Genomic DNA, 266,326 nt, shown 5'->3' with positions numbered 1-266,326 from the left:
AAGAAAAGTCTGGGTCTCTCTGTATCGCTCAGGCTGCGCTGCAGTGTCTATTCTCAGGTGCGATCCCACTACTGATCGGCACAGGGGCTTTGACCTGCTCCGTCTCCGACCTGGGCCGGTTCACCCCTCCTTAGACGATCTGGTGGTCCCGAGCTCCCCCAGGAGCACCATATCGATACCGAACTTAGTGCGGACACCCGATCGACATAGTCCACTGCAGCCCAGAAGCCCTGAGCTCGAGCGATCCACCAGCCTCAGCCTCCCAGTAGCTTGGATTACAGGCTCCGCCACTGAACCCGGCGAGAGCCAAGAGTCTCAGCGCTGCTGCTCAACCTGCTGCTCACTGCGCCCTCTAGTGCAGATAAACGCAACACTACACTCACATTAGCTGCTGAGCAGAGCCAACTTCATAGTTGTTATATATCTTTGGAAATGTATTATCACACACTTTTGAAAATATACCAAAGTTCTAATTTCCAAACAGATAATCAAAAATCAAAAAATGTTTTCTTACATTAGGACCTAATTTTGATTTAAACATTTCAGTTGCTGTTGTTTTAATTCACTTTAATACATTTGAGCATTATCTAATCTAATCTAATTTAATGATGTGACTTGTATATTTAACGATAATGATGTGATAATGACATTGAATAATGATGTGAATGCACTGTATATTTATCACATGTAGCCTATACATGTTTAGCTCATTAATTTTATTGCGGCAAACTTTGTTGTTTGGAATCCTAGAAGAAATAAAGCAATTAAGGGACTGTAGTCTCTGACAGGAACATCTGGAGGGGCTGTGACTCAAACCAATGCATATTCTGGTGATACAACATCTGGAAATTATGAGGCAGCTGTAGCTGCTTTCTCATGGTACCTGCCCTCCATTTTGAACTCAAGTGGGCAGTATTCTTCTGTGTCTGAAGTAAAGACATTTTACAAGCTTGAAATAATAACACATGTTTGCACTGTATCCATCACCATTATAAAAAATGATGATCCAAAGAATCCAGCAGATGTTTGCAGAGTGAGGGCTGCTCCAAGACCAAGATTTAGCGGTCAAGCTGGTCCTGCCATTTAGATATTTTAAGTATAAAATTGTGAGAAAACAAAGAAAGCATAGTCTGCTTACAATGCTGATGTACTGCATGTTCCTCGGCTTTCTGGCAATTTTCACTGCCACCTCAAGGCCATCTTCTAAGCGCTTCCCTTCATATATCATGCCGAATCCAACTTGAAGGCTGAAGGCTGCTGTAAAAAGCCTGGTCCTTCACTTGCTGACCCTGACCTGGGCTGAAGACGTTAGGAGAGGGCAGCTCCTCAAAACTGTCCTTGCTTCTCTTTCCAGCCCCTCATCAAAACTCTCAATCCTTCTCCTCTTTCTCTCCAGCGTCTCATTTCCCACCAACACTAACAGGCTGATGCTCCGCCGCATTGGTGCTGGATGTTGAGGGTGTACTTTGATGAGAGGCGTACATCTGAATGCTGCAAGAACTCAGTTTTCTCTTTCGTACCATGATAGCTGTCCACTTTAATACATTTGACAACTGCAGAATTAGCAACAAGAAACTATCCATTACAAAGATTTCTTCTGTCTGAGAATTACTGCTTAGAGTAACCTATCCACCTTACTCTTCACATAAAAATAACGGGCGTTTGTAAATGTTATGGGTCTTGCTTCTGGTCTCATTTGCTTCCAGCTATTATTAGCTGTACAAAACCACTCGTTTTGCTGTTTCATACTGCAAACTGATGTATCTTACCATATTATTTTAGTGTATTATCTTAATTATGAACACTCTGGTTTGTAGTGTAAACTGTTTTACCATTTACTGCACTTTGTTATTCTTCTCGTTATTTCTGAAACCACAGTTCAAACGAAAGTTCACAATCAGCGTCACAAACTTACGTGGTTGGAACGGCAGCTCTCGACCTGTGGTTAGAAGCATAGTTTCTTGTTAATAAGATAAAAAAATAGTAAATTAGTCAGTAGGTGCCATGTTCAATACAGCAGCATCTTAGAGATCTCTAATCAGTTAAATAGCAGAACTTATTCCTCCAACACATGTGTGTGAGGTCATTAACAATGGTCCTATGTTGCTGAACCAATGTGGTTCAAACGATGGAGATGCGACTGTGTTTGGGAAACAGTCGTGACTTGCTAGTTCGTTTCCAAAACAATGCATCGTACTATGGTGGTTAATCAGCAAGTTACGTCGTTGTTCGGGAAACGCACCCCAGGTTAGGTTCACAGAGTATTCAGAGTATAAGTTACCTCCCTTTCAGAAACGGGCTTGACTTACCCTGCTTTCCAGGGTTTGACAAACCTCAAATTTTGAAAAGGAAAAGCCAGAGTTTCCCTCATTTCAGGGTTAGCATACTCAGAGTTTTCACTTAACCTCCTTTCTGAAACGGACTACTGGTTTAGAGCAATGTTTATCAGATTTTGAAAGGAGATCGCCCACAACAGAAGTACAGAATTCACTTCATAATATAGGTGACTACTGTAAAATTTAGACCAATTTACCAATCACACAGAGACCTTTAAAATGATACAAACATGAAGGGGAAAAACAGTATGTTCACAAGATACAGTATAACACATGGGGCATGTGGATATCCCTGCTTTTTGGGGAAGAAGAGTAAGGGAGGAGAGGGCGGGTTGGGGTGGTAAATGATCAAGGAGATAAGTTTGGTCAGGGTGGTGTTGTTTGTTCTCTTTGGACATCTCTTCTACAGATTAGTTTTATTGCATGGCATCTGTCTTTGCGAGAGTTCCTGAGTTTTGGCCTCACAATTAATTTTATAAGGAAATAAATTCACTCCTTGCACACCAATGGATGAACCATGGGGAACACCATGAGGGACTTTGGATTTCTGTCTGTCACTGGCTTAACATGGTTTAGCTCTCGTGGTTCTAGGAAAAAATACACTTTTTGTTATGAGTATGCAGGCGCAGCTCACTTAAAGGTATTATAGTCACTCTGCATCCTCTGAATAAGTTCAGAACTGACGAGTTTGTATTCAACCAGTGTAGTACAAAGGATAAGGCCAAGAATGAATTGGGAGTGCATGCTGCCATATTAGTTCTTCCATGAATAATTATATGACAGAAACGGTAAAGTTAGTAAGATTTTCTGAATTCAGCTTAAGTTTGTGTCTATATCCATGTTCAAAATAAGAAAGAAGACTTGAATTTTGAGAACCAATAATATATAAACTCCCACTTGTGCAAGTCTGGGGAATCATTACAGTTAATGAAGAGGGAGGAGCTATCATTAATTAGCTGAAATCTGTAGAGTACAAAAAGACCAAAGGGCAGCCTCTTCACTTTGTGACTAGCTATTGAACAATGGCTGGTAGTTTGTGTTTGGTTCAGATTTTGGCAGTTTGTGCGTTCTGTCATGCTGTTCCTCAGTGGAGTGATCTGCCCCAGAATCCTCAAGCTCTGATGTTCCAGCAAACTGACCAGCGGTTTCAGAAGCCAGTTCAACAGCAAACTGACCAGCGGTTTCAGAAGCCAGTTCAACAGCAAACTGACCAGCGGTTTCAGAAGCCAGTTCAACAGCAAACTGACCAGCGGTTTCAGAAGCCAGTTCAACAGCAAACTGACCAGCGGTTTCAGAAGCCAGTTCAACAGCAAACTGACCAGCGGTTTCAGAAGCCAGTTCAACAAACTGACCAGCGGTTTCAGAAGCCAGTTCAACAGCAAACTGACCAGCGGTTTCAGAAGCCAGTTCAACAGCAAACTGACCAGCGGTTTCAGAAGCCAGTTCAACAGCAAACTGACCAGCGGTTTCAGAAGCCAGTTCAACAGCAAACTGACCAGCGGTTTCAGAAGCCAGTTCAACAGCAAACTGACCAGCGGTTTCAGAAGCTAGTTCAACAAACTGACCAGCGGTTTCCGAAGCCACTTCAACAACAAACTGAGCCTCTTGATAAATGTGCTGTAGCTGATTATGAGCAGATCCAATGTGGACGACCTGGGATCAATGGTGCTGAGTGTGAAGCTATCAACTGCTGCTTTAACGGACAGCAGTGTTACTATGGGAGAGCAGGTAAGCTTTCTCAGTCTTATTCTGTTGATGTTAAACAGATTCTCAGAATTAACATTCTCTTGTACCTTTGTTCCAGTGACTGTCCAGTGTATTAGAGATGGTCAGTTTGTGGTAGTGGTGTCAAGAGACGTTACTCTGCCTCGACTGAGTCTGGATTCGGTTCATCTACTGGGTGGAAACGACTGGCCTTGCGGTCCTGTGGAGTCAACACCTTCTTTTGCTATATACCAGTTCCCTGTGACCGCATGTGGCACGAGCATGATGGTGAGCAGCTGCTTCTGGTGTTATTTTGCTCTGCTTATGATGGACTGGATGCTAACACCGTTCCTATTCACAGGAGGATAGTGGATCTCTGGTGTATGAGAACAGAATGACCTCCTCATATGAAGTAGGGATTGGACCGTTTGGTGCCATCACAAGGGACAGTCATTTTGAGTAAGTGATCTATGACTTGGAGTGAAATTTTAATCCCTGATAAATGCTACAAGCTCCCTGTCTGTTGTCCAGGGTTCTCTTCCAGTGTAGGTACTCTGGAACTTCTGTTGAAGCTCTGGTTGTGGAGGTCAACTCTGTTCCTCCACCTCCACCAGTAGCTGCTCCTGGACCTCTCAGGGTGGAGCTCAGATTGGCCAATGGCCAGTGTGTCACCAAAGGCTGTGCTGAAGGTAAGGTCGTGTCCGGTGTCTTCCTAAAGCCTTTCAAACTTGAGTCTGGTTGATCCCCAGTGTTGTTCCTCAGGGGATGAGGCCTACACATCCTACTACAGTGATGCTGATTATCCTGTCACAAAAGTCCTGCGAGAGCCTGTGTATGTTGAGGTGCGCATTATGGAGAGGACTGACCCCAACATTTTCCTGATGCTGGGACATTGTTGGTCTACTTCAACCCCCAGTCCACTCAGTCTCCCCCAGTGGGACCTTCTGGTCGATGGGTGAGTGTAATGCCAGTCTTTATCCAGTTAGTCTGCTGGGAGACACTCTCTAACCTCTTTCCCTTTCAGATGCCCTTACCAGGATGACCGTTATCTGACCACACTGGTTCCAGTGACTGGATCATCTGGTCTTCAGTTCCCAACCCACTACAAGCGCTTTGTTGTGAAGATGTTCACATTTGTAGATCCATCCTCACTGGCTCCTCTGCAGGAAACCGTATGCTCTCTAGCTCTTCCTGAACCCTTAATATTACACTTAATTCTTAAATGGATTCTATGGCTTAACTCTTTTCCCCTGTCAGATCTTCATCCACTGCAGTACAGAGGTGTGTCATCCCTCTTCTGGCTCCTGTGAGCAAAGCTGCACCAGGAAGAGTGAGTACTTGCTTTAACTTGATGAAATGAGTGTTTTTGAAATGCCCCTCATGCTTTTACCAACTTCTCCTGCAGGGAGAGATACTCATGCCAAGACCATCTCGAGTGGACAGACCGTGGTTTCTAGTGGAGAAGTTACTCTGGTCATGTGAATTCAGTGTTTAATAAACCGCATGTAACTTCAAGATTCTTGTTTCTCTGGCTTTTGTTAGCTGAGTCTCAAACACTGTTTATAGTTTGGTTTAAAGGGACACTCTACTAAACTGGTGTTCCGTTTGCTTTAAGGTCTCATTCTTACCGACGAAGTGACCTCTTGCTAAAGCTGAGCATATACAAAACCTAATTTGGCCAACTGCTTGTTAAGCTCCAATGGCAGACCTAGGACCCACCACTCAAATCGTCAAAATGCCTTATGAAATGAAAGGCTATGTCCGAGTTTTCCAACTCTGTGCTATATGGATTTCTCTGGCTAGTGTAACACCATTCCTGCTTCCTGGCTGGTGTGCAGTGATGGTCAGTCATGACCAATGTTCCCTCTAAGCCGTGCACGTCCACGCAGAAATAATGTGCTGTGCACATGCAAAAGTTAGTTTCGAAAGCCATTTGCTTGAATTCTAGTAAAAGAGAAGTGCAACGCTCGGGCAAACGGCTAGCGAGTTGCTATCTCTATGGAGTTAGTTTTAGAGGTTTACAGGTTTCAGAGTATGATGTGCACCAAATGAGTAGTTGTAGAAACCGAATACTTCAATGGTTGTGGACAAAATGGCTCAAATCGAGAACCAACGCAATGACATGTGAAATAAGTCATGTATTAAAGAAGAGTGGCTTGATTAAGTGCTGGAAATAGCGGCTGATGGGCACAGAATGGTAACAAAACTCAGACATTTACAGTCTCCCACACCGGTGTGTTATGCAAACTGTACTTCATAGGGATGTTTAGAAGGCCTATTCACGTTCACAAAAAAAAAAAACTATTTGGCTTTCAGTTGTCAGTTTAAATGCTTCAGTTTATTTTGACATGTTAGGCCTATAGGTTGTTATAAACCTAATAACTGACCCCAAACTTTTAAATAGTAAATGTCTATTTTGAATAGACGCTGTTGTTTCTTATCAAAGAATCCTGAAAAAAAAAAAAAAAATCGCAGGTCCCAAAAAATATTAAGCAGCAAAACTGTTTCCGACTTTGATTAGACATCAGCATATTAGAACGATTTCTGAAGGATCATGTGACACTTAAGACTGGAGTAATGATGCTGAAAATTCAGCTTTACTTCACAGGAATAAATTACACTTTGGAGCATATTAAAATAGAAAACTTATTTTAGATTGTAATTCACTTTTTGTGAAAAATATTCAGTATTTATCAAATAGATACTGATGAGCATAAGGAACTTCTTTAAAGAACTTTACTGATTCCAAGCTTTTGAACATTGTATTATACTGTGAAAATGTTTTCTCAGGTAACCTAAAATGTACATTTAGTTACATCAAGGGTCAAATCAAATATAAATGGCAAATTAAAGTTAAAAGTTACACACGTGTTTGTGTGCGCGCTGTACAGGTCTGGTATAAAGAATATTCTCCGCCCAATAATGAAAAGTTTTGCTCAGCAAGAAAAAAAATTAGAGGGAACATTGGTCATGCCCCAAGCCCCTTTCGAGAAACCGCTTCACTTTGGCCATACTGTTGAGGCTATTTGAAAGCTCTCTCCAGCAGTACAACTCCTTTCAATTTGAATGGAAAACTCTTTAAGGTTTTTCTAAAGCATTTAAAAAGAAAATTGGGTGTAAGTGCTGCACTATATTTGGGTTAAAGCAAAATTTGATAATACTTGTCCCAGTAATGCATTGTCTAGCGTAAACTGGTAATACCATACGCTATGTGAAAATATATATAATTGCATATGAAAGGAGTGAAATTATTTCCTCATGAAATTAATTTCTCATGAGGTCAAAACTCAGGAACAAAACAGATGGCATGCAATAGAACAATAAAACTGATCTGGAGAAGCGATCTTCAAAGAAAGCAAACATCACCACCCTGACCAAACGTATCTCCTTGATCTTTTACGACCCCCTTCCTCCCTCTCCCTCTCCTCTCTCCTCTCTCCTCTCTCCTCTCTCCTCCTGACTCTCCTCCCTCACTCTTCTTCCCCAAAAGCAAGAATATCCATATGCCACAAGTGTTATATCTTGTGAATGTTGTTTTTCCCCTTTCATGTTTGGTATCATTTTAAAGGTCTCCGTGTGATGGGTAAATTGGTCTCAATTTCACAGTAGTCACTTGTATTATGAGAAATATTGAAAACTTACGTTAACTCTGTACTTCTGTAATTTTAGTCTAGCTCCGTGATCAATCTGACTTCAATTCCAAGTGATCATTAAATTTAGACAATATTTAGAATTAAAAACTGATCGCAGACATCAATTTTATATTAATTTAGATATTTGATTATCCTGGAAATCCCATACTTTAAATTATTCGTTCATTGGGGACCAGGTATCGCACAGGAATTACACTTCGGCCGATAGTGAATCCACGGACACAAACTCGTCAGTTCTGAACTTATTCACACTGTTAGACATTTCTGTAATTTCCACAGTTATTTACTGTATATCATCCAGTGTAATACTGCAAATTCCCTTTACAGTAAATAACTGTAATACCATTTGCACCATGGGAATTTTCTGTGACGTCAGACCCCACATACAGAGACTTACTGTATTTTTTTAAATTGCTGTATAACGGTCTCTTTGGCGCCATTATACTGAGGTAGTTTTATTTTCTTCATTTCTTACATTTGGATTGACACAATTTGCCCTACACCGTGTCTACAACGCCGCAACAGCTTGGGACTGACTACACTGCATGTGTTACATCGCTTCTAATGATTGGAAAATCCGTTTGTACTTCGTGTCAGAAACAGCGCGAGTGCTTGGAGTACATCTGCATGTCAGAAATATACCGGGGCATCAGTTTACTGTCCGCATCCACTGTAGATAATATATATAATGGGTTCTATATGTTGTCGAGTCGCGCCGCGCCGCAGGTTTTGCCCGGGGATGAACCCGCGAGAGTGGAAGAGCTCCGGAGAACAACTACGCTGTGTGTCTTACAAGAGAATAAGACCAGCAAGCAAGGTAAAAATATATGTACGTTTGTCTGTGTGTTTGTGTCAGATTTGTGCACACCAGTTTAACTCGTAACATTTACTCGTCAACATGGCGATTTACAGAACTTTACTATGGTAAACTGCGCTGCCGTTTCAAACGTCTTTTGTCAGCTTATTGAATTAAGTTACCGAATTAAAATTGTTTTTAACGAGCAACACTTATCTTATATTAACATTAGGTTAACTAATGTGAAATTTAGTTCAGGTCTTAGTAGTTAATGTTGGGCGGTAGCCTGTTGAGATAATAAAATCCTATGTTAGCTAAGTTAAACTCGTTGTATGGCTAGCTGCCTTTTCTAGTTTTAGAATTAGTTTGTTATAGTTTTTAATGGAATTTAAGATTTACTGCATTTTTTGTATTTGTGTTTTAAAGGTAAGAGAACAACTATGGTTTTAAGAAATTTGTGTATTCTGTATGAGGTTTGCCTTTTAAAAGTGTGCTATTTCTACTTCTTGTTTTTCAGAGAAGACATTTCTGTCAAAGTGGATGGTGAGCAAAGACGGTGGACACGTTTTGGAGCAGCACCTGGGTTTTGCAGATGGCTATGTATTCTTTGGCTGCTTGTCTTTTTTTCTCCGTTACGTTTCTGTTGCCTAAAGATTCTTTATAAGGATGAATCCAGAGGACACAACATAATGCACTGCAAAACGTCCTAAGACAGGAGAAATGGTGAAGATGCACTGTTCCAGCATTGGAAGTCTGTATTTTTAAATTGCTGTATAACGGTCTCTTTGGCGCCATTATACTGAGGTAGTTTTATTTTCTTCATTTCTTACATTTGGATTGACACAATTTGCCCTACACCGTGTCTACAACGCCGCAACAGCTTGGGACTGACTACACTGCATGTGTTACATCGCTTCTAATGATTGGAAAATCCGTTTGTACTTCGTGTCAGAAACAGCGCGAGTGCTTGGAGTACATCTGCATGTCAGAAATATACCGGGGCATCAGTTTACTGTCCGCATCCACTGTAGATAATATATATAATGGGTTCTATATGTTGTCGAGTCGCGCGCCGCAGGTTTTGCCCGGGATGAACCCGCGAGAGTGGAGACGTCCGGATCCATATGCAAGCTTTTAATGAGAAGAGACGTGGTCATAACAGGCAGGGTCGAACAGTGGCAAACAGTTATAACACGGGCGGGACAAAGAGTAGACAAAGACAAGCGTGGGTCGACAAGCGTGGGCAAATGGGAATCAGCTGTGTGTGATCAGTGCAATGAGCTGTGTGCGTGTGGTCAGTGCAATGAATGATGGGAACTGTAGTCCGGAGGTGATGTGCAACAGTTAGTGTAGTGCAAAAGTAACTGTGGTGAGTGAGTGACCTCTGGTGGTGAGTGAATGGAAGTTCACAGACCAGATTCGTGACACCCTCATGGTGTTCCCCGTGGTTCATCCATTGGTGCTTTGGTATGATCTGTCCTGAACGCAAATTTGCGGAAATACCACTACACATTAATCTACTGGAAAAATGATTTCTGAAGAGATCAGAATAAGTCAAAAATAACATTTTATTATCAGTCAGGTAAATATGTATTAATTATGCCAATTGCATGGCCAATTCAAAGATGTCAAATCATATCAATACAAAACATCAAATTCTCAAAGATTAATCTAAGAGTAAAAGATGCATACCAGACCCTAGAACAGGGGTCACCAGACACGTGCTTTGTCACTTCCCTTATATACCCAGATAACAAAGACAAAGAAATCTTCAAATCAGTTGTAAAAACATAAAACACCTTTTGGTTTTTTGGTTCCCGTGCTGAGCACCATATCAATACCGAACTTAGTGCAGACACCCGATCGACATAGTCCACTGCAGCCCAGAAGCCCTGAGCTCAAGCGATCCGCCAGCCTCAGCCTCCCAGTAGCTTGGATTACAGGCTCCGCCACTGAACCCGGCGAGAGCCAAGAGTCTCAGCGCTTCATTGTCTTATAATATGCATTTATTTTTTACCTTACTTGTTCAACGACTCCCAAACGATTTGCTCGACGATTCATTTTTCCAAACCCCTCCTTTGCGTGACTCTAATCTGCGGTGATTGGTCCGAATGGTCTCATTTTAATGCCTGCAATACAATGCCTGATAAAGCAGCGTTTGTTAGCGCAGCTGCTTTGGTACAGCGTTACCTGGGAAACAGCTATTTTTATAGCTCCAAAAGCGGCACCTAGTTTCATTCAGACCAACGCGAAAATCCCAACTTTTGGTCTTGGGGGGTTTATGCAACAATATGCTAATGTTCCATGTTGACGTCAACATGAAACACTTGGGATTAGTTTTAAAAACAACTAGTTTCAATGATTCAGAGTCTACTATTTCTTTTGAGAGACTATATTAATAACTTTATACACGGTGCACTTTCAGATTTAAAGCTTTGCAGGATGTTTTCATTCACTTAGAGCTGTTACACACTGCATGAAAGGTCATTTTCAAAAATCCATAATAGGGGCACTTTAAATATCTTTGTTGTATATTCACGTGTTACATTTTCAAAGCTTTAATCTCCAAACAGATCATTAAAAATGTGCTTTTTTCAAGTGTTTAAACATATTACAAATATTTTCTCACCAGACTTAATAGTTGTTCTCAACCTGTTCTCGTTTATTAATTTGGCTATTATTTAATTAATTTAATAAATAAATCATTTGCTGTACCTTTGGATTTTCTATAGGCTTGTATTTGTAAATTAGCCTATATGTAAAACAGGATAGCCAAACACAGCCTAATAATTTAATACAATAGCTAATATACTTATCTCAGGCTAATCTACGTGTCACGAATCTGGTCTGCACTCCCATTCATTCACCACTAGAGGTCACCCACTCACCACATGGACTCACACAGCACACTGGACTCAATTTCCCATCATCCATTGCACTAATTGAGCACACAGCTGTAGGCACTACTCACACGCACACCTGATCCCACGCACACACTGATCACACACCTTATTTAAACCCTGGACTTTCTCTGACACACTGCCGAGTATTGTTTGCGTTTACTGCTCTCATAGCTGTAGCAACTCTCTGTGCCCCTGTTAGTTTCCCTAGTGTTCCCCTGCCTGTCTTGGATTGTTTTCCCGTGTTTATTCTAGCCCGTGTTCCCTGGATTATCTCTCTGCCTTGCCCTCTGGATTCTTTTCGCCGATCGTCGACCTTTGCTTGCCCTAGGATTACTCTTTGTCTTGTCTCTGCCATACCTGTTTGCCATTGCTCGACCCTGCCTGTATTTATGACTATGCCTATGAATAAAAGCTTGCAGATGGATCCGCATGACTCACGTCTCGTCAGCCTCGTTACAGAATACTCGGCCACACGAGGATCCAGCGGCTTTCATGAACAATACTGGCCGGGTATGTACACTGCAAAACTATTATTAGCCCTCAAGCAGGGTATGCGATCACTTGAGGACTTTATCCTGGAATATCTCGACGTTGCTAATAATTGTGATTTTCCAGATGATGTCTTGATCGACTTTTTTTGTGACAGCATTAATCTAGGGGCACAGACTAGGCTTATTTGTGAGGGTCCACGCTCCTCACTCAGTCAGTTTTTGGACTATGCTCTGTTGTGTGTGGGCTCATTATACACTGTGGGTGTCGCGGATGAGGAACGCGACACCGCATCTACGACGATAATGGCGGACGCACCAGAGCACGCTCACAAAATGGAGGCCACAACAACACCCGTTCAAGTCACAGCTGATCTTCATGAGTTAAGTCAAGTCACAGCTGCTCGTCCAGAGTCACAGCAGCACGTCACGGCTGCTCGTCCAGAGTCACAGCAGCACGTCACGGCTGCTCGTCCAGAGTCACAGCAGCACGTCACGGCTGCTCGTCCAGAGTCACAGCAGCACGTCACGGCTGCTCGTCCAGAGTCACAGCAGCACGTCACGGCTGCTCGCCCAGAGTCACAGCAGCACGCCACGGCTGCTCGTCCAGAGTCACAGCAGCACGTCCACGGCTGCTCGTCCAGAGTCACAGCAGCACGCCACAGCTGCTCGTCCAGAGTCACAGCAGCACGCCACGGCTGCTCGTCCAGAGTCACAGCAGCACGCCACGGCTGCTCGCCCAGAGTCACAGCAGCACGCCACGGCTGCTCGTCCAGAGTCACAGCAGCACGCCACGGCTGCTCGCCCAGAGTCACAGCAGCACGCCACGGCTGCTCGTCCAGAGTCACAGCAGCACGCCACGGCTGCTCGTCCAGAGTCACAGCAGCACGCGTCACGGCTGCTCGCCCAGAGTCAAAGCATGTCTCAGCTGTTCACGCCACGGCTGCTCGTCCAGAGTCACAGCAGCACGCCTCAGCTGTTCACGCCACGGCTGCTCGTCCAGAGTCACAGCAGCACGCGTCTCAGCTGTTCACGCCACGGCTGCTCGTCCAGAGTCACAGCAGCACGCGTCTCAGCTGTTCACGCCACGGCTGCTCGTCCAGAGTCACAGCAGCACGTCACAGCTGCTCGTCCAGAGTCACAGCAGCACGCGTCTCAGCTGTTCACGCCACGGCTGCTCGTCCAGAGTCACAGCAGCACGCGTCTCAGCTGTTCACGCCACGGCTGCTCGTCCAGAGTCACAGCAGCACGCCACACCTGCTCGCCCAGAGTCACAGCAGCACGTCTCAGCTGTTCACGCCACGGCTGCTCGTCCAGAGTCACAGCAGCACGCGTCTCAGCTGTTCACGCCACGGCTGCTCGTCCAGAGTCACAGCAGCACGCCACGGCTGCTCGTCCAGAGTCACAGCAGCACGTCTCAGCTGTTCACGCCACGGCTGCTCGTCCAGAGTCACAGCAGCACGCCTCAGCTGTTCACGCCACGGCTGCTCGTCCAGAGTCACAGCAGCACGCGTCTCAGCTGTTCACGCCACGGCTGCTCGTCCAGAGTCACAGCAGCACGTCTCAGCTGTTCACGCCACGGCTGCTCGTCCAGAGTCACAGCAGCACGCGTCACGGCTGCTCGTCCAGAGTCACAGCAGCACGCGTCTCAGCTGTTCACGCCACGGCTGCTCGTCCAGAGTCACAGCAGCACGCGTCTCAGCTGTTCACGCCACGGCTGCTCGTCCAGAGTCACAGCAGCACGTCTCAGCTGTTCACGCCACGGCTGCTCGTCCAGAGTCACAGCAGCACGTCTCAGCTGTTCACGCCACAGCTGCTCGTCCAGAGTCACAGCAGCACGTCACAGCTGCTCGCCCAGAGTCACAGCAGCACGTCTCAGCTGTTCACGCCACGGCTGCTCGTCCAGAGTCACAGCAGCACGCCACGGCTGCTCGTCCAGAGTCACAGCAGCACGCCACGGCTGCTCGTCCAGAGTCACAGCAGCACGCCACGGCTGCTCGTCCAGAGTCACAGCAGCACGCCACGGCTGCTCGCCCAGAGTCACAGCAGCACGCCACGGCTGCTCGCCCAGAGTCACAGCAGCACGTCCACGGCTGCTCGTCCAGAGTCACAGCAGCACGCCACGGCTGCTCGTCCAGAGTCACAGCAGCACGCGTCACGGCTGCTCGTCCAGAGTCACAGCAGCACGCCACGGCTGCTCGTCCAGAGTCACAGCAGCACGCCACGGCTGCTCGTCCAGAGTCACAGCAGCACGCCACGGCTGCTCGCCCAGAGTCACAGCAGCACGCCACGGCTGCTCGCCCAGAGTCACAGCAGCACGTCACGGCTGCTCGTCCAGAGTCACAGCAGCACGCCACGGCTGCTCGCCCAGAGTCACAGCAGCACGCCACGGCTGCTCGTCCAGAGTCACAGCAGCACGCCACGGCTGCTCGCCCAGAGTCACAGCAGCACGCCACGGCTGCTCGTCCAGAGTCACAGCAGCACGTCACGGCTGCTCGTCCAGAGTCACAGCAGCACGTCACGGCTGCTCGCCCAGAGTCACAGCAGCACGTCACGGCTGCTCGTCCAGAGTCACAGCAGCACGCCACAGCTGCTCGTCCAGAGTCACAGCAGCACGTCACAGCTGCTCGTCCAGAGTCACAGCAGCACGCCACAGCTGCTCGTCCAGAGTCACAGCAGCACGCCTCAGCTGTTCACGTCACGGCTGCTCGTCCAGAGTCACAGCAGCACGTCACGGCTGCTCGTCCAGAGTCACAGCAGCACGTCTCAGCTGTTCACGTCACGGCTGCTCGTCCAGAGTCACAGCAGCACGTCACAGCTGCTCGTCCAGAGTCACAGCAGCACGTCACAGCTGCTCGTCCAGAGTCACAGCAGCACGCCACGGCTGCTCGCCCAGAGTCACAGCAGCACGCCTCAGCTGTTCACGTCACGGCTGCTCGCCCAGAGTCACAGCAGCACGCCTCAGCTGTTCACGTCACGGCTGCTCGTCCAGAGTCACAGCAGCACGCGTCTCAGCTGTTCACGCCACGGCTGCTCGTCCAGAGTCACAGCAGCACGTCACGGCTGCTCGTCCAGAGTCACAGCAGCACGTCTCAGCTGTTCACGTCACGGCTGCTCGTCCAGAGTCACAGCAGCACGTCTCAGCTGTTCACGCCACGGCTGCTCGCCCAGAGTCACAGCAGCACGCCTCAGCTGTTCACGTCACGGCTGCTCGTCCAGAGTCAAAGCACGTCTCAGCTGTTCACGTCACGGCTGCTCGTCCAGAGTCACAGCAGCACGTCTCAGCTGTTCACGTCACGGCTGCTCGTCCAGAGTCAAAGCACGTCTCAGCTGTTCACGCCACGGCTGCTCGTCCAGAGTCACAGCAGCACGCCACGGCTGCTCGTCCAGAGTCAAAGCACGTCTCAGCTGTTCACGTCACGGCTGCTCGTCCAGAGTCACAGCAGCACGTCACAGCTGCTCGTCCAGAGTCAAAGCACGTCTCAGCTGTTCACGTCACGGCTGCTCGTCCAGAGTCACAGCAGCACGTCTCAGCTGTTCACGTCACGGCTGCTCGTCCAGAGTCAAAGCACGTCTCAGCTGTTCACGTCACGGCTGCTCGTCCAGAGTCACAGCAGCACGTCCACGGCTGCTCGCCCAGAGTCACAGCAGCACGTCTCAGCTGTTCACGCCACGGCTGCTCGTCCAGAGTCACAGCAGCACGCCTCAGCTGTTCACGTCACGGCTGCTCGTCCAGAGTCAAAGCACGTCTCAGCTGTTCACGCCACGGCTGCTCGTCCAGAGTCAAAGCACGTCTCAGCTGTTCACGCCACAGCTGCTCGTCCAGAGTCAAAGCACGTCTCAGCTGTTCACGCCACAGCTGCTCGTCCAGAGTCACAGCAGCACGCGTCTCAGCTGTTCACGCCACGGCTGCTCGTCCAGAGTCACAGCAGCACGCCTCAGCTGTTCACGCCACGGCTGCTCGTCCAGAGTCACAGCAGCACGCCTCAGCTGTTCACGCCACAGCTGCTCGTCCAGAGTCAAAGCACGTCTCAGCTGTTCACGCCACGGCTGCTCGTCCAGAGTCAAAGCACGTCTCAGCTGTTCACGCCACGGCTGCTCGTCCAGAGTCAAAGCACGTCTCAGCTGTTCACGTCACGGCTGCTCGCCCAGAGTCACAGCAGCACGTCACGGCTGCTCGTCCAGAGTCACAGCAGCACGTCCACGGCTGCTCGCCCAGAGTCACAGCAGCACGCGTCACGGCTGCTCGTCCAGAGTCACAGCAGCACGTCCACGGCTGCTCGCCCAGAGTCACAGCAGCACGCCTCAGCTGTTCACGTCACGGCTGCTCGCCCAGAGTCACAGCAGCACGTCTCAGCTGTTCACGCCACGGCTGCTCGCCCAGAGTCACAGCAGCACGCCTCAGCTGTTCACGTCACGGCTGCTCGTCCAGAGTCACAGCAGCACGCCACGGCTGCTCGTCCAGAGTCAAAGCACGTCTCAGCTGTTCACGCCACAGCTGCTCGTCCAGAGTCAAAGCACGTCTCAGCTGTTCACGTCACGGCTGCTCGCCCAGAGTCACAGCAGCACGCCACAGCTGCTCGTCCAGAGTCACAGCAGCACGCCACGGCTGCTCGTCCAGAGTCACAGCAGCACGTCCACGGCTGCTCGTCCAGAGTCACAGCAGCACGCCACAGCTGCTCGTCCAGAGTCAAAGCACGTCTCAGCTGTTCACGCCACAGCTGCTCCCACGCACACTGGTCACACACCTTATTTAAACCTTGGACTTTCTCTGCCACACTGCCGAGTATCGTTTGCGTTTACTGCTCTCATAGCTGTAGCAACTCTCTGTGCCCCTGTTAGTTTCCCTAGTGTTCCCCTGCCTGTCTTGGATTGTTTTCCCGTGTTTATTCTAGCCCGTGTTCCCTGGATTATCTCTCTGCCTTGCCCTCTGGATTCTGTTCGCCGATCGTCGACCTTTGCTTGCCCTAGGATTACTCTTTGTCTTGTCTCTGCCATACCTGTTTGTCATTGCTCGACCCTGCCTGTATTTATGACTATGCCTATGAATAAAAGCTTGCAGATGGATCCGCATGACTCGCGTCTCGTCAGCCTCGTTACACTACGAAAGCCATGTTATGTTATTTACCTTAGCTTTTGTGTATGAAACATCTCGAGGGCCATTTATGTGATGAAACCTCTCAAAATAATTTCTGAGAAAAGGTCTATGTTTTGTATTCTTTTGTACATTTGAAACATGAATTGTATAGAGCCTCGTCCTTAATCTGTTTTATCTTCTTCATTCATGCGTGTCATTTCATCCAGCTCTGTCTAGACACACATATACACAAATCAAATATAGCCTACAGCGATACATAAAACAACATGAATTAAAATATTTAGATACAATTGCAAAAAAAAAAAAAAAAATACAGCTTATATTTTCAAACACTTATTGTAATATTTGAAATGATCTTATATTAAGACCATTAAGCATCGTAAAAAACTCTAATGTCCTCACGTTGTTATTCCATTAGGCCTATTTAGCCTATGTTTATTGACACCAAAGTGTATGTTGGTATGATCTGAAGCGAAGAAAAGCCGCTTATCTGTAAATATGCCTCAAAAATATTGTACATTTGATAGAGATTATACTGAACCATGCACCATAAATGTTCTTCTTATTAGGCTAATAATAATAGTAATAATAATAATAATAATGCACAATTATTAATGTTATGCTGGTTGACATAATAATGCTATTCCAGTTACAGTGTTTTTCAACTGCTTACATTTTCCAAACTTTGCCTCTTTTTTTGAAAACTTTACACACAAATGCTCATATCTCTTATGAAGCACTGCTTTCAAAATATCACAAACACATCTCAAAAGTAAACATTTGCAAATACATTTGCCATAATATTACTTCCTGTTAGATTTGTGTGTTACATAGAGAATTGTGTGTTGTGTTTTGCAAAAAAAGTGTTTTATGAAGTTGAAAACTGAGTCAAAGGCCGAGAAACTATGGTTTTGCAGATTTGGTGTGTGGTTCTGGTGTTTGTGAGTCAGGTTTCAGAAATTGTGTTACAAGTAAAGATTTTGTGTGTAAGCAGTTGGAAAAAAAATCTAGGCTAATATCAACTAATAAAATTATTCACTCAGCAACATTATGTTAGCACCAGCAAAATTGATCATAAACACCACAACAAACGGAACGGTCATTTTTGGGCATTTTTTAAACGTTTTAAAACACTCGCAGAAAGTTTGTCCACGGTGTGCGGAGCTAAAAAGATGAATTTCAATGCGGAGGATCACTATCGGTCGGCTTTTAAAGAACGACTCTCATCGTAAGTGCTTAATTACACCACAAACCGTGTTTTTGTTAGAAGCATTAATGTATCGTCGTTATGGCCAGTGACTTCAGAGTTTCAGCGAAGTCGTTGAAATGTAGCTCTTTGTTTGTGCGAGCGGAGATGGTTCGGAGTGAACTGCATGTATTCAGACACTGTTGATTTTTTCAGAGGTATAAAGGATTTGGAGAAGGATTCGGCGAATATGAGGACAAGCGCGATGCTACTTGCGGAGGCGCGCGAGGAGAACGAGATAGTGAACAGAGCACTGGAAGATCAGGAAAAGGTGCTTGTATGAAAGAAAGAAAGAAAAAAAGTAGCTGTTCCACTTTAAATGAGTGTAGTGTTTTTGTGCTGTTGTCAGGAGTTGCAGATAAGGCGGGAGCGTTTGAGAGAAAGAGCGGAAAATGTGAAAAAAGAAGAGGAGAAACTCAGGCAGTACAAACTGGATACTGCTAAGGAGCTGCAAGTAAGACAACATTCTGAAACAAATTCATGGATAATGAGTAAATTGACTTAAATATCATTGGTAACCTTTTTTGTCTTTCTCTCCGATAAGGAAAATGAGGCCAGACGGTTACGTGCCATACAAAAGAGAAAGGAAGAGGAAGCTAAAATCAAAGAGAAAGAAGAGAACATTAAGAAACTAATGACACAGTATGAAGCCCTGCTGGCAGATAAAGAGCAACTGGACCAGCGTAAACTACTGGCCAAACTCCACCAGGAGAGCACTGCAAAGATGCATGGAAAGGTATCATAGCCTTCTTTTAGTCTACTAGCCTATTGTTGTGTCTGGAAAGGAGAAAAATACTGAAACTACTCAGAGAAACTGTCAGGCTGTTTTCCTGGACTCACCTGCCTCATTTGACTGAAGAGTGAGGCTTTGGGCGTTAGATCAGTCTTATTCTGTGTGGTTTGATTTTCAGTTTTCTGAATGATGAGACAGATGGGGTAACAAGACAGATACTCAGTGATGTTTTAATGTTTAAAGACAAAATGCATCCATTTCTAGATATATTACACAGGTTCCAGCTGTTTTAATATCTAAAATAGTAATGTTACACTTTTTCTTTTGTTTCCTCCTTTTTAATGACATTTGAGTTTGAGAACACCGGTCGACACCGTGACTGTCATGGAGCGCAGTCCATCAGAAAGGAAATTCTAGAAAGACAAGCTAATGAGAAAAAGGCAGAGCACAAAAAGCTGGAACTGATGAAGGACATAAAGGAACAGCAAACTCGTCTCCTGCACTACACCAAACAACTGCAGCAGCAACAGACAGAGCTCGACAACATACGCTCAGAAACACACAAATGGGTAAAAACATACACACATATTTAGAGGCTTACTGTCTTCTGTACAGTTCTGTCTTTCAGGATCACAGACTATTCATGTGTTCCACAGGAACTGAAACGGGAGGAATTGCGTTCTACTGCAGAAAGAGAGGAGCTCCAGCACGCTCAGATAAAGGTCAGGATTCGTTCCATTTATCAAATAATCGCACCTTACTGGAGAGAGTCTGTGGATATTGAGGACCCCTTCAAGCAGCTGCAACTGGTGAATAATGAGAAATACTTCTGGCATCCTTGAATAAAGCAGTATTTGTTGTTGATATTGTGTTTAAAATGAAATACAGTACAGTTATAAAATGTCATCACACGGCAATGATAAAATGCAACTGATGGTGAAGATGTTTTTTTTTTTTTTTTCCTCCAGATTCGGAAACATTTTCAGCTTGTGAGAGCTATAGCTGAAGATCGAAATGTTATGACGACGCCGTCAGGTGGAACTGAAGAGGACGACAGACAGCAGAGATTAAGATCCAAGCTCTGAAGATGTATGCAAAAACAGCCAGATGCGCCTAAACTAAATATAAATCATCATCTGACCACCCTTTTGACAATATTGTGCACTGTGATGGGAAGATTAATTGATTATTAATTTATTTTATTATTTTTTGTCTTAATTTGTTATAAAGGATTGACTAATTAAAACTGTTATTGGTTTGAGAAGTGCATAATACATACATACATATATTAAAATATAATAAATAATTTAAGTAATAATAAAAATAAATAATTAAAACAACATTTGCATAGTAATTTCTTTCAGCATGAATTAACAAAGTCACATGGTGTAATGTATAAGATAATAACACTTTCCTCACCTTCAATAAATGTCTGTTCAATCTTAGGCTAATCGTTTTCAAACAAAAATAAAATAATTTTCATTTTCTTTTTTTCATGGTAAAAATGCTCATTTTTAAGAACCATAACAGTCAAGCAGTTGAGATTTGTACAGTATATCGCTTAATATGCTCATGTCACAATAAGTACTGCAATGACCTGCACATCTTAAAGACGCCTCTCCCACTTCACTTCCTTTCAATACTTAACCGTCATATCAAAAGAAAGGTCCAAATGCCAAAAAAACATAAGTCTTAAAAAATTCTTTTAATCAGTTTTAAAAACTCCATACAGCTGCTTTTGGATTTACCTCATTTTTGAGATTTGCATAATTGATTCTGTTAAACTATGAAAGCCACCATTGTGTTATTTACCATAATGTTTGTGAGTGAATTTTCTAGAGGGCCATTTATGCAATGAAGTCCCCCAAAATAATTTGTGAGAGTAGACCACCAAGGGCTATATTTTGTATTCTTTTTGTACATTTGAAACATGCATTTTAGAGCCTCATCCATAACTTAGCTCTGTCTTATCTTTTTCTTCATACATGTGTGTCATTTCATCCAGCTCTCAAACTAAATGTCTTCTACAGGAACTGAAACAGGAGGAATTGCGTTCCACTGCAGAAAGAGAGGAATATTCTCAGATAAAGGTCGGGATTCGTTCAGTTTATCAAATAATCGTACCTTACTGGAGAGAGTCTGTGGATATTGAGAAAAATGACACATACTTCTGGCATCCTTGAATAAAACAGTATTTGTTGTGGTGTTTAAAATGAAATATGGTAAAATGCAACTGATGGGGAAGAACTTCTTCTTCTTCTTCTTCTTCTTCTTCTTTTTTGTAATTTTAACCCTCCAGAAACATTTTCAGCTCGTGAGAGATAATAGCTGAAGACTGAAAGTTCAATGACAACACCAGGTCGACCTGAAGAGAATGACAGGCAGCGGACGAAAACAGCCAGATGTGCCTAAGCTAAATAAACATCATCATCTGACCACCCTTTTGACAATATTGTGCAATGGAGTGAGGGACTGCATGGAGTATTAAGAATTATTAGCAAGTCACATGGTGTAATGTATAACATTTTCTCACACCTTGAATAAATGTCTGTACAATCTTAATCATTTTCAAAAATGGTTTTGAATATAGTTTTTTCATGGTAAGAATTTTCATTTTTAAGAATCATAACAGTCAAGCAGTTGAGATTTGTAAAGTATATCGCTTAATATGCTTATCTTACAATAAGGAAATGATGTAATGGCCCGCACATCTTAAAGACACCTATATGTTTATTTTAGCATTTTATACAAAACAGATTGTGTCAAAGCAGCTTCAGTGTTTAAGAGGAAATTAACAGAATCAATTATGAAAACTTAAAAAATTAGGTAAATAAAAAAAATTAAATAAAAAAATTAAAAACAGCTGTATGGAGGTTTTAAAGTTGATTAATTAAAAGACTTTAGTTGGGGGATCATTTTTTTAAGATTTATTTTTGGCATTTTGGACTTTCTTTTGATAGGACGGTTAAGTATTGATAGGAAGTGAAGTGGGAGAGAGAATAGGACGGGATCGGGAAAAATCCCAAAGCTGGGACTCGAACTTGGGATGCAAACTCAAACTATCTGTCTGCAGATATAGATACAGACTGTTCATGTATACAGGAACTGAAACAATGAGAAATATTTTTGGCATCCTTGAATAAAGCAGTAGTTGTTCTTAATATGATGTTTAAAATGAAATATGGCAAAATGCAACTGATGGTGAAAAAACTTTTTTCTTTTTTTAATTTTCCATTCAGATTTAGAAACATTTTTAGCTTGTGAGAGCTATAGCTTAGGATCAAAGTTATAACAAAAACAAAGTTATACAAAACAGATCGTTTCAAATGAGCTTCAGAGTGTTTAACAGGAACTTAACAGGAACTTAACAGAATTATGCAAACCTCAAAAATTAGGTAAATCCAAAAGCAGCTGAATGGAGTTTTTAAAAATGATTAAAAGAACTTACCTGAAGATCATTTTAAGACTTATTTTTTTGGCATTTGGGCCTTTCTTTTGATATGACGGTTAAGTATTGACAGAAAGTGAAGTGGGAGAGAGAATAGGACGGGATCGGTAAAAGTCCCCAATCTGGGACTCGAACTCAGGACGCCCGAAGCACAATGCGCTATATGTCTGCACGCTGCCCATGAGACTACTGTCGCAGACTACCTAAGAATATGTTTTATTAAATATAACATTTTTGTCATAATTTTTTGTCATGAAGGATGCATTAAAATGTTAGTTATTTAAGAAAAGTCTGGGTCTCTCTGTATCGCTCAGGCTGCGCTGCAGTGTCTATTCTCAGGTGCGATCCCACTACTGATCAGCACGGGGGCTTTGACCTGCTCCGTCTCTGACCTGGGCCGGTTCACCCCTCCTTAGACGACCTGGTGGACCCGAGCTCCCCCAGGAGCACCATATCGATACCGAACTTAGTGCGGACACCCGATCGACATAGTCCACTGCAGCCCAGAAGCCCTGAGCTCGAGCGATCCGCCAGCCTCAGCCTCCCAGTAGCTTGGATTACAGGCTCCACCACTGAACCCGGCGAGAGCCAAGAGTCTCAGCGCTGCTGCTCAACCTGCTGCTCACTGCGCCCTCTAGTGCAGATAAACGCAACACTACACTCACATTAACTGCTGAGCAGAGCCAACTAGTTAGATATCTTTTTTACATTTCCAAAGCTTTAATCTCCAAACAGATGCGCTTTTTTTCAAATGTTTGAACATAAAGTAGGCTATATTTCTCCCCAGACCTGTTCACAGCCTATTCTCATTTATTTGGCTATTATTCAATTCAGTGTATCTTGGTTAACAAATTAATCATTAGCTGTACCTTTGAATTTTCTACAGGCTTGATTATGAAAAACGTTTTATCTATTAGCCTATATGTTTGTAAAGTAGCCATCTAAATTTCATGTGTGAAAAGGCCAAACAAAAATAATTTAATGTAATAATAGACTTATCTAACAATTAATCTAAGCCACAGTTATGTTATTTACCACAGTGTTTGTGTGTGAAATATCTTGAGGGCTACTTATGTGATGAAGCCCCTCAAAGTAGGCTAATTTGTGAGAGTAGGCCACCAAGGGCTGTGTTTTGTATTATTTTTGTACATTTGAAACATGCATTTTAGAGCCTCGTCCAAAATCTTAGCCTTATTTTCTTCATTCATGCGTGTCATTTCATTCAGCTCTGTCTAGACACACATACACATACAAAATCAAATACATCTATGCATAAAGACAACATGCATTAAAATATTTATATACATTTGCAAAAAAAAAGAAAAAAAAAAAAGAAGCAAAATAGCCTATAGCTGATTTTCAAACACTTGAAGTCCCTTATGCATCGTATCTCTTTTCATGTCTTCAAGTTGTTTGTTGTATTGTATTTATTTATTGCTGGCATGACCTGAAGCGAAGAACTTACACAGTGTTACACTTGTTGACATAAAGCTATTCCAGTTAATATAAACTAATAAAATAATTCACTCAGCAACAGCATTATGTCAACACCATTGATCATAAACACCACAACAAACAGAACAGTCATTTCTTGGGCATTTTTTAAGTGTTTTAAAACATGAGCAGAAAGTGTCTTCACAGTATGAAGCCCCACAAAAAGAGCAACTGGACCAGCGTCAACTATTGGCCAAACTCCACCAGGAGAGCACTGCAAAGATGCCTGGAAAGGTTGTCATACTATTAGTAGTGTAGTCTATTTTTTTTTATAAAGGTCAGGATTCGAAGACAGGCAGCAGAGATCAAGATCCAAGCTCGAAAGATGTACACTAAAACAGGAGGATGCATTAAAACATTGAATTGAGAAGTGCATAATAAACATATCTATAGAATAATAAAATATTGTTACATTTAAACCTTCTATTAAATGTGCATTAATAATGTAAAAATTTAAATCATAATAAAAAATTAATTTAAAACATTTGTAATTTATTTCAGTATGTAAGCTATTAAAAACAAGTCACATTGCGTAATGTATAAGGTAATAACATTTTCCGCACCTTGAATAAATATCTGCACAATCTGAATCATTTTTCAAATAAGTTTTTACCTTTTTTTAATGTTTTTTTTTTCATGGTAAAAATAGAATCATAACAGTCAAGCAGTTGAGATTTACAATTTTAAGTAGGCTATATCACTTAATGTGCTCATGTTGCAATAAGGAAATGATGCAATGTCCTGCACATCCTAAAGTCACCTTTGTGTTTATTACAGCTCTTCATACATTACAGATTGTTTCAAAGCAGCTTCACAATTTTAAACAGGAACGTAACAGAATCAAACTTCAAATCCAAAAGCAGCTGAGATTAAATGATGATTATTTAAGACTTTAACCTTGGGATAATTTTTTTTAACACTAACATTTTTGTCATATAAATTTTTGTTATAAAATTAAAAAGTTACTTAAGGAAAAAGTCTGGGTCTCTCTGTATCGCTCAGGCTGCGCTGCAGTGTCTATTCTCAGGTGCGATCCCACTACTGATCGGCACGGGGGCTTTGACCTGCTCCGTCTCCGACCTGGGCCGGTTCACCCCTCCTTAGACGACCTGGTGGTCCCGAGCTCCCCCAGGAGCACCATATCGATACCGAACTTAGTGCGGACACCCGATCGACATAGTCCACTGCAGCCCAGAAGCCCTGAGCTCAAGCGATCCGCCAGCCTCAGCCTCCCAGTAGCTTGGATTACAGGCTCCGCCACTGAACCCGGCGAGAGCCAAGAGTCTCAGCGCTGCTGCTCAACCTGCTGCTCACTGCGCCCTCTAGTGCAGATAAACGCAACACTACACTCACATTAGCTGCTGAGCAGAGCCAACTTCATAGTTTTTATATATCTTTGGTATATTTTCACAAGTATTTTTAAAATGTTTGAACATAATTTTAATCGACTGAAATCACAAAGAACTTTTCTCACCACATCTAACAGACTGTATAAGAACCACTCATCTTTTTCTGATTCAGTCAATGCATTTTACTCTCTAAAAAAGATTCGTAGTAGGGCACATTGTACTGTATTAATATGACTGTATTCATTTTCTGTGTTGATCTTTTTACAGGTGTTTCACCTGATTTTTATTTATTTATTTTCAGCGATTGGCTTACTGTCATTAACCAGCAGATGGCGCTATAGTTAAGGCCACAAAACGAAGTATCTCAGCTCAGCACTCACACCTCTTCAGCATTTTGGTCATTCGCCTTTATTTTAAGCTTTTCTGTCGTTGACAGTAGACTACATTTCCGTTTATATTTATATCGTCTCTTTGGAAGGTCATTTTTGCACCTCTTTAGCTGAAAGCGGCCCTGCCGATGGGCTCTTTGTAATATCAGCCTGCAGGGTTTTATCATAAATCCAGGAGATTATGTTTAAGACTCCCAGGCACCTTCCATGTGTCTGTCTTTCACTGTGTGTGAGTGTGTTTTCCACTGTCTGATTACCACAGACTCAAACTCTAATCTAAGAGAGTGAGTCTGTGGTAGGCAATTTACTCTGTTTCCGATTCTCTCACTCTCATTGTCTTGCCCATTTCTTATTATTTCTGTCAGATGTTCATTTCTTAATCTATATTAATGACAAGTTCACATTTAATAGCATGCACACCTGTCTCTTCCCCTCCCACCCCAAGACAGCTGAGAGGACACACACCCTATATCCTGGTGCGACTGAGAAGGTTAGGTGCATGTGTGTGTGTGTGTCTGTGTCTGTGTGTGATATATACTGTAGTTAGGAGATCTGTCTCAAACTTTTTCAATCTAAATACCTCCATCACCACCACAGCACCCTGTCAATCAAAACCCACAGGCTGAGCCCCACGATGGAAAGAGACTGTCATATCAAAGAGCAAATTTTGCTGTTGTATTCCTGAAATAAAACATTTGAAAAGTCAAAGTTCATTATCAAGCTATTTGTGTTGGATGGCATTTTGAACTAGCCAGATAAAAGATATGTGTGTCTTTGTGGTTTTGTGTAGCTACTTAGGGGGCAAAATAGTGTTTCATTCAAACAAGTAATTTACTATATTGTAAATAAAGTAATTTTAAGCAATTGTATTATTTTATTAAACAAAATAGTAAAGTTTTCTTATTGGGGTTTGGTGTGTTAGTCTTTAGTAATAAAATGTCCTCACAAATGTAGCTAAACGTGTCAGAAGCTTTGTGTGTGTGTGTGTGTGTGTGTGTGTGTGTGAAAGAGTACAACCACAAAGCTCTCGCTGCCCACATTATTTTCCCTTTGACTTTATATAAAAGAGACACTTTTCCTCAGTGTCTCTCATTCTCTCTTCTTTCTCTCTCTGTTTCTCTGCGTTCCATTCATAGTTCAGTGAGGAAGAATGAGGAGTGAATCTGTGCCATTCATTTCTGGTGAGTGTGACTGCAGCCCTCCAACACACACACACACACACACACACACACACACACACACATGCTTGTTTTTCTAGCACAGTGGGGATTTTCTACTGACTTCAGTTGTGTTTATACGGAGCTCAGGATGTTTTCTATATCTTAACCCTCACAGAATGCTTACTGTGTTTTGAAAATTTCATAAAAATGTAATTTAGTATCTTTCGTATCTTGGTATCAGAAAGCCATTTTCTTCTTGGAAACCTTTGGCTGCTTCTCACAATGTAGTTGATTTGTCCTTGTTGGGACATTAAATTAAAGAATATTCCGGGTTCAATACAAGCTCAATCAATGGCATATTGTTTATTAGCTCAAAAAATGTTTTCTTTTTCAAAAAGTGCCTCACTATAAAACATTACATCACAAAATTCGCCTGTATTTAACATGGAATATTTCTTTAAGGCCTCAGTGTTGGCAAAACCTGAGGCGCGCACACATACTGGGCATGCTAAAACCTGTTAGTAAACTAAAAAAAGCACCTGACACTGATGGTGGATTTTACTTGCCACAGAATCAGTTTCGCTGTCTGACAGACAATAGAAAAACCCCACTGACCTACATGCTGCGCACACACATTCAACAAAATCCACAGTCACACAAGCCCATTTGGCCTGTCAGTCTCTCTCTCACTAATGAAGAAGCTTCACGCTGTGTGTGTGTGTGTGTGTGTGTGTGTGTGTGTGTGTGTGTATGTGTGTGTGTAGTCCTGCAGTTGCTGCCGTCATTCAGGCAGAAAAGTGTGTGTGTATGTGAGAAAAGGGGGTGAGGAAGGGAGCACAGGCGTCATGCTCCATAAAGCCGCTGTGATAGTTTGAGCGTACTATTGCTTCCGACACACACTTCCAGCCGGACAGACATTCACATACTCCAGTACCGCCGTATCCCACTTGCTGCTGTGGATTTGGTATTGAGAGAGAGGACAGCATGCTAGCTGCCGAGGCCTCCAGGGGTGAGTTACTCCAATCTGATACAGCCAAAATGTGCTTTGAGCAAGGTATCCTGAGTGTCTGAATTTGATCTGCTGTAATGGGAAAAGGTAAAAGTTTATACATTAATAATTGTGTTTATGGCATTTGAGCAGGTTAAAAAGTTAAAACCACAGTCACACATAGTCAAATTCAAATTTAATATCAAATTTAAGGCTAAATATTTCTTATGCTCAAAGTATGATAGGATAGGATATGATAGGATAGGATAAGACAGGATAGGATATACCCGTAGGACACGATAGGATAGGATAGGATATGTAGGATGGTATATAGGATAGATTAGGATAGGATATGGTATGATAAGATAGGATATACCTGTAAAATACAAGAGGACAGGACAGGACAGGATAGGATAGGATGGGATAGGTAGGAGGAGATATAGGTTATGATAGGATAGGATGGGATATGGTATGATAGGATAAGATAATATAGGATATACCAGTAGAATACAACAGGACAGGATAGGATAGGTAGGATGGGATATAGGCTATGATAGGTTTGGATAGGACATGGTATGATAGGATAGGATATACCTGTAGGATACAACAGGATAAAATAGAATTAATAGGATAGGATGGGATGGGATATAAACAGAGCTGGGTAGATTACTTAAAAATTGTAATCCGTTACTGATTCCAGATTACATGACAAAAATTGTAGTCAGTAACATTATCCGTTACATTACACATTTTAGGTAATATAATCAGATTACTTTTGATTTAACTCATTTATAACATTGATTTAAATGGCATTATCTTGTACCATAATGATGTAAAAAATGCAAAGAGTAAGAAAACTTGTTCCATTCATTGTAGTTAACAACATAAAGTGCATTAAACATTATATTACATCAAGGTTTCCCAAACTAGGGTTCGTAAAAGAACTGCAGGGGGGTTGTGAGTTTAAAGAAAATCTGACAATTAATTAAATCATAAAATATTAAAATGAAAATAAATCATTTTAAAACAAACTCCCCTTCGAGGAAAGTCTCTTCGCTCGGCGGCCATATTTGCAACGTCCCGGGCAGCTCGCACAAGACCTAGGGTTAGGGTTAGAATGGGGGAATCCTGAAAACTCAAAAACTGCTTGCTGAACTCACAATTAAATAACATGTCAAATCAACAAAAAAAATCTGAAATTAAAAATGTTGTTTCTTATGCTAAATAGCATTTAAAATGCTTATTTTTCAGGCTAGACCAGGCAATGTGCATTCGGAGTAATAACGTGCTTATGACTGCTCATGTGCATTGGCTGATCTAGTCAGGTTTCTATTGGAATGGCTCTTTCTTTTAGAAGGTGGGACTATTCCTCAATATTGTGTGTTGCAGTTTCTCCTATTCATAAGTATAAGAGTGAACCGTCTTTGTATTTCTATAGACTTTGTTTTAAATACAGCACTTACTAAAAAAGATGAAATATTTTTATTTACCTGCATGCCATGTGATCATTACTCAACATCAAAGAAATCGTGGACATGCAAATGTGATACTTAATTATTAAAATAATATTTCTCAGGGATACTTAAAGCAAATATATTTGGTGAATAAGGTTTAGATGAAAAAAAGTTTTGGAATGCCTGCATTACATAACTAAGAAATAACGTGAATATGTGCATTTGGTTAATTATAATTAATACATGGTTAAAAAACCTACAGAGTAATAATTGAAATTTAATAATTGTGTTCATCAGTAGTTGATGCAATGTTGAAACCCTTCATAAACCTGAAATTATTTTTGTAAATCCAGTGTTCAAATGCTGTCGCCACCTGACTAATGACTAGTCTAAGTGTGAATGTCCACAAAACTGGGCTATATATACATATATAATATGTATATAATCGGTAGGCTATTTTAGAAAGGAAAATTTAAAAGATGAAAAAGAGAAATTAGGGAGAATCAATGAATTATGAATACGTTATTGCTATTGTTTGAATACTATGTAATCATGTAATCCATAAAAAAGTAACTTTAGTCTGATCACAAGTATTTTAAAATGTAACTTACTCTAATTACAAGTACTTCATTTTTGGAATCTGATTACGTAATCCAGATTACATGTAATCAGTTACTACCCAGCTCTGGATATAAAATATGATATATTAAGAGAGGACATGGCATTATAGGATAGGATAGGATAAGATAGGATACACCAGAATAAAATAGGATAGATGCAATGTTTGGGATAGGATATAATATGATAGGATCTAGTAAAATAGGACAGGGAGATATATATGATATGATAGGATTGGATAGGATGGGATATAGGACAGGACGGAATAGGATGAATATAAGACGGGACAGGATATGATATATATGATATGATGGGGTTGGATAGGATATATGATTGAACAGGGATCAATCTTTTTGTTTCATGTCTCAAATACGCTTCCAGGATCATATTTTCAATTATTAGTCGAGACCAGATGAAAATTGGACTCTGACTTGAGAGTGGCCTTTTCCAGACTTGAGTATTACAACACTGCTATCATATCTTATTCTACTGTATTCCATCCTATATCCCATCCTATCCTTTTCCAATTCTATCCTGTTCTGTCCCATTTTATCCTTATCTTATCTTATCCTATATCCAATCCAATCCCATCCTTATCTTACATTTAAGTTAAATTCCAAAATCCTTTTACAAATGGCCTGTTAATGAAGGGAATGATGGTCACTGGTCATGAATTTAGCCATTAATGATCATGTGATCCTGAGTGGCGCATTCTTGCTCTTTATTTTAAAAGGTGAGGTATTTTTTAATAAATTAGTAATTAAATACAAATAAACATAGATTTGATAAAGATATAATTAATATAAATTACACAAAATATAAATATAATGAAATGCAAAACAATACAATCTGTCACAAACAAGACCCTTCTGGGTGAGTAGAGCATAGCGATGCTCACTTTTGAATTAGGCAGATCTTTCTTGCAATCTTTGGAAATTTAAGTCATTTCAATTGTAGAAATTAGATTAAATTTAGATAAAATGGGGACCTGTGGTTAAATATATTGCTTCTCAAACTACTCTCCTAAGAAAAAGTCCCCAGTAATCTCACATATGTGTCCAGAGTTTCAGAAGGCTTCTCAACAATGTCTCAAAACTGTGCCAAGATGCCAAGGAATTTTAGAAGAAACAATGCTGATGCTTTGAAATGTAACCAAGTCTATGAAAGAGCAACACCTGAGCTACAATATTTCCACGCTGTCCTTGAATTATGATTGTATAAATGAAAACAAATTGAATTTATTGTGATCAGATTTGGTGATCAGATTTACGATCGGATGTTAATCATTACATTTGGTCATTCTTTTGAATTATGAAAACAAGGTCCTGTGCTCATTTTATAGAACTTGACCGGTTAAACATTGACATTGTTTTATCTATATATGTCTGTGCTTTCTGTGGTCTCAGACACAGACTGAGTCACGGCTCTTCACAGCCAGGCGTGGCTCACACACTCTCTCTCTCTCTCACACACACACACACACACACACACACACACACACACACGCACACACCTGTTTTCAGCCATATAAACAGGAATGTGTCACATGCAACCACACTCAGCAAATATTAATATTACTCAAGGCCATGGGGATTCCCACAGGCTTTGTTGAATAATCAGACCATTCCCTGTGGATATTCGGCAATACATATGTCAAAGTCAAAAGGTCATCCAATCAGAATGAACTGCAGAAGATATTAACTGAATTGATTCCCAACAGATGTGCTTGTGAAAGCCATATATTTTAAAAGTATTTAGGGGTGGTTTTCCCAAGTAATCTCTATTATGATTATGTTTGATATCTATAGTAATGTGCTGATAAAGCATGATTCATCTCAGCGTCATGGCCCGAGTTTAATCTCTATGTTTGCTGAAGTCATGTTTTCAGTCTAATTACATTTCACTGAAGAGTGTGGAGACAAATTCTGCATCTCAATGTATCAACTAAACAATAAAAGAAAAGATGTTTATGTGTCGTTTACACTGACAGCTATTTGCAGAAGAAATGTGACCAGAAATCATTCATTTTTAGAGGTGGCGACATGAGAGACAGGTGATATTTTATGTGCAAATGTGGCGTTATGGGTGACTGCCAATGGCAATTTAAACAGTGAAGCACTTGTGATGCCTGGCAAGATAGTCAAACAGGAATGCCTAGTTGTAACCAACAGTATAGTGACCTGGGGGCCTCCAGTGATTATTCAGTGTCAGTCAGGGTGTGATTTATAGGTCTATATATAGGAATATATTAATGTAGGCCTATATATTATAGGAATATATAGGCCTACATTTCAACATCATTATTAAATGTTTCAGTAACCTAACCATAACAATTAAGTTGCTAGTTAATCAAAACTATATCACAAAAAAAGTAGTATTTTGTTTAAAAATGCCGTTACGATCAGCGGTTATAGCTAACTGTGTGCACCGCAAAATATCAGTGTCACATAAGAAAAAACTCAAAATACTACCAGATATAACAAGTCAAGTACACTGGAAGTCACCGAATAATTCAGGCAATTCTGTGAACGCTCCTTTACAAATGGTCTATTTGAAGTACTATAAGACTATAAGAAGTACAGTATTTGAATTTCATAAAAAGATATATACATTTTCACAACTATAGCCACATTCATTATTTAAATAGTCCCAGGGTGATTTGTTTGTGAATGTAGGAAGTCATTTCCCCTAAAGTTCACACAGAAGTCCAATTGACAAGGTGCATTAACTAATCCCATTCCACCCATTTCCCAGATTTCGAGGTAATGTAGTTAGTCTCACTCTCAATGTCGCAACTCTATACCACATAAAACCGTGTTTGCAGAAGTGAGAAAGACATCTGAGTAGAAAACGCCACACTACCATAGAAAAGTATCACATCGACACGTCTGTGATGTATTAAACAAACTTGATCATGTCTAGACTACGAAAAAGGTAACTTCGTCAGAATTATATCGCTTAATAAAATATTGAAACGAACACTAGTGAGTAAATGCTCTAGTAATTCATTTATTTCTTACTCATAAACGTGATGTCAAATACGTTACAGAGGCTGTTGTATTGTGACAGATGTATCTGTGTGAGATATGTGCCCTTGTGAGAGATTGACTTACCTGTTGTGTTCTCACTTGCACGGAAGTGCATATAAAGGTAGGGCAGGTAAGCGCACGCGCTGAGTCTGTCTGTCCAGGTGAGCTCAGACCTGCTCGCGCTTACATGCTCGCATCCCGCGTTTGCTTGCTTGAGAATATGAACTTTATTTTTTCTCCTGTGATCAGAAACCGTGAGGACTAATGGGGATTGTTTCACTCTACATTGTCCTTCACTTCTGGCTCGGCACTGTCGGAGGTAAGACTGAAGAAATTTTCATCAATCACACAAATACAGAACATACGTGCAGTTTCGTTGCTCATTCAGCTTTTAATTCCGGCTTTTAAACGATCAATCATTTACAGCATTATGAAGGCAAAAATTTACACGGTTTTTTTATTTATTTTTTTAACTCACTTACTTTTAAATATTTTAAATTAAACTATATTTGTTTTGAAAATTAAATCATTTTGAACATCTGCATCAATATGACAAAACCTATTTAGATTATGCAAATATGTCATTTTAAATCTAAGGCGATAGTTTCTCTTATTTACTTTTACATTTTTTTTTTTTTTAATATTACGCTTCATCTCATGTGTTTTCATGAGAACTGTAGCTATGTACATAGAGTAAAATTCTTGTTAGTGACGCATGATTATGTAATTACTCATTATGTGAGGATATTAATCACCTTCAAATGTTACATGCAGATCTTGAAACTTGGTACATTAAACACAAAGGAACAAACTCATCCTGACATCACAAGACAACAAGTTAGGCCTACTAAACATGACAAGAAAATTAACATTAAAAATAATACATATAAAAATGCTACTATTCATGCCCCAGTGCATGCTGGGAAGAAAGCAATTGGGACTGAACCACAAACCCATTTTCTTTTTCTAGTGTAAGCATTTTTGCACTCACAAATGCGTCAGTCTATCTCATCTGCTATTTATTGGTTTCACCTAAAAAGACCTAGGCATAAATTGTAATAGAATAGAACCTGTGCAAGTGATGAAAACCAACAACTTGATTTAAGATTCATTTTTAGTGTAAATTTAGTCTACTTGCTGCTTAGACTACTTTTTGGCAGAGAGCAAAAATATCAGCTGACTCTCTATGGTTATGATGTTGCGTGAGAAACTTTGTTGCATTTAGAAAAGCAAACCGCATCCACAAACCACGCTGTGCTGTGCTGTGTTGTGTCTAGGGACGTGTTCTCAATTTAACGCTCTCTCCTGTGACGAGTGTCTGCAGCTGGGGCCAGAGTGCGCCTGGTGCACACTACAGGTAACAACTGCTTTTGCTTTCAAAATGTTTCAGAATGCAGTGAACAAACTCTTCTTGAAGGGATAGTTCACTCCAAAAAAGGAAGTATTATACTAGTACAGTACAATATACTGCAACAATGGTAGTAAATGATTCTTCACATCCTCTTTTTAATTGAAAAATAGCCATTAGGAAGGCGCTATAGGGCACACACACGAAAGTCCAACTTGTGCTAAAGTGGAACTATATACTTCAGGTACACTTTAAATATCTTGCATTCAAAGACCGATATTATACAGAGATCATACAATAGTGATATTAAAACACATTTTAGGCATAATATTAAGAAATGTGCATTGTGCAATAAAGAAGTACTCCAAATAAAGTTTAATTATAATTTTATATCAGTAAGTCTTAAGTGATATGTCAATAAATAAGTTAATGGTTTTGAAGTATACTAATTAAATAAATGTATTAAATTATGGCATAGGATTTTTTTGGGGGGACACTGAAAAATAGCAAAGGTGCTTTTGTACCATCTTTTACTCTGAAATTTCTAGTAAATTTCACAACGTGATATTTGGAAGCAAAAAGACTAAAAAAAAAAGTATATTCATGTACAACATACTGCAATAATATTTGTTTTATTACCTTACTAATTTAGAAATAATGTTTACATTGTGAAGAGTCAAATCACAATAATATAATATATATATATATAATCTGTTTATAATATATCTATAAATTTTAGTTTAACTGTCTTAGTTAATTATATCGTTATGCAACAAAAAATTGGTAAAGTGTTACCAAAAATAATTAAATTGATTGTTTATCCAGAATTTCACCGACTTCTTCTCTATCGACGAGAGATGCGACACACCCGAGGCTCTTCTTCAGAAGGGATGCTCCGGCGAATTCGTGGAGTTCCCCATAACGAACGTCAAAATATTGAAGGATCAAGGCTTAGGAAAGAGCACCGGCCACACTAACGTTTCGTACATCGCACCACAGAAGATGCGCCTCCAGCTTAGACCAGGTAAAAAAATGGGTGACACAGATTTGAAAATCAAAGAAATGTCTCTCTACCCACAGCTGCTCCTCTTCTCAGGTGAGGTACTTCCCCTGACGGTTAGATTAGAAAGATTTAGTCATTCAGAGACAGAAAACCAACTACAAACAAACTACACAATGTCTACTGGTGCCGAAGATCACTCTGACCTAGAAAACATTTGTACCACACTGGAATCTCAGAATGTAAACTTGTGCCATTTTGAGCTTCGTTTGTCATTTTTCTTCCACAGGAAGTCAGCTGACCTTTCAGATTCAAGTGCAGCAACCGGAGGACCATCCGGTGGACATTTATTACCTGATGGACCTGTCAGCGTCTATGTATGATGATCTAAATATGATCAAAGACTTAGGCTCGACGCTCTCAAAAGAGATGTCTAAGCTTACCAGCAAATTCAGACTAGGATTCGGTTCCTTTGTGGAGAAACCAGTTCTGCCTTTTATCAAGATAACACGCGAAGAGTTGGCCAATCCCTGCAGGTGATTCCCATTATACACCAGCTTAGCCAGATCTGAGTGGTCTGCCAGCATAAACCCAAGAAGTAAGATGAATGAGACATCAATGGGGGAAAGTGTGATTTAATTTCAACCGATCATGTTTATGACCACTGAGTTACGTCACAAGACATCATCGTCCATTTAGAAGTGAGTGATGAACCTTTTCAGACAATAGAAACCCATTTTTAATCACGTTTCTCTTTTGCAGGAGTGTTGATTTTGAATGTCTCCCCACATTTGGATACCGACACCTTCTGCCGTTAACAAGCAGTACTGACAAGTTCAATGAGATCATTTCAAAGCAGCAGGTATCGGCGAACATCGACTTGCCAGAGTGCGGTTTTGACGCCATCATGCAGGCAGCGGTGTGCGGGGTGAGTCGGTTTCTCTATAAATGCTTCGCTTTTATGGAGAGAACACAATTTTTTTTTCAACTTCTGGCAATGTCACTGTCAACTCAGGACAGGATTGGCTGGCGGAACGATTCCATGAAGCTGTTGGTGTTCGTGAGCGATGCAGATTCTCATTTTGGGATGGATAGTAAAATGTCCGGCATCGTTGTCCCCAATGATGGAGAGTGTCACTTGGATGACAATAATGAGTATTCCATGACTGCCCATCTGGTAAGGTGAAGTCTGCAGCTTCAGTTCCTGAGGAATCAGGAAATTTGGATCACTTAAAGGAATATTCCATGTTACAATGTCTAGAAATTAACCTCTGTAGTCATTGTCCATTTGAAACAAATTAGGCTGGGAGGGACAGATGTAGTTTTTGGAAACACATATTTTCAGTATTTCATCGGCTGAACGATCGACACCAAGATAATACCAAGAATAGTAAAGTTGAACAGATATATATATATATATATATATCACTTAAGGCCTTGTTTTCATTTGGATAAAATTAAATGTGGTGTTAAGCTGACGAAGGTGGCATTGATGGCACTAGAAAAAAAGAAAAAAGGAAAAGTGATACATTTACAAGTATGCGTTTACATCAGTATACATTTTGGTAGTTGACAAAATAATTTTGGGAAGTTATTACTGTATTATTACTGTAAATGCTTTCACAAAAAGATGCACTTCATTTTCTAATTATATATATATATATATATACAGTCATTGTTAAATTGGTAAATATGATCAAAGAAGGCTGTGAAAATTAATCTGCATTGTTAATCCTTTTGATCTTTTATTTAAAACATTCACAAACATCTAGCCTTTCATTGGATAAGAATTTAAAATGGGGGGAAATATCATTATGAAATAAATGTTTTTCTCTAATACATGTTGGCCACAATTAACGGCACCCTTTTATTCAATACTTTTTGAAACCTCCATTTGCCAGTTTAACAGCTCTAAATGTTCTCCTATAATGCCTGATGAGGTTAGAGAACACCTGACAAGAGATCAGAGACCATAACTTCATCCAGAATCACTCCAGACCCTTTAGATTCCCAGCTCCATGTTGGTGCTTCTTCTCTTCAGTTCACTCATTTTCTACAGGGTTCAGGTCAGAGGACTGGAATGGCCAGTAGAAGCTTGGTTTTATGCTCAGTGACCCATTTTTGTGTTGTTTTTGAGGTTTGTGTTTGGATTATTGTACGGTTGGAAGATCCAAACATGGCCCATTATAAGATTTCTAACAGAGTCAGTCACTTATTGATTTTTTATCTGTTGGTATTTGATAGAATCCATGATGCCATGTGTCTAAACAAGATGTCCAGGACCTCCAGCAGAAATATAGGCCCACAACATCAAAAATACAGCAGTATATTTCATTGTACACATGGGGTACTTTTTATCCCTGTGTTCACCAAACCCATCTTGAGTGTTTGCTGCTAAAAAGCTCATTTTTTAGTTTCATCTGACCATAGAAGCCAGTCCCATTTGAAGTTCCAGTCGTGTCTGATAACTGAATATGCTGGAGTTTGTTTTTGGATGAGCGAGGAGAATTATTCTTGAAACCCTCCCAAACAACATGTGGTGATGTAGGTGCTGTTTGACTATTTTTTTTTTAAGGTTTTCTGACCCCGAGACTCAACTATTTTCTGCAATTCTCCAGCTGTGGTCCTTGGAGAGTCTTTAGCCACTCAAACTCTCCTTCTCACCGTGCATTAGGATGATATAGACACACATGTGCTCTTCCAGGCAGTTTGCTAATATTTTATGTTGATTGGAAATTCTTAATTATTGCCCTGATGGTGGAAATGGGAATTTTCACTGCTCTAGCTCTTTTCTTAAAGCCACTTCACTAATTTGTGAAGCTCAATTATCTTTTGCTGCACATCAGAAATATATTCTTTGGTTTTTCTCATTGTGATGGATGATTAAGGGAATTTGGGCTTTGTTTTCCCTCCTATTTATATTTCTGTGAAACAGGAAGCCATGGCTGGATAATTTCATGTTCATAATCACCCTGGAGTGTTCACAATTGTGAATATGAATGGGAATATACTTAAGAGATATTTTACTCATAAGAATTTCCAACGTGTATTTGAGAAAAACATTTATTTCAGAATGATATTTCCCCCCATTTTAAATTCTTATTATCCAATGAAAGGTTAGATTTTTCTGAATTTTTAAAATAAAAGATCAAAAGGATTAATAATGCAGATTAATTTTCACAGCCTTCTTTGATCATATTTACCAAGGGTGCCGATATTTTTGGCCATGACTATAAATATATATATATATATATATACGGTATATGTGTGTGTGTGTGTGTGTGTGTGTGTATACAATATATATATATATATATATATATATAATTTTTTTTGACGCTCAAATGAAAATGAAGTGTATATTTTAGTGAAAGCATTTACAGTAATAATTCTGAGTATTATTGTCAGATGTTATCAATGTAACTTATGTTGCATTTAATCTGGAATATTCCTTAACAATGTATTTATTTTGAGTTCTTGTTTAATTACTATATTTTAAACCTAAATTAATTGAATAATGCTTTTTTTTTGTATGTAATGTAGGTATGTCCTGTCTCATGCAGTATTTTTTGTGAATTTGTTGTCTGACTGAGTGTCTTGTTTTTGGTACTTTTCTCATCTGTATGTAGGAGTACCCAACATTGGGGCAGCTTGTGGACAAACTGGTTGAAAACAATATCCTCCTTATATTCGCTGTGACTGACAATCAGAGGCAGAACTATGAGGTGAGAAAAGAATAAGGGATTTTCACTCTCATGTTTATTCATTTTAGGCCACAATGAGGCAAACAAAAAGGCATGTGTTTTTCTGCGTGTGTGGAACCTGAGAGGACCTGAAGGAAGATATATCAGTGTGTGAATAGACTGCATGAATCACTAGTGTATTCAGTTCTCTTTACAACATGTTCAAACACAGTCTTTATCACATCACCCAGACCGACCTCTCATGACACAAATATTTTATGTTTTCTGAGTTCTCCTTTTCTTTCGTCTTCCCTCCCTTTCTCCATATCGCTCTCCCACATCTCAAATTCTGTGGCTGCTCTCCAGGAGTTTGCAGTTGATATTTAACCACCTTCTTCTGCCTTTCTGATAGAATTATGCGAGTCTGATTCCTGGTGCTACTGTGGGGGTGTTGGCATCCGATTCAAGGAACATTCTGGAGCTCATCATGACCTCATATAAGGTACAGTTAGTCTTCACAAGACTCAGTGTATCAAGGGTAATGTGAGAGTGTTCCTGGACGGTTCAAGGAAATAATGGCCCTATTACGCCAACATGCACACATTTGATGATCATGCATGTGTTTTTTTATGCTTTGCAAACTTTAGTGTTTGAATTTCTGTGGTCTTTTGAATGTTTTGCAAATTTGGCTTATTTAAGAAAATGTTATTTTGCAGGCTGATATAGATGAGGTTTCTTAAAATTGTGACTGATTTAGTGATTAGTTCAAATGGGTTGAGCTTTTGAATTCTATCTGTAAAATTCAAAAAATATAATAAATGAAGAATAAAAATATGATAGATAGATAGATAGATAGATAGATAGATAGATACAGGTGCATCTCAATAAATTAGAATGTGGTGGAAAAGTTCATTTATTTCAGTAATTCAACTCAAATTGTGAAACTTGTGTATTAAATAAATTCAATGCACACAGACTGAAGTAGTTTAAGTCTTTGGTTTTTTTTAATTGTGATGATTTTGGCTCACATTTAACAAAAACCCACCAATTCACTATCTCAACAAATTCTCTAAACTACTACCAACAGTCTATGTGCATTGAATTTGTTTAATACACTAGTTTCACAATTTGAGTTGAATTACTGAAGTAAATAAAATTTTCCACGACATTCTAATTTATTGAGATGCACCTGTAGATAGATAGATAGATACAATTATATTTTTATTTTTCATGTATTATATTTGTTTGTTAATCATTGAGGAAACACAAAAAAGCAGAAAACCAATTATTTATAAGTTGCCTAAATTCCTTAGTAAAAAAGTTATGTATTTAACATACATTTATTTCATACTAAGTGTAGTTCAAATCTATTAACATATTTACTGACATATCGCTCGAGACTTATTGATATAAAAATTATAATTAAACTTTATTTGGAGTACTGCTTGTGCACAATGCACTTTTCTTAATATTAAGCTTAATGTGTTTTAATGTCACCACTGATGAAGATTGTGTGATTTTTGAATAATATTGGTCTTTAAATGCAAGATATTTAAAGTGTACCTGAAGTACACTTGCAGTAGTTCCACTCTAGCACAATCAGATATACTTAAGTTGGACATCAGCACTACTTCCACCCAATTAAAGTGCATTAAGTACAAAATTAGTTGTTCCGGTTTAGATTATTTTTACAGTATATTAGTATACTAAAAGTACAATTGCAGGGTATTTTATTAAGTTTATAAATATGTAAAGGTATTTGTAGTATACTTAGCATGAAATAAATGTGTTTCAAATACATTTTAGTATATTTATATGCATCTTATCTGTTCAGTGTTTCCCTTCCCTTTAACCCCCTCTGCTCATGAGAATCGTCGTCTTCACAGAGCGTGTCTGCACTCGTTCTATGGCTGTTGTTTGATCTCTTCATCTCCGTTCTCCATCCCCCATTCTCTCTTACCTCTGCCTGCTCTCTAATTTTCATCACACCCCTCCAGAAACGACCTGAGCGTTGCACATCCCACCCTACCTGACACAGCTCCACTATGGAGGTGTAAAGTCTGTGAAGTGTAAAGTCTGTGACAAACCTCAGTAAATAAGCTAGAATAGACTATTTGATTTGAAATTGACAGTCTAATGTCGCTCTGAGCATTTTGGCACCTGGCGGCGTGCTCGTATTGCATTGCATATATCATGATTATATCATGATATAGTAATTTTTGCATTAACATGAATGACAGACAGCAAGAATATTAGAATGCTGTCACTTTAAGAGCTGCCGGATCCAATATACTGTTACACATGCTTTCTTTGTCAGCTGTTTGCTTTCACTTAAGACCTAAATTGTTTACAAGAATGCTTGCAAAGACAGGCATTTTGACACATACAAGTGTGTTTATTTAACCATTAAGGCCTATAAAGCAGCAAATTGTTCAATACTCCTGCTCTATGAGCACTGTCTTGACAGCTCTCAGAAACAGCACATGCTTATAGCGAAATGAGTTCTCTTTTGCTTCTAATTTCATTTTAGAAAATGATCAGCCTCTTCACTGGGGTCCTGATCACCCTGTCAAGGTTTATTTTGTGGTAATGACTGGCTCGAAGGAAAGTTTTTACATTAAAACATTACAAAAATGATACTCTTCCCACATTAACGGACTGTTTGTGTCTGTTGTTTGATTGACAGGAACTGAGGTCAGAGATCGATCTGGAGGTGCTGGGCAACACTGAGGATCTGCAGCTTTCCTTCACAGCACTCTGTCAGGACGGGACCATCATCACCGGACATAAAAACTGCTCCAATGTCAAAGCTGGTGATGTGGTCAGTTCTTCATTCAAACTTACCATACAGTAATGCTTCCCTAGTAGATTAAAAGACGACTGAAAAAAAAAAAGAACAATGCCTGTCATGTGTCATACATCTGTTTGATGAAATAACAAACATGTCACATCATGTATGATTTATAATGCAATAATTGTAGTATTGATATAGTTTGTTGCTCTCATTGTGCTGACATGAGAGCATTTAAACAAGTGTTTAAATAAGTCAAACTTCTTGACATTTACAAACAAACAAACCTCGCCGAACAAGTTGAACACGTTTTGAAAATATTTGCGCAATATGTTGCGAAATATGTCCTGTGAAAATGACTTCGTACACATTTTTTAAAATCTTTTCTCACTCAGGTATCTTTTAATGTTACAATCGAGTTAAAAGGCTGTCTTGCCGGTCCACGGCAGTTTTCCTTGCGACCGGTGGGTTTCCAAGATGCCCTGGAGATCGAACTGGAGTCTCAGTGTGTGTGTGACTGTCATCAAACCCCCGAAGCGAACAGCACCTACTGCAGCCGAGGGCGTGGGGCGCTGGAGTGTGGCGCCTGCGTGTGCGATCCAGGCTTCGTGGGGCCGAAGTGTGAGTGCACAGAGGGCCAAGAACAAATCAGTGACTGCAGGTGAGAACAAGCGTCATGGAGAGTTTCCTGCGAGGCACGCAGACATACTTTAATGTAAGATTATGTGTGTGACAGGGCACATGAAGGTGCGGAGATGTGCAGCGGCTTGGGCGAGTGTTTCTGTGGACAGTGTGTGTGCCACCCGTCCAGTTTCGGACATGTGTATGGGCCGTACTGCGAGTGCGACGACTTTTCCTGCCTCAGGTTCAGAGGAGAGCTTTGCGGAGGTCAGTACCCAGTGTAACTCTTTGAGTGGAGGGAAAGAAAGCGCTGACACAGTGGGAAGGATATTTGATCTGTGGAATGTTAATGAAAGAATAACATGCTGATAATTGCCAAAACAGTTGCTGTACCCGGGAGGACACGGGCGGAAGGGTTTAATGCAGGCCGTCTCATGTTTATATATATTTGCATATCAGTGCAAGTGTGCTATTAGGTTTTTATATTTACTTTAGGCCTGTCAATTTAAGGTGATTATCACAATTATTATGTGTGATAAATTATTTAAAAAAATTAATTATGAAATTAATAAAATAATCCTGTATAAGGAATTTTCTTACCATTGGAACATTCATGTTTGAAGCCTTTGTCTAGCTTAAAAGTGTAAGGTTAAATTATGCTAATGAAGTTAAGGTAAATGCTGTTTTCAGCAGATACCGGTCATTGATTGTTATTTGGATGAATCAGCATATCATGTGATTAATAACACACTTATGAACTTATAAAACTGATTTATTATTAATAATGAAATGTTAAATTTTTTTTGTTTTTTATTTTAATATCTCACATGCTCACCAATGCTGCAATATTTGATCATAAATACAGTAAAAACTGTAATAGTGTGAAATATTATTAGTTTATTCCTGTGATGCAAATTGGAATTTTCAGCATCATTATTCCAGTCTTTAGTGTCACATGATCCTTCAGAAATCATTCTGATATGCTGATTTGCTGCTCAATTATTATTATTAATCTATATATTTCTGTGGAAACTGTGATAAATATTTTTCAGGATTGAGCAGAAAGTAAAAAAAAAAAAGCATTTAATTAAAATTGAAATCTTTTGTGTTATAAATATCTTTGTCACATTTGATCAATGTAATGCTTCCATACTGAATTAAAGTATTAATTTCTTTTAAAAGAATATCGTTGTATATACAGTATATATCATTTATGCTTGTTTGTGTAGGTCACGGGGAATGTGCCTGTGGCGAGTGTGTGTGTCACAGCGGTTGGATGGGAGAGTTCTGTAACTGCAGCACCAGCAACAGCTCATGCATGTCTCCGGATGGTTCCATCTGCAGCGGACGGGGCAAGTGTGTGTGTGGGAAGTGCGAGTGCACCGTTCCCGGAGCCTCAGGAGAGTGGTGCCAAAGGTGCCCAACCTGTGGAGATATCTGTAGCTTGCCCAGGTAAAGACATGCATGTCTATCTGTGACTGAAACTGAGTTTCATAATGAAAATGCAGCATTGAAAGCCAATTGTTTTGGCTACAGTCTGGTTTGAATCATTGTCTGATTTTTTTGTAATAAGCAGTTCAAGAAATTGTGATTTAAATGATGTGTGAATTAAAATAATTTCATTATTTAAATAGCCTAATTAGAAGAATATTTTTTTATTTTTTTATGTGATTTTTTTATCATTAATACATGTAAGTATTTTTGAAAATTAGTTTCTTATCGCTTGTTTTAAATGGACCTCTGGTTTTCGGCTTTCAGAGAAATTTTCCTCATGACTATTGTGTTTGTGTGTGTGTGTGTGTGTGTGTGTGTGTGTGTGGGCAGCTCTGTGTGTTTTTATGACTCGTCTTGTCCACTCATTTCCAGAGGACATATATGAGCACCAAAAGGCATGTGGCAGCTCTGCAGTATTGCATTTCCTTCCCACTAAAGGTCCTGTCACCCTGCGGGTCATTTGACTCTGTGATAGAGCGATACAGAGAGAATGAGACTGAAAGTTAGAGAGTGCATCTCTGGGAAAAACACTCACAAAGAACACAAAACAAAGCTTCCTCTAGAGACGAACTCTCTGTGGGGTCGACAGGATTTATATTTTTTTTATGTTGTCTTTGTGTCCCGCAGGTCTTGTGTGGAGTGTCACCTCAAAGCTAAGGACCCGCTGGACGAGTGTGCCTTGAAGTGCAACTCCCTACATGCCACTGTCAGCAATTCCACAGGTCAGAATCCATTGTTTTGTTCTTTGCAGTGTCCGTTTATCAGTGGTCACATGGTCAGTACGGTAGTTGTTTGTTAGGCAGAAATGTTTCATTTAATGTACGCCTTTTTAAAGGAACAGTATAGCTAAAAATTAAGAAAATTAAATAAAAAATTGGTAACACTTTAGAATAGGGAACAATTATTCACTATTAACTATGACTTTTCCCTCAATAAATTCCTAATTTGCAGCTTATTAATAGTTAGTAAGGTAGTTGTTAAGTTTTGGGTATTGGGTAGGGGTCATGGGTCATGAAGAATAAGGCATTAATATGTGCTTAATTGCTACTAATAAATGGCTAATATTTTAGCAATATGCATGCTAACAAGCAACTAGTTAAGAGACCATAAAATAAAGTGTTACCAAAAAATTCACCTCATGGCATTCTAAACCTGTATATTCCAAGTCTTCATAGTAAATTTTATGATACTTTGGCCCTGTCCCAAATGGCACCCTAAACCCTCACGGTCTTCCTCAGAGTTCGCACTTTCGTGACGTAATGCCGCTTTGACTGCCGGATAGAAGTCGGCAGGCTTGCGGGCTCAGCAGAAGTGCGGATCGAGGGTGCATAGTGGATAGTGTTATGGAGTCAATTTAATGCCGCATATATATGCAAAAGAAAATAAAGTTTTGCAAAAGAAAATGAAGTATTGCAAGAAGAAAATAAGTTTTGCAAAGAAAAATAAAGAATTGCAAAAGAATAAAAGAGTTATGTAAATGAAAAACGAAGTCGAGATGGATATGAAGCTTGAGTCTTAGACCTTTTTAATGATGTATAGTTTGTGAAGTTAATTGCATTCTTTTACATTAAAACTAGCAGTAACTCTGAACTAATGTAAACAAAGAGCGCTGTGCACAGGTTAAGAGATTTTAAACAAGCACTATTAATGCACATTTAGTTAACCAAATGAAACAGTACACATTTTAATGCTATAAAAGTGTGCACACATTGAGAGAAATAAACAGCAGATGTTCATATTAACAACTTCTTTAACTTGAGCAAACGCTGCTAATACACATACACATTTGTTAATAAAACGAAAGCATGCATGTTTTAAAGCTAGTGAATAAAAGGAAACGATCCGCCAGGCCTGTTGGACACGCCCCCGTCCCCTGACTCCACCCCCATGTCAAAACAGCGCCACAAAGTGAGACATTTACATTTATGCATTTAGCAGACGCTTTTATCCAAAGCGACTTACATTGCATTCAAGTTACAGTTTCTACATTTTATCAGCTCTTGCTTTCCCTGGGAATTGAACCCATGATCTTGACGTTGCTAGCGCCATGCTCTACTATTTGAGCTACAGGAAAGCTAATAGACGCGCAGAAACGTGAAGCGCAAAGGGGAAAACGGTATCGCAAGCTCAAACTTGACTGAAACGCAAAATAAAAGCTGAATTGCAAATAAATTAGTAGATATGGCCATGGAAAATATGTATTGCAAAATCATTGCTTTTGCTCTGTTTTATTTATATTTTGCAATTCTTTATTTTTGTTTGCAAAACTTATTTTCTTTTTGCAATACTTCATTTTCTTTTGCAATTCTTTATTTTTCTTTGCAAAACTTATTTTCTTCTTGCAATACTTCATTTTGTTTTGCAAAACTTTATTTTCTTTTGCATATATATGCGGCATTAAATTGACTCCATATAGTGTCGCTCGGGACACCCTACGGTCTCGTGGACTTAACGGACACACGCACGCAGCGGCCATTGTAAGTCCTCAAGACCGAAAGTGCACATGATGTGTGCCATTTGGGACAGGGCCTTTATGGCAATATTTCAACATTTAATCTATAAAATATACTCCTGTCTATTTTCATGTAGTACTTATTTTTTCAGCTACTAGTATCTATTCCATAAGGAAGCAGTACTTATTTGTGGGCTACTAGTGCTTATTCTTTAGATACTAGTACCTATTAAATACTACACTAGTACTTATTCATAACTTTTTTAATTGACCCTAGTACTTATTTATTAGAAACTAGTACTTATTAAATATATATTTGTACTTGTTTATTAGATACTAAGTCTTATTTCAGTTGTAACTAATAACTATTCTTTCATTACTAGTAACAATCAAATTTTTTGGTTTAGGTATTAGTAATTATTTTTAGATAGTGCCAATGATTAGATACTAGTACTTAATCATTACATATTAGTACTTATTACTTACTTGTACCTATTAAATAGATATTAGTATTTATTTATTACATGCTACTAATTATCCACTATATCTTAGTTCTTATTATTAGATACTGCCTGTAATAAGACTTTAACTGAACTAATAAAGACTAATAAAATAGCCGTGACAAGTATAATAAGACTTATTACTAGTAAGAATTACAAAAATATACTAGTGTCTACTGAATAAGTACTAGTACCTAACTATTAAATAGGTACTAGTATCTAATGAAAAGTAATAGTATTTAATAGTATCTTATGAATACTTACTAGTACTTTTTTAAAAGATACTAGTCACAATTGCAATACATACTAGTCAGAACTGAATAGTTAATATCTTAATGACAGATCCCCATAGAAGTCAATAGTAATCTTGTTACTAGTAACAGCAGAATAGTTACTAGTCACTATTGAAATAAGTACTAGTATCTAATAATAAGTACTAGTATCTAATGAATAAGAACTAGTATCTTTAAAAAGTTACTAGTACCTAAAGAATAAGTAGTACTAGCCAGTGAATAAGTGCAAGTACTTAATGGAATAGATACTAGTAACTAACAAAATAAGTACTGCTAGCTTGAAAATGGATACTATTAAGTTTTAAGGATTAAATGTTAAAAATGCTTGCCATGTACTTTCATGCTGATTTCTTCAAAAACCTCAAATCTGTCTTAATGTACTCTATCAGCTCATACAAAGCAGACATCCTTTAGATTGGCCCTCTTGACACTTCACAAAGGGAAGAATGCTACTTAGCTTGTTGTGTGGAGAGCCTATTGTTGGGGCCCATTGGGCTTCAAAACCCTTGAGTGTCTGTACAAGATCAGCCTATTATATGAACCCTGAGATCACAAGGCAACTGGTGCTGTGGAGGCTGGCTCTATACGCTCTCTGACTGGAAGACAATCAAAAGACACAAAACACTGTCTGTCTTTGATAAAGACACGAGAGGGACAAAGGAAAGAGCTATAAAGAGATTGAAGGGAATAAAAAAGACTGTTTTTGAGTGGGATAATATCATACATACACCACTTGGTATGTATATAGGGGAATTTGGTGAATATTAGAGTGATGAATAATTAATTTTAAGGTCAAAATGTAGTAAGGGATTTGATTTTGCCCATCGGTAGTCAACTGGAGAGTGAAAAGTGGTTCTTACAGGACGGGTGTTTGGAGAGGCGGAGTTTAAAAATTAGACATCTTGGTGATGTCATCAGAAAATAACATTTGTTTCGTTGTTTTAGAGGCGGACATAATACATTTTGATTAAAGGTTCAATATTTTTCACCTATTAATTCAAACTTTTGTTTACTTTTTTGAACATTCAAGACCACGTATTAAAAAATTAAAAAGGGTCAAATTTGTTTTCATGTTAAATAAACAAACACTCACACATATTGATATATATACACGTGTGTGTGTATATATATATATATATATATATATATATATATATATATATATATATATATATGCATGTGTGTGTGTATTAAAAGCATCTGCTGAATGCATAATGTAAATGTAATATATTTTTATTGTCAGATTTTGAGGAGAGTCGGGCAGCATTGTGCACCGTACAGAATGAGGACTACTGTCTACTGTCATTCAGCTTGGTGGACAGTGATCACGGCAGCATCATTTACAACCCCAAGCTTTATGGTGAGACTAATGACTAATTTTTTAAATGCATGAACATGTACATTTTAACTTGTACATTGTAGCATTATACATTAGAATAAAGTTCCATATAATTTTTTTAATTGTTTGTACATAACTCTCCTACAGACTGCCCTGAGCCGCCAAATGCACTGTTGATCGCTCTGGGCGTGTGCATGTCTGTCCTTGTTATTGGCATTACTCTCCTTGTGATCTGGAAGTTTCTTGTTTCTGTCCATGACCGGAAAGAGGTTGCCAAGTTTGAGGCAGAGAAGGCGAAAGCAAAATGGCAGTCGGTATGATAACATTGTCAAGAGAGCATTACAAAGAATTTTCTGTTCATTTGAATGTGTTAAAAGCCTAATATACTTTAAATAATTGTGTTTTTGTCCCTCTTTTATCCCCAGGGCACAAATCCTCTTTTCAGGAGCTCGACATCAACATTTAAAAATGTGACCTACAAAAGCGCAGGGCAGCAGAAGAGTGCTATTTCTTAGGGCTACTGACCAACTTTGTGTGTTAAAACACAAGATGCAGGCTTCTATTTACCAGGAGTGATTGCTTTTTTTTTTTTTTTTATGTTTTATTTTCTTGTACTGAACAAGAAAGAGTGAGTGTGTGTGTGTGTACAGGTTTATATATCCTAGTGGGGACTTAAACCTGGATACACACAGACTCATGGGGACTTGTGTCACAGTGGGGACCTAAATTGAGGTCCCCATGGGTACAAAAGCTTATAAATCGTACAGAATGAGTTTTTTTGAGAAAGTAAAAATGCAGAACGTTTCCTGTGACGGGTAGGTTTAGGTGTCGGGTTGGTGTAGGGCAATAGAAAATACGGTTTGTACAGTATAAAAACCATTACGCCTATGGAGAGTCCCTACAAGGATAGCTAACCAGATGTGTGTGTGTGTGTGTGTGTGTGTGTGTGTGTGTGTGTAACTGTGTGCTTGTAATCTGGGGGCAGGACTGTCAGATACTGGCAGGGAATTTATTTTAAAAACTGTAAATAATTTAAACAATGTGTTGTGCTGCTAAAAGTGCTAAAGGTACTGTTAAATCTGGGCAACACTGGATCTTCTTGTTTTACGTTTAGCGTTTCTTGTGGTTGTTACAGCAAAATGTAGTTATTTGTGACAGATGTTTGCGATTGGTTAGTTCAGGCTGAGCCTTTTTGTAATCAGATATGATTGCTGGATCAAATGTTAAAAAAAAGAAAAAGAAAAAAGTCTGTCTACTTGTGTTTTGTAATATATTTGATGGTTTTCCATAAAAAAAAATGTCGAGTTTCGTTCTTCTCTCAAGGCTATATGCATCTTCACACAGTCAAGTTAAGGCTGCATGCACTGTGATCGAAAGTGTTAATGATTTAATATTTAGAAAAATAATTTCATAACATTATATCTGCAAATGATGCTTTGTGCGGCCTTAAACAGTGTACATCCGCCTTTTCGTGTCATATGAATCGCTTCTGTGCAGTACAAAGAGTTAATCTGTATTTTTAATGGAATATTTCAAATGAATTTGAAAGAACTTTCTGGCCAAATGCATGTTACGCAATAATCGATTTGTCAGACGCTGCACACTCGCGCGACGCGACTCTCCGGGAATCTAGAACGCGTCGTTCGAATTTGGTCGCGTCGCGTTGAAAGCAGACGGGCTGTAAGAGGAGAGGAATATGTTTTGCCTTTTACTGCCCTATAGAGAGTCCAGTGACGTAGAGAATCCCAAAACTCGCGGAAAGTGTGGTGAAAAACAGGCTGCAGTCTATGCGGCGCGCTCATCTCCTTTGGAAATGCGAGGACACACTCAAACTCTTCGTATTCGCTTCCATGAAGCGCTTTATGTCCTTTATATGCTGTTTTATGTCAGTCGTTTAGCTTGTGCTGCTGCGGAAGTGTCGGACAAAACTGAAGTTTGGAACAAAACTCAACTTTTCGAGCTGTACAGTAAGTGCAATCGGCCTGCGCGACGTATCTGTCTTTATGAAACGATACTTTCCTCGATGGCATGAGCGCCTGGGTTTGGTCAGGAGCAAGTTTGTCGTGTAGATGAAGTGTGCTGTGATCTGCAGATTGCATTAGTATGTAGAGCGCATAATCCAGCTCTTCTCTGTGAAAGACTGGCCGTAGCGTGTCATTCCTCGCCTGGGATCACCATGCAAAGACTATTATTTCGGTCTCAAACGGGAGAGTAAGCTAGATGTGTCTGGAAATGTGTTTTAAAGACTTCCTTGTCTTAGTGCGAGTTTACAGCACACAAACAAACCGAGAGGCGGCTGCTGCTCATCACATGATACAACAGAGAAGCAGTTTGGACTTTAAAAAGTACACTTTGAGCTAAACTTAAGAATATTTTCATTGCAGGTTTGATTTTGTACAGGCGTATACCTCAAAGACCTGGACACAAAAAAAAAGCTGTCTTTTTCAAAAAAAAAAGGAAAAAAAAAAAAAAAAAAAGTTAATGAACACATGTTGACCTTTGAGACAACAGGAACCAGACAGAATATGTTTGTCACAATGATATCTGACTTCAGTAGGCTTCTCGGGTAAATGTAAATGGTTAAATGATTATGACATGAACCAACTCATGAAAATGCAAAACTGTGACAAGAAACAACAATCAAAGATATCACATTATTGATTTGGCCACCGATTGTATTGATGAATTAATGTTGTGACAACTTGCCCCATTATAAATTGACATGTACAGTAACCCTTTGTAAATAACACAGTTAAAATACAAAACCACTGCTAGAAAAAATGCATACAAATGGAGTATAAATTGACATAATATTTTGTAAATAACACTTTTCATTTAACATCTGTCTTTATTATAGGTAACCTTGGCTTAATATAGTGTTGTTTTATAATTTATTTAACATTTAAAATACAAAACCACTACTAGAAAAAAACGTTTTTGAAATAAAAATGGGAAAATACATAAAAAATACATCTATCTATCTGTTTTTCTGTCTGTTTGTCTATTGAAAGGTTAGATTCCATATCTTTTCTTTACAACTAATGAACATTCAATGCATTGTTAATCATGTTTTTGTAATTTGCCATGTTGTCATCATTTCTCTTAAAGCCTAAAACTGAGCGAATCTTTCAGACAATACAGTATACTGCTCGACTTCTCCTCTAATAAATGGAATGTCACAAGTATGACCCCCGCTGAAGGACACAGTGGGTTTCTGAAGTTTGTCCAACAGCCTGATTTGTTACAGTCCCAGAGCATTTGCATTTACATTCATGCATTTGGCAGATGCTTTAATCCAAAGTGACTAGCATTGCATTCCAGGTATGCATTTATCATAATGTGCGTTACTTGGGAACCAGCATTGTGGGTCACCCCGCTGGTTATAAACAGGGTCAGCTGAGGTCAGCACATACTGTAAACACACACCTACACCCTCACTCAGACCAGTAACAACACGTTCTACATGCCCCATTTGGGTCTTGCGGTTCCAGAGGGTTTTATGATATCACATAATAAATAATTAATCTGTCACTGAGATATTCAATGTCGGGGAACACATTCAGTTTTATTTCAAGGAGGAGGAGGAATGCAGGTATAGTAGGACACATTCACCCCAAAACCTCTGTGTGCCTTGAACTCAAAAGAAGACACTTTAAGAGTGTTTCCACTGCTTTTTGTTAAGGCAATGGGGTTCAAAACAACACTGGACCCTATTGATTTTCATTGTATAGACAAAAAAAATGGATTTTTCAAAATGTCTTGTATTCCACAAAAGAAACATATTTAAAATGACTTAATGATAAGTTAATTACAACAAAAGTTTTTGTTTAACACTTTAGTTCAGGGACCAAAATTGCTTATTAGCTTGCATATTGTGAGCATATTAGCTGTTTATTAGTACTTACAAAGCACATTAATGCCTTATTTTTCATGACAGTATTTTAGATCCCTTAATCCTACCTCATACCTAAACCTTACAACTACCTTACTAACTATTAATAACTGTTAAGGTGTTTATTGAGGCAATAGTGGATAATAGTGAGACTTGGTCCCCAAACTAGAGTGTGTGTGTGTGTGTGTGTGTTATACACACACACACACACACACACATATTGGCTATGTAAAAATATATTTTAAAAAAAGAAAACACTAGAACATATTTGTCTCGTTAAAGTGTTTCAGGATAGGGCTCCAAATTTGAAAGAATAATTCAGGCTTCTGTCTGTGAATCTAATCTTTTCCATTTCAAGATTGTGTGAGGGATATTTGAAAACATTGCAGATAAAAAATGATCAGAACATGTCATACTTTACTATTCATCCTTAATATCTTAATTTATTATTCCCATTCCCAGCATAAACTAAATAGAAATATATTCCAGACAAGAAAATCCTATACTTCCTATTCTTTCAAGCTTATTCCTGCTCTCAGACATATGGTGAGGATAATGCGTAGCTTCCCTTTGAAGTTTGACGATATCCTGTGTGTGTGTGTGTGTGTGTGTGTGTGTGTTCGACTGTTTGAGAATATTTTTTTCTTCGCCCTGTATCTTCAATTACTCTTTCGTGTCAACGCCCACAAAAGACCCTCAGCCCTGACGGCTCTGAGAACTCTGAAATATTAAGCCCCATTCTGTGGAGGTGAAACTGGAGATAGCAGCTCTATCTTTCTATCTGTTCGCTGCATAATCAGACCTGTCTGATACCTCAGTGCCTCTGAATGCCTTCGAATCTCCAATATCACTCGCCTTTATAATCTAACATGGCTCTGCATGTAAATGGCTATATAATACTCCTAAAGAAAGGCTTTTCCCACTGGTCAAAAAACCCCAGGGCCTCACATCTCCCAAGTGTGCTTGATACGACAAGGAAATATGCTTTAGCTTGACCAATTAAAAAATTGCCATGTATGATGTTGTTGTGCATCTGTGTTTGTGTGACTCAGGTAAAGGTGTTTTCCGGTTGGAGAGCGTGTCGCGGAAGCTTTGCCTCTCAGCGGACTCGTCCGGTCTGTCTCTGACCAGCTGTGAGCCCCCGTCTGCCACCCTGCTTTGGAAATGGGTGTCCCGGCACCGTCTCTACAATCTGGGCACCAATCGGTGTCTAGGGATCAACACGACCAAGTTCCTGCAGCCTGATGTGGGCATCTTTGAGTGTGACGTTTCCCTCCCAACCATGTGGTGGCGCTGTGGGGGCAGCATTTTGTTCGGAGCGATGAATAATAAGTTAGCGGTGGTGGACTCCAAAGTGGTGGTGAAGAAGGTCGCTCTACATCAGTGGAGGATTTACGGGGCGGCCGGTGAAGGGCCATGCGCTTACCCATATGAAGGTAAGATGTCTTCGAACAAATTTTTTTAAAACTAGTATCAGTGACAAATGCGATAAATCGATACGATACGATAAAGTAAAAATAATGTTCTGTTTATTTTGTAAGCGTGTCTGCCGCTTTAAATGTTTTTTTTTTTTTTTTTTTTTAATTAGGCAGCTTTTGATTGGCTGTCAGTATTTTTGGCACTAGGCTGTGGATTGTTTACAAACTCTATTGTCAGTTTTAAATTACAGGAAAAATATAACAGGGGACACTGAGGGTAGTTGTGACACTTTTTCTCTTCAAAAAGGCATATGAACATTTCCAGCATTATTAATGTTGACTTTACATTTAATGGTAATCCATTTGCCATTACCAAGTAGTATTTTAAGGTAAATTTTAACAGTAAAACAACCATAAAAACACAAAACAATTAATAAAAAAGGTGACATACATAAAATTACACTTTTTTTGGACAGTAAATGTTTAACAAATGGGTTAACTTAATACATAACATCTACACTGTAAAAAAAAAAAAGTTGAGTGAACTTAAAAAATTCTTTTACCAGCTTCAGCAGATTTTTGAGTTTGCTCAACTTATTTTTGTGGGAGATTCTCAAATTTTTGTTGTATAAACTTAAAACGACAAGTTGAGAAAACTCAAAAATCTGCTGAAGCTGGTTGCCTTAAAATTTTAAGTTGGCTCAACTCTTTTTTTTTTTTTACAGTGTAGCCACAATAAAATGATTACTTTACCCAAACTGACATTTATTAAAGATGAGAAATAGTGTTATTAAAACACTTCTGGAAAAACACTTTTCTGAAAGAGATTTTAACAATATTGTTCTTGTTTCATTATCATTATAGCTTATTCTTACAGCGTTAGAACAATTATTAAAATGTTGTAGTTATAGTTAAAGCTGTAGTTATCATCTTTGGTGTGAATGGTTGTTAAAACAATTGTGTCAAGTTCATGAGGTTGTACTCTTTGTATTTATGTTGTTTTAATATGGTTTAGAATTTTTTTTATTCAATTTGTAAGAAAAGTTTCAATGTAATGACTACAAAAATGCAATTCAGTGTAACCATCACATAAAAAGTAATGTATTTCTCATAACATATATAGAATTTGTTATAGCTGAAAAATATTACATTCTTACATTTTTATCACATGTAAATGTACACATCTTAATTGTTAATTATTATATATATATATATATATATATATATATATATATATATAAATATGATACATTTGACAACCTGAACTAATTTAGCATTACTTATTAATTATTATTATTTAAAAAAAAAATATTACTGACTTCTAAAATCTTAAAGACTTACTGACTTTTACCAGGGGTCCTCTCTATGATATAATTTCCTGTTTTGTTTTGTTTGTTTTGAGTTCTTCGGCATGTTGGTCACGCACCACATTACTTAAAACTTAAAGTTACCTAAACTAAACTGCAATCATCCTGCTGTCTAAATATCGGTATCGACGACTGAAGTCACATTTTGGTTGACTACTATAATCTGTTGCATTGTGGATTGTTTGAAGAGGTTTATTTGATGTGGCTGCAGTCATACAGCTTCTGTTTGTTTTCTTGATGTTGACAGACATCCACACGTTACAAGGAAACTCCCACGGCATGACCTGCTCCATACCCTTCAAATACAACAATAAATGGTTCTGGGATTGTACCTCTGAGGGCAGAGAGGACCGTCACCTCTGGTGTGCCACTACTAACCACTATGATCAGGATGAGAAATGGGGCTTCTGCCCCAATCCAGGTAAAATCACATGTTAAGTAAATTAAATATGTTATTCTTACTTTTCTATACACTACCGTTCAAAAGTTGGGGAATTTAATGTAGTTCTGTTTAGCAAGGTCTGAAGGTCTGAAGATGACGTTAAATACGTTTACAATATTACAGAAGATTTCTGTTTCGAATAAATGGTGTTTTTAAACTTTCAAAGTATTGTGGGAAAAAAAATGTATTATGATTTCCACACAAAAAGGCAGTAAAATAATTTTCAGTAAAAATAAATGTTTCTTCAGCAAATCTTTATATTAGAATGATTTCTGAAGGATCATGTGACACTGAAGACTGCAGTGATGATGCTGAAAATTCAGCTTTGATCACAGAAATGAATTACATTTTTAAATATATTAGCATTGAAAATAGTTATTTTCAATTTCAATAATAATTGACAATATTATTGTTTTTAACTGTATTTTTTAATCAAATAAATGCAACCTTGGTAAAACGTCTTTCAAAAACATTAAAAAAAAATACAGATCTCAAACTTTTGAATGGTAGTGAATATTAACTAACTAAAGGAATCAAACAGAGCCTGTCTATGTGTGTTATTTCCAGTGTTAGGCTGCAATGAATTCTGGGAGAGCCATCCGGAGCTGAATGCCTGTTATCAGTTTAACTTGTACTCCATCCTCACCTGGAGTCAAGCTCTTACTTCCTGTCAAGCACAGGGTGGGAGTCTTCTGTCCATCACACAGTCCAGTGAACAAAGCTATATTAAAGGTATACACACGCTCAAATGTTTGCACAAAAAGGTATTTTGAAATAATTTCTTTGTGTTTCTTTGCTGACATGCAAGAGAGCTCAACGCGCTGCAAATAGAAAAAAACACCTGCAAATTAAGAAAACAACTTCATCAATTTGACAACACACGCACTACAAATACTCACAACACAACCAAACAAAGAAACGCACTGCAAATAAAATTCTTGTGAGCATTTGCAGCACCTGCTGTGTTGAGCTCTCTCGGCCACCGTAGCTAACAGTGGTTTAGTGCCGGTCTAACTAGATAACCATAACAGCTGTTGTGTGTGTGTGTGTGTGTGTGTGTGTATATGTGACCCTGGACGACAAAACCACTTAAGTGTAAATTTTTTCGAAATTGAGATTTATACATCATCTGAAAGCTGAATAAATAAGCTTTCCATTGATGTATGGTTTGTTAGGATCGGACAATATTTGTCTGAGATACAACTATTTGAAAATCTGGAATCTGAGGGTGCAAAAAAAAAACAAAATATTGAGAAAATCGCCTTTAAAGTTGTCCAAATGAAGTTCTTAGCAACTCTTCTTTACTTAATATCCTAATGATTTTTGGCATAAAAGAAAAATCGATAATTTTGACCCATACAATGTATTTTTGGCTATTGCTGCAAATATACCTCAGCGACTTAAGACTGGTTTTGTGGTCCAGGGTCACATATGTGAAGAGTTTGGTTCCAAAACGCAATAAACGCCATTTAAAAAAAAAATAAAAAATGAGTTTACGCCAAAATCAGTATTGTATCTGGTCGGTATTGAAAAGTCAATTTTTTAATTTTACGCAAAATGCGATATCTGCCGTGTTATATTTTCTCCAAACCGCGACAAACGCCAGTCTCCCTTCTCTACAGAACGCGATAAATACACTCAACCAATCACAGCGCACCATTCCACGCACTGTAGACAGGAATGGCGGCGCTTTGAATACACCCTACTTTTTCCTCATCTTCTTTTTACTTTGTGATCAACAAACAAACAAAGAATTAGGGCTGCACGATACATCGCATATGATTGTCATGCGCACCTCGTCAGTAAAGCTGGATTATATATAAGATTAGTATTGACCAAGTTCATAGGCTGTCATATGTGGATCAACTTACTTTGTTGTGTATTTTCAACAGTTTCAATATGAAAAATAACTTTTATATTGATTCAATGGATTTATTGCATTTTGAAAAAACAAAACAAAACATGGATTTATTGCATTTTGAGGAAAAAATAATCAGTTTTTATAATAAATCTTTGAAAATCTGGATTGGAATTTTTTTAAGTTATTATAACCTAAAAATGCTATGTGAAAGTTTGAAACAGAAAATAGTGGTTTTCATCTTGCCACTTTCTTGGTAAAGAAAACACATTTTTACTCAAATTAATCAAAATGGATTTATAGTGTTTTGAAACCAAACTCTTCATATATATATAAATTGTATTTCTTTATAGACTTATATATTTTCTATAATATATATAATATGTATGTGTGTGTGTGTGTGTTAATTATATATAATGGCCCTTCGCCGGAAGTTTGATTGACAGGCGATCTGACCAATCATAAAGGTGAATCTGCCATTTTGTCCGACAAACAAACCAGGAGACAGTAGAGTAGATTAACATCAGTGGACTTAACTTGAAAAACTGTGTGTATATTGACATATATCTGCAGTTGAAATAAGATACCTTCTGATTTTCATTCATGTTGAACGATCGGTTCATGTGCCGATTGAACTCAGGCGCAACAGCGATCTGTCACGACACATTAAAGAGCCACAAAACCGTATTTATTGTTTGCATTTCCTAAAAAAATGCCAAAATTAGAAAACTGAGACTTTGTTCCATAGCAAAAGTAACCTGCTCTGTCTTGTCTGTCGGCGCGTGGGCAGTTCTCTCTTTGCTCTGCGATGTATTTTTCTCTGTGTGAGATCAGTGTTTGAGCACCATGGCTCGTCAGATGTAGTAACAGTAACTAATAAGGGCGGGTCTTTGTGAAGGGTCAATTGTGTATGGTTAGTTAAACTGACTAGATCCAGAAAGGACAAAAAAGTAGTCCATGTGACTCTAACACTATATACTCAGTCTTCTGAAGCTATAAGATGCATTTAATAGTCATATGGACACCTTTTATGGTGCTTTTGTTTATCTATTTTAGCCTTAGCAGTATGTAGCCATTCACTATTATTGTATGGCAAAGAGAAGCTCATACAGTCTTCCTAACATGCCATGTTGTGTTTCATGGAAGCTTTTTATTGATGTGTCATTGATGTTATTGTGTTCCACCAGGAAGACTATCAGATATGGGTGTGATGGTCTGGATTGGATTAAACCATCTCAGTCAACATGGGGGATGGCAGTGGTCTGATGGATCTCCTTTAGCTCTTGTCAGTTACACCGCAGGTACAGTTGGCTTATGATATTAGGTTGAAGAGTTGTTCTTCATGGCCAGTATTACCTATTTGTGACCCTGGACCACAAAACCAGTCTTAAGTCGCTGGGGTATATTTGTAGCAATAGCCAAAAATACACTGTATGGGTCAAAATTATCCATTTTTCTTTTATGCCAAAAATCATTAGTATATTAAGTAAAGATCATATTCCATGAAGATATTTTGTAAATTTCTTACCGTAAATGTATAAAAACTTAATTTTTGATTAGTAATATGCATTGCTAAGAACTTCATTTGGACAACTTTAAAGGCGATTTTCTCAATATTATGATTTTTTTGCACCCTCAGATTCCAGATTTTCAAATAGTTGTATCTCAGCCAAATATTGTCCGATCCTAACAAACCATACATCAATGGAAAGCTTATTTATTGTATAAATCAATATTTGATGTATAAATGAGCTTATTTGATGTATAAATCAATCGAAAAATTGACACTTAAGACTGGTTTTGTCGTCCAGGGTCACATTTAAGAAATAATTTACCCAAAAATGACAATTCTGTTGAGGTTCTTAAAATGATTATGCTTAATAAGCCGACAGTGTGTGTGGTCCTGTAAACACGTTTTCCTTAAGGTAATAAACATCTATTCTAAAGCATAATTCGATAAGTTACTTTCTTCTGTTAAACACACAAAAAAAAATATTAATGTGGGTAACCAAACAGTTGCTGGTAGCCATTGACTTCCATAGTGTGGAAAAAGACAATGGAAGTCAATGACTGCCAGCAACTGTTTGGTTACCAACATTCTTCAAAATATCTTCTTTTGTGTTCAACAAAAGAAGGAAATGCATACAGGTTTGTAACAACATGAGGAGGCGTACATGATGACAGAATTGTCATTTTTGGGTGATCTATCCCGTTAAATATCCTATTCAGTGTTTGTTCATCTTCCTGTCTAGATCTGACCTCCACACCGGTGCAGGAGAACCAGCAGTGTGGGGTGTTTAACTCCACGCAGGGTTCCTGGCAGAGTCTGTCGTGTGAGTCAGCCTTGCCTTACATCTGCAAGAAAGCCACCAAATACAGCCGGAATGCCGAGCCGCTTGGTAAATACATGAGTGATCTGACTGCTCATGCATCTTTCCCATTCATTTATCCAGCTTTTTTGTCTGTCCATCCATCCGTTTCTAATAGCTCTTTGTCTTTTCCTCTAACACGTCTGACTTTTCCCAGACTCTCCATTCACCTGGTTTTCTCAAGTTTGGTCTAGTTTTAGCTTCGGCCCCAGCATGTAAAAGCCAGTATTACGTAAAACGTGTGTCATTTTCCAGTACTCATTATTGAAGGAAAGATTCCGCTGTCTGATACAGACTAGTGACTATTGTTTCCATGATGGTCAGCGTTGACTGGGGTTGGTTGGAAGAGAAAAATGAGGGCGTGTCCTGAGTTTTGCTCAAAGGCACTACAGCTGTGTCCCATCTAGAGTTTGAACTCCTGGCCCTGGCTGTCAAAAACACACAAACACACAGATTCTCACAGTGTGTGTGCAAATATAGAAACGGTCGGGGTCATCAGCAATATATGATATAACAATATAAGATGACTAGGATTGACTTGAGACTATAAAGCTGGCTTGATTAAAATCAATACTTCTTAATATGTATACATTTATTAAAAAAAATATATATAAAACCAGTAGTTTTTGATTAAAAGAAATTTAATCGGGTCTGGTCAGTATTAGTGGCTTTTTTAAATTGGTGTTTTTATTGCAGTAAAAAGATTTCTTGAAGAGTGATTCTTATAATGCTAAAGACTTTCATTCCATTACTATATCACATAATAAATAGTTTTATTTCTTTTTAGATAGAATACAAGAGAATTTTGATATCATTAATTTGTTTATAACCTGAAAATAATTATTGATTGTCAGTACTGTCAAAAAATTGTGATAATGGTGCAGCTCTACTTTTTTTTTATTGTTTTATTTTATTTATTTTTTTATATTTTTGCTTGAAATTAATTTTAAAAAATCACCCATTTAGTCAGCAAGGAAAATTTAAATTGATCAGAAGTGACAGTAAATGCATTTAATATGTTACAAAAAACATCTATTTAAAAAGCACACAATTCTTTTTGAAGAAAACTTATTTTTATTGGTATTTAACAGGATAAATACAAAATTGTACATTTAATGAAAAATAAAAAAATTACAAATGGATTCAGTTGAAACCCAACACTCCCACTCAAAAAATAATATAATATAATATAATATAATATAAAATAAAAACCACTTACCCTCACCATGTGTAAGGGGAAGGAAGTAATAATAATACAAATAAATTAAAATATTAATAAAAAGAGGAAAAAACATTATCAACAAACAACCAAACAATCGTCACTTCAATATGTATCTTTCGTCTTTCCAGTAGGTGTCATTAGGAGTTATTTATAGCATATCAGTGCTAGCGTCAGGAGAACAGAGTCAGTCTTTGATGTGATCTAACAAAGCTTTCAAGGTCTTATGGAAAGAAGAGTAGTCTGTACTGTAGTATTTATTTTTAAAACTATTGTTAAATCTTCTTTCTGTCTGTTTTTTTACAAGATAACTGGCAGTATAAGGAGACGATTTGTCCCGGTGGTTGGTTGGCCCATAATGGGTTTTGTTACCGATACCTGGATGAGAGGTTGAACTGGGACGGCTCTTCCAGCGCATGCAAATCTCTTGAGGCAGAGCTGGTCAGCGTCCACTCCCTCTCTCAACAAGAACTACTACTGAAACTGCTCTCCAATGGTTGGTACTGGCCTGAAATTAAATGTTTTTTTCACCTTATAGTGTCATTTTTGAAGTTATATGTCGTTTATGTCAGGATCCGACTCTAAGGTGTGGATCGGCTTGCATAAGGAGGACAAACTTTCATCAGTCCAGTGGTCAGACGGCTCTCCAGTCACATTCACATCCTGGTACTCTCAGGAGCCTTCCCATAGCCATGGCGACAAACGAATCTGTGTCACCGCAGACTTGAAGGTGAGATCAGAGGTCAGAGGTCAGATTAATGTCACAGGACGTTAGTCATAAACCCAGCATACAGTATGTGGTCAGAAAGGACGTACATGTCCAGAATCAGACTGCAGCTATGTGCAAGCTGAAAATGGCAAGATCTGATTTCAGAGACAGTCACTGCATGAAAGCTTTATCCTGGGTAATCGGATGCACAGTCACCAGTTAGTCATAGCAGTAAACCAGCGGTCTAGGCATCCACCGGGTCATATGACGGGTCTGACCCTTTTGAACTTTCTTCTGTACTTGATGAAGGACTCTTTGTGTGTGTGTTTTAGGACAGCAGATGGCAGTTTGAGGAGTGTGAAGAGCAGCATGCCGCAATCTGTAAGACCTCAGGTCTTGTTCCACAGCATCCGTCTGGAGAATGGGATGAAGGATGTCCGGAGGTGAGAGCGTACTTTAACACACATAATCGTGAGGTGAAATGAAATTAGAAACCCAAGGACGGTCTTGTTGAAGGAAAATAGGAAAGTAACAAAATAAATCAAAGATCAAAAAGTCATTTTTGCTTACGTTTTGCAGGCAAATATGACTATTTTTGTTTAGATTCAGAGCTGTGTCGATTAGTGTTATTATTAACTAAAACTATAACTATTAAAAATCAATTGAAATAAAATAAAATATAAATACATTAGTTGAAAAAAAAGTTGAAATGTAGCATTGGTAACTAACTGAAATAAATACGTTCAAGTTGAATTACCAAAATCACTCAAATAAAACTGAAATAATAATACATTAAAGTTATATTTAATTATGAACAAAAACAAAATACATTAAAAGAACTAATAAAAATCACAAAAGCACATAACAAAATGACTAAAAATTAAATGAAATAAAAATAAAATTCAAAATATAGAAATACTATAATGGGATATAAATAATACTAAAATAAAATTCACAAATGAATCATTCTTTTGATTTGGTTCTTTTCAGTGATTCATTCACCACATAGGCTAGCGAAAACAACATGAATTGGTTAGTGACTCATTCAGACAGCTCATTCAGAAAAGAGAAAAAGCAATGGATAAATTGGAATATTTACCTAGAATTTATTAGCTTAGCTAATAGAAACTTAATTAGCTAAATTTTGGAGCAGTTTGTCCAGCATTAGCTGCACCTATCATTATTATACTATATATTTATTTATATATATTTTTGAATGATTAATTGATAAAATGACCTGCTATTATGTAGAATAAAGTAAACACAACCACACTAATATGATTAAAGATCAATTTTTAAATAAAAGCGCAACAAGAACAAAAAAGAAAACAAAAGTTCCCTAGAACATGTCATTTAAAATACATTGTGTGAGAAAGATATAACGATTCAGTGGAAAACTGTAAAAGAAGAAACCGGCATTCTCCTTTCATCTGTTTTCCTGCATTTCTGATTGGTTGTGCTTGAGATGGGCTTTGTGTGGGGTGAGGAGGGCAGACAGGCCGTGTGTCTGGAGGATGGAGCGACCGTCAGCGAGGGTGAGAGCGGGTCACGGTCTGAGAACAACAGACTGATTCAGATCTGTTCTGTCGCTCTGTTTCTGCTTTTACTGGCTATGAAAAAGGACGACTGCAGAAGGACGAATGTGATGAATATGGCCAAACAGAGAAAGAGCACTTTTCAGAGATGCACACGTGCCAGCGTCACACCCACACTCACTCAGCTTGTAGACAACCGTTTATTGTCCGCTGAAATGGTTTCATATTCTACTAAAGGCAATTGTGTGTAAAATGGTGAAGCCTTTAAATTCTTTCTCTTTCTAACTAAATTCTATTAGTTTTAATCTAAATCTTGATTAAAGTTGAGCATCAGCTACCCAACTGTGTCTATTTGTTGCTGTTAAAATGCTTGTTTCAGTCTGGTCCAGGTTTTCTGAAGGACACTGAATTGAGGACATTGAACTCAGGGTTACTAGAGGACGGGTGTGAAAACACAGCCAGATGTCAATTCCAGCTGATGCTGCATCCAAAATGTCCTGCATCTACAGCAAACTATGCACTATTTATACCTTACTAGAAGTAGTATTAAATTAACAGTATTTTACAGAACTCATACTCGACCATAAGTGTCAAAATTGCATTTTTAAGAGAAAAAAAACACAGATATATTGCATTTATTATTTCATCAAGAAATGATGTAAATAAAAATTAATTTTAAATAATATAAAATATTTACAAACATTATAAACACTGTAAACATGTACTTTCGTTGCCCTCACTCTACAACAAATCCTTTCATTTTATCTTTATTCAGAACAGAAATATAATATGAATGTAATATAATATAAATCATTGAGGTGTTCATTATAAACAACATTTATGATAAATGCCAAGCCTAAACAAATTTCTATAAGCGAAACTGAAACTACTGGCACGTGTGCTGTACAAATAAACTAGTGATTTCAAAACGATTAATCGCGATTAATCACATCCAAAATAAAACCTTGTGTTTACATAATATGTGTGTGCACTGTTTATATTTATATGTATATAAATACACACACACATACACACACACGCATATATACTATATATGTGATTTACATAAATTTATGATTAACATAATATACAGTATGTATGATTGTCACGGGTCAGGGTGCCTTTCTGGCTCCCTCTGCTGTCTGTTGTCATGTCTTTTTCGGCAGCTCGTGACAGGTGCAATCAGCGCTGATCTGGCGGTGGGGCTGCGCATGTCACGAGTTGCTTCTATTCCACCTGTCGCTCATTACCCTTTCCTTTATATTTCTCTTCTGACTAGTCCTTGTTGTGAGTAGATTGTTTTGTGTTCTGTGCGCTGGTGTTGTACTCACGTCTGTCTGACTGTACCCCAGGACGCGTAGAGAGAAGGACTGCCGCTCTCTGCCTCGCTCCACTCTTAGGTGGTTGGTCTTGGGCAGTGATCAGCTCGTTGGGTCCGCATCTCACTGCCGACCGTAGCTGGATCACCCCACAGACTTGCTCGCTGATTTTTGTTAGAGTTTAATTTATTTTGTTCACCTTTGGAAAATAAACCTACTGTTTGCATCAAATCCTCTGCCTTTGAGTCCTCTGTCTCGTCACAACGATTATACATAAATAAACATGTATATTACATATATTTCTAAAATATATGCATATGTGTGTGTATTTATGTGTAAGCATATAAATATGCACAGTGCGCATACATATAGTATGTAAACACAAACTTGTTTTGGATGCGATTAATCGCGATTAATCGTTTGACAGAACTAAAATAAACTTGGACTCACGTACTGCTCTCATTCAGCATGAATGCAAATGTGTGCGCTTTGAGCATGAAGTGGCAGCATTTATGAAATGATTAAAAAAAATTCCAGAAAAGTATATTATGGAAAATATGGTAGTACACTACATTAGTTACTACTTCCTGCACACTGCTTACTTTCTAGTGACCACTACATATGAAATCCTGTACTACACACTGCAAACCATAACAGTATGTGTTTTGTGTGTATATGCAGGGCTGGAGAAGGAAGGACAACTGGTGTTATAAAATCACAGATCAGGAGCAGACGTTTGAGGATGCAGTTAAAGGATATTACTGCAAATCTCCTCTTGTTACTATAGAAAGCAGGTATGTCAAAAAATGGAATTTTCTGCATAATTACTCCAGTCTTCAGTCACATGATCCTTCAGACATCATTCTTATATACTGATTTGCTGCTCAAGAAACATTTATTTGTATCAATGTTAAAAACTGTTGTGCTGCTTTAATATTTTTGTGGAAACAATGATGCATTTGTTTCAGAAAGAGAACAGAAAATTGGATAATTACAGTTTACAACATGAAAGAGGCAGACGCATAGATCACAATCGGAGTGTGTGGTTTCTCTGTGGCAGGTTTGAGCAGGCCTTTCTAAACAGCCTGATCAGTGAAAAGGGAGGCTCTGAGACCCGATCCTACTGGACAGCTCTGCAGGACCAGAACAGAACCGGAGAGTACCGCTGGCTGACGCAGAACGGCTCGTCGACACCCCTCACCTACACCAAGTGGAACCGACACCAGCCAGGTAAGCCCTTAAAGGGACACTTCACCCAAAAATTAACATTCTGTCATCATTTACTCACCGAACCTGTATGATTTACTTTCTTTACAAAAGAATGTTGGTAAGCAAATCATTGACTTCCATATTATGGAACAAAAATACTGTAGAAGTCAATGTCTACCAGGAACTGTTTGGTTACCAGAATTGGTGCTCGACAAAAGAAGGAAATTCATACAGGTTTGGAACAACTTGAGGATGAGTAAATTATGACATAATTAGCATTTTTGGAAGAACTATCCCTTTAAAAATCTTACCACCTAGGCTGGCAGGCGCAAATCAATCAGATTTCATCAATCATCTTTGTCCCTCTGTCTGCAGTGAGTGCAGGAGGCTGTGTGGTGATGTCTGGAGGCCAGGCTCTGGGTCACTGGGAGGTGAAAAATTGTCACGCTTTTAAGGCCCTGTCTGTGTGCAAACAGGAAGTGAGCGGTAATCGTGACACCCTGATGCCTGTGCCAGACATAAACCTGAATGCACCATGTCCCACAGGATGGGAGAGCCACAAAGGCCTGTCTCACTGTTACAAGGTAGTACAAAGAGTAAATAATCATATACCCATTATTGAGAGCCACTGTCTTGTGTTGAATATTTTATTTAATAAACTTTACCTGTTGATTAATTATAATTCAGTATGTTCCTGCCGTTCATGTTCAGTTTGTTTGTTTGTTTGTTTGTTTGTTTGTTGTTTAGGTGTATCACAGCGAGAAGATCCTGATGCAACGCACCTGGACCGAGGCTCAGTTCTTCTGCCGGGCTTTGGGTGCTGATCTGGCCAGTTTCCATCACTATGAAGATCAGGCTTTTGTCAAAAAGCTCCTCTCTATGATGTTCCAAAGGTTGGTTTACACGTTTTCCCACCACAAGTGGGCATTTATACACCACTGTTCACAAGTTAAGAAGGCTGTTATTCACACCAAGGCTGCATGTGACCAAAAAACAGTGAAACAGTCATATTGTGAACAGTAGTATTATTTGAATATATTTTAATTTGCACTTAATATTTTTATGGAAATCATGCATTTTTTTTCCCCCTATCATTCTATCATACAACTTTTGTAACATTATTAATGTCTTTATTCTCATTTTTAATTAATTTACTATGCAACTGAATGAAAGTATCAGATTCTTAAAAAAAAAAAAAAATCTTACTGACCCCAGACTTTTGAATGGTAGTGTATGCAGGTGGCCATTATATGTAACTTTTCTTTTGGAATTTTGTACAGTGGTTGAAAAATCTGAGAAAACATGGAATTCAAAATGTAAATCACAAAGATTTTTTTTTTTTTTAAATAAATAAATATTTCAATTATAATATTTCTAGGTCAAATAAACTAACTAAATAGGTTTGTGACTTTTGAACCCCTTATTATATTCTTCAAATTTGTAAAAAAAAACATAAATAATAATATTTAAAAAAAAAAAATTTTTATATTTTTCTAATAAATTTTTCTTATTAATTTATGTTATGAATTTATTTTGTAAGTCTGAATTGATTAATTAAATGATTTTTCTCTCTCCTTTCTTTTCTTTTTTTGTCTGTTTTCAGTACAGAGGGTCGCTGGTTTTGGGTGGGCTTTACTAAGAGAAACCCCTGGTCTGACGGAGCCTGGGAGTGGTCCGATGGCACACCGGTAAAAAAATTCAGAGAAAAAGAGAAACAGGCAAAAAAGCCAGGAAAAGAGAACGCAATGAGTCGTGTGCTTTGGCTATGTTTGAATATATTAACTCCATGTAAAAAAGAGAGACAGAAAGTCATGGAAGAACCTGTTCATCCGCTCGTTAAATAATTGTCATGATGGCATTCTGCAGGTGGTGGCATCGTTCGTGGAGGATATGAATGAAGTGGACTCTCGCATGTGTGCTGTGTACAGTGACCTCACAAACACTCTCACGCCTCACTCATGTGACTCCAGATATGAGTGGATTTGCAAGGTCCCTAGAGGTTTGTGCTTTGGCTGTATGGATATAACGTGTAATGAAAAACTCATTACCGACTTGCAGGAAAGACCAGCTTACACTGGTTTCAATTAATATTTGCATTTCGTTATTTTGTATTTTTTGGGAAAAAGTGCAAAACAATAACAGCTGTTGAAATTGTCGGTTTTGCTCAGGTGTGGAGTTGGTGAAGCCGTACTGGTACAGCGACCGTAAGTACAGTACAGATAAATACTATAGAGGCTGATCCTCACTGCTGATGTTTATGATGATGACACTCGCTTGTGTTTATGGCGCAGAACATGAGCCGTGGATATTTTTCAGAGGAGCTGAATATTACTTTGCCAGTATGCCGTTTCCCTGGGAGTCCGTCTCCTTCGCCTGTAAGATGATGGGTGCTGATCTGCTCTCCGTTCACTCTAGTGAGGAACTGGACTTCATCAGAGAACACATTAACAAGGTATTATATGCATTTCTTCATGTTTTTTTAAACAAATGACTACTTTTATTCAGCAAGGATGCATTAAATTGATCAAAAGAGACAGTAAAGACATAAATTCTGTTCATTTGAACTTTGTATTCATGAAAGAAAACATTAAGCAACTGATTTCACCATTGATAATAATAAAAAAACAAGTTTTTTGAGCAGCATATCAGCATATTAGAATAATTTCTGAAGGATCATGTGACAAAATTCATTTTTTACATCACAACAATACATTTTAAAATATATAAAATGAGAAAACTGTTGTTTTTATTCTTTTTACAATATTACTGTTTTTAATGTATTTTTGATTAAATAAATGCAGCCTTGGTGAGCATAAGAAGCTTACTGAGCACAAAATTTGGAACATAAATACATATATGCAAAATATAATATTTACATGTGTTTATATAAAAGAGCATATTTGTTTGATTCTTTGTTTTTAGGATTCTGAATTTTGGTGGATTGGTTTGTCTGCTAACAGTGGTCACGATGGTCTCAGGTGCCTTTCTTTGACTACCATAATGAGTCTCTTTTACAGTATAATTCAATAAATGAAAAGTCCCATTTTTTTATTTATTCATTGTTATATATATAATAAGTGAAAGACAAAGGCAGAAAATTATTCTTGAAGAAATAATTCATATGATTTTAAGTTCAAAATGAACTGTATTTGGTCAACAAATATTACAGAAGTCACACACTTTACCTTTAAGAGAGCACAAGAGGAGCGTACACAGTGAAGCAGGCTTCACGTTGGGTTTTATATGTGTTTTATGTGTTTGCTCTCTGCAGTTGGACTGATGGATCCGCTTTGGATTATGAGAACTGGGAAAATGGTGGATTCTACCGAAAGCCTGGCCAAAACTGCATCCAGATGTCGTCTCAATCCGGTAAACAATATATGTACGAACAATCACTTAAGCACACACAAGTAGCATTATCTGGTGTACTCATACACTGCTTATCAATAATGTTGTGCAGGTCAGTGGTCAGCAGGAAGCTGTAAGGATCGACATAGTTACGTGTGCAAGCGCAGAACGGTGTCTTTAGTGGAGGACCCACGCGAGCCTCACTATGTCGGCAGCTGCCCAGAGAACTGGTTCTACTACGGACACAAGGTTCACATACACTAGAAGCTGCTTTGTGGGAATGTAAACTACGTAGATGAGTGGTTCTCAAAGTGCATGCTCCTTTCAGAGTAGTATCACTTTATTTATTTATTTATTTATGTTTTGTATGTTTTTTTCACAAATACAATTTTTCCAAATTAAATATACCATAATTCAGCTGGACAATTTTTGTCACAGTTTTTCAGTGAAACGTATTTTAATTAACTGCTAATATTGTAAGCTCATGCTTTTTCTCACTAATAAAGGAGGATGCATTAAATGATGAATTAATATTAAGTGAGTATTAAATAGAAATACGATTATTTTATAGTATAAAAATAAAATGCGAACATTTACTTTTTAACTATGAATTTTCCTCATTTTCAAACCTAAAATTAGCTATTTTTTATTTTGGCGGGCAAGTAAGTATTTGCACTGCTGGGTTTAGCCCTGCCCAGTTGGTGAATTTTGCGCACCAGTTTTGTGCATAGAGTATGTTTCTATCCGATATGATCTTCAGAAATCAGCTTATTTGTTTACCATTTTAGGTTCTTGGGTTTTATTGTATCATTGAGAATTGCTTGTTTGTGATTGGTTGCCAGTGTCTGTTTCTGCATCTCCCAGCCCGTCCGGGAGATGGGAAATCCTGGCTGGATGCTCGGTCCGTCTGCTCATCCTATCAGGGATCTCTGGTGTCCATAGAAGATGAAATTGAACAAGGTAAAGATCACATCTTCATTATAGTTTCCAATGTTTCTTTGTATTGACATTTTTGTGGTTTTTATCTGTTGGTTGAAGCCTACATCGTCATGCTGCTTCATGGCTGGTCGGCGGGGGTTTGGATTGGTGCACAGGGTCGTTTTTCCTCCAAGTGGAGCAACGGGAAGCCAGTCAGCTATAATAACTGGGAGGTATAAAGACTCAGGATTTAATATATCTGAAATGTAATTTGATTTGAAAATAGAGTTTTTTTATTTCTGTTTTTAAATGTTTTTCTTTGTGTGTGTCTGCAGGTGTCTAATTATAGATCTCCTGGGGAACCTCATTGTACTTACCTGTCCAACAGTCACAACTTCCGTGTGACAGGGTTATGGCAAGACGACATCTGTACTGAGAGCGTCTATGGCTTTGTCTGCCAGAAGCCGCAAGGTTTTTAATTTTTAATTCATTGGCATTGACCGATATTTAATTGAGGATACGTGTTTCCTCATATTTTGACATTTATATTGCTTTTGTCATCATTTATCACTCACTTAGTTCAACCAAAATATTTTAAATTTGCTATAAATATACTCAAGTCATCCAAGATGTAGATGAGTTTGTTTCTTCATCAGAACAGATTTGAAGAAATGTAGCATTCCATTACTTGCTCACCAGTGGATCCTCTGCAGTGAATGGGTGCCGTCAGAATGAGAGTCCAAACAGCTGATAAAAACATCACAATAATCCACAAGTAACCCACACCACTCCAGTCCATCAGTTATTCACTCTTGTGAAGTGAAAAGCTGCTTGTTTGTAAGAAGCAAATCCATTATTAAGGCATATTAACTTTAAACCGTCACTTCTGGCCAAAATACTAAATATAGTCCATAATCCATAATAATGCTTCCACCAGTGAAAATGTCCATCTCATGTTGTTGTTTCACATCAAAATTTTTGGTGTAGAACTGTTTCAGGCTGTTTTCGCTTGTAAACAGTGCTTAATCTGTGCATATTTCTCTCCTGATTTAAGAGAGGCAACTTTTCCTCTGGAGAAATCAATATTATGGATAGAGGACTCATATTTTAGCCAAAAACAACAGTTTGAAGATAAAAACATTGTAATGATGGATATGTTTCTTACAAACATGCTGCTTTTCACTTCACAAGACGTTAATTGATGGACTAGAGTGGTGTGGATTATTTTTTGCAGCTGTTTGGACTCTCATTCTGACGGCACCCATTCACTACACAGTGAATGATGGAATGCAAAATTTATCCAGATCTGTTCTGCCATGAAACAAACTCATTTACATCTTGGATGACCTGAGACCTGAGAGCGAGTACAGCGAATTTTCATTTTTGGGTGAACCTTTTTTTCAGGCACTGGTCAATTTTGAGATTTTGTTTCCATATCATTCACTTGCAGCATTTGAAAATTATTGATTTTAATTTGTAATTTATTTACACAAAATAATATGACATCCTATCAGTTAGTGACCATAACATATAACAACTAATTATCAATTTTTAATATCGGTGCATGTCCACTTTATCTCAGACATCACCAAGCGTCCTACACAATCCTATTATACCGCTTCCTCTCTGGACTCATCCGAGTATAAGAACCACAGTTACCGTATCATCCACGGCAACTTGAGCTGGTATCAGGCCCAGAAGGCATGTTTGGAGAAGGGGGCGGCACTTGTGAGCATCACAGACCCGTTTCAGCAGGCCTATCTCACTGTGCTGATCAACAGGCTTGAAGCCCCACACTGGATCGGCTTGTACAGTACAGATGTAAGGAGGCTTTGAAATCACACTGTCATGTCGTTTGATGGGTTATATTTGTGTATTAAACAAGAGCGTCCTCTACCTTCATAGGATGGTCTCTCACACCAGTGGTCGGATGGCAGTGAGCTTTCCTTCACTTACTGGGAAGTGTCTAATTATTACCCAGAGGGGCCCATGGGAGATGGAGGCTGTGTGTCCATGGATATTAACGGACGGTGGAAAGACGTTGAATGTGACATGTTCTTATCAGGGGCGATATGTTACATACCTCCCCCAAGTGAGTCCATTCCTCTCTGTCTTTGGATTCATTTCATCAATTGTAAATAGTTGAAAACTGACTGATATCGTTGTTTGTCCTCCCACAGAAAGCATTGCTTTCTCCTATGAAGTGGTATGTCCTGAGACCTGGGTGAAGTTTCGTGGGAGCTGCTATTATTTTGAAACAGTTCTATTGAAGATGACCCTGGAGGAAGCGAGAAATCACTGTAAAAAGAAGGGTACGGCACTTCGGATCAAGAGCTCCACCTAGCGGTGGCATTGATTATCTTTGGGTGTATAACTTATTTGTATAACTTAGCAAGATTTTTTCCTTTCTCAGGAAATTTTTCAGATGTTATGACAGTTCAAGATGATGAGGAGAGTCGGTTCTTCCTTAAAGAGGTTTCACGTCATTACCGGGGGCCTCAGAATTTGTGGCTTGGAATTTTATACGACACTGACAGTAAGAGCTGTGATATTTGATTTTGAACATTTAATTATATTATGAATGTATTTGTATTATAAATACTATATAAATAAATATATTTATAAAAAATATTAATCATTTTAATTATATTAATTTTAAACTTTTATGTGAAAAATTAAAATGAGATATAAAAATTATATATGTATAAATTATTTTTATTTAATTTAATAATTAATTATTTATATATACACATTCTTTATTTTGAATTTGTATTTACATTATATGTAATATTTTTATATTTTAATTGTAATATTTAATATTTTGATTATTTATATTATGAATAGTATATTTATTATTTTATTTATATTATATTTATTTTAAGTTTTATGTGAAAAGTGGAAATGTCTTTATGCATCTATACATATCTATCTATCTATCTATCTATCTGTCTGTCTGTCTGTCTGTCTGTCTATAATGAGATAAAATTATGTATATAAATATATAAAATAATATGTAAAATTACTTTATATATTTTATTTATTTTATTTTCTATTTAATTATTTTTATATACATTATTTACTTTGAATTTGTATTTATATTATGTTATTTTTAAATTTGTATGTGAAAAATGAAAAATAGAAAAATGTCTATCTGTCTTCATAGCATATATAGTATATTTATTATTTTGTAATCAAAATGCTTATTATAGCTGACGCTTTGACTCGACTGGATGGCTCACCGCTCCATTACACAAACTGGCGCTCCAGAGCTCCAGATGCCAGTGACATGAGGGCGGATTCATGTGTGACTCTGCGGGTTTCAGACGCCGTGTGGCAGTTAGCTGACTGCACTGAGAGACTGGGTTTCATCTGTAAAACCTCAACAGGTAAAAGGCATGATTTTCAACCTCATGACCACAAACCACCAGTGGAAGCTCAGTACAGTCCTGCTCCTCTGATATTTACTTCAGTAACAATACCAGAAAATGACTGTTTGCCTTAAAGTGGCAACATTTCTTTGTTGCAATCAATAAATGTGCTGTATCATTCGTGCCCTGACTCACGAATTGCAAAACAAAGTATCTGTTAAAGGAATAGTTCACACAGATTTGCGAAGATCATTGTTTTTGAGAGCCAAGGCCGACAGCAACGTTTGATTGGTCAATACTTCTGCCATGTAGTTGCTCAGATTTTAAGGAAAGGAAAGGAAAGGAAAGGACATGACGTGTGACCAAGTACGGTGACCCATTCTCGGAATTTATGATCACGTAATAAAAAATCTGACATTACTGTCAGATCCAATATAGTCGGCTCAGCATTGTCTTTTAGTTTCAATCTTTCTGAAAATCACGCGTCAAATTGTGCCTTGTTTGTAAATGAATCTGTTGTAAAATGAAGTGAACAAAGTTCTTACTGACGAGGTCTGGAACTTCATTAAAAATAAAGTTCATCCAGTCTTTCCTAACACTGGGATCAGAAGGAAGGTAATGCAAAGACTGTTTTTCCACAGCTTGGCACTGCACAGCATCTTGTTGCCTTCGGAGCATCTTTATCATTTGGTTTCTGCGTAGACCTGCACGTTTGCCTGTAGTTATTTACACTACATTTGCAAATCAGTGGGCGGGGCTAAAAAGGCAGCGATGTAGAAGCAGGCGTTGATCTTCTTCTGTGGAGGTGGTGTTTATCTACACTATTACATCATAGAATGGCACATTCTACAAGCTGTCGTTTTGGCAGACTGCACTCGATATAAGCTAGTTTTTAGACTAACAAGAAAGTTTTGAGTTCTGAAACTTATAGGATATTTTTATTGTACAGTGACGTCTTATATGTCAAAAGATCAAGGATCATTTTGATTTCTCCGTTCATGACCCCTTTAATTCAGATGTTTTGCTTTGCATTACAGGTGCCATCAAAGAGGTAGAAGTGGAGCCACTGAAAGGTTAGAAAGTCACTCATAATACTTTTGAGGAAGTGAAAACTTTTTATGGATCTCCCTTTTCCTCTGTCGGCTCTGGTTCACAACACTAACTACTCCCAAAGTTGAGTGTAAAGTACTTCACAATTTGTCTGCAGTGACTATTTGACGGTTTCAAATAGAAGTCGACCGATTCATCGGTTTTGCCGATTAATCGGCACCGATAGTTGATTGCCACAACTATCTGTTATCGGCAAAAATCCATGCCGATAGTTTTCCGGTTTGCAACCGTTGCCGGAATGGCTGAGAAGGGTCCGCTGGCATTATACAGTACGAGAGCGGCCTCTAGAGGCGCAAATCACTGACAGCACGTGTTGTTTATTTTGACACGTGACACTGCGAGCTGCACAGAGCGGGAAACTCCAGCCGCGCATTTAAATACAGCCGATAGAAAAGCCTGCCGCGGAACAGAACGCCATTCACATAGTTTTCTATTAAATTACATTATATTTGTCCCAAATCGTTGTGAATGTATATAATGACTTCACCCTAGGCTATAAATTATGTATTGTGCATTTTTCAGCAAAACGTTTGTCTTTCTGTGGCTCTAATAAAGTCGGTATGCTTCATGTAGAGAGCTGTAATAGATCGCGCGTTCTCTTTCCACTTGCTCTGTTTTTTTAAACACCGAACTTCAAACTCATTTATGCCACATTGTTCATTCTTGAAGCAAACTTATGTCCGTTTGGTGATTTAAATAAATTGTTTTAGACCGCCACTTGATCTGAGCATAGCGCCTGGTGTGTGTGTGCGTGTGTGTGATACCTCTGAGTTCTCCTAGACTCAGCGCTGCCGACTAACTTTTTTTGATTAGATAATTATCAAGTGTTAAAAAATAGAAGCAAATAAAGTGTGTGAGTACACATACAATATCCATATGTATGTAATTTTAATGATATGGCCTTGTGTAGATATTTAAACATGGCCATCTTTAAGCATGACTGTTGAAATTAAATGGTAACATTTAACAATAAAAGTCCATTCGTAGCATTAATGAAAACTGTAGAAGTATTGTTCCTTGTTGGAGTGTTTTCATTTCAACATTCACTATTAGCTACTAATAGGCTATATTTTTACATTTTAAAGTTTCTTCTTTTAACATTAGCAAATTATGAAATAACTTTAATGATCAATATAGTAAATAATATTAATATTTCTATTCATTTACAAAGTATGGTTCAGTACTGTTGCTGCTTTTTTTTTTTTTTTTAAATAGTAAAGCACTAGCTCTCTTTCAGTATCCATTTTGAAAACTATCGGTTGATTAATCGGTATCGGCCAGTGTGGTCCAACCTAGCTATCGGTATCGGTAAAATCCACTATCGGTCAACCTCTAGTTTCAAACATGGACTGCAGTCAAGCGTCATTTGAAAACTCACAAAATATGAGATGTTTTTCAAGGCTGGAATTGAAAGCTTTCATCATGTACTGAAAACCAGTTGTGTGATTTTCTTTTCAGGTCTTCACCAAGGTGTGATCTCGGCGGCTGTGTTGGTGGCCATCGTGTTGTTTGCTGTGGTGATCGGATCGACGTGGCTCCTTTACAAGAGAAACTCTCTGTGCGTCCGGAGGCTTCTGACGTTTGGCAGTGCCTATTACAGACAGACTAGTTCCCAAGCCAGTGACCAAGATGAAAATGTTTTACTCCCAGACCTAGAGACACAAGCAGGGGACTAGCATGTGTTTATGTGAGTGTAGGTGCATGTTTGTGTTTTGCATGAGAGTGTGTTTGTTCAGTCAGGGAAACTGCATTGGGAATGATGAAGATAGTCGAGTTGTCTGTCCATACTGTAGCTACAGGAGGATATTGTGCACATGCAGGTCTTTTAAAGCTCCACAACAATCCATTTAAAAGCATTATAAAAGGGATATCCTTTATGAAGTGAGAAATGGGGCTTTTTTATTTTGTCTCATTCAGGACAACAACACAATTCCTCTAGGATGCAATAGCTAAAATGGGCCAAATGGCTTGGTGGTTAAGTGCGCTTTAATATTGCTACGAAACTTTGCATTTCTGACACCCGCTTGTCATGGAGAAGAAAAGAAGCTAGTTCCAGATTGTTGTTGTGGAAGTATGCCACCAAGTCGTAGTTTTATGTAATATCAATGTATTCGGGCACATGACCAAAAGCATGACTAATATTGTTTGTCTAGTTTTCTTCACAGTGCAATGGAAAAGAGATTAGAAATCCTCTATGTAGAAAATTATTGTTTATTGCACACATATTTGCATCAAACATTCGTCATTTTGTGAACAGGCCTTTAAAGTCAACATGAAATCAAAATGACCCTATTTACTTTCTAAAAGGTGCACTCATTAAAATAAATAGCATGTTGAAGAGTATGTATAACAAAAACATGAATACAAATTACTGAGTAAACCTTCAATACACACAAAAAAAAAACTTTCATCAAAATATAATAACTCGCTCCACCTCTGAAACGAATTTCCTTTTAGATGACATCACCAAGGCCGCTTACATTTTAACCAATGGTTGTGTGCCATGAGGGGGAGGAGTCATTCATAATCGACTATAAACTGTTGTGGAGCAGACACTTTTGACAATGGGTAATTTTTTGAAACATGCATCACATTAGGAAAGAAAAAAGGATTGTGGGTGTCATTTCATGTTGACTTTTAAGCGTTACGCTTTAACTTTTGCAACTATTCAACAATGCAACTTTTGGATCTCTATGATCCTTCTTTCCAGGGTGAACTGCTCTTTTGAAGTCTGTTAATAGTTCATCTACAGCAGGATGCTTGTTCTCACAAGTAGTTTGTTCTGGTTAGAACAATAAACTATAATAAACTATAAAGAGTCCACAAATCCAAAATAAGCCACTGCTCACCAAAGCAAAGCGGAATAGCTTGGCCATGAATAAATGTTTACCTTGCACCGCTGGTGGTTTTATCAGTATTACAACCTTATTTTAGTATCGTTTTCTCTCCTTTGATACCTGAAACTGGTTTGATCTGAAGCGTGTTTGGTAGGATTACATCTTTTCTTTATAAGCACCTTACTTTTGCACAGCTCCCAGAGCACCAGAACCTTGTCTATTCGTATTCTGTGGTTAAAAAATTACGTTTAAACCCTTCGTCTTCATTTTGGCTTATTGCATTGTCTAACAGAAACTATTAGTGCTTCATTTATGAATTTATTCTATCGCAAAAATGTGAACATTGTTTTTAATCATATATTGTTTCTCTACAGTTTTGGGAATAGGAACACACACAAAGACTGTACATTTAAGTTTCAGAAATCCCCTCTGTATTTCCTAATCAGCCATGAAAATAAAACCCCCTTGTATATTTGGCAATGTTTTTGTGGAAATTAAAGGGATTGTAGTAGTGAGAAGTATATGGCAAGACAATCAAGGCTTCATTGTTTTGTTTTAATCATCGACACAGATTTCATATATTGGTAAAAAGTTTTGATAAACAGTTATATTCTAATATACAATAGGTTCTTTCCATTCTTAAATTTTTACTTTTTAAAAAATTTTACTGTAAGACTGTGGATTTGTGTGTTTTACTGTATGTGTGATTGTGTTTTAAAGTCTGCCCAGTGTTATTGTGTGTCACAGTTTACATTTTATTCTTTAGCAGTTATGTTTCTGAAGAAGGTCAAATTGTAACTTTTGAGAGTTTTTTTTTTTTTTTTGGCTTGTTTACTTCTCTAGTTTTCAAGAACACTTGATCAGTTTAATGTGACCAACTGTATTTTCAATGTTTCACCTGATCTATGATTTTTTTGAAAAATAATTAAATACTCTATAGAACTCTTCTTGAATTGATCATGACTTTTGAGCAGAGAACTAAAAAGGTATGCAGAGGATCTATAATCAAACACACTTACAATTATAAAAATGATTTTGTACCTTCTGTTTTAAAAGGTCTTTATATGTCACAGGCTATGACAAATTTAAGAAAAAAACAACCAACCAAAATAAAAAGCTCAAGTTAGAGTAGAGTCATCTAGGTAACATTGTTCTTATGAGAAATTGGCTCCCAATATTAAATACAACACAATAAAGTGCAACAATCTATTATAAAATGCAGTACTGCGCAATTTACAATATGTGACCCTGGAGCACAAAACCAGTCATAAGTCGCTGGGGTATATTTGTAGCAATAGTCAACAACACATTGTGTGGGTCAAAATTATCGATTTTTCTTTTATGCCAAAAATCATTAGGATATTAAGTGAAGCTCATGTTCCATGAAGATATTTTGTAAATTTCCTACTGTAAATATATCAAAATTTAATTTTTGATTAGTAATATGCATTGCTAAGGACTTCATTTGGACAATTAAAGGTGATTTTCTCAATAAACAGAAGCAGAGAGTGCTACACGGGTGTCTTTATAAAGCCTCTGGTGCTCATTGGGTATAGTGTGAGGTAAAGATCAAATTATGTAGACGAAATACTTCCAAGGCACTCACGGGGTAAGATAAAAAGCCTTTAATGTGCTGGGCTTAAATCATTACAAATAGTTAAAAGTTTATCTACTTTTAACTATTTGTTTATCTACTTTTAACTATTTGTAATGATTTAAGCCCAGCACATTAAAGGCTTTTTATCTTACCCCGTGAGTGCCTTGGAAGTATTTCGTCTACATAATGTGATTTTCTCAATATTTTGACCCTCAGATTCCAGATTTTTATATAGTTGTATCTCAGCCAAATATTATCCTATCCTAACAAACCATACATCAACGGAAATCTTATTTATTCAGCTTTCATATTGTCTAATTTCAGAAATTATACAGATGCAATTAAAAAAAAAAAAAAGACCCTTATGTCTAGTTTTGTGGGCCACAGTCACATATAGGCCTATTAAAAAAAAAAAAAAAACGAACGAACAATATCGCAAACAAGCAGTACAGAATTGGGGGATAAAAAGCCTTTAGTAATAGGCCTAATAACAACAATAATAATAATGAAAAGTATAGTTATAGTTATAAATAAAATATATATAAATATATTGAATATTAAATATTATTTATACAAATAATCTAATTGAATATGAATTATTTTAAACCCCTTTACTGACTCCCCACACTAAAATAAATAAAAAAAGCAGTACGAAATGGGTAAAAAAACAGTTAAAATAACCAATGTTGTTATAAATACACAGAGTGCATAATGAGACGCACTGCACATTAGGGCGTGGCTTTTCCGCTATGACACCGTTGACAGCTGACCAATCACCGCTGCCCGTCGGTGTAGCGATAAACAGAAACAAAAAGTCTCTCAGGAGTGGCGAGGCAGACATCAGCGACGGGGATTTTCTGCCGCTTTACAGCGTGAGAGCACAAACCCGGCCTGTACGAGCATATGTAGTCTGAAGAGACGTATGACTGCAGTCAGGAGAAGTTGTTTACATTTCTGATCATGGATTGGAGCACACAGCAGTTGTTTTACACTATAATATTTCTACTTTCGGGAGAAAGCGCAGTTCATTTAGGAAGTTGCGTATCAGCTGTAATCAACGGTAAGTCTGCCTTGCTGTTCTGTATATAGTGATATTCTGTAACGTTAGACTAACCGCTATTAATACAATTATTATCGAACCATTCTGAAATGTAAAGAAAGACTAATATGCCTCAAGCCCTGCCAGTCAGTCTGATGGGGAAAGTGCTATTACCTAGTTAGGGAGTGAAAGCAGGTTGTTTGAGTCAGTTATATAATGTATGCGTGCTCTTCTGAAGCACTGAATAGACTAAAGTAGTGGCTCTTTAGTAGTTTACATGTGTGAGTTTGTGGGTCTGGTCAGGTTCAAGTGTGCGGTTCACATGCTGCCTGTTTAGAGGGACATCATGTTGAGTGTTAGGAAATCAATATACACAGTTTTACAACTGCATTGGAATATTAAGCCTAATCATTGCCTCGGTGTAGATCATGGCTCGTATCCGCCTCCTGCAAAACACCTCCTCATATTTCAGTGAGATTTGTGTGTGTGTGTGTGTGTGTGAGATAGAGAGAGAGAGATAGAGAGACTTTCAGCCATTTGCATTACACCATTTTTTTGCCCATTAGCCTTCACATGATGAAACAAATTCATATCTATTACATATGCCATACATCTGCAATATTTACTGTATTATTTATATATTTCTTTAGTTTTATATATATATATGTATGTATGTATGTATGTGTGTGTGTGTGTGTGTGTGTGTGTGTGTGTGCTGTATACTGTATTCTAAAAACAATTTAGTACATAGTCTCATAAAGTAAATATTTGGAATATAATTTGTATTTTTACATCAAATTGTTTTATATATTCAAACTGTTTTCATTCAAGCCCTCAGTTTGCCATGTATTTACAGAATTTGCTATATTATATTAAGTTGATATACATAATTTAATATTAGTTGATATACATAATTTAATACAGTATTATAATTTAATGAATATCTACAATCAAATATATATTAATTAACATTTATTTATATTATTTAATAACATTTTCTATAGTTTATTTCGTAAATGTTATGTAACTACAGTATAATAATTATTATTTTATCTGTAATTGTGTTATGTAATTATAAATATAATTTAATACATTTTATTGAACATTATAATTTAAGATTGAACAAATATTTTAAAACACACACACACACACACACACACATATATAGAGAGAGAGAGATAAAATATTTATTTATTATTTTTATTTTTATTATTTAATAACATTTTCATAGTTTATTACATTTTATTATGTATAACTATATTAATTTCTAATTTTATATAATTCTAAATCTAATTTAATACATTTTCTTAACATTATTTATATATATATATATATATATATATATAATGTGCACACATGCTTTTGTAGGTTTATGCTTACATAAATCATTTGTGTGCAGTTAAAATACACCCTTGTTAAATATGTTTCATAGAAGCAAACAAACAAAAAAACTTCAGCCGTGTTCTTCAGAGAAATGTTGTTGTTGTGTTTGTTTTGTTGGGGCTGCAGTGACGGCCCAGCCTCACCAGAGCACTGCGTGACTCAAAGAGCCCTTTGTTTTCTGCCTGTTGTTCTAAACAGCGTAGTCCAAAGGAGCCTACTGACACTATTATGAGACAACTTTGACACCGTATAAGACATGTGGAAAATAACTTCACTTTGGCAAGAGAGAAATACCAGTTAATTATAATCCGATGTTTGTTTAAATGCACTTCAAGTCAATTCAACATAAACACCCTGCTGTATAAACAAAGATTGCTTGAGACGTTCTGCACATCTACACAAGCTGATACTTCTTTCTTTTGCTTTCCTCACGTGGTCACCCAGACTTCTCAGTAAAAGGTCATCTAAGGACGCTTGGATCTTAATTATCTTTGTTGATTTAGTTAAAGCAGTGATCAAAAGCACATGGTAGTTGACTGAATTAGACATAAAACACTGTTTGGTTTAGCACATGTTGATTCGGTTACTCTCCGCCGTCATCATCTCATGCAGGATGTAATTGTGTCAAATAACACGATCTGTTTTATTTATGCAGGAGAGGACACGTTTACTATCCAGCACAATAGCAGTGGGAAGTGCCTCCTGGTCCAGGATGGAGCCTTGAAGTTGGGAGACTGCTCGTCGGTGCCGGCCGTGTCGTGGAAGTGGGGTTCGGCCCACAGACTGTTCCACATGGAGTCGTCAATGTGTCTGGGTCTGGAGGTGCGCTCCAAAATAGTGACCCTGTTCAGCTGCGACTCCACAGAGATTCTGCGGTGGAAGTGCCACGAGGACATCATCTACACGGAATACCAAATGAAACTCAGCGTCGGGACCAACGACTCTGTAACCGCCAAGAGGGACAGACAGGACACTTGGAAAAGAGGAGGGAGCCCGGAAAACATCTGTCAGCAGCCGTATCAAAGTATGACGCTGTCGTTTTTGCACATGCTTATTTAGAGGTGCTGCAGCCTAATGGGTCACACTCTGGGCGGGTAGCTGAATGGTTTTAGGTTCAAACCCCAGAAAGGTGATGCATTAACCATTGGGCCTTTGATAAAGGTTGTCTAGGGTTACGGTCCTCTTAATAAGTCGTTTTAGATAAAGGCGTCTGCTAAAAGATGGCAGATATTGCTCACAAAAGTATTTTCTTGTCCTGGCAAGCTCTAATCGGATTGGCTGACTCTACACACCTTCTGGGAGTGAGGGCACACAGGTTTTTTTTTTTTTTTTTTCAGTTTCCTAGAAACAGTTTAACTTGAAACAAAGTAGTGTTTACAAAAAGAGGTTGATGCAATTAGTGAGACTATAGTATATAAAATAAATAGTGCTGTCAAACGATTAATCGCCATTAATCGCATCCAAAATAAAAGTTTTTGTTTACATAATATATGTGTGTAATAGATGTATATTTATCATGTTTATATAAATATACACACATGCATGCATATATTTAAGAAAAATATGTTATGTTTATATATTTATATATAATATAAGGTAAAAGAATAGAAATATATACATGTAAATATTTTCAAAATATATACTGTGCATGTGTGTATTTATATATACATAATAAATATACACAGCACACACACACATATTATTTAAACAAAAACAATTATTTTGGATGCGATTAATCGTTTGACTGCACTAAAAATAAAATAATATATTTGTACAGTTATATGTTATTTTTTTGCAATATTATAAGAGGATTTCCTGTCACTACACTCACACAGGTTTTCGTTTGTCACGAGGTTTACTTTGTGTTGCACAGTTTTGCAGCAGGTGTATGGGGGCTGCTTTGCTGTGGTTTAACGGTTGTTCAGATCATCCAGTTCATCTGCTTTCCGTTGCTCTGCCCTGCAGGAAGAGTCTTGATTGTTGCTCAAACAGCCACTGTTGTTTGGTGTGATTGTAGCAATATAACACCTGCTCATACATTTATTGAGCATAGCGATTGCTTCATTTCAGGCAGTAAACGGGTAGCAAATTTACTTTCTGTTTTACTTTCAACTGACATAGTTTCTGTACATTCTCAGATGGCAAACATTTAAAAAACATAGTTAGCTGCATAATGTGGTTGTCGGTTCTGCTTAATCGTTTTTGTTCTGATTTTACCTAAAATATACAAAAGTTATCATTCAAAAGTTAGAATTTTTAAAAATGTTTTTAACTTAATTTAAATTTAATATCATTTAAAATGTACTCCAATCTTCAGTGTCACATGATCCTTCAAAAATCATTCTAATATGCTGATTTGGAGCTCAAAAAACTTTTTTTTTTAAAAATTATTATATTATTATTATCAAGGTTGAAAACAGTTGTGCTGCTTAATATTTTTCTGGAAATCGTGATTTGTTTAGCTTTATTTGATGAATGGAAAGTACAAAATAACAGCGTTTATTTGAAATAGAAATCTTTTGTAATATAATAAATATAGGTTTAGTCACTTTCGATCATTTTAACGCATCCTTGGTGAATAAAACTATGAATTTCTTTTCATAAAAAAAACCTACTTCCCCAACTTTAGAATTGTGGCATATCTTCTTTTTTCTTTTTTTTTTAAAGCTGCATTATGTAACTTTTTTTTACATTAAAAATGATCCAAAATCAATTACTGAGCAAGTGCATAACCAATCAGTGTTCAAAACTATCTACCTCCTTACCTCGACTCACAATAGTAAACTTGTAATAATATTTTATCATTTGAGTGGTTCGGGTTGTTCGTCTTTGCATCATTATGTCACGTGACGTTTGTATACATAAATGTGTCCCAGCTAGAAGGCTATATCGCGTTTGTGGATGCTGCAGGTGGAAAATCATTTATTCAGCTTCTTCTTACAGCATCTGGTATAATTAAACTGGTTATAAATAGAGTTATGGTAATGAAACTCATGTAAGTTACTGAAATTAGATTATATTCCAGTTTTAAATGTGCATCTGATTACAGACACATGGGATTACTGTACTTACAAAAGATTTGTATTTCAAATAGAACGAGTTCAAAAGAACAGGTTAAAAGAACAATTTTTTTTAGATGAAGTTCGAATGGTTTGACAATTAGAGATTAGACTGTACAGAAATTTAAATCCAAAGATAATGCCAATGCACACTAAATACACATAGTCACGCAGTGTTGATGTTGTTAACATTAACAGTTTGAGAACAAAGTATAACAATAATAAAAATTTGCACGGTTTGACGTGATCTGAGCAAACTTTGCGATCTCTGGATTGAATCATCATTGATTAAATACATTGATTATTGTATTATGAACTTTTCTTTTAGTTGGTCAGAACAAAACTGGCAGACATGTTACTTCAGATGAGATTTTCTGGTGAAATATCTTATTTTGAACATACTTCCAAGACATAGTATCTGTAATTACGAAGTACAGTGAATATCCACACTGGTGTTGACTGACAGCCAGACATATGCCTCAAAACATTAGATTAATCCGCGCTGAGGAGCTGGCCGATGCACAACCCACGTAAAGAAGATAATTCTGCAAAGAAAAGGAGATAAAGAAAGAAGATAACTAATTGCAGGTTTCAAACAGAGATCAAGGCTTTTATTCACTCACTGTGTGAATGTAGCCAAAAAGGTCCCACGAGAGTTCTGTTATATACGAAGAGTTCATTTGCAAAAAACAATAACTCTATTTTTATTAATTTTTTTTAGAAATCACTTTTTATTTATTTTTTATTGCACATTCCAAGTAATATCAATCAAACTGCAGTTGGGTTGTTTTGATTAAGTAATAATAACTTAAATACAGGTAATTTACAAAACTAAAGTTAATTGAAAGTATGTTTTTTTTTTTTTACATATTTAAAGTTTGTTTCATAGCAAAAGCAGATAACTCCACATTTCACGTTTTAGAGTTTAAAAAAACACTCGTTTAATCTTTGTAACCTCCTCAGATGACAATGTAGATGCCTGACAAAGGTTGTTGTTGATGCCTTGAAAGTGGACAATACCGGCTTTTTTGACAAAACGTGTTTAGTGTTCAGATCGCGCTATATGTGGAGAATAATGCACGGCAATCAGCTCATTCTTTTTAAAGTGGCGTTTATCGGTTTTTGCAAATGAACTCTTCATATATTTTTTGTCATATCATTGTATATTAGAATCGTATAGTAGTAGTACATGAGCATTTAGTCAACTTCCTTTCAAAATCTGTAGTGAATGGTGATTTAAAGAAGATCTATGTGGCGAGATGAGAGAAATTTTGGCATGTATTTATTATTAATCTCAGCATTGTCACTCTAACTAAATTTACCCCATGTTTCCACTCATGGAAATGAGGAACATTTGATTTTGTTCATGAGTCATTTGTTCCTTTGAGGATGTGTCAGAGGGGAGATTTTGTCAGTTGTAGCTACATAAACCCACAAAAAGTATGAATTCCTGTTCTCCTGTTTCTCAGGGATGCACACAAGCGGGGGGAATTCTAACGGGGCACCCTGTGAGTTCCCCTTTCTCTACAATGGGACCTGGCACCACAGCTGTCTGCCTGGCACCGGAGACAATACGCTGGACTGGTGTTCCACCACTGCAAACTATGATCAACAAGAGAAGTGGGGGAACTGCCTGAAGTATGGTAAGGTTGACTTCCTTCAACTGCTACTGGGGGTTTTCCAAAGAGCCGCTAGAAAGACAAAGTACACGTGACTCATTTTACAAAACACTGAGACATTAAACTATTGACTATAAGATGCTAATTAGCATATAACAATGCTAATAATAATAAAATGTGCAGTAGATATAATATAGGGATAGACTTGTTTTCAAATTGAAAGTTGTTTCATTTACAGTTACAATTATTTATTTTGATTAAAAGAAAAACAATGTATGCAGAAAACAAATGTATTTATTTTAAGCATACACTTTTTAAATTAGGAAATTAATCAATTAAATAACTTTCAATTTGAAAAAAAAAATTTAATAAATATATTTATACATTTCATTTTATTTATTTATTTATGGCTTATTAAGAACACATTTTATTATGAAATTAATAAATGAAATAACTTTGAATAAAAAAAAAATATCTTAAAGGGGTTGTGAACTGTATTATTGAGGTGCAATTATAATGTTAGTATAATTTTTACATAAAAAATGGTCGAAATTAATAAAAATAAAAGACCATTTTTGAAAACTTTCAGGATGTTTTTAAATTGCCAAAACAAAAAAAATCTAAGAAAATTTGATTTCTCAATTCATGACCCCTTTAAATCATTGATTTATTTATATTTCTGCGCACATCTTTTTATGTATGAACTCTTCTTATCTAAATAAATAAATACATAACATATTTATTTTCTGCACACATTGTCTTTTTATCTACAAACACTTTTTGTTTATTTAGAAATGATTTAAATAAATACTGTAAGAGATATGGGCTTTATAAAAATGCTTTTTCTGTGAACAATTTGAGCAGAACACTTTAGTCAACCGTTTCCCCCTAAACACCGTGACCGTACTGACCTACTTAACCTGCTAGGTTTTAAGTGGAACTCATGCTGGTTTAAGCTGCCCTTTTTACACTGTTCTGTTCTTGAAAAGCCAGTTTAACTATGTTGCACATTCCTTTAATATGACTTCTTATACTTTCTGAAGAAGCATGGAAAAGATTTGCAACTCTTCAAAGGTCAGAGACAGAATGAAAGAAACACAACAGGGCAGGAGTCAAACAGATGGAGGTTTGTATAATGAAAGAATTGTAACTAACCTCTTACCTGTTTTCTTTTATTTAGTGGAAGGATGCATTAATTTATGGGAGAAAGCCCCAGTGAAAGGACGCTGCTATCAGGTTGTCTCCACAGCGGTGGTGACCTGGCACGAGGCGCGGGATGCCTGTCGTAGTCAAGGAGGAGATCTGCTCAGCGTGTCTAACCCTCAAGAGCTTGAGTTCTGTAAGATTTTTCATTTTCACTTTTGTGCTTTGATCTTGTTGTGTTATGATCTCTATAGCTGAACCTCCGCTCTGCAGCTATAGCATTCTGTTAGATATAGAGTCCTGTTCAAAAGTTGTTTTTGAGTCTCTTATGCTCACCAAGTCTGTTTTTTAAGCAAAAAATACAATAAAAAATATTATTAAAATTATACTACTAGTATTATTAGAAGTATTTAAAAATATATTTAAATATTATTACAATGAATAATTTGAATATATTTTAAAATATAATTTATTTCTGAATTTTCAGCATCATTACTCCAGTCTTCTGTGTCACATGATCCTTCAGAAATCATTCTAATATGCTGATTTGCTGCTCAGGAAGCATTTCTCATTATTGTCAGTGTTGAAAATGACTGTACTGTCTAATAAATATCTTATGTATTTTAATAACTTTCTTAATAATTTTTGTGGAGACTAGGGGTGTTCGATATGACGATTTTTGATCGTGGACAATAAAAATGTCTCCACGATCTGCTTTTGAAGAAATATCATAGTATCATGCTTCAGCGCACATTCTATTAGCTGCAGTTCTTATTCCTCCATCTCAATATACTGTACAACGCTACATACTGTACATTCACATCAGTGTTAACTCGGCGGTAGAGTTACACTTACGAAACACTGCACTTATTAGCAATCACAAAAAAGCGCACGCACTAAAACACCTGTCTAACAGCGCCTAATCACTCAGCTAAGTTATCTTTTGAGCTAATACTGTCAAAACACACAAGGTTTACATATAGACTCAGTTGGTTATGTCTAAAATAAAAGTAAACAGTTGAGAGAGAAACGGATGCGTGCAGGTCTTAAAGGGACAGTACTAAACATGCAGCCGACTCATTAAAGGGATAGTTCACCCAAAAATGTAATTTCTGTCATTATTTACTCACTCACATGTTGTCCCAACCCTGTATTAATTTCTTTCTAGTGCTGAACACAAAATTATTTATTTGTATATAATGTGTATTTGTAATATGTATCTTTGGTCTTATTTTTTAATAACAAATATAAAATACTGACAAAGATTTTTATCTTCGCCCACTTTGGCCTAAATATCCACCATTCTTTTTTATATTTTGTTACCTTGAAAGGTTTTGTCTTTATAATAGGGAAATTAGTTTGGCTGTACTGCTCAGACAAAATAGTAAAACCAACATGACGAAGAATCGTGATAAAATCGTGAAATTGTGATATTTCTAAAAAAATCGTGATATGATATTTTTGCCATATCGCCCACCCCTAGTGGAGACCATGATAATTTTTATTATATCTTATGATAAATTCACATTTTATATACTGATTAAATGCATTTATTTGACATAGTTTTTGATAAAAGTTTACTGTCAGTTTTGAATTTAATATGTGACCCTGGAGCACAAAACCAGTCATAAGTAGCACTGGTATATTTGTAGCAATCAGTGTTGGGCTAGTTACTCAAAGAATGTAATATATTACTCATTACTAGTTACTCCTTTCAAAAGTAATATTGTTACTTTACTTATTACGTGTATCTTCCAGATAAAATTCTTCTAGAATATTACTAACAACATATTTCTGCCTCATCATTTGACCAAAATCCACATCGGATCGCAGTCAGAAGTTATTACAAACACTCAATAGTGATTGATAGTGACATTCAAGTAGAAGTGTTGTATTCATCTCATTAATTGTCATGTGTAGCTTGAAGTAATTTTTACGTCACCCATATGCGATTAAATTTCGTTATGTATTTTATCAAATCACATGAATTTGTAAGAAACTGTTTAATTTTCCAAAAATATTTGTAATTATATTAATATAATGTACCACATGCTGATCAGAGGGATGTAATGCCAGAGTAAAGTAACTTACACAACAGATCTTTTTTCCTGACAAAATCAATATAATGCAATATTTCTATCTGCTGAATGTAAGCTTTTCCATATTCCAAGCTTTCCTGCTGCACTGGGGACATCACATGCATGTGCGAGTCAAGAAAATTATGAAAATAATTCTAGGAATTATTTGATTGTTTGATTTTAAATCAGTGGGGTTGAGGCATCAAAAGTAACTAAGTAACTAAGCTGTTTTATGGAAAGTAACTGTAATATTATTACTGAAATCGTATTAGTATTTAGTTACACTACTAGTTACTGCAAAAAGTAATATTATTACAGTAACTAATTACTAGTAACTAGTCACTGCCCAACACTGGTAGCAATAGCCAAAAAATACATTGTATGGTTCAAAATTATCGATTTTTCTTTTATGCCAAAAATCATTAAGATATTAAGTAAATATCATGTTCCATTAAGATATTTTGTAAATTTCCTACTGTAAATATATCAAAACTTAATTTTTGATTAGTAATATACATTGCTAAGAACTTCTTTTGGACAATTTTAAAGGTGATTTTCTCAATAATTAGATATTTTGCATGCTCAGATTCCAGATTTTCAAATAGTTCTATCTCAGTCAAATATTGTCCGATCCTATCAATCCCTACATCAATGGAAAGCTTATTTATTCAGCTTTCAGATGATGTATAAATCTCAATTTCGAAAAATTGACACTTAAGACTGGTTTTGTGGTCCAGGGTCACATATGTTCTTGCTAAAATACTAATTTTCTCTCTGCGTAGTCACATTTTCAGTGTCCAGATATCCATTAGAGATTTTGCCTATCCATTAGCGTCAACCCCAGCTGGACATTTATTACTTTATTTACAACTGCATTTTGTCCTCATGCACATTTGAGTTGTAAAATTACTTTTGCATCTCCATCCATATTCTTCAAATGCTGTCGCCCATTCCATCTTAATGTGGACTGACAACTCTAAGTGGGCCGTTAGTAGGTTGGCTTTGTTCAAAATTCATACCACTTTCCAATCATTGCTCTGTGGCTGACATAGCAACACTGGCTCAACCAATAGCATAAGTTCAGGGGCGGGGCTGTTTGTTTGTCCGACCAATAGCAGCTGGTGGGAGTGTTAGATTGCAAAATTACACATTTCAGCTTTAATTCATGCTGATCTCGCAGCTAAGTGTTTATTTTTACTTTATTTAATATTCATTGTTTATCTCCTTCCCCTTGCAGTTAAAAATCAGAAGGACTTACCAAGCAAGCTGTGGATCGGCTTGAACCATCTGGACTGGATGCAGGGTTGGCAGTGGTCCGACGGATCAGCTTTATCTTTTGCCCCTTGGGACACAGGTGATTTTAACCGAAAAATGTAATATAAAGAATCTTGTAGTAGATTACTGTTCTTATTTTAAATCCCTTGTTTTAAAGGGATAGTTCAACCGCATGTTGATCTGGTAAACATATGGACGTGGTGGAATCTCTGACATAATATTTTCCTTTTGAAAGGTTTTTTCCCTTCACAACCCGCTGTGCCACCGTCTGTTGGGCCCTATATCTACAGTCCATTATATTTATGGCCTGACAGTTATTCAGATTCACAGTGATTTAGGTTTAGCAGATCAAGGAAGACCAGTTCTCTTCTCTTCTCTTCTCTTCTCTTCTCTTCTCTTCTCTTCTCTTCTCTTCTCTTCTCTTCTCTTCTCTTCTCTTCTCTTCTCTTCTCTTCTCTTCTCTTCTCTTCTCTTCTCTTCTCTTCTCTTGGTACAAGAGTACTGTTCAGCCACTGACAATGACCTCTCTGTCGCTGTTAATGTAGCAGTGTGTGGGGGCATACAAGGATAGTTGTTTTGCTAGAATAACAAACTGATGACTTGAACGGTGTATTTAAGCAGTAGACACAGGCAGAATCTGTCTCTGTGATGACAGCATTGTCTCTGACTGACGGTCAGCTGTGATGATGTGGGTGGGTGGTTTGTCTCTCCTCACCCCATGTGTGTGCTGTCAATACAATGAACTGTGTCTATAAACACTTTTTATGCGAATGATTTGCATAAAGTGTTGGAGATGTTACTCCAATAACGTAATCTAATAAAATTGAAATAAAATATGTAATAAAAACATAACCACCATGAAAGTGGTATATTTAAAGGGGTCATGAACTGAGAAATCTAAATTCCCGTGATCTTTTGACATACTATAAGAGGTCATTGTACTATAAAAAGAAGTTTCAGAACTCAAAACTTACTTATTAGTCTAAAGACAGCTTATATTGAAGGCAGTCTGCTAAAACGACAGCTTGTGGAATGTACAACTCTATGATGTAATTACGTGGCTAAACACCACCTCCACAGAAGAAGATCAGCGCCTGCTTCTACATCACTGCCTGTTTAGCCCCGCCCACCGATTCGCACATGTAGTGTAAATAACGAGAGAGGCAAACGCAGGTCTACGCAGAAACCAAATCATAAAGATGGCTTTGAAGGCAACAAGTGCCAGATTGTGGGAAAACAGTGTTTGTGTTGCCTTCCTTCTGATCCCAATGTTAGAAAAGAGTGGATTAACTTTATTTTTAATGAAGTTCCAGACCTCGTCAGTAAGAACTCGGTCCTTTGTTCATTTAATTTTACCGCGGATTCGTTTACAAACAAGGCACAATTCAATGTTGGATTTTCAGAACGATCGAAATTAAAAGGCGATGCTGTGCCGACTATATTGGATCTGACAGTAATGGCGCAACACAAGTGTGAGTAACTGTTTTTAATTCGTGGTCACCATTGCTTTGTCTGTTATTACAGATTGTTTGATATGTACCAAAGACTAAAGACAGTTCACTCCTATACGTATGAATGGGAGAAACTGCAACGCGCAATATGGTCGCCTTCTAAACGAAAGAGCCAATTGCTGATTGGTAAAGTCATTGCGTCAACGCAGCTGCCGTTAGATGCTCCGGTTCCCATAGAAACCTGAGGCTAGACTAGCCGATCTGCATGCGCAGTCTAAAGCGCAGTATGACTGCGCATGTGCATTGGCTGGTCTAGCCTGAAAAATAAGCTTTTTAAATGCTATTTGAGCATAAGAAACAACATTCATGGGGCAATTCATTTCAGATTGTGTTGCTGATTTGAAATATGTAATTTAATTGCAAGTTCAGTGGGCAGTTTTTGAGATTTCAGGATTCCCCCATGCATTTAGATAGGACTTGGTCTTGTTGAGCTGCCCGGAGGCCGCAGAGTGAACAGACTTTCCTTGAAAGTGACTTTGTATGTACTGAGTATTTATGTGGTTTTAACCTAAATAACAAGAGCGTCCATCTATGAGGAATGTAGACATACAATCATAGCAGTGGTCGTTTACTAAAATAAGTTTTAATGAAATAAAAAAGGTTTTGGATGTTAAATTTAGGTTTTATACTAATAATACTTTTGTATATAACATATGTCCATGAAACAATAAATATAAAGAGGTTGCTGAAAAAGAATGAGTGAAAATGTTATCGGATTAGATTAATTCACTGTTTTGTACGTGGCACTGTTTGCATAAAGTGTTACGTTTGTGTGTCACACGGCATGTTTGTTAGGCATCCCAATCAGATCCCTTGTGTCGGACGAGGACTGTGGAGTTCTGAAGGAGCCGCTGCGTTTCGGCGTAGAGACATGTGAAAACCGGCTTCCCTTCATCTGCATGAAGAATGACAAAGACAGTGAGAGTACAGGTCAGATACTGCCCTCTTGTTCCATTTTCCTTCTTTTTTCCCTCACTTTCACAGCACAGTCTCTCTCCCTCTCTTTTCAGCAGTCAGGGAGGTATATAAGCCCACGGTGTGTGAAGATGGTTGGACTGGGTGGAAAGGATTCTGTTATAAACTCCATGGTGGTTCAGAGTCAAAACTGTCCCAGCATGAAGCTCTGAACACGTGTCAGATGGATAAGTCTGATCTTGCCAGCATGCACAGTTTGGATGAAATTGAAATGCTACACACAAATTTTCACAAAGGTAAACACATTTCACCGCACAAAGGTATCGACAACATATGTTCTGAGAAAGTAAGCCGATTGTAAAGTATTTCATTTGATCATCTATGAACGTCATTGTGTTTAATGTTAATCTCTAAGCCAGTGGTCTCAATCTCAATTCCTGGAGGACAGCTCTGCACAGTTTAGCTCCAACCCTAATCAAACACACCTGATCCAGGTAATCAAGGTCTTCAGGATTACTAGAAACTCACAAACAGGTGTGAGTTGGATCTGGTTGGAGCTAAACTCTGCAGAGCTGTGGTCCTCCAGGAACTGAGTTTGACACCAATGCTCTAAGCTGTCTTGTTTTGTATATAGTTAGCATAACTGCTGAAGAAATAATTGTAATTATTGGATTCTGTATTTCTTTTCTCTGGATGGCATATTTTGTAGAAGTTTTTTGTATCTGTAAACTCAACACAGATTTAATGTTTTTCAAAATGCAAGGGAAATGAAAAACTGAACTAAATATTTTTTCTTATTTGTGTGATTATTTTGACCTGCATTACTCCTCTGTAATATACTGTATATATGTGTGTTTGTATGTATGTACACATATGTATGTACATTCATACATAAAATATTTATTATTTAGAAAATATTAATTTTATGTAATTTTTTTGTATATATGTATCAGGGTTTCTGTGGGTCTTAAATTTTATTTATTTTTTTGCCTTTTTATAATTTAAGGCCTTAAAAGGTCTTAAATCAGAGCAGAAAATCTTGAATTCATGGCATTAAATGTTGCACGCATTGATTAAAAATCTATATTTTCCTCAGTATTTTTGTTTTCTGATGCATTTATTTAAGCATTCTTATATCACTTGAGATCTTGAAATTGAACAAAAATTAAACAAATGTATGCATAAATAAAAACAAGTATCTGTCAGTGGGATTTATTATGTTACACATGTAATTTATACTATTTGTATAATGTATATTATTTGTTTTATATATATATATATATATATCTGTATATATTATACAGTGTCATACATTTGTACAGACTTTATATGTTTTATGACTTTATATGTGACAGATCTGAAGACAGAGGTATGGATTGGTCTTTTGGGTAATGGAAACACCTCAGTTTTTGAATGGGTCGATAAAGGACCAGTGTCTTTCACATACTGGGCCAGAGCTCAACCTCCACCACTTCTACCAAATACCATCCACTGCGTGTACTATTCAGGAGAGGTGTGTGTGTGTGTGTTTTGTCATGTCAGATTATATCACATAAATAAGAGCGCTGTTCTGAATATTAGCTCAACTCTAATTTATCTATGCGTGTTTACAGCATCATACATGGTCTGTGTCTGATTGTGAAAAGCCGAGGGCTTACATGTGTAAGTCGAAAGGGAGTGTGAATGAGAGCGCCCCAGAAGAAGGCTGCCCTTCAGATGGGGTGAGTGCCCACGACAGAGGGTCACTATTGAACAATTCACTCTAACTCCATGGATATACATCATGTTTGTGCTTAATGTTGTTGTTATTGCCGCCCATGTGAATCTGATTCATGAATAAGCAGACATCTGTTTTTTCTTCTCTCTAGAATTGGAAGAGACATGGCAATGCTTGCTATAAAATGGACACTGAGCTGGTGTTCTATAAAAACAGCTGCCACATCACCATTAATAACAGGTAACTGTTAACATATATTTGATTTACAACTCATAAGACCAGCATGAAACAAACAGCTATAATCTTACAGTTAATAGCATCACTGAAAACAATGGTTTAGAATGTCACACTAATATATCTGCAAGATGTAAAATGTATTTATTCTGGAACAGATACATTATTTTCCCTGCAAAAGAACAATAGTTTTATTTTTTCTCATAGAAAGTAGCCACTTGTCCAAGTGATTAAAAAAAATCATATTCTGGTGCCAGTTGCTTAAGAACTAGTTACCAACTAGCAGTTAGCCAAGGGGTAACTGTCTAACTGTATTTTTAATGACTGACTTTAAAAAGTTACGCCCAATCTTAATAAAAAAAAAAAAATAGGTGACTAATTTTTTAAAGACTAGTCTAAGCAGTTTAGGCAAACGGCTACTGCTGTCTAGATATAACTCTTTGAATTAAGTCTGATCTGAATGGAATAACACATGATATGAAGCATCACGTTTGTAGAACATACAGTGCAGAATGATTTACATGGCAATTTTATACCACAAGTATGATTAATAATAATAGTGAGCCATTAATAAAGCTAAACTAATTTCTAATTTTGAAATTTTCTAGTAACATGAAGATGTATAATCCTCTCTCTAGATTTGAACAGGCCTTCATTAACAGTCTTCTGAAAGAGCACATCAGCACTGAGGTGTTGTATTTCTGGACGGGGCTACAGGACACTAAAGGGTCCAGGGAGTACCATTGGATCGGTCAGGATGGGAGAGCAGACCAGGTCACCTTCACCAACTGGAAATGGCCAGAACCAGGTAATGCACATCATGGGATCCATTGTGGTTGTTCAATATTGTAAATTAAAGGTATAGTTCACCCAAAAATGAAAATTGCCACATGATTTACTCACTTACTCAAGCCTTCCTAGGTGTAAACGACTTTCTTCTTTCAGATGAATACAGTTGGAGTGATATTAAAAAATGCCCTGCCTCTTCCAAGCTTTATAATGGCAGTGAGTGGGTGTTGATATTCAATAGTCCAAGAATAGAAGTCCGATAAAGTGCATCAATCCATCATAAAAAGTGCTCCACACGGCTCCAGGGGGTTAATAAAGGCCTCCTGAGCGGAATTGATGTGTTTTTGAAAGAAAAATATACATATTTAAATCTTTATAAACTTTATAATCTTTGGCTTCCGCTAACTGTCATACACGCGATCACGAGAGAGTGGCGTTCCAGCAAATGACGTAGGATGTAAGCATAGCGTATATATGCATAGGTTACTCGGCAAACTGCTATATTTCTGCTCTTCTGAAAGCGCCACCTGCTTACCGAGAAAGGATTTGCTTTTTCAATAAGCCCGTCTGCTGTTTTTGTTCAGAATTTTACGCAGCAAATGTGCAATTTGAAATGTGAACTGGTGATTCGTCAAGAAGCTAAAGCATTACAAAAATATAAACAATTAAAACACTAAGATATATTTATATGTTATTAAATTAATATAATAATTGATACTTTTGACTCCTCACTTTTTTAAAAATGGTTTAAAGGCTGAAATGTGAAGTTCAGTATTTTATAAAACTTTTTGTTCTTTTGAAAACCAGTAGTTGAACTGTAAATCATGCTTTTTATGGTCATTTTACATTTAATGTTACCATAGACATTGCCCTACCCCGCTCATATGGTACTTTTTTTTTTTTTTTTTTGTGCAGGTGTTAAATAAAGTCTTAAATTTGATTTTTAAAAATCCTGCAGATACCCTACAACTTTCTAAATATCAGAATTTAAAATATTTTGCATTGAGTTTGAATGTAAATATGTATTCCAGCTTTCGCCGGTGGCTGTGTGGTGATGTCTACTGGGAATCCTTTGGGCCAGTGGGCTGTTAAGAACTGCACTCTGTTCAAAGCTGGCAGAATCTGTAAGAAACCCATCAAATCAATGGTCCAACCCACCCCAGATCCAGTTGAGCCCAATGTCAATGCTTCCTGTGCACCAGGATGGATCTCAAAGGAAGGCCTAAAGTACTGTTACAAGGTGTGTTCAGCTGGTATTCATCTAAAACAAGAAGCTGAGTCAAAACAATGAAGCCATTTCTAGTTATATCTAATCAACATCTGTTTGAATGTGTCTGCAGGTGTTTCACGAGGAGCGTTTGACCAGGAAGCGCTCGTGGGAAGAGGCGGAGCGTTTCTGTGAGGCACTAGGGGGGCATTTGCCCAGCTTCACTGAGACTAAAGATATGCAAATGTTACATTACATCCTGAGAGACTCAATCAGGTACAGATAGGACAGTTTTTAACTCCCATTATCATGTTCCCTCACACACTAAACCAAGGGCAGTGGCATTTATTGACTTTTAGTTGTGCTGTCTGTCTCCTTGTACAGTGATAATCGTTTTTTCTGGGTGGGACTAAATCGCAGAAATCCAAATAACAACAACAACTGGGAGTGGAGTGATGGGCGTCCGGTGAGTCACTAGCATATGATGTTCTCTGAACAAATAAAGACAAAATTGAGTTGTGACTGGAACCATCATTTACTCCTTTATTTCCTTGTTGACTAAAGCTGAAGTGTGAAATGTGTAGGTGTTGTCATTTGTTTCTGCTGCTTGATAACAGGTCTCCATGATGATCTTTCCTGAGGAATTCAACGAAGATGATGCCTATAACAGGGATTGCGTTGCCTTTAAGGTGTGGTAAACATGACTCCCAAAACATGCATGACCCCTGACCTCTCATAGCATCACAAAACTACATTATTATGCAGTTTTATCTCGACAAACAACACAAGAAATGACACTTGCTATTCTGGTTCCTGTCTAGTAGAACACATTTTTACTTTACTCACTTGACTGCTGGAGATGGCTTGGTAGCTGTACATATTTCTGCTTGATATTTTAAATTATTTTAATATTTATTAATCATTACACAACTATCAATACTTTGTCGGACCACCTGTAGTCTCCAGGGCATGCTGTCAACCAGGTTCATGCAAACCTGAACTTAAATTTTTTCCCCAGACTCAGTCTGAATCATTTTTGGTCCCAAATTTATATCGATTTTACTGGTAGTCCACTATATGAAGAATTTTGGGGTATAATATGTCACAGTTTACTTTATTTTGCTTTATGAACTAGTGTCCTGCACCCACTAGGAAAAAAATATCAAACATTATATCTGGTCTCTGAATTATTTTTGGTTTGACTGTATATCTTTCGGTTATTTTAACACTTAATTATGCCCATTAAAATGTATTTTACAAGTTTTTGTTGCTTTCACTGTTAATTTTTTTTTGCTCTGTGGTACATCATCTTTAATTTAATAGCATTAGACCTGCTCCATTAGAGTTCTTCTGGATTTAGTCTGTCTCAGTTTGTTCAGTTTCTTCATGTCATTGCAGACAGACTGATGATGATCAGATCAGATCTCTGTGTGGAGCACTGGCTGCTGTCAGACAAAAATCTCACTGGATTATTACAATTAATTGCTAAAGGAAATGTAAACTGATATTTCCTACTGACACACTACAGCAAAAGATAAATAACTTACTTAAAACCATTTTTCTCTTTGAAAATACTAATGGCCTAAGACTTTTGCATAGTAGTATACAGTATGTGGTTGATGTTTGTTTTATTCAGACATATTATGTTGGGATAGAGGCAGTAATTGACACAAAACAGCCTATCGCTGTTGGCAGCCAACAGCCAATCAATAATCGGAAATCTAGAATGACCTACATACGGCTTTCCCCTTCTGTTTGGGAGTAGGGAGAGACGGGAAATGAATCAGATCAATAGATTGTCATCAGACAGGATTCAAATACTCAAAAACACATCAGAGGCATCAAACAGACAATATTAATCATTTAGAATAGTATACAGTAGAAATCAAAGGCCTGTTTGAATTCAGACAGCCTGTGATGATTTTTATTTATTTTTTTGTATCATCAGACTTTGAAAGGAACCTACAAGCCATTTCACTTCTTCCTGTTTCATAATGTTCCTCAACGGTCTTTTTATCCCAGTGTCTTTCACTGCAACGCCAAACTGGAATGGGTGTGTCAGATACCACGAGGTAAACAACAACAACACCAGAGACTAAAACTGCTTCCTGGAAACGTTTTCACAGTTGTTAATACTTATTTATATAGAGTCCATATTTACTTTGTAAACAGCAAATTAGCGAAAATTTGTTGTTTGTTTTCAAGTTCATGAATTTGAAAAGTTTCTTCCCCTTCATTGTAAATGTATGTACTGTAAAAGAGCAACAAGTATGTTAAGAATTTCATTACGTTCCATGAAAAAAAAAAAAAAAACTCAAACTGGTTTGGAGCCACATAATCCTAACTAACATGTTTTTGTATCATTCTCTAGGTCAATCACCAAAAACACCAGAGTGGTACAACCCAGGTAGAACATTCATTTTGAATCAAATGCCCAAATATGTCATGGATTATGTAATTTTTTGGTTTGTCAGTGACATGTTTCGTGTTTCAAACCTAACAGATGGGCACCATAACACATCGGTGTTTATAGACGGCCAGGAGTTCTGGTTTGTAACGGAGCCAAAGTTGTCCTTCGAGGAGGCCGCCTTGTACTGCAGCAGCAACAACAGCAAACTCGCCACACCCGACACCCTTAATGCCGCACGCCGCCTACAGGAACGTCTTTTTGAGGTAAGAAGGGGCAGTTGTTTTTAGAAACCCTCAATTACCAGGGGGTTTGGCGAGGTCTGGCTCATTAAATTAAAGGCTGCATCTCCACAGAACGTCAAAACAGAGTGCTGGTGGTGTTGCCTTCAAATGAGGCCTACGTATAGTGATAAGAAAATGCATAAAACACAAGTAAACCATAAAAAAAAAAGCACATTTACTTTTCATTATGCAAAGACAGAGTGCAAAATGTTACTGCCAAAAATCTTAAGAATTTTCTTTTCTTTTGTTATTTAAAGCTATTTAAAACTCACTTAATACAGCTTTTTTAATTATTTAAAAAGTAATACACTGCTGTTCATCTGTAAGATTTTTAATGTTTTTGAAAGAAGATGCTCATCAAAGCTGCATTTATTTGATTAAAAATACAGTAAAACAGTAATGTGAAATATAATTCAAATGTACAGTACCTCTTTTCTATTTTAATATATTTTAAAATGTAATTTGTTGCTGTGATGTCAAAGCTGAACTGTTGAAAAGAGTTGTGCTGCTTAATATTTTTGAGGAAACTGATCAGAAGAACAGAATTACTGTCACTGTTTATCAATAAAATGCTGAATAAATATATTAATTTTTATTTTTAAAAATCTTGCTGACCCCAGACTCCATTTTGGCCTGTAGCAAATACTGTATGAATTAAGTTTGAATGATAAAACTTTTGAACTTACAGTGTATAAAAAAAACACAATTTTTATATATCTTATGTATCAAAAATTGAAATTATTACTTGTTTTTTTTATGTTTTGCTGGCAGTATTGTAAGAAACAACACACATGCTCATAATTGGACATTTTTTTGATCCACAATGAAGTGTCAGTCAGTGGGAAATGGATAATATTAATATGAGTGAGTATATGGTTGTTCATATCATCCAGTAATAAATCTATTTTTAATGATCTTCAGCATTCAGAACAGGTGAATTTAAAGTGGTGGGCAGACCTTCATTACCCTGGTCCTCATGCTCCCTTTATGTAAGTTCTGGTTTTCATTCCTTATCCAAACCTCATGATGAGAGGCACAATTACTGGCATGCATTACTCTCTTTTATTTATCATTCATTGGTGTGTGTGTGTGTGTGTGTTTTGCAGGCTCAACCCTATGCACTACTATTATTCAGCGTTTCTGGGCAGGTGCCCCTCTATGACTCCCGTGTCATTTGAACCTGGTATGAGAGTCTCATTGTGATTCCTAAAGTAATTTTGACATCTTACAGTGTTTGTTTTGGGGCAGCTTGACATGTTGACAAGATGTTTCATGGCTCATTCAAATGACTTTCCTAGTTGTTGCACAATGGAAATTCCTGTGAATGTTGAAAGACCCATGACTCACTTGGGGAGCAGGATGAATACCTTTGTTTTTGTTTTTCAGTAACACTTTATTTTAAGTACCAATTCTCACTATTAACTAGTTGCTTATTAGCATGCATATTACTAGCGTATTGGCTGTTTATTAGTGCTTATAAACCACATATTAATGCCTTATTCTGTATTTTAGATGCCTTAATCCCTCCCAATACCTAAACTTAACAACTACTTTACTAACTATTAATAAGCAGCAAATTAGGAGTTTGTTTAGGGAAAACTCTTAGTTAATAGTGAATATGTGTTCCCTATTCTAAAGTCTTACCATTTTCTACTAGCTGAACAAAGTGTCAGTTAGTGTTGTAGTCAAGACCACCTAAATTGTGTTGAGCCCAAGACAAGACCAAAGCAGGGTGACTGCAGCGATGTTTGCACTGCAGAGGTGGCACAGAAGTTGCATCTGAATGTTACAGCATACAGTACAAATTGTTAATAAAATTTTAGATTTAGAAATATGATGGAAAAATAAAATACTTTTAAATACGAAACTAAAACCACCAGTTAGCTACGTGGCAGCAAATCACTTAACGAGTCAATCATGGAATCAGTTATTTAGCCGATTCGTTCGAATTCAGTAACGAATCACAGCTGTGGGTTGCTAGGAAACACAACAGTTCTGCTGTGGATTTGTTTGGAAGTATTTCCATTGCCAATAGACTTGTGTTAAAAATAGTGTCTAAATGTAATTCACTTACAATTAACTTCTTGTTTGTTGTATGTTTGTATAAAATCAATATCACAATTGCAGTTGTGCTCATATTCAAGAAAACAGCTCTCTTGCTCTTGTGATACTGCTTAATTATGTATGTTTTAATATAAAAACGATCTCATACAAGTACTTTTTTGTAATCATATCTTAAATTTTGGGGGAATTTGGATTAATTTTGTTAATTTTTTTAATCAAAAGAAATCAAATTAGAAATAAGTTATTGATTGCATTTGAAGCAGTTTTACATCGAATCACAGTAATGATGTTAACAAATAAATGGGACAATGCACAAGAAATTTAGTGATATCCCTGCAGTTGTGATCTTGAAATAAAATTACGAGTCCTCTTAGTCTGAGACCAAGTACTGAGACAAGACAAGTGTCAGTATAAATTTAATAAAACATTAAGACTTTTAGATGGTTTTAATGACAAGTTTCATAAAGTTGCCTCAGTGAAGACAACCATTTTCTAGTTTTGTAGCAGTTATTGCCGTTTACCTTAATATTTACTGTAATAAAATACTTGAACAGAATTGGTCTTTTCAGTTTTAAATCGCTCAATTTTTTAACTACTGATATTGAAATCAATTATTAACTTGTTTTTTTAATTTATTAATTTCTTTCCATTATTGCACCCAAATATTATTACTCTTATCAAATGATGAGGTCTGTTTTGTACAAGAAACAAGAATGAATCATGTTTTAAGCATTTGCTTTTACAATAGAGGATAAGAAAGACAAAGACGCATTTATTTATTTAAATAAATAACTTTTATAAGACTCTATAATTTGGAAAAATACCCCTCTAAACTGACAGCAACAATTACGATTTTTTTCTCCGTAGGTTTCGGTGGCAGATGTAATGAAAAACAGCCGTTTGTGTGTGAGACCCTGAACGTCACTTCTGCGGAGAAAGGAAGCCCAGAACCGCCCCCTGCCAACACCTCATGTGAGGGCACTGCCAAGCACTTCAGAAAGAAGGTCTGACATACACACACAGCCAGTCACATCCTTTGAACTATAAACACGTGTTTTTGTTTTATGACATCATTGTATACATGTCTTGCAGTGCTATCAAGTTTTAGACGAGTCTCATTTCCAAACCTTCAAAGATGCCAATGAGTTCTGCAATTCACTGACTGGCACGATGCTCACCATATCTGACCAAGTTGAACAGGGTGTGTTTGATTAATATACTATGTAGAAATCCACTGAGAACACATTTTAATATAAAACATATGTATTCATGCTTTTAGTACTCTCTCTCTCTCTATCTGTCTGTCCCGTGCACCTTTCCTCCATTTAGATTTCATCACTACAATGTTACCGGAGTTACCCGGACAGCCTCAGAAGGTCTGGATTGGCCTAAAGTTCAAGCTTCATGAGACTCAGTGGGTGGACAACTCGCCAGTTGCATATCTGAACTTCAATCCTCTCCTGCATGGCCAGTTACGACCCATATTCATCAATGCAAGTGTCCATCTGCTTTAAAAGTTTTGAAAGTTTGAAAGTTCTATAATTGACCACAAAGATTTGGAGATCTGATCAAAGCACCTGAGAAATATTCAAAAAGTATTTTGTGCAGCATTTGCGGCATGCTATAGATTATACAGTGAATAGTTTTGTTCCTCATGTTTACAGTAACTTGCAATACAATAACACAAACACTAGTTTGCCCAAAAATGAATGCTCTGCCATTGATCAAATTGAGCAAATTGATCAAAATGTGACAGGAAAGATGTTCGTAACGTTACAAAAGATTTCAGTTTCAAATAAATTGTTCTTCTGAACTTTATAGTCATCAAAGAATCCTAAAAAAAATCGCAGTTTCCACAAAAATATTAATCATCGCATGACCAGATCATGTGACACTAAAGACTGGAGTAATGGCTGCGGAAAATGCAGCTTTGCCCTCACGGAAATAAATTAGATTTTTTTGAAATACATTTATTTTATGCTATGTATACTACAAATGCATTTACTGTACATGTTTATGTACTTAATAATAATACCCTGCAATTGTACTTTTAGTATACTAAACTGGTATATTTACAGTCTGCTAAATTAAAGCAACTAATTTTGTACTTAATGCACTTTAATTGTGTAGAAGTAGTGCTGAAATCCAACTAAAGATATGCTGAAGTATATTTGATTGTGCTAAAGTGGAACTATTGCAAGTACACTTTAAATATCTTGCTTTTGAAGACTGATATTATTCAAAGATCATACAATCATCATCAGTAGTGATATTAAAACCCATTTTAGACTTAATATTAACCCAGCAGACACACAATGTCACAAGACGTTGATATTTGATTCAATTTTGGTTGCGACGTCGGGTGACCAAAATTCAATGTCAGTTCAACATTTAATTTAATTTCATGTCCAATACCAATGTCAGCTGACGTTGATATTTTGTTGTTTTTAGGTCATGTAACAATCGACTTAGTCAAATAAGTAAAATACTGACTCGAACCGATTTCATTCTCAACCAAAATGCAGCGTCTGTCTGACATTGGGATCCAACGTCAACCTGTTATGTGACCCTGGACCACAAAACCAGTCTTAAGTCGCTGGGGTATATTCGTAGCAATAGCCCAAAATACACTGTATGGGTCAAAATTATAGATTTTTCTTTTATGCCAAAAATCATTAGTATATTAAGTAAAGATCATGTTCCATGAAGATATTTAGTAAATTTACTACTGTAAATATATCAAAACGTCGTTTTTGGTTAGTAATATGCATTGCTAAGAATTCATTTGGACAACTTTAAAGGCAATTTTCTCAATATTTAGATTTTTTTGCACCCTCAGATTCCAGATTTTCAAATAGTTGTATCTCGGCCAAATATTGTCCGATCCTAACAAACCATACATCAATGGAAAGCTTATTTATTCAGCTTTCATGTGATGTATAAATCTCAATTTCGGAAAATTGACACTTAAGACTGGTTTTGTGGTACAGGGTCACATATTATTTTGACGTCCGGTGCTTGCTGGGAAGAAATGTGCATTGTGCACAAGTAGTACTCCAAATTATAATTTTTATATCAGTAAGTCTCAAGCGATATGGCAGTAAATATGTTAATAGATCTGAACTATGCTTAGTATGAAATAAATGTATTTTAAATAAATTGCTTTTTTACTGGTGAAGGCCTTGACTTGTTTCAAAAACATTAAACAATCTCACTAACTCCAGACTTTTGAATGGTGGTGTAAATAGTAAGAGCACCATAATATGGATCCATCCGACTCAGAATTGTCTTCTGAAGTCATGCAGTAACTTAAAAACAAACATAAAAGTGCATTTTTGGAGCTTGACAGCCTCTGCCTTCATTCATTTTCATCATATGGAAAAGAGCATCATGAACATTACTCAAAACATCTCCTTATTTTCTTGATGAAAGCACAAAAGTCATACATGTTGTATAAGTTTTTAGGTGAACTGTCGTGAAATAAATTGTGGGAAGCTTTTTTTCTTCTTGCACAGTTTTTATTCCATCTCCCATATGCCATATCTGGTGTTTAGTTGGCTTTACATATAATTGCATAAGCTGTATGTTACATACATTTTCTGCCCATGATGCACTTAATCTGAGAGTTTCTCTTTTTCCTCTTGATTTGCACGGCAGACATTTGAACAGGACTCCATGGAGCTCTGTGCCTACATGTATAATGATGATCATTCTGACATGATAGGCACCTGGGACTACACCACCTGCTCCGACCGCCAGTATCTCAGCATCTGCCAGCATCCTGCAAGTACGAGCCACCAGCGATTCTCAATCATCTCTATCTTATATGAAATAGTGTTCTGTTGATTAACACCCGATTGACAATTTCCCCAGATGAACAAGAGAAACCTGAGAATAAGGATGATTTCACGGTTCATAATCATACATTTAAGGTGGTACAGCAGGGCAATTTAACATGGATAGAGGCTCTTCAGTTGTGCCGGAGCTACAATATGGACTTGGCCAGCGTACCTGATGCATATGTCCAAGCAAGGCTCACAGTTGAAGTCTCTCGAAGAAATCAGTCCCTCTGGATTGGACTCTTAAGTGAAGATGTGAGTGAAGATCTATTTAAAAGTTGGCGGTCTGTAACATTTTTTAATGTTTTTGAAAGAAGCCACCAAGGCTGCATTTATTTAATCAAAAATACCGTAAAAACAGTAATATTGTGAAATATTATTACAATTTAAAAAAAAAAAATTCTATTAGAATTGTAAAATGTAATTTACTCCAGTGATGTCAAAGCTTAATTTTCAGCAGCCATTCTCCAATCAACATTTAAAATTTTTATTAAAAAAAAAAAAAAAATGACAAGCCCTTTAGTATATAAAATATAGTTGGGGGGGTTGTTAGTCAAACAAAAGAAAAAAAAATCCCAGTGATCTTTAAATGAACTGCAAAATAAATTAGTAAAATATAATTACAATTATTTAAAATAACTCTTTTCTATTTAAAAAAATTATTATTTTTTTTAAATCAAATGTAATTTTTTCATGATTTAAGTTCTATTGTTCTATTGTAACTAATATATTGTAAAACATCATTTGTTCCTGTGATACAATTCTGAATTTTCAGCTTTATTACTTCAGTCTTCAGTCTCACGTGATCCTTCAGAAATCATTCTAATATGCTGATTTGATGTACAAGTAAAATATACAGTAGTATTATTATCGATGTTGAAAACAGTTGTGCTTCTTATTATTTTTGTGGAAACCATGATACATTTTTCCAAGATTCTTTGATGACTAGAACGTTTAAAAGAATACAATTGATTTATTACATACTGTAACGGTTTAATGTTTATTACTATTATTATTATTATTATTTTTAATCAAGGAAGGGGAGCACTACCACTGGACAGACCACAGTCACACTGAGTTCAGCCGCTGGACCCCTGAAGCCACCGAAGGAGCCTGTGTGTATCTGGACACTGACGGTTTCTGGAAGGCAACCGAGTGTGAGGAAGAGCTTTCAGGAGTGATCTGCCACATCCCACACAGTGAGGATTCAATTCATAAATGCCGCCTCTGCTTTTCAATATTTACTTGCATATGCTTGGCTTTAAAAATGCTTTTTTTTTTTTTTTCTTAACAGATCACACCGTCACACCTGAAGTAGATTCGGTCAAATGTCCTCACAAAAGCAATGGACAGAACTGGATCCGCTTTAAGAAGAACTGCTACACGTTACTGCTGGGGGCCTCCAGATGGAGCAACAATGGCATTGATCAGCAGATCTGCAAGTCTCTTGGTATGAATGGATCATATCTGGGACTTTTTCTGTGATGAATTGTTCTGCACAACATGTTTTTCAAGTTTCTTTTTTTGTGTTTCTTTTCAAAGTTTCAATTCCGTGGTCGAAGATGTTTAATGGTTTTAACAAAACCACTGTCAGCACAGCCATCAAGTTTTGTTTATGTTTGGATGCATGCTCTTGAAGGGTTGCCATGTCCACTTATTATAAGCAAAGCTTATTAAGCGTCTTTGGGCTTGTTGTTTGGCCTCAGCTAATAAACAATCCATTTTGTGAAGATCATAGCGTAGGCAGATGTAGGTAGCAATATTTTGAAATGTAGCTTATTTCCTAGGTAACATAGGCTTGTTCTCGTTTGCTGTTTTTTTATAGCAAGATTTGGCAACGCTGAGTCAAGACGCACCTCCTTCCCTGTGATTTCTTGCACCAAAACTTTGCAATGCATTTAAATACGTCATTAACAACTAGATGTTTAGTTTGTACGCTGCAGACAATTTCTGCAAAGTGATTGTCACTACCTGCATTTTTTGGGAGTAAGTAATTTACTGGAGGATGTGTGTGTGTAGAAAACAAGATTAAGCACTAAAAGGTGAATTGACAACTGAATTTAGCTGCAGTGTGCACATGGCCATTGTTTTACGGTAATCTTGTCTGTGTGTTTTAGCCGGGGCCGGAGAAATCCTGACAATCCGTGATGAGGCAGAGAATGATTTCATCAGGCAGCAGTTGCAGCCATTCAAAGATTTAGTGATGTTTGTGTGGCTGGGAATGAGCAAAAACAAGGCAGGTAAGATAATCACATGCCAAAGTTCTATCTTCTTATCAGTCTAATAACATTCACAATTTAACACCAAATGTTTCCAGGTTAAGGCTGTAATACACTACATGACTTTTAAAATCTGATGAGAATTTAAAACACTAGGTTATCATACACTTGCTGACTTTGTAAATGGTTAGAGAGAAAATGGACATCGCACACAACCAGACTTTCAAGTTGTTCCAAACACAACAAACTCCCACAGAAACATGCCCTGACATGCATGACAAATGAAATTAATATGTTGTAAAATCACTAAATATCAAACATGATTGATTTCTTCCAACTGGACTTTTGGCAACTAGTGTTGACGTTTCAAGATTGTAACCTGGAGCAAAAATTTGGCCAAAAGTCATGTAGTGTTTTCCAGCATTTATGTGGAAAAATGGTTAGGAAAGTATCAACTAGCTGTTCATTTTTGTCCCATATGATGTGTTTGCTTTAGATGAGCAGCTGAAGTGGCTAGATGGCAGCAATGTGCAGTTCTCTAACTGGAAATACGGTCTAAGACCAAACATCACAGAGTCCTTCATGGTTGGTCTCAACTTAATCGGAGAGTGGGATATGATAACAAATCAACGTTTTTTCAATACCTTCAAACAGAAGAGTATTGTGGTGTGCAAGATTGAAAAAGGTAAAGCAACACCAATGATTTTCAGTTTGTTTTGCCTTTTATATGTTTTTACCAAAAATATGTTTTTATTTAGCCTTGCACTGCAAAATAAGTAATAGATATGACATGACAGAAGTGTGACGATGTAATCTATCTAAAACTAATTTTCTATTTTTTATAATTAGTATAATTTAATATGCATGTTGTTTTTATGTTCTCAGATGAATTAAAGTACAACTATTTGTAATAAAGAGGCAACTATTGTATATAATTTATTTATTATAAATTGTCACACTGCAGGATTATTTACAAGACGCCAAAAAAGCATAATTGTATATTTGTATCTTTGTGGTCATGCATATATTACTAGACAATTGGATTGATTCGTTGGATTAGGTAAAAAAATAAAATAAAATTCAATATATATATTCAAACATTTTTAAAAAGACCTGCATTTTATTGGAATATAAATCTTTATAAATGTCTTTACTGTCACTTTTGATCTATTTCATGTATTCTTGCCGTATAAAACTATTAATTTCTTTTAAAAAATGGTAGTGTAAGTTGCTTACATCTATATAAATATTAGCCAGAACTCTTCAGATTGAAAAAAAAAAAGTCATAGTTATGACATAGTTATAGACTTGCAAAAATGTATTTTACAGATCCCAAAGAGGAGTTCATGAAGGGTGTGGTTGACGTTAATGCTCCAGATGGCATAAGTTACCGTCGGGTGGCCAAGAGAATGGATTGGTATCAGGCACTGCAAGAGTGTGGACGCAACAAAGGCCATCTTGCCAACATCCCTGACAAAACCTCTAACGACAACATGGCACTGATCGCCAAACGGGACGGCTTTTCACTGTGGATTGGCCTTTCCAAACAAGATGTACACAATTATTTGTGATAATAGTAATAACTGACAGCAATTAATAGCTGTACGCTTAATCCTTTGCTCTCAGTTGTTGCCATTGTCATGTAATTTGTCTAACTGTTTCTTTAGGTAAGTGGCTGGCCATTTGAGTGGTCAGATGGGAGTGCAGTAAAATTCACGCCAGATGGATTTGTCAACGACGGCCTTGATTCTGAGGAAAAGTGTGTGTTTGTGGACTCCAAAGGCACCTGGACGGCCGTCAACTGTCATGTGGCCCAAGAAGGGGCCATCTGTTACAACCACATCAGTGAGAGTAAGACAAGCACGCAATAACGTAACACAAACACAACTGTTCTGAAAAGATCAGTCTCAAACTGGTTTCGTTTTTTTTTTGTTTTTTTTTTCAGAACCTGCTGCACATCTCTCTTCTGATTCCAGCAGCAGTTGTCCCAAGAGTGATGATCACTTTTCATGGGTCCTGTTCAAAGATCACTGCTATGCTTTCAACATGTACAACTACTCTGTCTTTACCATGGAAAGCGCCAAGAACGTGTGTCAGAATCTGGGTGAGTGTATATATCCTGTATTGCTGTGTCTTTAACAAGTTTCACTTCGTATCACAACCAATTTGCAGCTTTTTCTGGTCAGGAAGAGACAATACACATGCAGCCAACCATAATGATAAAACACTCAAATGCTAGCGCAAAAGTTTCACCGTCTGTGCAAAAAGCAACAGATGGTTTCCTTTCTAAACTGTTCCAGGACCAGTTTCTCAAATCCAAACCACTGACATAATCACCAAAAACTGTTCATTTCATTAACGAAAACTATGACGAAAAATGTTCGTTGATGAGCTTTTTTCCCTATGACTAAAACAAGACGATGATGAGATGACAATAAGGTCAATAACTGTGACTATATCAACATCCAATATCGTTGACGATAAAAGACCAGACTAAAATGTATTTTGAAAAATAAAAACTATACCAAAATATCTTTTTATTTTCGGCCAAAATAAGGAGACAAAATAGTACTGTGCCCTGCTGTACACGCCTCTCCTACGCGAGCTTTCATTTGTTCGGTTTCCAGTTCAAGTCCCCAAATCAGAGATTCGTAGAAAAAAAGAATACGTTTTCTGCCCGGTGTTTTGCTTAATTTTTGCAATCTGCACTGTACAAAATGCAACTGCAGATTTTCCAGTTTACGAAACTTTTTGAGTCTCAAATACAAAAAAATGCTATTTTCTAGAAACTACATAAAAACCCTTGTCAGACCAACAAAATTGTCAAAAACAGGTGTCTGAACAAAGAATTTCATATTGTTGAAATTTTAAGGCATTGTGAGTTCCCAGCATGCATTGCAGCATGAATAAATTATGCAGTTACTGTTATAGGATTTTTTTTTTGCTGTTTGCTGACTTTATTTTAACTTTTTTGTTGTTGTTTTGTCATTATTGTTAGTTATTTGTTGTACTGTGAAGTAAAGAGCTCGTCTTTTTAACGTTTGTTGGTTGTCACCGTTCTTGAGGTTTGAGGCCTAGAGAATGTTCAGCCACTCATATCTGTTTCCTGGATAACTTAGTCTTGTAAGTTGTTTTACAAGCAAAAACAATGTTGTCTACATATTAGACTAAGTTATCCGTTAAGATTTGTCATTCGTAAATAAATATAAAATCAATAATATGTCCTGGACTTTTCAAACATTCTTTTTTTCTTCCAGGAAGAAATCTCGACTATATTGTTTGCGATTGTGGTTGGCGAATAAATACTCAACCGCTGTTGTTTTAAAAAAGAATTATAATAATAATAAATAATAATTTGTTGTTGTTGTTTGTGTGTTTTACTAGTTTTCATAATGTAGACGGAGAGAGTGCATAAGTCTTTGATATTAATTTATATAATAAATAGCCTATAATTAATCAGTACAATAGACGAGGTCAAATAAACCATTTATGAGTCCACATTCTGTTGATTTGTGCTTATTGGTGAAAGTGCAATACCTGAAATGTAAAAATAAATTTCTCAAATGACAACAATTATTGTGATTTTGTAATTTTGAGCAAAAAAAAAATGTATTAGTTTAACCATTATATAGCATGATGAAAATGTGGCTAAGTTTCCCCTGACTAAAACAAGACTAAAATGCTCAGACATTTAGTTGACTAAAACTTTACTAAACAAAAACAGGACAAGGTTGACTAAGTAGTGTAACAACAAAAAAGTACATTTGACACAGGACTAAGACTCATTTAAAAGACTACGTATATTAAACATGGCTGACAAAATGAACACTAATATACACCATCCAAAATCAACCTGAAAGTGTCTAACAGCATCTTGTATTTCTCCTGTGTAACTGACAGATTCTTCCTCCAAGCTGTTAACCATCAAGAGTAAAGAGGAGAATGATTTTGTCTCTGACTACATGAATAAGAACCCTTCCATCACAAGCCGAGTGTGGCTGGCGCTCAACATCAACGACAGGGGTGAAATAATGATTTCATCTGCCTTCAATCACACTGTTTCCTTTTGTAAGAGTTGAAGAGTTATGTAATGTAAATGTAAATCTTTATAAATCTCTGCAACAGGTGAGCCCACAGGTTGGCATGATGGCAGTGAACTGGACTTTTCTAGCTGGGATGCAAAATCAGGCCCACGGTTATCCCAGCAGATGCCGCAGGTCTGCGCAGTCATGGTGTCCAGCAACGGCTCCTGGACGCACACAAGCTGCTTGAACAGCCGCAGCCGAATCGTCTGCAAAGCACCTGCCTGTGAGTCCCGAAATTTCTCACCTTGAAACTGTCTCATGACCTATAGTTGAAAATAATATGCAAAAATATAAAATATAATAACAATAATATATATATTATTATGTTTTACATTTTTGCATATTATTTCCAACTATATATATATATATATATATATATATATACGTATATATACTGTATATACAGTGCCCTCCAAAAGTATTGGAACAGTAAAGACAAAATTGCTCTGTTGGCTCTGGAGTCAAGACATTTACAAATATGATTAAAAGATGAATATGAGACAAAACTAAACAATGTCACATTTTATTATTGGGTGATTCAACACCTAGATGTTTTATCAGCTAATAAGTTCAGCACTTTTAGAGTTTCATCCCACTATCTGATGTGAGCAAGTACTGGAACAGTCACCTCGCAGGTCTTTCTAAGTGATCAGCTGTGTCCTGCTGCATTAATTCTTCAGATATTAAAAGCAGGGAATGTGTCGTATCAGTTATATCCATTACTTCTGCATTCTGAATCTTGCATTCGATGATGACACACACAAACCAGGATGAAGACGAGGGAGCTGACTTTGAGAGAAAAGCAAGCAATTTGGATGCTAAAAGAAAAGAGGAAGTCAATTATAGCTATAGCAAAAACAAAGGGCATGGAGAAATCAAGAGTTAGGAAACCACAAGCGACACCAGCAACCAACAATGACCTGATCGACTGAGAAAACAACAGCAGTTGATGACAGACAAATCATAAAAGCTGTGAAAATTAATCCTAAAAGACGTGTCTATAAAATCACCAACAACTTCCATAAAGCTGGGGTGATACTCTGACAATTTACTGTCCTCAGGAGACTTTGACACAGAATTACAGATGTTACACAGCAAGATACAAACCTCCAAAAATAGAAAGGCAAGATTAGAGTTAGCAAAAAAGCACAAAGGTGAGCCAGAAGAGTTTTGGAACTGTATTTATGGACCGATGAGACAAAGATGAACCTTTATCGAAGTGATGGGAAAGCAAAAATGTGGAGAAAAAAAGGGAACTGCAAATGATCCCAAGCATACAGCCTCATCTGTAAAGCATGGTGGAGGTGGTGTCATGGCTGCCTCTGGAACAGGCCCTCTCAACTTTACTGATGACTTAATGTATGATGACAGTAGCAGAATGAATTTGGAAGGGTACAAAACCATCTTGCCTACCAATATTCAAGAAAATGCCACCAGATTCATTGGGAAGTGCTTCATATTGCATCAGGACAATGACCCAAAACACCCTGCCAGTTCAGTCAAGGAGTTTATAAGGGCAAAGAGATGGAAAGTCTTAGATTGCCCAAATCAATCTCCAGATTTAAATCCGATTGAACATGAATTTCACCAGCTGAAGAGGAGAGTAAAGGCAGAAACTCCCCAAAACAAGCAACAATTGGAATTGGCTGCATTAAAGGCTGGGAAAAGTATTTCAAAGGATAAGACCAAGAGTCTGGTGATGTCTATGGGTCACATACTCATGTGATAAGGGATCTGCAACTAAATAATAGCTTTTAATCTTTTATATCTGCCTTATGTTCAGCTGTCCCAATACTTATGCTCACATCAATGAGTGGGATGAACTATAAAAGTGCTGTTCTTTTTATTTGGTAAAGCATGTATGTGTTGAAACGGCTAATAATAAAATGTGACATTCTGTAGTTTTGTCTCATATTCATCTTTTCATCATATTTGCAAATGTCTTGACTCCACAGCCAACAGAGCAATTTTGTCTTCACTGTTCCAATACTTTTGGAGGGCACTGTATACAAGTAATTTTAATATTATTTTTAAAATATTTTATGAATAAACATTATTGAAAATACAGAAAAAGTTGTATGATTTTGCAAATAAATCTTGCATAAATGTAACATTATGGCATAAATATTGCATGTGCAGATCCAGGTAGCCCTGTGGCTTTGATCTTCTTCATCGTTGTACTCATCTGCATCTTCGCGACTGTCCCCTTCATCTTATACCAGAAAAACAAGCACCGCTTCCATTCGACAGTACGTTACCAGCGCAACTTTGATGACGCGGACAGCGCGAGTATGATCAATAATGCCGAGTAACGGCTCAACTGAATGACGTCAAATGAAACGGTAGCTAAAATGTGCCTTTTACTAGAAACACTCCTCTATGCCATCAACAGAAACACCTGCTTCAGTGGTGCAATCTAAGGTTATTTATTATTCTTCACATCTTGACCGTTTGTGTAAAATAAAATAGGAGTGATATTATTCTAAGGGTTTTATTGTTTAAATTAAAATGTCTAAAATGCTTGTGTATATTTTAATTGGAGGACTGCAGGTACTTACCATACTATACAAATTTGACTGTGTTTCTTTGGCTTCTCGTGATATTACGTCATTGGATCAGGGTTTTTTACTCCTCTTGAGCAGCACTGAATATTAACTCATGCATGGAGCTGGGAGGTTTTGAAGAATGTGTGTTTTTCCTCTTTTCTTTTCAAAGATGTGATTTTAAGATGTGATCCGAAACTGTATTATCTCATTTAAAATAATTTATTTTTGTGGGGGGTTTTTTTCTTTCTTATTTGATTTTTGAATGCCACTTTTTGAAATTGTCATTGATTTATTAGTCAGTGGTCAATAGAACATTCCTATCAAACTTGCCAGAATGGTGATTTTCCACAGTGTTGATGTATCATGTACTTCTCCTGGCATTGTGACATTGTTTGCATTCATTACAGTAATATCCAAGTGCTGTATAACAGCTTATGGTAACACAGTAAATGCAGTGCACTGACTGCTGTATAAGATGCTAATGATAAAATGATAGTTGGCGCAGTCGGAGATGATATCTATGCACTCTTACGCTTCATTCGCTCAAACTACTGAGATCTGATGCACTTTAATGAGCTGTTTGAATCTAACTTCAAGCAAAAATTACACAATTTTAGTAAAGGATTTAGTACATGCTTGTAAATATTTTATTATATATTTTTTCTTGTTGCTGTTGATTGTTTGTTTGGTTTTATTTTATTTTTTCAAACTACACCAAAGATGTTTTGGGAATTTAAGGTAATATATTGCAAACCCAAAAATGTTCACTAAAGATAATGCTGCTTTTGAAAAAAAAAAAAAAATTATTATTATTATTTTTTTTTTCAGAATCTTTTGTTATCCTTGTCTTTGATTTGATTACATATCAGCTTTCCTCTGTTTTGACCACAGCAGATGCTCAATAAAACAATGTTACTTCTTATAATATGATATGTCCTTGTTTTATGTTGATGACTATTAATAGACATGTTTTAAGTGTTAAATTACTTTAAAGTTTTAGTTGCTTACATGCAGTATTCATTAGTGTGTTGATGCTGACTTTGTATTTATCCAGGACATTATTAAATGTTAGTTAGTCATTCTTTTCCATTACTAAACTGTAGTGTTTTATAATGCAAGTACATTGCATTTAGTGTATGGCAAAATAAGATAAAATGAGTTGTTGGATTGTTATTAATGGTAAAGTCTTGCCAAGTGGAAATATATAGTTACCTAGTGCTGTTGCCAATAATAGGCACATTTTATTTTATTTTATTTTAATACAGTATTTAGAAGTTGGTGTTCTGCCATCCAAAGTTTGCCCAGCTGCTGAAATTGCTGTGCTTTCTATATGCATTTAACAACTAGTAATTAAAATAATTGTAATACTTTACCACATAAACTAAGAATTATCAGTACTTCCACAGCATTTATGCAGTATTAAAATCTCAAGTTGTGTTTGTTAACTTTAGTTAATGCACTGTGAACTAACATTGTATTTTTATTAATTAACGTTAACAAAGATGAATAAATAGTGTAATAAATGTATCAATCATTGTTTGTTTGTGTCAGTTAATACATTAACTAATGTTAACAAATGACACTTTATTGTAAAGTGTCACCAAAATAATAATAATAATGATAATTTGTCATTCATTCATTTCAATTTATTCGTTTATTAAATTCGTTTATACATTAACATTATTTTCATGCTTATTTTTGTCCCCTGATTTTTCCTGTTCTTGTTCTACATCTACAAGGCCTGGTTTGACAGACTGTATTGATTAGTTAATGACTTATACAGCAGTACTGTAACTGCAGGGTGTCTATTACAGTCTCTCTCTCTGTTTTATCTCCTGTTAAAAATAGATGTTGGCAACTGTAGGCCAGGGGAGGGAGAGCAGATTAAAACCCTAAAAAGGGCTCCTAAGACTCCGACTTCAGCATCCTTTTGGAAGTCGCTTCTACTTGTAGAAAAAAAAGATTAAAAAGTACTTGTCTTGACATCAACCCAAGGCTTTTTAAAATATTCACAAACCGAAGCATCTTTCAGAATTGTGCCAAGGGCAAAAAGAGAACCGAATTTGAGCCCAAAGTTGCTGTCGTTGTAGAAAATGAGCTTCTGTCCTTCTGAAGTTAGTGAGAACGTACACAAGGCTACAACTTCCCGATGCCGATCCCGCTGAGGTTGCGCTTCCAGGTAAAATCAGTTTTACCCTATTTGTATGTCTCAAGAGTCATTGAATCAATTAAAAAGAAAAAAAATGAACATTTGCCCCTCTTAAACTAAATCTGTTGTCTTGTTCTCTTTCAGTCGGTAAAATGGTCTGAAAATTGAGGTAAATGCTATATATAGTCTTAAGAGTATCCTTACATGGGGCGGCTGAGTGAAGGCATTCCCTAAGTGAGTGCATTATTTTTGTTCCATCAGCAGGAGCTTTCCAACTGCTCTCAGGCTGCTCTTCCAACACTCAAAGCTCTTCTTTTCTCTTGGGGTAAGTGCAGCTTTATTTTATTAAACTGTTAACAGATAACTATTGGGAGACGTACGCTTCCCAGATGATCATATTGGGTGTATTTTGCACACGTGACTTTGATTGAACATTGATATTATTGAATATTGAAAGACTCTGGTGCCTAGAGCTGAAGTGATTGTGGACTCGAGGTCATTACAAAATGTTTCGAGTCTTCCATATCTTGATATTAGATTTAGTTCCAAATGAGTTGCAGGTCTACTTTTAAGTGCTTTTCAGAGTTCGTTTAACTGCACAAATCCTGTAGTTTGTTGGTTTCCACATGAGACCTTATGGTCGTAGCAGCCTGTCGCATTATGTGCGGGTCAAAGGTCAAATCTAAGGGCTTTTGCTCAGATTCTTTTGCTGCCGCTTGGATTTTTGTAGCTCTGAGGTCAGCTTTTCACTTTCTGCCTGTAATGCGATGCACTTTGAGCTCATGGAGCTGCTGATGGGCTGGAATGTGAGGAGAGGCGGTTTTGGTGCTAGTTTACAATAACCAGAAGCTAAAGTAAAAACTGACTCTGGGAATATACAGCATCTGATATTACACTGATTCAGTTCAGGAGTGTATGTATGTTTATAAGGTGATTTATTTTAGTAGGTCGGAGTCATTCTATATTTGTTGGTGTATTACATGTATCATTGCTAACCATGATCAACCAATATTACTTAAAAATAGATGTGTGCCATATTCATATTTAACATTCTTAATTGTATATTTTGCCCAGCATCAATTATTTTTAGAGATGATTTAGACTGCACAATGAGTCTCGGTGTGGTCTAAAGGTCTTTTTCAGAGTGTTCCCGACATGCCTGCGAAGGGCGTTACATTTTATCGGCAGGAGCAAACGCAACATCAAAGCTCAAAACATGTTGTCCAGCACTCAAGGTATGGGATGCGGTTGCATTGAATTCGATTGGCCGAGCATATGGATAGCTTTGGCTTGAATTTGGCTGAGCAGGCCAGAAGATCTGTCCTTAAACACACAGCAGCGTCTGCTTATGCTAATACCGCTCTCTTTGTTGCTTCCTAAGAGACCCGAAGGTCAGTTGACCTGATTGGAGCCTCAGTTTAAAGATGTATATGCAAAGCTACTGTGTGCTGTGAACAGACTCAACATTACGTAATACATCAGTGGTGAGAAAGGAGAAAATACTGCATCGCATACTGTAGGAAAATATGATATAAGGCATGACGCTCAAGCTTTTTGGCTGTCAAGAAAGAAAGTGGTTTGTATTGACATTTAAGGTGAAGAGTATTGGGGGAATTCAGAATTGCTTCAGTGTGGAGACGGTTTCATTTAGGTTAACAAGCATGAATAAATCAGCTTTTCCCAAGCCTTGCTATACGTTAGAGGACTGATTTTGTTGCTCTAATCAATGTTTGAGATTTTGCAATAGACAGGAGAATCTGGATCCAGACAGCATATTGTACTTAGGATTAATAGTCATTTAAATCACCATTTGAATGATATTTTTAAACATTTCTGGGATCATAATTTGTTTTGTATTGAAGACACAATCGTAGTTGTTGGTCAGGTTTTTCTAAAGCTTTGCTGGCTCTGCTGACTGAAACATGCTGTTTAGCATCTGTTTATTTGCATTTTTGCATTCATGCATTTAACAGTTGTTGTTTTTTCTTTTCAAAGTGACTTGAAAAAGAGGAGGAACAAACAACTTATTCATTCACTAATTAATTAAGAACTTATTAACCATCTAAAGTGGTTTAAGTACACATTTTAAAACAATAAATAATATACTTATTTCCATAATAGATACTTATTTCTATTAATATACAAAAAGAATATACTGTAAGTGCAAACTGAATTCTATGTTTCCCGACACTTAAATGCATATTAATTAGAATTAAAATTAAAAGAATTTATAGTTTGAAAATGATGGTAAAAACAATTAGTTTTTTTAAACCACTTGGGTATAAAGGCTCTTAGGTATAGGACATAAAGGCATCTTTATATGTAATTTCATGATTACTCGTATTTTTTTAATGTGTTTAAAGTGTACTGCCGAATGTACTGACAAGCATTTATGGCAAACTAAAACATACTTTATTATTATCATTTCTATTGAATCTTGTATGTCATGTATTTAATTCTATTTCTAATTACACATTTGTAGTAATGATGAAGTTGCAATTTAGTCAATTTATATTTACATTTATATAACTTTAAATGTAATATCAAATAACACACTACAGTTAAAATAATAATCAAGTGCTATAAGTATTAGTGCTGTCAAACGATTAATCGCGATTAATCACATCCAAAATAAGTTTTTGTTTACATAATACATGTGTGTATACTGTATATATTTATTATGTATATATAAATACAAACAAACACATGCATGTATATATTTAAGAAAATATGTTATGTTTATATATTAAATAAAGAATATAAATGTATATACATGTAAATATTTTCAAAATATATACAATATTTATATTTATAAATATACACAGTACACATACATATGTATGTAAACAAAAACTTTTATTTTGGATGCGATTAATCGCGATTAATCATTTGACACCACTAATATGTATATTTAAAGTTTATTAAAACAATGATTTAAACTGTAAGTTAAACTTTATTACAAAGTACACATTTTTAAAAATTATGAAAGTGTACTTCTACACAAGTTAATTTGGTGCAAAACTGAATTTAATTTGCAGAATTAAGCAATTTAAACAGAATTAATCATTAACAATGACACATTATAGAGTAATACTGAAAAAAAAAAAAAAAACAGAGCAGGTTAAAATACTTTGTTAGCTTTTGCCAGCCAAATATGGTTTCCTGATCAGGCTGGCTTTGTTTTATTAGTTTTAAATCAGTTTACGCACTTGCCACTCCAATTTTAAGCAATAATAACCACTGTACAGTAAATCCACAATATACAATGTACTACTGTAACCATGCAATTGATCCTTCAGAAGGTGAAATTCTAACTTTCACACAACAGCACAAAGTGTGAAATGTAACAAACTGCTGTCACACGATGCAAACATGACTCAAACACTGTTCTGATGTGTACGACAGGAAATCAAGCTCTCGGGTAGTGAAGAAGGAGCAGGTCCAGGCCTCCGAGGCTATGGCGGAACAAGCCTACACAGTGCCAGCCTTCAGGGAGAGGTGAGATTTTATTGGCTCCTGCATCTATTACAGTTCAGAGGGCTATTTAAAGACAGTGTAAGAGAAACCCTGAAGCCCTCTTCCATATTTACAGATGACGAAAATGATAATGCCACTGTACTCTTAAGACTAAACCTGTGCATTTTGGAATATAAATGTTCATTTTTGTGTCCGCAGGGCTCCTGAAGGCATGCAGGAGTATCAGAGAATGGCGGCTCACTTTGGAAGAGATTTGGTTCAGCTGCAGCAGGAGCTGCACAGGATGAAAGTGGCCACAAAGGAGCAAGTGGACAATATTGAGATTACTAGAGAGGTGAACATCATCTTAAAAATCTCTCCTCATTTACTCACCCTCGTGTTGTTGTTATTTCAAATCTGATGGCTTTTTTCTTCTGTGCTGCACAATAGAAGATATTTTTAAGTGTTGTATATTTTGTCCATACAATGAAGTTCAAAGAAAGCAGTCATTTTCCTGTATTTTAACAGGTGAAGGGAATGATGCCTTTGAGGAAGGATTATCCTGTTGAGATTCCCAAAGCACCGGACTTCCTGATCAGTCTGAGAGCTCACACTGTGTGGGAAAAGACTCCCGTTAAGCTGTTCTGCACCGTCTCTGGCCAACCCAACCCTATTGTCAAATGGTTTGATTCTATTTTATATTCCAAAACCTTCGTATAACCTGCTTTAGTAATGATTTTAATGAAACATTTGGCTGTAAATTGTTAGTAAAACTATGCTTAAATGAATTGTCACATGCATTTATTCTGCTCATGCTTCATTCATGAGGTCCTTTATGAGTTTTCTGTCTCTGCTGTGGTTTTACTCTCACTAATTTGGTTCAAATTAAGCATAACTGTATGGTATTTCTCTGTATTGGCAGGTATAGGAATAATGTTGCCATTGAACCCTTGAGTGCTCCTGGAAAGTATAAAATTGAGAACAAGTACGGTGTTCACAGTCTGATTATTAGCAGGTAAGACCTCAAAAACCCTCAGTTTACAGCCTCTAGTAGTTTCCTTGTTCCATTTTAAATTTAGAGTTGCTAACAATTAAACAACACCTCAAGTTTCGCTTTATTGCACATTGACTGTACCTAAATGAATTAGCTACGCATTTTCAAGAGAACTTAGCTTCAATATTTACTCACCCTTATGTCTTTCAAAACCCATTTGATTGTCTTTCTTTCATGGAACACAAAGAGAGATATTGCGAAGAATGCCCAAGCTGCTCTCTTCCATATAAAAATGGTGACCTGTAGAAAATTATTATTATTATTATTATTTATTTTTTTTACCATAAATTTAACAGGATATTTTTTAGAATGTGAGTGGTGACCACAGCTGTGAAGGAAATTTTTCAAGGCCACATTGTCAGTGACTAATTATTTAAATTTCTATCTTTTCCTCTCACAAAGATATGATATCATCTGATTTGATTTAGCTTACAAAGCATTCAGACTACTTTTATGGTGCTTTTGGTCTGTTTTTGAAGAAAATGGACAAAAAGCCTCCTGGCCTCCATTCACTTTCACTCTTTGGAAGAGTGCAATTCTCCATTTTCCATCTGTAATGGTCTGCGAAAATGAATGAAGTACTTGTGAGAGCGACACTTTCCAATTTAGTCCCAGTGAGGTTCATCTTGAAGAAGTCTCAGCTGTTGGTTCTGCTCAACTTAGCTATGCGTCATTCGATCCTGGAACGCCTGACGCCGTGAAGTCTCACAGCCGCCATTACAGTAGCACCTCTCAGAGATCCCAGGCCGTCGCAGTGGCCGCTGCTTGGGCTGACCAGACGCTCATTCATTCTCAGAAAAGCTTGTTATATGTTTTCCTACAGCTCTCAGAGAGAAATCAAGCAATGCAAATACAAAAGAAAATTGGTGTACTGGTCAGGACAAACATCTCTTTTGCATTGCAAAGGAAAAGGAGTGGCTCTAAAATAGTCCACAGGGACTGAAGGTCACATTTCGGTGCTCTATTCTCACTCCTTCAAGGACAGCACAGCATGTCTGAGTCCAACACACTGCTGTCGTGTGAGATCATGTTCTGGATGCAGAGTCTCTCCGCTCATACCAAACAGTTCTTGAAAGAGGTGTGAGGAATAGAGAGTATGTTTCCACCCTGTTAACTAGCCAAATGACCACTGGCGGATAGTGAAACAAATGTTTTGTCTCACCTTTAAACCTGAAGTGTGTCATTTTTCCATTGTGATATTTTCTCCTTTCCCAGTTTAATATGCACAGGCAGTTGACCCTTCACTGGGAGTTTGATTGACAGTCGATCTGACCAATCATAACGCTGAATCTGCCATTATTGTCTGACAAACAAACCAGACTGGAGAGTAGATTAACGTCGGTGGACTTAAACTTGAAAAATAGAGTGTACTGACGTCTTTACGCGGTGGAAACAAGATACCTTCTGATGTTCATTCAAGTTTATTTCATGCTATAACTAGTAAAGTTCACGTGCCTCTTGAACTGAGGCGCTACAGCAATCTATCATGACACAAAACAAAATTTATTGTTTGAATTTCTTAAAAAATGAAAAAATTTGAAAGCTGAGACTTTGTTTCATGCCTAAAGTAACCTGCTCTGGCACGTTGTCTGTGTCCTATTTGTTCCGCGATGTTCACTGTGTGAGAACATGATGTGTGGCGTGAGAGCACCATGGTTTGTGGGACATAGCAACAGAAATGAAGGGGGGGTGGGTCTTTGCGAAGGGTCAATTGTAAGATAATTTAGTCAAAAAGTGTAAACACTGGATCTCTTGTGCTTTTAAAATATTACTGTTTCTTTGAACATTCCGACCAGCCCAGTATATGGCAACAGTGGCTCAACCAATGACATGAATTAGGGGTGGGCTATTGGTTTGAATCACCAATGGCAGACAGGGGGAGTGTTCAGGGAAACTTTTTTGAACACAGTCATTATTTTCAATTTTGATCACAATGGGCCCTTTTCATCGTAAATCCTCAAAGCATCGTAAATCCTCAAAAGTTTAAAATATATATATATGTACTAATGCTGTCAAACGATTAATCGCGATTAATCGCATCCAAAGTAATAGTTTTTGTTTACATAATATATGTACATGTGTTCTGTGTATATTTATTATTTATATATAAATACACACACATGCATGTATATATTTCAGAAGAATAGGTTTTGTTTATATATTAAATATATTTATTATAATATAAATTATATGAATATAAATATAGACATGTAAATACATGTAAATATTTTCAAAATATATACTGTATGTGTGTGTCTTTATATAAACATAATAAATATACAAAGAACACACACATATATTATGCAAAAAAACTTTTATTTTGGATGTTATTAATCGTTTGACAGCACTAATATGTACATTTATAACACTATACTTTTATATATATCACCTTTGTTTCTAGTGCAGTGTCTATGGGAGGAATGGTAAATTTGATATCGTTCTCTCCTCTGACTGCCGTTATCAGTCTCTCTCATTTTTATTTCCTTTGATTAAAAGTCGTGAAAACACTATTGTAGAGTTTTTATCTTTCACTATCTGAGCAAATGGGAATGCAAAAAATATATTTGTGGTACTCTCCCATTCACTGCTTTCAAAGTTTACCCAACTATGACGACTTCCGCTGCTGAGAAACCTGGAAATGTGAAAAACGTCTATAGTGGCCCCCCATCCATACAAGTCAGTGGTCACTGAAATGGTTTGGTTATAAATATTCTTTGAAATATCAACATTTTCTTTTGTGTTTCATGGAAGACAGCAAGCCATACAATGATGGGTTTGAAACAACACGAGTAAATGATGACAGAATTTGAATTTTTGGGTTAACTAATCTGAGTCCATATGACCTCTATAATCTATAATATTAATTTTGAATGGCACCAAAGATAATTCTTTATATTTCTGGTTTATTTACATTGTGAAATTGTGTTGTTTGATTGCAGATGTGCAGTTACTGATTCTGGAGTGTACAGTGCTGTGGCAACCAGTCCGCATGGAAAGGCCACTTCCAAGGCTACTGTCTGCGTCAGGAGTGAGTGTGTCTTCTTTTCTCCTCATCTTTTCTCTTCTCTTTTGGTCTTTTAGTAATTTGCCTTGCTTGTCTTTCCTTGTAGGGCCACTAGGGGGAGGAGAGCTCTCCCATCTGCCAGGGCAAGGTGAGATGGAGCTTGCGTTTGGCTGAGGCCCAGGTCTGAAGGACCTTACTTGAGATCATGAGCCATAAATATCTGTTCTGTTCCAAACTGAAAGCCTTGATAAGACATGGAAACAATGTCACATTTTTCCCAGGGTTCATTTGTGCTTGTAAACAGAAGGTAGTGTGGTAAACACCTCCTAGAGTTGTCCATATACAAACAACATGTGTTCATAGTTACTGCATCCTTAGTTATTCTCATGGATTCTCAAATGACTTGAAGAACTGTGTTGTGGAAAAATAATGAACAGAACAAATTGCCTTTTTTGTGTGAAAGTTAATATGAAATATAATAAATATGAAATATGAAGACAACAAGCTTTACATCTTGGGGATTTAAGTAAATGAAGTATGGTTGATACATATAAATAAATGTAAAAATAAACAAACAAACAAATAAAATCTAAATGCAATCAAATATATTAAAATAAATAAATTCATTAAAAATAATAATAATAATAATTTTTAAAATTAAATAAAATTAAAAACAAATAAAATATATGAAAAGTAACAAACAAACTAATTTCTTTTAAAAATATGATTACCATGAAAAACCACAGAAATTAATAAAAGTTATTTAAAATAGATTATATCATCTTATAATAAAATATTTAAAAGTCATGCAAATATCTATTTTTTGCAGCTTTAAAATATTTCATATAGTTTAGGAATTTGTCATTGTGTTTTTTGGGGGAGTTTTTCAAGGCAACGCAAAAGTTTTATAAACCAATTCAAAAGCATTGAAGCAGCTTATAATAAAATCTTAAAATATTTAAAAGTCATCTATTGTTTTTTTTTTTGCAGCTTTAAAATATTTCATATAGGTTAGGATTTATCTTTATGAGTGCAGTCTCTATAATTATAATACCCAACAATCACGAAAAACAGTCATGGAAATTCATTATGGTAAACTAAAGAAATAAATAAGAGGATTTAATACAAAAACATTAGCTAAACATATTTTACACAATCAAATGGTTTGGTTTATTGGTATGGTGCATACCTGACCCATGGGTGGTCATGGGTTTAAATTGTGTTTCCTTTAGCTCCTCTGTTCGGCATTCATCCCAGCAAGCTTGAGGTGACCCTGCTGGAGTCATTTGGAGTGACGTTTGGTACCGAAGGAGGGTTTGTTAGTCTGGTGGCCAACATGGTGGTGGTGCCTGATCTGCCAAACCTGCCACCCGAGGCCACGTGGTACAGAGATGGTGAGAGGCTGCATTTCTCATTCAGTTTAGAAGCACTGAAAAAGGTCAACTGATACTAACACACTTTGTATTTGTGTGTGTGTAGATACTTTGCTAATGCCATCCAGGTGGGCTGAGATGTCTATTGGTGGTGGGGTCGCCAAGCTCACACTTCCTCACCTGAACAAGGATGATGAGGGTCTTTACACGCTTCGCATTTGGACCAAGAATGGAACTACTGAACACAGCGCTTACCTGTTTGTTAAAGGTACAGCATATGTGATGCATAATCTAACAATTACTAAAATAACTGGGAGGGGGACATGGTTGTGGGAAAAAACATGAGATTGGAGGAATAATTACAATAAAATTTGTGTTGCGTTTACCTTGCCCTGCGAAACAAAGATTTGTGAGCAGACATATTGAAACATTGGTTCTGGAGAGCTATTACATTTAGTCTAACACTTAAATGAAAAAGCAATATAATTGCTTTTTTGATACATCCATGAAATTACATATATATATATATATATATATTTGAATATGTCTGTATTTGTTTCACAGATGCCACTCCCACAGTGGCCGGGGCCCCTGGAGCCCCCATGGATGTTAAAGCCTCTGATGTCAACGCAGATTACGTCCTGGTCTCCTGGAAACCTCCAAACACCACCCATGAGGCTCCCATCACTGGATACTTTGTGGACAGGTGAAATTGCGAGTTACAAAATCAGAATTGTGAGATTTAAACTTGCAATTTTGAGAAATAACGACGGAATTGAGAGATATGAACTCGCAAGTCTGACTTTTCTTCTCAGAATTGCGAGTTTATATCTCACAATTCTGACTTAATAACTTGCAACTGCGTATTATAAAGTCAGACTGGTGAAGTATAAACTCATGAAGTATAAACTATAAAAAGTATAAAATATTAGAATTCTGATTAGAATTCAGAATTGCGAGTTTGTATCATGAAATTATGAGATTAAAAAAATCTCAGGAGCCTTTTTTATTTTTTTATTCAGTTGCAGAAATGGGCATACATTTTTGTTATTTAGATAAATAATTAAGCACAAAAAAAGACATGTTGGACATATATTTTAAATAATCTTACGTACATCTTGCATCTTGCAGACGCAAGTCAGGAACTAAGGACTGGGTCCAGTGCAATGACTCCCCTGTGAAAGTGTGTAAGCTGCCCGTCCACGGCCTGACCGAGGGGGCTTCCTATCACTTCAGAGTGAGGGCTGTGAACAAAGATGGCATCAGTCTGCCTTCCAGGATGTCTTCTGGAGTGACTGCTGCAGAAGTGGAGAGCGATGTGGAAGGTAGGACTAAAAACACAGCAGATAAAGACATCTTGTGCTAAAACAGAACCAGTATAACCCACGTGATTTAACTGAGCTGTTATAATAAACTGAAGCAAAATGCGAGCTTGCATCAATAGCAAAAAAAAAACGCTTCTTCAAGCTCCAGACAACTCTGGCTTCAGTCACAGTAAGTGTACAGCAGTGTTATGCTTTTCCTCCTTAGATGCTCAGTTATGTTTTATTAAAGAGAATATTCTCACAGGTGTGATCCAAGTGCCTTTAATACTTTCTTTTCGGTGTTATTTCAAATTTCAAATTCAATATATGTCTTTAGAGTCACATTTGAAATACACATTTCAGGTAAGTTGTACACAGAAGCTTAAAGGCATCTGTACTGGTGATCTTAAAAACAGTCCGGTGTTTAATATTTTTAAATGGAATCACCTAACCTGATGGGAAATTAAAGTATTATGTTTATGTATTGTGAAACAGTGATTAAAATCGAAGGGAAATATGACATTGCGATCCGACAGGAGGAACTGCAAGGAGGTACATTCGGTTTCAGATTTCACTGAGCCATTAATATCATCTTTCTCCATCCTTTCAATCCAACCAACTGCATGCTGTCTCTGTCAAATTACAACTTAACACTTAATCCATTTTGTCATTCATTCGTTCCATCTAGTAAAACATCAAGGGTTAAACAAAAACCTTGATTTTTGAAAATTTACCTTTCATTTTTAAGGAAGACAACTCTTCCTTGTGTATTACATTAAAAATATGTATGTATGTGACCATTGTAACCAAGAATAAAGATAAACCATGGCATATCCATGGACCTTTAAACCTTCAAATTCATATGAATGGAAGGTGGCCGGTAACTAATCAAGTTTTTCTTCATTTTTAATCACCTGTTTGGCTTCATTTTAAGTAGTCCTGACTTCAAATTAATTTTAAAAGTAAAGATATTACATGTCATCTCCCAAAGGCCATGTAAACCGCATATAAAATAAAATATATAATTAGAAAAGAAATAGTAATAGTTTCTAAATGAATTGCAGCATGACTTCCAAAAGTATTTCATGTCAGCTACTCAGACTGGTCTGACATCAAGAGCAAAAATGAATAAATAGTATAAATAATAATAATTTAGGGTAGATAAGATTACATATTAAGTGGGAACTGGCTAACCAGCTAACCAATAATTCTCCAAGGCCGATTTAATACCATCCCTGCATTTAACCCAAAACGTGTGTTCCTCAGACTGAATTTAACCAGCAAATAAATGAGTGAAATAATCTGTTAATTAAAACCACCTAAGTTAAACAAATCTCAAAGTATTAAAATGTTATTGTTGTTGTTTTTTCTGCAGTGTGCTCTAAATCCTAAAATTTAATTTACCAGGATATGACTACCTGAATTTTTGGCTACTATTTATTTTTTTATAAAATTACTTTCACAGAATATTCTGAGGAATGGTAATCAATACAATATACTGTATGCCTTTCAGTTCTTTCTCTAACGTAGCTTTGTTTTTGTTTTGGTTTTTGCCAAAAATTCATGTTGTCTCAACACATTAGTACTAAGTTACTAACACGCTGCAAATAAGAGTGTATATGTAAAGTAGATGATGTTAAAAGTGTAATTTTATATATAAACATCTGATTTATTCCTGTTTAGTGTATGTAACAATACCAGGTCCACCCACCAATGTGCATGCTACAGAAATAAACAAAACATACATTGTTCTGAGCTGGACACCACCTAGCCCTCGTGGACGGGCACCTGTGTGGTACCTCATTGAGAAGGTGTGTGTGCACTTTTTATCTGTAAAAATAAACGTTTTTCCTCATATAATGCTTAAAATCTATTAAATACGAATAAATAATGTTAATTTCTTAATCTTAATAGTTTTCAGAAAACTAGTTGTCATGAAAATCAAGGAAGTCAATGAATTTATACATAAAAATGCTGTAATCTAAACTTACTAAAGTCTTTAATTGTGCTTTAAATGTAATACATTATCAATGTAATAATGTGATTTAATTTTACAGCGCCAGACATCATATTTGGTAAAAAGGTTGTTTTTCCCATAATTCCTGGGTTTTTAAAGGGGAAACTCTCCATGACTTAGTGTGTAGGTGACAGTCACGTCTGGCAGAGAGTCAACACTGCGGTCCAGCTACGATCTCCCCGTTACCCTGTTTACGATATGGAGGACCAGAAATCTTACCGTTTCCGCGTAATCACTGTCAACAAGTATGGCTCAAGTGAGCCGTCAGAGCCCACAGCACCCATCCAAAAGGTGGACCCTTATGGTAAGAAGGCTCTAAACTGGCAAACTGCAACTTAACAGTCCTGCTGTTGTGGTTGTTTAACTATCAGATGCCAAACTATGTGATATGAGATGTCCAGAAGGTGTGCAAAAACTCCTACAAATGCTTCCATGCTGTATTTTGCAGGTGTTGTGTTGAATATTGGTATGTATGTTTATGTTACCACAGCCTTCTGCTTTGCGAAAAGGAAATCACTTAGCTCGCTAAAAGTCTGAAATATCACAACAGTCTTAAATGCTTTTCCACTCCACGAGATCTTTGACACTTTGTTGTTGTTTGGCTCACATTTATTGTGTTTTAGTCCCACCTCAGCCCACATCCATCCACCGTAACATGTTCACTTGCAGCACGGTAGACTTCCACTCCCAGTTAAACCTGTGAAAATATCTCTGAAAATTGGGTTTTTGGTTTGTGCAGGTGTCCCCTCTGCCCCAGGACAGGTGATTGCTTCCAGAAACACTAAAACGTCTGCTTTTGTGCAATGGGAGGCCCCGAAACATACTAACAACCTCATGGGTTACTATGTGGATGCCTCTCTGGTCGGCTCCAAGAAATGGTTCCCTTGTAACCACAGGCCTTACAAACACACCAGGTAAAATGTGTACAAAAACATCCAGATTTAGTTTAACTTTGTCACAATAGTCGCTTGAGAAGTTAGAGGTTGGTTTACATTGTGCTTGACTGTCTGGATTTACATTTGTCAGGTTTGTGGTCCATGGTTTGGTCCCCGGAGATACGTACGTGTTCCGTGTGCAAGCCGTGAATGCTTACGGATTGAGCGAAGAATCACAGGAATCCGCTCCTCTCTTCATTGATGCTGCTCTTTGTACGTATACAACTATGCTGACTTCTATAGCAATGTTACAAAGGTTATAAAGGGAAGGGAGGTTAGGATAAGACAATTAGTTTACCAAAATGGTGATTTATCGTTGTTTTAAAGGCACACTAAATTGTTTGTTTGTTTGTTTGTTTAACTGGCCTGTATACAGCGGTGGTCTTGTAGTTTATATTGACACCTACTGGTGTGGATGTATTATCCAAACATTGTCAGTTGCATATGCAAAAATATGCAAATGTATCCAATAATAGAGAGTATAAATAGTAAAATATTCAAGGTGTAAGAATAGTAGGAATATTAAAGTAGCATATTAAAGGTGCACTAAATAAGTCTTGTAGTTTATACTGACACCTACTGGCATGGATGTATTATCATGCAAAAACAAACATTGACAGTAGGAGATTCAAAAATAGGCAAATCTAAAAGACGTACAATTTCTCATTTAACATTTAAATAAAGCTCTGTGTTGTTGCCATAAACATTTGTGTTATCTTATACAGTTGGGGCAGTGGAGTATGGTATGTATGTAATATATTTCCATTTATAAAGTGATTTAGCACTGATATTTACACACAAGCCTAATGAAATCAGTTCTAAAGTAAAGTCACATCAGTGTGAGATACACTTATTGTAGGCACGTTTAATTCTTGGCTGTTTGTGAATTTGTGTATGCTAGTGCATCTATAACCAATCACTGAATCTCATGTCACAGTCAGGGGCGGACTTAACATATAAGCGAGGTAAGCAGCCGCTTAGGGCCCCAGAAATTCTGATATTGGCAAAACATATTTGCAGTATTGAGCAATGTACCCAATCACAGACATATCTGTTGGTTTCTTGAATGCAATGACCAGAATCTTTAAAGGGGACCTATTATGCCCCTTTTACAAGATGTAAAATAAGTCTCCGATGTCCCCAGAGCATATATGTGAAATTTTAGCTCAGAATAACCCACAGATAAATTTTTATAGCTTGTTAAAATTGCCACTTTTAGCATATGAGCCCAGATGCGCTGATTTTGAGTATGTTGCTTTAAATGAAAATGAGCTGTTGCTCCCGGAGAAGAGGGCGGAGATTCAGGAGCTCAAGCGCCCAGTAGCCCCTCACTGCAGAACAAAAGATCCAGGAGGCGGGGTTGGATCCACATCCAGGGGGTGGAGATTGGTAGGTTTAGGGGTGAGGATGGGTGGGTTTAGGGATCAGGGGGTGGAGACGGGTAGGATTAGGTAAATGTAAGGTGGGAGGAGTTGGATCTAGATCCAACCACACCCCCTGGATCTTGTGTTCTGCAGTGAGGACCATCTCCAAGCGCCGGCATTAGCAGTGCTATCCTTTGCAAATAAACATTCCACTATTAGTACAAGCCTGTTATCTTTACAGAAAACATACTCTGTTTCAAAGTCAGTCATCTGATTATATTGTGCATAATAAATTTGCGGTTATGAATTATAATAATAATAATAATTCCTTACATTTATATAGCGCTTTTCTAGGCACTCAAAGCGCTTTACATTGTTGGGGGGGTTCTCCTCATCCACCACCAGTGTGCAGCATCCACCTGGATGATGCGACGGCAGCCATAGTGCGCCAGAACGCCCACCACACACCAGTTTACTGGTGGAGAGGAGACAGAGTGATGAAGCCAATCAGCAGATTTGGGGATTGTTAGGAGGCCATGATGGTCAGAGGCCAATGGGCGAATTTGGCCAGGATGCCGAGATCACACCTCTACTCTTTTCGAAAGACATCCTGGGATTTTTAATGACCACAGAGAGTCAGGACCTCGGTTTAACGTCTCATCCGAAGGACGGTGCTTTTTACAGTATAGTGTCCCCATCACTATACTGGGGCACTAAGACCCACACGGACCACAGGGTGAGCACCCCCTGCTGGCCTCACTAGCACCTCTTCCAGCAGCAACCTAGTTTTCCCAGGAGGTCTCCCATCCAGGTTCCCACCCCACCAGGCTCAACCCTGCTTAGCTTCAGTGAGTAACCAGTCTTGGGCTACAGGGTGACATGGCTGCCGGATTACACAGACGGGGAGCACGGCAGGATAAAAATAACAACATAACTGGTCTCATGCTATCATAACTTTATAAGTCCCACTTCTGATTATGAACTCGACTCTCATTGCTTTCATATGCAACTTTCAACTACCACATTCCTATTCACGATCATTCTGGTAGCATTTAAAGGCAGCATCAGTGAAAACAGGCAGAGACCATGATAGCTTTAGCAATTAGCCTTACAGAGTGCCAAGAAGTAGGGATTGCCGGGAAACAAATCGAAAATATAATCCATTATTAGCAAAAAAATAGCAAAACGTCATTGCATTCGTGCATTTATATGAGTGTTTGGACACCTTCAGAACACTTGGAAAATGGAATGAGTTGCATGGGATAATTTTATGTTTGTAAAAAGATTAAAAAGTTTACAATTTATGAAATGTACAAGTGCAAGCATTTTTTTTTCTTTGATAATGTCTTCTTTCGTGATCCCAAAAAAAAAAAAAATGGCTTTAGAACAGCATCAGGTTGACTAATTACTGGTTGTGAAGGGATAAATAAACTATAAAGTATGAGGGCGAGCGAGCAAAATAATGGTCAGGTGTAAAAGACCTAGATAGTTATTGTGTTGGGGCCCCATACCTGAAAATTTCGCCCCTGAAAAGTCCGCCCCTGGTCACAGTCAATGATTTAATCTTGCACCTGTTTTTTATTCGATCCACAATGGCTCTAGTCACTCATAATGTATGTGATTGTCAGAACTGTTATCCATCTCGCTGAACGTTTTTCCCTCTGTCTCACATGATCAGCTACTCCCTCTGCCCCATACGGCATCAGTCTGCTGAACTGTAATGGATCCTCCATGACCCTGGCCTGGAAACGCCCCAAAAACACAGGCGGCTCTAAGATCACATCTTACTACCTGGACAAGCGTGAGGCGGGATCAGTCGACTGGAAGGAGGTTAGCCCCAACCCGGCTGTCCACAGGACCTTCACGGTACGCTCTCCATGAATATATTTCTTAAAATCTATTCAAGAACTTATTTGAAATATATCTTTATCTTTGGATTTTAAAAAAATTACTCTAAATGTGTACCGTTGTTGTGTGTTTTCTGGATTTATCTGTATTTTTAACATCTGGATCCAGGTGGAGAATCTGACCAGTGGAGTTTTCTACGAGTTCAAGGTTCAGGCTGCTAACTTGGCCGGAGTTGGCCTGCCATCTGAGCCTAGCAAAGCTTTCGCCTGTGAGGCCTGGACAATGGCTGAACCTGGTCAGTACCCTGTTTACTGTCAGCATAAAGCAAAAGACCTAGAGCCAGTTTTAATAAACAGGGCAAATTAGCACGAGAGTGCAATTCCAAAACAGCACCGATGGGTGTGGAAATTTCTGCAGGTAATTCACTAACAATGTGCAAATTAAAGAACACAGGTGCAACATCTCATTTACATATCGACCAGTGCAATACACCAAGCGCAGTGTAAATTAGCATAGTCGCAAATAAAGAAATAAAGTAGCCACAGTACATTGAAAAGAACCGAATCCAGCAACAATAATTGCAGCCATTTCAAGCGCAAAATAGTTTAAGACATGCTTTTTTGGACGTTAAATAATGGCGCAAATACCAGTAATTTAACGAGCGCAAACGTTAGCAAATCTCGTTGTGTGATTCATTTGAACACTCCCATAAGTTTTGCGTCCAAAAGGGAAACACAAATGCAAATGCATATTCAATAAGGTCTTTGGTAAATCCGGACAGTAGTATTTTAAAGCCAAAAGACAGTTTGCGCTGGCGCAAGCTGTTAGTAAAACGGGCCCCTGGAATCTAAAGGTGAAAAAATAATAACTGCACTGAAATTAACATCAACAGCTCCTGTCATCGTTATTCATATACAGCGTTGGAAATGTAATAGGTTACAGATTATTTAAGATGTAATAAGTAATGTAACTATTTCATTTACTTTATTAAAGTAATGTAACAGATTACATTTAATTACTTTTTTAGATTTCTAATGAATGTTTTCAACTGTTAACCATTTTGAGACATTGAAAGCAGGCAGGGTTAACCTTACAGTAAGACTCAACACTGATCATTGTCAGACTTTCAAAATCCTTCTTCACATGAATTTTAAAGCACAGCCACCACAAAATTAAACTTCAGCACATCTTTTTACTTTGAGATCATTCTGAGGTTAAATACAGATTTAAAATCATAACAAGAAACCGTTTAATAGCTATGATACTGTTTTTGAAATCAAATCTTTGCATAGCTATGACAGGAAACACTGGCATATGGGAACAATGCCTTGGGAAAAGCAGTTCATCTTAAAAAATAAACATATACATAAACGCAAATGGGAAATAAAACCGTTAAGCATGTGTCCTATTATGTGTCCTTAACTCCTGAAAGATTGGTGTTTTGTGTTTTAAAGCAGTCAATGCAATATGGGAAAGAAATTAATCATATCTGCATGTGTGTGAAAATATTCAGATGTAACCCTGTTTGTAATCATTAACATTTTCATAAGTAACTGTAACGGATTACAGTTACATTTATTTTGTAATTAAATTATGTAACTCTGTTACATGTAACTAACTTCCCAACACTGTTCATATATGAAGGTTGCACAGCAGAAAATACCATCTTGTCTAAATTCATAATTCCTCTCTTTGTTATCAGGCCCAGTGTATGACATTAGTTTCTGGGAGGTGCGTGACACCTCTGTCCTGGTGCAGTGGAAGCCTCCTGTGTACGGCGGAGATTGTCCCATCACTGGCTACTTTGTGGACATGGCAAAGAAGGGCTCATCAGATTTTGCCGCTGTGAATGCTGAGCCAATTGGGCATTGCTACTTGAAGGTGTCACACAAAACCCCTCATTTTGTTACAAAACTCTGTTGATAGGAACATGTATGTGATATGTGAAATACATATTCAGATGTTTATACACTGATCTGTAGGTGGCTGGACTAGAGACTGGAGCGTCATATGTGTTCAGAGTGCGGGCTGTGAATGCTAAAGGTGTTGGAAAAGCCTCAGAAGTGTCCGATCCCGTATGTGCGAAAGCACTACCAGGTAACTGCAATACTGTATTATTAACAACTGTAAGCACTCATTAACAATAGGGCTGCAACAAACGATTTAGATTTTTTTGTAAATTGGATTAATTTAACGATTACCGATAATTTAACGATTAACAATTATTTCACAGATTAATCAGTAGGCTTTGTTCTATTATTCAGCTTTTACAATTAGTGAAAATATTGAGTTACACATTCTAACTAATAAATAAATTAAGGCAATCACTTCAGCTTTTGAAAATTTCAAACAATTATTTTACAATTGTGACCCTGGACCACAAAACCAGTCTTAAGTGTCAATTTTTCGAAATTGATATTTATACATCATCTGAAAGCTGAAAGCTGATGTCAAATCGGACAATATTTGACCAAGATACATCTATTTGAAAGTCTGGAATCTGAGGGTGCAAAAAAAAAATCACAATATTGAGAAAATCGCATTTAAAGTTGTCCAAATGAAGTTCTTAGCAATGCATATTAGTAATAAAAAATTAAGTTTTGATATATTTACAGTAAGAAATTTACAAAATATCTTCATGGAACATGATCTTTACTTAATATACTAATGATTTTTGGCATAAAATAAAATTGGATAATTTTGACCCATACAATGTATTTTTGGCTATTGCTACAAATATACCCCAGTGACTTAAGACTGGTTTTGTGGTCCAGGGTCACAACTGTAAAAATAGTTATACAATAATTTTTTTACAATAATAATAGTAAGTGATAAGGCATTTTATTTTTGGATAAATTATTTTATTCAAAACATTAGCTCTCTTATAACACCTTATAGTGTTATAATAATCAAAATTGTACAGAGCTAGATAAAGCTTTAATCTATACAAACGAAACTATCACTTTAATTTAATAGTGTTTATTTATTTATTTATTTATTTTTGCATTCACTAATAAAAAGATTTTATCTTTAGTTTGCTCCACAATGGACAGCTGCTTTATAACAGGAAATCAAGTTGTAATTCTAACTGAAAGCGTTACTGACATAGTTATTTTTTTCATACTGTAAATCTGCTTGCTTTTAATCAATCTATTGTATAAAGCACTATATAAATAAACATGACGTGACTTGAGTGCCGATTGAGTGCCACAGCTAATGCAAACATATACACATCGCTATGATTAGATGCTTTCTTAACTGCTGTTTTCTCACCGTTGTTTGTTTTTTTCATTATTGAGAAGAAAGCACCCAACACACGGCTGCCCTTACATTCCAGCTCTCATTAGTGCCGTGTTTTTCTTCTTCTCTTGACTTGCATCCGGGAGTGCTGAATTACAGTTTTGCACTACAGCTCCATATTGGTCAAACCGCCTTATTGCAGGCCCTTACATTAGGTCAGATGACTGTTCGATGACAGAAATATTTGTTGACAATTCTTTTTTGATAATGTTGACTAATCATTTCAGCCCTAATCCACATCCATTCTTTAACATATAAAAGTTTTGTTCCAAACCTGTCTTTCTTTCTTGCTTGGAACATAAAAGATGTTTAGCAGGATGCCCGAGCTGCTGTTTCCCGTACAGTGAAAGCAAATAGGGTCACCTTTCATTGAATGGCAAAAAGTGGATTATGATAGATAAAACTCCTTATTTTGATATTATTTTGCATTATTTTTAAGGTACAAAGGAGATTGCATGTGGTGTGGATGAAGAAACCGGAGACATTTTCTTAAACTTTGAAGCTTGTGAAGTTTCCGAGACCTCTAAGTTCACATGGTCAAAGTCCTACAAAGAAATCACTGAATCAAGCAGGGTCTCCATCACGTCCTCTGGAAGACAGTATGTCTGATCTGTGTGGATTTTGTCATTTATTCAACACGATCTCATGAGAATTTTTAAGTATTGTAAAAACGTATGATTTGTGGGTAAAATATCACCACCAAGGTCAAAAGATTGTACACAAATGTACAAATGAGATTCATATGAAATTGCAATCGGTTTATCAAATTGTAAAATACTTACAAATTGTCATGAGACTGTGCTGCATATATTACATTATTATGTAATAAAGATCTGTAGCAAAGTGCTATAAATCAACGAGCTGCGGTGTGTTCTGTCAAGGTCTAAGCTGACATTTGTAAACGCTGAGGAGGAGGATTTGGGCGTCTACTCTGTCGCGGTGACTGACACAGATGGAGTTTCTTCCAGTTACTCCGTCAATAAAGAAGGTCAGAGATTGGGTTTAAATTTCTCTTTCTTTATTTACTTATGAAGAAGTTCAATTAATATGATACCTGTTTTCTTTTACAGAGCTCAAGAAAATGCAGGAGCTGAGCTACAACATCAAACATCCCAGTGAGTTGCCTGTGGATTGTTCATGAATGTTTTTGGTCGTCATTTCTTGAGAATCTAAGAATGATTTGTTGTTTAAATGAATAACTTTTTACTTTTTTTTTTTTTATCAGTTGTTCCACTGAAGACGGAGCTGAATTATGAGATTCTGGAGAAGGGTCATGTGCGGTTCTGGGTGCAGGCGCTGAAGTTGTCCTCTTCTGTCAACTACAGGTTCATCGTCAACGATAAAGCCATCACGAGTGCTGAGGTACGAACCAGCACTTCACTGCTCCAAAACAACTGATTTACAATCAATTATAATATTAATATATCAATTAACAATATATATCAATTATAATAAATAATAAAAACTACAAATAATTAATACACTTAGGCTAGTATTATTAATATTGTTGCTGTTGTTTACAAATAATTATATATTTACAAATAATAACCAAAATGTTTTATTATTTATTAGTTTAATTTACTGTTTTTTATTATTTAAAAATTAATTCTAATTAATAATAATAATAATAATTGAAATGTACATTTTACACAAATAACTAATAAAAATAGACATCATCATCATCATCATTATTATTATTTACAAATAATTATCAAAATCAGCCAGTTATTATTTATTATTATTAATTATTGTTTTATTATTATTTAAAAATCAATTATAATAAATAATCAAAATGATTAATACGATTAGGCTATTATTATGATTAATATTGTTGTTATTGTTGATCTTTACAAACAATTATATATTTACAAATAATAAACAAAATTAGTTATTATTTATTAGTTTTATTCACTATTTTTATTGAATTATATAAAAAAATTTAAATATAATTTTTAAACAAATAATTATTCATTAGTTTTATTTACTTTTTTTTCATTTAATTGTATAAAAAATAAAAAATAAAACAAATAATTAATAAAAACAGGCAATTGTTGACATTATTATTAGTAGTAGAAGTAGTAGTATCATTAAAGTCACAATTAAAACCCTTGGTAAAAAATGATTGCACTGTGTGTTTAGGGTTGCAAAATCAGCCATGATGTTTCTACTGGAATCATCCAGATGACTATTGAGCACTTCACCAAGGCCAATGAAGGCACTTACACCATTCAGATCCACGATGGCAAGGCCAAAAGCCAAAGCTCACTGGTTCTTGTGGGAGACGGTAAGGGCTTAACAGTGTCTAAAAGTAAAAGTCCAGTCACAATGCTGTTGTGGGATAAGTACAGAACTATAAAAACTCTGTGAGCAAATGTTCTTTGTATTTTTCTAATCTTAGTATTCAAAGTTGCTCTGAAGGAAGCTGAGTTCCAGAGAAAAGAGCACATCAGAAAACAAGGTTTGTGAAGCAACGTAAATACCACAAAAAGTGACAAACTCGTACCCCATATTGTCAGTATTGATTGTAATATGTGGCCAATTTTCATTTATTAATCTGTTACATTATTCTGGTTCTCTCAGGCCCTCACTTCTCAGAATACCTGTCTTTCCATGTGACGGATGAATGCACAGTGATGCTTGTGTGCAAGGTAAATACAACCCAGCATTTTAAGGACTATTTAACATCGATAGCAGAGTCTCATATCATTATCCTTGCCATATGTCTACACTGTAGCTGGCCAATGTGAAGAAAGAGACAACATTTACCTGGTTTAAAGAGGATGCAGAAATTACTGTTGATGTTCCACCAAACCCAATGTCTGGATCTTGCTCTCTTCCAATCCCCATGGTATGATAACCGGCGCTTCAGAGATCAAACTTTAGAAAGCATTAACATAAATGCAGCAGCCTATTAATAAATGCAACATTTAGCTTACTTTGTTTTTATTGTAACTATTTTCTGTTCCAACAGTTCTCCAGAAAAGACCAGGGAATTTACAAAGCTGTACTGGGTGATGACCGTGGAAAAGACACTTCTGTCTATGATATTTCTGGCCAAGGTAACGACATGTATTTCATTACTATATATGTGTGTGTTATATATAGCCAGCTGTTTAAAGGTTTGTGGTCGCAAAGATAGTAATTTTATGCAGCAGCGACACATTAAATTGATCAAAAGTGGCAGGACAGACTTTTACATTGTTTTCATAGAAATATCATGCAGCACAGCTGTTTTCAACATAAGAAGAAATGCTTCTTGATCAGCATATTACACTGCAAAAAAATGATTTTCTCTCTTGTTTCCAACCAAAATATCTAAAAATTCTTAAATCAAGAAGGATTTTCTAGACAAGTAAAAATGATTGTCTTGTTTTCAGAAAAAAGTCAAAATTAAGAGAGTTTTTGCTTGAAACAAACAAAAGAATCTGCCAATGGAGTAAGCAAAATAATCTTATTTCAAACAGAAAACTAAATTATTTTGCTTATCCCAATCAAAAAAACTCTCTTAATTTTGACATTTTTGACAATCATTTTTACTTGTCTAGAAAATCCTTCTTGATTTAAGAATTTTTAGATATTTTGGCTGGAAACAAGACAGAAAATCTAAGTAAGAAAAGCATTTTTTGCCGTGTAGAATGATTTGTGATCACTAAAGGTCATTGCACACCGAGTCCGAAATTTTCGCACGTTAATAAATAAATACGACCTCGCGTTGTGTCAATCACGTTTACACACTGCCTCCGAGACTTTCGTCCTTCATAAAAAAATTCGGATCAGGTTCGATTTTCGCATGCATTTATAGGAAAGGATGAGGAATACGAAAAAACGGAAAAACGCACTCAAAACTTTTGGACTCAGTGTGCAATGACCTGGATTAACGGCTACTGAAAATTCAGCTTTGCATCACAGTAATAAATTACATTTTAAAATGTATTAAAATAGAAAACAGATATTTTAAATTGTGATAATCTTTCACAATATTACTGTTTTTACTGTTTTTTTTGGTCAAATAAATGCCACCTTGGTGAGCATAAGATTCCCCAAACGTTTAAGTAGTAGTGTATTTATAGACACACTATAATTAAAAAAGAAAAAACTATATGTAAACACTATTTGTCATGATTATTAATTTCTTTTTTTCAGTGTTTGAGGATATCATCAACGCCATTGCCGGTATTGCTGGTATGTTGGTTACTCTCTTCTGATTTTATGAACTGGCTGAAATCATTAGATTCACTTCCATTTTTCAGATCCATTTAAAACTAGTATTACTATTGTAGTTTGAATGTTTTGTGTGTTTCGTTACAGGTTCCTCTGCCTCTGAATTGGTTCTTCAGTGCACACCAGAGGGTATCAGACTGCAATGCTACATGAAGTACTACACAGAGGAGATGAAAACTAGCTGGTTTCATAGGTACATTCACATAAAGAGAGGCCAACCATATACAAATCAGATGATAATGGAATTATATGAGGCGTTATATGATAATATAAGCTTGAGATCAGAACAGGAGTATGTGTTGGGTTTGGCGGGTTGTAGTCAAAGTGAGTGACTTTCTTTTGGTGTTCTGGCTGCAGGGAGAGTAAGATCTCCTCCTCAGAGAAGATGAGAATCGGAGGCACATCTGAGATGGCTTGGATGCAGATCTGTGAGCCCACAGATAAGGAAAAGGGTCATTATACCATTGAGGTTCATGATGGGAAAAAATCACACTCTCGCACCTTTGACCTTTCTGGACAAGGCAAGTGGAAGCTGGATTGCTGAATGCTGTTGGTCAGAATTTGGCATAAAAATAAACATTAACTAGATTAAAAATTCTATATGCATACAAATATTTGAATACACATGTTCTGTGATTAATATTTTTGAGGAGCATAAAGTGAAAAATGGAAGGGTTATAAAACTTATCAAATAATGGGGAAAAAAACTTTTTCTCCAAAATTAAAACCAAAACTGGCACATGTGTTTTTATGATTTTGTGGGGTTTTTTTTCATTTCCTTTGTCACAGAAACATTTATTTGTCGTGGACTCTTTTATAATGTGTTACTTACTTCTTGTAATGTGTTCCTTCATTCTAACAGCATACACTGATGCATATGCAGAGTTCCAGAGACTTAAGTAAGACAATCTCCATCGCTTCAGTGTGTTTTTTGTTTAGTTTTTTTCTTAAAGGGATAATTCACCCAAAAAATGAAAGTTCTTTAATTACTCACCCTCATGTCGTTCCAAACCCATAAGACCTTTGTCCATCTCACACAAATTAAGACATTTTTTATGAAATCCAAGAGTTTTCTGGACCTCCATAAACTACAAGCAAACAGGGTCATAAAGTTCTCTAATTTCATCAGAAATACCTTAATTAATTTTTGTTTTGAATATGAACAAAGTTCTTACAGTTTGGAACGACATGAGGGTGAGCAATTAATCACAGAATTGTCATTTTTGGGTGAACTCTCCCTTTAAGAATCAGCTCAAAAATAGAGCCAAACACTCATATTTTCTCTCTTTCTCTCTTTCTTTCATCAGAGCTGCTGCCTTTGCTGAGAAGAGTGAGTATTTCCGAGAACTGCTCAAATGCAACATTAATAGGGCTCTAATCCGGTTCATATTCATGCATACTTGAACTCAGACAGTATAATGGAGTGTAAAGCTTTGTACAATGAAAATAATCTCATTAAATCAGCTTAGGAATGTGTACAGATGCCAGAATTATGACCCAAATTTTCATACAAATGGAAGTAACCTATTTATTATTAAATCAGTGTCATTTTTACTAAAAACTATTCATTCTTTTGATTTACTTAAGTTGGAAATAGTGTCCAAATGTGTTATATGAACTATTTGCGTTCTGTAGATCGTGGTAGAGTGGTAGGTGGCCTGCCAGATGTTGTCACCATTATGGAAAAGAAGGTAGTGTATCTTTTAATTTTCCCACATGAGGTGTTCATATATGATGGATTGATTCATAGTACATCTGCACATACTTTGTGACCTTTCACCTCTGCAGAGCCTGAGTCTTACTTGCACAGTGTGGGGTGACCCCAGCCCAGAGGTCACCTGGTTTAAGAACGAGCAGGAAGTTGTGTCCAACGACTCCTACAAGATCACCTTCGAGGGTGGCAAGTTCGCCAGCCTCACTATCAATAGTGTGCACGTGGAAGATTCTGGAAAGTACAGCATCAATGTACGGAACAAGTATGGAGGTGAATTCGTGGAGATCACAGTCAGCGTCTACAAGCAAGGCGAAGAGATCCCAGAGCCCAAACTGGGACAGATGTCCAAGCCCGTCGCTACCCCCAAGCCAGCTACTCCCGCTCCACAGTCTGCAAAGACCCCAACTCCTGCGCCCTCCGTGAAGTCCCCAACCCCTACTCCACCTCCGTCTGTGAAATCTCCCACTCCAACTCCAGCTCCTAAATCACCCACCCCACCCAGATCCATGAGATCCCCCACCCCACCAAGATCCATGAGATCCCCCACCCCTACTAAGAAGTAACTAGTAAACTATGGCTAATAGAATCTGAAGATACATGAAGTATTGATAGAGTTGATGTATAGTCTGAAGATGATCTGTTTTAGTTTGCTGCAGTAGTCTCCAAATCTGGATCTGTCACTGGTACAGCTGCGAGGTTAAACACACATACAGTAAAATATCTGAGGGAAGAGTCCTTTAAGATCAGCTTCAGACTCCAATGTACCAGTTTTCATCTCTGAAATAGAGTAAAAAAAAATAGGAAGATTGTGTTTTATGTATTGCTTTCGCAGCCAAACGATAAGAAAGTTGCTGAAGTGCTGTTGGGCCGGTCAAAATCATCACAAAGGCCACCACTGTCTACTCTGTCTTTGTTCTGTACCCTCCAAATGCTTGTTGGTGCCAATAAAAATCAGCCGTCTCCTCTCTGGAGTGGACCTTCAGTAGTCTGAGTTGAATTTGTCTCAATAGGTCATTCTAAGTTAATTTGATTGAGTGTATTTTGGTTGTTTCTCTTTAATGTAGCAAAAGCTATCATAAAGTATGAGAGCAAGTAATGTTGCATAGTAATTGTTTCCAGCATTACTTCTGAAGTTTAAAGTTTAAACTATTTAGGCCCATTAATGCTGTAAATGAAATCAGTCAGACAGTCTGCAGCTGATATCAGTCAGTTGTGTGGTTTTATTTTGTTTAATACCAAATCAAAGGGACATGAAATGTATTTCCTTGGATTCAAATACACAAAAATCATTCAGCATGTTCAGAAGTTAAATAAAATACTCAAGTCCCTTGTTCTTGTCGGCATCCTGCTCTTGCGTCTCAATCTCTACATACTTCATGGCAATAAAATACTGCACAAAGGGTTCTCCCAGCGCACTACGAATCACGCTGTCCTCTGCCAGAGCCACTAAAGCATCGTCCAATTTAACAGGGACTGGGAACTGTTTCTGCTGACCTGGAGCTTTGCTTAGAAGCTGTTCGGCATTCAGATTACGTCTAATACCGTCCAGTCCTGCTGCTATCGTGGCCGCCAACACAATGTAAGGATTGGCCATCGCTGACCCCAGCTTGTTATCGATGTGAGTCTCGCGTCCACCGTGTATTTTCACGTTGAAGGTGCAGCTGTTGTCGTTGCAGCCGCATGTGGCGTAAAGAAGGTTCTTGGAATTTTTCTTGCCTTTGGAAAGCTGGTTTCGACAGCTGATCCCTGGAGCCAAGAGGCAGCTCAGAGCGGCTGAATGCTGGAGAAGACCTGAGAGCCACTTTTTGCCGATCTCCGAAAGTTCCCCGTTGCCTGAGTGGAAAAGGCTTCTTCTGCCGCTGGCATCCCAAAGGCTGTGGGAGAGTAAGCCGGAATTGTGGATGTTGTCGTCTGTGAAAAACGTGGCGATGTAGTCGAACTTCCTGGCCATCTCTTTGATTCCTGTGCGGAAGGTGAAGGCGCCATCGGCGGCGTCAATTCCAAACCTCGGTTTGAAGCAAATCTCCATCTGTCCTGGTCCGTTTGCAGATGAGAAGCTCTCGACGTCAACTCCCATGTAGTACATCCCTCTGACTAGCTGCTGCAGGAAGGGTAGGTCGTAGTTGCTCAACAGTGTGGTGGCAGGGAAGAACACAGCTTTAGGTCCTACTCGTTCAGGGATCCCGAAGATGCAGCATTCATACGTGAAGGACGAGTGGATAGAGAATCCCATGCTCTGGAGTTGGCCGAGCATCTGCTTGGCTATGAGGCGGGGTGATGTTCGCAGTGGCACACCGGTGATCGTGCAGGGGTCACAGATAAGACGAGCAGTCTGGTCCGCCCAGGGAAGGATTTGGAACGTGGAGAGATCTGCGACCAGGAGGACATCACTGCTGAAGTTGGCTGCGCTTGCATGATCAACTTCGTTGACTTTGGGGCTTAGGGTTAACTCCAGGTAGCTTCTCGGCATGGGGATGCCATATACTGCTTTTTCCTGTAATGTCAATAATGAGTAATATTACTCAGTACTTTTTACCACTATTTTCTAAAAGACTAGACTTTACACAAAACAATCAAATGTATTACTAACATTACAGCTGCTGTAAGCAATGTTAGTTGTCTTGCTAACTTGAACCATGCCCTCAATCACACACCCCTACACACCTTTGCCCTCCAAAGACGTCTCGGTATAAACACGAAATGTGCAAAATGTTGTTTTTTCACACTTCAGGCCAATCCATAGACCACAATGCAACACGATTATGACGTCATCGCAGATCGTGTATAATTTTTCCCCACCCAAAACAACTTCATAATATAAATAAACAGCCCATATATATATATATATATATATATATATATATATATTGCTGCTTGAAAGTTTGTGAAGCCTTTAGATTTTTCTATATTTCTGCATAAATATTAACTAAAACATCATCAGATTTTCATATAAGTCATGAAAGTAGACAAAGAGAACCAAATCAAACAAGTGAGAGAAAAATATTTTCTTTGTCATTTATTTATTGAGAAAAATGGTCCAGTGTTACATATCTGTGCACTGCAAAAGTATGTGAATCTTTGATTTCAGTATCTGGTGTGACCCACTTTTGCTGCAGTAACTGAAGGTAAAGTTTCTTGTAAATGTTGATCAGTCCTGCACAATAACACGAAAGAGTTTTAGCCCATTCCTTAGTGCAGAATCACTTAAACTCTGTGATGTTGGTGGGTTTCCTCCTATGAACTGCTTGCTTAGGTTCTTCCACAACATTTTAATTGGATTAAGGTCTGGATTTTGTTCTTCTTTAACCATTCTTTGGTAAAATGACTTGTGTGCTTGAGGTTGTTGTCTTGCTGCATGACCCACTTTCTCTTGAGACTCTGTCCTTAAACAGATGTTCTGACGTTTTCAGAATGAACAGAATTCATTGTTCCATTAATGATGGCAGGCTGTCCTGGCCCAGATGCAGCAAAACAGGCCCAAGCCATGATACTACCACCACCATGTTTCACAGATGGGATAAGATTCTTAAGCTGGAATGCATTGTGTTCTTTTCTCTGAACATAATAGCTTCTCGTTTAAACCAATAAGTTCTATTTTGGTTTCATCCATCCATTAAACCTTTCTTCAATAGTCCTCTGGCTTGTCCACATGATCTTTAGCAAGCAATTTACTTTTTGGAGAACAGTGGCTTGCTTCTTGCAACTCTGCCATGCACACCATGGTTGCTCAATGTTCTCCTGATGGTGGGCTCATGAACATTAACATTAACCAATATGAGAAAGGTCTTTAGTTGCTTAGAAGTTACCCTGGGAACTTTTGCAACCTCGCAGACTATTACACGTTCTGCTTTAGAGTGATCTTTGTTGGTCGACCACTTCTCGGGAAGGTAACAGTGGTCTTGAATTTCCTTCATTTGTACACAATCTGTCTGACTGTGGATTTGTGGAGTCCAAACTCTTTAGAGATGGTTTTGTAACCTTTTCTAGCCTGATGAGCAACATCAACTCTTTTTCCGAGGTCCTCAGTAATCTCCTTTGTTCGTGACACTTCCACACTTCCAAAAACATGATCAGACTTTGATAGATCCCTGTTTTTTTTTATAAAACGGGTCACGTACTGACATTTGATAGTCATTGCACTGACTGAAAACACCTCTGCACAGATGGACTCTAATTTCACCTTTAAATCCAAGAGATTCACATACTTTTGCCACTCACAGATATGCAATATTGGATCATTTTCCTGAATAAATAAATGACAAAGAAAGTATTTTTGTCTCATTTGTTTGATTGGGTTCTCTTTGTCTACATGTAGGACTTGTGTGAAAATCTGATCATATTTATGCATAAATATAGAAAATTCTAAAGGCTTCACAAACTTTTGTTTTACTGCAAAACAATAAATAAATATATTTTAAGTTATGTTGGATTCCAAGACATTGCATACAGCAGCATAAAATTGTACCATTACAATGTATTGACTACATAGAATCAATAAGAGGCATTTAAAAACATTTACGTGAAAGAATCGAGCTGGAACTGTCTTGGATCGGGACACGCCATGAAGATCAGTGGCCTCAAAGCGAACAAAGCTTATGTTTTCCCGGGCAATTAGCTGTTTTATGTGCTCAACATCAGAAATGAAGCTTTGAGATGCAAAAGAGAGTGCTTGTGACCTCTCGTTGTCTGTTGGGAATATGAAATAATAAACAAATAGATGAGCAAGTTTAAGTAAATGTATTAGATTGAGACAACCGTAAATCATCTTTCTGACCTGAGTGTGATGTTCCAGCTTCTTCCCAGTGGGACGTCTCAGCAGTGGGTGAACTCATACCGGAAGACCTGCCTGGAGGTCCATCGGTCATCGAAGAGCCTCCAGAATCCCATCTAGAACTTCCTTCTCTGACTCTGGATGCTCTCCTGGCTTCTGAAAGGGGCTTGAAGGTGCTGAAACTCTTAGATGGCATCTGGTCTGGCTTACAGTCCACTCTTTGACCCGGAGGGTAGCTCCTTCCTCCATCTTGCCCTTTTGCACTGAGTAGGGAGCTCTCACGCAACACGCTTTTCAGTTCGTCCAAAGTTTGTTTGGGGACACCACCCTCACCAGTTGACGTGTGATATTGTAGGTTCTCCTTTCTCCATCCATGCCTGTTGGCATAGTCATCTTCTCTCGAGAGACCCTGGTACTGGGACTCACTGGAAACAGAGGGACAACGATGTGGAGGGCCGATGGAAATAATGATGGGGTCGTTTGTGGGGCCTGGAATTGGTACGTTTGATGGCACTAAGGGTACAGACGTCCCTTTTCTGTCCCAGTCAGAGGAGGAAAGATGCTTTTCTCTGGAATCCGCCCTCTTCTTTCCTGCACTCATATTTCCTCCATCCATCTGGTCTGGAATTTTTTCCTGTAGAAGATGAAATTGATGACTTTCAGATATAATATAACTCACAATACAATAACACAAAATCATAGTACCAATCAGAGTACCAAATTCATCCAAATGACAATATTCAAAAAATAATAAATCAACTGTACAAATTGCATTTAGCCATTTGTCAGAAAAAAATAAATGAATAAAAAGTAATAATAAAAAAGAAAGAATTTAAGTTTTTAGATGTACCATATCTCTGGATTCCTCTGATTCCTGCATAATGCTCAGGTTTTTTTTATGTGAATGTTTGGAAATTCATAACCATCTGCCCCAATCAAAGTGGCTCACACAACTGACTAACCGAGACTGAAACAAACCAATCTGCTCCCTTTCACCCCAACCAAATTCATGAAGCGTCCAGTCTGTTCAGTCCCACTCATCCATTGTGAGCTTTTGCACATCAGCTGTTTTCAACAGCCCACAACACATTATTCATCAAATCTCTAGAAAGATGCGGTTGTTTGACTAAAAGGTTATTTAACAGAATACCAAAGCCATTGCTTTGAATGGAAACATAAATGAACACACAGTGACATGCACTGTTGATGGCAAGCATATTAAACAAATAAAAGGCATACAAAAATGGCTACAAAAAATGTAATTCTGACACACACATAGATTTTTAAATGTATGTTATACAACAAAGATTACCTTATTGTCAATACGAAGACGACAAATATTTAGCTCTTAATGTTGTATATTGTGAGCACTAAGCTGTAAACATCGTTTATGTTAAATCAGTTGTAGATTAGTCTATTCTTAAAATTGAGGCACTGTTAATATAACTAGCAATAAACAGAACACATTACACAACACAGAACACATTCTTCTTCTTATTATTATTATTAGTAGTAGTATTAATAATAAAATAGCAGAATGTGACTATGAAATATGAATGTAATTAAATACATACTTTAATTTTTAATCTTTTATTTAATAACATTTTTTGTAAAAGCATTATTGTTAAAACAATAATGACTTTATTAAAATGTATAGGAAGTTTCAAATAGGAATATAATTAAACATGATTAACGTTATTTTGTAATGTTTTATTTAATTAACTTTTAATAAAAATAGTATTATTAACATTATTATTATATTTAAACTCGAATGTTTAGAATATGAATTTAATTCAAATGAACTTATTGTTATAAAACTTATAGGATGTGCTTAGAATATGAATATAATGAAATACCCATAATAAACTTTATTTGGTGACGTTTTAATAAAATTTGAAATAAAATATTATTGTTAATAATATTAATTATCATAAAAAGTATATGATATGTTTAGAATATGCATATAATAAAATACATGATAAACTGTATTTTGTAATGGTTTATTTAATAATAGAAGTGCAGTTTTATTGATAATATGTATTGTTTTGGTTAAAACTTTAGGATGTGTTTAGAATAGAATGTAATTAAATTAAAGATGAACTTTTTTGTAACGTTTTATTTAATAAAAATAGTAAATAAAATAATGATTTTAACAATAATATAATAAAATAATAATAATAATTATTATTAATAATAATGATAAAATAATAATAATAATTGATAATAATAATAAAACAATAATTATTTTTATTATTAATATTAATAATAGTAGTAGTAGTAGTGCTGTTATTAATCAAATGTGTGTGTAGTTTTGTGTAGATGTTAAGTGAGTGAGGCTGTATGTGCTGTGCTGTGCTGTGCTGTGTTGTGTTGTAGGGTGCGGTTTCTTGAGTCCAGCTGTAACCGGTTACCGGAGACTCCGTCACATACACGGCAGCGCTGTATGGTCAAACACCACACCACTTATTCTCCGGAGCGGCTTTATGATTAAGCTACAATCTTCAATGAGTAAGCATATTCCAGTAAGTGAAACCTTTCAACATAAAACATATTTGTTTTGAAGCGAATTCAGGGTTTAATTTTGTGGTATTTACCGTTAGTCTCAATCTGCGAGCTAATTAGCACCGGAGCAAAACAGGTTTTGTTGTCGACCACAGTTTATATATTCATTAATAGATCTGTTTGATTTTGTTGTAAGCATCTACAAAACTGTAAAATTGTGTATGTGTGTGTTCATAAAGATTGGATTTTACAGCTATAATGTTGAAATAATCGCTTGGTGACGGTGTTAGCTTAAGTTAGCCTCGAAGCTAACGTTACATCAGTGTGAAGTGGGCACGACGTTTCGCTCTTATTTCTCTTTAATCAATTAAATTAAAAAGTGAATCAAAGTAAGTATCTAGAAAGAGAGTTCGTATTGTGTTCTTGTTGAACATGAACGTAATCTGTGAGTTTTTTGGCCTATTCCTAAAATTGGCCAAGCGGAAGTCTTTGTGTCAGTCCTGGTCGATTTGCATATCCTAATTTTTTTGGATATTAAAATCTCGGATTTTGTTCGGTATAAAACATTACATCGGTTGTAGAATTCAAATATTTCACCACCTTTCAAACCGTGACCAAATGCAAATTTTATCCGTGAAACAGGTCGTTTTATTGGCCTCATTTGGGGCCTTTGCACTTGATTTCCATAAAGTCACGCTGAAAAATAACTCAACCAACCATCTGTGCCTTTCATTTGATTTACAAGTTGCTACTAACATTACATGAGGTTTGTTGCGTGTTTTTAAAGTGATTTGCTAAAGAGGTTTAGCATGTGGTAATCCCGAAGAGCTGCTGAGACACGTGGGTGTCCTCACGGGACTGACATGAAGACTTCAGCCTTCCCAGAAATCAAGTGTTTCCTCTGAAACAATGACCCACATACCGCGGACTGACTCGCCTCCGAGTCATGTGTTTGAGGGAGATATTGTTGTTTTTCATGCTATTATGAATACTCTGATTCAGGACTTTAAGCCTATAGAGATGTATGCATTTATGAGTGTGTGAATTTGAGATCATAACACTGATTGGTCGGTAAAGAGCTTCATCATATATTCATAATCTATCCATAATATATCCATATCAGATTGATGAAAAAATTTCATTAAAAAAAAAAAATTATTGTGTAAAGTGTTTTTAATTATCACCTGTTTTTAGGGGGGAAAAGATGCACTTTCTCAAGAAAAATTAGATATTTTTGTATTTGATTTGATATAAAATCTTGTTCATGCACTTGATGACATGATTTAACACACAGATGTTAATTCTTTGTCGTTGTAAATATTTCTTTGACATATGTTTGTGAATTCTGCTTGTCAAGTAAAATGATGTAGTGACTGCTGGAATAGAGGAGGTTTGGCCAAAACTGCAGAATTTTATTGAGATTTACAGATTGAAAAATGTTAATAATAATAATCAGTGATATTTTCCATGTCTGTGATATTTTGTTTTGTGGTTATTTATATCTATATAATTTCCAAAAAAAGAATTTTATATATATAATATAGTTAATAGTATGTATGACGTATAGTAGCGTCAGTAACTAATCAGTGATGTTTTGCCATGAATTAGTTCCTTTTTCATGTTTTATGTTTGAAAAAAAACATTGTTACACGTATAAAATTAGGAATTGGCAGAAACTGCTTTTTTTTAAACAAGTGAAAATGTAGATTGCTAATATAGTCAATTTAAAATAAATATAATAAAAAATTAAGTAATATAATAAAATATGTAATGAAATATAATAATAATATTATATGTAAATAGAAAAAAAAAAACCTTTGTATAATATATTAATATAGGCAAGGGCAGATAGAATTGCACTACTGGCCCAGTAGGACAAGCAGAAAAATGGCTGCTTTAAATCAGGACGAGAGAGATAAATGAAGTCCTGTGCCCTGACCGCGTGTGTTTCTGTTCTTGTGTCCTTGCAGCAGTTCTGTGGTGTTTTGGGTCACACATTTATGGAGTTTCTGAAGGGCAGTGGCGACTACTGCCAGGCTCAGCACGGCGTTTATGCAGAGAAGTGAACGGCCGGCCTCGCTACCTCATCAGAAGAGAGACTTGTGTTACAGTTTTAACGTTGGAGGGATCAGGCTTGGAGAGCGGGCGTCCACAGCGGTCGGCGGTTCTGGATGGGGTAAAAAAAATCTCTTGAAGTTCACTGCCCTCGCCGGCCCTACGTCTTCACTCTCACCAGAGGACCAGCCTTGTTTTTTTGTTTTTTTTTACTATTAATCCCGCCCACCTCTGGGTCACACCTCTTTTCTCCTAATCGTATCCACCGGATTGTCTTTTGTTTTTAGAGAGAGTTCCTTCCATATTTCTTTGAGATTTTCAAGCTATTTTGAAAAGTCAAAAAATGGCTCGTATGAATAGACCTGCCCCAGTGGAGATCACCTACAAAAACATGAGATTCCTCATTACCCACAACCCCACTAATGCCACGCTTCACAAATTCATTGAGGTGAGTGTTGGTTTAAACACACTAAAAGTCTTGTTTTGGATAGACGATTATAAAAACCCTCATAATTAATTACAGTAACTGCAAAACATCACTTACATGATATTCCCTCCCATCCATTAGGAACTGAAGAAATATGGGGTGACGACGGTAGTTCGAGTGTGTGAGGCCACATATGATGCAAACCTGGTTGTTAAAGAAGGTATTCAGGTTCTGGTAAGTCCACATGAACCAGTTCACCTACATGACAATGAAGAGAAATGTCCATGCTTATCTCAGATCCTCTTTTAATGCAGGATTGGCCCTTTGATGATGGAGCTCCTCCCTCTAACCAGATCGTTGATGATTGGTTGAATCTTCTTCGGATGAAGTTTAGGGAGGAGCCAGGCTGCTGTATTGCCGTACATTGTGTTGCAGGCCTTGGAAGGTAATTTTATGGGATTCGACATCATTGCATGTATCATAAGATATAAACATGGAATAAAACACGTTTTGAGCTTTGCATGGAAATCTTAGTTGTTTTTTTTTCCCCCAGAGCCCCAGTGCTGGTTGCTCTGGCCCTGATTGAGTGTGGCATGAAATATGAGGATGCCGTTCAGTTCATTCGACAGTAAGTTAACTTCATATTTTTGAAAATGATATGATCTCCATTCTTAAAGACAAAGCTTTATTTAATCAAATTTTTTCTACCCAGAAAGCGCCGTGGAGCATTCAACAGCAAGCAGCTCTTCTATCTGGAAAAATATCGTCCCAAAATGCGTCTTCGATTCAAGGATTCCAACGGCCACCGCAACAACTGCTGCATTCAGTAAAAGCTTGCGAATCAGCCTTTCTCAAATGTGTAATGGGAATTTGTATCTAGCATAGGTAGTTTGTTCTCTTAATTGGTAACTGTGAAAATGGCGTTACAAAAATTAAGCTTATTTCGTTACAAGTGTCCCCCGCCCTTCTCTTTGTTTTGATGTATTTCCTGTGGAGAACCTCTGTCAGCAAGGTAAAGTGCTTGGTTGAACATGAGCTTAGTGTTTTGCGATGAAGTTTATGTTGGTGAAACATGGTCAAATCCCAACTCTGCCAAACACGTAGTATGCTTTATAGCCTAAATGGTTTAATTAAAAACTAATTTCATGCACTTTTTTTTTTTCAGTCTATCTGTAATAAATGCCTGCCTCTGAAAAGATCTAAAATAAATGCCTTATTACAGCAGAAAGACACCGTCTGGTGGAGGAGTTCTCGGTGGCATTTGGAGAGGTTTCTCAATGATGTCTTTTGCAGAAAAAAAATCAGGAAGAGAGGTAAAAAAAATAGAGGAAAATAAAATCTCTTTATATAAATATATTGAAGGGTGGGGTACTACTTTTTGTTGTTTATCCAAACTTTGTTTACCTATTACTGCCATGTCAATAGTGTGATGTTTGTGTTTTGGCTTAAAACTGGACCTCACTGTCTGCGGTATTTTTATGCCTTTTTATTTGATGTGCATAACTTAATATTTCAATACTTGATTTACGTACGGTATTTGATTGTGTACTGTTAAATCACCTATTTATATCATTGGATATGTGTTTTAGTATAGCAAGAAACAAGTTTGCCAATTTGAGAGTACAATAAAGATACACTGAAGGAGCATTTGACCTGGTCTGTGCTTGATTTTAACTTTTAAATTAAAAACATGCAGCACTTTATCAAAATTCTTTTATTTTCCTCCCTTTTCACAACCGTTGGTGTCACATCAGTCTTTTCTACAATAAATAAAGAATATAGAAAATTCCTAGATTGTTTTTAAACATCAAGACCTCTCCCTCACTGCAAAGAACCACAAACATTTTTCACGAAATTGGAGAATGTCTCTAAGGTTAAAACAACCCAAAAACCATTTAATAAAATGCTTGCAAATTATCTTTTAGCAATGCGATATTGACAAATTTACAATGTTTAGGACCCCCTCTGATTTAAAGTCCTTTTAACAGCCTTTAATGTGTAAAGTGACCAAGTCGTGATGGCATGAGATTGAACTAGAGCATATATTTTTTGCAAGCTATAATTTCATTATTTGTGGGGCAATTTAGTTTTTATTTTATTTTATTCTTAATAGAATTATTGGAGCTATACAAAAGTACGTCCAAAAAAAAATTCTCTTAGTAAAAGGGGACTGAATGAAACTGGGAACTCTAATATGAACTGATCCAACTTCACACAGGTGTTTGATAAGTACAGTCACACCTGCATATACCACTGACACAGAAATCTCCTCGTAGAGGGAGTCACTCTGTTAGTCTCTCAAGTTTTCCTGTCCAGAGACGCTGGGCTCTGATGTGTGGCTCGCTGATGGCTGTCGGCTCATAGACCATCTGGCCCCTTCATGTTGGACTCTTTGACAGATATCGGACTCGCAACTGCTTGAAGCACGCACTGAGATGACTCGCAGTATCCGTTAGGGCCGGGGGGACCTGGTGGCCCCGGCACACCTGGCATTCCAGGAACACCTGCTGGTCCTCTCAGACCGTCACGTCCATTGCTGCCATATGCTGGTTTCCCAGGCTCACCTGAGAGCCGGTGGACGAACAGACAGAGGAACAGGCCAGCAGTCAGTGGCATGATATTTAGAGATTTAAAGATCATTTAACACACAGTGATGGATATTAGATAAGATGTATGCCTTGCTCTTACCTGGGAGCCCTGGTGGTCCAGGTATTCCTTTAGACCCCACCGCTGTGGGCCCTCTATCTCCCCTGTCACCTTGGTCACCTAAATGAAGGAGAACACACAGGTTTTATAGTGTAATATGGGATGAAGCTTCATGTCCTAAAAAGAATCCCAGATTTGTTCTGAAAATAGAGAATAAAATAATAGGGTACAAAACAAAGCTAAATGCCAAAAATAAAATGCAGGTAACCATATAGTCAGTTATGATACACTGCAAAAAAAATAATGTGTACAAATGTGAACCTGGACCACAAAACCAGTCATAAGTAGCACGGGTAAATTTGTAGCAATAGCCCAAAATACACTGTATGGGTCAAAATTATACATTTTTCTTTTATGCCAAAAATTATTAGGATATTAAGTAAAGAACATGTTCCATGAAGATATTTTGTAAATTTCCTACTACTACTACTGTTTTTTCCGGTTCAAGACAGTTAGGGTATGTCGAAAAACTCCCATCTCATTTTCTCCTCTAACATCGCTGCAGAAGTACCGACCCAGTGTTTACAAAGTGAACATGCAAAGATGATCAAATGTCTTTACAAAAAAACGGTAAAACAGCGATGTAGGACGATTTTGGAGGAGAAAATGAGATGTTGTTATTCTACATACCCTAACTGTCATGAACCGGAAAAAAACTGTTCACGCAGAGCTAGACGAGATTTGCGTTTGAGGTTAAAAAGTATATAAATTGTACATTTCTTTTTAGAAAACAACCAATCATTTCGCTAGATAAGACCCTTCTTCCTCGGCTGTGATCATTTAGAGCCCTTTGAAGCTGCATTTAAACTGCATTTTGGAAATTCAAACTCGGAGGCACCATAGAAGACCATTATATGAAGAGAAATCCTGAAATGCTGAAATTTCAAATCTATTGAAATGACTGGTTTTGCCTACGATAATTACTACGAACATCGGTAAATTTGACTGCACCTTTATACCAAAACCCATCAGCATCAAAAAGCAATGAGTCAAAGATTGTCTCTTCGTACCTTTGGGCCCTTTCCTCCCTATGAGCCCCGGGGGCCCTTTGAGACCCGGCAGTCCTCTGCTTCCAGGATGCCCAGGGAAGCCATTGTCTCCAGCGGGCCCTGAAGAGCCAGGGGGACCAGGAGGACCTGGCAACCCAGAGATGCCCGACTCGGGCCTTGTCAGACTGGCTGCCAACTGGGCAAGCTGTCCTGTGAGGAAATCAGGAAATGGTAAATCCATTCAAAAAACAAAAATCATTTGAATTTAACAATGAGTCGAGCTTCCATTTGTAAATATCTGTTTGGATATCAAAACACTGACCGTGCAAAACCCTCATGCAGACCTGCTTGATGTGTTCATCTGTGGGTGCTCGGCCCTGGAGGAAAATCGTGTGGACACAGTTAATATTTCCTCATTTAATGCAGGTAGAAAAGACTGGTGGAACAAATCACACGGGTAAAATTCCTCATGTAGTGCAGGTTTAGTACAGTGAAATCCAGTTCCACAGAAATCAAACTCTCTATGATAAAAGTGTCACATATTTAAGGCGGCAATAATGAGATGATTAAAGCAGGCATACTGGTCGTCCCTGTGCCCCAGGCAGTCCAGGTACCCCTCTGTCTCCTTGCATGCCTCTTGGGCCAGGCTCTCCAGCTAGGCCCTCGGATCCAGGTTGGCCACGCCCACCCTCTGGCCCTTTATTTCCTGCATCTCCTGGTTTTCCTGTCTGATCACAACAAATGCTAAACATTGTTACATTTTTAAGGAGGCCAACTTTGAATTTTGTGCACTTGTTGACATTTTATGGATTAATACAGTGGTGGCCAAAATTATTACCACACTAGTATTTTCACCAGCTAAAAAATGGTAATTTAGAACATCATAATTTAGAACAGCGAGCTGCAAGAACCGCTTACATTTTCAAAAACCTGCAAACCTTTGACGTGGAAAAGGTTTGCAGGTTTTTGAAAATGTAAGCGGTTCTTGCAGCTTGCTGTTCTAAATTATGATGTTCTAAATTACCATTTTTTAGCTGGTGAAAATACTAGTGTCATCCATATAAATATGGTTGGTATCATCCATATAAATATGAGCGCTGGCATGGATTTAAGCGTTCGCACACTCTAAGATCAAACATGTGTGCGTACGCACGCTTTATAAATGAGGCCCCTGATCTGATCATCATCCAGTCCGTCTGGAATGACATGAAGAAATTGAACAAACTGAGACAGACTAAATCCAGAAGAACTGTGACAACGTCTCCAAGATGCTTGAAGAAACCTTTCAGTACTGTTAAAAGTTTTAGGCACTTGTGTAAAAATGCTGTAAAATGAGGATGCTGTCAAAAATAATGTCATAAATAGATTTTCTTTATCAGTTAACTTCTATTAACTAAATTAAATCAACATTTGGTGTGACATCCTTTGCGTTTAAAGCAGCTTTCGCCCTCGGTGCACTTGAGCAGAGTTTTTCAGGAAGGTTTCTTCAAGCATCTTGGAGATGTTGCCACAGTTCTTCTGGATTTAGTCTGTATCAGTTTGTTCAGTTTCTTCATGTCTTTCCAGACAGACTGATGATGATCAGATCAGATCTCTGTGTGGAGCACTGGCTGCTGTCAGACAAAACGCTCACTGGATTATTTCAATGACTGGAAAAAGCAGCGTTTGGATATTTCCTACTGACACACTACAGCAAAAGATTTTTGTTGGTGAAAAAAAAAAGATTAATGGCCTTAGACTTTTGCACAGTAGTCTATATTCACCAACTATAATGCTGTTTTTATGTCATACTGAAATTGCGTATTTATGCTATCATTTTAATGAAAAAAGTGTAACATAAATAACTGACTTTAAACTTTTTTCCATTTTTTAGCTGGTGAAAATACTAGTGTTTTAATAATTTTGGCCACCACTGTATATCATTGACATGCTATTAGAGTTTTTATTAATATTTTGAATTAGTTTTTATTTTTATATTTTCCTTTTCATTTCAGTATTTTTGTTGTTGTTGTTTCGTAATTTTATTAGTTTATATATGTCAATATATGTCTAGTTTTTAGAATTTTTTATTTTATTATTTCAGTTAACATTTATTTCAGTAACAGACAATAGCATCACTTCTCAAAGCAAACTCACCGATCCTTTCTCGCCTGGCTCTCCCTCATCACCCTGGGAAAATAAATGGACATGGAGTTCAGGATCAGCAAGGGGGTCATGACTGAATACATAACCAATACATCCAAAGACATTCAAATATCTGTGCTGTTATATATCTGTACTTACAACATCTCCTTTGTCTCCAGGTGTTCCCTCTTCACCAGGTGGTCCCTAAACAAACATGCATTAGATGCATTATAATATAGATTTAATTGATGTTATATAATGTAAAACTAAAATGACACACACACACACACACACATATATATATATATATATATATATACTGTATATGTATGTATTGGCTTACTTGCTCTCCTTTTGGACCAGTTAGACCAACAGCGCCCTGGAGAATGATCAAATAAGATTGTGCTTTTAATCTTAATCTTATTTTTCAAATTCTGAAATTCCTAAGTCACATGGCCTCACCACTTTGCATATTTATTTCAGTAAGTGAAACATTTAATTCACGTTATATTTCATCACATTATTACACATCCTGTATTAAAATACAGGAATTTAGTGTTTTTAATTGAATTTTGTCTAAAAATGCCTTTAGCACTAAAGACACTCATTTATCACACAGGAAACGGTAGGCCAAATTGCATCATGGGATGCAATACCAAGTACATTTGCTATATACTGCACATTTTGGGAGGTCATTTAAATGTATTTCTATGCATGCATACATTTTCACACTCTGCACAGTATGCAGAATAGTATGCATAAATACTTAAATTAATAGAGTGTTATGGTTGCAAGTTACTCTGAACATAGACAACTTTTATTAAATGATTTGATTGGCTCTTTTGCATTTTGAATCGATCGGCAGTTTCTGCATTTGATAATCCTACCCTGTCGCCTTTCTGCCCGATGAAGCCAGCAGGCCCTGGAAGACCAGGAAGGCCCGGATCTCCTTTAGCGCCCTGTAAAATACATAAATACACAGACACACATAAATAAATACAAATTCACGAACACTACATGTTCTGTGCCTGTAGCTGCTGCACAAACCACATCTGCTCTAAAAAAACAGTCGGCAGCTCAGTGAGCAGGGTGCTGGCGGGACTCGTCTGAGGTGTGTGGATGGATGTGGACTATGATTAAGCCTGATGCCCTTTGCTGGCTGCTTGAAGGAATTCCTGCAAGACAGAGGGCTCATTCAGCCCCCCATCCTGCTCTGAATATCCCCTTACCAAAGAAAATACCCCCAGCTACTAGGCCTCAATACAACAAGCTATTCATGTCCCTACCAGCCGATTACTGTACTAAAGCTCACTAGAGCTTTCTAAGGAGATTGCATTACAGTTTGGAGCACTATTAAGCTCCTCAGCATAGGACAGGAATCTGAGAACTAAGAGCAAGTCAAACATGTTTCTGATTGTGTTAAATTTGTTGTGGGACATCTAGACAGTGTTGCAGTATGAGTTTAGAGGTACAAATGAGTCACTGGGTCCCAATATTGTTCCCTCTTTGTTATTTCTAATGCAAGACACTACAAGCAATTCCAAGTCAATTTTGATATTTTGGACTGCTTTTCATACTGTGTTGTAAATACGCATCAGAGTTTGCTTTACTGCACGTTATCTATTTGCATCTGTAGATTTCAATTACAATACATATCTTTAAAGGCCATTTTCTCAGAATATGATTTGTTTTCTCATTTCTGGCTGTTGACAGTATTTTCTGTCAGATTACAGAAGTGATACAAATAGATACCCAAAGTCTAATATTTAAACAAAATGAAATTAATTTTGAACCTGGCTGTATCCAGTGTTATGTTATGTGCTGGAAATTTATGTGCATATTTAATTAGATTATGCATTATTGCATATTTAAACATAAAATGTTCTTTAAATACAAAAATGTTTGCAATTCTTTATGTAAACACACACACACTGTCCTGCTTTTACACTTTGCCCCATGGATTGCTTATTAGTGGACACCCTACTGTCTTAGACTTCAGAGATGTGTGCGTAAGAATGCAACAAGACTTCCACATCAAGTCTGCAATGTGGGACAGGAATTTCTTGTGTAATTTCTTTGGAATCCATTTTCATGTCTTATTTGTCATCTTCCAAAGATTTCTCTTCTTCTTTCATTTGTCCTTCATCTTTTTCCACATTTTTGCCTGTTATTTGTAGCTCCAGGCTATTCTCAATTGCCATGATGCTTCACCTAAGAGAAGGGATTTAATGATGCTCACTGAGCCAGTTGAAAATCGATAAAAATATGTGACGATTCAAGTTGGTTGAGATGTTAAACGAATCGCGACACAATTGGGACTGGGGTTTTATATGAATGTATCTCTGAGGGGAATTGACTATTTTCAGTTCTGTCATGACAACTCTCGGAGGGATTGGCATGGTAATGTACATGACAATGTTAATGTATTTGATTTTGGCGGAATAGATCTGCTACGCTGCTGCTGCTGCGGCAGGGCAAGTACCGAGACTTGCTACTGCCAATACATGCTGCTGTGAGCATGTAAGAGGTGGAGCTGGGGAAGGTGGAGGGTTTCTGAAGCAAGCTGCAAACTGCTACAGCAAGCACTAGTCATACATTTGAATGTTGAGCAGCGAGCTCATTGGCTACCGATACAGGAAAGAACCAATCAGCTGTGCCATGTGATAATGATGTCATTAGGTCAGATTGAGTTAGACCTATCGGACTGTGCTATCTAGAGTTTCATGCCAGAACTCTGTACACAGTAAAAAAAAATGTAAAAAAAAGTTGAGCCAACTTAAAATTTTAAGGCAACCAGCTTCAGCAGATTTTTGAGTTTGCTCAACTTATTTTTGTGGGAGATTCTCAAATTTTTGTTGTATAAACGACAAGTTGCAAAAACTCAAAAATCTGCTGAAGCTGGTTGCCTTAAAATTTTAAGTTGGCTCAACTTTTTTTTTACAGTGTATAAGAATTTAGATGGTATTATATTTTTATCTTTCCTCTGTATAATGTATATTAAAGTAGTGTTTATAAGCGCTGCACTGCTTTGTTTACAGCGGTATACAAGGAAGCGCTGTATTGCTGCTGTTCCATAAGCGCCACCTGCTGTCAGAGAGTGAATTTGCGTTCTCATTCATCCAGTCTCCTGTTTTTGTTCTGTTTTATATGTAGTACAGTTTTCATCATTCTGTTTTTGCTTCAAATTTCAAAATTGTACAGTCTAATTTAAATCAAAAGCTGCTCACGCTGCATGTATGCAGCATCTTTATTTGGATTCTGATTAAAATAAAGTGGTTGCCTCTAACTTTAAATGGAAAGAGCACAGGCAAAGCCTTAGTTTGTTTACGTATATGAAGAGATTTTTTTTTTTTTGTACTATTTATTTATTATATTTGGGATTGTTTTTAAAGTTTCAGTTTAGTTTTGTTATGTGACATTTCAATTTCACAAGAAATGTGCAACATTTTGTCCGAGAAATAATAAAAGGACACCTTTACATTTAGAATTTGTCTTAAATCTCATTTTGCTAAAAAAATTGTGAGAAAAACGTATAGTGAAATCAGTATCGCGAATCGTATCGCATTGTGAGTTGAGTGAGTCGTTATATTCCTACCTGGAGTGTTTTTATTATTGTATAAAGCATCTTTTATGGTGATATAATGGAGGGTTGAATTGAATTGTGGCTTCTGATGACTCACCCTCGCACCTGGCGAGCCTGCAGGCCCATTAGGACCCCTCACTCCTCTCTCACCCTGGAGAAAAATACAGAACATTATAGAAGTGACACATTTCTATATATGACACTATATGATGGAAGAGGAAATATACTCACTGGCCCACCTCTAGGTCCGACTGGTCCCAACTCTCCCTGCTCACCACGTTCACCCTGAAATCAAAACATCAGAAGATGTTTATCCATCCACACAGGCCTGCAAGCTGTGGTGAACAAATGGAAAACCGTGACTCACTGTTTTTCCATTATTTCCAATCAGACCTGCCACACCTGGATCACCAGTATTTCCCTGGAGCAAAGACAAAACAGGTTATCCTTCCTGCTAATGGACACTAAAGATGCACCGGTTGACCAGCCATCATTTGCAACCAGACGGTTTTTGTTCCAAACATTCGGCTATATTGATCTATGTTCCGGTGTTGCACACAAAATGCACTGGAATCATTCTGCAAAATGTCATTTGAAAATGAGACGTTAACAGAAGCCAGTAACAGCCCAGCCTGAAGACAGGCAAAAAGAGGAGAGTAGAGAAAAAACTGTCCCAGACAGATCAAGGCTCACTGTTCGCAATGCTCGGTTCACAAAAGTTTCAATGGCATTTTCTTTTCATCTTACCTCCGTATAATGCCTATTAAAGTAGTGTTTATAAGTGTTTTGCTTTAAATCTTGAATTTATACAATCCAATTGAAATACCAAAAATAACTGCTCATGCTATATGTATGTAGCATCTTTGTTTGGATTGTGATTACAATGCGGTGGTTACCTCTAATTTCAAATGATAATAGAGGAAATAATAGGTACTGGAATCGGCCCATTTGCTGGTAAAAAAATAAACAATTGGAAATGGCCATGAAAAAATGTTGGTATCATTACTCATTCAGTGTCTTTAGCGTCACAAGGTTCTTCAGAAATCATGATGATTTGTGCTCAAGATTATTAATGTTAAAAGCCACTTATTATTGTGCTACTTTATATTTTTGTGGAAACCATGATTAATTAATTTTTTTCAGTATTTTTGGATGAAAAATAGTTTGAAAAATATTTTTGTAACATTGCAAAAGTCTTTACTGTCACTTTTGATCAATTTAATGCATCCTTGCTGAAAAAAGGTATTAAAAAATTCAAAATCTTACTGACCCCAAACTTTTGAACGGCAGTGTACACACGTTCAGCACACATTTAAAACAGCAATCTATCTTGGAAATACCAATATAACAAATAAATGCACACTTTGATGAAGATGCACTCTAATGATTCACACTTGAATGACCTACTTTTTCACCCATGTGACCTTTTGCTCCTGAAATGCCTGGCAAACCCTGAAGGAGAAGAAAGTATCAAAAATGCAAGCCATTCCCAGTCATCTCACAAGTAGATATCATCACGGCATATTAATTGCATATCGAACAGGGGTCAAAGGTCATACGCACAGGAAAACCCTGAAGTCCAGCCTCACCAGGCGAGCCAACTTTCCCAGGAAGACCCTAAAACAATATGCAGATAAAAATCGCTTCACCATAGAAAGAGACAAACAGTCATGCAAATGATTTTTCTCTGCAGGCATGAATTAAAGTCATTACCTTCACTCCAGGCAGCCCTGGAATACCTTCACGAGCATCCACCCCAGGCAGACCCTACATCACAAAGATGCAATTTTATTGTATAATAATTCACTTTAGGATAATACAATATAGAATAGCATTCATAAAACTACAACACAGGTTACTTACAGTCTCTCCTTTCGGTCCAGGTAAACCCATAAGTCCCTGCAGCCCCCGAGGTCCCTAGAAAGAAGAAGCCACATTAGAAATCAAAATATAGCAAGCTTGTTGAGTCTGCTTGAGATATGTGATATGTCATGATAAATATAATGCATGTGTTGTTTTGTTGTTGTATGATAACTCACCTGAGCTCCTTTTGGTCCAGTCTCACCTACTTTTCCTCTTTGACCCCGATCACCCTTTAAAAATTTAAAAACAATATAAATCTATACGTTTTATTTCATGCATTCATTAGCAAAAACAAATAAACCAACAGCTTGTAAAATCAAAAAATGGACCTATAAAGATAATATTAACATTAATGTAAATGAATTACACGTAAAAGTACAGATGCATATTTAAAAATGTGGTTAAAGGCCAAAACTTTGCAGTGACTTGTAGGTTTAAAAATCTGTCATTTTGATTTTGCCACTTACAGGAGCGCCCTGAATACCCTGAGGGCCCAGGTCGCCAACATTTCCACGAAGTCCCTAATGGAGAAGAAAATACATTTGGTCATTTCAAAACATATCATTGTTATTGATTTAGATATGAAGACCTTTTGACTAGGGCTGGGTTTTGACGAATTTCACGATTCAATTCGATTTTGATTCATGAGCTTGCTCGATATCAGTTATTTTGGATATATCATGTACATTACATGTCAAATTTTCTCATGGAAAAAAATCTCTCTTATTTAATGCTGTAAAATATACCTGAGAGTCAGTTGGTACTACGTACTAATATAATAATGAAGGTTAAAATTGACTGATTTGTATACAAACACTTAAATTACATAAGTTATACGTTTTCATAATACTAAAGCAATAATACTAACTTTACAATTACATGTTTATATTTTTACTCCAGTTCATTTTTTGAAATGTAAACATTTAAATGGTGGCTATCATAAAAGCTTGACAGATTTATTCAAACAAAAATTCATTACTGAAGAACAGTGAAAAGTATAATGATTTGTTATATGGTGCATATATTTAGCGAAATTTCTTAATTTCACTTGATCAATGATGAACTGACTCTAACTGTAAAATTGAGTGTTTATAAATAAATAAAAAATAAAGGTGACTTCGGATCGGTCACTCCACATTAAACAGTGCCAAACGGTATTTATTGTTTGAATATTGTAATAAAATGGACAGAATTTGAAATCTGACACTTTGTTTCATATCAAAAGTAACAAAGCACAAACCTTATTGCGATTTATTAGATGGGAGGCATGCTGCAATGTTGAAAACTAATCTAGTCTAATCAATTCTTAGGATTTAAGAATCAGCATCGTTTCGTAAAAATGAGAATCGATTAAAATCGAGAATTTGAACTTTTTTTTTTTTTTTTTTTTTTAGCCAGCCCTACTTTTGACCCTCACCCTGTCCCCTTTAGGGCCCATCATCCCTGTGATTCCTCTGAGACCCTGTGGACCCTATAATAACAAAACAAGCACACAAAGAGATGTTGAGTTCAGCACTCTGACACAAACAAAGAACAGTAGATAAGTAATGTCTTTTTTTTTTTTTTACAGGAAGTCCTTGTGTTCCTGGATCTCCAGGTGCTCCCTGGTCTCCTTCGTCACCCTGTAAGATGTAAGAGAAACGCAACAAAATTACACACCCCGACTGGATCTTTGTATCTTAGCTAGCTTAATTATTCTAACAATGATGTTGTGCTGTGGGCCTCAATTTGATACATTTGTCACAAAGGAATCACACCAAACTTGACCTATGCAACTGTCACCTTATGTCCTTGCCTTCCTGGTTCACCTGATTCACCTTTGACACCTTTGTGGCCCTAAAGATGATCAAAGCACCAGAATGAGCAATACTTGTTTGAGCATCCAGAAAATGTGAATTCACTGAATTAAATATCATTTCAAACTTACCTTCATGCCTGGAAGACCAGTGTAACCATTCAGGCCAGACGTACAGGCATTTGGACACTGAGAAATATAGATTTAGAATACTTATGCCTATTTGAAAATATTTCATACTATGTTTCATCTAATTTAAAACATTTACATGCCAACCTGTCATAAAGTGTGATGTTGTGGTGTTTTTTCACTTTTAGTTTTGAAAAACATTAGCCTTATATTTTAACGGCAGGTTAGCTAAAGGTCAAATACCTTTGAATTGATATGAAAATACATTGTTTCTGAATGAAAAACTCAGATATTAGCTAGCAATTTCATAGTAATCATCTATAATAGGAATGTTTTTTGAAAACATGTCTGGGTAAGGAACAATGAATTTAACATTTGCAATACTGTTTTTTTTTTTTTTTAGGAAAATTCTCTAGTTCTCTCTAGTATCTCTATTAATCTCACAGTACAATTGTTTAAACTGGCAGAAAGGTAAAAGAGTGCTAACATGTGATGACAGTTTTGTTGGAGGAATAGAGAAAGCAGCCAAGAAGCTGAATTAATTTATACAAAAATATAGCACAACAAATATGTATTGTTATTTACAGAAGACTGCAATCAGAAATCTGAAGAGCTAAAGCCAAATTTAGTGCAAAGGCTACCAGATATGAGACTTGAGGATACATACCAGCTCCTTTCCATCCCAGACTCCAGGAGGGCCCTATGGATAGAAGGAATATAGTTCAACAGTACTGTTTTAGAGCCATTTATGAATCTAGGATATCAGTGAATGATCGTTAAGATCTAAACATTACTTACTCTGGGCCCTGCCAGTCCTGGATCACCAACAGGACCTCTCGGTCCACGACTTCCCTTTACAGCAGAATCAGAGGCAGATTCTCAAATTTATTATTCATCTATTTGATTTTAATTTGTTTTTGGATCAGTGTATAATGGAATAATGTTACATACAGGAGGTCCAACTTTGCCCAGCTCTCCAGGTAACCCATCTTCCCCATCAGCACCCTTCAGTAGAAAAGGAAAACAATTAAACAGCCTATCCTTGAATAACAAAAGAACAATGTAATAATGAAGTCCCCTATTAAAAACTAAGCAATAATAAAATGAAACATTATGCACTCACAGCTTCACCATCCTCTCCAACACCCTGTTAACAAAGTAACAGATGTGCAATGACACCAAATTAGCAAGGAAAAAAAAAATCAAACAAAGTGTGCAACAGGCCAGTACAGCCTTGCAGCATTACATCACAGAACGCACTAGAAGGTCATAGGCCTGAACTTTAAAGCTTGCAACAGCTCAAAGTGTGTACAGCCATCTGGTCCCTGTATATTTTTGCATACTAACAAACTAACTGGACAGAAAACATCCTTATTAACATCTGATTATTCTAGCAGCACACTAAAATTACAAGAGACACATTTGTTGAAGAGAATTTGAAGCATTTACTTACAATGGCTCCCCTTGGTCCCGGCTCACCAGGTTCACCCTGATAAAGAATAAATGTCAAACCACAGGATCTTTTAAGTGCACTTTAATGATTTAGATTTAATTCTCTAACTTTTTCCAAATGAAGCATCACTAATACTACAATACAGCCCTTCACAATAAAGACCTAATATATTAAAAACACGTTTATGTGCACTTTTACTTATTATTAACTGAAAAGTGAAATAACTTAATATTAAGTGTGAACTTACTTTTTGTCCAGGAGGGCCAACAGGGCCAGAGGCACCACGGGGCCCAGTCAAACCCTTAGAAGACACAAACATCTATAAGCATGGACTTCACTTTAACTGATTGCAGATCAAATGTCTGTTACTTTATTCACTGAACTGATCGCTGAACTAATGGTATTGTGATACAGCTGCAGAAATTCTCATTATGCTCATTATTTCATTTTGATAATATTGTTTGAAACATATTGTATGAAATTAATTAATTGCCTCAGACGCAGAGACATTGATCAATCATAAATGACATTTACCAATCCCCTGACTTTAGCAAATAGCAAGTAGCAAATCCCACCCACATTTTCTCTAATATATGTACAGCAGACCACTGCGGATACCTGTATTCAACACTTTAAGGAAAACAGAAAACATATCTGAGGGGATAGGAAACATACCTATTTCTATGAGTGATAGCCAATTTTATATAACATTATGCATATAGAATGCTTTAGAATTCATTTTTTACTTAACTTATTTGCATCAGTAATAATACAGTACAACCATTCATACAAAAAATAAATAAATAAAAGTGTTTTTGTACAAATAATGCCAACATGATAGGCTCATAATGCAACCAAAAATATAACATCTTATATATATATATATATATATATATATATATATATAGATAGCTGATTTTTTTTTACAGTAATGTTTAAATAATAGGCCGCTCTGCAAAAAAAAAATCTTAATCAGTTATTTTTCTAGAAAAAATATTTAAATGTCCTTTAAGGAAAATAAAGAAGATCGTTTACTTCAGAAGCAAAAAAAAAAAAAAAAGATTTTAAAGCTTGTCTTGATTCATGCTTTAAACAAGAAAATGTATTTGCCAGGGGTGTAAGAATTAACTCATGATATAATCTCTGGAAGTAGTCTCTTAATATCTTAGATTCCGGTTCTCGAGTAAATATATATGAACACAAGACAAAAACACTGATAAAGAAATGATTTTTGCTGTGATTAATTATAGCACTAGCTAAATTATAAAGCTCAGGGGAATCACAAAGCAGTCGGTGTACTTCGGTTTAATGCTCAGTCCAGTACACAGTTCAGCTCTGTGGCTCCATACTTATACAAAAAGGCCTCTGTCTTCATCAGGAAGCTCTCTCTGCTTTCTCTTTCCTCTCCTCTCTGGTTCTTTTTTCCATCCAGGAGCTTTTTTTTTTCTTTCACTCAGACCCCTCCAATGCAAACTACACTCACATGCTCCTATGCTGCAAGTGTTGCTTAGAAAAGAAAAGCTGACTTTATCTTGGTTTCTAGACCTTTAGAAATATAAAGAACAAGACTCACATCCGCTCCTGGGTTTCCTGGAAGGCCATTTAATCCATCCTTGCCATTGTCCCCATCAAGGCCCTGACGAATTCATCAGATTAATGGATTGTTGCACATCATTTCAGCTATGCAGAACTCATTTTTGTAGCGAAAAGATAAATACTTACTGGGGGGCCATCTGGGCCAGGGCCAGGTCCCCTTTCACCCTGAAGTCATACAAAATACTAACTGAATAATTCAAATAAAAGTCATTATTCGAGGCTACAAGCATATACCATACTGTAAGCTGAGAAATCAGAGAATCTCTGAGGAACTATAGATAGATAGATAGATAGATAGATAGATAGATAGATAGATAGATAAAATGATCGATATGTGACTCACATCAATGCCATCAACACCAGAAAACCCAGGAAGCCCTGGAGGTCCAGGTGGTCCTCTTGGACCAACTGGCCCCCTCTAAAAAAAAAATACAACAATAATGATAATAACAGAAATGCATTTACAAAAACAAACCTCCGCTTGCTCAAAATTTATCCTGCAATCCCAATAGTTTAGTCTTCAGAACAATGAAGTCATTGTAGGTGTAACTGATGCTGTGCTTAGAGGTATCACACTGGCTCTCTCTTATCCTCTGAAAGTGATAATAGCTGTGCACACCTGGACCAGTTTACTGAAAATAACTTCCATATGTCAAGCAATGCTCTCAGATGCTTGCAAATTCAGATACACTTAATGAAGAAACTTGGCATTAAGAAATATATGACAAAGAGTTCATAAAATAGTGCATATGTGGAAAAAAACATTATTTGGTGCTTTAGTAGCCTATATATTATTTAATAATGTCTCATCAAAAGACTTTCCTTTTCTGTCTATATATTTTTAATGTTTTTGGCTCTGTTTTTTTATTATTAAAATATTTTAAAAAGCATACAGTGACCCCAAACACATACACGGTCCATCTCTAGTGCAAAAGAAAGCCTTTGTTTCCTACCTGTGCTGAGATGATCAGGACTAACTGCAGTAAAATCAGCAGCAGGGACGCGCGGAGAGCCCCGGCGTGCGCCATAGTCACCCTGATGACTTGAGGGAGGCAAAATAGTCCTTTTTAGGAGATTTGTTGGGGTCCACGGGTTTTCTGTCAATATTCCCCAACTAAACCTCCACACCATCTACCAGTCTCTCGATGTAGTATTAAAAAGTTATGTTTATTCATGAGCCGTGCTGGGAACTGGAAGGTGATTGGATAGGAGTTCAAAGGTTTGCATAAAATGGGCGTGGCTCAGGCTCCGGATACCTGCTGTGGGTACCGCACGTAAACAATGCATACTATCAGAGTCATATTTAAAGCTGATTCAGTTGTAGTAAATTATTAATAATTATATATTTATTTATTTATTTATTTTTGCCAGGCAGTCAGTATTTCAAAGGTACAGCTTCGTATAAAAATTAAATATGGTAACGTTTTATGTAGCCTATATCAAACATGGTATAAGCGAGCTGTTATTTGAAGAGAAATTAAAATTGCAAGTGAAAACGAAAGCTTTTTAAACTGTTTAAACGAGATCTAATGTTACGGCAGATTTTATGTTTACTTTGCAAGGGACAGTAAAACAATTTTTTTATGTATATATTAATGATTATCATTCAATCAAGTGAATAATCGATGGATGGATGGATAAATAAATTAATTAATTCATCAGACTCTCCCATACACCAGAGGGCGCTTTAAGCTGTTATTGCCGCGGTTTCTTACTCTAGCATCTTTGTGTTTTGAAAACTGAACCGCCGCCGTTGTCTTGGTACTGAAGACAACAGCGATCAAATCTGACCCTTTAAAGGTGAGGAAAAACAAATTTTGCTTTAAACTTACTTCATGTTTTCGTTTTACATGTTACCGCAACAGCCTTCTACACTATGGACGTTGCTTTCAGTGAGGAAGTGTAAAGAAATATATTGTTGAGATTTGTTTACACTTAGCAGATAGACGTTTTCTCTTGAGGAATACGACGTATTTGACTTATATCGTTTATTTCGTCAATAAAGAAGATGGAGAGTCTAGACTTTTCTGAGGAGGAGATCCAGCAGCAGTTGGCTGCACTTGGATACAGAAATATTCCCAAACAAAGACTGCGGGAATTCAAGAGAGGTGGGATAATATTTTGAACGGTTTCAGCCTCATCGGTGCTCTTATTTTGTATTTTGTTTTCATGTTATGTGCTGTCATGTTATAAATCTCCATCAGATCTAGATCAGCTGATTCGTCATGAAAAGTCAAAGAGTCACAGCTCCACTGATTGGACATCTCCAACATCTCAAAGCAGCTCCAGCAAAAGTCCACCTGCACTTATTAAAGAAAAGGGTGAGCAGATGCTGTGCACTTTTTATGTGACTTGCATTTTTGAACATGCTTAACCAAACTACTGCTAAATTTGTGTTTCTCCCTCAGTTCAGTTGAACAACATGGGCCCCAGTAGTAACTACGTCCTCTTCAACACCAGCACAGCAGGGCAACACAGAGATGTAAGAGTTTTTACGCACCTTAAAAATGTATCATAATTTTGTGACTATTCGCACAATATGGACCACAAAACCAGTCACAAGTGTCAACTTTTTGAAATTGAGATTTATACATCATCTGAAAGCTGAATAAATAAGCTTTCCATTGATGTATGGTTTGTTAGGATCGGACAATATTTGGCCGAGATACAACTATTTTAATATCTGGAATCTGAGGGTGCAAAAAAATCTAAATACTGAGACTGTTGTACAAATGAAGTTCTTAGCAATGTATATTACTAATCTAACTAAGAAGTTTTGATATATTTATGGTAGGAAATTAACCAAATATCTTCATGGAACATGATCTTTACTTAATATCCTAATGATTTTTGGCATAAAAGAAAAAATTATAATTCTGACCCATACAATGTATTTTTGGCTATTGCTGTAAATATAGCCGTGCAACTTAATACTGGTTTTGTGGTTCAGGGTCACATATGTAATTTTTCCATACCTAGATTTTCTCCTCCACGTTTAATGAGGATGATCATGGAAACTCTGGTATGAATCACTACTATGATTCATATTCACGGCACACAGTTGCTCAAAGACCGCCTCGGCCCTCCACGGCACCCAACAGGTTGGAGACAGAGGCAGGGCCTTCTGAAATATTTCACTCAGTTTTGGATTGTAGTGAGACAACAATTCCTGACAGAGAACATCAGGCTCATTTGAAGCCTGTGATTAAAAGGAAAGTGTTAAGGTAGGGGCACAAATGAATTTCTTGATTTGATAGTTGATGAGTACATCATCATCCATGCAATTAACATGCAATGTGTAACAGACATCATTATCTGATATCTCATTATATAGGAAGCATCAAGGTCGGTCTCAAGTCTGTGATGAGTCCACGCATAGTGAAGATTCTGGTAAGTCCTGTGGCTATGTTTCAGGATAACGTTGAGAATGGAATAATAAACCACTTACTAAATGCTGCAACGTGTATACTCTAGACTGCTTACCATTAAAAAAACAAAACAAAAAAACAGAATGTGAAACAAAATACATCATGTAGTATATTACGTTATTTTTACATGATGTCATCATAATGTGTCTACAGAACAAATTTTGTAGGACATTGTATTTACACAGAAAAATTGCACGTTGTGCACAATATACACTACCTTTCAAAGGCTTCATTAGGCTGCATTTTATCTTTTTTTTTATAAAATTCTATTAAAAAATACAGTAATATTAGGATATATTATTCAATGAAAATAACTGTTTCTATTTTAATATATGTTAATGTAATTTTTTCCTGTAATGGCAAAGCTGAATTTTTCCTTACTCTAGTCTTCAGTGTCACATGATCCTTCAGAAATCATTCTATTATGCTAATTTGGCGGTCAAATAACATTTCCTATTATCTTCCTATTATCTTCATACTTTTATGGAAACACTTTAGATTCTCTGAATAAAATATAAAGGATTAATTTCTTACTCCAAAAAATGTAAACAGTAGTTCATATTATATTCTGAAATGTATTGGTAGTATTGTAAATTGTATGGTAGTATTCTTTTCTGAACATAGCCATGCATTGTCTTTACATGCAGTGAAACCTCCTATATACCAGGTGGCGCAATTAGCTGCATAACCCCAGTAAAGTTCTTACCGTAATCTTCTTAGTTACAGTCCCCCTCCCTCTCAGCCATCTGCTTTGGCTCAGAAGTGAAGTTCATTTTCTTACTGAGGGCTAAAGAAGAGATCTGTCCATCTCAGGATGTATAATGCTTTTGACAGCCGTTGGGAAAATGAAAGCAAGGACGATGAAGGATCTCTGTCCTCTTCCTCCTTCTGGACAGATCAGGAAAGTGAGGGGGAAAACAGAGCCAATGAGAGAAAGCCTGAAGAAGACCATAAGGATGTCAAAGAATGCTTTTTAATGGGAGGTGATGAAAAGAAGAGCCTGAAGGAGATGCTTCAAGAGAATGAGTTCGGGAAGGAGAAATATCCTGAGGAAGAAGAAGAAAGAGAATGTTTCATAGATGATGAAAATAAAAACAGCATAGAGATAACAAGAACAAGGCAAGATAAAGAGGAGGAGGAAGAATGTGGAGAGGAGGAGGAGGAGGAAGAATGTGGAGAGGAGGAGGAGGAAAGTGGAGAGGAGGAGGAAGAAAGTGAAGAGGAGGAAGAAGGAAGTCGAGATGAAAAAGAAGATCTGTGTGAACAACAGACAGGAAATGAAGAGGAGGAAGAGGATGATGCAAAAGAAAGTGAAGAGGAGGAAAAAGGAAAAGAGCTTGAAGAGGAAGAAGAATTTGAGCTGTGTGAACAGGGGAAAGGGAATAAAGAGGAAGAGTCAGAAGAAAGTGAGGAGGAAGATGATATGAGTGAGGATGAAAAGGACTGTGAGGAGGAGAAAGAAAGCTCTGCCAGTGCAGAAAACACTGAGGAAAATGAAGAGACTAAAGCCCAAAGTGATGATTCAGAGGGTGAGAAAGATCAGGAGTGTGAGGAAGAGGAGTCTTTTTCAAAAGAGGACTCAAAAAGTGAAGAAAAGTGTACAGGTGAATTATCAGAGTGTGAGGAAAAGAAAGAGAGCCTCACCAAGGAAGAGAGCACAACTGGAAGTGGGGAGGAAAATAGCCAAAATGAAGGAGATAGTGAAGGCGCTGAGGGAAAAAGAGATGGTGGTAAATCTTTGGTGAAGGAAGAGAGAACAAGAAATTCTGAAAGCGAGGGATCAGAGAATAGCAAACAGAAAGCACCTAACAATGAGGAAGAAGAGCAAAAAGATAGTACAGAGGAAATCCCTGACAGCGATGAGGAGAGGAATTGTGGAAATGAATATGACGAAGAGATTGGAAAGAGCAGGCCTGGAGCAGATGAATGTGATAACTGGATGGAAGAAGTGACACAACACAATTCAGGTGAAGAGGCTGATGAAGTATCTAAAGGAGGCAGTGAGGAAGAAGAGGAGAGAGGGTGGCTTTTCAGTGAACCTGTTGAGGAGAAGGAGGCTTGTGACCAGGACAGGAAGTCATGGGCAAGTGATGATGACTATGTTACAATAGCCAGTGGCCATTCACAGAAAGACGAGGAAGAGAATTATAACATGAGACCTGCTTGGGAACAAGAGCGCGATGACGTACAGCAGACGAAGGAAACTCGAGACGTCTATGTTGAGGATTTTCATGAAAGTCTGGGCAGCCCTGCGGCAAGCGTTTTAACTTCCGGTTACGACACATACAGACCAGACTCGCCTAAAGACGGAGACCCGGAGGAAGTGGATTATAGAGACGACTCTACTCTGGCTGGATTAGAAGAAGAGAGTGAATCAATCTTTCAGGCATTAGAAACACCTGATGGACAAGCTCCTGCTGAATCGCCGGATGCTAGTCAAGATGTAACCGTCTGTACCATGGATGGATCTGACGACGACAGCCATCGGTCTCCTGACTTCCCAAACCGAGAGCATCAAACCGACCTGTGCCGGAGTCCCACACAGAACGACACTGGAACTCAACATGGAGGCTCTGAGAATGTGGCAGATTTCACTGAAGGCTGGGAGGTGGAGGATTTGCGGGACAGTCTTGACCACCCCTTTAATTTGAGGCACAGGAGAGGCATAGTTCAAAAGAGACCTGAGGAGAAACAGTACAATGATGGATATGATGACAGCAAGAAGAGGAGGAAGGAGAAGAGAGTCCGAGCTTATGCTTACACTGGCTGCCTTGGTGTGTTACACTGGTTAAAGGGATTTACTTATTTTGTAGTTTTTAGAGGTATGGCTGTGGAGGAAACGGAAGAAAGACGTGTATTTAGCTTTTTTTCCATGCATAAGAAATATATATGTTTAATAAAAAACCAACATCTATACACTACTTTTAAAAAGTCTGTGGTTGGTAAAATTAAAAGATTTTTTTATTGTTTTGTTTTTGGAAGAAGTCTCTTATATTTACCAAGGCTGCATTTATTTGGCCAAAAATACAGTTAAAAAAAAAAAAAAAAAGAATATTATTACTATTTAATATTACTTTTATTTTTTCATATTTTAAAATGTAATTTATTTCTTTGATGGCAAAGCTGAATTTTCAGCATCATATGATCATTCAGAAGTCATTTTAATATACAGATTTCTTTTTACTTTTTTATTATTATTGCCAATGTTGTAAACAGTTTTGCTGCTTTATTAATTTATAATTTTTTTTTGTGGAAACCATACTTTTTTCATTATGTCTAGATGAAAAAAAAAATGTTTAAAGGAACAGCTTATTCGTTTGAAATAGAAATCATTGTAGATTTGGTATGTTTAAGATGTGTGTAATCATATACTTGTTTTGTAGGTACAGTCAGTGAGCTGGAGGAGCGTTTGGACCAAATGCGGATCGGTGCATCTCGTGTGCACTACGACTCGGAGAGTGAAGAAACCGGAAGCTATACTGACAGATCCAGCTCTGTGACAGAGGAACCCCAGAGTGCTTTCCGAGAATACATCAAAGGCATGGTCAGTACACAGACACTTTCACACTTACCAGTCTTAAACAGTTTTGAGTTTTAAACATAATTTGTCCGTTCCTCAGACACGATCACACAGTGAGAGTGATATCCGACCCCGTCCAAAGTCATGTAAGTCCCATTTTCATGTCTAGTTTCAGTTCATGCCTGTTTCTTTGACCTTGGGTTGTCAGTTAACATGCTTTTACAAATCTGATTCTCTTCACAGTTATACGGCCAGTTTTTGATCATCCTCACACAAGGAACTTGAAGAAAAATGATCCAGTGGCGAAGTATGGCATACTTCGGTATTAATATATAACCTTCATAAATGATATAAATAAATTATTCAGGACTCTGATCTTTTTGTTGTTCTGAATGCATTTGGAACTTTTATCAGGTATTTCCAGTATAAGCAGGACTGGGAGATGTTTAAACCTCCAGGAGAGAAGAGCAGGAAGGAGCTGCACTGGGCCATCAGGGTATCATAAATTATGTTGCTAACCCAGCAGCCAGTGCTCCACACAGAGATCTGATCTGATCATCATCCAGTCTGTCTGGAAAGACATGAAGAAACTGAACAAACTGAGACGGACTAAATCCAGAAGAACTGTGGCAACGTCTCCAAGACACTTGAAGAAACCTTCCTGCAAAGCTACGTGCAAGTGCACCGAGGGCAAAAGCAGTTTTAAACACAAAGGATGATCACACCAGATGTTGATTTGATTTAGTTAACAGAAGTTAATTGATAAAATCTATTTAATATGACATTATTTTTGAAAGCATCCTCATTTTACAGCACTTTTAAACAAGTGCCTAAAACTTTACTGTAGCTTTGCAGGTAGGTCTCTTGAAGCATCTTGGAGACGTTGACACAGTTCTTCTGGATTTAGTCTGTTTCTGTTTCTTCATGTCATTGCAGACAGACTGGATGATGATCAGATCTCTGTGTGGAGCACTGGCTGCTGTCAGACAAAAATCTCACTGGATTATTACAATGAATGGCTAAATGAATACTGATATTTCCTACTGACACACTACAGCAAAAGATAGAAATAAGTGACTTGAAACCAATTTTTGGTTGGTAAAAATATTAATGGCCTAAGCCTTTTGCACAGTAGCATATATTTAAAGTTAAATAAATTATAGTTTGATTATTTTTTAAATGTATATAATTTTGTTTTTATCCCCAGGAACAACTTATGTATCAGCCTCCACCAGTAAGTTACATTATACATTTATGTAATTTTTTATTTTTTTAATTTCCTAGAGGCTCTTATTCCGAGTGCTTTTTCTTGTCTCTATAGCCGAGACCTCAGAAGACATACATCCCCAACAATTATGTGGTTCCAACAGAGAAGAAGCGATCTGCACTAAGATGGGAGATCCGACATGATTTAGCACATGGCATTATCCCAACAAAAATCTCCTATCCTTGACATAGAGAATGTTCCACCTATGCCTTATCTTTTATATATGCTTAATACTATTATTTATTCATGATATTGACATTTTTTTACTCCATTGCACATGTGAAATGAGACCTCAAGATCATTGTTTTTATGAAATAAACATTTTAATACTTTGAAGTGTGTGCTGTGTTCATGGCAGGTCACTGTATGGGAGTTTGAAGGGATACAGGGGAGCGTAACGCACATCGTGCCACAGAAGCTTCTTTTCAAGAAATTTTACAGCCTCCAGAGTGAGAACCAGACTCTCGTGTTTCAACATGCTGTGGACGTTCAGACCTGAAAAACAAAACGAAACAATATACATTTGTATTAAGCTTTGATGCAAATGTTTCATTCCCTTATGTTTGGTTAAGGGTGATTTCACATTACAGCTTTTGGTGTGATCAGATTATTTACCTATAGCTGGAATGATATTCACTGTTTTCAGATCTTCAGTCGCCTTAAGAATGTTCTGAGGGAATTCATCACCTCTGAAATCGATGCATACAAAAAAAATGAAGAAATTACTCAAAGAAACAAGTATGTATATCAGATTGGTAATGGCATATATACATCCACTTTTGCATACTTACACGTCAACGATGAGGACTGAATCCCCCCACTGCCTGTGTTTGACCAGGTCCAGCAGGTAGTGGGGGTCTGGAGTGGGAATCTCCAGTGAGTCCACAATATGAAGATAATCCTGGAGAAAAAAAAAAAAAAAAAGACTTCCACTTTAGTTTGCATTTCGTTTAACAGAATATTTATGAACCAAACCAATTTGTTGCCCTCACTAACAAGCGCATCAGTGAAAGATTAAATAAAACATAAATCTTAAGATGAAAAATGCAACAAAAATAACGCGATGATATCCAACTAAAAAAATATATATATATATAAAACTACAAAAAACACAGTAAGCAAGCACATAACTAAAACAACTAAAAATATAAACATACAATTTGTTTAAAAATATAAATAAATACTTTAATAGTACGTAATGCAGCACATTCCAAACCAAGCAAGATTTTTACAGTGCCCTTCCCCTCACCTGAGCTAGCTTGGCTGTTAAGGCGATTTTCAGCCCTTGCACTCGCACCTTCATGGGCAACATGTAATAATAGCTGGTTGGTCCCCGTGGACCATGAGCTACTCCTCCTGAACGAGAAAGAGGAGCATTTGTTTAGTAATTTAATGAGTCCACTGGTAGTGTCATACACCTGTGTGTTTAAGATGATGCTCAAACGAACAGACTTTATCTTACCTCCTCTCCACAGTGGAGAACGAATGCTTCCATGTCGTGCTCGGCCACTTCCTTTTTGGTTCCATGGTTTCCTCCCTCCACCGCTGACTTCGGCTCGTGATTTGACTTTTGCATGGCTCTACAGTCATCAAATTACAAATGATTGTCATATGCAATGATTTAAGTTTCTAGAATATGATTGGGACGGTACCTAATAGGAATAGTTCATCCAAAAATCAGCTTTCATATGATGTATAAATCTCAATTTCGAAAAATTGACACTTAAGACTGGCTTTGTGGTCCAGGGTCACATATTTATATAGAACTGTTTTGTTTTGCTTGTAAACTGTGCTTGAGCTGAAGAAAGCAATTTCACGTATAGAGGACTTGTATTTTAGCCAGAAGCAGTGGCTTTGTTTCTTACAAACACAGCTTTTTGCTTCACAACTATGTTAACTGATGGACTGGAGTGGTGTGGATTATTGTGATGTTTTTATCAGCTGTTTGGACTCTCATTCTGACGGCACCCATTCACTGCAGAGGATCCACTGGTGAGCAAGTGACGTAATGCTACATTTCTCCAAATCTGTTCCAATGAGGAAGCAAACTCGTCTACATTTTAGATGGCCTTAATATTGAACAAATTTCCATTTTTGGGTGAACTATACCTTTAATGCACATTACAAGAGTAAAGTTAACACCAGAGAGCACAATGTGCACCTCATAGTTACTTACTATTCGTTTGAAATTACGTTGCCAGACCTCTACATCATGAAGAATGTCCAGCCTTTTAATAGAAAAACAAAAAACAAACATATATTCATTTGTTTACAACATAACTCCAGACCAATATTTCATAGAACTAAATAGTTTACCTAACAGGTACAGAGAAGACATCAGGGTGTAGGTCAACCACACCAAGGGGTTCACGGTCACAACTTCCCAAAGACTCAAGCCACATCTGAGCAGGTGCCAGGTGAGCTGGAACATCAGCCTCACACCTGCGCAGCACTGGAAGATCAGAGCCGCATGGAGAAGCCCTCTCTAAAACAATAGTTCAGACCCGTTTTAGTTCACCAGTGTGTCACATGCCTTATAAAATTGCATTGTTACGGTTCCTTTGGCAACAAACAAAAATGTATCATGGGATGTTCCTGTCAAAATACCAGTACTTAAGTTGTTAAATCAATATAGGTTCTCCTTGCACTCCATCTGTCATTTGGTTGAAAAGCTTTATAGATCACAATAGTGGCTAATAGAAAATTCCCAGTTATATTGTGGCAGCAGTTCTGCAAATGGCATAATTTGGTTACTTTTGTCTCAAGTATGTAGAAAAAGTGGATAAAGCAAAAACCCTAGAAGTAATAATGGTGAATAATGCATCACACAATTATTAAACATGCAAAGCTTTGCTTACTTTGTGGCGCGACTCCAATGAGATTTGGTGGGAGTCGCAAATTTGATGGAAGTGCGCTTTCTCCAGAGACAGACGAGATGAACTGAGTGGAGAAAAATCACGGGTTAACTCGTCAGTGTGACTATTAATATCATATTCACATGCGTTTATACTATATGATTGTCATTAACGTTACCAGCAAAACAAAAACAATGCAAATCAACGCGCTTATTAACTCACCCTTTTAACAACCGTTCTTCCACATATCGCTAACGTAGCACGAAACATGATGCGGGCTAATTAAAGTAAATAATAAGAGCACTGCTGTTATGATTTCAGCTTCTCACATATTTGGTTTCTCTGTCAGAAGGTCGTGATGGTGTGCGCTGTGTGCACGCTTCCGTCGCTCACATATGACGTAAGCTGCGTGCGAAAAATAGAAATATGCGCGCGTACCCTCTTTTATTCTTTATTTGTGCATTCTTATCATGACTGATAAGTATCATGTTCATTATATAAGATGTTTGGTGTTTTAAAAAGTACTGTTTTTGGTTAATGATGCTGTGTAGCGCATCTGCAGCGGTGTTGCCAAGTTTCACTAGAGAAAATAAGCTGTTTAAAAACACAATAAGCCCAAAATAAGCAACCCTTTCTGGAAAAACAAGGCCAAATTAAGCGACTCATGCAGCTCTAAAAGCAGCATTTAGGTGGAAAAGATCGCAATTTTGCATGAAAACAGGCACAAGGGTGCTTATAATATGCGGACTTGGCAACTCAGTACACAGAATCAAAGTTCAATATATAAAGTTAATTTACATTTGATGAAAATAAAGCATAAAAATAGCCCATTCTAAAATGGAATAAATAGGCCTTACACATAAAAAAATTATATATAAATATATATTTGATATAAATAAAAAAAAAGACATTAAAGAATGAAATGGGTGGAAATGAAAATAGTTTTTTATTGATAATTTATGTTTACATTTACATTACATTTACATTTATGCATTTAGCAGACGCTTTTATCCAAAGCGACTTACATTGCATTCAAGTTACAGCTTCTACATTTTATCAGCTCTTGCTTTCCTTGGGAATCGAACCCATGATCTTGACGTTGCTAGCGCCATGCTCTACTATTATGTTTGTTTCATGAATAATTTGTGTTTCAAAAATCTTGGAGTTATGATTGATGATCAGCTGACCACGTTGCAAAAACTTTTTAATTTAACATCAAGAAGATGAGGCCCTTTTCTTTCGGAACAAGCTTCACAACTCCTTGTTCAGGCTCTTGTTCTGTCCAGGCTGGACTATTGCAATGCTCTCTTGGCAGGTCTTCCAGCCAGTTCTGTCAAACCTTTATAGTTCATCCAGAACGCAGCAGCAAGATTTATTTTTAATGAGCCAAAAAGAATGCACGTCACACCTCTGTTTATCAATTTGCACTGGCTACCAATAGCTGCTCGCATAAAAATTCAAAGCATTAATGTTTGCCTACAAAACCACCACTGGCTCTGCACCCCTTTACCTAAATTCATTAGGCTACTTCAGACTTATGTGCATCTAGAAGCTTACGTTCTGCAAGTGAACGTCGCTTTATTGTGGCATCCCAAAGAGGTCACAAAATCACTTTCAAGGACTTTTAAATTAAATGTTCCCATCTGGTGGAATGACCTGCACAACTCAATCCGAGCAGCTTCAAGAATCGGCTAAAACACATCTCTTCCATCTTTATTTGACCCTCTAACTCTAGCACTCTCTATTCTAATTCTATTCTTTAAAAAAAAAAAAAAAAAAAAAGATTTTCTAATCTTTTTGTATTTTATCAATTTTTCTTTTTATTTATTATACAATTAACAAAAGCAAAAAAGGCCTCTAACACTAGCTTGCTCTATTCATTTTCTATATATATCAAAAAAACCTTGCTACGTATACTGTGTTAAGCTAACTGAGACTTGTTGTATCACTTACATATCATTGCTCTTTTGTTGATTTTGATTTCTTCCATTGTCCTCATTTGCAAGTCACTTTGGATAAAATTGTCTGCTAAATGACAATGTAAATGTAAATGTTTGTAACTTACAGTTTTGTGAATGAAATGCTACAGGTATTCATCCATAACATTTTTAAATTTTTTTATTTAATATTTGTAAAAATGCTTACAAATTACGCAATAAATTTTAATTAATAAAATTACTAATAATACAATGGAAAAATGTAACTTGTTAGTAATTTATAATAATGCTTACTTCATTCTTTCTTACATTTATTTTTATAATTTTAATTTGAAACAGGCTGTATAATATATAGAGCGAGAGGTATCCATATGTAGGCTATCCTCACATTCAAAATTTCAAAATTTTTTCAAAAAAAAAATAAAGAAAGTCCCACCTTGTTATTTGCACAATAAAAAAAACTGAACACAATTATAAGTAATGATGGACACAGAGCAATTTTCAAAAATAAGTGATCATTTTATTTGTATCTCACAACTACAGACGCAGAAAATTCTCTGCTGCTTATTAGTCAACAGACTCTTCTTCACAATAGGCACAACCGTACGACCTTTGTCACAGGTGATTTGTGTGATTGCATAGTGCAGTTTAAAACCTAGAATTCACATCCTAGGGTTAGTAAAAGATAAAACAAATGCACCAAGCAACCTTTTTTTTTAACTCCAATAAAATGTCAAAAGAGAACTTGTGTTTGACATATCAGGTGCAATCAGTTGTGTTGATATGCCATCTAATTTATCATTTGCATATTATAATTTTGGATGAAATCGACATATTCCCTACAGGGTGGTGATGGTGCAACTCAAAAGATTTAAACAAAACTCCAGGCAAAGCACTTCTAGTTCTTCGTTGAAACGATGAACAAAGAACCTGCTAATTTAATCTAAATGAGAAAAATGTTTAATTGTGGCAAAGGTGTTACTTTGGCAGCTGGAACATCAAAATCAAAACAAAATTTCAAGTATGATCTTAAGAATCCCAATTAGAATAGTCCACAGGATTGATTCCTCTTCTTCCATCACGTCCGCAGGGTCCTGAGAGTGTTGAGACTGACCAGGAGTCTCACCTGAGGAGTAAGAGTTTTTCTCGATTTCCTCTTCTGTACGTGCCATCTGGTCATAAAACACCTTCATCTCAAACTCACTCTCCATGTAGGAGGGATGTCCGTAGATCCCGATTCCAACAGGCCTAACAAAATTCCCCGGGACGACCACCACGTCCTGGCCACAGGTGGTCGACTGAAGCTTGTAGGTATCAAAGTTCGGCCGCAGCGTCTTGTCAGAGATGTAGAGGTCCGCATCTCCCTTAAGGCTTTGCATGTACAGGATAATGCGTCCTTCGTGGTTTAGACGCAGGTAGCTGTAGTTTCCCGCCCCGATGTGGCCCTGCACGACATGGAGCAGGACCCATTCTTCCGGCACAGAAGGCTCCTCTGAGAGCTGCAGAGAGCCCAGGGCCCGGGACAGGGCCGCCAGAACCAACAAACCACCCCAACACAGCACCATGGTCACAGCTGCCAGACCCCAGCTACATCTGTAACCTCCCTGCAAACACAAAAATAGAATCATTGAGATGCTGGTCTTCAAAAGAAATCGGATTTTGGCATTCGGAGGCTCTGAAATTGAAGTATATATTGTTCAAAACATTTTTGTAGTATTGATTGCATCAATCTAGTATTCTGATCGCATCAGAAGGGTGGATTCATGGGTAGAATAAAATGCAACAAAACTGGTTAACTAACATTAGTATTATGTAATATATATAGATATTTATTTTTGCAATTGATTTTTTTAAACACTCGTGCTGTGTTCCAGTCATTTTGACCCAGAGAGTATTTTTTCCCCCTGAAAATGCTAGTTTTGTTATCACATTGCATTAAAACCTATTGACTTTACTCCCTCAGGGTATTACAACTTCCAAAAAAAAAAAGATAATTTTTGTACATAAATCCCCATGTTCTAAGACTTGTGGTGTTCCCAGTCAAAAATGACTGGCCTGCAAAAAAATCCTATCTTATTACCAAATATTGGATTCAAATGTGTTGTCTTTCGACCAGCTCAGGTTTTTTTTTTCTTTTTTGGAACAGATTGATCGTATGCCTCACTGTTTTTGCAGTTGATTGTATGCCCCTCAATTTTATTAATGTTTAATAATGTTTTTTTTTTCCTCAGTCAAATACTGAGGTGCAAAAGCTCAGATCAATGAGACCAGTTTTAAAAAGAAATACAAAGCCTGTGCTAACCAAATGAAGAGAAGCTGACAAAAAGATTGAAACCAAGATTTAGTGACAATACAGCATAATGAGAGATTTACATGGTAAAGGATTTTCAGCACAAGGGTTAACCGTGATAAAGCAGATGCCTAAAAGACTTCGAAAGAACCCTTATTAAAAAATTTTTTTATTGTTTTTAGTGCTTTTTTTTTTTTTGTCTCACATAAATAAAAAAGGCTGTTTCTCAAAAGCATTGTGTGAAAAGTTGCTTGTAGAGACTATTGGTGGGAATGAGTCTACAATCTACTAAAACTTACAATGCTTTTTGGGAAACGCAGCCCAGAGGCCCGTTCTTCGTACGTCGCTAACTCAGTTAGCTGGATTTGATTGTTGCCGATTTCGCTTGATCTTGGATTGGTCGGTTCTTCGAAGCTCATCCCGGAGTTTCTGTCATAGCAACAGGTCCGTAAACTTTCATGTAAACAGGATTAGATTGCATCTTTTTAAGTGGAATTAATACTTAAAATCTGTCTCAGCCACCGCTACTTTATTATGAGAGTACCCTACTGATCCAGGGACAATCATTTTAAATTTTGAAAATAATATAATAATGTTGTGTAGTCTATAATAGGCTATAGACACAGCCAGTTTTACTCATTGAAATGTTTATTCATGATAAACTAATTACTGCATAATTGTATTGGAGTCTTACACACATGCAGTTAATCTGAGCCATGCATTAATTTGAGTGATGACAGCTATTACAGCCATAATAATCATCAACAACATCATATCATCTTGGATGTGTCATTTGATCTCAGATGTAATAAGCGACAAAAAACGGGCCCCAGGTCTTTGCTTTGAAAAAATAAAAATAAAAACAGAACAAAAATAAAATAGACGTAGATCATTCTTATTGAGATTTTTCAACAACTGGGCCCTGGACCTGATATGAGACTAAACCAAACTGTAAATAAAACAAAGATTAGGCTACTGGTGTACATTTAAGTAGAAGATACTGTATGTTTTCCTACTTCAAAATCTCATTTTTCATTCAGTGTACTACTTTGTGTTATCTTGTTAAATTTCAAAGTCAAATTTGTCCATGCACCTTTTTTTCCTCTCAGTGTACTTGGAGTGCTGCGTTTCCAGTGACATATGGCCAGGAGACTTTTCCCCTAGAGGCATTCTGAATATAAACCTTGCATAGCTGTGAAAGGACACCAGTTGACACACGCCATACATCTGGACCGACAGCAGGCTGTTAAAAATATCTCTGTCGCTAACGTTATTTCCAAGCAGCCACACACAAACAGGCCATGGTCATGTACTGTCAGTCCAACCATACTCAAATGAAACTCTACATACTTTAACCAAACAATGCCACAAGACGTCTTCGCAGGGCGTGTGGCCAGTCCTGAATTAGTAAAATATTTTTGGCGCATAAACAAACAGTTGAAAGTGAAAGCATGCATTAAAAGATGACATTCAAAGGTCTGTTTGAACATAACAGCGCTTAAAAATAAGCAGACACCCAGCTAGTTAGCTTCAAAAGACTCGTTTTTGAAATATACGATACCCTATAAAATAATTTAACGTTACTCAGTGCGACATACTATAACAAACTCCGTTTCTAAACTGAAATGACTTCTAATTCCTGAAGATTGCACAACAGAACGAAGTGAGCTATTTAGCTAGTTGGCTAACAGACCAGTAGTTTTTATGAAACTGAAGCAAAAGAACAACTCGTAATTAAAGCAGGTGCTTTGATACGTTGAGAAATATGTATTATTTTGAGTTACCGGTGCATTGTCAAAAATACTCCATTGGAAAGGACAGTCGGCGTCGTTATGTTTTGAATTTGCTGTTACAGGTGTTGAGGTGACTACTGGACTCTCTGGGACTTGATGGCGTTATAATGCGCAATTGCGCATGCGCGCCCTCTGTTGGTCAGGAGGATAGCAGAACCATATATATATATATATATATATATATATATATATATATATATATATATTCATTTTATTTAATTTCTTTCTTTATTTTTTGAATGTGTATGGTATTTATAGTCTAGCTTTTAGTTTTGGATCTGTTTTAGTTGTTTTAATACTACGATTGATTGTTGTCCACATTTGTAAGTCGCTTTGGATAAAAGCATCTGTTAAATGAATAAATATAAGTATAAATATAAATATAAATATATATGCTCAGAACATCACAGCATACGATGGAAACGTCATTGTAGTGAAATGTTTCAAGAAAATGCTACAAAAAATATCAGAATTGTTCTGCTAATCTCATTTTCCCCCTTTTGATTTATTATTTTGTTTATCGCTTATTTTAATTACATTTTCCTCTCTTTTGTTTAATTAATGACCCCGTGGCAGATCTTTGTTGTAGGCTATATAATTCTATTGATCCTTTGCTATGATTCCCCCACACTTTCTTATTGTTTTGTTGGGTTTTTCTTATTTATCACAAAGAAAAGGAATTCTCTAGTGATATTTGTAAACAGCCGAACATTGTTAATGGATGAATTAAATTAGGCCTAATACTGTCATAAAGCCTACAGTTAACATTTAAATGAAATAGGCTAAGTGATTATGTGTGAAGTGTTTGATTCTTTGAAAATAGATTTTCAGTTTTAAAAGCACTTTTAATGGTTTCTATGCAAAATTACCAAAGCATCGATACATCCAATAAAAAAAAAAAAAATTAAAACAAATACACCAACAAAAGAGGTTTTTGCTATTATTTTGCATTATTTTATTTTTATAGTTTCTGCTTTTATATTTTATATCTAGTTTTTATAACTTTTAAAAAATATCTATAGTTTTTATTCATTTGTATTCCAGTATGAATTTTACTCTAAAAAATGCTGGGTTAAATACAACCAAAGTCTTTCTATAGTCTTTGATACAACCCAGTGCTGGGTAAATATTGGACAGAACACATGCTGGGTTGTTTTCAACCAATAGTTGTGTTAAATGTTTAACCCAACCTTCTGGACAGTAACCCAACCGCTGGGTCTGTCCATTATCAGCACTGGGTTGTATTTAACCCAGCATTTTTTCAAGTTAAACAATTAAAATGAGAAATTTTGTCTTAGAAACTTGCTGAAATAAAATACGTTTTTATAATACTTTAAAAATATATATTTTATTGGAGTTACATTTATTTTATTTCAAGTTTTCAATGATCTCAAATGAATCTAATCAAATAACCTGTTTATCTGCACTAGAGGGCGCAGTGAGCAGCAGGTTGAGCAGCAGCGCTGAGACTCTTGGCTCTCGCCGGGTTCAGTGGCGGAGCCTGTAATCCAAGCTACTGGGAGGCTGAGGCTGGCGGATCGCTTGAGCTCAGGGCTTCTGGGCTGCAGTGGACTATGTCGATCGGGTGTCCGCACTAAGTTCGGTATCGATATGGTGCTCCTGGGGGAGCTCGGGACCACCAGGTCGTCTAAGGAGGGGTGAACCGGCCCAGGTCGGAGACGGAGCAGGTCAAAGCCCCCGTGCCGATCAGTAGTGGGATCGCACCTGAGAATAGACACTGCAGCGCAGCCTGAGCGATACAGAGAGACCCAGACTTTTGCGTTTGTATCCGAATGATGACAGTGAAAGAATGATTTAAAGATGAATAATATTATTAAAAATTCAATGATAATGAAATCGTTTCACTCTTGACAGCTCCAGATAATGGCATTGTCTCACTTTCAAGTTGTTAACTTTTTAATAAAAAAAAAATCAGTGGAATTTGGTGCGTTTCACTTGTTTGTTAACATTAGGGACACTATTGTATGTCATGTCAAATGATTGGTACTATATCGCCTCTCTCTGGAAGATATGTGATATTTCTGTTTGTATGCAGCGTCTGCATTCCTTGACCAGACGGAGGCGCTGTTTCACACTTTAAATCATAAATGTTTTAATCTTAGACTGTAAAACATTTTAAAGGGGTCATATAATGGTACATGCACTTTTACAAGTTGATTGTACTGAAATGTGTGTTAGCAGTGCCTGTACACAACCATCATAAAATGATAAAAATCCATCCAGTGTTTTTTTTTTAATCTCCTTATTTGTTTTACCCTGTCTCAAATCAAGCCGTTCGACCATGTGACGCCACACGGTCGGACGCCCCTCCCACGATGGTTGATTGACAGCAGTGTTTCAACACAGACCCGCCCTTGCTCGTGAGCGAGCTGTCAATCATAGTCCGCGCGTCATTGTTGATATACGCTGGAGCTGTCTATGAGCAGAATGTCGTCTAAGCGATTGTGGTGTTCTGTTCTCGGGTGCAATAATGAATAGAGATGTTCCGATACCCTTTTTCCCTTCCCGATACCGATTCCGATACCTAGACTCAGGGTATCGGCCGATACCGAGTACTGATCCGATACTGATACCATATTAGTCATTTTAACTGAACTTAGGACTGGTGGTGGTGCTTTTTTGGTCATTCAGTGTTTCTGTAAAAATGGGGAAAAAACAATCAATAATACTGATAAGATAATAATAATCATACTATGAATTCTGCTAAGAACAATATAAACGCACTAAGGATTAACGAGCTGCTGGATTCATGAATATTAATCACGTTGTCTGCATTGGCTCGAACTGATTTGCTGAAATCAAAACAGGGATGATAATAGGTGAGCACCAGCCAATGAGATTGACGTTTGCGCATTAGCTCCGCCTACTACCGGAGAACCCGGCAGTTAAACTGAAGAATTCCAAAGGAGCTCCTTTATTTTGACAGAAAAATACAACAAAGAATATAGCTTACATACCATTCGGAATTGACACGCTACATGTAAAAGACTCTCTCTCTGCGTGTGAGAAAAAAAGCAAAGCGACGGCGAGTTGTCCGCTTCACACTAGCTTCACGCTGCGCATCCATTCAGATGATCTGAAAAATAGATAGCTTGACAGAGAGCAAAACTCTGAAGCGCTCAGTCAGAGTGTTCGGCGAGTGACAATATATCTGTGCTAAACTTATACATAGACTCCAACTCACACACTGGCGAGTAAAATCTGATTATTTATCAGCCAGTGGCTAATATTAGACATCATTTAGTCGCCCAGGGTGAAGATTTAGTCGCATATGCGAGTGATTTACTGGCAATGTGCTATGCGTTTGTACTTCTTCGCTGCTTTAAATAGTGGTTGCTTGTGGCAACACAGCACAACTTCCTGTGTTTGCATTCTGAGCAGCGAAGAAGAATTGATTTCCTATTTGCAGCGTTAAAGCTAGCAAAGCTAGCGCGCATAACTATAGGTCTTGTCTAAGAAAATGGTATCGGATCGGTACATGGGTTCAAGTACTCGCCGATACCGATGCCAGAATTTTTTGTGGTATCGGTGGAATTTCCAATACTAGTATCGGAATCGGAACAACCCTAATAATGAACACAGCAGTCATTTTGATTTTCCTAAGTCCGAACCGCTGAAGACACAGTGGCTGAGTTTCGCTTTTGAAGGGAATATTCCCCACGAGCAACGTCAATGTTTTCATGTTTGCGCGAATCATTTTTCACCAGACTGCTTTATAAATGAAGGTCAGTATAAAGCTGGTTTTGCTAAGAAGCTGCTCCTGAAAAAAGAATCGGTACCAACTATTCGTGTTCCTGCTGAACCTCCAGAAGAAGTGAGTGTAACGTTTAATTAACCTTTATATTAATCTTTATATTAATCTTTGCAAATCGCTAGCACGCTTCACGATGTATGTGGCTAATGTTTACATTCAGGGTACATGCATGTTTTCTATTCTGACGTTCTCAATATAATTAATAATCACGTTTATAATGAACAAAAGCGTTACGGTTGCACAGTATCCTCAGAGACTCCGCTGCCATTCTTCAAAATATACCCTCAACTGTTGTCAAGGCAACACTCCACGTGTGTTGTGTCAAAACGCCCACAGAACAGAGGGGCGGGCGAGCAAAGCTCACTAGCATTTAAAACACACGCACTAAAACGGTGTGCTGAACAGAGAGCTGTTTTGACCAGGTAAAATGAGTGTTTTCTTACAATACTAATGAGAATTTTTAATTAAAGTATATTACAAACTTTCAATTTAGACCCTAAAGAATCATATTAGCTTGTACAAAAATGGCATTATATGACCCCTTTAAATATCTCTTGACTGGGCAGGCCCAGTGACTGCACACTGAATCATCATTAATTATAATTCAGTCGTATGTAATATAGTTTTCACTGACCATTTAAAATGATTATAGGAAAAGGAAAGATCAAACTAATAAAGTTCAATCTAAAGCTAATGTAAAAAACAATACTGCAAAATACTTGCCCAATCTGGATACTGTACTTGCTTTAAAAGTACTTAAGTACCAAAGTACATTTCCGTTTTATTATTGTTGTAATAACTGCAATAGGCTACCTCTGAAGCAATTTACAATACATTACAGCTACTGAATACACTGGCTACCTTGTAGTATCTTTGGAATAAAGAGTTTTAGAATGTTAAAAACCTATGAAACAAATGAGTTGACAAAAAAACAAACAAAAAAAACCCCACCTCCACAAAAGCAGCATGTTAGCGATCTCACACAGCTCTGGCAGTATGAGCACACATCAAGTGTAGATATTCATCCACATTTGAACCGAGTGGACAGTGAAATTGCTGTAAATACAGACAAAAAAAATTAAACCTGCTTTAAAACCCAGCAACACAACTGTAGCTGTATAACTTTACAACAGTAACGCTGCTTTAACAAAAATAAAAATAAAAACAGCAAGATTTATTTGACATCAAAGCAAACATTCAAAAATGCCCCCTAATCGCTCTCGCGGTGCTTTGATGTCATGCTCAGAACGGTGCAGTGCTGCTTCAAGTCAAACACCTGTGTTTTGTTAGAAGATGCGCAGTTCTTCTGTGGCTTTATAGGTATTTTTGTTACACAATTTTTCAAAATCAGACAATATTGTGTATATATTACAATATTAATTTCTTATTATTGAATTGTTTTAAATAAATATCACATTTGCAACTGTTCAGTGTTCAAGAAATGCTGGGAAATCACTTCACGTTACCCCACATTAGTGATTACTGATAGACTGTCTGGAAAAAAAGTCATGTTTTATAGAAGAAAATAAATCACCCGCTGACTTTCAAAGCTGCTACAGTAACAACTTTTTACTTTGAGGAACGTGATAGTATTGAAGTGGAGTGAAAAGTACAATATTTGTCTTTCAAATGTAGTGAAGTTAAAGTCATAAGTTTCTAGAAAAAAATATACTCAAATATAGTACTCAAAAGTGTACTTAAGTACAATACTCAAGTAAATGTACTTCATTACTGTCCACCTGAGACTCCCGCCCCTAATTCTGTTATCACTTCAGGGAATATAAAGTTCATCACAATAAAATGAATGAGCTTAATGTGATACATTGTGATAAATACACATTAAGTCACATCATTAAATTGCATTAGATTAGATAATGGTCAGATCTATTAAAGTGAATTAAAACAACAGTAATTTTTAAATCAAATTTATGTCCAAATCTGTTTGGAGATTAGAACTTTGGAAATGTAGGCTATTACCACACACTTTTGAAATGATATCTAAGATATTTAACCCTTTGATGCACAACATGGGTCTAAACTGATCTGAGTGAGTTTATTTTTTCTATATCTTTGCAAGAAATTAATTTAATCATTCAGAATTTCAGGAATTCCTCAATTAACTTGTTTTTGATCACCCCAAATTGTTATTTTCATTTTTCCTTTCTTACTTTTTGAATAAAAATGGTTTTTGTATCACTACCCCTCTGAAGGAGTGGATCGCAGATCTACAATGGTCTTCATAATAATATTAATTATAATATTTGTTGAATAATTATTAATTAAAGTTACATTTATGCATGTTAGAAAATAAGTTGAATATGGCTTTAGTCTGCCTTTTTACTCTCTAAAATATTTGGGTGAACTTCACAAAGAATGGACTGAGGCTGGGGTCAAGGCATCAAGAGCACCACACACAGACATGTCAAGGAATTTGGCTACAGTTGTCGTATTCCTCTTGTTAAGCCACTCCTGAACCACAGACAACGTCAGAGGTGTCTTACCTGGGCTAAGGAGAAGAAGAACTGGACTGTTGCCCAGTGGTCCAAAGTCCTCTTTTCAGATGAGAGCAAGTTTTGTATTTCATTTGGAAGCCAAGGTCCTAGAGTCTGGAGGAAGGGTGGAGAAGCTCATAGCCCGAGTTGCTTGAAGTCCAGTGTTAAGTTTCCACAGTCTGTGATGATTTGGGGTGCAATGTCATCTGCTGGTGTTGGTCCATTGTGTTTTTTGAAAACCAAAGTCACTGCACCCGTTTACCAAGAAATTTTGGAGCACTTCATGCTTCCTTCTGCTGATCAGCTTTTTAAAGATGCTGATTTCATTTTCCAGCAAGATTTGGCAGGATTCTGGCAGAGATTCTGGCAGAGAATCTATGGGGTATTGTCAAGTGGAAAATGAGAAACGAGACCAAAAAATGCAGATGAGCTGAAGGCCACTGTCAAAGAAACCTGGGCTTCCATACCACCTCAGCAGTGCCACAAACTGATCACCTCCATGCCACGCCGAATTGAGGCAGTAATTAAAGCAAAAGGAGCCCCTAGCAAGAATTGAGTACATATACAGTAAATGAACATATTTTCCAGAAGGCCAACAATTCACTAAAATTTTTATTTTTTTTATTGGTCTTATGAAGTATTCTAAATTGTTGAGATTAAAAGAACCAAAGACTTAAACTACTTCAGTCTGTGTGCATTGAATTTATTTGATACACGAGTTTCACAATTTGAGTTGAATTACTGAAATAAATGAACTTTTCCATGACATTCTATCCACAGCCATATCACCCTGCAGCCCAAGACCAGTTGCCCATGGAAGCTAAGCAGGGCTGAGCCTGGTCAGTACCTGGATGGGAGACCTCCTGGGAAAACTAGGTTGCTGTTGGAAGAGGTGTTAGTGAGGCCAGCAAGGGGTGCTCACCCTGCAGTCTGTGTGGGTCCTAATGCCCCAGTATAGTGAAGGGGACACTATACTGTAAAAAAGCACCATCTTTCGGATGAGACATTAAACTGAGGTCCTGACTCTCTGTGGTCATTAAAAATCCCATGACACTCATTGTAAAGAGTAGGGGTGTAACCCTGGTGTCCTGGCCAAATTCCCTCCACTCACCCTTGTCAATTATGGCTTCCCAATAATCCCCATCCACTTGATTGGCTCTATGACACTCTCTACTCTCCACCTGTAGCTGGTGTGTGGTGAGCGCACTGGCGCCATTGTCCTGTGGCTGCCTTTACATCATCCAAGTGGATGCTACACACTGGTGGTGGTTGAGGAGAACCCCCACGACGATTGTAAAGCGCTTTGAGTGTATTGCAATACACAATAAAGCGCTATATAAATGCCTCATTCATTCATCTTAATTTATTGAGATGCACCTGTATGTGTTTTGTAAAATGTTTTGCAAATTCTTGATTTTAACATGGCAAAATGTAGTATATAACAGCATCACATGGCCAATAGGGGGAGCACTAGACAAGCAGGCAAATCCTAGAGTGAAATTGTTCATGAAATAAATAAAATAAACATGTTTAATTTATTTAAATTGTTTACGTATTTGCTGTAAAATAAATACAACTCTGAAAATAAATACTGGTCCTTATGAAACTAATTTCTGAGTGTGGTCTATATGGTATTTTCTGCTCTTGAGAATGTGTCTGCCATGTGTTTTGCACCATTTAAAATTTTAGACCATAGTATTATGCAAAATAAAAACACACAACAAATATTTCTCGACAGCCATTTTATTTTCAGAGACAGGTATTTCTCACATACAACAACATAACAGTGAGTGTCTTTCGATGTTTTATAAGTAACACATTTCTGTTTATTGTCATGTCACAAACTGTGTCTCAACACTCATTTAAAATTAAATGTCTGCATGTGTTTGAATACTGTCTCATGAAGCGGCATCCTGTGACTTTAGTAAGTACGATGTGAAGTGGGGGTGGTTTACTTGCATTGGGCTGTTTGTCCAACAGAACCACAAGAGGATTGAGCTCCACTAGATGGGACAGCCGGGCAGCTACCTGAGGAGAGGGATCCACTTTGGATCATGATAGTTGGTCCTGAAGGACAAGAGGGAAAGAGTTATAATGTACAACATACACTGGCCAGCCTACCATAAAATACAAAGAGAGATTTCAGTTACCTTGAGTCCTGGAAGAGTAAGAAGAAGAAAAAAAATAATTAGTGAAGTCTGGACAAGATAATATAACATAATCCATGCTCCACTGACTTTAACTTACATTAGCTTTTAAAAACTTACTTGGAGTCCTGATTTTCCAGAAGGCACCTGTAGGTGGCGATCTCCTGCTCCAGACGTGTCTTGATGTCCAACAACAAGGCGTAATCACGTCCCTGTTGCTCAATGCTTGCCCGCATTTGACAGAGCTCGGCCTCCAGCATGTTGATTTGGTTCTGGTAGCCTGCTAGCATACGGCGGTACCTAGCCTCTGTTTCTGCCAGTGAGTTCTCCAGTGCTGCTTTCTGTTTGAGAACATGCACAAAAACATAATAAAGCACTGTTGCTCTGCTTGTTTTGAGTCTTATGTTATATTTTCCTGTCTCTGGTTTAGATAATCTATCTAATCTCGCTCTACATTCCACTTGTGTCTCACTTTGCTGAGTTGAGACTGCAGCTCGATCTCCAGATCCTGCAAGGTGTTTCGCAGCTCTGTGAGCTGTGGTCCGGAAGTTTGCATGCACTCTGTGTTGTCAGCCACCTCTTTGTTCAACCCTTCCATCTGATCAAAAGACAAAAACACTATATCACTATCCAGGCACTACTACAAGAGACATTCTGGAATATGTGGTTTATTATTCAGTGAAAACTTGATAGCAACGTAGAGTTCATATTGAGACTGAGAGAGAAAGAAGATGTCTTACCTTGTCCTTGAACCAGGCCTCCTGTTCCCTGCGGTGTTTCTGGATGATGTTCTCGTAATGAGCACGAATCTCGTCCAGAATCTTGTTCAGGTCTTGCTGAGGACCAGCATCAACCTCTACGTTCACTGTGTTTGTCAGCTGTGACCTCAGTGCAGCCAGCTCCTGTAATGCCACAGTATAATGTAATATAATATAATATAATATAATATAATATAATATAATATAATATAATATAATATAATATAATATAATATAATATAATATAATATAATATAATATAATATAATATAATATAATATAATATAATCAGAGCTGGAAAGAGTACGAACATAATCTACTCAAGTAAAAGTACCATTACATTAATTAAATTTTACTTAAGTACAAGTAAAAGTACCAGTCTAAAAATCCACTCAAGTAAAAGTAAAAAGTAGCTTATTTAAAATTTACTCAGAGTTAAAATTACTTAGTTACATTTTAACAGTGGAAGGGAGGAAAAACATGGAATAGGCCAAGGGTGTCAGACTCAGTTCCTGGAGGGCCACATGCAGCCCTGCACAGTTTAGATATAACCCTAATTAAACACATCTGATCCAGCTAATTTAATCATTTAGGCCAGGCATCCTCAAATCTGGCCCACTCCTGCAGAGTTTAGCTCTAACCCTAATCAAACACACGTGAGCATGCTAATCAGAGTCTTCAAGATCATTAGAAAATCACAGGTAGGTGAGTTTGATCGGGGTTGGAGCTAAACTCTGCAGCAGATTGGCCCTCCAGGGAAAGATTTGAGGAACACTGCTTTAGGCTTATTTGAAAACTACATGGTTTGTGTGTTGGAGCAGGGTTGGAACTAAACTCTGCAGACCTGCGGCCTCCAGAAACTGAGTTTGACATCCTGAGATAGGCCTATAAATCTCAGACTAGTTGTTTTTAATTAAAGGAATCAGCTATTTAGAATAATAAGACATTTGGGCTGTTACCAGGCAAATTAAATCAGTATCGACAAAATTAATCTTTGCAATGCAGAGGAAACACAGAAGCTTCATCTGAAGTGGCATTTAGATGTATTTACACAGTTTAATGCAGGACATGAATTAAAATGAGTAAAAGTAGGTGTAGGTGTCAGCAAGTCACTGTTAATAAGTGAGTCATTGCGATTGAACCGAATCATTTAAATGGTTGATTCATTCAGAAACGAAACACTGTCATTGCTCAGAGACACAAAACTGTGCTGTGGTGGCTGTTTGGAATTATTTTTGTTGTTGAAATAAAGCAAAAACAGGTAATATGGTGTCTAAAAGAAGTCTATTAATTAACGTCTTGTTTATTGAACTGTCGTAAAAAATCTATATGTAGGCTCAACCTGATCTCACAGAATTCCGTGTAATGTTCACGGACTTAATTAACTCCGAATCTGTGGTGGCATCACGGAATCGCCGAAAATTCCGTGATGGGCTCACAGAAGTGATACCAATGTAAGTCAGTGACAGGCATCAGCCGTGAACCACGCACGGAAACCCTTAGCATCAATATGCCGACGCGATACTGGGAAATTTATCGTCATCATTATTGTTCAGAACTGGGTAGGTTTAAGGTAGGGGTGGGGTCAGGTACTCCAGTGAAAGTATAACTGCATCGGAGTCACTCTTTTTACGTGGTCCGATGCAGCGCTGGTGAATCCAGTGAATCCGTGCATGGACCACGGCTGATTCCTTCTGTGAGCCCATCACGGAATTTTCGGCGATTCCGTGATGCCACCACAGATTCTGGGTTAATTAAGTCCGTGAACATTACACGGAATTCTGTGAGATCAGGTTGGTAGGCTAATCATGCTGATTTGTGGAGAAAAAAAATGGTACTCTTCTTGTGATATTGATTTACTATATGAAATTATATAAATATACACATTTTCTGCCCTATATCTTCAATTTTGTGATCATTCTATATGGATTTTAACAGACTGAATCAAGCAGTGAAAGAACGCACTCTAAATGCATTCGCACACTAGTCTAATCTACTAGACTTCACTGCACTCTGTAGGAGTGTTTTGTTTGGTTTTTGCAAAATACTGATAATCTCAAATCGCATATCATTAAAACAACAATTAGGATATTATCGCAGACGATATATGTACCACTGTCTTTTTGGCTAATTTGTGCAAAACCTTTTGCTAAACTGTTAAAGCTTCATTTTAACCACCAATGCAACAATTCAAGTCTTTACTTTACCTCTACATGCTTGCGAAGGGTTGATGTCGAGATTTTATAAGCTGCTAGTTTGGTCTCCCTAGGCAAACACAGTTTACACTGCATAATAGAGCATAAATATGGCCAGGGGTTCACTTAATTTTCTTCGAGTTCAACTTCAACAGAATACGACAGGGTTTCGTTTTCAGCTGGGTCTGCACCATAACGCCTGTCTTGTCCGTCTCCATCTTTCTAGTTATTTTAGTGCCAGTTTGTTCTCCTGCTCATTATTTACTACAGTATATAGTTTCCAGGGAGCGACTTTTTTATTATTATTATTACTACTCAGTACAATACGAAGTACAATACTTCCAATAAAATATACTTGAGTAAAAGTAAAATTACAGATTTAAAAAATTACTTTAAAAAGTAGAAGTACACAAAAAAGCTACTCAATTCCAGTAACGCGAGTAAATGTAATTCGTTACTTTCCACCTCTGAATATAATGTAATGTAATATAATATAATATAATATAATATAATATAATATAATATAATACTTAAAAATTTAGGATCAGTTCTACATAGATGATCTATCAGAAAACTACTACACACCTCCTCGTGGTTCTTCTTCATACATGCCAACTCTTCCTCCAGACCCTTGAGCTGCATCTCCAGGTCGCACCTTGCCAGGTTTGTCTGGTCCAGTAAGCGGCGCAGGTTAGCGATATCGGCCTCCACACACTGCCGCATCACCACCTCATGCTCATATCTGATTGTTGGAAAGGTGACGTAGGGAATAAACACACCAATCATTATTTAAACACAACCAATGTCATAAATACACACATGCACTACGGTTCAAAAGATTGCAACCAGTAAGTTTTTTTTGTTTTTTGGGGGGTTTTTTTACATTTTGAAAGAAGTCTCTTATGCTTACTAAGGCTGCATTTATTTGTCATATTGTAATATGTTTTAAAATGTAATGTAGCCTATTTCTGCAATGTCAATGCTGATTTGTTTTAGCAGCCATTACTTCAGGCTTCAGTGTCACACGATCCTTCAGAAATCATTCTTATATGCTGATTTGCTGCTCAATGCTCAAAACAGTTGTGGTGAGTGTTTTATCCATCAAACTAGTTGTAAGTTCACATGAATGTGGTCAACGCTGTGTAGCTTACTTGATTCTGAAGTCATCAGCAGCCAGTTTAGAGTTGTCGATCTGCAGGAGGATGTTGGCGTTGTGGGTGGTAGCGCATTTAATCTGAAACATAGAATATTTAATACATAAGAACACATATGGAGACTTGCTTTATGTGGACATAGACTATCATCAAACTCTGAGAAAACAAGTCTTATTTTTAGCTGCTATATCCAAAAGAATGTCGTTGAACTAGAACATGCTAGTAATGTTTCATATTCATTCAGGCATCACTGTACCTTGTCCTTCAGGTCCTTGATGGTGTTCCAGTAGTCGCTGTAGTCCCTCTGTGCGACTGGCCCTTTCTTCGCATAGTGGTCGCGGATCTGACACTCTAGGATGGCATTGGCAGCCTCCAGCGAGCGCACCTTGTCCAGGTAGGATGCCAGACGGTCGTTCAGGTTCTGCATGGTGGTCTTCTCATTCAGATGGAAATCATTCATGCCTGCTCCATATCCTCCACCATAACCTCCACCGTATCCACCACCAAAACCGTGTCCTCCACCAAAACCGTGTCCTCCACCAAAACCGTGTCCTCCACCAAAACTGCGTCCTCCACCAAAACCGTGTCCTCCACCATATCCTCCACCACATCCTCCTCCGTATCCTCTGCTTCTGGATGGCAGGGAGGAGCAAGAGATGCGGGTGCTTCCACATGAACCACCTCCATACACGCTGTAGGATTTCTGTGGAAAGATCGTGGAACCACACCGACTCTTGGCGATAGTGCACTTTGGGGTCACGGGCTTGGGTACTCTGCAGGACATCGTTTGAGAACAGACCGACATGGTGGATGGATACGGAGATGAGATGAACCCAGAGATGAAACCGTTGGAGTTGTCCAGACGAGGATGGCACCTTTGAGCCCAGCTCTGACCTCTTATAGAGATGCAGATCCAGGGCGGCTCCTGCACTTTGTGGGTGGGTGATGAAGGGTAGGGTGTGTGTGGGAGAGTGTATGTGTGTCAGTCCCAGCTGTCACCACCAGCAGAGATGAACCTTAAAGACCAGTGTTCAGGTTCCACCCTGGTGAGGAAGCTGCTAACTCATTTATCTGTTAACTGAATGTACTCATGAGATGTACTCACCCTCAAGACTACAATGGAGGGAATGCGATAAAATAATTGTGTAAAATACAGTGTGTGTATGCAAGTTGTGTGTGTGTGTGTGTTTACGAGCATGTGCAATGTGCAAGTGTTTTGTGCCAGCGGAGGAAATCCCTTTGACAGTTAGGTGCCGATAAAGGTGGCTGAGCTGGTCATGCATGGTTGGAGATTTTATAAATTCACCATTTTCATCATAATAAAGAAGGATTTGGCAGACAGGTAACTTGCTGATGTGATGTGAGATCATCTGAGGCGGTTTCACCACCCTTTTACAGGTCACACAGATCACACGGATCACAGGAGTAATTGCATGCCCAGTTTGGATATTATATTTTATTTTATTTCTCGTGAATGGTGCATGTGTGCAATATTTTAATATTCAATAAATGTAGCTACAAAAGATTCTACTTTTAATTTCTTATTTGCTTGCGTGCAAGCTTGTCATAATAAGGCGTGCATTAAATGTCTAAATGGTTTATTTTAAATTATTTTGAGGAGTAAAACATCTATTTTCTTAGTGTCCTTTCTAATAAAGCTTCTTTATTCTACATCTGAATCTGAGAGACAGAGTTTATCTGCACTAGAGGGCGCAGTGAGCAGCAGGTTGAGCAGCAGCGCTGAGACTCTTGGCTCTCGCCGGGTTCAGTGGCGGAGCCTGTAATCCAAGCTACTGGGAGGCTGAGGCTGGCGGATCGCTTGAGCTCAGGGCTTCTGGGCTGCAGTGGACTATGTCGATTGGGTGTCCGCGCTAAGTTCGGTATCGATATGGTGCTCCTGGGGGAGCTCGGGACCACCAGGTTGTCTAAGGAGGGGTGAACCGGCCCAGGTCAGAGACGGAGCAGGTCAAAGCCCCCGTGCTGATCAGTAGTGGGATCGCGCCTGAGAATAGACACTGCAGGAAAAAAAAAAAACAGTTATTCTGTGGCGTTATAGGTATCTTTGTTTACACAATTTTTCAAAATCAGACAATATTGTGTATATATTACAATATTAATTTCTTATTATTGAATTGTTTTAAATAAATATCACATTTGCAACTGTTCAGTGTTCAAGAAATGCTGAGAAATCACTTCACGTTACCCCACATTAGTGATTACTGATAGACTGTCTGGAAAAAAAGTCATGTTTTATAGAAGAAAATAAATCACCCGCTGACTTTCAAAGCTGCTACAGTAGCGACTTTTTACTTTGAGGAACGTGATAGTATTGAAGTGGAGTGAAAAGTACGATATTTGTCTTTCAAATGTAGTGAAGTTAAAGTCATAAGTTTCTAGAAAAAATATACTCAAATATAGTACTCAAAAAGTGTACTTAAGTACAATACTCAAGTAAATGTACTTCATTACTGTCCACCTGAGACTCCCGCCCCTAATTCTGTTATCACTTCAGGGAATATAAAGTTCATCACAATAAAATGAATGAGCTTAACGTGTGTACATGTGATAAATACACATTAAGTCACATCATTAACTTACATTAGATTAGATAATGGTCAGATGTATTAAAGTGAATTAAAACAACAGCAATTTTTAAATCAAATTTATGTCCAAATCTGTTTGGAGATTAGAACTTTGGAAATGTAGGCTATTACCACACACTTTTGAAATGATATCTAAGATATTTAACCCTTTGATGCACAACATGGGTCTAAAGTGACCCAAGTGAGTTTATTTTTTCTATATATTGGCAAGAAATTAATTTAATCATTCAGAATTTCAGGAATTCCTCAATTAACTTGTTTTTGATCACCCCAAATTGTTATTGTCATTTTTCCTTTCTTACTTTTTGAATAAAAATGGTTTTTGTATCACTACCCCTCTGAAGGAGTGGATCGCAGATCTACAATGGCCTTCATAATAATATTAATTATAATATTTGTTGAATAATTCAAAGTTACATTTATGCATGTTAGAAAATAAGTTGAATATGGCTTTAGTCTGCCTTTTGACTCTCTGAGAAGCTGATCTCATTGTGTGTGTGTAGTTAACCATATTTGATAAGCTTCAGGGCAGAGCCCGGCAACCTTGAAGTACAGATAAGTGTTCTCTGCGTATGTGTGTGTGAATGTCTATCTCTGATGCAGAGAGAGAGCTCTAGGATGAAATCATAATTTGCCTTCACCCTGATGTCCAGGGTAACAGATATACGTCTCTGGAGAGACCTATTGCGTCTGAGTCTGATCACTTGTCACCAGAGGTGTAAAATACTGGAGTAATTTTACTTGATTACTGTGCTTAAGTATTATTTTGGGGAGAATAGACACTGCAGCGCAGCCTGAGCGATACAGAGAGACCCAGACTTTTGCGTTTACTCTTAAATAACTCCCAGGCCAACTATAAAATAAAACCCTTTCTGGCCAAATTAAGTTACTGCTCTAAATGCTCTAATTGTTAATATCGTAATAACTTCCAGGCTTACTGAACAAACAACAGAAATTTTTGTTTATTCACGAGTTCATCTCAATAAATTACAATGTCGTGGAAAAGTTCATTTATTTCAGTAATTCAACTCAAATTGTGAAACTCGTGTATTAAATAAATTCAATGCACACAGACTGAAGTAGTTTAAGTCTTTGGTTCTTTTAATTGTGATGATTTTGGCTCACATTTAACAAAAACCCACCAATTCACTATCTCAACAAATTAGAATATGGCATGACATGCCAATCAGCTAATCAACTCAAAACACCTGCAAAGGTTTCCTGAGCCTTCAAAATGGTCTCTCAGTTTGGTTCACTAGGCTACACAATCATGGGGAAGACTGCTGATCTGACAGTTGTCCAGAAGACAATCATTGACACCATTCACAAGGAGAGTAAGCCACAAACATTCATTGCCAAAGAAGCTGGCTGTTCACAGAGTGCTGTATCTAAGCATGTTAACAGAAAGTTGAGTTGAAGGAAAAAGTGTGGAAGAAAAAGATGCACAACCAACTGAGAGAACCACAGCCTTATGAGGATTGTCAAGCAAAATTGATTCAAGAATTTGGGTGAACTTCACAAAGAATGGACTGAGGCTGGGGTCAAGGCATCAAGAGCCACCACACACAGACATGTCAAGGAATTTGGCTACAGTTGTCGTATTCCTCTTGTTAAGCCACTCCTGAACCACAGACAACGTCAGAGGCGTCTTACCTGGGCTAAGGAGAAGAAGAACTGGACTGTTGCCCAGTGGTCCAAAGTCCTCTTTTCAGATGAGAGCAAGTTTTGTATTTCATTTGGAAACCAAGGTCCTAGAGTCTGGAGGAAGGGTGGAGAAGCTCATAGCCCAAGTTGCTTGAAGTCCAGTGTAATACTCAAAATTTAAGATCAGTTCTACATAGATGATCTATCAGAAAACTACTACACACTTCTTGGTAGTTCTTCTTCATAACGCCAGCTCCTCCTGCAGACCCTTGATCTGCATCTCCAGTTCGCCCCTTGCCAGGTTTGTCTGGTCCAGTAAGCGGCGCAGGTTAGCGATGTTGGCATCCACACTCTGCCGCATAACCACCTCATGTTCATATCTGATTGTTGGAAAGGTGACATAGGGAATAAACACACCAATCATTATTTAAACACAACCAATGTCATCAATACACACATGCAAAACTGTTCAAAAGATTGCAACCAGTAAGTTGTTGTTTTTTGTTTATTTTTACATTTTGAAAGAAGTCTCTTATGCATACTAAGGCCGCATTTATTTGACCAAAAATACAGTAAAACTGTTATATTGTAATATGTTTTAAAATGTAATGAGAACACATATGGAGACTTGCTTTATGTGGACATAGGCTATCATCAAACTGAGAAAACAAGTCTCTTTTTTAGCTGCTTTATCCAAAAGAATGTCATTGCACTAGAACATGCTAGTAATGTTTCATATATTCGTTCAGGCATCACTGTATCTTGTCCTTCAGGTCCTTGATGGTGTTCCAGTAGTTGGAGTAGTCCCTCTGTGCGACCGGCCCTTTCTTCTCATAGTACTGGCGGATCTGCCTCTCCAGGATGGCATTGGCAGCCTCCAGTGAACGCACCTTGTCCAGGTAGGATGCCAGACGGTCGTTCAGGTTCTGCATGATGGTCTTCTCATTCTGATGGAAGTCATTCATGCCTGCTGCATGTCCTCCACCATAACCTCCACCGTATCCACCACCAAAACCGCGTCCTCCACCATATCCTCAACCATATCCTCCACCATATCCTCCACCACATCCTCCTCCGTATTCTCTGCTTCTGGATTGCAGGGAGGAGCAAGAGATGCTTCTACCTAAACCACCTCCATACACACTGTAGGATTTCTGTGGAAAGATTGTGGAACCACACTGACTCTTGGTGATAATGGACTTTGAGGTCACGGTCTTGGGTCCTTTGGAGGACATAATTTGAGCAGAGACCGACATGGTGGATGGATACGGAGATGAGATGAACCCAGAGAGGAAACCTTGGAGTTGTCCAGAGGAGGATGGCACCTTTGAGCCCAGCTCTGACCTCTTGTAGGGATGCAGATCCAGGCACTCCTGCACTTTGTGGGTGGGTGACGGAGGGTAGGGTGTGTGTCGGAGGTGTATGTGTGTCAGTCCCAGCTGTCACCACCAGCAGAGATGAACCTTAAAGACCAGTGTTCAGGTTCCACCCTGGTGAGGAAGCTGCTAAGTCATTTATCTGTTAACCGAATGTACTCATGAGATGTACTCACTGTCAAGACTACAATGGAGACGATAAAAACAAAAAGTGCGATAAAATAATTAGGCTTGCGACACACACTGTGTGTATGCAAGTTGTGTGTGTGTGTGTGTGTTTACGAGCACGTGCAAGTGTTTTGTGCCAGCGGAGGAAATCCCTTCGACAGTTAGGTGCCAATAAAGGTGGTTGAGCTGGTCATGCATGGTTGGAGATTTGATAAATTCACCATTTTCATCATAATAAAGAAGGATTTGGAAGACAGGCAACTCACTGATGTGATGTGAGATCATTTGAGGCGGTTTCACCACCCTTTTACAGGTCACACCGATCAGTATTTTGCATCACCGTATCAGCACACCGACGGAGTAATTGCATGCCCAGTTTGGATATTATATATATATATATTTTTTTGTGAATGGTGCATGTGTGCAATATTTTTATATTTATTTAGTATGTAGACAAAAACATGAGGAAAAAGTAGCTACAAAAGATTCCACTTGTAATTTTTTATTTGCTTTTGTGCAAGTTTGTCATAAGGCGTGCATTAAATGTCTAAATTAAATGGTTTATTTTAAATTATTTTGAGGAGTAAAACATCTATTTTCTCAGTGTCCTTTCTAATAAAGCTTCTTTATTCTACATCTGAATCTGAGAGACAGAGTTTATCTGCACTAGAGGGCACAGTGAGCAGCAGGTTGAGCAGCAGCGCTGAGCAATAGTCCAAGCAGGGGCAAACAGAGTTCCAAAACAGAAAGATGAAGGGTTAATCCAGGAAACACGGGCAAGAATCAAAACATGAGGATACAGACAAAGCGAGACTAAGACAACTAAGAGGGTTCCGTATCACAACTAAAACTAGGAGAGTAATAAATGCAGAACAATACTGGACTTAAACAGAAACACAGAATGGCTCGGTAAGGCAGCTAACACTAGGGGAGTGCTATATGCAGAACAATACTCGGCGATCTAACTGAGGAAGTCCATAGTTTAACGGGTCAAAAACGGGTGCATTGACTGAAACTGGATTGGTAGACATTTCAGTAAGTGACATTAAACAGGTAGACAATTCACATTCAGACTCATAAGTTGAAACCGGACAGACAGATAGCTCAGAATCAAGCTCGTTGACGGAAACTGGATAGACAGACTGTTCACTAGGGGTATCTTTGGCAATGACAGTGTTAACTGGGCATGCAGAAAGTTCATTTAAAGTTTCCATGGCAGTGACAGGCAAGATAGACAGTTCGAACTCAGACACATTAGTAGAGAAGAGACGGACAGGCAGTTCACAATCAGTAACCTTGGCCAGTTCAGAACATGGCGATAGTTCAGAGATAGCCTCCTCAGCCGGTTCGGAGCAGGGCAAAAGTTCAAGAGCGGCCTCTGTGGCCGTGACAGAACAACCAGGGAGTTCATAGACGGCCTCCATAGCTGTGACAGGACAGGATGAGGATTCGCAGACAGCCTCCATAGCTGTGACAGGACAGGACCAGCGTTCAGGGACCGCCCTTCTGGCTGCGACAGGACAGGACGAGGTTTCACATTCGCAGACGGCCTCCATAGCCGTGACTGGACAGGACGAGAGTTCAGGGACAGCCCTTCTGGCTGCGACAGGACAGGACGAGGATTCGTAGACAGCCTCCATAGCCGTGACAGGACAGGACGAGAGTTCAGAGACAGCTCTTCTGGCTGCGACAGGACAGGACAAGAGTTCAGGGACAGCCTTTCTGGCTGTGACAGGACAGGACGAAGATTTGTAGATGGCCTCCATAGCCATGATAGGACAGGACGAGAGTTCAGGGACAGCCCTTCTGGCTGCGACAGGACAGGCAGCGGTTGCCGCCACCTCTGGAGGTTCTACAGTGGTAACAGTCTCTTTGACCGCGACACGGCAGGCTGAGAGTACATTGCTGGGCACCACCACCATAAAAGGAGCTGAAGCGAGCACCGCCGCTTCGGGAGGATCTGCAGCATGTGCCGCCACCTCTGGAGAAGCTGCAGCAGGTGCCATCGCCTAGGGCAGTTCTGAAGTGGTGTACACAGCCCAAATGCAACATAAAGGGATCCCCATCAAGGGAAGCGCTTCGGACAGGGGAATTAGAACAGGAACAGGAGGGTTAGAGTCAGCTGGTTTAGGGATACCAGCTGCACGTGCAGACACCAGTGGTCCACCCCTCACACTGGATACCAGACTAGGATACTGAAGGACTGACCTTGAATATCTGGGTGTGGCAGACAGGACGTAACAAGACTCTGGATGATCAGCTGTAACGTGATGTGGTTCTGGATGGTCAGCGGTGACGTGAAGAGACTCTGGAAGATCTGCTGAGACGTGATGAGACTCTGGATGGTCAGCGGTGACGTGAAGAGACTCTGGAAGCTCAGCAGAGACGTGATGAGACTCTGGAAGGTCAGCAGAGACGTGACTTGCCTCGTGACGATCAGTTGAGACACGACTTGACTCGTGAAGATTAGCTGTGACTTGGCTGGACTCACAATGATCAATTGTAATTTGACCTGATTCATGAAGATCAACTGTGACTTGACCTAGTTCATGACGATCAACTGTGACTTGACTTGATTCATGACGATCAACTGTGACTTGACTTGATTCATGAAGATCAGCTGAGACTTGACTTGATTCATGAAGATCAGCTGAGACTTGACTGAACTCTGGCAGATCAGACGATACATAGCGAGGTTCTGGCAGATCATACGAGACATACACAGGCTCTGATGCAGCAACTGCGATGTTAATGGGTTCTGAGGCGGCAGAAATAACCACCACGACATGTTTAGGATCAGGAACGACGGTAGTGTCAACACAGTACTTGGTTGTCGCCTCCATTTTGTGAGTCGCTCCGTGGCTGCCATTACATGAGCGGACGCGGAGTCACGTTCCTCCGCGACACCCACAGTAAACGCCGAACCAACAGTCAACAAAGCATAGTCCATAAACTGAGCGAGCGATTAACGCGGACCCTCGCGTCTAAGCTTAGACCGAAGAGGTTGATTTATGCCAGGCATCCTCAAATCTGGCCCACTCCTGCAGAGTTTAGCTCTAACCCTATTCAAACACACCTGAGCATGCTAATCAGAGTCTTCAAGATCATTAGAATATCACAAGTAGGTGAGTTTGATCAGGGTTGGAGCTAAACTCTGCAGCAGATTGGCCCTCCAGGGAAAGATTTGAGGAACCCTGATTTATGCCATCACATGGCATAACAATGGAGGTCGCAGTGAGCAGCAGGTTGAGCAGCAGCGCTGAGACTCTTGGCTCTCGCCGGGTTCAGTGGCGGAGCCTGTAATCCAAGCTACTGGGAGGCTGAGGCTGGCGGATCGCTTGAGCTCAGGGCTTCTGGGCTGCAGTGGACTATGTCGATCGGGTGTCTGCACTAAGTTCGGTATCGATATGGTGCTCCTGGGCAGGGCCGTCCTTTGGGCGGTGCAATTGGTGCGGTCGAACGGACCGAGGGGGACCCCCCCTTGAACGCGATCGTGAATGGACCGAAACACAATCATGAACGGACTGAGGCCCCCCCCCCCCATTTTAAATTTTAGATCATAGTATTATGCGAAATAAAAACATATAACAAATATTTCTTGACAGCCGTTTTATTTTCAGAGACAAGTTTTTCTCACATACAACAACACGACAGTGAGTGTCTTTCGATGTTTTATAAGTAACACATTTCCTTGTTTATTGTCATGTCACAAACTGTGTATCAACACTCATTTAAATGTAAATGTCTGCATGTGTTTGAATACTGTCTCATGAAGTGGCATGCTGTGACTTTAGTAAGTACGTTGTGAAGTGGGGGTGGTTTGCTTGATTTGGGCTGTTTGTCCACCAGAACCACAAGAGGATTGAGCTCCACTAGATGGGACAGCCTGGCAGCCACCTGAGGAGAGGGATCCACTTTGCATCATGGTAGTTGGTCCTGAAGGACAAGAGGGAAAGAGTTATAATGTGCAACATACACTGGCCAGCCTATCCATAAAATACAAAGAGAGATTTCAGTTACCTTGCATTTGAGTCCTGGAAAAGTAAGAAGAAGAAAAAAATAATTAGTGAAGCCTGGACAAGATAATATAGCATAATCCATGCTCCACTGACTTTAACTCACATTAACTTTTAAAAAGAACCAACTTACTTGGCGTCCTGATTTTCCAGGAGGCACCTGTAGGTGGCGATCTCCTGCTCCAGACGCGTCTTGATGTCCAACAACAAGGCGTAATCACGTCCCTGTTGCTCAATGCTTGCCCGCACTTGACAGAGCTCGGCCTCCAGCATGTTGATTTGGTTCTGGTAGCCTGCTAGCATAGAGCTGTACCTAGCCTCTGTTTCTGCCAGTGAGTTCTCCAGTGCTGCTTTCTGTTTGAGAACATGCACAAAAACATAATAAAGCACTGTTGCTCTGCTTGTTTTGGGTCTTATGTTATATTTTCATGTCTCTGGTTTAGATAATCTATCTAATCTCGCTCTACATTCCACTTGTGTCTCACTTTGCTGAGTTGAGACTGCAGTTAGATCTCCAGACTCTTTAAGGTGTTTCGCAGCTCTGGGAGCTGTGATCCTGAAGTTTGCATGCACTCTGTGTGGTCAGCCACCTCTTTGTTCAACCCTGTCATCTAAACAAAAGACAAAAACACTATATCACTATCCAGGCACTACTACAAGTGACATTCTGGAACATGTGGTTTATTATTCAGTGAAAACTTGATAGCAACGTAGAGTTCATATTGAGACTGAGAGAGAAAGAAGATGTCTTACCTTGTCCTTGAACCAGGCCTCCTGTTCCCTGCGGTGTTTCTGGATGATGTTCTCGTAATGAGCACGAATCTCGTCCAGAATCTTTTTCAGGTCTTGCTGAGGAGCAGCATCAACCTCTACGTTCACTGTGTTTGTCAGCTGTGACCTCAGTGCAGCCAGCTCCTGTAATGCCACAGTACAATATAATGTAATGTAATGTAATATAATTTAATATAATATAATGTAATATGGTATAATATAATGTAATATAATATAATATAATATAATATAATATAATATAATATAATATAATATAATACTCAAAAATTTAGGATCAGTTCTACATAGATGATCTATCAGAAAACTACTACACACCTCCTTGTGGTTCTTCTTCATAAATGCCAGCTCTTCCTCCAGACCCTTGAGCTGCATCTCCAGGTCGCCCCCTGCCAGGTTTGTCTGGTCCAGTAAGCGGCGCAGGTTAGTGATGTCGGCCTCCACACACTGCCGCATCACCACCTCATGCTCATATCTGATTGTTGGAAAGGTGACGTAGGGAATAAACACATCAATCATTATTTAAACACAACCAATGTCATAAATACACACATGCACTACGGTTCAAAAGATTGCAACCAGTAAGTTTTTTTATTTTTTTTATTTTGAGTCTCTTATGCTTACTAAGGCTGCATTTATTTGACCAAAAATACAGTAAAACTCTCATATTGTGATATGTTTTAAAATGTAATGTAGCCTATTTCTGCAATGTCAATGCTGATTTGTTTTAGCAGCCATTACTTCAGGCTTCAGTGTCACACGATCCTTCAGAAATCATTCTTATATGCTGATTTGCTGCTCAATGCTCAAAACAGTTGTGGTGAGTGTTTTATCCATCAAACTAGTTGTAAGTTCACATGAATGTGGTCAACGCTGTGTAGCTTACTTGATTCTGAAGTCATCAGCAGCCAGTTTAGAGTTGTCGATCTGCAGGAGGATGTTGGCGTTGTGGATGGTAGCGTTTTTAATCTGAAACATAGAATATTTAATACATGAGAACTCATATGGAGACTTGCTTTATGTGGACATAGGCTATCATCAAACTCTGAGAAAACAAGTCTCTTTTTTAGCTGCTATATCCAAAAGAATGTCATTGCACTAGAACATGCTAGTAATGTTTCATATTCGTTCAGGCATCACTGTACCTTGTCCTTCAGGTCCTTGATGGTGTTCCAGTAGGCACTGTAGTCCCTCTGTGCGACCGGCCCTTTCTTCTCATAGTGCTCGCGGATCTGTCTCTCCAGGATGGCATTGGCAGCCTCCAGCGAGCGCACCTTGTCCAGGTAGGATGCCAGATGGTCGTTCAGGTTCTGCATGGTGGCCTTCTCATTCTGATCAGCCTGGTCTCACAAAATTTTGTGTAATGACCACGGACTCTTAACCCCCAAATCTGTGGTGGCATCACAGAATCGCCGAAAATTCCGTGATGGGCTCACAGAAGTGATACCAATGTAACTCAGTGACAGGCATCAGCCGTGGTCCATGCACGGATTCACTGGTTCAACACCAGCGCTGCATCGGACCACGTAAAAAGAGTGAGTCCGATGCAGTTATATTTTGTATATGAATTTTTACTTTCACTGGAGTACCTAACCCCACCCCTACTCTAAACCTACCCACTTCTGAACAATATAAAACACACACAGGCAAATATAAGTGCAGTCACAGGCATTTATTGCAAAAACTGTCCATAAACAAGCAGTATAATGGCAATGTTGTTACCCAATATATAATTTAATTATGATGATAAAATTCCCAGTATCGTGTCGGCATATTGATGCTAAAGGTTTCCTTTTTAAAGTGTTGAACCAGTGGATCCATGCGTGGTTCACGGCTGATGCCTGTCACTGACTTACATTGGAATCACTTCTGTGAGCCCATCACAGAATTTTCGGCGATTCCGTGATGCCACCACAAATTCGGGGGTTAAGAGCCCGTGGTCATTACACAGAATTCTGTGAGATCAGGTTGTTCTGATGGAAGTCATTCATGCCTGCTGCATGTCCTCCACCATAACCTCCACCGTGTCCTCCACCAAAACCGTGTCCTCCACCTAAACCATATCCTCCACCACAACATCTTCCGTATCCTCTGCTTCTGGATTGCAGGGAGGAGCAAGAGATGCAGGTGCTTCCACCTAAACCACCTCCATACACGTTGTAGGATTTCTGTGGAAAGATCGTGGAACCACACCGACTCTTGGTGATAATGGACTTTGAGGTCACGGTCTTGGGTCCTTTGCAGGACATCAGTTGAACAGAGATCGACATGGTGGATGGATACGGAGATGAGATGAACCCAGAGATGAAACCGTTGGAGTTGTCCAGACGAGGATGGCACCTTTGAGCCTAGCTCTGACCTCTTATAGAGATGCAGATCCAGGGCGGCTCCTGCACTTTGTGGGTGGGTGATGAAGGGTAGGGTGTGTGTGGGAGAGTGTATGTGTGTCAGTCCCAGCTGTCACCACCAGCAGAGATGAACCTTAAAGACCAGTGTTCAGGTTCCACCCTGGTGAGGAAGCTGCTAAGTCATTTATCTGTTAACCGAATGTACTCATGAGATGCACTCACCCTCAAGACTACAATGGAGGCGATAAAAATAAAAAGTGCGATAAAATAATTAGGCTTGCGACACACACTGTGTGTATGCAAGTTGTGTGTGTGTGTGTGTGTTTACGAGCATGTGCAAGTGTTTTGTGCCAGCGGAGGAAATCCCTTCGACAGTTAGGTGCTGATAAAGGTGGCTGAGCTGGTCATGCATGGTTGGAAATTTTATAAATTTCACCATTTTAATCATAATAAAGAAGGATTTGGCAGACAGGCAACTCACTGATGTGATGTGAGATCATCTGAGGCGGTTTCACCACCCTTTTACAGGTCACACAGATCACACGGATCACAGGAGTAATTGCATGCCCAGTTTGGATATTATATTTTATTTTATTTTTTGTGAATGGTGCATGTGTGCAATATTTTAATATTTATTTAGTATGTACAATCAGGTGTCCTCACTAAGTTCGGTATTGATATGGTGCTCCTGGGGGAGCTCGGGACCACCAGGTCGTCTAAGGAGGGGTGAACAGGCCCAGGTCGGAGACGGAGCAGGTCAAAGCCCCCGTGCTGATCAGTAGTGGGATCACACCTGAGAATAGACACTGCAGCGCAGCCTGAGCGATACAGAGAGACCCAGACTTTTGCGTTTACTCTTAAATAACTCCCAGGCCAACTATAAAATAAAACCCTTTCTGGCCAAATTAAGTTACTGTTAATATACTGTGGGGATTTGAAGAAAATGCTCTAATTGTTAATATCGTAATAACTTCCAGGCTTACTGAACAAACAACAGAAAATTATTTTTTACATTTATTTATGTGTTTTGTCAAATGTTTTGCAAATTCTTGATTTTAACATGGCAAAATGTAGTATATAACAGCATCACATGGCCAATAGGGGGAGCACTAGACAAGCAGGCAAATCCTAGAGTGAAATTGTTCATGAAAAAATCAAATAAAAATGTTTCATTTATTTCAATTGTTTACTTATTTTCTGTAAAATACATACAACTCTGAAAATAAATACTGGTCCTTATAAAACTAATTTCTGAGTGTGGTCTATATGGTATTTTCTGCTCTCGAGAATGTGTCTGCCATGTGTTTTGAACCATTTTAAATTTTAGACCATATGCAAAATAAAAATATATAACAAATATTTCTTGACAGCCATTTTATTTTCAGAGACAGGTATTTCTCACATAAAACAACATAACAGTGAGTGGCTTTCGATGTTTTATAAGTAACACATTTCTGTTTATTGTCATGTCACAAACTGTGTATCAACACTCATTTAAAATTAAATGTCTGCATGTGTTTGAATACTGTCTCATGAAGCGGCATCCTGTGACTTTAGTAAGTACGTTGTGAAGTGGGGGTGGTTTACTTGCATTGGGCTGTTTGTCCAACAGAACCACAAGAGGATTGAGCTCCACTAGATGGGACAGCCGGGCAGCTACCTGAGGAGAGGGATCCACTTTGGATCGTGATAGTTGGTCCTGAAGGACAAGAGGGAAAGAGTTATAATGTACAACATACACTGGCCAGCCTACCATAAAATACAAAGAGAGATTTCAGTTACCTTGAGTCCTGGAAGAGTAAGAAGAAGAAAAAAAATAATTAGTGAAGCCTGGACAAGATAATATAGCATAATCCATGCTCCACTGACTTTAACTCACATTAACTTTTAAAAAGAACCAACTTACTTGGAGTCCTGATTTTCCAGGAGGCACCTGTAGGTGGCGATCTCCTGCTCCAGACGCGTCTTGATGTCCAACAACAAGGCGTAATCACGTCCCTGTTGCTCAATGCTTGCCCGCACTTGACAGAGCTCGGCCTCCAGCATGTTGATTTGGTTCTGGTAGCCTGCTAGCATACGGCGGTACCTAGCCTCTGTTTCTGCCAGTGAGTTCTCCAGTGCTGCTTTCTGTTTGAGAACATGCACAAAACATAATAAAGCACTGTTGATCTGCTTGTTTTGAGTCTTATGTTATATTTTCCTGTCTCTGGTTTAGATAATCTATCTAATCTCGCTCTACATTCCACTTGTGTCTCACTTTGCTGAGTTGAGACTGCAGCTCGATCTCCAGACTCTGCAGGTGTTTCGCAGCTCTGTGAGCTGTGATCCTGAAGTTTGCATGCACTCTGTGTTGTCAGCCACCTCTTTGTTCAACCCTTCCATCTAAACAAAAGACAAAAACTCTATATCACTATCCAGGCACTACTACAAGAGACATTCTGGAATATGTGGTTTATTATTCAGTGAAAACTTGATAGCAACGTAGAGTTCATATTGAGACTGAGAGAGAAAGAAGATGTCTTACCTTGTCCTTGAACCAGGCCTCCTGTTCCCTGCGGTGTTTCTGGATGATGTTCTCATAATGAGCACGAATCTCGTCCAGAATCTTTTTCAGGTCTTGCTGAGGACCAGCATCAACCTCACGTTCACTGTGTTTGTCAGCTGTGACCTCAGTGCAGCCAGCTCCTGTAATGCCACAGTATAATGTAATATAATATAATATAATATAATATAATATAATATAATATAATATAATATAATATAACATAACATAACATAACATAATATAATATAATATAATATAATATAATATAATATAATACTCAGAAATTTAGGATCAGGTCTACATAGATGATCTATCAGAAAACTACTACACACCTCCTCGTGGTTCTTCTTCATACATGCCAGCTCTTCCTCCAGATTCTTTAGCTGCATCTCCAGGTCGCACCTTGCCATGTTTATCTGGTCCAGTAAGCGGCGCAGGTTAGCGATATCGGCCTCCACAGACTGCCGCATCACCACCTCATGCTCATATCTGATTGTTGGAAAGGTGACGTAGGGAATAAACACACCAGTCATTATTTAAACACAACCAATGTCATGAATACACACATGCACTACGGTTCAAAAGATTGCAACTAGTAAGTTTTTTTTTTTTTTTGAGTCTCTTATGCTTACTAAGGCTGCATTTATTTGACTAAAAATACAGTAAAACTCTCATATTGTGATATGTTTTAAAATGTAATGTAGCCTATTTCTGCAATGTCAATGCTGATTTATTTTAGCAGCCATTACTTCAGGCTTCAGTGTCACACGATCCTTCAGAAATCATTCTTATATGCTGATTTGCTGCTCAATGCTCAAAACAGTTGTGGTGAGTGTTTTATCCATCAAACTAGTTGTAAGTTCACATGAATGTGGTCAACGCTGTGTAGCTTACTTGATTCTGAAGTCATCAGCAGCCAGTTTAGAGTTGTCGATCTGCAGGAGGATGTTGGCGTTGTGGGTGGTAGCGCATTTAATCTGAAACATAGAATATTTAATACATGAGAACACATATGGAGACTTGCTTTATGTGGACATAGGCTATCATCAACCTCTGAGAAAACAAGTCTTATTTTTAGCTGCTATATCCAAAATAATGTTGTTGAACTAGAACATGCTAGTAATGTTTCATATTCATTCAGGCATCACTGTACCTTGTCCTTCAGGTCCTTGATGGTGTTCCAGTAGTCGCTGTAGTCCCTCTGTGCGATCGGACATTTCTTCGCATAGTGGTCGCGGATCTGACTCTCTAGGATGGCATTGGCAGCCTCCAGCGAGCGCACCTTGTCCAGGTAGGATGCCAGACGGTCGTTCAGGTTCTGCATGGTGGTCTTCTCATTCTGATGGAAGTCATTCATGCCTGCTGCATGTCCTCCACCATAACCTCCACCATATCCACCACCAAAACCGCGTCCTCCACCAAAACCGTGTCCTCCACCAAAACCGTGTCCTCCACCATATCCTCCACCATATCCTCCTCCGTATCCTCCACCACATCCTCCTCCGTATCCTCTGCTTCTGGACATGCGGGTGCTTCCACATGAACCACCTCCATACACGCTGTAGGATTTCTGTGGAAACATCGTGGAACCACACCGACTCTTGGCGATAGTGCACTTTGGGGTCACGGGCTTGGGTACTCTGCAGGACATCGTTTGAGAACAGACCGACATGGTGGATGGATACGGAGATGAGATGAACCCAGAGATGAAACCGTTGGAGTTGTCCAGACGAGGATGGCACCTTTGAGCCCAGCTCTGACCTCTTATAGAGATGCAGATCCAGGGCGGCTCCTGCACTTTGTGGGTGGGTGATGAAGGGTAGGGTGTGTGTGGGAGAGTGTATGTGTGTCAGTCCCAGCTGTCACCACCAGCAGAGATGAACCTTAAAGACCAGTGTTCAGGTTCCACCCTGGTGAGGAAGCTGCTAACTCATTTATCTGTTAACTGAATGTACTCATGAGATGTACTCACCCTCAAGACTACAATGGAGGAATGCGATAAAATAATTAGGCTTGCGACACACACTGTGTGTATGCAAGTTGTGTGTGTGTGTGTGTGTTTACGAGCATGTGCAAGTGTTTTGTGCCAGCGGAGGAAATCCCTTCGACAGTTAGGTGCTGATAAAGGTGGCTGAGCTGGTCATGCATGGTTGGAAATTTTATAAATTCACCATTTTAATCATAATAAAGAAGGATTTGGCAGACAGGCAACTCACTGATGTGATGTGAGATCATCTGAGGCGGTTTCACCACCCTTTTACAGGTCACACAGATCACACGGATCACAGGAGTAATTGCATGCCCAGTTTGGATATTATATTTTATTTTATTTTTGTGAATGGTGCATGTGTGCAATATTTTAATATTTATTTAGTATGTACAATCAGGTGTCCTCACTAAGTTCGGTATTGATATGGTGCTCCTGGGGGAGCTCGGGACCACCAGGTCGTCTAAGGAGGGGTGAACAGGCCCAGGTCGGAGACGGAGCAGGTCAAAGCCCCCGTGCTGATCAGTAGTGGGATCACACCTGAGAATAGACACTGCAGCGCAGCCTGAGCGATACAGAGAGACCCAGACTTTTGCGTTTACTCTTAAATAACTCCCAGGCCAACTATAAAATAAAACCCTTTCTGGCCAAATTAAGTTACTGTTAATATACTGTGGGGATTTGAAGAAAATGCTCTAATTGTTAATATCGTAATAACTTCCAGGCTTACTGAACAAACAACAGAAAATTATTTTTTACATTTATTTATGTGTTTTGTCAAATGTTTTGCAAATTCTTGATTTTAACATGGCAAAATGTAGTATATAACAGCATCACATGGCCAATAGGGGGAGCACTAGACAAGCAGGCAAATCCTAGAGTGAAATTGTTCATGAAAAAATCAAATAAAATGTTTCATTTATTTCAATTGTTTACTTATTTTCTGTAAAATACATACAACTCTGAAAATAAATACTGGTCCTTATAAAACTAATTTCTGAGTGTGGTCTATATGGTATTTTCTGCTCTTAAGAATGTGTCTGCCATGTGTTTTGCACCATTTTAAATTTTAGATCATATGCAAAATAAAAATATATAACAAATATTTCTTGACAGCCATTTTATTTTCAGAGACAGGTATTTCTCACATAAAACAACATAACAGTGAGTGGCTTTCGATGTTTTATAAGTAACACATTTCTGTTTATTGTCATGTCACAAACTGTGTATCAACACTCATTTAAAATTAAATGTCTGCATGTGTTTGAATACTGTCTCATGAAGCGGCATCCTGTGACTTTAGTAAGTACGTTGTGAAGTGGGGTGGTTTACTTGCATTGGGCTGTTTGTCCAACAGAACCACAAGAGGATTGAGCTCCACTAGATGGGACAGCCGGGCAGCTACCTGAGGAGAGGGATCCACTTTGGATCGTGATAGTTGGTCCTGAAGGACAAGAGGGAAAGAGTTATAATGTACAACATACACTGGCCAGCCTACCATAAAATACAAAGAGAGATTTCAGTTACCTTGAGTCCTGGAAGAGTAAGAAGAAGAAAAATAATTAGTGAAGCCTGGACAAGATAATATAGCATAATCCATGCTCCACTGACTTTAACTCACATTAACTTTTAAAAGAACCAACTTACTTGGAGTCCTGATTTTCCAGGAGGCACCTGTAGGTGGCGATCTCCTGCTCCAGACGCGTCTTGATGTCCAACAACAAGGCGTAATCACGTCCCTGTTGCTCAATGCTTGCCCGCACTTGACAGAGCTCGGCCTCCAGCATGTTGATTTGGTTCTGGTAGCCTGCTAGCATACGGCGGTACCTAGCCTCTGTTTCTGCCAGTGAGTTCTCCAGTGCTGCTTTCTGTTTGAGAACATGCACAAAAACATAATAAAGCACTGTTGCTCTGCTTGTTTTGAGTCTTATGTTATATTTTCCTGTCTCTGGTTTAGATAATCTATCTAATCTCGCTCTACATTCCACTTGTGTCTCACTTTGCTGAGTTGAGACTGCAGCTCGATCTCCAGACTCTGCAAGGTGTTTCGCAGCTCTGTGAGCTGTGATCCTGAAGTTTGCATGCACTCTGTGTTGTCAGCCACCTCTTTGTTCAACCCTTCCATCTAAACAAAAGACAAAAACTCTATATCACTATCCAGGCACTACTACAAGAGACATTCTGGAATATGTGGTTTATTATTCAGTGAAAACTTGATAGCAACGTAGAGTTCATATTGAGACTGAGAGAGAAAGAAGATGTCTTACCTTGTCCTTGAACCAGGCCTCCTGTTCCCTGCGGTGTTTCTGGATGATGTTCTCATAATGAGCACGAATCTCGTCCAGAATCTTTTTCAGGTCTTGCTGAGGACCAGCATCAACCTCTACGTTCACTGTGTTTGTCAGCTGTGACCTCAGTGCAGCCAGCTCCTGTAATGCCACAGTATAATGTAATATAATATAATATAATATAATATAATATAATATAATATAATATAACATAACATAACATAACATAACATAATATAATATAATATAATATAATATAATACTCAGAAATTTAGGATCAGGTCTACATAGATGATCTATCAGAAAACTACTACACACCTCCTCGTGGTTCTTCTTCATACATGCCAGCTCTTCCTCCAGATTCTTTAGCTGCATCTCCAGGTCGCACCTTGCCATGTTTATCTGGTCCAGTAAGCGGCGCAGGTTAGCGATATCGGCCTCCACAGACTGCCGCATCACCACCTCATGCTCATATCTGATTGTTGGAAAGGTGACGTAGGGAATAAACACACCAGTCATTATTTAAACACAACCAATGTCATGAATACACACATGCACTACGGTTCAAAAGATTGCAACCAGTAAGTTTTTTTTTTTTTTTTTTGAGTCTCTTATGCTTACTAAGGCTGCATTTATTTGACTAAAAATACAGTAAAACTCTCATATTGTGATATGTTTTAAAATGTAATGTAGCCTATTTCTGCAATGTCAATGCTGATTTATTTTAGCAGCCATTACTTCAGGCTTCAGTGTCACACGATCCTTCAGAAATCATTCTTATATGCTGATTTGCTGCTCAATGCTCAAAACAGTTGTGGTGAGTGTTTTATCCATCAAACTAGTTGTAAGTTCACATGAATGTGGTCAACGCTGTGTAGCTTACTTGATTCTGAAGTCATCAGCAGCCAGTTTAGAGTTGTCGATCTGCAAGAGGATGTTGGCGTTGTGGGTGGTAGCGCATTTAATCTGAAACATAGAATATTTAATACATGAGAACACATATGGAGACTTGCTTTATGTGGACATAGGCTATCATCAACCTCTGAGAAAACAAGTCTTATTTTTAGCTGCTATATCCAAAATAATGTTGTTGAACTAGAACATGCTAGTAATGTTTCATATTCATTCAGGCATCACTGTACCTTGTCCTTCAGGTCCTTGATGGTGTTCCAGTAGTCGCTGTAGTCCCTCTGTGCGATCGGACATTTCTTCGCATAGTGGTCACGGATCTGACTCTCTAGGATGGCATTGGCAGCCTCCAGCGAGCGCACCTTGTCCAGGTAGGATGCCAGACGGTCGTTCAGGTTCTGCATGGTGGTCTTCTCATTCTGATGGAAGTCATTCATGCCTGCTGCATGTCCTCCACCATAACCTCCACCATATCCACCACCAAAACCGCGTCCTCCACCAAAACCGTGTCCTCCACCAAAACCGTGTCCTCCACCATATCCTCCACCATATCCTCCTCCGTATCCTCCACCACATCCTCCTCCGTATCCTCTGCTTCTGGACATGCGGGTGCTTCCACATGAACCACCTCCATACACGCTGTAGGATTTCTGTGGAAACATCGTGGAACCACACCGACTCTTGGCGATAGTGCACTTTGGGGTCACGGGCTTGGGTACTCTGCAGGACATCGTTTGAGAACAGACCGACATGGTGGATGGATACGGAGATGAGATGAACCCAGAGATGAAACCGTTGGAGTTGTCCAGACGAGGATGGCACCTTTGAGCCCAGCTCTGACCTCTTATAGAGATGCAGATCCAGGGCGGCTCCTGCACTTTGTGGGTGGGTGATGAAGGGTAGGGTGTGTGTGGGAGAGTGTATGTGTGTCAGTCCCAGCTGTCACCACCAGCAGAGATGAACCTTAAAGACCAGTGTTCAGGTTCCACCCTGGTGAGGAAGCTGCTAACTCATTTATCTGTTAACTGAATGTACTCATGAGATGTACTCACCCTCAAGACTACAATGGAGGGAATGCGATAAAATAATTAGGCTTGCGACACACACTGTGTGTATGCAAGTTGTGTGTGTGTGTGTTTACGAGCATGTGCAAGTGTTTTGTGCCAGCGGAGGAAATCCCTTCGACAGTTAGGTGCTGAAAAAGGTGGTTGAGCTGGTCATGCATGGTTGGAGATTTTATAAATTCACCATTTTCATCATAATAAAGAAGGATTTGGCAGACAGGTAACTTGCTGATGTGATGTGAGATCATCTGAGGCGGTTTCACCACCCTTTTACAGGTCACACAGATCACACGGAGTAATTGAATGCCCAGTTTGGATATTATATTTTATTTTATTTTTCGTGAATGGTGCATGTGTGCAATATTTTAATATTTATTTAGTATATAGAAAAACATGAGGAGAAAGTAACTACAAAAGATTCCACTTTTAATTTTTATTTGCTTGTGTGCAAGTTTGTCATAATAAGGCGTGGTTTAAAAGTCTAAATTAAATGGTTTATTTTAAATTATTTTGAATAGAAAAACATCTATTTTCTTAGTGTCCTTTCTAATAAAGCTTCTTTATTCTACATCTGAATCTGAGAGACAGTGTTTATCTGCACTAGAGGGCGCAGTGAGCAGCAGGTTGAGCAGCAGCGCTGAGACTCTTGGCTCTCGCCGGCTTCAGTGGCGGAGCCTGTAATCCAAGCTACTGGGAGGCTGAGGCTGGCGGATCGCTTGAGCTCAGGGCTTCTGGGCTGCAGTGGACTATGTCGATCGGGTGTCCGCGCTAAGTTCGGTATCGATATGGTGCTCCTGGGGGAGCTCGGGACCACCAGGTCGTCTAAGGAGGGGTGAACAGGCCCAGGTCGGAGACGGAGCAGGTCAAAGCCCCTGTGCCGATCAGTAGTGGGATCGCACCTGAGAATAGACACTGCAGCGCAGCCTGAGCGATACAGAGAGACCCAGACTTTTGCGTTTACTCTTAAATAACTCTCAGGCCAACTATAAAATAAAACCCTTTCTGGCCAAATTAAGTTACTGTTAATATACTGTGGGGCTTTGAAGAAAATGCTCTAATTGTTAATATCGTAATAACTTCCAGGCTTACTGAACAAACAACAGACAATTTTCATTTATTTATGTGTTTTGTAAAATGTTTTGCAAATTCTTGATTTTAACATGGCAAAATGTAGTATATAACAGCATCACATGGCCAATAGGGGGAGCACTAGACAAGCAGGCAAATCCTAGATTAAAATTGTTCATGAAAAAATCAAATAAAAATGTTTAATTTATTTAAATTGTTTACTTATTTGCTTTCAAGTAAATACAACTCTGAAAATAAATACTGGCCCTTATAAAACTAATTTCTGAGTGTGGTCTATATGGTATTTTCTGCTCTTAAGAATGTGTCTGCCATGTGTTTTGCACCATTTTAAATTTTAGATCATAGTATTATGCAAAATAAAAACATATAACAAATATTTCTTGACAGCCATTTTATTTTCAGAGACAGGTATTTCTCACATGAAACAACATGACAGTGAGTGTCTTTCGATGTTTTATAAGTAACACATTTCTGTTTATTGTCATGTCACAAACTGTGTCTCAACACTCATTTAAAATTAAATGTCTGCATGTGTTTGAATACTGTCTCATGAAGCGGCATCCTGTGACTTTAGTAAGTATGTTGTGAAGTGGGGGTGGTTTACTTGCATTGGGCTGTTTTTCCCACAGAACCACAAGAGGATTGAGCTCCACTAGATGGGACAGCCGGGCAGCTACCTGAGGAGAGGGATCCACTTTGGATCGTGATAGTTGGTCCTGAAGGACAAGAGGGAAAGAGTTATAATGTACAACATACACTGGCCAGCCTACCATAAAATACAAAGAGAGATTTCAATTACCTTGAGTCCTGGAAGAGTAAGAAGAAGAAAAAATAATTAGTGAAGCCTGGACAAGATAATATAACATAATCCATGCTCCACTGACTTTAACTCACATTAACTTTTAAAAACTTACTTGGAGTCCTGATTTTCCAGGAGGCACCTGTAGGTGGCGATCTCCTGCTCCAGACGCGTCTTGATGTCCAACAACAAGGCGTAATCACGTCCCTGTTGCTCAATGCTTGCCCGCACTTGACAGAGCTCGGCCTCCAGCATGTTGATTTGGTTCTGGTAGCCTGCTAGCATACGGCGGTACCTAGCCTCTGTTTCTGCCAGTGAGTTCTCCAGTGCTGCTTTCTGTTTGAGAACATGCACAAAAACATAATAAAGCACTGTTGCTCTGCTTGTTTTGAGTCTTATGTTATATTTTACTGCCTCTGGTTTAGATAATCTATCTAATCTCGCTCTACATTCCACTTGTGTCTCACTTTGCTGAGTTGAGACTGCAGTTCGATCTCCAGATCCTGTAAGGTGTTTTGCAGCTCTGTGAGCTGTGATCTGGAAGTTTGCATGCACTCTGTGTTGTCAGCCACCTCTTTGTTCAACCCTGTCATCTAAACAAAAGACAAAAACACTATATCACTATCCAGGCACTACTACAAGAGACATTCTGGAATATGTGGTTTATTATTCATTGAAAACTTGATAGCAACGTAGAGTTCATATTGAGACTGAGAGAGAAAGAAGATGTCTTACCTTGTCCTTGAACCAGGCCTCCTGTTCCCTGCGGTGTTTCTGGATGATGTTCTCATAATGAGCACAAATCTCGTCCAGAATCTTGTTCAGGTCTTGCTGAGGAGCAGCATCAACCTCTACGTTCACTGTGTTTGTCAGCTGTGACCTCAGTGCAGCCAGCTCCTGTAATGCCACAGTATAATATAATGTAATGTAATGTAATGTAATGTAATGTAATATAATATAATATAATATAATATAATATAATATAATATAATGCTCAAAAATTTAGGATCAGTTCTACATAGATGATCTATCAGAAAACTACTACACACCTCCTCGTATTTCTTCTTCATACATGCCAGCTCTTCCTCCAGACTCTTTAGCTGCATCTCCAGGTCGCACCTTGCCAGGTTTGTCTGGTCCAGTAAGCGGCGCAGGTTAGCGATATCGGCCTCCAAACACTGCCGCATCACCACCTCATGCTCATATCTGATTGTTGGAAAGGTGAAATAGGGAATAAACACACCAATCATTATTTAAACACAACCAATGTCATAAATACACACATGCACTACGGTTCAAAAGATTGCAACCAGTAAGTTTTTTTTGTTGTTGTTGTTTTACATTTTGAAAGAAGTCTCTTATGCTTACTAAGGCTGCATTTATTTGACCAAAAATACAGTAAAACTGTCATATTGTAATATGTTTTAAAATGTAATGTAGCCTATTTCTGCAATGTCAATGCTGATTTATTTTAGCAGCCATTACTTCAGGCTTCAGTGTCACACGATCCTTCAGAAATCATTCTTATATGCTGATTTGCTGCTCAATGCTCAAAACAGTTGTGGTGAGTGTTTTATCCATCAAACTAGTTGTAAGTTCACATGAATGTGGTCAACGCTGTGTAGCTTACTTGATTCTGAAGTCATCAGCAGCCAGTTTAGAGTTGTCGATCTGCAGGAGGATGTTGGCGTTGTGGGTGGTAGCGCATTTAATCTGAAACATAGAATATTTAATACATGAGAACACATATGGAGACTTGCTTTATGTGGACATAGGCTATCATCAACCTCTGAGAAAACAAGTCTTATTTTTAGCTGCTATATCCAAAAGAATGTCATTGCACTAGAACATGCTAGTAATGTTTCATATTCGTTCAGGCATCACTGTAACTTGTCCTTCAGGTCCTTGATGGTGTTCCAGTAGTCGCTGTAGTCCCTCTGTGCGACCGGCCCTTTCTTCTCACAGTGCTCGCGGATCTGTCTCTCCAGGATGGCATTGGCAGCCTCCAGCGAGCGCACCTTGTCCAGGTAGGATGCCAGACGGTCGTTCAGGTTCTGCATGGTGGTCTTCTCATTCAGATGGAAGTCATTCATGCCTGCTGCATGTCCTCCACCATAACCTCCACCGTATCCACCACCAAAACCGTGTCCTCCACCAAAACCATGTTCTCCACCATATCCTCCACCACATCCTCCTCCGTATCCTCTACTTCTGGATGGCAGGGAGGATCAAGAGATGCGGGTGCTTCCACCTAAACCACCTCCATACACACTGTAGGATTTCTGTGGAAAGATCGTGGAACCACACCGACTCTTGGTGATAATGTACTTTGAGGTCACGGTCTTGGGTCCTTTGCAGGACATCATTTGAGAACAGACCGACATGGTGGATGGATACGGAGATGAGATGAAACCAGAGATAAAACCTTTGGAGTTGTCCAGACGAGGATGGCACCTTTGAGCCCAGCTCTGACCTCTTGTAGGGATGTAGATCCAGGGCGGCTCCTGCACTTTGTGGGTGGGTGATGAAGGGTTGGGTGTGTGTGGGAGAGTGTATGTGTGTCAGTCCCAGCTGTCACCACCAGCAGAGATGAACCTTAATGACCAGTGTTCAGGTTCCACCCTGGTGAGGAAGCTGCTAACTCATTTATCTGTTAACTGAATGTACTCATGAGATGTACTCATCCTCAAGACTACAATGGAGGGAATGCGATAAAATAATTAGGCTTGCGACACACTGTGCGTATAAAAGTTGTGTGTGTGTGTGCGTTTACGAGCATGTGCAAGTGTTTTGTGCCAGCGGAGGAAATCCCTTCGACAGTTAGGTGCCGAAAAAGGTGGCTGAGCTGGTCATGCATGGTTGGAGATTTTATAAATTCACCATTTTCATCATAATAAAGAAGGATTTGGCAGACAGGCAACTTGCTGATGTGATGTGAGATCATCTGAGGCGGTTTCATCACCCTTTTACAGGTCACACGGATCACACGGAGTAATTGCATGCCCTGTTTGGATATTATATTTTATTTTATATTTCGTGAATGGTGCATGTGTGAAATATTTTAATATTTATTTAGTATATAGAAAAACGTGAGGAAAAAGTAGCTACAAAAGATTCCACTTTTAATTTTTTATTTGCTTGTGTGCAAGTTTGTCATAATAAGGCGTTCTTCAAAAGTCTAAATTAAATGGTTTATTTTAAATTATTTTGAAGAGTAAAACATCTATTTTCTTAGTGTCCTTTCTAATAAAGCTTCTTTATTCTACATCTGAATCTGAGAGACAGAGTTTATCTGCACTAGAGGGCGCAGTGAGCAGCAGGTTGAGCAGCAGCGCTGAGACTCTTGGCTCTCGCCGGGTTCAGTGGCGGAGCCTGTAATCCAAGCTACTGGGAGGCTGAGGCTGGCGGATCGCTTCAGCTCAGGGCTTCTGGGCTGCAGTGGACTATGTCGATCGGGTGTCCGTGCTAAGTTCGGTATCGATATGGTGCTCCTGGGGGAGCTCGGGACCACCAGGTCGTCTAAGGAGGGGTGAACCGGCCCAGGTCGGAGACGGAGCAGGTCAAAGCCCCTGTGCCGATCAGTAGTGGGATCGCACCTGAGAATAGACACTGCAGCGCAGCCTGAGCGATACAGAGAGACCCAGACTTTTGCGTTACTCTTAAATAACTCCCAGGCCAACTATAAAATAATACTCGTTCTGGCCAAATTAAGTTACTGTTAATATACTGTGGGGCTTTGAAGAAAATGCTCTAATTGTTAATATCGTAATAACTTCTAGGTTTACTGAACAAACAACACAAAATTTTCATTTATTTATGTGTTTTGTAAAATGTTTTGCAAATTCTTGATTTTAACATGGCAAAATGTAGCATATAACAGCATCACATGGCCAATAGGGGGAGCACTAGACAAGCAGGCAAATCCTAGATTAAAATTGTTCATGAAAAAATCAAATAAAAATGTTTAATTTATTTAAATTGTTTACTTATTTGCTGTAAAGTAAATACAACTCTGAAAATAAATACTGGCCCTTATCAAACTAATTTCTGAGTGTGGTCTATATGGTATTTTCTGCTCTCGAGAATGTGTCTACTACGGAGCCCCTAAAGGGACATTGGCAAAAAAAAAAAAAAGAAGACTTTCGTGTGTGCACGAGAAACTTTTTAGAGCTCAGGCATTACAGTTTCCGGTTGCATCACTTCTGCCATCTTACAAAGAAGAAAACAAGAGCATGCATGTGCATGAATTAGCCTAATTGAGATCTATTTTGGCCTTCAATACTAAAACATTGTGTCTGTTCTTGCAATCGGACACAGATAAATCATCACTGAACAGCATAAGAACAGCTTTTTCCCTCAGGCTATATTCCACCTGAACAATACATAGCCTCATCTCAGGACTGTCCATTTGTACATAACTTCTCAAAACTTTTCATCTGTAAAATAGCACATTCATAATTCTTTCTATTCTCTCTATATGTTGTACAATCCATTCTCACTCCCAAGGCCTCAAAAACTGAAGCATGGTCAAACGACTTTCGCGTCACTATGAAGACGCCAAAAGTGCCCCTAGGCGTTAGTATATGACAAAATAGGATCTCCATTGCTTTCAATTGCTTGCTTTATGCGTCAGGTCAAGACGCTTATGGAAAATAACAACACGTTCTCCTCCGTTGTTTGTCTTAGTTTAATGGTTTGCATGCATTTGTAAAAAATATAAATAATTTTATATACATTTATACTTTTATTGGAGCACCTAACCCCACCTTTACCCTAAACCTACCCACTTCTGAACAACATAAAACACGTAACAGGCAAATATAAGTGCAGTCACAGGTATTTATTGCAAAAACTGACCATAAACAAGCAGTATAAAAGCATTACAAACAAGTCGTGTTGCATTCCAAGTCTTCTGAAGCCATACAAAGTCTTTATGCGAAGAAGAGAGTAAAACACAAGGTTTTAACCGCTGAAAATGATCCCGCTCTGTTAACCTGCTCACATCTCATTCAAAAAGATACTCCCGTCCCTTAGCATGACGCAATCGGTCACGAGACACACAAGAGCCAATAGCATTTCACAACCAAGGCTGACGTAAGGCTTCTTCTGGCGGCATTTTTTGAATTCTCTCACGGATTGCAGCACAGCGGACGGAGACGGGGATCGGTCTATTCCTCTCACAAATCAAATGTTTTGCCTCGGAAGACTTGGGATATTAATATTTTTTGAATAAATTATGACGGTAGTTGTATCTGCCTGTTATATCTTGTGTTTTATTGACAAATGGTAGGTTTAGGGGCAGGGGTTGGGTTATGTGCTCATAAATGTGTAACGTTAAATAATGTAATATAAATAAAACTGTTGTGGCTGTTTACATTGAAAAATCACACCCCAACATACAGTATATGCAATAATGGCACTGTTATTACCCAATATATAATTTAATTATAAGACGATAAAATTCCCAGTATGGCGTCGGCATATTGACCCTGCAAGTCGAAAAATGATGCTAAGGGGTACCTTGAAAACGCATTTTTAAATCTAGAAGGATTGGTAGCTATAAAAGCTCAAATTTTAGATTTCGATATGGCAATAGCCTATTGTCCCACATTAAACTTTAAAAGCCAGTCAAATGTATATACTCAAAGCGATTATGTATTTTTGATAATTATTACTTCAGTTTGGTTTTCAACTGCTGTTAGTTTCGTTTCATTTTCGTTTTTTATTTCTTTGACATCTTTCTTTCTTTCTTGAGAAATAAATGCCTTTATTTTCGTTAAATACAGTTCCTAATACAACATATTTTACCGTTTAAATATGTATACCATATTTAATTTACTTCTAAAATGCTTGTTAAACGAGTTTAAATGTAATAAATATTGTATTCATGTTTAAACAGTAAAATATGTTGTATTAAGAACTGTATTTAAGGGAAATAAAGGCATGCACGCAAATAAAGAAAGAAAGAAATGTCAAAATAAATGAAAAACTAAAATGAAACACAGTTATTGAAAGCCTATAACTACAATAAAGTAATAATTATAAAAAATAAATGTGACCGGTGCTGGCAAAATGAGTCGGAATGCGCAAATTTTCAAAAATATTATTTTCATATTCTCCATTAAAATACCTTTTAAAATACCTGTTTATCAGCAGCACAGCATATGAGTGAGAATAACGTGATATTCGCCTTTGATCTCGTAGGTATCCGCTCCACTTCGAGAGCTCAGAACTGTCCGTCTTGACTGCGCTTATTTCACTCCTCCCCTCACCTCACTACATTTCAGGCGAGGCGAGGCGCATCTCAAACAAGCCTATTACTAAAGTAATGTGGGGGTGAGTGTGTTTTCTCCTGGAATTTACCCATTCTACCGAGCTCGCAGCACCAACGGCCTCTATATCGCTCATCTCGCCTCCGCCGTCGCGGCATTTCTATACATCATCTTCGCCCGGTGCGTAGAGCAACGCAGCTGTCTGAAGACTCTGTGCAGTTAAAGATGGCGTTGGTCAACGCGAGGTCTGCGGTAAATAAGACTTTTATTCTTAAAGACTTCTTCACTTCACGAACTCTTCACGAAGACTCACTTCACGAGGAGATTTGGCTCCTCTCTCTGAGCTTCTACCGCCAAGATGTAAATTTTTTAATTCCCCCCGCTCTGGGAGAAGGGGTGGCGGTTTGGTCTCAATTTTTAAAGACTGTTTTCAATGTCGGACCATGCAAAGAATTACATATAACAGTTTTGAACTGCAGATGTTTGTGTTGGACTCAGACACTCCATTAGCTGTTGCTGTGGTCTACAGGCCTCCTAAGCCACATAAAGACTTTTTAACAGATTTCTCAGATTTCTTGGGGAGAATTATCCCCAATTCTGATAGGCTTTTAATTAGTGGGGATTTTAACATTCACATATGCTGCCCCCAAAACTCATTTGCAAAAGACTTTATCAGCCTAACAGAAGCCTTCGATTTAGTGCAGCATGTTAAAGGACCTACTCATATTCATGGACACACTCTCGATCTTATTATGTCTCATGGGCTCTTGATGGGTGATATTGAGATATGTGATCTTAGTTTTTCTGATCACAATCCTATTTTATTCAATACACCATTATCATTGAATGCTGTAAAACCTCATGTATCAGCTCATCTGACACGGAGGATCACTGCTGCTACCTCTGTTTCTTTTTCTTCTATGTTTGAGGAGTTTTCCCATTCTATTGCTCTCGCCTCATCTGAGCTCAGTCCCGATGAATTGCTTTTTAGTTTTAATTCTGTCTGTACTACTATCTTGGATTCCGTGGCTCCTCTGAGGACCAAACATTACAAGTTAACTCCTGAACCATGGTTGAATAATACTACTCGGACATTGAGACAGGCTTGTAGAAGGGCTGAGAGGAAATGGAAAAAGAACAAACTACAGATTTTTTATGAAATGTTAAAGGATTCACTTATTAAGTATCAGAAGGCAGTGAGTGGCCAAATCAGACTACTTTTCATCTCTTATAGATAAAAATCATAATAATCCTAGAACCCTTTTCAATATCATTAATGCTGTGTTAAATCCTGTTGTCTGTGTGTATCCTACAGAGTCAGTAGCTATGTGTGAGCGGTTCTGCCAGTTTTTTAATAATAAGATATCTGAGATCAGACATACCATCAAATCAGTTGCTGGCGATCCTGCAGGCCATTTAAAATATACAGGTGTCTTTAGTCAGTTTACGTCTATTTCGCTTTCTTTTTTAAATGACATTGTTAATCAACTCAAACCAACTGGTTCACCTTTAGATATACTTCCCTCACGGTTATTTAAACAAGTGTTTAGCATAATGGGTCCGACACTTTTAAATTTGATCAATAAATGCCTTGAGTTAGGAGTTGTTCCGGACTATTTAAAACATGCCTCGGTACAACCGAGACTTAAGAGGCCTAATTTAGATTCTTTTGATGTATCAAATTATAGACCCATTTCTAACCTTCCATTTTAGCTAAAATTATAGAGAAAGTGGTTTTCATCAAATACAAAGTTTCTTGGTAGATTACAAAATTTTTGATGCATTCCAATCAGGTTTTAGGAAATTTCACTCCACTGAGACGGCTCTTTTAAAAGTGTTTAACGACATTCTTTTAGCTACTGACTCGGAGATTCTGTAGCTCTGGTACTTTTAGACTTGAGCGCTGCTTTTGATACTGTAGACCACAATGTTCTTCTGTCCCTCTTAGAACAGGTAGTGGGCATCAGAGGTTCAGCTTTAAATTGGTTCCAGTCTTATCTTACGAACAGAAGTTTTTCAGTTAATATTGGCAAATTTCACTCTTCCACTGTACCTTTGACATGTGGGGTCCCTCAAGGCTCTACTCTAGCTCCCATGCTATTTTCTCTGTATATGCTTCCTCTCGGATCGATCTTTGAGAAGTATGGTATATGCTATCATTGTTACGCAGATGACACTCAAATATATATTCCTTTGACACATAAGAATGGATTAGATCCGGTGGCCGCTTGCCTCCTGGATGTTAAAGCATGGATGTCTCTAAATTTTTTAAGTCTGAACGAGAGTAAAACAGAGATTGTGGTATTTACCCCGTCGAATACACACTGTATTCCAAATCTAAATCTTGGTGTTCCTGCACCAAAAAAAATTTGGGTGTGGTGTTGGACAGTGCCTTAAAGCTTGATAGACAAGTCAATCAGGTTGTGAAGTCAAGCTTTTATCAGTTGCGAACCCTGGTAAAAATGAAGTCCTTTCTTTCTTTTACTAACTTTGAAAGAGTAATCCACACCTTTATTACCACGAGGCTTGATTACTGTAACTCTCTTTATGTGGGGATCAGTCAATCCTCCCTAAACCGCCTTCAGATGGTTCAAAATGCGGCTGCTAGAGTCCTGACGGGAGCTCGAAAGAGTGAGCATATTACCTCTATCCTTCAGTCTTTGCATTGGTTACCAGTGTGCTACAGGATCCAGTTTAAAATGCTCTTACTGGTTTTTAAGTCTTTAAATGGTTTAGCACCCTCTTACCTCTCGGATCTGTTGATAGACCATCAACCTACAAGAGCTCTTAGGTCTGCCAACTTGAGGCTCTTAGTGATTCCCAGAACCAGACTTAAGTCTAGGGGTGATCGAGCATTCTCCGTAGCTGCTCCGAGACTTTGGAATAGTCTTCCTACAGAAATCAGAGCCGCCCCTACACTACCCATTTTTAAATCCAGGTTAAAAACATTTTTATTTGAACTGGCTTATTATTCGTGATTTGAATTTGCTCTGTCTTGTGTTTTGTAGTGTTATTTGTGACTTTGCTTATGTTTTTAATTTTGTTTGTGGTTACTTGTAAGACTTACTTGTACAGCACCCTGGTCAACGATAGTTGTGTTTAGTGGTGCTTTATAAATAAACTGAAACTGAAACTGAACTGTTTAGAACTTAATTTTTCGAAAGGTCGCAAAATGGAAGAAGATTTAGTTGATTTTTTGAGGTCACGAGATATTTCTCAAGATTCAATTGAGAAAATAAAAGAGGATAAGGTAAATTGTGTTACAGTTATAATTAATCCATATGCACGCTTTCGTTGCCAATGTATTTATAGCTGATATTTCCTTTTAGATCAACATAAGTGTCATTGCAATTATGACTGAAGACAAACTTGCGAAATATATCGTTAGATATGGGGATGGTATTGCAGTTAGATCATTTTGCCGTCAAAAATTCGCAGCATGTGAAACCATCAAGTCCACTGCACTGCAGAGATTAAGAGACAAGATCCAAAAAGAAGGCAGTTCATCAGCAAATGACGGGGGTTTATTCAGCAAACTTTCAGGTATCGGCAACAAACATGCATCTAAGAGACAAGACGACTGGAAATTGGGTGGTTTCATTTTCTTAAAGGAGAATTTCACCAGGTTCGGACAAAACATGGAGGAGGAACGCGACATGTGACGGTTAAAAAGAACACTTCGGTTGAGGAACTGATGATGATTGGGAAGGATTTGTTTTTTCCTAAAGGGAATTCTTCAAAAGGCCCAGCTGAAAGCTATACTTTTGAGATGCGAGATGTATGAGCAGAGTAAACTCAAAATGCTACGACTGTATGTATGCACAATGGAAAAGGACTTGGTCAATTCTCCCCAAGATTCATCAGACTCGTCCTCAGATTTTGCTCTTGACGAACCGGAACGACGGCCAAGAGTGGTAAATTATGGATTAAATAAAGTAATTTATGTGCGTGTCTGTTGTGTATCTATTTATAGACAGAGACAGAATGGGTTAATAATGTTATGTACACTGTATATCTTTAGATGTTTATGCTTCCTGTGTATCTTTTAGAGAGAGAAAGAGAGAGAGAATGGTTTAATGTTATAATGTACACTGCATATCTTTAGATGTTTATATGCTTTCTATGTATCCATAGAGAGAGAGAGAATATTTTAGATGTCTATATGCCTGCTTATATATGCACATAAACATCTATACTCTGTATATCTTCTGATGTTTATATGCCTCCTTTCAACAGACTGAGAGTACTAAGAGAACCAGAAGCATGGCAAGAATATCAAGTGATCCTGTGCCTGTCAGTCATTCATTACTCACTGAAGAGGAGGATAGCTTCTCTACCAGTCAAAATTCCAGAGAGGAAAATTGGGCATCCACTCCTGATGACCATGAATCTGATGATGTGGTGTGTTTGAGTGAAGAGCCAGGGTCATTCGTTGCTGTGTCTTATGATCTAGAACTGGAGGACTCAGAGATCCAGATTGGAATTCAACATGATAAATTTGCCGTTCTGGATTCCACTCTCCCCTGGAATACAGAAGATGGGGATCCTAGACAGGTAGTTATATTTATGATATGATATATTACTTTTTTATTATCCCCTTAAAGGGATGGTATGCTTAAAAATCAGTTATTTACTCTGTTTGGATTTTTTGTTTCTTCTGTGGAACACAACAGGAGAATCTTGGAATCTTTTTACAATGTAATGAATAATATAATATAGCTTGTGGTTCCTTTTTTCTCACTTTGGACAGTTCACTTTATAAATTCTACCTAATTTTTTCCCACAAATTCTCATTTTGTGTTCTATGGAAACAAAGTTAAACTGGTTTGAAATTACATTTGATGAGTAAATTATTACAGAATTACTGTATCATTTTAACATTTACTGAAACTTGTAAAATGTCACTGTATCACACTCATGTCTCTCATGACAGAGGTATATATTTAAATGTTATTTAATGTTATTTACTTAATGTATTTAAACTTTACAACAGCTAAGCCTGACACCATAGATGTAATACAATTAAATTATCAACAGTACTCATGAAATGGGTTGGATGTGGTTTTAGTTGATTGTAAATAACCCCACAAAGGCACAGTGTTTTTAATGTTATCTTCTCATGTTGTAATACAGTATTTTTGAATCCTGCAGAATCCACCATTAATTGATCAACCTCAGATAGAAGGATCATCTTCTGCAGAACAGCTGATTGAAGAATCAGAGGATCCTGAGAGCATGAAATATAGTGAAAGATGTTTTGGAAATCTTCTCAAAACCCCAAGTATTAAAACAAGTCCTGCACATAGAATTCACTAATGAAAATGCCATTGATGATGATGGAGTGTCACGTGAACTGTACACTGCCTTTTGGGAAGATTTTCTTGCTCAGTGTGAGGGTGAGGAAGAACGAGTTCCAAGACTGTGACCAGACTACTCGGAGAGGGAGTGGCAGGCTGTTGGAAGAGTGTGGGTGAAAGGCTATGTCGATCATGGTGTGATGCCCATCATGTTGTCTCCAGCATTTATATTGGCATGTATTGATGGTGTCGACTCTGTCGCTGAAGAGCTCTTGATGTCCTCATTTTTAAAATATTTGTCTGCCTCAGAGCAATCTGTTGTTGAAAAAGCTGTTCAAGGCAGCCTGGATGAAAATGATGCAGAAGATTTACTTGATCTCTTCTCATGGATGGGTTCATACTGCTTGCCTCCAAAAGAAAACATTCGTTCGGCTATTTTGACAATGGCTCACAAAGTCCTCCTTCAAGAGCCCAAATTTATAATTGACTGCTTCCAGACCATTATGCCAACTGGCATTCTGAATCTGACCAGACAAAGCATACTTGAAGCATACGAGTCAAAGAACGCTACAAACAAGAAAGTGGCACAAATGATAAAGCCAGCAAAAGATTTCTTGAACCAGCAAGAGCAGCTGACCCTTAATCATCTGCAGCGCTACGTGAAAAATCTACACCAAAGAAAGCTGGAGACCTTCCTTCGATTCTGTCATGTGTAAAGACAAAATCGAAGTCATGTTTAATGGATCTTGTGGCCTTGGACGTAGGCCTGTTGCACATACATGTGGAGCAGTTCTCGACTTACCATGTACATACAGCTCTTACCCAGAATTTCATGCAGAGTTTGACAATGTACTAAATGGAGATTGCTTTGCAATGGACATTCTATGACTGAATTAACTGCAATGAGATGGAGTAAGTCAGGTTAAGCTTATTTTGTGTACACCAGTGGGTTATGTTTTTTTTTTGTTGTTGTTTTTTTATTTCGTGCAGTTTTTTTGTTGTAATGTAATTTCATAATTCTTTAAATTCTTGAGTAGTTTCTAAGATGTTTTAAGATTTTGAAGTTTTATGGAGTTGAGTTTCAATTTCCATTCTAAAGAAATTTGAGTTTTATGCAAAAACATTACATTCCACTGAATTAAAAGAAGAAAGATAGAATAGCTATGCTGTACATGAGTTTATAGTTGCAAGTATTTGTTTGTTACAAATCAGAAGCAGTTATTAAATACCCTGTTAAATAAAGTGTTAGATAACTGTTTAGTGTTTAGGATTAGACATGGAGGAGATAACGTAAATCATTGTTTCACCCCTATTGGTTTGAGGGGAGTTAAGCTCGTTATTCAAAACTTGTTGTATAGAAGTGTTTTTATACACAAACAGGTTCATACATTTCAGGCAAACAGTCTTCTAATCTATTCCTGTTCAATTGTAATGGGGGAACAAAACAGACAGTTTCACACGCATTGTAATTTTAATCTATTTAATATTCTTGCCACCTTGCCATTTTTTTTCTTTCCTTTACAATTTACTGTAATGCAGAAAAACATGTTAGGTTTGAGTTTGTAAACATTGTTAGATGTCAGCAATACATTGTCTGTATTAAACTATAATAATCAATTAAAGCTGCAAGCAGCGATGAATGGGCCCTCGCACCCGGGCTCACCGCCGACCGGTTGCTTCAGGGAGAGAGGGAAGGGTGAGCAATATGCATTTAAAAAGGCAAACATAGAGGAATATGTCAAAGTTATTTATATGTGCCAAAACTGCTGCCAGCTGGTGGCACTATGTCTATAACTGAATATTGGCATGTAGATGTCTTCAGGGCAGCACTTTTATCAAACATATGAAGTTTGATGCAGATTGAAAGTAGTATGTTTGAGTTACTATAAAGCATGACATTTCCTATTGCCAAAAGGTGGCGCTATGATTATAACTGAATATTGGCCTTTAGGTGTCTTCAGGCCATGACTCTTACCAAACATGTGAAGTTTGGTGCAGATTGGACATTGCATGTTTAAGTTAGTGTAAAACAAGCCATTTCCTGTTGCCAGCAGGTGGCGCTATGATTATAATGGGATTTTGGCCTTTAGATGTGTTCAGGCCCGGACTTTTATCGAACTTGTGAAGTTTTGTGCAGATTGGACATTGCATGCTTAAGTTAGTGTAAAACAAGTCATTTCCTATTGCCAACAGGTGGCGGTATGTTTATAACTGAATATTGGCCTTAAGATGTGTTAAGACCATTACTCTTATAAAACGTGTGAAGTTTGGGACAGATCGGACATTGCATATTTAAGTTAGTGTGAAACAAGTAATTTCATGCTGCCAGCTGGTGGCGCTATGTATATAACTGGAAATTGGCATGTAGATGTCTTCAGGCCAGCACATTTATCAAACATATGAAGTTTGGTGCAGATTGAACATTGCATGTTTAAATTAGTTTAAAACAAGTCATTTCCTGTTGCCAACAGGTGGCACTATCACTATAAATGAATATTGGCCTTAAGATGTGTTCAGGCCAGGACTCTTACCAAACATGTGAAGTTTGGGGCAGACCGGACATTGCATGTTTAAGTTAGTGTAAAACACGTAATTTACTGTTGCCAGAAGGTGGCAGTATGATTATAACTGAATATTGGCCTTCAGATGTGTTAAGGCCAGGACTCTTATCAAATATGTCAAGTTTGGGGCAGATCAGACATTGTGTGTTTAAGTTAGTGTGAAACAAGTAATTTCCTGTCACCAGCAGGTGGCGCTATAATTTTAACTGAATATTGGCCTTTTGATGTGTTTAGGCCAGGACTATTATAAAAGGTGTGAAGTTTGGGGCAGATAAGACATTGTATGCATGAGTTACAACAACTTCCTGTGTCATGGTATTAATAACATGTTTTAGTACTTAGTAAGTGTTGCTAGCATGTTTGACCATTATTCTAGCATGTTTAGCACACAATGGCATAATTTACAGTGTTGCTAAAAGTGCATCACTGTGTAAAACATGTCACTTCCTGTTGTCAGTAGGTGGCGCTATCACATATAACCGAATGTGAGCATGTAGATGTCTTCAGGCCAGGACTGTAATCAAACATGTGAAGTTGGAGGCAGATTGGACATTGTATGCCTGAGTTACAACAACTTCCTTTTTGATGGAGTTAGTAGCATACTTTAGCACTTAGCTAAGTGTTGCTAACATGTTTGAGCATGTTGCTAACATGTTTAGCACACAATGGCATATTTTAATGTGTTGCTAATAGTGCATCACAGTCTAAAACATGTCACTTCCTGTTGCCAGCAGGTGGCGTTATGACTATAACCAAATACGGGAATGTATATGTGTTCAGGACAGGCCTCTTATCAAACTTGTAAAATTTGGGGCAGATTGGACACTGCATGCCTGAGTTACAGCAACTTCCTGTTTCACTGCATTACTAGCATGCTTTAGCACTTAGCTAAGTGTTGCTAGCATGTTTTAGTATGCTTGTAGCATGCTGCTAGCCTATTTATCACTTGTTGACACTTTTTAATATGCACCTAGGAGTCCATTACAGTGTTAAACATGTCTCTTCCTGTTGCCAGCAGGTGGCGCTATGACTGTACCCGAATACGGGAATGTAGATGTGTTCAGGACAGGCCTCTTATCAAACTTGTTAAATTTGGGGCAGATTGAACACAGCATGCCTGAGTTACAGCAACTTCCTTTTTCACTGCATTACTAGCATGCTTTAGCACTTAGCTAAGTGTTGCTAGCATGTTTTAGTATGCTTGTAGCATGCTGCTAGACTATTTATCACTTGTTGACACTTTTTAATATGCACCTAGGAGTCCATTACAGTGTTAAACATGTCACTTCCTGTTGCCAGCAGGTGGCGCTATGACTATAACCAAATACGGGAATGTATATGTGTTCAGGACAGGCCTCTTATCAAACTTGTTAAATTTGGGGCAGATTGAACACAGTATTGCATTCCTTAGATGCAAGTATAAGTCTATTGCTTGATATGAGTCCTTTGGAAGCTCAAAGTGTGCCTCAGTCATAACAGAATTACAAATGTCATAGACATCACTGTCACAAGGTATAGATGATCGAAATGTGCATTCTGTCTTGCACAGCTGTAGGTCTCCTGTGTCCACTGGTGACATGGGCTGCGTCCGAAATCGCATACTACTTGTGTAGGTACTACATTTGAATTCGAACGTACTTCTCGACCATTAAAAAAGTACGTTCTGTATAGTATGAATGAGGGTAGTATGAATGGAATTCGGACGTACTACATCCGCCCTGTTGATGTTGTCACGTGTCATGCGTCTTCACAATAGCGCGGAAATTTAAACTTAACGAACCGTCTATTTAAAGAAAGCAGCTTAACAAGCTGATGTACTACATTGAGGTTAACGTAACTCCATCTGATCGGTAATGATTAGAGATCTTATTACACCCAATTCACACAATCGTTTCATCTGTTTGTATAACCCTCATTTTTCCTTTTCCTTTTCCTGGCTTTCCGCCATTTTTCGAATATGACGCCGCCTCTCCCGCGGCCTCAAAGTGTCCATCGTATGCCTACTACAGAATTCGGAAGGAAGTAGTAGGTCATCCGGGTACTTCTCGCCTACTATTTTTAGAATACTATGAATTCGGACATACTACTCGCCTCGCATACTGTTTTTCGCATACTATATAGTAGGGAAGTATGCGATTTCGGACGCACCCATGTAGTTCTCTGTTCTGTAGAGCTCTGGGAACAAGTACATGACATTGGGTCTACCGCTTGGCGCACTGTTGTTTTTTGAAGGACTTATTATACATGTGCATCCCACACATGTGTAGTTTCATCCAATTCATCCTGCAATTAAATAAATAAATACAGACAAAGGTTTGCATTAAAGTTATTCAACCTGCGATTGGGAGTGTCATTTTTTTTAGTCTAGATCATCAATATCCCTAAACACCACATTTAATTTAGGTCTTAATTAAAGTGACCTTTTTAATAGAAATGTAATATTTTGTAAGCAAATGGTGTTGTTGAGAATTTTGTGATAGGTAAAAAAGTACCCCAAAAACAGCATAAACTTGTAATTATAACCCCACAATTTCATGACTGTGACTTAGAATTAAAGGGATAGATCATCCAAAACATGTTGTTCCAAATCTGAATAAGTTCCTTTCTTCTGTTGAACACAAAAGAAGATATTGTGAAGAATGCTGGTAACCAAGCAGTTTTTCTTACTATGGAAGTCAATGGCTACCATCAGCTGTTTGGTTGTCAGCATAAAGGTAAGGAGCTCATCCAGGTTTGGAACAACATAAGGGCGACTAAAGGATGAGAGAATTTTCAGTTTTGGAATTAAAGGGATAGTTCATCTAAGTCACACTCATGGAATTGGGGGGTTAGTTTGACCCCATAAAAGATCAACTTTGTAAAACAATATACACTTTATTTATATATAGCCAGCCAGAAGATGCAAGAAATACGTTTGTTCTTAATTGTCTTCCCTATATTTTTCTGATGGGGTTGAAGACTGTAACACATTTGAAGGGATACATTGCCTTAAATTTACATTTTTAGATTTGTTTCTCTCTCATATTGTCCCCTTGTTTCTGGGTCTACATATCTGCATGGCCAACATTGCATTTCTGCTGCAAATGTGGGCACAATTTCTGATGTATGATGCTTGTCCACGTTTAAGTGGACATATTATGTCAAAAATAGTTGTCATGCTTTTGGAGTATATATATTTACTGAAACCATAACTATTTTATATTTTTTCATTAAAATTATTAATAAATGAAGCAAATAACTCAACCCTGTCACAAGTTTGCAACCCTGTAACAATGAGAAATACATATATTTGTGATGGGGTTGAGTGTGACGGGGTTGTGGCCACTGCTGCTCATGTAGCATAGGAGAGTAGATCATATATGGCAGCAATAAAATAAACACATTGTATATACTTACGAATGAAAATAAAATGTTGTAAAAGTAATAATTTCCCATCTTAATTTTATATGACTGGGTTGAGTTGTTAAGCTTGACAGTACCCTCCCTGACCATAACATGCCTCAAAAATATGAATAAAAAGTATGATACCACTAACCATTTTCTGCACCACTATTAAAGAGACCTGGATGAAGTCACATATGAGAGGAGACTAAATTATTATGGGCGAAGAATGGTTAGTGTGACGGGGTTGAGTTCAGACTGAGAGACATAACTTTAGTCTGGTTTTTTTAATCAAATATTTTGAAAATATATTTTCAAAAAAAAAAAATTCTAAAAAAAAGTAAATGCTTACATTGTTGCTAAAAATCACAGACACTATGCACATTTTGTTAATAATTTTCTAAGTACAAACTCAGGCACATTACAAAATGCTTGGTTCAAGATAGATACTGTATAAGACATTATTTTATGCTAAAAATATAAAAATGCAATAATTATTTTTATTAATTATAATGGGCATCCCAAAGTTTTGTGAAAAGCTTCTAACAATTTTGGTGAACCACCACTTTAGAAACTCTGGGGGACTGAAATATTGCCGAATCCCAGGAATGACCCAGAAATTAACCTTCCTATTGTTATTTGACTCCTTGAAGTTTTTTTTTTTTTTTTTAAACCTTTGTAATGCCATTTTTCTAACTTTATTAAATGTATGTCATCTTTTGTGCCAAAAAATTTAGATGTATAAACTTTTGTCAAAAAATTTTAACTACACAATAAATTAAATTAAAATAATAAGATATAACAATAACAATCAGGAAGAATAAGTTTCCAGTCAAATGAAATCAGCATCAACAATTCATCTTTGCATGGCACAGAAGAGCACAAATGTGTTAAGGAATATTTACAGAATTTAAGAAATTTTTGACAAGACTCAGATATGAGATGTTATGTTAAAACACTTAATGTTTTAAATATATACATTTCAATGAATTAAATGACTCAATTTATACTTTAAAAATGGAACAGAAACTGCCAAGTAGGTGGCATCAAGTCACTGTCTTTGTCATTGAATCATTCATTCAATCGATTCGTTCAAACGGCTGATTCATTTAGTTAACGAAGCAAGTGACTCTCTTTATGAATGGGTCATTGAATCATTGACTCACTAGATTTGTTCAAAAGCAAAGATTCATTCATAAACGAAACTCTTGACGCTGTGTCAAAGACTTGCGCAGAGGCTCAGCTGTGACTTTGTTTTTTAACTATATTTTTGTTGACGAAATAGAGCAAAATAGGCAGTGTTCCTAAAATGTAAGTCACTTAATATTAACTTTTGTATAAAATCAAAAATGTATAAACTGTTGTATAAATTCAATTTCACATTTGCAAGCTCTCTATAATCATTAAAAAGCTGTTACCCTCCGTACATCGCTATTTCACAAACTTCTATTTTAATGAATGAAGCTCTCTACACTGCACATTGAATATATTATTTACATCATCTCTACACTTTGTTTGTTACAATGAATGACAACAACTGCAGTCTGCTTTCACGGTCTGTGCTGTGAGGAGCAGGACGAGCGGCGATAGAGAAGCATTTCTATTGGCTGTAGTCTGCAGGTATTAAATGGCAAAAGACGGCATCGCGCAGCGAACCATAAACACAGCGCTATGTTTATATGCAGAACTGGGATCGCTTTCATAGTCTTTTGAAAATATAAAATATAGAAATCATGTTCATTTCCAAATAAACCTAACCAGTTAGAAATGAAACGCCGTCCCCCCTCGAAATTCACTCCCCGGACTCCGTCCCCCCGCGTCCCCCCCATTTCCAGCCCTGCTTTGGCAGAGAGTGAAGCAACCGGAAATTGTAACGTTTCTCGTGCGCACGCGAAAGTTTTGCGTGCACACGCGAAAGTCTTCTTTCTTTTTTTTTTTTTTTTTGCCAATGTCCCTTTAGGGGCTCAGTAGTCTGCCATGTGTTTTGCACCATTTTAAATTTTAGATCATAGTATTATGCAAAATAAAAACATAACAAATATTTCTTGACAGCCATTTTATTTTCAGAGACAGGTATTTCTCACATGAAACAACATAACAGTGATTGTGTTTCGATGTTTTATAAGTAACACATTTCCTTGTTTATTGTCATGTCACAAACTGTGTATCAACACTCATTTAAAAGTAAATGTCTGCATGTGTTTGAATACTGTCTCATGAAGCGGCGTCCTGTGACTTTAGTAAGTACGTTGTGAAGTGGGGGTGGTTTACTTGCATTGGGCTGTTTGTCCAACAGAACCACAAGAGGATTGAGCTCCACTAGATGGGACAGCCGGGCAGCTACCTGAGGAGAGGGATCCACTTTGGATCATGATAGTTGGTCCTGAAGGACAAGAGGGAAAGAGTTATAATGTGCAACATACACTGGCCAGCCTACCATAAAATACAAAGAGAGATTTCAGTTACCTTGAGTCCTGGAAGAGTAAGAAGAAGAAAAAAATAATTAGTGAAGCCTGGACAAGATAATATAACATAATCCATGCTCCACTGACTTTAACTCACATTAACTTTTAAAAACTTACTTGGAGTCCTGATTTTCCAGGAGGCACCTGTAGGTGGCGATCTCCTGCTCCAGACGCGTCTTGATGTCCAACAACAAGGCGTAATCACGTCCCTGTTGCTCAATGCTTGCCCGCATTTGACAGAGCTCGGCTTCCAGCATGTTGATTTGGTTCTGGTAGCCTGCTAGCATACAGCGGTACCTAGCCTCTGTTTCTGCCAGTGAGTTCTCCAGTGCTGCTTTCTGTTTGAGAACATGCACAAAACATAATAAAGCACTGTTGCTCTACTTGTTTTGAGTCTTATGTTATATTTTCCTGCCTCTGGTTTAGATAATCTATCTAATCTCGCTCTACATTCCACTTGTGTCTCACTTTGCTGAGTTGAGACTGCAGCTCGATCTCCAGATCCTGCAAGGTGTTTCGCAGCTCTGTGAGCTGTGGTCCGGAAGTTTGCATGCACTCTGTGTTGTCAGCCACCTCTTTGTTCAACCCTTCCATCTAAACAAAAGACAAAAACACTATATCACTATCCAGGCACTACTACAAGAGACACTCTGGAATATGTGGTTTATTATTCAGTGAAAACTTGATAGCAACGTAGAGTTCATATTGAGACTGAGAGAGAAAGAAGATGTCTTACCTTGTCCTTGAACCAGGCCTCCTGTTCCCTGCGGTGTTTCTGGATGATGTTCTCATAATGAGCACGAATCTCGTCCAGAATCTTTTTCAGGTCTTGCTGAGGACCAGCATCAACCTCTACGTTCACTGTGTTTGTCAGCTGTGACCTCAGTGCAGCCAGCTCCTGTAATGCCACAGTATAATGTAATGTAATGTAATATAATATAATATAATACTCAAAAATTTAGGATCAGTTCTACATAGATGATCTATCAGAAAACTACTACACACCTCCTCGTGGTTCTTCTTCATACATGCCAGCTCTTCCTCCAGACTCTTTAGCTGCATCTCCAGGTCGCACCTTGCCATGTTTATCTGGTCCAGTAAGCGGCGCAGGTTAGCGATATCGGCCTCCACACACTGCCGCATCACCACCTCATGCTCATATCTGATTGTTGGAAAGGTGACATAGGGAATAAACACACCAATCATTATTTAAACACAAATATGTTTTAAAATGTAATGTAGCCTATTTCTGCAATGTCAATGCTGATTTATTTTAGCAGCCATTACTTCAGGCTTCAGTGTCACATGATCCTTCAGAAATCATTCTTATATGCTGATTTGCTGCTCAATGCTCAAAACAGTTGTGGTGAGTGTTTTATCCATCAAACTAGTTGTAAGTTCACATGAATGTGGTCAACGCTGTGTAGCTTACTTGATTCTGAAGTCATCAGCAGCCAGTTTAGAGTTGTCGATCTGCAGGAGGATGTTGGCGTTGTGGGTGGTAGTGCATTTAATCTGAAACATAGAATATTTAATACATGAGAACACATATGGAGACTTGCTTTATGTGGATATAGGCTATCATCAAACTCTGAGAAAACAAGTCTCTTTTTTAGCTGCTATATCCAAAAGAATGTCGTTGAACTAGAACATGCTAGTAATGTTTCATATTCGTTCAGGCATCACTGTACCTTGTCCTTCAGGTCCTTGATGGTGTTCCAGTAGTCGCTGTAGTCCCTCTGTGCGATCGGACATTTCTTCGCATAGTGGTCACGGATCTGACTCTCTAGGATGGCATTGGCAGCCTCCAGCGAGCGCACCTTGTCCAGGTAGGATGCCAGACGGTCGTTCAGGTTCTGCATGGTGGTCTTCTCATTCTGATGGAAGTCATTCATGCCTGCTGCATGTCCTCCACCATAACCTCCACCGTATCCACCACCAAAACCGCGTCCTCCACCAAAACCTTGTCCTCCACCATATCCTCCACCACATCCTCCTCCGTATCCTCTGCTTCTGGATGGCATGGAAAAGCAAGAGATGCGGGTGCTTCCACATGAACCACCTCCATACACACTGTAGGATTTCTGTGGAAAGATCGTGGAACCACACCGACTCTTGGCGATAGTGCACTTTGGGGTCACGGGCTTGGGTACTCTGCAGGACATCGTTTGAGAACAGACCGACATGGTGGATGGATACGGAGATGAGATGAAACCAGAGAGGAAACCGTTGGAGTTGTCCAGACGAGGATGGCACCTTTGAGCCCAGCTCTGACCTCTTATAGAGATGCAGATCCAGGGCGGCTCCTGCACTTTGTGGGTGGGTGATGAAGGGTAGGGTGTGTGTGGGAGAGTGTATGTGTGTCAGTCCCAGCTGTCACCACCAGCAGAGATGAACCTTAAAGACCAGTGTTCAGGTTCCACCCTGATGAGGAAGCTGCTAACTCATTTATCTGTTGACCGAATGCACTCATGAGATGTACTCACCCTCAAGACTACAATGGAGGGAATGCGATAAAATAAATAGGCTTGCGACACACACTGTGTGTATGCAAGTTTGTGTGTGTGTGTGTGTGTGTGTGTGTGTGTGTTTGCGAGCATGTGCAAGTGTTTTGTGCCAGCGGAGGAAATCCCTTCGACAGTTAGGTGCCGAAAAAGGTGGCTGAGCTGGTCATGCATGGTTGGAGATTTTATAAATTCACCATTTTCATCATAATAAAGAAGGATTTGGCAGACAGGCAACTTGCTGATGTGATGTGAGATCATCTGAGGCGGTTTCACCACCCTTTTACAGGTCACACAGATCACACGGATCACAGGAGTAATTGCATGCCCAGTTTGGATATTATATTTTATTTTATTTTTTGTGAATGGTGCATGTGTGCAATATTTTAATATTTATTTAGTATATACAAAAACATGAGCAAAAAGTAGCTACAAAAGATTCCACTTTTAATTTTTTATTTGCTTGTGTGCAAGTTTGTCATAATAAGGCATGCTTTAAAAGTCTAAATTAAATGGTTTATTTTAAATTATTTTGAAGAGTAAAACATCTATTTTCTTAGTGTCCTTTCTAATAAAGCTTCTTTATTCTGCATCTGAATCTGAGAGACAGAGTTTATCTGCACTAGAGGGCGCAGTGAGCAGCAGGTTGAGCAGCAGCGCTGAGACTCTTGGCTCTCGCCGGGTTCAGTGGCGGAGCCTGTAATCCAAGCTACTGGGAGGCTGAGGCTGGTGGATCGCTTGAGCTCAGGGCTTCTGGGCTGCAGTGGACTATGTCGATCGGGTGTCCGCGCTAAATTCGGTATCGATATGGTGCTCCTGGGGGAGCTCGGGACCACCAGGTCGTCTAAGGAGGGGTGAACCGGCCCAGGTCGGAGACGGAGCAGGTCAAAGCCCCCGTGCCGATCAGTAGTGGGATCGCACCTGAGAATAGACACTGCAGCGCAGCCTGAGCGATACAGAGAGACCCAGACTTTTGCGTTTGTATCCGAATGATGACAGTGAAAGATAAGTTTAGAGATTAATATTATTACAAATTCAATAATAATGAAATCGTTTCACTCCTGACAGCTTTAGATAATGGCATTGTCTCACTTTCAAGTTGTTAATTTTTTTAATTAAAAATTTAATTAAAAAAAAAAAAAAAAAAATTTTTAATTAAAAAAAAATAAAAAATCTTTTCATCAGTGGAATTTGGGGCGTTTCGCTTGTTTGTTAACATTAGGGACACTATTGTATGTCATGTCAAATGATTGGTACTATATCGCCTCTCTCTGTATTGATATTTCTGTTTGTATGCAGCGTCTGCATTCCTTGACCAGACGGAGGCGCTGTTTCACACTTTAAATCATAAATATTTTAATCTTAGACTGTAAAACATTTTAAATATCTCTTGACTGGGCAGGCCCAGTGACTGCACACTGAATCATCATTAATTATAATTCAGTCGTATGTAATATAGTTTTCACTGACCATTTAAAATGATTATAGGAAAAGGAAAGATCAAACTAATAAAGTTCAATCTAAAGCTAATGTAAAAAACAATGCTGCAAAATACTTGCCCAATCTGGATACTGTACTTGCTTTAAAAGTACTTAAGTACCAAAGTACATTTCCGTTTTATTATTGTTGTAATAACTGCAAACCTATGAAACGAGTGAGTTGACAAAAAAAAAAAAAAAAAAAACACCTCCACAAAAGCAGCATGTTAGCGATCTCACACAGCTCTGGCAGTATGAGCACACATCTAGTGTAGATATTCATTCACATTTGAACCAAGTGGACATGAAATTGCTGTAAATACAGACTGATAAAAAAAAATAAACCTGCTTTAAAACCCAGCAACACAACTGTAGTCGTATAGCTTTACAACAGTAACGCTGCATTAACAAAAAATAAAATAAAAATAAATAAAAACAGCAAGATTTATTTGACATCAAAGCAAACATTCAAAAATGCCCCCTAATCGCTCTCGCGGTGCTTTGATGTCATGCTCAGAACGGTGCAGTGCTGCTTCAAGTCAAACACCTGTGTTTTGTTAGAAGATGCACAACAGTTCTTCTGTGGCTTTATAGGTATTATAAATATCACATTTGCAACTATTCAGTGTTCAAGAAATGCTGGGAAATCACTTCACGTTACCCCACATTAGTGATTACTGATAGACTGTCTGGAAAAAAAGTCATGTTTTATAGAAGAAAATAAATCACCCGCTGACTTTCAAAGCTGCTACAGTAGCGACTTTTTACTTTGAGGAACGTGATAGTATTGAAGTGGAGTGAAAAGTACGATATTTGTCTTTCAAATGTAGTGAAGTTAAAGTCATAAGTTTCCAGAAAAAATATACTCAAGTATAGTACAGATACTCAAAAAGTGAGTAAATACTCAAGTAAATGTACTTCATTACTGTCCACCTGAGACTCCCGCCCCTAATTCTATTATCACTTCAGGGGTTCTAAAGTTCGTCACAATAAAATTAATGAGCTTAATGTGTGCAATAAATGTACATGACATCACATCATTAAATTACATTAGATTAGATAATGGTCAGATGTATTAAAGTGAATTAAAACAACAGCAATTTTTAAATCAAAATGATGTCCAAATCTGTTTGTAGATTAGAACTTTGGAAATATAGGCTATTACCACACACTTTTGAAATTATACCTAAGATATTTAACCCTTTGATGCACAACATGGGTCTAAACTGATCTGAGTGAGTCAATTCTTCCTCAATTAACTTATTTCTGATCACCATAAATTGTTATTTTCATTTTTCCTTTCTTACTTTTTGAATAAAAATGTTTTTTGTATCACTACCCCTCTGAAGGAGTGGATCGCAGATCTACAATGGTCTTCATAATAATATTAATTATAATATTTGTTGAATAATTATTAATCAAAGTTACATTTATGCATGTTAGAAAATAAGTTGAATTTGGCTTTAGTCTGCCTTTTTACTCTCTAAGAAGCTGATCATTGTGTGTGTGTAGTTAACCATATTTGATAAGCTTCAGGGCAGAGCCCGGCAACCTTGAAGTACAGATAAGTGTTCTCTGCGTATGTGTGTGTGAATGTCTATCTCTGATGCAGAGAGAGAGCTCTAGGATGAAATCATAATTTGCCTTCACCCTGATGTCCAGGGTAACAGATATACGTCTCTGGAGAGACCTATTGCGTCTGAGTCTGATCACTTGTCACCAGAGGTGTAAAATACTGGAGTAATTTTACTTGATTACTGTGCTTAAGTATTATTTTGGGGAGAATAGACACTGCAGCGCAGCCTGAGCGATACAGAGAGACCCAGACTTTTGCGTTTACTCTTAAATAACTCCCAGGCCAACTATAAAATAAAACCCTTTCTGGCCAAATTAAGTTACTGTTAATATACTGTGGGGCTTTGAAGAAATGCTCTAATTGTTAATATCGTAATAAATTCCAGGCTTACTGAACAAACAACAGAAAGTTTTCATTTATTTACAAGTGCATCTCAATAAATTAGAATGTCGTGGAAAAGTTAATTTATTTCAGTAATTCAACTCAAATTGTGAAACTCGTGTATTAAATAAATTCAGTGCACACAGACTGAAGTAGTTTAAGTCTTTGGTTCTTTTAATTGTGATGATTTTGGCTCACTTTTAACAAAAATTAAAAAAAAAAATCTCAACAAATTAGAATATGATGACATGCCAATCAGCTAATCAACTCAAAACACCTGCAAAGGTTTCCTGAGCCTTCAAAATGGTCTCTCAGTTTGGTTCGCTAGGCTACACAATCATGTGGAAGACTGCTGATCTGACAGTTGTCCAGAAGACAATCATTGACACCATTCACAAGGAGAGTAAGCCACAAACATTCATTGCCAAAGAAGCTGGCTGTTCACAGAGTGCTGTATCCAAGCATGTTAACAGAAAGTTGAGTTGAAGGAAAAAGTGTGGAAGAAAAAGATGCACAACCAACTGAGAGAACCGCAGCCTTATGAGGATTGTCAAGCAAAATCCATTCAAGAATTTGGGTGAATTTCACAAGGAATGGACTGAGGCTGGGGTCAAGGCATCAAGAGCACCACACACAGACATGTCAAGGAATTTGGCTACAGTTGTCATATTCCTCTTGTTAAGCCACTCCTGAACCACAGACAACGTCAGAGGCTTCTTACCTGGGCTAAGGAGAAGAAGTTACCAGCTTTTTAAAGATGCTGATTTCATTTTCCAGCAGGATTTGGCAGGATTCTGGCAGAGAATCTATGGAGTATTGTCAAGAGGAAAATGAGAAACGAGACCAAAAAATGCAGATGAGCTGAAGGCCACTGTCAAAGAAACCTGGGCTTCCATACCACCTCAGTGTGACGCCCCCAATTGTTGGTTCTTCACAATTGATGACACTAATGTTGCTTCTGCATGTGTAAATGCATTAAAGGGAATGGTGGTTCCACTAGACCGATAGAGGGCGCTGTGAGAGTGCAGTGTGTTGCAAGGCGTCTGTTGGGTTGCTGGTCATAACCCAGCAAGACGAGAGCTGATCACACGCACATTTTGTCCTGTCTTTATTACACCATTCCACAGGTTAGTCGACTGTTTAATGTTTTAGTCTTTATGGATGTTGAAAGAATACATGTTAATGCATATCAAGTGCTTTAAATCGACTTGTTTTGATAAAGTTTTGCATGGTTAATCATTAATTGAAATCGCGCTGTAAATCCGCGATTGAAAGAGATGTGTGGCCTGTGATAGGGGTTGCTGAAGGTGAATATGCTTTGTGTTCATATATCAGTTCCTATAATGTTTAGTTTACTTTAAAAATTAATGTGAGTGATCTAAAATGGGTAAAACATTCAGAGAATGTCTTATTTGAACGTGTATTTGATACAGTCGAATTGAGGAGAAACTCAGAGCCATGTGACACCAAGTAGCATGTGAATATGTAAATGAGTAAAACTGCAATTGGTTGATGGACAGATCTTCATGAAAATGCGGTGTATTCACAAGAAAGAGACTGAAACCATGGACATTTGCATAAGAGAGAAAAGAAAAAGCAATTTATTGTTATATAATGCATTTGTTTTGTCAGTTGTGTTTGTTCTGATGTGAACATCTTTTGAGAAATAGATAACCCAGCAAGACGAGAGCTGATCACACGCACATTTTGTCCTGTCTTTATTACACCATTCCACAGGTTGCTGGGGAACACTTAACTGTCAGCTGATGCAGCAGCCCTGTACCCGCTACATCAGCAGTGCCACAAACTGATCACCTCCACGCCACGCCGAATTGAGGCAGTAATTAAAGCAAAAGGAGCCCCTACCAAGAATTGAGTACATATACAGTAAATGAACATACTTTCTAGAAGGCCAACAATTCACTAATTTTTTTTAATTTTTTTTATTGTTCTTATGAAGTATTCTAATTTGTTGGGAATTGGTGGGTTTTTGTTAAATGTGAGCCAAAATCATCACAATTAAAAGAACCAAAGACTTAAACTACTTCAGTCTGTGTGCATTGAATTTATTTAATACACGAGTTTCACAATTTGAGTTGAATTACTGAAATAAATGAACTTTTCCACGACATTCTAATTCATTGAGATGCACCTGTATGTTTTGTAAAATGTTTTGCAAATTCTTGATTTTAACATGGCAAAATGTAGCATATAACATCATCACATTGCCAATAGGGGGAGCACTAGACAAGCAGGCAAATCCTAGAGTAAAATTGTTAGGGATGTGCCCAAAGCCGAATAGAGTGGGGGAACTATGATTTCACTTTGTAGGCGAAAACCCGGAAGCGAGTTAGCATTTTAGCGCTTCCGGTTCCATGGTCTCAGAGTCAATGGGTTTTTTGAATGGGATTTTGGTTAAATCCCTTAAATAAGGTCTGTGGTTCACACAAGCGCAAGATACTTTCACGTTTTATTCTACGACATAAAACACACCAGTTACACCCCACTCGTGATTTTTTTAAGCTGTTACGTTTCTTAAAAAAGACGGTTGCTAACAAGTTGCTAAATGGGACTACAGGCGCTGTCGGAGACATTAAACGTCATCACGCCGAACAGTTGATCAATTTAGTATTTTCCAGTTGTAGTATAATTTATAATACAATTAATTTTAGGATAACCAATGAATAGTTTTCAGCATTTTATATTGTTGTTCGACAATTTTTTTTTGCTTTGCCCCCCGAAATGCGACATGTCTTCGGAGGGAAGATGCTCGTTTTATCGCTTTCCTACTGATACAGAGACTCTGGGTTCAGACCATAAGGTAAACTCATATTACGATTATTACAGGTAAACACCACATTTACTGGCTTAACGTGGTGAAAGTGAAACTTTAATGATGCATAGTGCTTAAAGCCACATCAAAAATAAATGTGTACGGCCGCATGAAGTTGTTAGAAAGAGATTGTAGAAGCAAGGATAAAATAATATTTTGTGAAATGTGGTACTTTGTTCACTAAAATAAGTTTAATCTTACCATATCCAAAGACTCGCTCACTGTTATTTAAAAGATTAAATACGCAGGGATACGTTTTTAATTAAAATATTCATATTAATCAAGGATTTATTGACTTTTAATGCACCTTATTTCGAAAAGTACAGAAATACGTGCTTTCAATGTCCTTTAGTTATGATTATTTAATTTATTCACTATATTACTAATGTCTCATTTCAGTTTTATTTTGGCTCTAATTTTGTATTTATTCCAGTTTATATGAAAAGGTTCATGTAGTGTGGATTAAAATTCATATACAGAGTAAATACGATTCACTAAACATGTTAAAAATAAGTTTGAAATAGTTGTCGGGAGCGCGGTGGTCGTGACGCTGAAAGCGAGCGACGGTGGTGCTGTAGTTCGTTTATAGCCCAAGTTTAGCTTTTCAGTTCTGTCGCTTTTATTTAGGCTTCAAAATTCATCAACGTTATACTATTTTGTGAAGATTATCTTGATGGACAAAATGTGTAAGTTTCATGAACTATGATTGAACACAGAGCTTATTTTTATGTTTCATGCTAACCGCCGATCCGCCTACAGAGTGACGTCATAGTTCCCCGTCTGGGAATGTGTCGTCACAGCGGCAATGCATTCTGGGAATTTAGGTCACGGGAGCTACAGCGGAGACTGAGTGGTAGTGAATGTAGACTTTTTATATTATTTAATGTTTATATTATTCTACTTAAGATCGCGTTGCAGTGGTTAAGGCTTACTGTATCATCAATTGTCATATCCCTTTGCACGGCCGGTGTGAAAAACCTGCTTTTTCCGTGTTATAATGCCGAAAAAGCAGAGGTTTTGCCTGCAGACATTGATGATAAGGGCTATGGCAATTGATCATTCCAACGCGATCTAAGTTGAATCATAAACATTAATATGTCTACATTCACTACGGAACTCAGATGAAAATTAAACCGAAACTCGTATGGTAAATATCTAAAATAAAATGTGGCTTTATAATTCATCTCTGTAGATTTAATATATTATAGATGCAGTGATTTGCATTAAACTGTAAGCCCTCACACCACTAATAGAAGGAAATCATATATGGAAATGTTATTTGCGGCAGCTCGTTAATACCCGGCCACTTTTTGTACGGATTAAGTTTGGTTCATTCACTTAATCGCTCGCATCGTTGTTCGGCATCGCTAGTAGGAATCTTCAACTTGGTTCGGTTAAGTCAATGTATTTATTTGCATAGCATCCACAATACACATCGTTTCAAAGCAGCTTCAAATTCTGTTACCTCTATAATGGCTTAATTCTTAACACTGAGCAGTTTTACCGGACGATCTAACAATGATGCACTGTTTGAGATCTAGCTCCCCTTACAAAATTAGCCATGGTTTTGCTACTCTAACCATAGTTTATCCATGGTATTTAATAAGATTGTGGTTATAGGAATGGAAACACATACACCAAAAACGCGGTCGCTACACGTTTACTATAGTAAAACCATGGTCAATTGTCATAAGTGTTTTAGCAGTTAGCATATATCAGTACCACTGTAGTGAAGGAGACTGATTAGTAATGAATATTTGCAGCCTCTCAGACAAACAACAGAGCGACTTTTTTATTTTTTTATTTAAAGAGATTTACATATTAGTCCGTTTTATTCTAAGCGTATGTAAGATGTTTTTCAAAAAATATGACTGTAAAACGGTCGTCTTTTTCTGTGGTGATTTGCATTTGTTTAGGCTGTGTGCTCCTGAGCGTGACCTAAAACATGGCGGAATCCGATGCGGCGTGATGTAGGTTCCCAAGCTCTATACCTTATTCGGAAAGGCACGGATAATGGCTTCAAAACGAATAACAAATTTATCCGAAAACAGAAAAAATATTCGGCAGAAACAATCACATGTTTGCTGGAACAGCACTGCATTAGTGAGGTCTGCGGTTGTTAAGATTTTAGTAATGCTTTGATAGCATTTGACAGTTTCGTACAGATAATATCATGGTGATCATAGCGTTTGTCTAACCAATGTGGTCTCCTCAGCAATAAACTATCCGCGCGCTCCTTTTTTGATTGCTGCCCGTCAGTGCCGGCGAAGCAGTGTTGCCAGATATTGCTAGAAAAAACAGGCATAATCAGTCTCCTGAAAAATTTGAACACAAAGTTTCACTGAAAAATAAGAAGAATAAAGTTTTTTTTTTTTTTTTTTTTTATAAAGTTTTAAATAGAAGATAGGCTATTTACAAAGTTATAATTTTAATAAAAAAAGAATACTTTCTTTAGTTATATTTGTTAAATGAAAACTACTAATGGAACAGATTTGCATTTAAAATGGTATTTTCACGTAATTATGCAAAATAAAAACATAAATATTTCTTGAAAGCCATTTTATTTTCAGAGACAGGTATTTCTCACATAAAACAACATAACAGTGAGTGTCTTTTGATGTTTTATAAGTAACACATTTCCTTGTTTATTGTCATGTCACAAACTGTGTATCAACACTCATTTAAAAGTAAATGTCTGCATGTGTTTGAATACTGTCTCATGAAGCGGCATGCTGTGACTTTAGTAAGTATGTTGTGAAGTGGGGGTGGTTTGCTTGCTTTGGGCTGTTTGTCCAACAGAACCACAAGAGGATTGAGCTCCACTAGATGGGACAGCCTGGCAGCTACCTGAGGAGAGGGATCCACTTTGGATCATGATAGTTGGTCCTGAAGGACAAGAGGGAAAGAGTTATAATGTACAACATACACTGGCCAGCCTACCATAAAATACAAAGAGAGATTTCAATTACCTTGCATTTGAGTCCTGGAAGAGTAAGAAGAAGAAAAAAAAAATTGTGAAGTCTGGACAAGATAATATAACAATCCATGCTCCACTGACTTTAACTCACATTAACTTTTAAAAACTTACTTGGAGTCCTGATTTTCCAGGAGGCACCTGTAGGAGGCGATCTCCTGCTCCAGACGCGTCTTGATGTCCAACAACAAGGCGTAATCACGTCCCTGTTGCTCAATGCTTGCAGTAGCCCCTCACTGCAGAACAAAAGATCCAGGGGGTGGGGTTGGATCCACATCCAGGGGGTGGAGATGGGTAGGTTTAGGTAAATGTAAGGTGGAAGGAGTTGGATCTAGATCCAACCACACCCCCTGGATCTTGTGTTCTGCAGTGAGGACCATCTCAAATGCTTGCCCGCACTTGACAGAGCTCGGCCTCCAGCATGTTGATTTGGTTCTGGTAGCCTGCTAGCATAGAGCTTTCTGTTTGAGAACATGCACAAAAACATAATAAAGCACTGTTGATCTGCTTGTTTTGAGTCTTATGTTATATTTTCCTGCCTCTGGTTTAGATAATCTATCTAATCTCGCTCTACATTCCACTTGTGTCTCACTTTGCTGAGTTGAGACTGCAGCTCGATCTCCAGACTCTGCAAGGTGTTTCGCAGCTCTGTGAGCTGTGATCTGGAAGTTTGCATGCACTCTGTGTTGTCAGCCACCTTTTTGTTCAACCCTTCCATCTGATCAAAAGACAAAAACACTATATCACTATCCAGGCACTACTACAAGAGACATTCTGGAATATGTGGTTTATTATTCAGTGAAAACTTGTTAGCAACGTAGAGTTCATATTGAGACTGAGAGAGAAAAAAGATGTCTTACCTTGTCCTTGAACCAGGCCTCCTGTTCCCTGCGGTGTTTCTGGATGATGTTCTCGTAATGAGCACAAATCTCGTCCAGAATCTTGTTCAGGTCTTGCTGAGGAGCAGCATCAACCTCTACGTTCACTGTGTTTGTCAGCTGTGACCTCAGTGCAGCCAGCTCCTGTAATGCCACAGTACAATATGTGACCCTGGACCACAAAAATATCTTGAATGTCAATTTTTCATAATTGAGATTTATACATCTTCTGAAGGCTGACTAAATAAGTCTTCCATTGATGTATGATTTGTAAGAATCTGACAAAATTTGGCCGAGATACAACTATTTGAAAATCTGGAATCTGAGGGTGAAAAAAATCTAAATACTGAGAAAATCGCCTTTAAAGTTGTCCAAACGAAGTACTTAGCAATGCATATTACTAATCAAAAATGAAGTTTTGATACATTTATGGTAAGAAATTTACAAAATATCTTCATGGAACATGATCTTAATATCCTAATGATTTTTGGCATAAAAGAAAAATCGATAATTTTGACCCATACAGTGTATTTTTGGCTATTGCTACAAATATACCCCACCGACTTAAAACTGGTTTTGTGGTCCAGGGTCACATATAATATAATATAATATAATATAATATAATATAATATAATATAATATAATATAATATAATATAACATAACATAACATAGCATAAGAGGTGGAAAGAGTACGAAAATATTCTACTCAGGTAAAAGTCCCATTACATTAATGAAATTTTACTTAAGTACAAGTAAAAGTACCAGTCTAAAAATCCACTCAAGCAAAAGTAAAAAGTAGCTCATTTAAAATTTACTCAGAGTTAAAATTACTTAGTTACATTTTAACAGTGGAAGGGAGGAAAAACATGGAATAGGCCAAGGGTGTCAGACTCAGTTCCTGGAGGGCCACATGCAGCCCTGCACAGTTTAGATATAACCCTAATTAAACACATCTGATCCAGCTAATTTAATCATTTAGGCCAGGCATCCTCAAATCTGGCCCACTCCTGCAGAGTTTAGCTCTAACCCTAATCAAACACACGTGAGCATGCTAATCAGAGTCTTCAAGATCATTAGAAAATCACAGGTAGGTGAGTTTGATCGGGGTTGGAGCTAAACTCTGCAGCAGATTGGCCCTCCAGGGAAAGATTTGAAGAACACTGCTTTAGGCTTATTTGAAAACTACATGGTTTGTGTGTTGGAGCAGGGTTGGAACTAAACTCTGCAGACCTGCGGCCCTCCAGAAACTGAGTTTGACATCCCTGGGATAGGCCTATAAATCTCAGACTAGTTGTTTTTAATTAAAGGAATCAGCTATTTAGAATAATAAGACATTTGGGCTGTTACCAGGCAAATTAAATCAGTATCAACAAAATTAATCTTTGCAATGCAGAGGAAACACAGAAGCTTCATCTGAAGTGGCATTTAGATGTATTTACACAGTTTAATGCAGGACATGAATTAAAATGAGTAAAAGTAGGTGTAGGTGTCAGCAAGTCACTGTTATTAAGTGAGTCATTGCGATTGAACCGAATCATTTAAACGGTTGATTCATTCAGGAACGAAACACCGTCATTGCTCAGAGACACAAAACTGTGCTGTGGTGGCTGTTTGGAATTATTTTTGTTGTTGAAATAAAGCAAAAACAGGTAATATGGTGTCTAAAAGACGTCTATTAATTAACGTCTTGTTTATTGAAAATCTATATGTAGACTAATCATGCTGATTTTTGGAGAAAAAAAATGATACTCTTCGTGTGATATTAATTTACTATATGAAATTATATAAATATACACATTTTCTGCCCTATATCTTCAATTTTGTGATCATTCTATATGGATTTTAACAGACTGAATCAAGCAGTGAAAGAACGCACTCTAAATGCATGCGCACACTAGTCTAATCTACTAGACTTCACTGCACTCTGTAGGAGTGTTTTGTTTGGTTTTTGCAAAATACTGATAATGTCAAATCGCACATCATTAAAACAACAATTAGGATATTATCGCAGACGATATATGTACCACTGTCTTTTTGGCTAATTTGTGCAAAACCTTTTGCTAAACTCTTAAAGCTTCATTTTAACCACCAATGCAACAATTCAAGTCTTTACTTTACCTCTACATGCTTGCGAAGGGTTGATGTCGAGATTTTATAAGCTGCTAGTTTGGTCTCCCTAGGCAAACACAGTTTACGCTGCATAATAGAGCATAAATATGGCCAGGGGTTCACTTAATTTTCTTCGAGTTCAACTTCAACAGAATACGACAGGGTTTCGTTTTCAGCTGGGTCTGCACCATAACGCCTGTCTTGTCCGTCTCCATCTTTCTAGTTATTTTAGTGCCAGTTTGTTCTCCTGCTCATTATTTACTACAGTATATAGTTTCCAGGGAGCGACTTTTTTATTATTATTATTACTACTCAGTACAATACGAAGTACAATACTTGCAATAAAATATACTTGAGTAAAAGTAAAATTACAGATTAAAAAAATTACTGTAAAAAGTAGAAGTACACAAAAAAGCTACTCAATTCCAGTAACGCGAGTAAATGTAATTCGTTACTTTCCACCTCTGAATATAATATAATATAATATAATATAAACAAAAATTTAGGATCAGGTCTACATAGATGATCTATCAGAAAACTACTACACACCTCCTCGTGGTTCTTCTTCATACATGCCAGCTCTTCCTCCAGACTCTTTAGCTGCATCTCCAGGTCGCACCTTGCCAGGTTTGTCTGGTCCAGTAAGCGGCGCAGGTTAGCGATATCGGCCTCCACACACTGCCGCATCACCACCTCATGCTCATATCTGATTGTTGGAAAGGTGACGTAGGGAATAAACACACCAATCATTATTTAAACACAACCAATGTCATAAATACACACATGCACTACAGTTCAAAAGATTGCAACCAGTAAGTTTTTTTTGTTTGTTGTTTTTTTACATTTTGAAAGAAGTCTCTTATGCTTAAGGCTGCATTTATTTGACCAAAAATACAGTAAAACTGTCATATTGTAATATGTTTTAAAATGCAATGTAGCCTATTTCTGCAATGTCAATGCTGATTTATTTTAGCAGCCATTACTTCAGGCTTCAGTGTCACACGACCCTTCAGAAATCATTCTTATATGCTGATTTGCTGCTCAATGCTCAAAACAGTTGTGGTGAGTGTTTTATCCATCAAACTAGTTGTAAGTTCACATGAATGCGGTCAACGCTGTGTAGCTTACTTGATTCTGAAGTCATCAGCAGCCAGTTTAGAGTTGTCGATCTGCAGGAGGATGTTGGCGTTGTGGGTGGTAGCGCATTTAATCTGAAACATAGAATATTTAATACATGAGAACACATATGGAGACTTGCTTTATGTGGACATAGGCTATCATCAACCTCTGAGAAAACAAGTCTTATTTTTAGCTGCTATATCCAAAAGAATGTCTTTGAACTAGAACATGCTCGTAATGTTTCATATTCGTTCAGGCATCACTGTACCTTGTCCTTCAGGTCCTTGATGGTGTTTCAGTAGTCGCTGTAGTCCCTCTGTGCGACCGGCCCTTTCTTCTCATAGTGCTCGCGGATCTGTCTCTCCAGGATGGCATTGGCAGCCTCCAGCGAGCGCACCTTGTCCAGGTAGGATGCCAGACGGTCGTTCAGGTTCTGCATGGTGGTCTTCTCATTCTGATGGAAGTCATTCATGCCTGCTGCATGTCCTCCACCATAACCTCCACCGTATCCATCACCAAAACCGTGTCCTCCACCAAAACTGTGTCCTCCACCAAAACCATATCCTCCACCACATCCTCCTCCGTATCCTCTGCTTCTGGATGGCAGGGAGGAGCAAGAGATGCGGGTGCTTCCACCTAAACCACCTCCATACACACTGTAGGATTTCTGTGGAAAGATCGTGGAACCACACCGACTCTTGGTGATAGTGCACTTTGAGGTCACGGTCTTGGGTCCTTTGCAGGACATCATTTGAGCAGAGACCGACATGGTGAATGGATACGGAGATGAGATGAAACCAGAGAGGAAACCGTTGGAGTTGTCCAGACGAGGATGGCACCTTTGAGCCCAGCTCTGACCTCATATAGGGATGCAGATCCAGGGCGGCTCCTGCACTTTGTGGGTGGGTGATGAAGGGTTGGGTGTGTGTGGGAGAGTGTATGTGTGTCAGTCCCAGCTGTCACCACCAGCAGAGATGAACCTTAAAGACCAGTGTTCAGGTTCCACCCTGGTGAGGAAGCTGCTAACTCATTTATCTGTTAACCGAATGTACTCATGAGATGTACTCACCCTCAAGACTACAATGGAGGGAATGCGATAAAATAATTAGGCTTGCGACGAACACTGTGTGTATGCAAGTTGTGTGTGTGTATGTGTGTGTTTACGAGCATGTGCAAGTGTTTTGTGCCAGCGGAGGAAATCCCTTTGACAGTTAGGTGCCGAAAAAGGTGGCTGAGCTGGTCAGGCATGGTTGGAGATTTTATACATTCACCATTTTCATCATAATAAAGAAGGATTTGGCAGACAGGCAACTTGCTGATGTGATGTGAGATCATCTGAGGCGGTTTCATCACCCTTTTACAGGTCACACGGATCACAGGAGTAATTGCATGCCCAGTTTGGATATTATATTTTATTTTATTTTTTGTGAATGGTGCATGTGTGCAATATTTTAATATTTATTTAGTATATACAAAAACATGAGGAAAAAGTAGCTACAAAAGATTCTACTTTTAATTTTTTATTTGCTTGTGTGCAAGTTTGTCAAGTCAAGTCAAGTGACCTTTATTTATATAGCATTTTAACAATACAGATTGTGTCAAAGCACTTAACAGTATCAAATTAGAGGATAGAGTGTCAGTAATGTATAATGATAAGATTACACACTCAATTTTCAGTTAAAGGCATTTCATTATGGAATTCAGAGATGTCATTGTCTAGCTCAGTTTAGTTTAAATATTATCTGTGCAATCAAATCGGCGATAATCGCTAGAAATTAAGTGTCCCCAACTGAGCAAGCCAGAGGCGACAGCGGCAAGGAACCAAAACTCCCTCTCTGGGGGTCATCTGGGTGTCCTGGTCTCCGCTGACGATCAGGGCTGTAGACATCATCTCTTGGTGCTGATCCACCATCTGACCGGATACAGACTGAGAAACAGAATAGGAAAGAAATAGACAAATATTACCGTAGATGCCATTCTACTTACGATGTAACGAGTACATCGTGTGTTATGGGGAGTGTTCCCGGTTCCGGTTGATCTAATTAATGCAGCCTAACAATCCTTTAACGGATTTGAATAATAGAAGCGTATTAGTGTGTTATGTGTAAGCCAGGCTAAAGAGATGGGTCTTTAATCTAGATTTAAACTGACAGAGTGTGTCTGCCTCCCGAACAGTGTTAGGTAGATTGTTCCAGAGTTTGGGTGCTAAATAGGAATAGGATCTGCCGCCCGCAGTCGATTTTGATATTCTAGGTATTATCAAACGGCCAGAGTTTTGAGAACGCATTGGATGTGGAGGACTATAATGTGATAAGAGCTCGCTCAAGTACTGAGGAGCTAAACCATTCAGGGCTTTATAAGTAATTAACAAGATTTTAAAATCTATCCGATGTTTGATAGGGAGCCAGTGCAGTGTTGACAGAACCGGGCTAATATGGTCATATTTCATGGTTCTAGTAAGGACTCTAGCTGCTGCATTTTGGACTAACTGTAGTTTTCTGATCAAGCGTGCAGAACAACCACCCAATAAAGCATTACCATAGTCTAACCTTGAGGTCATAAACGCATGAATTAACATTTCTGCATTTGACGTTGAGAGCATTGGTCGCAATTTAGATATGCTTTTGAGATGAAAAAATGCAGTTTTACAGATGCTAGAAACATGGCTTTCAAATGAAAGATTGCTATCAAACAGCACACCTAGGTTCCTGACTGATGAAGAAGAATTGACAGAGCAGCCGTCAAGTGTTAGATAATGTTCTAAGTTATTATATGTGGTGTTTTTAGGTCCGATAATTAACACCTCTGTTTTTTCAGAATTTAGCAGTAAAAAATTACTCGTCATCCAGTTTTTTATATCGACTATGCATTCCGTTAGTTTCTCAATTTGGTGTGTTTCACCAGGCCGCGAAGAAATATAGAGCTGAGTATCATCAGCATAACAGTGAAAGCTAACACCATGTCTCCTGATAATATCTCCCAAGGGTAACATGTAAAGCGTGAAAAGTAACGGTACTGAGTACTGAGCCTTGAGGTACTCCATACTGCACTTGTGATCGATATGATACCTCTTCATTCACTGCTACGAACTGATGGCGGTCAGATAAGTACGATTTGAACCATGCTAAGGCGCTTCCACTAATGCCAACAAAGTTTTCTAGTCTATTCAAAAGAATGTTGTGGTCGATAGTGTCGAACGCAGCGCTAAGATCCAGTAGAACTAATAAAGAGATACAACCACGGTCAGATGATAGAAGCAGGTCATTTGTAACTCTAATGAGAGCAGTCTCAGTACTATGATACGATCTAAATCCTGACTGGAATTCCTCACAGACAAAATTTTTCTCTAGGAAGGAATATAATTGTGAGGATACTATCTTTTCTAGTATCTTTGACAGAAAAGGGAGATTTGAGATCGGTCTGTAATTAACTAGATCTTTGGGGTCAAGTTGTGTTTTTTTAATGAGAGGCTTAATAACAGCCAATTTGAAGGTTTTGGGGACATATCCTAATGACAATGATGAATTAATAATAGCCAAAAGAGGATCTATGACTTCTGGAAGCAGCTCTTTTAGTAGTTTAGATGGAATCGGGTCTAACATACATGTTTTTGGTTTAGATGATTATAAGTTTATACAATTCTTCCTCTCCCACAGTAGAGAATGAATGGAATTGTTCCTCAGGGGATCTATAGTGCGCTATCTGATGCGATACTGTAGCTGACGGCTGCAAGGATACAATTTTATCTCTGATAGTATCGATCTTGGAAGTGAAGTAGTTCATAAAGTCATTACTGCTATGCTCTTGGGAAATGCCAACACCTGTTGATGCTTGATTTTTCGTTAATTTAGTTACTGTATTGAATAAATACCGAGGGTTATGTTTGTTTTCTTCTAGAAGAGACGAAAAGTAATCAGATCTAGCCGTTTTTAATGCTTTTCTGTAGGATAGGGTACTTTCCCGCCAAGCTAAACGAAATACCTCTAATTTAGTTTTACTCCAGCTGTGCTCCATTTTCCGGGCTGCTCTCTTTAGGGCACGAGTGTGCTCATTATACCACGGTGTTGGACTCTTATCCTTAATCTTCCTTAAGCGTAAAGGAGCAACCGCATCTAAAGTGCTAGAAAAGAGAGAGTCCATAGTTCCTGTTACATCATCAAGTTGTTCTGAGCTATTGGATATGCTGAGGAACTGAGATAAGTCAGGAAGATTATTTATAAAGCAGTCTTTTGTGGTAGAGGTAATGGTTCTACCATATTTGTAACAAGGAGTTGGCTTTACAGCTTTAGCTATATGGAATATACAGGAGACTAGATAATGATCTGAGATATCATCGCTCTGCTGCCAAATTTCAATGCCACTGACATCAATTCCATGTGACAGTATTAAATCTAGAGTATGATTTCGACAATGAGTAGGTCCTGACACGTGTTGTTTAACACCAATAGAGTTTAGAATGTCTATAAATGCTGATCCCAACAAATCTCTTTCATTATCAACATGGATATTAAAATCACCAACGATTAGGACTTTATCTGCAGTCAGCACCAACTCTGATAGAAGATCAGAAAATTCTTTAATAAAGTCTGTATGGTGCCCTGGTGGCCTGTATACAGTAGCCAGTACAAACATCACAGGGGATTTATCATTAACACTTGTTTCTTTGGATAACGTTATATGAAGCACCATTACTTCGAACGAATTATACTTGAAGCCTGACCTCTGAGAGATACTGAAAATATTGCTATAAATTGTAGCAACACCTCCCCCTTTACCTTTTGGACGCGGTTCATGTTTGTAACAGTAATCTTGGGGTGTAGACTCGTTTAAAGTAATGTAATCATCTTGTTTTAGCCAGGTTTCTGTCAGACAAAGCACATCTAGTTTATGGTCAGTGAACATATCACTTACAAAAAGTGCTTTTGAAGAAAGGGATCTAATATTCAGTAAGCCAAGCTTTATCATGTGTTTATCTGTATTATATTGTTTTTTTTATTTGTTGAACATCAATTAAATTGTTACTATTACTTTCGTTTGGATGTTTTCTGTATTTTCTAGTTCGGGGAACATACACAGTCTCTATTGAGTGATATCTAGGTGAAAAAGTTTCTATGTGCTGAGAATTAACTGACTTCTGTGACATGAGGCGGCTAGCAGACGATCGGTTTAGCCAGTCTGTCTGCTTCCTGATCTGGGCTCTATGTGCCAAATTTCTAGAGAGAAGAGCGGCACCACCCCAGGAGGGATGAACACCATCTCTTTTCAACAGGTCAGGTCTGCCCCAAAAATTCTTCCAATTGTCTATAAAGCCCATGTTATTTTGCGGGCACCACTTAGACATCCATCCATTAAGTGACGACAGTCTGCTATGAATCTCATCGCCACGGTAAGCAGGGAGGGGACCAGAGCATATTACAGTGTCTGACATCGTACTTGCAAGTTCACACACCTCTTTAACATTATTTTTAGTGATCTCCGACTGGCGAAGTCGAACATCATTAGCGCCGACGTGGATAACAATCTTACTGAATTTACGTTTAGCATTAGTCAGCACTTTTAAATTTGCCAAGATGTCAGGCGCTCTGGCTCCTGGTAAACAATGGACTATGGTGGCTGGTGTCTCTGTTTTCACGTTCCGTACAATAGAATCGCCAATAACTAGAGCACTTTCATCAGGTTTCTCAGTGGGTGCTTCACTGAGTGGGGAGAACCTGTTTGATGTTTTGATCGGAACGGAAGAGTGGTGTTTTGACCCGCGACTAGGCCGCCTCACAGTCACCCAGTTGCCCTGCTGCAGGGGCTCAACCGAAACCGAACAATGTACAGGACTCCCTGAGCTAGTCGCATCCCAAGCAGTATCTACAGCCCTCACATTCTTACTGTCCTCAACTAAAGTTTGGATGCGTGTCTCTAGTTCTAAAACCTTCTCTGTCAGCCTAACTATTTCCCTGCATTTATCACATGTGAATCCCTCGCTGCTGACAGAGACAGATAAACTATACATGTGGCAAATAGTGATGGGAAGTTCGGATCATTTTACTGACTCGGACCTTTGAGTCTCGTTCAGCAAAATGAACGAATCTTTTTTCGAGTCATTTCGTTCATTTTAGCAAAATATAATTAAAATGTTACGTGCTACTTCCCTAACACATCTACTACTTATGCAAACGTTGATCACACTACAAACAATACAAACTATAATGCTATAAGAAACAGAAAAGATTCATTCATCGTTTACCTGCCCAGGTGAAAAAGACGTAGTATTAAATGTATTAAAAATATACTTGAAATTCAAGTAGTATGTTCATAATACATTTGTATTCCCAACATGCTTATTTGAAGTGCATTAAAAATATACAATATTTCAAGATGGTGTCCAAGATGGGCAGGAAGCCCTTAAAATATCCTAACTCCTTCATTATTTGACCTAGCCAAGTAATCTTGGTGTCTAACCCCATGATTTATGGGTCTATGAATCCATTGGACTTGTCAAAATTGCACTGACATGATTACATACACTACAGGTGCATCTCAATAAATTAGAATGTCATGGAAAAGTTCATTTATTTCAGTAATACAACTCAAATTGTGAAACTCGTGTATTAAATAAATTCAATGCAAACAGACTGAAATAGTTTAAGTCTTTGGTTCTTTTATTGTGATGATTTTGGCTCACATTTAACAAAAACCCACCAATTCACTATCTCAACAAATTAGAATATGGCGACATGCCAATCAGCTAATCAACTCAAAACACCTGCAAAGGTTTCCTGAGCCTTCAAAATGGTCTCTCAGTTTGGTTCACTAGGCTACACAATCATGGGGAAGACTGCTGATCTGACAGTTGTCCAGAAGACAATCATTGACACCCTTCACAAGGAGAGTAAGCCACAAACATTCATTACCAAAGAAGCTGGCTGTTCACAGAGTGCTGTATCCAAGCATGTTAACAGAAAGTTGAGTGGAAGGAAAAAGTGTGCAAGAAAAAGATGCACAACCAACCGAGAGAACCGCAGCCTTATGAGGATTGTCAAGCAAAATCCATTCAAGAATTTGGGTGAACTTCACAAGGAATGGACTGAGGTTGGGGTCAAGGCATCAAGAGCACCACACACAGACGTGTCAAGGAATTTGGCTACAGTTGTCGTATTCCTCTTGTTAAGCCACTCCTGAACCACAGACAACGTCAGAGGCGTCTTACCTGGGCTAAGGAGAAGAAGAACTGGACTGTTGCCCAGTGGTCCAAAGTCCTCTTTTCAGATGAGAGCAAGTTTTGCATTTCATTTGGAAACCAAGGTCCTAGAGTCTGGAGGAAGGGTGGAGAAGCTCATAGCCCAAGTTGCTTGAAGTCCAGTGTTAAGTTTCCACAGTCTGTGATGATTTGGGGTGCAATGTCATCTGCTGGTGTTGGTCCATTGTGTTGTTTGAAAACCAAAGTCACTGCACCCGTTTACCAAGAAATTTGAGCACTTCATGCTTCCTTCTGCTGACCAGCTTTTTGAAGATGCTGATTTCATTTTCCAGCAGGATTTTGCACCTGCCCACACTGCCAAAAGCACCAAAAGTTAGTTAAATGACCATGGTGTTGGTGTGCTTGACTGGCCAGCAAACTCTCCAGACCTGAACCCCATAGAGAATCTATGTACAATACAATCCACTGTCAAAGAAACCTGGGCTTCCATACCACCTCAGCAGTGCAACAAACTGATCACCTCCATGCCACGCTGAATTGAGGCAGTAATTAAAGCAAAAGGAGCCCCTACCAAGTATTGAGTACATATACAGTAAATGAACATACTTTCCAGAAGGCCAACAATTCACTAAAAATGTTTTTTTTATTGGTATTATGAATATGGTATTCATATTATGAAGTATTCTAATTTGTAGAGATAGTGAATTGGTGGGTTTTTGTTAAATGTGAGCCACAATCATCACAATTAAAAGAACCAAAGACTTAAACTACTTCAGTCTGTGTGCACTGAATTTATTTAATACACGAGTTTCACAATTTGAGTTGAAGTACTGAAATAAATTAACTTTTTGCATGACATTCTAATTTATTGAGATGCACCTGTATATTGAGTCTTTGGCTCAAGATCTGCATTTAAAGTCACACCAGAGGTGTTCAGCTTGGATTAGGACTTGGCTTTCTGCAGACTGGTCCAGTTCTTCCACACTGACTAAATCAATAATTTCTTTTTGAACCTTGCCTTATGCACAGAGGCATTGTCATGTTAGAATAGAAAAGGGTCCTGTCCAAACTGTTGCTTTAAAATTAGAAGCACACAATTCCCTAGAATATCATTATATGCTTAAACATTAAGATTTGTACTCATGGAAATTACTAAAGTAGTCAAACCTGTTCATTAGAAGGGGTTGACCCAATACTTTTGGCAATGTAGTGTACTTATGGAATACATGATTTTGTGAGATTACTGTAAGGTTTTATCATTGTTTGGGGTGAACCAGAGATGTAAATTATTTAGCCTATGTCATGTAACTCCTACTCAGTACGTGTTTTTGGACACATACCCTTTTTTTGCTAAAACACAGACTTGACATTCAATGTAAAAGTTATTGCACCCAAAATTATCTTAAATTTGAGTTGTATAACTTTGATCATAAACAACTCTGAATTAGCCCAAACAGATGCCAGTGTGTGAACCCTCTAAAATGGTCACTCATTTCAATTTGAATAAGGTAATACATATGTAATGCATCCTCTATAGATGTTTTTGAGTATAAAGGTGGCATTATACTAAGCCCAACAAAACTAAATTCACAATTTTCAGAAGATGGTGGAACAGAATATTGACATTTGATATTGCTTGCCTCATTGAAATTTTGAAATGTTGTTGGCAGCACAGTGTATACCATTTATAAAAATAAAAACACAAAAAAAATAAAAGGGGTTAGTGGTACTGAGCCTTCACGTGGCAGCCCTGTTTTGACTAATTTTACAGTACCACACAGTTCTAATGAATTTATTCTTTATTGTAATCAAAAGAATGGTTATGGACCACAGAAACCACCAACACTAGGCAAAACAATATGAGAAAGGAGAAATATGCAATTACTTAAGGGAAATTGTACTTATTTTTTGCATAAATATGCCTGTAACCAATTGCTTTAATATATAATTATAATTAATTGTACTTGTAATCACTTATCTATCATGCAAATATGCTAATTAGAA

General features: G+C 37.9%; 15 protein-coding genes and 5 pseudogenes across 31 annotated transcripts; 8 read left to right on the top strand and 12 right to left on the bottom strand.

Moving 5' to 3' along the window:
* Positions 1 to 3,328: 3,328 nt before the first annotated feature.
* LOC131549729 (zona pellucida sperm-binding protein 4-like) lies at positions 3,329 to 5,570 on the top strand. The gene is made up of 8 exons (XM_058792133.1): positions 3,329 to 4,064; positions 4,141 to 4,328; positions 4,402 to 4,499; positions 4,572 to 4,729; positions 4,803 to 4,995; positions 5,065 to 5,212; positions 5,298 to 5,370; positions 5,446 to 5,570. Exons 1-8 carry the CDS (start codon positions 3,359 to 3,361, stop codon positions 5,520 to 5,522), a joined length of 1,641 nt encoding a protein of 546 aa, XP_058648116.1. The 5' UTR covers positions 3,329 to 3,358; the 3' UTR covers positions 5,523 to 5,570.
* A 12,316-nt stretch (positions 5,571 to 17,886) lies between these two features.
* On the top strand, positions 17,887 to 21,482 carry LOC131549666 (coiled-coil domain-containing protein 42 like-2-like). Of its 4 annotated transcripts, none has more exons than XR_009273459.1 (9): positions 17,887 to 18,206; positions 18,381 to 18,495; positions 18,574 to 18,678; positions 18,769 to 18,960; positions 19,311 to 19,526; positions 19,614 to 19,679; positions 19,926 to 20,046; positions 20,988 to 21,047; positions 21,257 to 21,482. XR_009273459.1 is itself a non-coding variant. In XM_058792039.1 (7 exons), exons 1-7 carry the CDS (start codon positions 18,151 to 18,153, stop codon positions 20,040 to 20,042), a joined length of 867 nt encoding a protein of 288 aa, XP_058648022.1. In that variant the 5' UTR covers positions 17,888 to 18,150; the 3' UTR covers positions 20,043 to 20,571. The 4 variants fall into 4 exon arrangements, 2 of the variants coding, with proteins under 2 accessions (XP_058648022.1, XP_058648021.1); XR_009273458.1 differs by having other exon boundaries at positions 17,890 to 18,206; positions 19,614 to 19,766; XM_058792039.1 differs by lacking the exons at positions 20,988 to 21,047; positions 21,257 to 21,482 and having other exon boundaries at positions 17,888 to 18,206; positions 19,926 to 20,571.
* A 5,086-nt stretch (positions 21,483 to 26,568) lies between these two features.
* itgb6 (integrin, beta 6) lies at positions 26,569 to 49,713 on the top strand. Of its 3 annotated transcripts, XM_058791016.1 has the most exons (18): positions 26,569 to 26,818; positions 27,562 to 27,806; positions 33,136 to 33,205; positions 34,164 to 34,243; positions 35,060 to 35,258; positions 35,524 to 35,770; positions 35,997 to 36,162; positions 36,250 to 36,411; positions 38,861 to 38,956; positions 39,327 to 39,416; positions 41,601 to 41,735; positions 42,101 to 42,366; positions 42,442 to 42,593; positions 43,556 to 43,778; positions 44,448 to 44,542; positions 48,309 to 48,425; positions 48,552 to 48,718; positions 48,830 to 49,713. In XM_058791016.1, exons 3-18 carry the CDS (start codon positions 33,151 to 33,153, stop codon positions 48,917 to 48,919), a joined length of 2,340 nt encoding a protein of 779 aa, XP_058646999.1. In that variant the 5' UTR covers positions 26,569 to 26,818; positions 27,562 to 27,806; positions 33,136 to 33,150; the 3' UTR covers positions 48,920 to 49,713. The 3 variants fall into 3 exon arrangements, with proteins under 3 accessions (XP_058646999.1, XP_058647000.1, XP_058647001.1); XM_058791017.1 differs by lacking the exons at positions 26,569 to 26,818; positions 27,562 to 27,806 and adding an exon at positions 32,577 to 32,791; XM_058791018.1 differs by lacking the exons at positions 26,569 to 26,818; positions 27,562 to 27,806 and adding an exon at positions 33,031 to 33,047.
* A 149-nt stretch (positions 49,714 to 49,862) lies between these two features.
* pla2r1 (phospholipase A2 receptor 1) lies at positions 49,863 to 78,269 on the top strand. 2 transcript variants are annotated; one of them, XM_058791014.1, is made up of 30 exons: positions 49,863 to 50,371; positions 53,349 to 53,732; positions 55,329 to 55,502; positions 56,091 to 56,255; positions 58,569 to 58,682; positions 59,634 to 59,780; positions 61,277 to 61,465; positions 61,542 to 61,699; positions 62,011 to 62,121; positions 65,214 to 65,326; positions 65,593 to 65,762; positions 66,117 to 66,325; positions 66,489 to 66,634; positions 67,345 to 67,429; positions 67,608 to 67,740; positions 67,910 to 67,945; positions 68,033 to 68,193; positions 68,664 to 68,719; positions 69,013 to 69,110; positions 69,202 to 69,338; positions 69,932 to 70,049; positions 70,128 to 70,240; positions 70,343 to 70,478; positions 71,590 to 71,828; positions 71,913 to 72,099; positions 72,188 to 72,319; positions 72,421 to 72,543; positions 73,217 to 73,393; positions 74,413 to 74,448; positions 75,944 to 78,269. In XM_058791014.1, the coding sequence occupies exons 1-30, from the start codon at positions 50,101 to 50,103 to the stop codon at positions 76,159 to 76,161; spliced, it is 4,536 nt and encodes a 1,511-aa protein (XP_058646997.1). In that variant the 5' UTR covers positions 49,863 to 50,100; the 3' UTR covers positions 76,162 to 78,269. The 2 variants fall into 2 exon arrangements, with proteins under 2 accessions (XP_058646997.1, XP_058646998.1); XM_058791015.1 differs by lacking the exon at positions 74,413 to 74,448.
* A 1,451-nt stretch (positions 78,270 to 79,720) lies between these two features.
* ly75 (lymphocyte antigen 75) lies at positions 79,721 to 115,259 on the top strand. 2 transcript variants are annotated; one of them, XM_058791367.1, is made up of 35 exons: positions 79,721 to 79,979; positions 81,997 to 82,365; positions 85,870 to 86,043; positions 87,200 to 87,358; positions 90,478 to 90,594; positions 92,822 to 92,956; positions 93,037 to 93,237; positions 94,297 to 94,454; positions 94,555 to 94,662; positions 94,810 to 94,898; positions 95,531 to 95,700; positions 96,713 to 96,921; positions 97,022 to 97,164; positions 97,273 to 97,354; positions 97,506 to 97,577; positions 98,837 to 98,960; positions 99,260 to 99,295; positions 99,392 to 99,561; positions 100,501 to 100,568; positions 100,686 to 100,762; positions 102,511 to 102,647; positions 102,736 to 102,844; positions 102,973 to 103,136; positions 105,301 to 105,430; positions 105,517 to 105,737; positions 106,519 to 106,681; positions 106,777 to 106,932; positions 107,600 to 107,722; positions 108,198 to 108,386; positions 109,031 to 109,254; positions 109,369 to 109,552; positions 109,647 to 109,805; positions 111,602 to 111,724; positions 111,827 to 112,009; positions 113,926 to 115,259. In XM_058791367.1, the coding sequence occupies exons 1-35, from the start codon at positions 79,880 to 79,882 to the stop codon at positions 114,096 to 114,098; spliced, it is 5,199 nt and encodes a 1,732-aa protein (XP_058647350.1). In that variant the 5' UTR covers positions 79,721 to 79,879; the 3' UTR covers positions 114,099 to 115,259. The 2 variants fall into 2 exon arrangements, with proteins under 2 accessions (XP_058647350.1, XP_058647351.1); XM_058791368.1 differs by having other exon boundaries at positions 79,722 to 79,979; positions 93,040 to 93,237.
* A 982-nt stretch (positions 115,260 to 116,241) lies between these two features.
* On the top strand, positions 116,242 to 143,053 carry myom2a (myomesin 2a). Of its 6 annotated transcripts, none has more exons than XM_058791779.1 (41): positions 116,242 to 116,511; positions 116,626 to 116,650; positions 116,746 to 116,806; positions 117,614 to 117,716; positions 119,887 to 119,979; positions 120,157 to 120,292; positions 120,466 to 120,620; positions 120,860 to 120,952; positions 123,931 to 124,019; positions 124,102 to 124,143; positions 125,228 to 125,389; positions 125,475 to 125,636; positions 125,933 to 126,074; positions 126,500 to 126,693; positions 127,168 to 127,224; positions 128,356 to 128,483; positions 128,810 to 128,993; positions 129,138 to 129,155; positions 129,429 to 129,603; positions 129,716 to 129,837; positions 130,350 to 130,367; positions 132,667 to 132,854; positions 133,005 to 133,131; positions 134,539 to 134,717; positions 134,819 to 134,933; positions 136,576 to 136,735; positions 137,018 to 137,124; positions 137,207 to 137,251; positions 137,362 to 137,498; positions 138,276 to 138,420; positions 138,535 to 138,594; positions 138,717 to 138,784; positions 138,871 to 138,984; positions 139,108 to 139,195; positions 140,280 to 140,318; positions 140,445 to 140,550; positions 140,715 to 140,878; positions 141,220 to 141,256; positions 141,665 to 141,687; positions 141,993 to 142,048; positions 142,146 to 143,053. In XM_058791779.1, the coding sequence occupies exons 4-41, from the start codon at positions 117,637 to 117,639 to the stop codon at positions 142,632 to 142,634; spliced, it is 4,497 nt and encodes a 1,498-aa protein (XP_058647762.1). In that variant the 5' UTR covers positions 116,242 to 116,511; positions 116,626 to 116,650; positions 116,746 to 116,806; positions 117,614 to 117,636; the 3' UTR covers positions 142,635 to 143,053. The 6 variants fall into 6 exon arrangements, with proteins under 6 accessions (XP_058647762.1, XP_058647761.1, XP_058647765.1 ...); XM_058791778.1 differs by having other exon boundaries at positions 116,743 to 116,806; XM_058791782.1 differs by lacking the exon at positions 117,614 to 117,716.
* A 123-nt stretch (positions 143,054 to 143,176) lies between these two features.
* On the bottom strand, positions 143,177 to 148,378 carry lgsn (lengsin, lens protein with glutamine synthetase domain). 3 transcript variants are annotated; one of them, XM_058791785.1, is made up of 4 exons: positions 147,693 to 148,378; positions 146,846 to 147,476; positions 146,591 to 146,757; positions 143,177 to 144,565 (listed from the first exon to the last, which is right to left on the bottom strand). In XM_058791785.1, the coding sequence occupies exons 1-4, from the start codon at positions 147,720 to 147,722 to the stop codon at positions 143,378 to 143,380; spliced, it is 2,016 nt and encodes a 671-aa protein (XP_058647768.1). In that variant the 5' UTR covers positions 147,723 to 148,378; the 3' UTR covers positions 143,177 to 143,377. The 3 variants fall into 3 exon arrangements, with proteins under 3 accessions (XP_058647768.1, XP_058647769.1, XP_058647767.1); XM_058791786.1 differs by having other exon boundaries at positions 148,155 to 148,378; XM_058791784.1 differs by having other exon boundaries at positions 146,846 to 148,378.
* Positions 148,379 to 151,714: 3,336 nt separating this feature from the next.
* Positions 151,715 to 153,473, top strand: ptp4a1 (protein tyrosine phosphatase 4A1). Its single transcript, XM_058792036.1, has 5 exons — positions 151,715 to 151,847; positions 151,968 to 152,060; positions 152,141 to 152,271; positions 152,380 to 152,454; positions 152,539 to 153,473. The coding sequence occupies exons 1-5, from the start codon at positions 151,743 to 151,745 to the stop codon at positions 152,654 to 152,656; spliced, it is 522 nt and encodes a 173-aa protein (XP_058648019.1). The 5' UTR covers positions 151,715 to 151,742; the 3' UTR covers positions 152,657 to 153,473.
* col9a1a (collagen, type IX, alpha 1a) lies at positions 152,763 to 169,243 on the bottom strand. The gene is made up of 32 exons (XM_058792035.1): positions 169,018 to 169,243; positions 168,408 to 168,482; positions 168,191 to 168,229; positions 168,042 to 168,104; positions 166,716 to 166,769; positions 166,469 to 166,504; positions 166,139 to 166,162; positions 165,967 to 166,020; positions 165,814 to 165,867; positions 165,683 to 165,715; positions 165,019 to 165,075; positions 164,874 to 164,927; positions 164,660 to 164,713; positions 164,509 to 164,562; positions 163,559 to 163,612; positions 163,268 to 163,321; positions 163,092 to 163,145; positions 162,942 to 162,995; positions 162,792 to 162,845; positions 162,636 to 162,680; positions 161,596 to 161,649; positions 161,460 to 161,513; positions 161,326 to 161,379; positions 158,533 to 158,604; positions 157,989 to 158,024; positions 157,805 to 157,849; positions 157,658 to 157,690; positions 156,103 to 156,249; positions 155,844 to 155,898; positions 155,543 to 155,731; positions 154,515 to 154,592; positions 152,763 to 154,390 (listed from the first exon to the last, which is right to left on the bottom strand). The coding sequence occupies exons 1-32, from the start codon at positions 169,090 to 169,092 to the stop codon at positions 154,185 to 154,187; spliced, it is 2,064 nt and encodes a 687-aa protein (XP_058648018.1). The 5' UTR covers positions 169,093 to 169,243; the 3' UTR covers positions 152,763 to 154,184.
* Positions 169,244 to 169,744: 501 nt separating this feature from the next.
* On the top strand, positions 169,745 to 176,593 carry hyls1 (HYLS1 centriolar and ciliogenesis associated). Of its 3 annotated transcripts, none has more exons than XM_058792433.1 (12): positions 169,745 to 169,864; positions 170,070 to 170,172; positions 170,269 to 170,385; positions 170,473 to 170,546; positions 171,044 to 171,288; positions 171,399 to 171,454; positions 174,876 to 175,036; positions 175,113 to 175,158; positions 175,256 to 175,319; positions 175,427 to 175,508; positions 176,220 to 176,246; positions 176,334 to 176,593. In XM_058792433.1, exons 2-12 carry the CDS (start codon positions 170,073 to 170,075, stop codon positions 176,463 to 176,465), a joined length of 1,104 nt encoding a protein of 367 aa, XP_058648416.1. In that variant the 5' UTR covers positions 169,745 to 169,864; positions 170,070 to 170,072; the 3' UTR covers positions 176,466 to 176,593. The 3 variants fall into 3 exon arrangements, with proteins under 3 accessions (XP_058648416.1, XP_058648417.1, XP_058648415.1); XM_058792434.1 differs by having other exon boundaries at positions 169,812 to 169,864; positions 170,073 to 170,172; XM_058792432.1 differs by lacking the exons at positions 169,745 to 169,864; positions 170,070 to 170,172; positions 170,269 to 170,385; ... (1 more) ...; positions 171,044 to 171,288; positions 171,399 to 171,454 and adding an exon at positions 171,470 to 174,266.
* mrpl4 (mitochondrial ribosomal protein L4) lies at positions 176,581 to 179,534 on the bottom strand. Its single transcript, XM_058792435.1, has 9 exons — positions 179,357 to 179,534; positions 179,138 to 179,219; positions 178,596 to 178,764; positions 178,456 to 178,507; positions 177,742 to 177,859; positions 177,529 to 177,635; positions 177,071 to 177,180; positions 176,895 to 176,968; positions 176,581 to 176,774 (listed from the first exon to the last, which is right to left on the bottom strand). Exons 1-9 carry the CDS (start codon positions 179,402 to 179,404, stop codon positions 176,629 to 176,631), a joined length of 906 nt encoding a protein of 301 aa, XP_058648418.1. The 5' UTR covers positions 179,405 to 179,534; the 3' UTR covers positions 176,581 to 176,628.
* A 2,032-nt stretch (positions 179,535 to 181,566) lies between these two features.
* On the bottom strand, positions 181,567 to 185,302 carry c11h6orf120 (chromosome 11 C6orf120 homolog). Its single transcript, XM_058791532.1, has 2 exons — positions 185,146 to 185,302; positions 181,567 to 182,675 (listed from the first exon to the last, which is right to left on the bottom strand). The coding sequence occupies exon 2, from the start codon at positions 182,634 to 182,636 to the stop codon at positions 182,076 to 182,078; it is 561 nt and encodes a 186-aa protein (XP_058647515.1). The 5' UTR covers positions 182,637 to 182,675; positions 185,146 to 185,302; the 3' UTR covers positions 181,567 to 182,075.
* An 8,382-nt stretch (positions 185,303 to 193,684) lies between these two features.
* LOC131549232 (keratin, type I cytoskeletal 19-like) lies at positions 193,685 to 198,626 on the bottom strand. Its single transcript, XM_058791217.1, has 6 exons — positions 197,932 to 198,626; positions 197,673 to 197,755; positions 197,107 to 197,263; positions 194,309 to 194,470; positions 194,041 to 194,166; positions 193,685 to 193,909 (listed from the first exon to the last, which is right to left on the bottom strand). The coding sequence occupies exons 1-6, from the start codon at positions 198,478 to 198,480 to the stop codon at positions 193,685 to 193,687; spliced, it is 1,302 nt and encodes a 433-aa protein (XP_058647200.1). The 5' UTR covers positions 198,481 to 198,626.
* Positions 198,627 to 202,163: 3,537 nt separating this feature from the next.
* On the bottom strand, positions 202,164 to 203,178 carry LOC131549136 (keratin, type I cytoskeletal 9-like; annotated as a pseudogene).
* A 4,078-nt stretch (positions 203,179 to 207,256) lies between these two features.
* LOC131549231 (keratin, type I cytoskeletal 19-like) lies at positions 207,257 to 210,541 on the bottom strand (annotated as a pseudogene).
* A 1,973-nt stretch (positions 210,542 to 212,514) lies between these two features.
* On the bottom strand, positions 212,515 to 214,836 carry LOC131549233 (keratin, type I cytoskeletal 16-like; annotated as a pseudogene).
* Positions 214,837 to 216,794: 1,958 nt separating this feature from the next.
* Positions 216,795 to 219,100, bottom strand: LOC131549276 (keratin, type I cytoskeletal 16-like). Its single transcript, XM_058791293.1, has 6 exons — positions 218,582 to 219,100; positions 218,323 to 218,405; positions 217,758 to 217,914; positions 217,419 to 217,580; positions 217,151 to 217,276; positions 216,795 to 217,019 (listed from the first exon to the last, which is right to left on the bottom strand). Exons 1-6 carry the CDS (start codon positions 219,098 to 219,100, stop codon positions 216,795 to 216,797), a joined length of 1,272 nt encoding a protein of 423 aa, XP_058647276.1.
* A 2,311-nt stretch (positions 219,101 to 221,411) lies between these two features.
* Positions 221,412 to 223,684, bottom strand: LOC131549300 (keratin, type I cytoskeletal 16-like; annotated as a pseudogene).
* Positions 223,685 to 241,389: 17,705 nt separating this feature from the next.
* Positions 241,390 to 243,462, bottom strand: LOC131549497 (keratin, type I cytoskeletal 15-like). The gene is made up of 6 exons (XM_058791723.1): positions 242,968 to 243,462; positions 242,709 to 242,791; positions 242,282 to 242,438; positions 242,013 to 242,174; positions 241,745 to 241,870; positions 241,390 to 241,614 (listed from the first exon to the last, which is right to left on the bottom strand). The coding sequence occupies exons 1-6, from the start codon at positions 243,460 to 243,462 to the stop codon at positions 241,390 to 241,392; spliced, it is 1,248 nt and encodes a 415-aa protein (XP_058647706.1).
* Positions 243,463 to 253,132: 9,670 nt separating this feature from the next.
* Positions 253,133 to 257,899, bottom strand: LOC131549498 (keratin, type I cytoskeletal 47 kDa-like; annotated as a pseudogene).
* Between the last annotated feature and the right edge of the window lie 8,427 nt (positions 257,900 to 266,326).

The sequence above is a fragment of the Onychostoma macrolepis genome, chromosome 11 (genome assembly GCF_012432095.1).
Source record: "Onychostoma macrolepis isolate SWU-2019 chromosome 11, ASM1243209v1, whole genome shotgun sequence".
Classification (NCBI taxonomy): domain Eukaryota; kingdom Metazoa; phylum Chordata; class Actinopteri; order Cypriniformes; family Cyprinidae; genus Onychostoma; species Onychostoma macrolepis.
This window is presented reverse-complemented; position numbering and strand designations above follow the sequence as displayed.

What these genes read in the sequence shown, in the direction of transcription:
- LOC131549729 (XM_058792133.1), top strand. Translation starts at nt 3,359, where the DNA reads ATGGCTGGTAGTTTGTGTTTGGTTCAGATTTTGGCAGTTTGTGCGTTC. An exon ending in CATGTGGCACGAGCATGATG is followed by an intron (nt 4,329 to 4,401) that starts GTGAGCAGCTGC and finishes TCCTATTCACAG; the next exon opens with GAGGATAGTGGATCTCTGGT. An exon ending in ACAAGGGACAGTCATTTTGA is followed by an intron (nt 4,500 to 4,571) that starts GTAAGTGATCTA and finishes TCTGTTGTCCAG; the next exon opens with GGTTCTCTTCCAGTGTAGGT.
- LOC131549666 (XM_058792038.1), top strand. Translation starts at nt 18,151, where the DNA reads ATGAATTTCAATGCGGAGGATCACTATCGGTCGGCTTTTAAAGAACGA. An exon ending in ATACTGCTAAGGAGCTGCAA is followed by an intron (nt 18,679 to 18,768) that starts GTAAGACAACAT and finishes CTCTCCGATAAG; the next exon opens with GAAAATGAGGCCAGACGGTT. An exon ending in CCTTCAAGCAGCTGCAACTG is followed by an intron (nt 19,767 to 19,925) that starts GTGAATAATGAG and finishes TTTTTCCTCCAG; the next exon opens with ATTCGGAAACATTTTCAGCT.
- itgb6 (XM_058791016.1), top strand. Translation starts at nt 33,151, where the DNA reads ATGGGGATTGTTTCACTCTACATTGTCCTTCACTTCTGGCTCGGCACT. An exon ending in TCATCATGACCTCATATAAG is followed by an intron (nt 39,417 to 41,600) that starts GTACAGTTAGTC and finishes TTTGATTGACAG; the next exon opens with GAACTGAGGTCAGAGATCGA. An exon ending in TTACAACCCCAAGCTTTATG is followed by an intron (nt 48,426 to 48,551) that starts GTGAGACTAATG and finishes ACTCTCCTACAG; the next exon opens with ACTGCCCTGAGCCGCCAAAT.
- pla2r1 (XM_058791014.1), top strand. Translation starts at nt 50,101, where the DNA reads ATGTTTTGCCTTTTACTGCCCTATAGAGAGTCCAGTGACGTAGAGAAT. An exon ending in TCTTGTCAGTTACACCGCAG is followed by an intron (nt 58,683 to 59,633) that starts GTACAGTTGGCT and finishes CTTCCTGTCTAG; the next exon opens with ATCTGACCTCCACACCGGTG. An exon ending in GTGGAACCGACACCAGCCAG is followed by an intron (nt 65,763 to 66,116) that starts GTAAGCCCTTAA and finishes CTCTGTCTGCAG; the next exon opens with TGAGTGCAGGAGGCTGTGTG.
- ly75 (XM_058791367.1), top strand. Translation starts at nt 79,880, where the DNA reads ATGGATTGGAGCACACAGCAGTTGTTTTACACTATAATATTTCTACTT. An exon ending in GCCTAAAGTACTGTTACAAG is followed by an intron (nt 96,922 to 97,021) that starts GTGTGTTCAGCT and finishes ATGTGTCTGCAG; the next exon opens with GTGTTTCACGAGGAGCGTTT. An exon ending in ATCTGACCAAGTTGAACAGG is followed by an intron (nt 102,845 to 102,972) that starts GTGTGTTTGATT and finishes TCCTCCATTTAG; the next exon opens with ATTTCATCACTACAATGTTA.
- myom2a (XM_058791779.1), top strand. Translation starts at nt 117,637, where the DNA reads ATGCCTGCGAAGGGCGTTACATTTTATCGGCAGGAGCAAACGCAACAT. An exon ending in TGTGGTACCTCATTGAGAAG is followed by an intron (nt 128,484 to 128,809) that starts GTGTGTGTGCAC and finishes TCCATGACTTAG; the next exon opens with TGTGTAGGTGACAGTCACGT. An exon ending in ACTGGTTCTTGTGGGAGACG is followed by an intron (nt 138,421 to 138,534) that starts GTAAGGGCTTAA and finishes TTCTAATCTTAG; the next exon opens with TATTCAAAGTTGCTCTGAAG.
- lgsn (XM_058791784.1), bottom strand. Translation starts at nt 147,542, where the DNA reads ATGATTTTGTGTTATTGTATTGTGAGTTATATTATATCTGAAAGTCAT. An exon ending in AGCTGGAACATCACACTCAG is followed by an intron (nt 146,758 to 146,845) that starts GTCAGAAAGATG and finishes TATTCCCAACAG; the next exon opens with ACAACGAGAGGTCACAAGCA. An exon ending in TTCCAGCTCGATTCTTTCAC is followed by an intron (nt 144,566 to 146,590) that starts GTAAATGTTTTT and finishes TTGACATTACAG; the next exon opens with GAAAAAGCAGTATATGGCAT.
- ptp4a1 (XM_058792036.1), top strand. Translation starts at nt 151,743, where the DNA reads ATGGCTCGTATGAATAGACCTGCCCCAGTGGAGATCACCTACAAAAAC. An exon ending in AAGAAGGTATTCAGGTTCTG is followed by an intron (nt 152,061 to 152,140) that starts GTAAGTCCACAT and finishes CTTTTAATGCAG; the next exon opens with GATTGGCCCTTTGATGATGG. An exon ending in TGTGTTGCAGGCCTTGGAAG is followed by an intron (nt 152,272 to 152,379) that starts GTAATTTTATGG and finishes TTTTTCCCCCAG; the next exon opens with AGCCCCAGTGCTGGTTGCTC.
- col9a1a (XM_058792035.1), bottom strand. Translation starts at nt 169,092, where the DNA reads ATGGCGCACGCCGGGGCTCTCCGCGCGTCCCTGCTGCTGATTTTACTG. An exon ending in TTGGAGAGGATGGTGAAGCT is followed by an intron (nt 166,021 to 166,138) that starts GTGAGTGCATAA and finishes TTTCTACTGAAG; the next exon opens with GGTGCTGATGGGGAAGATGG. An exon ending in TTGGAAATAATGGAAAAACA is followed by an intron (nt 161,514 to 161,595) that starts GTGAGTCACGGT and finishes TTTTGATTTCAG; the next exon opens with GGTGAACGTGGTGAGCAGGG.
- hyls1 (XM_058792432.1), top strand. Translation starts at nt 172,307, where the DNA reads ATGTATAATGCTTTTGACAGCCGTTGGGAAAATGAAAGCAAGGACGAT. An exon ending in TGCTTACACTGGCTGCCTTG is followed by an intron (nt 174,267 to 174,875) that starts GTGTGTTACACT and finishes CTTGTTTTGTAG; the next exon opens with GTACAGTCAGTGAGCTGGAG. An exon ending in TTATGTATCAGCCTCCACCA is followed by an intron (nt 176,247 to 176,333) that starts GTAAGTTACATT and finishes TTGTCTCTATAG; the next exon opens with CCGAGACCTCAGAAGACATA.
- mrpl4 (XM_058792435.1), bottom strand. Translation starts at nt 179,404, where the DNA reads ATGTTTCGTGCTACGTTAGCGATATGTGGAAGAACGGTTGTTAAAAGG. An exon ending in GTCTTCTCTGTACCTGTTAG is followed by an intron (nt 178,508 to 178,595) that starts GTAAACTATTTA and finishes TTCTATTAAAAG; the next exon opens with GCTGGACATTCTTCATGATG. An exon ending in TTCTCCACTGTGGAGAGGAG is followed by an intron (nt 177,636 to 177,741) that starts GTAAGATAAAGT and finishes TTTCTCGTTCAG; the next exon opens with GAGGAGTAGCTCATGGTCCA.
- c11h6orf120 (XM_058791532.1), bottom strand. Translation starts at nt 182,636, where the DNA reads ATGGTGCTGTGTTGGGGTGGTTTGTTGGTTCTGGCGGCCCTGTCCCGG.
- LOC131549232 (XM_058791217.1), bottom strand. Translation starts at nt 198,480, where the DNA reads ATGTCGGTCTGTTCTCAAACGATGTCCTGCAGAGTACCCAAGCCCGTG. An exon ending in TGAAGAAGAACCACGAGGAG is followed by an intron (nt 194,471 to 197,106) that starts GTGTGTAGTAGT and finishes GTGGCATTACAG; the next exon opens with GAGCTGGCTGCACTGAGGTC. An exon ending in AGGCCTGGTTCAAGGACAAG is followed by an intron (nt 194,167 to 194,308) that starts GTAAGACATCTT and finishes TCTTTTGATCAG; the next exon opens with ATGGAAGGGTTGAACAAAGA.
- LOC131549276 (XM_058791293.1), bottom strand. Translation starts at nt 219,100, where the DNA reads ATGTCGGTCTGTTCTCAAACGATGTCCTGCAGAGTACCCAAGCCCGTG. An exon ending in AGGCCTGGTTCAAGGACAAG is followed by an intron (nt 217,277 to 217,418) that starts GTAAGACATCTT and finishes TCTTTTGTTTAG; the next exon opens with ATGGAAGGGTTGAACAAAGA. An exon ending in TGCAGTCTCAACTCAGCAAA is followed by an intron (nt 217,020 to 217,150) that starts GTGAGACACAAG and finishes GTTCTCAAACAG; the next exon opens with AAAGCAGCACTGGAGAACTC.
- LOC131549497 (XM_058791723.1), bottom strand. Translation starts at nt 243,462, where the DNA reads ATGTCGGTCTGTTCTCAAACGATGTCCTGCAGAGTACCCAAGCCCGTG. An exon ending in GCTGATGACTTCAGAATCAA is followed by an intron (nt 242,439 to 242,708) that starts GTAAGCTACACA and finishes TCCAACAATCAG; the next exon opens with ATATGAGCATGAGGTGGTGA. An exon ending in TGAAGAAGAACCACGAGGAG is followed by an intron (nt 242,175 to 242,281) that starts GTGTGTAGTAGT and finishes GTGGCATTACAG; the next exon opens with GAGCTGGCTGCACTGAGGTC.